This window comes from Echeneis naucrates, chromosome 21 (genome assembly GCF_900963305.1).
Source record: "Echeneis naucrates chromosome 21, fEcheNa1.1, whole genome shotgun sequence".
NCBI classification, from domain to species: Eukaryota; Metazoa; Chordata; class Actinopteri; order Carangiformes; family Echeneidae; genus Echeneis; species Echeneis naucrates.
Window position 1 is genome coordinate 18,079,836 of NC_042531.1, and position 250,521 is coordinate 18,330,356.

At 41.2% G+C, this 250,521-nt stretch overlaps 8 protein-coding genes and 1 non-coding gene across 11 annotated transcripts; 8 read left to right on the forward strand and 1 right to left on the reverse strand.

Annotated features, from left to right (window-relative positions):
• Positions 1–10,124: 10,124 nt before the first annotated feature.
• On the forward strand, positions 10,125–26,172 carry cavin2a (caveolae associated protein 2a). Its single transcript, XM_029530223.1, has 2 exons — positions 10,125–10,840; positions 22,310–26,172. Exons 1-2 carry the CDS (start codon positions 10,292–10,294, stop codon positions 23,165–23,167), a joined length of 1,407 nt encoding a protein of 468 aa, XP_029386083.1. The 5' UTR covers positions 10,125–10,291; the 3' UTR covers positions 23,168–26,172.
• A 708-nt stretch (positions 26,173–26,880) lies between these two features.
• Positions 26,881–26,962, forward strand: trnas-cga (transfer RNA serine (anticodon CGA)). Its single transcript has one exon. It is a non-coding gene; the product is annotated as a tRNA-Ser (tRNA).
• Positions 26,963–27,509: 547 nt separating this feature from the next.
• On the forward strand, positions 27,510–31,562 carry LOC115062383 (SOSS complex subunit B2). Its single transcript, XM_029531032.1, has 6 exons — positions 27,510–28,522; positions 28,941–29,079; positions 29,221–29,292; positions 29,591–29,675; positions 30,225–30,294; positions 30,491–31,562. The coding sequence occupies exons 1-6, from the start codon at positions 28,429–28,431 to the stop codon at positions 30,691–30,693; spliced, it is 663 nt and encodes a 220-aa protein (XP_029386892.1). The 5' UTR covers positions 27,510–28,428; the 3' UTR covers positions 30,694–31,562.
• A 1,774-nt stretch (positions 31,563–33,336) lies between these two features.
• On the forward strand, positions 33,337–35,515 carry LOC115062382 (C-X-C chemokine receptor type 2-like). Its single transcript, XM_029531031.1, has 2 exons — positions 33,337–33,453; positions 33,791–35,515. Exons 1-2 carry the CDS (start codon positions 33,447–33,449, stop codon positions 34,864–34,866), a joined length of 1,083 nt encoding a protein of 360 aa, XP_029386891.1. The 5' UTR covers positions 33,337–33,446; the 3' UTR covers positions 34,867–35,515.
• A 2,477-nt stretch (positions 35,516–37,992) lies between these two features.
• On the forward strand, positions 37,993–69,476 carry spegb (striated muscle enriched protein kinase b). 3 transcript variants are annotated; one of them, XM_029530224.1, is made up of 41 exons: positions 37,993–39,012; positions 47,218–47,304; positions 47,948–48,020; positions 48,154–49,697; positions 49,855–49,998; positions 50,085–50,267; positions 50,928–51,094; positions 51,377–51,465; positions 52,247–52,422; positions 52,599–52,859; positions 52,951–53,109; positions 53,332–53,521; positions 53,606–53,835; positions 54,061–54,180; positions 54,328–54,432; positions 54,652–54,858; positions 54,948–55,071; positions 55,486–55,658; positions 55,749–55,861; positions 55,973–56,141; positions 56,214–56,310; positions 56,430–56,630; positions 56,819–56,876; positions 56,999–57,076; positions 57,236–57,408; positions 57,494–57,520; positions 57,651–57,803; positions 58,092–58,134; positions 58,224–58,292; positions 58,389–61,092; positions 61,215–61,364; positions 61,807–61,923; positions 62,615–62,782; positions 62,950–63,072; positions 63,966–64,130; positions 64,375–65,197; positions 65,327–65,566; positions 65,644–65,867; positions 66,743–66,818; positions 67,103–67,252; positions 67,379–69,476. In XM_029530224.1, exons 1-41 carry the CDS (start codon positions 38,595–38,597, stop codon positions 67,635–67,637), a joined length of 10,830 nt encoding a protein of 3,609 aa, XP_029386084.1. In that variant the 5' UTR covers positions 37,993–38,594; the 3' UTR covers positions 67,638–69,476. The 3 variants fall into 3 exon arrangements, with proteins under 3 accessions (XP_029386084.1, XP_029386085.1, XP_029386086.1); XM_029530225.1 differs by having other exon boundaries at positions 47,954–48,020; XM_029530226.1 differs by lacking the exon at positions 37,993–39,012 and adding an exon at positions 44,241–44,343 and having other exon boundaries at positions 47,954–48,020.
• A 1,331-nt stretch (positions 69,477–70,807) lies between these two features.
• Positions 70,808–72,531, forward strand: LOC115035188 (CAVP-target protein). The gene is made up of 5 exons (XM_029492908.1): positions 70,808–70,901; positions 71,002–71,108; positions 71,345–71,652; positions 72,068–72,209; positions 72,393–72,531. Exons 2-5 carry the CDS (start codon positions 71,002–71,004, stop codon positions 72,529–72,531), a joined length of 696 nt encoding a protein of 231 aa, XP_029348768.1. The 5' UTR covers positions 70,808–70,901.
• Positions 72,532–73,671: 1,140 nt separating this feature from the next.
• LOC115061633 (carboxy-terminal domain RNA polymerase II polypeptide A small phosphatase 1-like) lies at positions 73,672–98,020 on the forward strand. The gene is made up of 7 exons (XM_029530058.1): positions 73,672–74,012; positions 85,827–85,969; positions 89,952–90,053; positions 94,178–94,234; positions 95,103–95,195; positions 96,107–96,292; positions 96,394–98,020. The coding sequence occupies exons 1-7, from the start codon at positions 73,940–73,942 to the stop codon at positions 96,520–96,522; spliced, it is 783 nt and encodes a 260-aa protein (XP_029385918.1). The 5' UTR covers positions 73,672–73,939; the 3' UTR covers positions 96,523–98,020.
• On the reverse strand, positions 98,007–131,049 carry obsl1b (obscurin like cytoskeletal adaptor 1b). Its single transcript, XM_029530057.1, has 22 exons — positions 130,035–131,049; positions 128,373–128,642; positions 127,626–127,886; positions 127,242–127,553; positions 126,865–127,131; positions 126,415–126,690; positions 125,498–125,773; positions 114,243–114,515; positions 113,730–114,005; positions 113,371–113,646; positions 112,852–113,127; positions 112,489–112,764; positions 111,361–111,630; positions 110,583–110,849; positions 109,293–109,559; positions 107,111–107,223; positions 106,616–106,769; positions 103,980–104,141; positions 103,650–103,754; positions 103,241–103,507; positions 100,785–101,054; positions 98,007–98,973 (listed from the first exon to the last, which is right to left on the reverse strand). Exons 1-22 carry the CDS (start codon positions 131,047–131,049, stop codon positions 98,963–98,965), a joined length of 5,940 nt encoding a protein of 1,979 aa, XP_029385917.1. The 3' UTR covers positions 98,007–98,962.
• A 7,314-nt stretch (positions 131,050–138,363) lies between these two features.
• On the forward strand, positions 138,364–204,057 carry col18a1a (collagen type XVIII alpha 1 chain a). Its single transcript, XM_029530182.1, has 42 exons — positions 138,364–138,599; positions 138,699–138,772; positions 179,383–179,924; positions 181,663–181,746; positions 183,321–183,392; positions 186,652–186,730; positions 188,773–188,903; positions 189,502–189,528; positions 189,695–189,901; positions 190,069–190,095; positions 190,211–190,273; positions 190,408–190,485; positions 190,563–190,613; positions 191,126–191,248; positions 191,330–191,392; positions 192,252–192,296; positions 192,958–193,089; positions 193,445–193,516; positions 194,138–194,164; positions 194,896–194,994; positions 195,888–195,923; positions 196,100–196,189; positions 196,360–196,392; positions 196,873–196,908; positions 197,679–197,738; positions 197,850–197,927; positions 198,124–198,159; positions 198,267–198,320; positions 199,291–199,362; positions 199,734–199,808; positions 199,992–200,022; positions 200,397–200,450; positions 200,560–200,594; positions 200,683–200,814; positions 201,007–201,160; positions 201,339–201,403; positions 201,578–201,706; positions 202,040–202,072; positions 202,178–202,501; positions 203,121–203,318; positions 203,567–203,682; positions 203,832–204,057. The coding sequence occupies exons 1-42, from the start codon at positions 138,595–138,597 to the stop codon at positions 204,043–204,045; spliced, it is 4,056 nt and encodes a 1,351-aa protein (XP_029386042.1). The 5' UTR covers positions 138,364–138,594; the 3' UTR covers positions 204,046–204,057.
• Positions 204,058–250,521: the final 46,464 nt, after the last annotated feature.

The following is a 250,521-nucleotide window of genomic DNA, read 5'->3' on the forward strand; positions in this document are numbered from 1 at the left end:
ACCAGACTGGGTAACAGCTTCATCCATCAGGCTGTTAGGAAGCTCAACTCTGCTCCTTAAAAAAGAGAAAACAGTGAGATGAGAAGGACCAAGACACACGCAGCTCTCGCATTCGCTCCTCTGTATTGAATGTGTTACGCTCACATAAAGTACAAGTAAATTCAAACATCTCTCTGCACACACACAGTCTCTGGACCAGTTATTCTTATACACATATTGATGTTTTCACCCTGTGTACATCACATTATCTGTTATCAATGAAATATGGTACATTTACTTGTTTTAAAGAGTATATTTTTAGCTGACACGTGAACTGACTTCTTGCACTTGAAAAACTACAAAATACTGGCTTGGAGCACCTCACAGGAAGTTGCAGTAACTTATCTTAAATACAAATAATGACGGAACTAGAGTGACGTCACAGCAAAACAATAGCAGTAGCTATCTTATCTTAGACGCTGACGGAGCTAACCCGAAATGGTTGAACACAATAAAGGTTTCACAAAGTTACACAACATCTTTTTCACAATGCCAAAAATGATTAACAATATATGTCGCTAGGTTCATAGTGCTTTGTGTACAGTGTTTACTTTAAACAGGATAAAATAGTGAGATGAGAGGACGAAGAAACACACAGCTGTGGCCTTTACTCGTCAGCATTGACCGTGAGGAAGAAGAGGGGTTGCCAATTTGCCAATTTGCACAAAAAAACCCCCAAAATAGTTTTTGGCTTTTTCTCATTTAAACATGTTGAAATCATCAACAAGCTTTAAAGGGATAATCCACCCTCAAATGAAATGGAGTCAGTCACCGTATTCCCCAGAATTAGATAAATGACAAAAAGCGTTTTGTTACCGGTCCAGGCGTTGTCCTAATCTGGCACCCTGGCAGCGCTACCGTTAGCTTAGTTTAGCATGTCGAGTGCAAAAAAAAAAAAGTGATTAAAATATATCAAGAATTTTCCTTATTACTTCTTGTGACCTGTACTATATTCCAACAAAGCACTGCTGCCAAGCGCAGACACCACACAGCCTGGTATGGTATCACCCTAATAGTGGGTGTGTGCATGTATGTGAGTGAGTGGGACTGCTGCCTGCTGAACAGAGGGTCGCAGGAAGAAGGACGGTGTTTCGGCCACAAAACCCGCCGAACTTATCCGAAACCAGCCCATTTTTTATCCACCCGCCCAAACCCATTTTTGTCCGCGAAATTGCCCAATCTGGCAACCCTGCTGGTATCTGCGTGACCAACTGTGACAAAAAAAAAGAGCTGCCACATAATTCAAATTTTGCGGGCTCGCACTTGAGCAGAACACACAGTATTGCGTTGCTATGTCATCGGGGCCCGTGCCTACAGAGCCCCGTGGCGCCACACACACACTACTGTATTTAAAGAGGCTGTTTTAATTTCATATGAGAGAGGATGGTGAGTGAAAAAAAATCAACTACACAGCGGTCAATTATTGAACGTCATATAGAGGTACAAATCTGGTCCTGGACCGACCAATTTGATATGGACCTGATCTGGTGGTCCAATAGACGTTGGATGTTTGGTGGGAAAGCACATAATACCTGCAGTATTCCTTTACAGTTCATTCTTCTGAGGAGATCGGGCTCTCACGCTGTTATTGGAAACACCACACTAATAAAAGAGATCAGAGTTCACATACAAAGTCACCCATGGCTCTTTCTGCTAAAAAGTTACCATGATGCACCTGAAGTCAAACGGGGATGAGTTGTCCGTCTGGGGTCAGCTGGCGGGGCTGGGTTCTCCACCTTTTAAAATTATTTCCTCCAAAGCAGCTCCACAAAGTAAAGAGAATGTCAGGCAGTGAGAGATTCATGCAAGTGCTGATTATACAGAAACACAGCTCTTTATTTTTGTTTGTGTGATGAAATACCTGAAATAGCAGAGAGCTCCTGTTTTCCCCCACAGCAACAGCCTCGTTAAATCCATTAGGAAGAGTCTGTGAAGCTGAAACCCCCAATAAAGACAGTCTACCCCCCCAACACAAATCTAAATCTAAAATGCTGGAGGTCCTTGCAGTTCAACTCCTGGTCAAACCCCTGTTCATCCACATCTACACATCTTTGAGTCTGCATAGAGCCCAGCAGACCCAGTCGGTGTAATCCTGTCAGCTTCCTTTCCTCCCCCGCCGGTTTCAGTTCAGATCCAGTGGGCCCAAGGCCAGGGAGGAGCAGGAAGGAAACCTCTGTGAAATTCTGTGAGTATTTGCTCTCATCTCACGTGGAAACATGTGATGAATGTTATCATTAATGGGCAGCGAGATTATCCCAACGTGGGTTTAGCTTTGACTACAAGAGAAGTTCCCACTCATGCTGTTTCTTTGATGTTGTGACTAGAGACTATAAATGATAGTTGCAACATACACAGGTGGGGTTTTTAAATCATAAAGTCCACTAAGCAGTAATCTGAGAAAATAAAAATCCTACTCTCCTTCCAGACTTCAGTCGCATGCCGACAGCATGTGATAGGATGTTTCTGTTATCTGTCAGCAAAACACTTGCCACTATTTCTCGGATTTGCATGCAAACAGTTCAGTGCAGGTTGACTGACCTGCACTTAACGACACTTAACAACACACTCTTTACCCGTGTTAACTGGGACAGTATGCCCCAGTGGTTGCAACTTGAAATTTGGTGATAGTCTTTTTAGATTCAGTTTCAACATGAGCCAGCTGTCTCCATGGACCGGCAAATGCAGGGCTCACGTATGGAGCCTGTGAGTCAGCAGGAAGGCGGAAGAGTCACCAAGTATCATATGTGTTGCCTCCCTTACTGCTACAAAGCAATTTGATTTGCTTTTAGAGTAAATTTAACCCGAACCAGATGTCAACTGTGTCAAATTGTGCTAAAATTAAATCCAGTCTGTAAGGAAACCATACAGCCACATGCTCGTTCATTCATTAATCTACTGCCGCTTATCCGTTTCCAGGTCACAGGGTTGCTGGAACCAATCACAGCTCACATTGAGCAAGGGCGGGGCACACCCTGGACAGGTAATTTAGATCCACAAATTAACCTAAACAGGCATGTCTTTGGACGGTGGGAGGAAGCCCATGCAGGCACGGGGAGAACATGCAAACTCTGCACAGAATGGCAGCCTCTGTCTTTTATGAGACAAATTGTCATTAACGCTAATATTTCAACATTAATGAAGAGGGAGACAGACTTTAGTCAGCTAATGTGCAAATAAAGTCCCCCAATAGGACTTCCTAACAACACTAGGGAACTCCTTCAGCGACAGACTGTTTCAACCAAAGTGTGTGAAGGAACGATATCGCAGGTCCTTCCTTCCTGCAGCTGTCAGACTTCACAACCAGCAGACCACACACAAAACAGTTTAAACTGACTGTACTGTACATATTTTTTCTATAGTACTAATGTACACACTTTTTTATATTACTTGCCTATATTACTTGTTTATATTCTATACTGTACATTGTATTTATTGTCTAATTCTATTTCTTTTCTATTGTAAATTTCCCCACTGTGGCACGATTAAAGGAATATCTAATCTTAAAAAAATAGCTTAACTGGTGAATTGTGTTTGTCACTGGAGCTGTACTTACAAAAAAAAAGTCAACAAGACAAAGATTTCAGGTTTATTAACTTTAAGATTTCATCACCAGAAAATCACTTCCAGTGTCACAGAGATTTTGTGCAGGTTGTGACCTGCTCACTGATAAAGTTGTGCGAATTATTGCTGGACCCATCATCCCATGGTTCCCCTGTATCAGTTTCCCTGGCCTGTGATTGTTCTGTCCTGCTGTGGAAGAACCCAGCCGTCCCCTCCACTCTGCACTCTGTGGCTTCACTCCCCATGGTAGGGATGATGTTGGGGCCTTTGTCTTACCAGCATCTCCTGCTCCGGGTCGACCTGTGCTCACCTGCCCTCTTTCTATCCATGTCCAGTCTGTGTTGGTTCCTGCCCAGCTCCAGTCACAACGGCCCTGCCAGCTCTGATCATGGATCACTTGGTACAACACCGTCAGCCGCCAGACTGCTCTGGCATCCCAGCACTGAATTAACCTTAACCCCTCACCAGCCTTTCCCACAACTACAGACAGACAGATGAGATCAGCCTGCCCCTTCACCCCACTCCACTCATCCTGCACTAATTAATTGCCATGTGTATGTGTGTGATTTATGGACCTGCCATACCAAACCAAGAATAGCAGGTATATATATGACTCAAACGTCTTTTGCCAAGTCTGCACCTCAGACAGGTCACCAGTCTGTCACATTCAAGACACAACCATTTGCACCTACATCCGGCGCAGAGTTGGCTGTTCACCTAAACATGCATGTCTACCAGGAGGGAACCGCAAAGTAAGAGGATACCAACTTCACACAGAATGTACCCTGGCCCTCAACCTGCTCATGTGAGCTGGCAGTGCCAACCGCTGGACCGCCATGCTGCTCTGAGACAAATGTGTCACATCTAGGCACCATTATGAATCTGCTGCTGACAGGAAGCCCAGTGTGTTTACCCACTTTGCCTGGCAGTCCTATCACAGACCTTCCATGGTGTCAGTTATGAGCTTTCTACTGAACTGAATGTGTTGTGATAGTTTTAATGTAAAATGAAGTAAATTATTGATGAGTCCTGCCATTCAGTTGGTTTATTTGGGGTAGACAAACACAATCACTATGCAACAACTACTGAGAAGGACAGATTGGCACTGGGCACTGGAATCTAGACTTCTATTACAAACTCTTAAATGCCCTGTTGGGCTCCTAAGTATTTCAAAGCTCTTGAACATGCCGTTTTGTAGATGCTGCACATTTTACTGAATACTGTAGATTCCCTCTCAAGACCACCTATAGTGGTGCAAACAGACTTTGTCTATCACTGGGGACTGAAATATCATCTTGCTGGGAGGAGCACCACTGTCTTTCAGGATTCACACTTCAGGCAGGCATCAGGCTGAACGGCGTAGAGAGCCCTCACATTGATTTTACAATCAACAAACTACACCTCAACTCCTCTGCTAGTGAAGGATCGCACTATTGATTTGAAAATTGATAGTGTTGAACAAATGAAAACTCAGACATTTGCAGAAACAAGCAAACCGTAACGCACACATAACCTCACATTCTGAGGTTTTGTGTGCATAAGTTAGCACCTGGAAAATTGGTCCATTTCAGAATTGATGGCAACAGAGAATTCACACACCACAGAAAACATACACTTCTGTACCAATGTAAAAGGCCACTGTTAAGTAAGCGTGTGTCTAACACACGCTGGCCTGGAAAAAAGGGTCATTTAAAGATCCACTGCCATCTGTTTTGGCCCCAGCATGCTATTTTCCCCTCTGTGGGGGCCTTTGATTTCAGGACAAAAGGGTACCATTGCTTCCCTCCTTCCTGCTGTGCAACCAGACATCCAGTCTAAGCAACAAAATACAAATCCAACACTGCCAGGCATTCAACTTTTCATCATAGCTATGGCCACCTGTGTGAAACCGTTGGTGGTAATCACAAGCATTAGGGGTCCCATTTAAACATTGATCAGGAAACCTGTTTGTTATGGGTGTAGTGGCTATCAGTTAACCTGGCAAAAGTGAAATATGAGGAAGTAGGTGGATGATTATTTCCAAAGTAGTACCTTTAAACAAAGCCCTCCCACTGTGGACTGTAATCAATTTCTTTGAACATATCATTGAATTAAAAAATCTCTAATTGACAGATACAAACTGGTTGAATGTGTTCCATCACCCTGGCCTTGACTTTCAGTTTGTTTGGAACCTACAGAGATAGAAATTAAAAGCAGCTATTTTCAATCCATGACTTTAGAATATATTCAGGATATTATATATGGTTATTGTTTACATGAACGATGGATGAAACGACTATGTGTACGACTATGTGTGTGCAGTTATGAACCCATCCTGAATCTGCATCTACCTTGAGGCTTTTCAAACTCTTCTAGCTTGTTCTTTTGTTTTCTTTTGGACCTCTCTAAATAATGTTTCAACTGCAGGATGCTGTTTCTGCCAAAACACCAGTTAACAACAGGCAGAGAAAGTAAAGTAAAGCAACTAGCTGCTCAACACAATTTAGCATTTAGCTAGATCCCTGCATTTAGATAGAGACTGAAAACAGAGTGAATGAAAACAAATGTACATCGTGTGTATGAATTTGTTACACAGTTCTCATGTTAAGAATAATTCATCTTAACACGTTTTAGTGATGTTAACATAATGCAAGTTAAATAAAAGCAGCTGTTGGTAAAATAGTATACCCTACTCTTCCATGTTAGTATTTCTAGAGAATATGATGTCTAATGTGTGGGAGAAACTGTCATTACTGCATCCAATGTATCCATTACATACATGGATGCCGTTAGCAATCCCGCAACATATGGAGAAACGAGAGGGAAAGTAAACAGAGAGGCAACTAGTGAGTGAGATATCATTGCCTACAACAATATGTTAACAAGTTTTTTGGATGTTAAAACACAACACATAATATGCTGCAGCTTCAGATCAAACAAACCTGTTAGGTGAACTTTAGAAGAAAAAAAAAAGTGGAAAATAAAATATTTAATTCAAACCGAAAGGAGAGCCTGACTGTCATTTTCAGAGAAACTTGTTCATCAACTGCTCTTTTCCCCAGAGGTGTGCCAACAGCCTAACGGTTACTGCAGCACCACACCCATGCCAAGGGTTTCCAGGTAGGTTTACAAAGCTCACACTGTTGACGCGACTTGCACCGGCATGTTTGTGGAGATAATGGAGTCCGCCATTCAGCCTCAATATTAAACAACATTATGCTGACTCCTTTTTCTGCTGTAGCAGATATTCCTTTTATAAAGCAGAAGTTTTGATTTGAGCAAAATGCGAAAATCAAGATATGACTTCAACTTTCACCAGGAAGAGTGAATGAGTTTATTTCAAGTCAAACAGAATCAAATCAATCCGAATATTCACTCTTCTGTTTAATTTGAAATTAAACAAATCTCATGATTTACAAAAGCTTCAATTCGAGCATAACTCTGACTCATAAGAATCTGGTCATGCACTTGCACTTCTTAGCCTCCAGAGGGCAATTACATCAATTTTTTTCAAGCTGACTCTTTGGGATGTTCACCACTGGCTCTTTATTAAAACCCACTCGAACATAATTGTTTATTTTGTACATTCTGATTGAGTGTAACTGTAGGGAATGTAATGGCAAAATGATTCCTTGAACAAATAGGAAACATTATAAAATAAGCGTGGGAAAAACAACATTCCTTCACACAATAGGGGTATGAGTGAAACACGGAACAGGCCACTGGGAACACTAGACAGATTCAGGAAAGTTACAGAGCAAGGAAGATAAAGGGGAGAAAGTATGGATAAAAGGGGGGAGCAGAGGAAAGGAAAAGAGTGGGACAGCTGAAAGAATGACAGGATGGGAGCGTCATTCCCTCCACTCTATCCCAGGGGTGAAAGAGAGGAAAGTCAGAGTTCAAATGCTAGGAACGGGAGGTCACACTTTAATATTGACAAAAGTGTGTGTCTCTCAGGAGGAACGGTGAATCTGAGCAGGACAGTAAAACACTGGTGTTTTGAGTCAGAAGGAGGGAATTTGTTTGGGTGATGTCTTGAACTTCCACTCCACTGTGACTGCTTTGAAGCTTGTTGAACCAGCAACCTGAGGAACAGGTGTTAGTCCAGTGTTGACATGAAAGAATCTGTGAGGAGCATTGACTGCATACACAGCTGATGGGAAGATGGAGCTGTGAAGAGTTAGAAGCAAACTGCGGTTATCCACCGTTAAGGATCTGGTTTATTTTTTGGGGAATTGTCCAACATTTACCTGCGTTCATTATGAGAATAATCTTCTCATTTTGTATCTGCCTATCAGATATGAAATGACTGCCTGCAGCTGGTTATCTTGGATTAGCATAAGGGCTGGAAACAGAAAAAACAGCTAGAGCCTGGCTCTGACTGAAGCAAACAAAGCCAGCCTGCCAGCACTTATGGCTAGGTCCACACTAATGGGTTTAAAAATGATGTTTAAAAAAGAAAATGATCTCTTTGCGCAACACAATGCATAACATATCACAAATTCAGGATGTATATGCACAATAGTTGCAAGGTCACCAACACCTCTGTTTCATCCATGTTGCACTCAGCATTGGTCAAATGAAGAAATCCAATGAACCGGTAACGCTAAACGTTTTTGTATTTATGATTATTATTATTATTATTATTATTATTATTATTATTATTATTATTTTGAAACCAGAGTAAACCATCTTTGGCAGAGAAGGTGAAGGTGAGGAAGAGGAAGGGCTAGATCTGACCTCTTGATTTTTTGGTATAGTCTGTCAGTCACACAGTGGCCACACCCCATAATCCATCACCTGCTTTATGGTTTATTTCCCTCTAAAAAGGGACCATTGTTTAAAAATTTAACATCATGCTGTAATGAAGAAGACTCGAAGCTAGAGACTGAGACTAGAAACTCACTCGGAAAATATTACTGACCTAATAAATTAATTGAGAAGTATGGGCATTTACCCATAGACTTCAAGAGAATCTGACTACTCTTTACAAACAGTTGAGTCTGCTACCAATGGTCTTTAGATACAAGGTTGAAGGCTCTAGCATTGACTTCACCTACCTGTGAGGCACATCTCACATCACTGTGCGATAATGTCAACATTTTCCAAGGTCAGTCCAGACTATAATTTCACCTCTGAGATTTAAGACAAAGTCTGAAACAGCAGCATTTCAAAAGTGTGGCATATAAAGCTTGTGAGTTCACATATCTTTCTTATTTAAAATTTGTGTAATGTTTACTCTTTGGCTTCTTTGTTGATCAAAACAGACATGAAATCTCACCTTTGGACAGAGGCAGGAGTTTAGACTTCACCAACAGTTTCCAGTCTTTGTGCTACTTCTAACTGTGCCTTCACGTTTAGATTACATGGCATGAGCATTTTGTCAATAAAACAAATAAGTGTCTTTCCCAAACATGTAGACATATTCCTAACAGAAACTGAAATAACTGAGGGTTGTAAAAGTTCTAAAAAGTAACTTCAGCCAGCACAGTAACAGCACAATTTTAAAAAGAGATTATTTCATTCATGAGGTCTGCCTGTGAGGACTGTGGCTACAGTATAAGATTGTTCTAAGGTGTGTCCTGAATGAGTGAATGTGGAAAACCTGATCTTAGTTTAGGGGTGTGAATACTTGGCATTGATTTCAGGTGAGATGATAGATGGCCATGTTTTTTATTTTTTCAATATCAGCCAGAATCCAATAAAACTCAGGTGTGGGTTAGAAAGCGTTCCACAGAGTATTGCGATAAAACACACATTCCTCTCACACAAATGCAGGCGGTCCTGCTGCAACACATTAACGTACTCCTGTTAATAACAACTTTATTTATTTGACTTTGAAACCTGACACAAAGCCATAACTGTGTCACTGTTGGATAAAGGAGTTATAATGATGGCGACAATGAGAGAGAATTAGAGAGCGAGAGAGAGGCCAGGGTGTCGTGCCAGGGTGCAGATGAGCTCATTGTTGAAACAGGGATTTCCACATTTCCATGTCAGTGTGCCCCCATGCCATGAAAGAGGGCTCGAAAACAAGGGGGGAGAGGAAAGGGGGGCGCATAAGACACACACACACACACCCAGCTGTGTGCTTACATAGGCACAGACACACACATACATCAACTAGTAAAGAAAATATTGGCCACGAACCATCTCCAGTTTCCAAAAACACATAATATCATCTTTCCATTGTGTTGTTGTTTTGTCAGACACACACAAGAACACACATTTACACTTCATTGCAATACTATCAGGCACATTTGTCTGACTACAATCCGGAAATGCAGTCAGGAGCCTTTGCTCGTGTTTTGCAAAAAGTAGCCATGCACAGACAGGCACGGTGTGCATGCACACAACAACACACAGCAAGCAAGCACACAAGGAAGGACACACACCAACTCTGCCTCTACTCCTGTTCAGTCAATGGGGCTAGGCCTGCACGGTCCCTATGGCAACCAGGCCCCTCCCTTAGGCTCGCAGGGGAGGTGTTTTCAAAGTTCAGTGTTTGTGTGTGTGTGCGTGGGAGAGAGAGAGACTGTAGGAGTGAGAGAGAGAGAGAGAGAGAGAGAGAGAGGGGTGTGGATCTGGGATCACGTCCAAGAAGTCAAAGAGTCAAACTTTAGTTCTGTGCCGGACCTGGACCCGGAGACAGCGGCAGCAGCAGCCGGAGACAGAGAGACATTTGACTGGCTGATCCTTCCACCTGTGGAGCATGGAGGAAGACGCGTCCCACGCCGAGGCCGGCAGCATCTCAGGCAGCACCCACACCATCCCGCAGCAGCCGGCCGACACCCCGGAGCTGCTGATCCCGAGCTCCGGCCACTCCACCGCCCCGTCCCCGCCGACCCCGACCGGCACCCTGTCCCGCCTCGGCTTCAAAGGCCTCACCAGCCCGACCGGGGCGGCGCCGGGCAGCCCGATCGACCGAGGCCAGGTGAACGCCATCACCGTGGTGGCCCTGCTGGACAAGCTGGTCAACATGCTGGAGGCGGTGCAGGACAACCAGCAGCGGATGGAGCAGCGCCAGGCCGAGCTGGAGGGAGCCGTGCGGGTCGTGCAGGGGGACGTGACCCGCCTGTCCAAGAACCACCTGAGCACATCCAACAGCGTCAGCAAGCTGCTGGAGCGCTCCCGCAAAACCGGCGGCCTCCTGAAGGAGGTGAAGGAGCGCATGGACAAGCAGGCGGTCCAGGTGAAGAAGCTGGAGGCCAACCACAACCACCTGCTGAAGAGGAACCACTTCAAAGTGCTCATCTTCCAGGTGAAGGAAAAATACAGTTTGAGTCCACTTTGGCAGTCTGAGTTAAGGGCTTTAAAGGGCCAGAGCACCGATTTAACTGATGAAGTTGAGTTTAATTGTGAGGAAGGAATGCTGCTCCAAATGGAGTAGGGCGATCCTCTGTGGCTGTGCTCTCTTCCATGGTGGTGTCATCTTGTTCTTGCTGTCCTCAGTATAATGAAGTGTAGGGTTTGACATTTCAAGCCAACTTGACCCCATTCCAATTAAAATCCTTTCACCCGCAGGACTTGCAGGAAATGGGTTTTCTCAGAATGTGACCCATTCTTTACTTCCTGGTGTCTCAGCTTCTCCAGCCAAGACAACTATAAATATATATAAATACAAAGTGAAATATTAACTGCCCATTTAAAGCATGTTGCACACTATTTTCATAGGACACATTTGCATAATGAACATCTCACGGAGGACTCACTCTAGTGCATGTGTATCTCAGTCATATTTGCATTCATATTTGACTGCAGTTAATGGGAGTGTTTGAATGTGTGCACATGTCTTGTTGTGCCTGTTGGGCAATGACACGTGAAGTTGGCTGAAAAGTGCTGTGTTACATTTTCAACCCTTCAGATTTGACAGATAGGACTTCAGCAGCCTGGAAGGAAGTTTGACGTTTTTGTGACTTACACACTTCCAACGACAGACAGTGACACAAATATTGCAAAATATAACCTGGTTATTGGGCCTGAATATGAGTGTTCATACGCACATTGATGCACATGGGTCTGTCTGCCTCTCATGTCCTCTTTGAGTGTGTGTGAGAGAGAGAGAAAGAGGGAGAAGGGTGTGTCTGGGAATGGAGCTACAGAGGATAATAGAGGAAGGCCCAAACACTGACTTTGACTGGATCTGTTTACACCCGGCAGTCATAATTCAGACAGACTGATGGCTTTTGGATGGATTTGCCACTTTAACTGCCATATCACACCTTTGAGGGTAAAACTCTATACTCACACAGAAAATGTTCCAGTTTCCCCATGAAATTACAAGTGAAAGTCAGAGGAATGTCCTTATATAACCTAACCCTCACGTATCTCAATACATGAAAGAGCTGAAACATTTTCTGCCTACAAACCTGAATGTTAACCTGTGTTCTCAAAAGTAACATAAAAGTGGAGGTTATTAGTCAAGAAGATGAAAGCCGAATAATGCATTTCCACTCTACCACAAAAAAATGTAAAAAAAAAAAAAAAACAAAACATAAATGATTAAGACATGATCGTTAGTCATCAGTTGTGTGTGTGTGTGTGTGTGTGTGTGTGGGGTGGGGGGGTGGGTCTGGGCATGTACATGCCCAGGCAGTAAAAAAGGGGGGCCAATTGTTGACACAACCAGAGCTGCTGAGAGCTCTTAACTGCTGCTGTTATCTGGTTTCCCAGGTACTGAGGCTCTGTTGTTTAAATCCAACAGGTGCCAAGACCTTACTCTGTACAAGGTGGCTTGTGTGACTGTGGGCGAGGCACTGCCGATCGATTTTTTTTTTTTTTAAACAGATCCTGGCTCAGTGTGCGGGCTTTTGTGCTAGAAAGGAGGGGTAGAGTATAATATTGACATTGTTAGAGTGTGGAGGAGTACACTTTAAAGTTTTTGTATCTCTCATGTGTGTTGTCTTGTTTCTGAGATTCTCCCTCTAATTTTCAGTCAAACTAGGATTAGCAGATAGATGTAGCACAACCGGGTATGACCCGGAGGGCGTGTGCGTGCGCGTGCGTGCGCGTGCTTGCATGCAACCTGCCCTCTGTATGTCATACTGATGTGTTGGCTCAGGTGTATGCGGCCACTGAGCTGGCAAATGAGACTTGTCGTGCCTGAGGGGAGCAGGAAATAACAGAACTAAGTGCAGGCCTTGTTCTTTCTCCTGTGTTGATTTTTTTTTTCTGTGTCCATCACTTTCTGCCTCACCTCTCTTCTTTTTACCTCAAGCATTGTTTCTTTCTCTTGATTTTCTCCACCTGGTGCTGGGCTATAAGTGTCTTGGCTGGTGTGTTTTGGTTCAAATGTCCAGCCATTTTCCTCCCACCTCCCTCTACCTTTTTTTTTTTTGTTTGTTTGTTTGTTTGTTTGTTTGGTTTGTTTGGTTGTTTTTGTATTTGTCTTTTATGCAAACTTCGCATGCGATCACTTTGTCTTAGTTGAAGCCACCTGTGCTGGTTCCCTGAAATGACACCACAGCACATGCTGCACTCCTCACGGTTCTCTTTGATAACAAACGCACCACGAGCCAAACTGCCACTGCAGCCCTGTTGCTATTGGCCAAGTCGCCCTCCTCCTCCTCCTCCACCTACCTACTTAACAGAATTGATACAGAATGCTCATCACCCTGTACGTGCCAGTTTAGGTGGAAACAGAGGGCTTCTGGGTAAACGCTCTCGAATGCACAGAGCAGAGGTTTGATGGAGCTCCAAGCTTTGGACACAGTTGGTCAGATATGACAGCACTTTCTGCCGCTCCGTTGCGTTCATGTGCATAACAAGGACTAATGAGGACTTAATTACTGCTCCTTGGCCCTTTGTTTGTTTGCTTTTTGTGCACCATTGCTTTTCCTGCCTCAATATGGCCCTCCGCTCCCCAGGCCTGCACAGAAATGTTCACATGCAAAACACATACAATTCCCAGTCATCTGAGATCATACTGTGTACAGTTTAGAGACTGTTTTGGTAATTACAGTTTAGAAAGGTTGAATATTTTGTTGTTTGCGTTTTCTATTATTTATAAAAACAGATTAATTTCAAAGGCTCTTTACCTGAGTCGTTTAAATATCCACAATCTCCCTGGATGTTTAAAGCTTATCTTATTTGCATCGCCGTGGCCCACTACATGAAATACAGCGCATTTCAAATTAAATTCACTGCGACAGAACTCATTTATTTCTGAGTGGATCTTAATCTCCCCATCTGTGTTTATGTCACAGTGGAATTTCATCACAACAAACAAGTTAGTTATGATGGCAAACTGAATTTGAACGCAATGAGAATTTAATTTCCTCCCTGGCTTGGCACATGTGGGGCCTGGTTCAGAGTTTTTGCTGGATGATCAGTCGGGAGGAGGGAGTTGTGCCACTCTCTCTGTGGGATGGGAAGAGGATGTTTGGTGACTTCTGTGTTTTGGGGGTCCCTAATCGCAGAGAGGCACAAAGTGACAGTCAGATCGCTCAAACAATGTCACAGAGCTCCCATATCACATTGCAAGAAAGAGAAATATCCCCCTGAGCCGAGCCAAACACAGAAGCTGCAGTGGAATAAGAGCTGTTTCCGGTTGTTGTTCTCCCTTTTTCTGAGCAGTCGTTTGTGCTTTTTGTTTAAGGGTTACTTATTATTGCGTTACAATGATTTGTGAATTCTCTATTATGTGAAATGTTTTCATCCATCACCACATCCTGATGTGACTTTTGACTGAAGAAGATGCTAACAATCACTTTACATGGCTTTTCATCATTGCCGCTTTTATTTGCTTTGCCACCGGTCGTCATAGAGCTTTTGTATGCTGACACTTGACCAAAGGTTGAGGATTAATCTTTGCTTTTAGCAGCATGAAGTCATGTGTGTTTTCCCGCTCTTGCACTGTTCTGTAAGATGGAGGACAAACCGGTAATTCTGATCACAGCCACACCCCAGCCTTTACCTAAACAGTATCTGAGGTCAGCCATCTGCAGTACAATAATGCTGATAATGGTGTAATACTAAGCAGTGGTCAGGGTCCTTTCTGCACACACAACCGAGATGACACAAACTGAAACTTCACTGCAGAAAAAACCCTTAAATGCACCGTTTAAGACCAGAAAGAATAGCTGAGTGTGGAGGGGTTAAACTTGAATGCGGAACACTTACTCAACTAGCCTCCTCCATTACATGGGATATCCAGGGTTAATTGGATTTTTGAATGTTATTACAGTGTACATCTTGCATGGAATGAGGGTAGAAACATTATAAAACTGTGTCTATCTCCACAGGCTGGAGCAGGCAGCTGACTGTAGGCCATGGCGTGTTGAGCGTCCTACTCTAACGTATAATATATTGCACCAGGTTCTTAGCCCAGAGCGGTGCAAGGTGTTCCAGTGCATTCAGTCATGTTGGGACTACATGCTTCCAAGCTTTAACCTGCACAGATGCTTTGAGAGTATTATATTTCCTCTGGCGAAGTAACAGCAACAGAACATCAACATAAATTGCATTGTGGTGGTGCGAATAAATGAGAGAGTTTTATGATGATGATGATTATTATTATTAGTTGTTGTTGTTGTTGTTGTTGTTGTAAGTGAAAAGGTAGGGCTTTGTTCCAGCAGTATTTGCCACTGCAGTGAGTGTAATAAGGGTTTACAGTTTGAACGTTGTGTATTACTTTACTGTCCCTAATCCCTGTAATCTTTCAGTGTGTTGACTGAGTGGCTCAGACCAGGAGTTTGTGTGTGCTGAAGTGCAGAGGCAAGCCTGGGATATGGCTGGCTTCCACAAAAAGAGGAGACGTGTGCAAAGACTTAATTGCAACACTGTCTCATTTACAGATTGTCCTCTGCGCATGTTTGCTATTGTTAGCCATCGATTGGCCTTCGGTCAACTCAGCACTCTGGACTCAGGACTGGCTGGCAAAGATGGCTACGGAGGCTACATCAACATCTGTGGAAGACACACATCTGATTTTCTAATTCTACCTGCTCATAAAGAAAAAGGGGACATGTGGGCGTGGAGGCCTCAAAGCTGTGTGAAGGCAGCTTGAGATGATTGCATCATGTCAGTTTATAGCAGGTAGCTTGCTCGTTAGCTGTCAAGGGTAAATGATGGACAGAACAATAGTCAGAATATCCCAGTTAAAGTGGCATGAAATGAGTTCATGGCAGACATTTTGTCACAGCAGAATAAGCACGGCTCCATATGCACAGATAACTATGAGCACTCTCAGCCCGCAGGCTCTCTGAAATGGCTTATTGTGACAGTTCATGGAGCTGCAGTCTTTAATGAAATGAATTTCACCAACAACTGTTTCCTACTAAGAACAAGTCAAAATATCTACTGTGGAAAATGTCCATTATGTAATGCTATGGATGTTATTGAGAATACATGAGTGGCTTTCATGTATTTTGTCCTCCACAGTGAGGGTTGAAAAGTTGAGAGTTTCTGGAGGAGCCGGTCAGATGCCAGACTTTGTCTCTGCATTAAACGTTGCAGGCGGAGCTTATCTGTCATATTTTTGCTTTGGGGTTCATTCCTCTGTTAATCCTTGAGGTTTTCAGAAAACAAAGTAATTAGGAGAGAGGAGCAAAAGGAGACACTCATGGACAGAGGAATGAGGACAAAGTGAGAGATGTAGTTTGTTTGTCAATTAATGACAGTCGATTAAAAAAAGAGTGACTTTGAATCCCAGGTTATCCTTAAAGGTTTACGTTTGTGTGTGTGTCTAGATGGGCAAGTTTCACCTGAAGTCTGTTTCTGTGTGGTTTCACATTCAGGTTTGACAGGTCTGTTAAACCGAGTCAGTCTCTGAGGCAAAGGCAAGTTTGTAGCTGCAGATTGCATGTATACAACACTAATTTTAACACTTTTAATAACACAGGGAAGCAACAATGATATGCAATAATCAGTCTGTAAGTCTGGGCATGCTGGCTATAGGATGGTTAGGTTGTCTCTTTTTTTTATCTGCAATGAACTAAAAGTTGATGGTTAAAGTATATTCCCTCAAATGATTTTATGTACAATACAACAAAGCTGTTTGTACAAAAACAAATGTAGGCTGTTTGGATTTAGGTTGGTCTCTTGGCTCATTGCATGCATTTTTCTTCAGAATTGCCAAGAGCACATATTTAGCATGTTTTTAGGCATGAATAAGGTCACTTAACTCAGCACTCAGTTCTTAGGAGGAACTTTAGAGCTAGGGGTTGTGGCCAGTTGTGGACATGTATTGCAAAGAATCTGATTGTCCTTCAAAACAAACTCATCTTTCTCCTATTCGGTCTGACATTAGACCTCAGGGCTGTATCAACGTGATTGTGTTTGACTTTTAGAACCGTCCATTCCCTTTAACAAGGCCACTGCATCCGTGACAGGGAAAAAGGGAAACAATAGCCATTCTGGTTGCCAGTGTTCTTATTTCTCTGCTCTTAAATAAAACATGAAAAGACAATACTTCTTGAGATAAGATGATGATTTCCCGGCCCCTCTGCGGACACTCTTGCCTGCTGACCTCTACATGGTGTAAACATTGTCACAATTGGTTGAGACCTTATCAAAAATGCTCATGGCGTCTCTCGCACAGCCATTATGAAACATTGGTCCTGAAAGACAAAGATTGGGATTGTGCTGAAGCAATGGCTGCAGGAGCATTGTGAAAGATTTAAACAAAAGAGCTACAGGAGACCAATAATGACGACATAAATACAAACTGCAAACTGTAAATGTGCAGTATAGTTGGAGGGCCAGTTCTGAAGATAACTTAAACTATAAGGATTTTGCAAGACAAGTAAGGAAAGTGCAGGTTTAGCAGTGTGGTCTCGTTGATTCAGAGGAAGTATAGTAAGTGACAACAATCACGATGGTCCAGTCAACTACGGGGATTTTGATAATCATTATCATGCCATGTATGAAATTAATTATAATAACCAGAGAGCTCGTATTGCTGAACATGAGACCTGTAATCATCCAAAGTGCACAGATGGCAATTCTGTAAATTATGGGTTGAGTGACGGTTTTTCAGACGTCCGACATTATCATCATTTATGTCATCAGGAATATTGTTGCCTCTGTAGAGCTGCCGTAAACTACAGCCTAACAGCATTACATCGCGCCTCAATTGAGTATTGTGTTTTCATTTCACAAACTTGCAAGGCCAGTAAACATATTTTCTTCTGGGAGCAAGTAGTATGGGAACGCATGCCCTAACTTGTTTTTCAAAGTTTCGCTGGCGTTTGGCCAAGAATTGGCACAAAGTAAATTTTATGAAGTCACTCATTGCAGTATGAGCAACCTGATATGGTAGTACCGTGTTATGGAAAGGGCTTTAGAATTAATTTATACATGTTCACGAGTACTTGGCAGTGCACAAATGTCAGGCCGGTGCACTGTAGGGGGCATTGAGAGTTTATCGTGTTTTTGTGTTAAATCGGTCACATTCCAAATAGCAGAATTCCATTTCCTTTCCTTCCTTCCCTCTGTCCTTCCTCTGTCCACAGATGGCTCTTCGTGAACATTAGAATGGGAGGGTGTGGGGGGGGTCATGATGTTGCATAACAGGCTCAGAAGAGGTGTACTGTAAAACAAAGCACTGCACTGTAAAGGTGGGGATGTAGTGTAATAAAAAATTTGATATTAAGGTGAATAGGAAATGGGCGGAAAAACATTGCGATTGAGTTTTCGGGGAAAATAGCGCGAGGAATAGGGTTTTGTGTAATAATCTTGAAAACGACAGATTATTTTATAGATGAAGATGACAGGCAGATAAAAACAGCGGTGGTAGGATATTCCGTTCGTCTGCAACCTCTCATCTACTGGTTTTATTAAATCTGAGATCAGTTCAGGTGCTTGAGAAAAGCAAAGTTGCACTTGTGCGCATTTCAGTCTGCTGATGGTGATGCAGCCTCCCTCAGAGGCACTTGACTCACTGTGCCAACTCACCTTTACCCACCTCACCTATAAGGATTAGGAAAGCCCCCATTCATCACCTGACGGGCCAGGAAAAACACACCTGTTAATGTCACTTACTCACAAAAGCAGGCACACGTGTACATATAACTGACTACAGTCAGTATATGTATGGATTTCAAACATATCACCCAGTGTGTGGCATAATAGAGTATCACTGGGGAAGCGTGCGGATGGCTGCAAAGACAATTTAAACAAAGGGGAGAGGAAAGATGCCAAAGAAACAGGATAGTGTTCCATTACACACATGGTATAGTCGTGAGCATACTCAAAAGGGAACATGAGCCCATCTGAGCTCCTTGTGTGAGCTGTGATGTCCTGCCCTAATGTCTCTCAGTGCAAACAGAGCTGACTTAAATAAGCTCTGACTTAGCAACACCTTCCAGGGCTGGCAGTGAGGTGGCAACTCTGACATCCAATTGTTAAATAAGATTGTCACCTCCATTACTCAAGCGTTTGTACAGAGACTGTTTGAAGTGTGAGCCATTGTACAATAAAATTACCGTCACGGGCAAATGAACTAGGGTTGGGTTTTTTTGGTTTACTCAAAATAACTTTGTATAGTCTTTTATCTTGCTCTTTTACTGCCCATGTCCAGATGACAAATCCACAAAAACATTCAAACACACACACACACACACACACATACACACACTGTATCACATTTTCGGTAGCTAATGAGTGTTTCCTTAGAGGGCACATTAAATAACCTGGTTCCCAAGAGAGACATACCAGAATGTGAGGGCCCCAAACACACACGCACGCACGCACACACTCACATACAGCAAATAATTAGTGCAGGATGAGTGGAGTGGGGTGAAGGGGCAGGCTGATCTCATCTGTCTGTCTGTAGTTGTGGGAAAGGCTGGTGAGGGGTTAAGGTTAATTCAGTGCTGGGATGCCAGAGCAGTCTGGCGGCTGACGGTGTTGTACCAAGTGATCCATGATCAGAGCTGGCAGGGCCGTTGTGACTGGAGCTGGGCAGGAACCAACACAGACTGGACATGGATAGAAAGAGGGCAGGTGAGCACAGGTCGACCCGGAGCAGGAGATGCTGGTAAGACAAAGGCCCCAACATCATCCCTACCATGGGGAGTGAAGCCACAGAGTGCAGAGTGGAGGGGACGGCTGGGTTCTAGTTTCTTCCCAAGAGAGACATACCAGAATGTGAGGGCCCCAAACACACACACACACAAATATTGAGGAAATACTTGTTTGTTGTAGCTTGCCAAAATTTTGTGGAGTTAAAGTGGGGTCATTCTCATTTCACCAATTTCACACTTTTTTACTCTGAGAGAACAAAGCAGAAGAAGAGAGGAAAGAAAACACATGAAAAAAATGCATGACTCACACGTGAATAAACAAAAAATCAAAGTTAAGCTGTGTCATTGCAGCAGGTCTGGTACAGTGTGTAGGAGGGTTTTGTCATTTTAACGTGTTTACGTTTCTAAGAGCTGCCACTCATGATTTGCAGCACCCATACTGATTATATCAAACATGTTTGTGCCAAATCAGAAAGTCTATGACATGCCCAGACTGGAGCAGAGGTGTGAAGAATGAATTTTTAAGAAACCTTCAGCAAAAGAATTATTATTATTTTTAAATGTAATTCAGGGAAGACTCCATTTAGTGTCAGGAGAGGCTGTATGACTTTCTAATCTCCCACATGCTGATAAAACTGTTTAACTTCATCAGAAGAGGGAGATAAACACAGATAATCTGATTGTATTAGAGGTAACCTTTCTGGTATTTCATCAAATTCCCTTGTGTTTTTGACATAAAACTCGCACTCTCCCTGACTTCCTGATCTGAGATTGCACAAACATGTTCAGATCCACGCAGTCTCTGTGGGTGTGGTGCCGAGTCAGATCAGCAGTGAAATGGCACATTCAGACAGTGCTGATTCAGACCTGACAGGCGGGAGCTCTGGGGAACAACGCTGAAAAGGAGGGATTACGGTCGAACCAAATGAGAGGTGCTGGTGGTGGTGGTGGTAACCAGAGCTGTTCCCCAAGGTGCTGCCTTTTGTGTTGTAGGATTTCAAGTTACAGACTGTGATTGTATTTTATGAAATGAATGGCATACCTCTGAGTGGTTGTTGGTGGCAAATAAAACTCACATACAAGGAGATGCAGACCTTTCATGTTTTATGGGTTCTAAATAGAATAAGGAACATCAGATGAATAATTGGAAATAATTTGGAACAACCCTAAGTATTCAGCCCTACTCCACCATATCATGCAATTTAAATGTTAAGCTTTTTCCCTTTCCTGCAGAACATGAGGCCTTTTTTCAAAGAGTCATGTGGTTCTTGTGGTTCCTTGCTTACAGATTGATTAGTATTAGCTGGGAGATGCCACACATGATTAGCACACACCTGAACTGTGAATATTGCCTGCATGTTTGAGTTGAAGGTGAGAGGTATCAAGTGCCTGTCAGTTTGTGAAAATGGGGGGTGGGGGGGGTGTTGCATAGCTTTCCTCTTCTTAAGAACTGTCAATATGCTCTGAAACTATTAAAGTGTCTAAAAGGAGAGATGTGAACAGACTGGGGTGAACAGAAGTTGGATATAATCCTGGGGGATCAGTTTAAATTATCGGAACATGAGGAAGATTCAGCCAATTAAAACAAGATTGATTTTGCTTGGATCAATGAGGGCGTGTTTCTTTTTACTTTATGGTTTCACACTTAAAAATGACACCATAACATTCAAGTTCTTACATTCTGCCCAATTAAAAAAATAACCATTTTGATTTCAGATACTTCCTTTGTCTGGGAAGTAGTTTTTCATTTTAGTTTGCATAGTCCCTTTCAGCAAAAACATGCCATGGGTAATAAGTGGTGCTGGAAGAGATATAGAACTCTCCTAGACCATCTGGTTAACCCAGTTCTTAAGTATGTGCTAATGACATCCCAAGAAAGATGCATTGCACAGCCCACCAACAAGTTATGGCATCCCATCATTTTAAGCACCTCTTTGTCTGAGTGAGAGCTGCCATGCCTGCTTTAAAGTACACTTGTTGTGACAAGTTATGTAGAGAGATAAGTAGTAATTAGATGCATCATTCCAACGTGGGCTGAGAAAGAGTGGGGCCTGTGTAGGCTCTTTATTTTTCTGAAATCATATGTGAATGCATATAGGGGAAAAGAAATTTTTAGAAACAAGTCTTATATATTCAGAGATAAACCAAAAAGTAAAAGTTAGACCGTATGCTGGTATCTTTTACACAGGTTCACATACCTCCCTGTAATCAGCTGAGTTAAGCACCTCCTGGACTTGGTTTGTTATGGGTAAATGAAATTTGTATGTAAATTAACCAGCGCAAAGAAATGTCCTCCCCCCGTAAGAGGGGGAAAAAACTAAGAAAATTAAGAGACGTGTGTGACTCACATAGAGTAACGGGTGGAATTCTTTGCATGTCTTAGGGAGACGACTGGGGGAAGCATGCAGAAACTGGTTCCCTCAAGAAGTGTCTTACAGATGTCCATATATAAGGGCCAAGCCATGGCCAGAAATATGCATGAACATGCTTATGGGGAATGTGTGTTTGGATGAACACTTCAATCATCAGTGTAAAGAATTCCTCTGGAAGCCCTGGAAATTTTACATTTATGTCTAACCCCGACATCAAGTAATTGAAACAAAGAAGGTGAAGCTCATTTGCTGAACTGCAACTTGCAGAAGTTTCCAGCAACTAACAGCAATTTGAATACTTCTTTATTTCAACTTAAATTAAATCCTGATTTCTCCTTCCTTTTATAACTGGCCATCAATTTAACTATCTTCTTTTGTCCCTCTTCTTCTTAGGAAGACAATGAGATTCCCACTAGTGTGCTCGTCAAGGACTCCCTCAAGACCCCAGTACCAAGCCACTACGACGCAGAATCCACCCGGCCTACTCCATCCATTGCAGGCTCTGTTGATGCTACCCATGCTGAAGAGGGTCTTCAGAGCATTAGTCTGTCCTCTGAAGAGGAAGTTGATCTTACGCTACACCAGGAGGAGGAAGATATAATGGAGGGTGATGCTGAAATGGGAGCATCCCTTGCATATGAAAGAAGGGCTGACAAATTCAAACGCTCCAGTCTGAAGAAAGTTGATAGCCTCAAGAAGGCCTTCTCACGTCAGAGCATTGAGAAGAAAGTGAACCAGTTCACCACCAAGATTGTGCCACCAGAGAAGCGTGACAAACTCAAGAAGAGTCTCACCCCTAACCACCCCAAGAGTCCAACTGCCAAGTCCTCCTCATTCAAGGTGTCTCCCATGACCTTCAACATAAAGAAGGTCAGAGACGGGGAGGCTCCCACGCAAGACGTGTGCTCACCCGGGGAAGAAGCTCATGTGGCGATTCCTCCTTTGGGAAATCTACATGGTGAGATTCCCCTGGCAGAGGTGCATACCCACAAAGGTGTTGTGGAAGAGATGGTGGTGAGTCCCTCCTCCCCAGACAGCATGAGGGCATCAGTTACAATCAATGGGGCATCACCAAACATTGAGTGCGAGATTAATGGTGATCGCTGTGCTGGCCTGGCTGTTCCAGAGCGGGATGAAGATATTGGTGTGGAAGAAGACGATGAGGAAGAAGAGAAACACAAAAGCACCCTGGAGACAGCAGCAGATGCCCAGATTCCTCCAGCAGCCACTGCTGTGGAGCAAGCATCTTAATATGATTTGATTTCTGCAGCACATTAGTTCTTATTTCACATTATTTCCTTTTCTAAATTTCTGCATTTAACACCCTGCTGACACAAATTATCCCTCCATTTTAACAATCCTGTGTCGTCGTCATTAAAGCCCATATAAACAAGAAACATACTGTCAGCCTCTGGGGGTACTCCTTCATTGGACGATTCCCTCAGCACAGCCTTTGATCATCACCTGTATCATCTGAAAATCTTGACACCACCGGCAACAAGATTAAAAGCTGCACTTTACCAAGAGTGCTTTTCAAGCTTTTTTGTCTAATGAAAGCAATATTTCATCAGTACATTGTAACTCACTCCCAGCCACTGGTGCCCACCAGCTCAGCAGCATCCCATCTCCACGGCAGTGGGCCAACCATCTCCTTCCTGCTGTGTATGTCTGTCCGTGGACCCTCTCACTTCCCCCTCCTTACTGACAATAGTTTCTTTCTTCCTTGCAGTTACTGTGAAAAATAGTAAATCTTTGGTCCACAGCCTATTGAAGCAGTGTGCCCCAGGTTGTGCAAGAATTTGAATGAGCAGTTTCTGGGTTTTCAGTGAACATTGCTCGGGGTGTTTTGTACGGGACTGGAGGTTGTTTCCTGAATTCTTTGGACCTGCCCTTATCTGAACTAACAGGTGACTGTCCTTCAGTAGCTTGGGCGCCTTTATTCTTTCTGCTGTCCTTCACCTGCAGTTACAATTGTATGTTACATCCTGATATTTACAGCCTTATCAGTGATGACCTGCACAGAGTGCTCTATGAGTTGCATGAGCTACATCAAAAAACTTTTAGTCATGTGTAATTACCAGATGACCACCAACATAACTTTTTACTCATTAAAAAGTAGAGTAATAGAATAGAATGGTATTAATTTGTCCTTGAACTTTTATTCTTTTTATTGATACTGATCTATTTGATATTCCCCTGAAAGATAAAAAAAATATGTTTGACTTCAGTTGTGCAATGTTAATGAAGGACTCTGCAGCATAGAAGCTACTCTAGATGGGGAGAAAAATATTTTACTAAAATAACATAGGTGTTAATACTGACATGCTAAATGTCAATTTTACAGCCCTTTGAATACAGGGGAGCAGGGCAACTTTGTATGTTTATGTATAGGAAATGTTTTTGTCATTTTTAGACACACTACTCTGGCATTTACAGCCTATACAGCATAAAGTAAATATTAACTTTCTGATAGCTTCCCTGTCTGTGTTTAGTTATAGAATAAATGCAGTATCTCTACTGCATTTGTATCGAGTTACTATATCATGTTCAGACATCTATAAGTCATCTTTTATATGCAGGTATCCATACCTTAGATGTGTAAAATATTTACTTCTTTCATAAGTATAAGACAATTACCACTTCACATTCATTTACCAGGACGTTATCACTTAAGCCTTTCTGCCTGGACGCATTCACAAACATACTCCTACAGTGCCTTCAAGTTGCACAGACTAGTATGAGTAACTGCACTCCTGAAGGCATGGATTCCTGTGTTTTGGAAGATATCAGGGATAGCAAAACATGACTAGTGTGTTTTTGTTTTTTTTTTTTTTTGTTTTTTTCTCCTCTTCTGAGGAATTCCTTGTAATTATCACTTTATGGTGTATACTAAAGATTTAATACCAACTACAAAAAGAAAGAGAATGATTAAACTCAAAGGAGGAGCAAATCCGGCTGTCAATCGATTTTTTTTTTTTTTTTTAAGTTTTCAAGTTTCTATAAAGTGACCTTCACACACATTTGCACATTGTTAGCACCACACCAAGTGCCAAGGATCCAGATACTAGAAAGGTCACAGAAGTGGGTAAAGGCAGAAGACAGTATCCTTACATTTGACAGATGACCACTGCACAGCCCATTTTTCATACTTCTGGGCTCCTTGGGGGTGGTCTGCAGCCACAGGTATTCTGACCCTGCAGAGGCTCCTTGGCGTGAGTTTGTGGTGGACGGGGTTAGTTTTGGAAAGTTTGGGAAAAGACATTAGTTTGAAAGAATGAATCGGGTTGTGTTTGTCTGCTCTGTATGTGCAGCTCTGTGGAAAAGTGTGTTGCCTTGTTGTGCAGAATTAGGAAACCCATGTTTCATTATTCTATACGCTCAAATTTATTATACTGCACATCTAATTATACTGCCACAAAATATGATTTCTAACTCCTTTAAATCAAAATATAATGCTCTCGTGCTTTTATTTAATCTAAGCTTTGCAAAGAAATCCCTTATTAGAGTTATTGATGTCTGGGAAATACAATGCACAGCATGCAACAGAATTGCTTCCAACAGTACTTGACAAAGCAATGAACACAAAGCCTTTTGATTGCTTTGTGTACTTATAATAGCTATCTATTTTAGCTAACCTGACAGACTGCTCACTTGGATCTATAAAAAGAAAATAGATCAACAAAACTTTGCTTAGTAACCCTGGTTAAGCTGATTTAAACTGAATATTTCCTCATTTGAATTTTTCTTAGTATAAATAACTTTGCTGAAAAAGGATCAAACTTTTGTCTTATCTGTGCATTTTCTATAATGTAGAGGATGATATGTGGTGGCTTTGATGTATTTCTGCTTATGCAAATGTTTTCTTTGGTGTTATGTCTGCTGTTGTTTAAAATACATCTATATGTAGAAATAAATATCTAGATGTGTATGCGTGTAACAGTTTTTCTGTTGTTGTTGTTGGTTGTTTGTTTGTGTCAAAATCAATTAGTTAAATCTGGATCATACGTGTGGACTAAGTAAACACCAGCTACCTACAATACAAGTATGAAATCGGTTAAATATCTGTTTTTATTTTTTAGTCCGTTCCTTTAGTTAATCAGTTAAACCAAAGAAATTTCCTCCACAGCAGAAATTTCCCTGCCACTTGAGTGTTTAAATGTACCCCTCCTGCCACTTGTTTCAAGCATTTTGCAAATGTGCATTTTCTCTCAAAATTGAATATTGTCTAAATCAATAAAAGCTTTATAAAAATCCAATCCAGCCTTCATTTTGATTCCTTGAGGTATGATCATCCTGATCACCATGATTCATGTTTGACCTGTAGTATCCAAGGAAGCAGCATACAGCCAGTGGAGGGAGGGGTTCAATAGCTCAACTCTTAAGTACAAAACCGTTAGTGGATATCAAGCCTTATTTTTATTATTATGTAGATAATGAATGGCTGCGTTGCACAATTTACGAATTAAAAAAAAAAAAAAAAAAAACAATACATGCAGAAGAAAGTCCATGCGAAAACTGTAAAGCAAATTGCCCTTGATGGACAGAGTTTAAAGCATGAAGGGAGAAAGATGGCCTGGAAACAGTGAAAAACTGTTCGGAGACATGGACCATTTGGCACAAAGACACGTCAGCCCTCCGGATCTCCGTTCCTATAGATTTTCTGCTGACCTGAATCGGTTGTTTCCTCACTTGTACTTTTCTAGTTTCCGTGATGAGGTGTGTTTCCGACGTGTTTTCACGGTGTTTGTCTCCCTCTAATGTCCAAACTCACACCAACACTCTATGTCTGCCTCGGCTGTATTTTTTTTTTTTTCCCACATCAGTCATCGCTAGCTCTGCTAAAAGCAGCAAGCTGATAAATACTCCATTTCCAAGCATCGATGTAGCAAACGACGTTCCGACCATAATGCCCGTCACCATTTCATTGATTAAAAGTAACCCACGAACGTACGTAGAGCCATATTGTCACGGTGGCCGAGAGGTTAAGGCGTTGGACTCGAAATCCAATGGGGTTTCCCCGCACAGGTTCGAATCCTGTTCGTGACGTCTTTACTTTTTACCTGCAGGCTCCGACACGGACTATGAACACACAGCAAACCGAGGTAGCCATGTACTGACTGTTATATTGCAGCATGATTTACACAGGAATCTTTTTGAGGGCACTTACTCCTGTAACCACTGATATTATGTCTGGGGACACGAGTTAGATATTTAGTCCAGCAGTTAAACGCTGACACACACGGATGGATGAGGCGATCAATAAATCACACTATTATCCGGTTCATCTATTTCCTTTAATCTCATACATTTTCTATTCTCGCGTTGCGAGTGAACGGACTCCCTCGGAAGAGACCATCCATTTCCTTTCTTTTTAAATGAGCAGGTCAGCGAGCTGTCTGCTTCCACTTGTAACTGCGCTGTTTTTACACAAAAAGACGCCTGCTAATCGCCAATGTCTGTCGACACGACCGTTTAAAAGAGCGCAAAATGAATTTACCATGAATATCCCCCCTCCGCTGTGCAGGATAATGGTACTGGCCGGGTCCTATAAATCTGGCCGGCAGCGCACGCTGACGTAGTTGTTGGGGTCTTTGGCACAGCATAGCAGACCGTGGGCTTTTAAATAACGTTTTTCAGTATTAGTGCTATTTAGGTATAAATAACCAGGCATTTGGGAAAAAAAAAAACTCGGAGCCACAGTTAGATATAGACACACTTAGTCGTATAGCAACATTTGGCCAGCCTGCGCGTTAGCCAAGCAAACAGTTCCTTAAACTCCAAAGAGACACACAAAGGAAATGCGGTCGATTGGTTTCAGATTATTAACGCTACCAGGAGTTTTCTACATAGCCTAGGAAGTTAATAACTGTTGAAACTGTTCAAAGGATAGTTTTCAACACAGACAATATTTCGATCTGTGGTGTAACTTAGAGCCAGATGATCGGTCTTTGTTAGAACAGAAACATCTCAATTTGGCACGCGATTCTGGGTCAGTCAGACGGTTACTACTACATCTGACATCTGGGCCAACTACACTGCGAACTCGTCGAGGGTTTACCAGTCATATTAGAACTAATGCTGTGTAAAGAATGAGGCTGCCATTATGGCGATAGTCGTGCATAGAAAGCTGCCCAGACACTCGTATCCTGAAAGAAAAAGAAGGTAGCTAACTGCGAGCTAGCTAGCGTTTAGCGAAGAAGTCGCCCGGCTAGGGTTAGCTTCTCTGACAGGGTGGCTATCTAACATCGCTTTGGCTGGCGTCACATGCGTTTGGTGGGCTTGGACCTGATTATAGTGGACTATCCAAGAAGCAGACCCGTGTTGGTCCAGTTACGATAACGGTACAGTTCGAAGTAAATGGCAGTTAGCCTTTAGCTGACAGGCTAATTGGTTAGAGGAGCTAAAGCTAACATTAGCAGCCCCCAATACAAAGTGACGCCATCCAGCTCGTGTTGGTGCTGAGGTGAAGTGACAGGAAGGGAAGGGAGTGATTATTTTTCTCGAGACTAACAATGGCAACCCCCACAAACGAGGCCTTGTTCTTGATAAAGGATGTCAAGCCTGGGTCGAAAAATTTGAATATTGTGTTCATCGTATTGGAGATTGGTAAGTAACTGCACAGGGGCGATCTAGCGTCTCCCCCCACACCATCAACGCGTGTCTGTTTTCTTAAAGGGACCTTAATAGCATAACTCGCATCATCTGCACAAGATTTACATTCAGCTGAAGCACAAGCAACTCACCACTCTCCTATACATGGTCATGTTTATGGTGCCATTCTTTGCAAAAGGCTCTAATGTAGAATTTACTATGGTGGGATTATTTATGTAAAAACTCTATTGTCAACTTCACTGATCTCTACCAGATGGGTAAGGATCTATTTGGAAAACAGATGGTGCATCTCTGGGGTTTTGGTCTCTAATTAGGTTTTCTAATGACTGTTTTTAAAGAAATTAACCTTGGATGGAGAGGTTTTGAGACTGTTGACCGTGATATTTAACCTATCCTTGTTCTACCCCATTAGGACGAGTTACCAAAACAAAAGATGGCCATGAGGTACGCTCATGCAAGGTGGCAGACAAGAGTGGGAGCATTGCCATCTCTGTTTGGGACGAACTTGGCAGCCTTATTCAGCCAGGGGACATCATCAAACTGACCAGAGGGTTAGATTTAAGACTTTCAAGATTTACGAAAAGATCAATATACACGTCAATAACAGAAGTTGATAGCTGGCTCTGCATCTTGGTCTTAACATTTATGAATACTCATTTTCTGTTTATATTAATCTGTGATTTCTGTTTTAGCTATGCTTCCATATGGAAAGGCTGCCTGACCCTATACACTGGAAGAGGAGGGGATCTGCAGAAGATTGGAGAGTGAGTAGTCGGCCTCAGATCTATTTATACCTCAGTCATGTTTTTGTCCATGTTGGAATTCTGCTTGTCAAATGTTCAAGCATCATAAAAGGCCAGGGCATTAAGTCAAGTTTCCCAGCAAAGTGTTGTTTAAAATCATTGTATAAGAACACCAATACAACTTCATTCTTTTGTGAAAAGCATTTGGACTGTTGTATAGATAGCTGTATAGATTATGCAAATAAACCCTCTAAGTTTCTTCCTAACGAAAGAACATTCTTGAATTTTGATTGTTAAAGCATGGATGTTGGCTTCTCAGGTTCTGCATGGTGTATTCAGAAGTGCCCAACTTCAGTGAACCAAACCCAGAGCTGCTAGCCCAAGCCAACCAGCAAAACAAGTCTGTGAGTAGCTTTACACCTACTTTCAACCTCCTATCATCAAACATCTTAACACTTGAGTATTCTGAAGTCACTGGTTCAGTATTTATCTTCTCCTGGCCCTATCACAATTGGTTTAACACATCCATCCATCTTCTACTGCTTTTCTTTTGCTGGGTCACGGGGGATGCTGGGGCCAATCCCAGCTCACTCTGGACAAGGGCGGGGTACACCCTTGACAGGTCGCCAGTTTATTGCTGGGCCAACATGCAGAGACAAACACTCACGCTCAGACCTACAGATAACTTAGAGTCACCAATTAACCCAAACATGCATGTTCATGCAGGAATGGGGAGAACATGCAAACTTGGACAAAAGGGCCCTGGGAACCAAACCTGCAACCTTCTTATTGTGGGGCAACCAGCATGCTGTCTATGTTTAACACATAGCATACATAAAATCCTAAAAGGCATTTAGGTCATAATGCCTGTTGAAAGACCCCACAGTGCAGTCCAAGATTAGTGCTCACAGGGTGCTAAAAGTAACCTTGTCTCTCTTTCATTATTGCAACAGGGAAAACCAGACCAGAACCAGAGGGGAAACTCTCCACCCAATCAGAATTCAGGTACACCTGCTCCGCCAGGTAAGTATTTTCCTTTAGTCAAACAACCTTTACACTATCAGTCAACTGGCTGACAGGAGGCAGTTGTTGTATGTGCTGTAGAATGGGATGCATTGATAACAGTATGAAATAATTGCCTGATGTGTTGGATAATAAATCTTTTAAAGTCACCTTTTTTTTTTTTTTGTCTGAAGACTTATGTTTCTCACCTCCCCAGGTAATGGTGCCATGCAGCCTTTTGCCAACAACAACAACAACCCACCCCCTGGGGCGGCCCGTGACTCTGCATTTGGGAACGTTGGGCGACCCAATGGCCGGTCACCTGGCAATGGAACGCCTCCTGCTTCTGGGCCTCCTACATCTGCAAAGTCCTCAGTCACAATTAGCAATGGCAGGGACCCACGCCGTGCCAAAAGATGAAATTGGGGTTGGAGGGGGAATTGCGTGGGGCAAATTATGGACATCCTTATATTTCCCCCTTACCTATTCTTTTATTTTATTTTTATTTTTTTTTTAATCTTTCTGAGCCTTCCTGATCATGGCCTAGATTGGCTTTCAAAAATAATGACTTGCATTAGAGACTATTCACATAATTTTTATACTGGCTAACAAGTCGTATGTGGTGTTTGTCATGTCAAGTAGTGCTCTCAGCAAGCAGCACAGTGATTGTGAACTACCACTTAATGCACTAGCAGGACTGCTTGTATAGTCAGGCCTTGACGGTTGAATTGTGGTCAGCCTTCTCAGTCTACACCCTTGTCCTATTTCTCATTGCATATATTGTCAGTTTTGTGCCAGTGTTACCTCCCCTACACACTGCCCTAACCCCATGCCCCATTTGAGCTATACACCCTACTTGAACACTCAATGCACTTTCTTCTCTTAATTTATGCCAGTGCAAACGTGGCTGTCATTTAAATCAGGAAATCAGTTTCTGCTTTTATAGTGGAAAAGGCCTTAAGTTTGTGAAAATGAGTTTTGGACTGAATGCACAAGTAAAGTTCTTCAAAGGGTCTTCCCTCTCTTAACCAAACGATTTCCAAAGTTATTCTGTGAAAAGAAAGGTGTAAGTTTTGAATTTCCGTACAGTTCCTATGAGGCTTTTTTTTTTTTTTTTTTTTTTAAATTCTCCTGCCATCAATTGTACCTTCATTAAGGTGGGACCACTTCAATACTGACAAATTGGTTCACCAAAATAAATCTTGCGGTAATTTTGTTGCCATATTTGGTTTTCTGTAGTCTGTTAAGGACATTTGTCTTTTGTCAATAAAGAGTCATGCTAACTACACCATTCAAACAGGTTTTAAAATAACTTGTATAGTAATTTAGCAAAAAACAATTTTGCCCCGGATGAGATTTTTTTTTTTTTTTTTTTTTTATGATTTTTTTTTTTTTTTTTTCTTCCCTCAGATGTAGCTTGTCATGAGTATTAACTGTACCAGTCAAACATTGTCACAAGAAAAGTCTTGTCTTTGTCTACTCACAGGCCCTCCTGTAAACCCTAAAGAGCCACTCTGGTTTGAACTGATTCCACTTTCTTTAGGGCTCCATGCTGTCACTTGCAAAGGCAATATATACTTCCAAGTGATGGCTTCCTACAGCTCCATATAGTGCTTACAGAAATGAACTGCATTTGTTATTTTATAAGGTACTTTGAGATGGAGAAATCTGGATTTTTTTTATTTTTTTACTTCCTTTTACTGTAAGAAAAACATTCCCGAAAGCCTTTGCATTAAGTCTACCAATATGAAGCAACACACACACATTTCAAAGAGCAGAAACCTGTTTCCTCACATCCTTTGTTGCACCAAGCACCTGAACATGCCTGAGTGGCTTCACCTCGACCAATATCCTTTAATATCAACTTTTTAGTGTTTTTCAAACATACAAAGGATCCTGTTATGTTGTTTTTTTTTTAAGTAGGCTTTCCTGTGGTGATGGAGGGAAACCATAACACTTAAATATAACAGAGGGGTACACAAAGTAAAAGCATCTGTCATACTGTATCTGGCAGGACCAATAGCAGGCAGTTAATTAAAAGCACAATAAGCTTTTGTAACAGTACCTCAGGCCTCTAAACGTTCACGTGTTTATGTCACTCCACTGGCCGTTAAATAAGAGGTTGCCCGACCTCTGACACCCGCCATTGAGACACTCGCAACAACACATGAATGTCATGGGTTTTGGACTTCCCCTTAGTAGCAACGGTCCTAAAAAAATTTTAAATAAATCTGGTTTCCAGTATCTTTAGTTTCATAGCAGCGTAGTGTACAAGTTCAGTCTGCTGCTCCCATCTGCCCTTCAGAATAAACCACACCACATAAACAAAAGCCAGCATAAAATACAGAACATTCTCCAAAACCAGAGCTAACAGCCAACACTTATGACAGATTGTGTCTTGGATATTTTTTGGACTTTCATACACTGTCGATATTTTGTTTCTCTTTCGTTTTTTCCTGCTGGTATGACAGCATGTCCCATGATGCCAATGACTCAGATAACATGCTGTACTTATTTTTGGATAAAGCATTATGGTTCAGGAATAAACACACTTTCTATAGGGTTGAACCAAACAATGACTTGTGAAAATAATGAGCATTGATGTGCAAGCCTTGACTATGTAGAAATTTACTGATGGAAGATAAAAACTAAAGAAAAACATTTTCAGTGATTAAACGATTGAGTGCTATGTAAAAATACTGATACTCACTTTATGAACAAAATTGTTTATTAATAGTTAATATTAACATTTACAAGTTCTTATGTTATTATTAATCAATATTATTTTATGTATTTATTAATAAACACATAAATACATATCAATAGAGCAGACACCTACATGGCTGTAATACAAAAACTGAATTTACTATGTGACAAATGAAATTAAAGTGAATTGAATCATGTTTTTTATTTCAAATTAGAACTTGTCAGTATTACACTGTTGACCTTAAAAATTCTTTCCAATCAGGTGGACTTAATGCATCTTTTTGGTGTTTAGACATGAGGGAAAGTAAATTAGAATTGCTCTCTTTCAGCAGATCCAAGTATGCTTGTATGAGGCAGAAATGACACTGCGACCACAGTGATGGGAGGGGTGTGAAGACAGTGTTTGTTCCAGGTTTCCTGTTCACATTGTCACAGAGTCCAGTGCCTCTTACAGAGAAGATCCCACAATGACTGGTGAGTTTTGTCTTCCTTAGAGGAACATCTTTGATTGACTGACTGATTAATTTCAGACAATTTTACCGCACACAGTTTGATATTTTGTGCCCTTGATGCCCCACTGGAACAAATATTAGGTAAATGGGCAAAGGGATGTTTACAGTTCAATATCCTACCTGATGTACAGTAAGCTGTTGTTGAGATTGTTGCTGTCTGTTACTTTATCTATTATTTTATTCTTATGGCCCTGTTCACACAGTTTGAATAATTTAAATAATTGAAATAATAAGTTTAATTGAATAATTTAAGTGTTGATTTGAATAATTTCATGCACATTTTGGTTTTTTGTCCTCAGATCCAAACACGTCTCTTTTTTTGGACGACTTTGGCTCCATTTATGAAGCGCTGAACTTTTCTTATAACTACACAGAGTTCACTTTCAACCCTGAAACGCAGGCATGCCCGCTCTTCTTCCCCCCGGATGCGGTGATGATTGCCGCCAGTATCTTTTATGTCCTCATCTTTCTGATGGCGATTCCCGGGAATATGGTGGTGGGGCTGGTCATTGTCCTCAACAAACAGTCTCTGACTCCCTCTGACCTCTACCTCCTCCACCTCACAGTCGCAGACCTCCTGCTGGCCGTCACACTCCCATTCTTCGCCCACTCCGTTACAGGGGGCTGGGTGTTTGGTGATGCCATGTGCAAAATCGTCTCCATCCTTCAAGATCTAAGCTTCTACTCCAGCATTCTCTTCCTGACCTGCATCAGTATGGATCGTTACATGGTGATTGTGCGCGCTATGGAGGTGCGCAAAGGTAACCGGCAGGTGGTCAGCTTTGTGGTCTGCGCTGCCGTGTGGGTGGTGGGAATCCTCCTGTCTCTGCCAGGGCTCTTAAATTCCGCGATATCTTCTCAAAACTCAAGTCTCGTCATGTGCTACGAATCCTACGATCCCAGCCAGGCGTACGACTGGCGGCTGGCCACCAGAATCCTTCGCCACGTTTTGGGTTTTGCTGTCCCCTTGGCCATCATGCTGCCCTGTTATGGAATAACCATCCAGCGCCTCTTTCGCATCCGCGGAGGCTTCCAGCGGCAACGAGCCATGAGGGTGATCGTGGTGGTCGTGGTCGCCTTCCTGCTGTGCTGGACACCGTACCACATCGCTGTGATGACGGATTCGTTTTTCAGGGCAAAGATCGTGCCCTACACGTGCGCTGCGAGGATGGCGGTTGATCAGGCCATGTTCGTCACCCAGAGCCTCGGCCTGCTCCACAGTTGCGTCAATCCGGTGGTGTATGCCTTCGTGGGGGAGAAGTTCAGGAGGAGGTTGGTGCAGATAATGAGGAAGGTGGGCGTCCTGGAGAGGGCATCGGTGTCACGAGCCAGCAGGTCTTCACAGTCCTCAGAAATCACATCTACCTTCATGTAAAAACACTGTCAGCTATTCAGCCTATTCACACAGAAACTTTTTGTATCATTTGTAAGTACCTGTGCACTATATATCAGATGTATACATGTTTTTGTTTGTTTGTTTGTTTGTTTGTTTTGGGGTTGTTTTTTTGTAATCCAGTGTTTTTATCAGCAAAATTGTTCTTTAAGTTAAGATGTAAACAACTTTTTTTCCCCTGCGGTTTATCACATCAATCCCCCAAGTTTCATCAGCTGTCTTTTGTTCTGAGGAAACTGTGTAAAAGATGTTTGACGTGGATCGAATTTCATCACAATGTCACAACACACACACAAGAACTTGTTAATGAGTTAATTTCACTTTTTGACCTCGAAGAAATGCATATCATCCACGCTATTTTAGGAGATTCAGCTTTCCAAAGTAATGTCTTGGTTTTTTTGAAACAGCAGTTTTACTTCCAGTGTAGTTTGTACGGGTTATAAATTGTAGCAGAAACATAAAGCTATCTTGTAAATTATCGCATAACTACTAGTGAGTTTTATTTTTAATATATTGAAATGTTTTTGCGAGTGTTGAGCTGAAGACAACATGTTGTCAATGTCATAAATAATGTTTTTCATATTTTGTATAATGTATTTTCTATATATTCTTCTTCATTAAAGTTTCACATGAATAATACACTGCCAATTAATAATTTAAATTTGTTGGTTTCACCTATCCTACCTTTTTTTTTTAAACCACCATAGGCTGTTTCGTAAATGGTAGATGTTTCAATGATGTCAGCAGCACCGCTGTACTTTCATTTCCAGTAAAAACTCTAGTTTGATTACAGGCCACCTTCTGTCCGTAGACAGTGCAGCAGCATTGTAACATAAAAGAGGAAAAGCACGTTTGCCTATAACTACCTGAAGCTAGTCTTTCCACTGCACATTCCAGTTTGATGCATCCCACAAAGCCAAATTCAATCTGTATTGAAGTGGTTTTATGAAATATGTACAGGTTGCAAAATTATTTTAAAAACAGTCGCTCCACTGATACAACTCTCTCAGTGTACAGGGCCGGTTATAACACATGCCAGGGTCTGATATATACATAAAAGACCAATAGAATGCTCCCAATCAAAAGGAAATTTTGAATCATTCCCCTTACTGCGGCAGTTGTCATATGATTCGGCCACTCCGCTGACTGATGTGGCCAGTTTTATTTCATCTGAATCTCTCTCAGCAAAGGAAGTGGGGTTCCCCTGTCTTTCTTCCTCTTTCTGACATTTGACATGCTGTAAACAAACAAAGTTTCTACTGTCTGTTAGCATGCAACTGATGATCATCAACTTAACACGGAATCTAGTTTATGTAGGCTTAATATATAAGCCTATCGTATGTTGTTTCAGTTTACTGACGCTTTGCTCATTCTTTATTTTTTTTATAGTAATGAACAAGATCTGAAATGAGAGAAATGTGCTCAACATTTGTTTCAGTTGCTGCCTCTCTTGTTTAATGTGACAGACACAGTCAGAAGAAGAAATGTCCTGCAAAGACATTTTCAAGAAGTTCCTAGAGTCACAAGGACCTCTGAAAGATACTGTATGGTCTGACTAGTTGGTTCAGGTTGTAACGAGTCATTATGACCATTCCTGTATGACCAGTCAAGTTTTCACCTGATCAAAACTAGCATGACTGTCAGCTTGAAACAGTTTAGTCATTTCAATGTTAAACCCAGCTCACACTGGGTGAGGGTGGAGTTCACCCTGGACAGGTCACCGATCCATTACAGGGCCAACACACAGAGACAGACAGAGACCAACAACCACTCACACTCACACTCAGACCTACAGACAGTTTAGAGTCACCAGTTAACTAAAACAGGATGTCTTTGGATGGTGAGAGGACTAGAGTACCCAGAAGATACCCAGCAGGCACAGGGAGAACATGCAAACTGCACACAGAAAAGCCCCAACCCGGGCCGACAGCATTAACCACTACGCCGCCGTGCTGCTGGTAAATGTTTGTCATCATATAAATAAATTAATTCAGGCCAAAAGGCCACACCCATAAAAACCACCTGTTTGTCTTTTAATTTAAATATACACATTTATTGAGAACACCTCTATAAATCTGATGCAGTCTCATTCAGGTGTGCAGATCCGATGTGTGTATCGCTGCTTACTTAACTGTTATATTAGTAAATCATAATTTTAAGGGTCTCAGCCAGTCTACTCACATTGTTATCTTTCGCCTCCCTCCGACCTTCCCAGATCCCCAATTCTTCTCAGCCTCTTCCTTTTCTCCCAGTGTTTGAGACTACTTTATGCATGATTAATTGGTGAATATCAAAATATGAAAGGTATTTGTATTGGGAGAACGTGCTCATTCAACAGTTACGCAATAAATCCTCTTTCTCAATGGTTAAAATTTCCACTTCTCAGTGAAAAAAAGTTGTTCATTCATATTCTTTTCATACATCTATAGTGCTCGTTTGCTCAGCGGTAATTTATAAAATGAGGGGTCAAAATAGCAATAGTAATGTATAGTAATAACCTATACTTCACAGTGGATGCTTACAGACCCAGAATCAGAATCAGACATAGTTTTGTGATTCCCAGAGGGACATTCTGCTTTTTGGCAGCTGATCTTCCAATCGTGAAGGAGTATGTCATGGTAGGTGTAGGTTTCTTTATAGATGATCAGTTTCCCCGATTACTAATTAACAGAATCGGCCCAGAACAAGCCAGCCCTTGATGTAACTACGGCTAATTTTTCAAATCTGACATATTTACTTGCCCTGTACCCTGTTATCTTTTTGACCTTTGCGGAGACAATATATATACATATATATTTTTTTAATGATACTTGAGCACCGCAACACAACTCGGAGGCCAACTCTAGATCTGAATATCTGTCCCCCTCCTCTGTACCAAGTGTTGCACTGTCTCGCATGTTCTACTGACCTCAGGTTGGCTAAAAATGACAAGGGGGCGGGAGCTTAGCAGTGACTGGGCAGACGGGTCGCCGTGCAGCTGTCATTGTAAGGCTTTCTGTGCTGTGACTGTCATTCCCCCCTTCGGACTGACTGGCAGAGGTAGGGGGGAGATCATGAGTGGGGTGGCTTAGTTCATTGGAGGAGGTGGGGGGTACTGTGCAACTTGTTGGACAGGATTTGATTCTTGCATTCAATCAGACAGCAAGCAAGAATAAACCTGAAGGCCACTGGGAATAAATGGAAACTGAATGAAGACTTGTACACATCTTGTTCTGCAAGGAAGTAACACGCTACTGGGAGATGATTACAAAAGGCTGAAAAGTCAGAGAACATCAGGATACAGAGGGGAAAACGCTGGGCCGTCACTTTCAAGAGACAAGTCAAGGGAGCTGTTAATGCAACATGATCTAGTTGGTCTTGTCCTAAAAATACCTCTGGGCAGGAGAGACTGCTATCTCTATTTGCTTAATTAACTGGTAAATCTTCAATTTCTTTTTCTTTTCGTGACAACAACTTAGTATAGAGAAAAGTAATTTGAAAATAATTTAGTAATGTCAGCTATGTTTCTAAATATTGTAATCCTTTTTTCCTAGTCAAATGAATCTTGTATTCAGAAATGCTAACCTATATTAGTTTCTGCTCATAGACACTAATGCCCTGACTCAGTTTTGGTTCAGATTATTACTAGAGGGCCTGGTTGGTGTTACAGTTACACAAATCAGATTACGGTTACGGAATCCATTGGCGGTATCTACAAAACCAGTTCAACCATGAGAAAGGCAGAGGCACAAATGACCCTGAAAAAGGGGGCAGATGAAGCAGTGGCACCCCCAAGCCCAATCATCCCCCCAAAACGGTCCAAAGCAAGCCCAGAGCAAGTTGTCTCAGACCCTGGAGAACCCGGTTATCCCATCCCAACTCCACCGGTTTTCATACGCAAAATGAGGAACGCCGCCGTCGGGACAGGCTGTGACATCCGTCTCAAGGTGACTGTGGCTGGAGACCCTCAGCCGTCTCTGTACTGGTACCACAATGAAGACCTCCTGAACATGGAGAACCAGGAGTACGGAGGGCTCTGGATTAGGGATTGCAAACCAAGTGATGCTGGCCTCTACACCTGCATCGCCAATAATCATATGGGAGAGGCTCGGAGCAGTGCTGTTCTTGCTGTCCTGGATCTGGGTGAAGGTAATCAGTTTCCCTTGAATTTTGACAAGACCCTAATAAACAGGATTTAGATCTTTAAGGATTGACTGCGGAGTAAGTGTTCACATTTTTGAGTGTCAAGCCCTTGAACACACACAAATATTCTGGCACACATTCCTCAATATGCAGTGAACTACATAAATGTTATAAGATATAATTTGTAAAAAAAAAAAAAAAAAAACAGCATTTTTTTTTACACAACACATTGTGAGCATTTGTTGCATTTAGGATTGCAAGCATTTTTACCTGCACTTGGTGCGTTGTAGCAGCTAGAGATTAGCATCTGAACAATTGGTTCAGATGCTAATCTCAGATTCAGAACCATGAATCATTCTTGACAGACTGAGCCAAACCAAACCTGAGAGAGTGCATTTGAATCAGATGCCTCAGCGTCTACACAATGATCCTTCTCGGTTAAAAGACATGCATTTTAATCAACAAAACATGTGGTTTCCAGTGCTGATCTGAATTCAGCATCCCCCCTCAATGCTTTGACCACCTAAGCTGCTTGAAATCTGACATAACCAGCTCGACAAGTAAGCCCTTCATATATCAGCTGAAGCTTTTTGTCATTGTTCTGCAGTGGAAACTCACTTTACAGTTTAGAGCTCCTTTTTTCTGCTGAGGGAGTACGTGTGATGTGCATTTGCACGCACAAAGATGTCAAGACTCATCACTGCAGAGAACAGTTCAATCAGTCCAACAGAAGGGAAATTCTAGCAAATGCCGAATAAAATCGGACATTTGTTAACAACAATAACCGCTGATTTTAAGCTGCGGCAAAATGCTTCACGCAAGGCTAGGCCAAAAACTGGACACTCAAAGATTGGTGACATCAGCAGATTAATTTTACTGTGGCTAGAAACCAAAGCGTACAACATTATAATATTCTTTTAAATACGCATACACAAACATAAGCACACATATATAGGTGTGTGTGTAGATATTTATAATGCTTTGCTTTCAGTTCTATTACCACTCTTATCCGTCTGTCAACTTAATAACTTATTGCTGCAGCCCATTACAGGGCTAACTATATTTAGTAATACCCTTTCATCACATCGTCATGATATAGTATAGTAACAAAAGGAAGTCATATGTCTATAGACATTACAAGAAATACATGGTTTCATGTGAGCAGACACACAACAGTGAAGCAATCACTCTGGTAATGTTTGAGATTTATGCCAGAGGCATGATGCAGATACTGGATCGGCACGGTGGTAGCCCATCAGTATCAAACAATCCTCCTTGATTCTTCTGAAAAGCAGTTCCTCTGACTCTCCATTTTAACCTTCACTTTGATTCAGCTCTCTGCTGCTTCCCCATGTGCGTAGTCTACAGCTGTCCCATCACTCAATGATACTGCCTGAACCCTTTCTCTCCCTCTCTCTCCCTCTTTGAAAATGTCTCTCAGTCCCGCCCCCCTCGCCCACCAACTCTCCCTAGTTATTTATACAGTGGAATGTGCCAGGCCTTAGATTTTTGTGATGTTAGCAGGCCGGCCTCTCTCCTGTTACACAGGAAGACATCACTGCTAATTTTAGCCTGACACTGTAGCACTGTCTTATTCCCTCTACTGATCAGTAAATGGGCCAATTTTAAATGCCCAACATTTAGTTAATGCCCAGGAGCACAAAGATATTTGCCACATGAGTCATAATACACATTGTGTCCCTCATAAAGTTTCTCTCATCTGCTGAGTTATTCAGTTATCTTTACCTCTGTAGACAATTTCTGTTTTGAATACCACTTAACATTCTACCTGCTGAAGTAGGTAGAATGTGTAAGGGCATGTTTATTCTAAAAAAAAATGGAATGGAATCCTACAGCCTGGATGACTCAGTATCCAAATCTAAATTCTCCAGTTTGTCGATAAGAATATGTTGCAAGGCAGTGCAGGTATAATGGGTTTATCAGACAAAATGGCCACCTGCTGGAAAACTAGGCTGATGAGAACAAGCAAAGTCATAATCATAAAACCATAATCATTTGCAGAAAGACTCAAACTGAACACACAGTGGCACACTGTGGCGATCATACTCTGTGGTGCCAAGTGGCACTGTGATCAGTACACATTGGTCAGAAATCGGACCCATTGTTTATATAGAAGCGTTTGGTAGAATATTTTTGGCCGTGGTCATATTTTCAGACAGCAGAACAAACCATTTATCATATTGCTTTTAAATCAACCTGACTCCTGATTTTAGTCTTCCAGTCATCCCAGATCAATATTAGCTGTCACTTGGATCATCAAAAGATGCTAAAAAGCTACAAGGAGCTGATGGTAACTGCAGAGTTGGATGATCGTCTGCGTGATTAATCACACCTCAATGACTTGCTGACAGTGATTTAATATAGAAAGCTGCGCTGCTCGTTTCTCTTTCAAGAAAGATGTGTCATTGAGAACTTCAGATGCTAAGCGGGACCGTGGCCCCTTTCCAGTGTGTTTGGATGGTTTCCTCAGTGCTGTTTTCCTCTTGAGCCGTGAACGTGACTGAACAGGTGGAAGAGCAGTTACACCGTGGAAATCCCCGACTTCACCGTGTTGCTTTAATAAGCAGATCAACATGAAGTGTTGAAAACCAAGGAAGCATTTAGGATCAATACAGAGTTTATTGGGCATGTTAAACAGCTGGGAGTAACAGAAGTTAAGAAAGAGTTCTAGCCTTTATTCACACCATGTGAATACATTTAAAAGGTTAAACTGCACATAAAGCATAGCGAAGGATATAGAGACCAGAGAGAAGTAAACATCCTCTAATCTGTCCCAGGTCTTGAATTATCAACACTTTTAGCTGCTATATTTTTTATGATATGCTCAGGAGGGCATCATTTGCACTTATATGATGAGAATGGCCACTTAAACTGACGCTCACAGTACGATCTGTGCAGATGTAGCTGCACTGAAAACAATATTACAGACTATTCTTTGCATTTAGTTTAAAGCTACTTTATCTAAACATCAAGAAAAAAACACTAAAGCATTAAAAATCACATTTAATAATAAAATCAATTTGAATCATTAAAACGTTACACAGAAGTTATGGTACGGTTAGGGGGAACTTTTTGCAGCTGAGAGTTTTTCTTCCTTGCCCGGGTGTAAATGGCCCCTCAGTGTGAGGCAAGCAGCATACAATCTCTTTTTCCCAACAGATATGTAGTCCACACAGGTTTTGATTACACTCAGGTCAGCCTCTTTATCGTAAAGACAGGTTTAGTATCACCTGTACTTATGAGGCCCATCCGTGTTATTAGTTCTACCAGAGCCCATTAGCTGGTTTGTCTTTTAAACTTAACAAATCTTTCATTCATTCATTCATCTGGAATGGCTGGAGCCAATCCCAGCTCACTCTGGGTGAGGGCGGGATTCACCCTGGACAGGTCATCAGTCCATCACAGGGCCAACACACAGAGACAGACAGAGACCAACAACCACTCACACTCACACTCTTTAGAGTCACCAGTTAACCCAAACATGATGTCTTTGGATGGTGGGAGGAAACCAACACAGGCATGGGGAGGACATGCAAACTCCACACAGAAATGCAGTCTTGCTCTGAGGCAACAATGCTAACTAATATGCCACTGGGCTGCCTTAAGCGAATCGCGTTATGATACTTCACTTTAGCAAGAAATACTTCACTATTCAAGATCATCTACCTTTGGTCTTTTGTGAACAAGGAATGAAGCAGAAGGTGTCAATCAACAACAAAACTGCCAATTTGCACAATATGTGTCAATTACTTATATTGAGTCTTTGTTGCGGCTGTGTTGCATCAGGGGAAAGGAATTTACTGAGTCTCCAACTAAGACCTGTCAGCTGAAAGAAGCTAAAGCTGCGTACGGCTGGAAACAAGTGCAGAGTCAGGTGACAATTCTCAGTCTAAAAATGCTAACATTACCTTAAAGGGTGAATAATCTATGTTCTAGGGTTAGAGTCATTTTAACATTGGATGTTTTTTTATTTTTTTTTTACCATAAAATAATCAGAAGAAAGGCTGGATGTATTGGCAGCCTCGCTATTTGTTGTTGTGTGTTGTGTGTGTGTGTTGTAAGGAAAAGTGTGGCTTCAGTGAATGATGCATTACTAATATTTTAAGTTGTTGTGAAAACACAAATTTCATATCTAGGTTATTATTCCAGTACTTGTGACAAAGCAATGTGACAAACATAAAAACATCATGACAGTTACCACGAGACTCAAGTGTGACAGACTTCCTCTCTTTCTTCCCTCTTAAAGAAATTGCATTCATACATGCAAATAATGTTTGAAAAAACCCCAGAAGGGCCCCCATGAGGAGCAGCAGACAGGGAAGCAAAAAGGCTCTCTGAGATTACGTAATCAACCAACCATTTCATAAAGCCTCTGTCATTAATCATATAAGTGATTATTGCTGTATATTTACAGCACAATGTGCAACAGTTGGCACTTATATATGAATCAAGTAACCTTCAAGTATAAACTAAGATTTATTGACAAGTTTTAATTGAAAACATACATTTTTTATTGTATATATCAGCCAATTCCCAGTATGCTTGCTGTGTTATTTTGTCCAGAGTACAGTGGGACGCTATCAGAAGGAAAAAGCTATTATTAAACGTTGCTGTTCCCCGCTGTGAGTTGTACTTGGTGGTGTAAGCAAAAATGGCTTTCCCTTTTCCTCAGGGGGCGGAAGCCCTTGGCTCTGAGTCATTCAAAACGTTGCACTTACAGGATAAGCAGGATAATTACACAAGATCTATAAAACATTAACATCTGCTGGTATTGTCATGTACAATAATACAATAGCCGATGTATAGTAGAGCAATTAAATATGGCTTATTTCAGGCAGGAGGGCGGCTTTGTGTAGTCAGTGTGAGCAGCCAGGAACACATTTGCTGTGAGAGCTAACAGTCTTCCAGCTATGCAGAGGAGTGAGGAGGTCCCTTCAGCTGTTGCAGCGATTCTCCCCCTTCTCTGCCGGCAACACAACATCGGCTCATTACAGCAGTTGAAGAATACGGACACAGACACGTGGGGAGGAAGGTGGAAAATGAAAAAATGTCAACCAGTGCCTTGGAGCAGTGATCTCAGAAGGGCTGGATCACTCCCACTGTTTTTTCTACCTATCGGTGTGCACTGCATGTGGGGTGGAACGCAGCGGGGGAAGATGCTTACACTGTTGCTGGCTATTGTGTGGACGGGGGGGGGGGGGGGCTCCCTCAGAGTGGTTGATATGCATTGAACGGACATTTCCACCTGCGGACGGAGGGCTATGCTTTGTGCTTTTCAGAAACGGATCCTCTCAGAAGGGCTGCTGAGACTCTGAGGTGCAACTTCTTATATAATGGACCAAAGTGCCTTCTTTCCATTTTTCCCTTGCATTTGACTGAGAATTTCTTACCTGCATGTGAAATGAAATTGCAGTATTTAACAAGTTCAATTTTTTTTTACATACAAGTCATGTTACTCGCTGGTCTCTTTATAGAAGATTTCCTGGTTTAGGCTCATAGTAATGGCTCGGAAACCCCAGTGTATCATGGGGAATACCCTGCTGCAGAACGTCAGCCAAGACAAAAGATATTTGTCGAGGATATACCAACAGTGGCTATGAAAAAAAAAAAAAATCCAGACCAAAGCAAAAATCAGGCAAGTGCAATTTTAATCTATCTTTCCGACTTATTAGTGTTTCATTTGCATTGCGTGTGTAAAATGTTTCATTTCGAATGGTGACAGAAGCATTTTAACCTTACTGCTCAACAGCTGGTCACACAATGTTTTCCCAGCCAACAGCGTCAAATGCAATGAAGATAATGAAAGGAAATGAAGCTGCTCTGTTCGAGCTTGATATGAAAGGGAAACTACATTCGACCTGTGCTTGTGTGTGGAATAAAGTCTCTGTGGCCAGAGGAAGCTAGAATTAGGACATTATATAGAGATCACCAGGTTTGAGGCACTGCCACGCTGTAGCTTTCAACTAACTTCAAAGAAGTTCCATTAAAATGCTGAAACGCTGATGTTACTTAGCCTGGTGTCAATCAAAGGGACATTTGTAGAGCTTCTTAATGCAATTATTAGTCTTTCAGTTGTCTCAAAATACATAGAACACATTTTTGAATTATTATATTAGAGTAAACAATCAGCTGAAGGATAACTGAAAGAAAAAACTTATTTTCAAGTCCCCTTTTCAAAAATGTCTCAACAACAAAGAGAGCAAAGCTAAAGACACTGAGCATAGACACCTTAGAAGTTGTACCTTGTGGTTTACTCAGACACACTTTCCTGGGAATGGTTTCCTCCGTTTTGTCAAATCAGGGTGATGTAAGAATGCAAGGATATGTCCATGTACACACTGGAATAGGACACATTTAGGTGCACATAAGTATAACATAGCATTACAAAGCATAGCACGACAACTGTTTTTTATATTGTGAAACCTCCACTGATTACACTGATGTTCAGTTCTGTAGTTTTCAGTATGACTACTTCGCCTTGCTGTTTACTGCCGCTTTTGTTTTTCTCCGTGTGTTGTTACTGTCAACTGTCAGTCAGTGAAGCAGAATAAAGTCATGAGCAGCAAATGCGTATAGCATCAACTGTGTGCTGATGCACAGAAACAAAATGAGGGTCTGCTCAAAAAACCATCATTCAAAAGCCTGACTGTCAAAATTGGCCACTTTGCCGCTTTGATGAAATGCTCTTGTCTGGACTCAATCTTTTTGAATTGCACAATTTTATTTATTTATTTATTTATTTTTTGTGGTGTGGGGTAGAAATATATAGCAAATAAATAAATAACTAAAGAGCCCATTTTTCATTTCATACTGTATACACAGTTTGAAGACAGAGGTCCATCAAAGCTAAATGAGCTAAATCTGAATAAACAGCAGTATCATTAAAATATTCGTTCCTTCTCAGTTTTTTTTTTTTGTAATGTACATGTGAGCACAGGTACAGTACTTCAGATGTGAACTAAATATATGAATACTTATGAGTGTACGTTTTGATTCTTCACTTCAGGTTCATGATGCGATCCAGGACATGAATCGCATCATGTCCTGTGAAAAAAGCATCCGCATCTGTAACAACTTTATGAGGCCAAACTTTATGAGTTTTATTTTGAAATCTGCAGTGGTTTATATGCTATAAATACAGCGTAAATTTGCAATGTGACCTGTTATGAGTGTGGATATAATGGCTGTGAGTCACATCATACGCTTGACACATTCAGTATACGCCATTTAAACCATTTCAAGTTCACCTTTGTTTTTTTAAGTGTGAAGCACCAGTCTGCTTTAATGCCTGCTGTGTGACATATGTTGGATTTACTTTTTACACTGAATTAATATCAGCATTTCCATATTCCCTTATTATACTATAGTGTTCTTTTACTGCAAGGGAACAACAGATTGTTGTTTTATTTTTAAGAATTTTCACCTACTGTGAAGCAAACACCTCATGAGAGCTGCTGGGATGCCAGTGACTCAATAGTGCTTTCTATTTTGAGGTATACCAATGACTGAATTTTCATTATGAGAAAAACAGCCATATCTTTCAGATGATACAGCTGGAACAGTTTTTTAGGTTTGAAAGGGTTTAGGAGACATGAAGCTGAGCTCCTGCTGAAAATTCCTGGATGTAGTTTGCTCATTGCTGTTGGATTGCATTTCTGAAGATGATATAATTATGAATTTTAAAGACTCAGCAACAGCTCAGCTGCAGCAAATTAAGTACATTAACTACACTACTGAACACTAATGAGACCCTGAGGTGACAATCTTTCCAAAGACAAGACAACAACTGCCTTTGTAGACTAAAACCTACATAACCAATGTAATTGTCATGTTGAATTTCCACTTTCTGAAATATATAATATGGTAATTTAGGCCAACTTGATCAGAAGGAACTGTCTTGCTGTTTGCCGTGGTGCCAAATGGTTCCACAACCAAATGTGATGACTCTTAGCAAGGTGTTTAAGTGGTGCCACCTTTACTGTCCACGGGGAATCTTCAGTTGGCCCTGACCAAACACCAACACAAGACTCCTGCAACAGGAAACTTTTGCGCTCCTATAGCATGCAACTATTATTTTCTTCTTGTCACTGATGGAGCTAGTGTCACTGTGTCCATGTGCACCTCTCCAAACACTAATTTGACCTAGTGTTTGTTTTTTAATCTTTTTTATTTCTTATTTGATTTTATCAGATTCCGAAACAACAGAGGATGAAGGTGGAGACCAATTTGAGACCAAAGAAGATAGCGAGGATGTTGAGGACCAGGATGTGCAGAAAGGTATCTACAATGGGCCTGTTTCAAAGATTTCTTGTGGGCAACTTTTAATCTATTTTAACTAGAAAATATTGTTTTTGTTGCTCATTTCCTAATTTTACAGCAACATTACGGCAACATTTGTACACTAATTGATGTTCAAAAAATTTCATAGGAGTATTTATTTACACTTAAATAATTTGTACTGAAAGCACAAAAATAATAAAGTTATTCTGCAGAAATCTATGGACGAAAAAAAGCTTTTATCTTTATATTTGTGTCTACATGTTGAATGTCAGCTTAACACTTGCTCAGCTTTTGGTCAAATTTTGGATTATCTGGCTTTTCAGCTGCTAATTGCTTGATAGTGGCATATAGTCGCTTGTCTGTTTGATTGTGGATAAATAGTATGAGACAGCTGCCTGCCTTGGCTGGACCACAATGATGAGATGAGAGCAGAGTTTGTAGACAGGAAAGCCAGCACAACAGGCTCGAAGGTAAAATGCTCTGTAGAGCTCACACTAACTGAAGACAAAATTCTCTGTGGTTTCATCAGGACGAGAAACATTTAGTCACTTGATCCCTTGTTTAAATGAAAACATTGATTTGCTCTCCAAATGCCTGATTGCTCACTTGTACAATTTGTCATGTCTCCACTTTACATGAGATGCAGTGATGGACAAATGTGCAGAAGATGATAATAGAACACTTGGAGATGAGGATCACTCAAACACAACCAGGCAAGAGAGAAACATCCAGACCTTAATGTGCTCATTGTATTGGACTCATATTCTTTACTAAAATACAATATCAAGCAGAATTAGTAACTTCCAACTGACTCCAACAGATTGTGCTTCAAATCCTCTATTTCAGGAGTCAGTCAGAAGATTTTTCCAGAGAATCTCCACCACAAGTCCTCCCACCCCCATCTCCAAGACTCATCAAACGCCCCTCTACCTCTCCAATGCCAAATCGCTCGGGCTCAACAACGCCTATCAGCTTGCGAAAGAAAATCGTTGTGCCAACTGATTACCAAGATACAGTTCCTGAGGAGTTTGAAGAAAAGGTTAAGAAACCAAAATCTGTCTCCCAAAGTAACACCCAGGACTCCCGCCCACAGACTCCAGTGAGCGAGTACTCCCGAAAAGAGTTTACTCTCAGACCATCCCCGAAACTTACAAGGGCGAGCTCAAAGGTCTTTGAGAAAGTCCGTGATTTAGAAGAGCGGAGACGCAGCCTTGACACTCCAGAAGGTTCCATTTCAGGAAGATCCTGGGCAGGATTCAATCGTGCTGGATCGGTTGATTCAGATGATGGAGGAAGCCGGTTGGGCATCTCTAGAGAAAGTTCAAGGGAAGATCTTAGGGAGGCTCTGAAAGAGGATGCTGCTGAGCGAAGATCCATGTTTAGACAGAGAGCTGCCTCACTGGAGGACAAACCTCGTTACTCTCAAAAAGTCCAGGACATTGAGAATAAGTTCACAGAAGAACTTCAACGCATTAAGAAGCTTGTTGGAAAACCTCATATGAAGAAATCATTTTCAACTGAACAGCTCACTCTAAAGAGCAGGCAGCGTCAGCCTTTAAGAAAAATTGAGCCTATCCCTCCACAGGTCCTCCAAAAGCTTCAAGAAAGGGAACGTACCCAGTGGGCAAAGCAACAGAGAGAAAAGGATTCAAGTCAGCAACCAATGCAGCAAGAACAGAAAACACAGGCAGAACAGCATAAATCCCAACCCCAAAAGACAGCAAGCACCGGAACAACGTTCAGCAGATTTGGGGAGGTGGCTGGCACCCCAGAGTCAATGCAGTTATCTGACCTACCTGGACAGCGAACATTAAGAGAATTAAGTAGAGTCAGTCCTGTTACAGAAATCGTTCAGAGATCATCATCACCAGCAATATGTCATCAACAAAGGGAAGAGTCACCAAGCAGAAACACTGCCGAGATGATGTTTCGCAAGGTTGAGCGAAGGCCACCAAGTCCGCTCGTTCAAAGAGTATCTCGAATGCAGGAATCGTCGCACACCCATGAATCTCAGGTGCAAATATCACTAAAGGATCAAACTTCAGGGAGAAAAACCCCGATAGAAGCAGTATTGAGAAAAATTGAAGGCAGGCCTGAAAGTCCACTGCTGCAAAAAAGGGCCTTCGTACAAGAGCTACCCCTGCAACCTCCTTTAAAACCCCCAAGGATGTCGCCAGTCACTCCAGTAGAGGAGAAAATGGAAGTGGAGCTCTCCAAACCACCCTCTAAGATCAATGTCCCAACCATTATTGTCGAAGATGAAAAGATGGAAGTAGATGTTCCTCCGAAGACACATGAGCCTGTGCGAATACAGACTACTGCCAAAGAGGGGCAACAGCACAAGACCAAAGGCAAAAACCGTCGCCCTCGACCCATGTCTCCAGAGTTAGGTTAGATGTGTTGTGTTTCTCTCATTACGCTTGCTGTAGTAGTGTGAAGCTCCAGTCTGCTTTGTTTTTGTGATTAATCAAGCAATTACTGCTGTCTTACTAGAGGGGGTTTGCTGGAAAAATTGACTTCAGGCTTTTCTTTTGTTAAACCGTGCAGATTCTTCAGATGATTCTTATGTGTCTGCCGGAGAAGACCCAATGGAAGCTCCTGTATTTGAATTTCCCCTCCAAGACACTGCCGCATCTGCTGGTGCAGATGTGCTGCTAAAATGCATCATTGCCGGAACGCCCATTCCTGAAGGTAACCTCTTGAACCGCTTCAGTCTTTATAAAAACAGAAACCCCTCGGTTGCTTTGATTATCCTGTGTTTCTTTTCCCCTTGATAGTTACCTGGACAAAAGACAACAGCAATGTTACCAACTTTCCAAATTTCTCAGTCAAAGTGGAGGGTGAACGACACAGTATGCTCATCAAATCAGCTAAAACAAGTGATGGCGGAAAATACTGTGTAACTGCTGTTAATCAGATGGGCAAAGCCTCCAGCAGTGCCATCCTTATAGTTAAAGCAGGTAAGTCAGCACGCTGGACTTTAAGTCAGCTATTATTGTATAATAGAAATTGTTTTTGAGATCAAAATAGCAGCAGGTCTGTGTCTCGTAGATGAATTCAAGCACATCCTACGTAGGCAAAAACAAGCCAACATAATGATAATTTTAAATCTGTGGTGGTGATTTAAAAGCGCCTGTTGTCCAGCTACACAAAAAACAAAAAACACACACACACCTTGCAGTTTCTTTCCACAACGGCATTGTGTTTCAGTCCATTTCTCTCCAGCTCCCTTGTTGTTATCTCTCTGAGCACAATGTGTGTGCCATGAATTCCAGCTGAACAGCCTCACTTATAGTTACCATAGCAACTCAGAGGCAAAGCTGAACCTATAAATTGCCCACTTTGGCACAGCGGCCCCACTCACTGCGAATCCAGTATTGTTTGGATATCACATTTTGACATCTGAAATTGTAATTATGTTTCACAGGGTTTCTTAGTTTTCTTTTTTTTTTTCGTTCCTTTGTTAAAACTCATTGAACTCCTCTGTTCTTATTGTGATGTGCTCCCTGTAACCAAATATAAAGTTTACTGATGCAAAATAAAACCTTCATATAGGATGTACATGAGTAAAGGGATGTGTCATGGAGTTAACCATGGTGCAAAACCTGCTGCTTTTGAAGTGTCCGTACAGGAGCCGAAAGGAAACCTGGGTGTGCCCATGGATATCAGCAGCCCTATTACATCTGATGAGGAGTATCTCAGTCCCCTGGAGGAGGGCATGGACTTTCAAGTGCCAGAGCCAAGGCGAGCTATTGACACAAAATTCAGGAAACCTCCTGCATTCTTGGTGAGAGTCACCACAGCTCATTAGCTAAATCTGCCTAGTTTATTTCAGAGTATGACATTTCTCTTTTTCAGCGTTGACACTTACTCAACTCTTTGACTGTTCCGTCGCAAAATGCTGCATGATAACGTGCTGTGTACAGGGTGTCCTTGACTGTGTCAATATTCATTTTCCTGTATGAACATTATATCTGTAGTGTGGTCATCTCATCAACACATCTATAAAATAGAACTTACAGGTAGAAAGACATCTCTCAACCTCTAACTTGCATTGAATTTCAAACAGGTAACAATGAGTGACCAAGCTGTCATTGAAGGACAGGAGGTCACCATGTCTGTCCGAATAAGTGGACAACCCAAACCCATGCTCTATTGGTAGGTCCTATCACTTCATCAAATGACTAAAACTCATTGCTTGTGTGGGACATGGCTAACCCTGAAACCATGAGCAAGCTTGTTCAGCTGACACTGTGTTCATGTGCATGCAGCTTTAACGCATCCATGAAAGGACTCAGGATGTTTACTGAGTCTGACTATCTCTGGGCTGTGGCCAGAGATTGTCAGACTCAGTAAACATTTTAATAGGAGGAAGGGAAGAATGACAAGCTTTCCTTTTTCAGTCATGGACCTGCGCAGTGCCCAGAAACATACATTTTGGCTGAACTAATAGAAAACTAAGACACCATCCAGTGGTGCTTCGCTGCTGCTGTTAGTGAGGACAGCCTCCAACAAAAGGGCTCACCTCTGAGCAGTAAGGAGCCTTAAAGGGCAAGATGAACATCACCAAGAGATGGACCAACACATTGTGCTGGTGTCTGCTCAACAGGAAGAAAAATATAGAATAAGTCTTACCCTTTATAAGACTAATACGGGACACAAGAATAGGCTGATTCACACAGGCAGGTTCTGTTATTAGTCATGATTCTCAAGAGACAATAGCAGAAAAGAAAGTGCTAAACATAACACTGGCAGCTCTGGACAATCTATCCCACCCTCCCGCCCTCTTCATACCAGCCAGAATAGAAGTTGTTGTTGGAAAGTGTGTGCTTGGTCATCCCTTATTACATAAATTCAATCTGAACAAAATGAGCGTGGCGTATGAGTGATTTGTGCCTCGTTTGAAATCAGCAACAAGTGTTCCCTTCGTTCTTCGCAGGCTCAGGGACAGAGTGACAGTAAAAACGGGGCCACGCCATGTTGTTCGTGAAACTCAAGACGGCACTTTTGAAATGACCATCAAGTCGGCCATGAGGTCAGACTCTGGGATTTACACCTGTAAGATCATTAATGAATATGGAACAAAGCAGTGTGAAGGAAAGCTGGAGGTGAAAGGTACGCTTTGCTTTTTGTCATTTGTAAGAATCAGCTCAATTTACTTTGCTGTTAGACGACATACACAGCGACGCCGCAACTCCAAATTGAAAAAGACCATCCAGTGTGACCTGGATCTAGCTCACAACATTGCTGCTGAAGCTCACTGAACACACCGCTCCTTTATTTATACCCAGCTCCACCAGTTGAGCCAGGACTCGCCGTCATCCGTTCCGTCAGGGACATCACAGCCAAAGCCGGAGAGACTGTTTTGTTTGAGTGTCACATCATTGGACCAAAAGACACCGATGTGGACTGGCTCGCAGATGGGAAACTGATCCAGCCGGCGTTGCTCAACTGTAAGATGCATTTTGATGGGAGAAAATGTCGACTGCTGCTCAACTCCGTACATGAAGACGACAGCGGGACTTACACATGCAAGCTAAGCACAGCCAAAGGTAAGTCTCATTAACACACATTATGTATCTGACTTAGAATTTCGTGATTTGTCCTTGTCTGGCTCTAATCTCTTTAATTTGTACTCTTCAGAGGAAGTGACTTCTTGTGGCAAGCTCAAAGTTATCCCCTCCATTGAACCTCTCTTCACTCGCAAGTTGGATGTCCTGGAAGTGATTGAAGGGCGTAATGCTCGATTTGACTGCAAAGTCAGCGGGACACCATCGCCTAAGGTCACATGGAGTCACTTTGGTATGAAAGGACTTTAGAGTGTCTTTCAAATTTGTATTACTACAGCCAAAACAGAACTGCTTCAAGGATTTAGAAAGGCAATCAGTAACCATTGCATCTATGCTTTTGCGATATGATCCTATTCTTTCTCATCTTCTCTGTGTTCTGCTGGTGAGTTTAGGATTTAAAAAAAATTGTTATGCTGAAACTGATGAATAAATGCAGCCTCATTTCTCTTTTTAGACCATCCACTCACAGAAAGTGAGGACATTCGTATTCTGCAGGAGGGCGGCCGCCATTCTCTCATCATTTCTCATGTGACCAACGAGGATGAGGGTTTCTACACTGTCATAGCCCGCAACAGTCATGGCGAGGCTGAGAGCTCAGCTGAACTCTACATACAAGAACCACGGCCAGCCATCTCCTCACAGATGTGAGAGCTTGTGTTATTTCTTGGGCCAGCGGTCCTTTGTGTTTTCTGGATTACAAAAATCGGTTTATGCTTCTCTACCCTTAGGGCTAAACTAGAGAAGATGCCATCCATCCCGGAGGAGCCAGAGGTCCCAGAGAACGAGGTGGAACGTTTCACCATGCCCGACTTCATCAAACCTCTCTATGACTTGGATGTGGTGGAAGGAAAAGAGGCCGTGCTCAAATGCAAAGTGGCTGGTTTGCCGTATCCCACCATTGTCTGGTTCCACAATGGCAAGAGGATTGAGAGCACAGAGGACAGAAAGATGACCCAGTGTGAGTGTTTCAAAATGGAGATAACATCCAATCCACCCACTGTTCATATTTATCAAAGCTCCCGAGCCTTTCTGAAAGAGGTCCGTTTGAGTCCCCCAATGCTTTTGTCTTTCTGGTGAAAGCGGTTTCATTTTTAGGCCAGATATTTTCCATAGAGGAGCTTGGCTGCTTAAAAGATGATAACAGACACTGATAGCTCATATCTTCTTATGCTTCTGTGTGCAGTTCGTGATGTCCACAGCCTGGTCATCCGCTCTGTGTGCCATGCCCATGGTGGCGTTTACAAGAGTGTCATCTCTAACAAAGTAGGCAAGGCCACCTGCTATGCTCATCTTTATGTCACAGGTAACATCCCTGTTTTTGCCTCAGTTAGGAAAAAAACACATATTGATGAGACGATATGTGTCAGTTATACATGCAGCTATATCGCAACAGGGACTTGGTAAGAAGACAGTTCAGCAACATTTACTCTTTTGTTGTTGTCATTTTCAGATATCCTCCCTGACCCTCCAGATGGGACACCAGTCATAGACTCTATCACTGGTAAAACCATCACCTTAAGCTGGAAGAAACCGAGGAGGCTGGACCCTTCAATAGGTATGCAAGGATAATAATCAGATATCTTTTAGTGATCGAATTCAATTAGTAAAGAAGAATCTGTCTCGATGCTTTTTTGGGAGCTTCACCAACACAATTGTTGTACTTTTAAAGATGGGGGAAAAAAATTGTTCCAACAATGTGATGTGGATTTGTTTTTGTTTTTGTTTTTGTTTTTGTTTTGTTTTTTTTTTCAAATCAAAAACTTATTTCTTTTAGATCCCAACACCGTGATGTATGCTATTCAGCAACAAGCCCTGGGCTCCATCCAGTGGATCATCATTGCTTCTGGCCTGAAAGAGACCACCTATATCATCACCACCCTCTCAAAATCAGTCCGCTATGCTTTCAGGGTCCTCACCATCACCTCCAAGGCTTTCAGCAAGCCGTCACCTGCCACTGACCCTGTGCAACTCCTGGACAGAGGTACAGTCACTTCTTTTCGCTGATCATCCATCCGTGTGTGCTGCAGGTTTCCCTCTAAATATTGTATGCATACTTTGATTCTCCTCAAGGTCCCTATCTTCAGGAGGCTCCAGTGATCGCTGACAAGCCTGACATTGTGCATGTGATGGAAAACCAGTCAGTCACAATCACTGTTACTCTCAATCATGTCAATGCTACAGTCATCTGGAAGAGGTACCTGTGTATCAGTTGTCAATTTTCTAATGAATTTGAAACTGAAATGAAAGTAATTACTTAAAATATATATATATGTATAATGCAGCTCTGTCTTGATGCTTTTTTGGGATTATTTTTCTTTGATTAACATGAAAATGTTTGTGTTATTTGGTGGAGACGTCGCCACCTCGTGGATGTGGTGTGTTATAGGGAGGCCAGAGTGAGGGAGTAATGAGCATAAATAAAGTATGACAGTGTGTAGGCACTGTGATTGTCAAACGTTCCGGGGCAGTGATGAAAGTCTATTATCGTAGCCTGAGTCACAATCAAGCAGCAACCACCCACTGCAATTATCCACCACACCTGTGAAGTTACAGTCTAGTGCTCGTCTTCTTCAAACCTTTTAGACATACTAATCCTGCCTCTCCGCAGGAGGGGAGTGGTCCTGGCCAGTAGGCCAGGCCTTTACGAGATGACAATGCCAGACGATGACCAGCACACACTGAAGCTGTTCAAGGTGAAGAGCAGTGATGTTGGAGAGATGTTGTTTGTTGCTTCCAACAAGTATGGCAGTGACAGCTGCACCTTCAACGTGGAGTTGGCAGGTAGGCAGAAGATGAGTCAGTCCTCCTTTGATGTATCTGTCTGTAAATGTAATCTAACTTTGCACTGTGCCTTTGCAATTCTTTCTATAGCTCCACCAACATTTGAAACTATCATGGAGGACTTGGATGTTTGTGCCGGAGAGACCCCTCGGTTTGCTGTGGTTGTGGAGGGCAAACCCGTTCCTGACATCCTCTGGTTCAAGGTTTTCTATCCATCTGCTGAGTGCAGCATTATGAGACATTATGTGATGAACTAGTAAAGGAGAAGGATTTTGTAATAAATATATTGTTCGCACCTTCATTTTTTCTTTCAGGATGACATCCTGCTGTCTGAGAGCTTTCATTACACCTTCGTCTATGATGATAACGAATGCTCCCTGGTGATTCTAAATGCTTGTACAGAAGACTCTGGGGTGTACACATGCACTGCCAGGAACTTAGCAGGATCTGTGTCCTGTAAAGCTGAACTCACCGTTCATGAAGGTAAGATGTCAAGCAGTAAAACCTCACACAGTGTTCAACTGCACAGCTGACGGTCACAACTGTTTACTGCAGCTAAAAGTAAAGAGGAGCCAGTGGATGACGAGGAGACTATTCTAAGGAAAATGCGCAGACTGACAGACTACTATGAGGTCCATAAGGAAATTGGAAGGTAAGGGCGTACCTATACTTTGCGTTTGGGTCACATTTGGCATGCTACACTCTTGGCGTGTGACCTACCTCTCCCTGATAGAGAGATGTTTTGTTTGTTTGTTTTTTTTTTGTCTCCAGAGGTGCGTTTTCCTATGTGAAACGTGTGACCCAGAAAGTAGGCAAAATGGAGTATGCTGCGAAATTTATTTCAGCACGGGCCAAGAAGAAGGCCTCTGCTCTGAGAGAGATGAAGCTGCTTTCCAAGATGGACCACGAGAGACTCCTGTACTTTCACGATGCCTTTGAGAAGAAGAATGCAGTCATCATCATCACTGAAATGTATCCTTATCTTATTACTGTTTTTATGTAGCGTACACAATAATGAAAGCCAATAAAACATAAAACACGCTTTTGATACAGTAATTAAATGTAATTCTCTATGCTAAAACTATATACAGTATATAAATAAAATGAATGTACTTCAAATACTGAGTCCCAGAGAAACTAGCCTTAATAAGACTTTAAAGATGCCATGAAGAGATGCTGGACAGATTTATAAGGAAATCTGCACTAACGGAGTCTGATGTAAGTTGTTGCCTTACGACTGCTCTTTAAATCTGCCAATTAATATTTCAAGAAGTGTATATAATGAATGTTAGCTAATAAATACCACTTCTGCCGGCACCTTTCTGCTCTGGTATGACCAGGTGCGGTCATGTATGAGACAGCTGCTCGAGGGGCTCGACTACCTGCATCATTTAAACATCATACACCTGGACATCAAGGTAGATCCTCACAGATCATAATTCCAGATCTTAAATGCATTTTTAAAAAGTTCACTGGCACAGTTTTTTTTTTTTTTTTAACATAAAAAATGGTCATGAAAAAGTTACCTGGATAGCAGAACATTATAACTCACATTATTGTTTTCCTTACTTTCTCAGCCTGACAACATACTCATGGCAGATCCCCATAGCGATCAGATCCGAATCTGTGACTTTGGCAATGCTATGGTGATCACACCTGACGAGGCTCAGTACTGCAAATATGGCACGCCGGAATTTGTGGCACCAGAAATTGTCAGTCAGACGCCTGTGTCAAAAGCAACAGACATCTGGTAAAATATCTACGAACTTTCATTCTTTTGTCTCGTTTTGTCTTGCACCACCATGTTTTTCTAATTCTGCTCTTTATTTGTCTAGGCCAGTTGGAGTTGTTGCATATCTATGGTGAGTGAACATACCACTATTTACTTTCTTCATATTTAAATGTATTTGATCATGCCTTATCAGTTTGTTTAACTGTTCCAGACTATTTTTGGGCTTCAGGTTGACTGTATGGATTTGCTTCTGCTTTAAGTCTGACAGGGGTTTCTCCATTTGCTGGCGGGAATGACCGCGGTTCTGTGCTGAACATCAGGAACTATAACGTTGCCTTTGAGGAAAGCATGTTTGCTGACCTTTGCCGAGAGGCTAAAGGGTTCATCATAAAGCTGCTGGTAGCAGACAGGCTGTGAGTAAAGCAAGTGCATCTTGGGTTCAATCCGTACTTTAAGATTTTTTTTTTCTTTTTTTTACATATGATTTATCATGTTCCAAGAGCTGCTCTGTGGTGCGTCACAATTTTTGCCACACTACATTTTCTTCACTGCTACACATTAGATGAAAAAAAGACAGTCGACATGATGATTTTGTCTCAGTAAGAGGTACTATATTTGTACAATGAGGACGGCTAAGATATCACAATTTAGTCAGCTAAATAATAGAACAAAGCCTGAATTACATCATAATTTTCCTGTAGGAGACCTGATACTCAGGAATGTCTCCGACACCCCTGGTTCAAGGTAAGAAAAGGCCAGTTGCTCTTCTTGCTACAGCATTGATCATTCATAACCATTCATAATTATCTTTATACCTAAATATGATTATACAGACACTTAGCAAGGGGAAGGCCATTAGTACAGAGGGATTGAAGAAGTTTGTATCTCGCAGAAAATGGCAGGTGAGGGATGTTTTATTGGGTTAAATTTTGCATTCCACTCAGAATGCTTAAAATTATTTTGCATTTTTTGACTCTGTCATATTTCCTCTTCTTCAGCGTTCACTGATCAGCTATAAGTCAAAAATGGTCATGAGGTCCATACCTGAGTTGCTGAATGATTCCTCCAGCCATATCTCCATCGCAGTTCCCAAGCACTTTAAAGAGGGGTCTCCTCTGCCATCATCATCCTCAGATTCTGATGAAGACATTGATGAGCTGCCATTTATCCCAATGCCACACAACATGGAATTCTCTGGATCGAGAATGTCACTGAATGAGATCCAAACCACTGAGCAAGAAATTGGGAAGCAGAATGGAACAAGTAAATTGTCTGGCTCCCCAGTTGAAGTGCAGGAGGCAATGGAGTGTGACCCTAAAGAAAAAAATCAAGAAGGGGTTGAAATTACAGCTAAAAGCCGCCAAAGGAAAAGGTCATGCCAAGACAATGAGAAGGGTTCTTCAGATGAAGAAGTGCCTGCTGAATTGCCACAAAAGTCTGAGCTGTCTAGAAAACCACTGCGAAGGGGTTCAAGCATGGAGTCAGACAAACCAGAGGGGGGACGCAGAAGAGGAGAGCTGAGACGTGGAGGCTCAGCTGACAGTGCATTGATGCTCCGGATTACACCTGAGGAAGGAGCTGGAGAAGGAAATCAAGAGGATGGCAAGAGAGTTCTGAAGAAAGCCGTCTCTATGGAACTACCGAGGAGGAGTACCAGCCCAGGAACTGCTAAGATGAGTCAAGAAGACTACGCTCTTAAACTGGAACTGATGAGACAGCGGCTGCTTCGAGGTGGCTCTGTAGACAACAAAATGAGTGGCTTGAGGGGACCACTGTTAGAAACACTAGGAATGGGAGATGAAAAACGTGCAATATCCTCAGATCGTTACTCTCGTACTGCTCGTTTGGGCCCACCACCAACTCTAACTAGAGCTGCATCCACTGATGCCCCAAGGGACGAAGTTCCCAAACCCAAAGTTTTGCGCAAAAGTGCTTCTTTCAGTCAAGGTGATTCAGAACCCATAGCTTTACACCGCCGGTCAGGAGCTCCTCTGGAGATTCCCCTGGCACAGTTAGAAGAGAGAAGACTTAAGGAAGCTATTTCTATGTCATCGTTGACTGACCAAACTAAGCTAGACTCTCGTCCAGTGACTCCCAGGGACCCTTCACCAAAACCACCAACTCCGGAGTCCATTGTGCAGGAGAGTCCTACCAAAACAGAAAGTGAGGAATCCCTAATGGAGAAGGAGATTAAGCCAGATGATGCAATAAATGAAAAGATGGATGGGTTGACTACAGATAGTAATTTTGATGAAAGATCAAGCACAAGTGGTTTCTCAGAGAAGGACATGAGCATATCAGAGGAGCCAATGAATGAATCAGAGTATATTGGCCAGAGGATCCATACACCTCCTCCTGTGGTCCAAAGCTCTAAACTAGAAGAGAAAATGGAAGAGGATGACGAAAAGGAAGACATTAAGAAAGAAGACGAGGAAAGAATAGATAGTGTTTCTGAATCAAATGCTAAGGAAAATGTAGAAGATACTGTAGAAAATGTAGAAGAGGAAGTAAATGTGTCTGCTAAACCTCCTGAGATGCTCATAACCACAAGCTCAGTAATGGTGAAATCAATGCAAGAAGCCTCCCCTGCCCCAGCAACTGTTGTCTCAACTTATGTGACCCCCTCACTCCCTGCTCGAGTTGTTCTTCCAGATGGAAGTACCTCAGCATATGCCAGTATAATGCAGACCATCATGGTCCCATCACTTCAACCTCTTAATGATCCACCCTTGGGCCCATCTACACCCAGAGCTGTTCCAACCTCACCATCCTCAGTATTAACTGAAACGGTTTCACCTGCCACCATATCAAAGCCAGCCACTATGTCTACCACCGAGCACCCTGCTGTATACTCCAGGGTAGCATCACCAGAGATGATCACAAAAGAACCCAGTCCACCAAAGGTCATGGCACATTCCTCATCCCAACAAGAGCTTTCAGCAGGCATGGACTTGGAGGACATTACTTCTGAAGAAGTCTTTGAGGCTCGTTTCAAAAAACGTGAGTCCTCTCTCACGAGAAGTCTAAAGTTTTTGTCCCGGTCCAAGAATGATGACAAATCACAGGCAACTTCCTCAGAAGCTGCAGAGCCAAGTGAAGAGATATACAGACCTGGGCCAATTGGTGCACCACTAGAATTGGCATCAAGAAGACTTGAAGAAAAGTCAAAGTCAGTCCAGGACCTTCGTGAAGCTCAAAAGGATCAAGGCTTTATGAAAAGACTCTCTATGCGCCTGAAGAGAACTCCATCAACTGAGCGCAAGGATGAAACGACCAAAGAAGACGAATCAGCCACTTCAAGACGAAGACTTTCATGGACCCTTGGGAGACGAGGATCACAGGAAAAGAAGGACATGGAGATGATGCGCATGGATGGTGGTGCTGAAACCTTGGTCGAACAAGATGAGAAAGAGCTGAAGAAAACGAATGAATCACCAGTCTTGGCAATGCGACGAAAGATTGAATCTACAGTGGCTGGGATCTCCACCAGAATTCGGAGCTACTCAGAAGAAAGGAAAACAGCTGAGGAGAAGGAGCAAAAAAAGACACCCATTCTCTCTATGCTTCGTCGTGCAACATCAGAGAACCGTGGGATGAAGGTTGCCAGCGTTGCTCAAAACCAACTGGCAACTCAGGCCAGTAATGGTGCCTCATCAGAGTCTTTAGACTCTATGTCCAGCCTTAAGTCAGACCTGTCTAAAGGTATAAGAAAGAACGTCACCCCACTGGACATTTTGCTCCACTTTTGATTAGTCACTTATATTTGAGCTTTCTTAAACAGTGATGGATGATTGATAGAGTTGATGGCTGTTTTTCTTGCAAAGGTGTGGAGGGTGAGCGTAGATCCCGCTGGGATAGGTGGGGCCTGACCAGAGGGAGGCGTGACAAGACAATATCACAGCCTGACATACCAACAGCTATCTCAAGAGAAAATAGTTCCTTGCGGTCACGCCAGTACTCCAAACTTGCTTCTGGTAAGTGTACATGAAGACACCATGATTACACTAGATTGGTGATTGGCTGACAGCTAGCTTAGGTTAATTCAGGAGAAAGACTGAAAGCTGGGTCTCTTGCAATTACTGCCATAGAGGTATCACACAGTAGCTGTCCAACCATCAGATAAGAGTCCAGGGCGTGACAACTCTTATGCATAAGTATGCCTTTGTTGTTGTTTTCTTCAAATATGATAGAAATGTTTAAAAACTGAGCTGCTGAGGCGTTGCTCAGCGGTGCACAGAGCCAGCCCGTCTCCAATCTACCAGTCTTGCTAATGCAGCTACGGTAGTTTGGAATATCTGTTGCTTCAACTGCAATCTGCCTTATATATTACAGTGAGAACAAATTTGCCTTGGCTGAGGAAAGTGTGGATGGACACTTCGTTAGTGTGTTAGTGAGTCGAATGTTTTTGTCTGCCAGATTTCCCTCCAGTCTTTCACATCAAGCTGAGAGATCATGTCTTGCTGGAGGGTGATCCAGTCACACTCAGCTGTCTGCCAGCAGGCAGCCCCCACCCACACATCACCTGGCTGAAAGGTAACGCTCTCTGATTTAAATAATACCCTCTAACTGTTGCTCTCACGACAAGGTTGTCAGAATCACCTCACTTGCAAATTGCAGTAATTAATATAATTGGTCTTAGATCCATTGAATGTAGCGAGACAATGACTCCCCTATGTTTCATATATACTAATATATACAGTGACAACAGAGGGTGCTGCGGTCCAAACTGATAGAATCATGCAGAGGATGAAAGGAGAAATTCAGTCTTCCCTACTAAATAAATAAAAATAAAAATAATGTAATAATGTAATAAAAAAATCTGGGCAGCATGGCAGCATAGTGGTTAGCGCTGTTGCCCCACAATAAGAAGGTCGTGGGTTTGGTTCCTGGCTTTTCTATGCGGAGTTTGCATGTTTCCTCCCACCGTCCAAAGACATCATGTTTAGGTTAACTGGAGACTCTAAATCAAGTGAGTGGTTGTTTGTCTCTGTCTGTCTCTGTGTGTTGGCCATGCGACGGACTGGCGACCTGTCCAGGGCCGTACCCCGCCCCTCCCCCAATGTGAGCTGGGATTGGCTCCAGCAGCCCTGTGACCTGGAAATGGATAAAGCAGTCGAAGATGAATGGATGGATAAAAAAAATCTTTAAATCTAGCCTTTGATTAAAAAACAAAACAACTGAAACTGAAAAAAAAAAAGAAACTAAACTGTCTGCATGTCTTTAGATAAGAAGCCCCTGGAGATTGATGCCAGGATGAATATGATTGCGTGTCCTGATGGCCGGCAGCTGCTGATGATCATGCAGACCACCAAGAAGGATGCCGGGGTTTATGAATGTGTGGCTACAAACCCCCTGGCCTCTGTGTCCAGCTCTTGCACAATATCGCTCGCTCGTAAGTAATAACTACGTAACTTTTGGGAAGTATAATGTGTTTGTCTAGCCACTGTGTGTATTACAGTACTAAATATAGTACATAGTGCGCAATTAGCAGTCCAATGGACAGATGGCATGTACATGATTAAATACATTCGTTCTATAAACTTTCATGTCTTTTAACAGGCCTACCGAATCGTCCTGGGACCCCTGAGATTCCTCAGAAGTACAACAACACTGCTTTAGTTCTGTGGAGGCCTTCAGACACCCTGGCCCCCTGCACATACTCCCTAGAGAGGAGAGCAGAGGGTTAGTGGTTTTTTTTTTTTTTCATAATAGTAAATTTTGTGCTTCCCATTCAATTCTTTTCCAGTTATTTTTATGTTCCATTGTAGTTTTGAGAGGGTTACAACAACACAAGCATAATGAGGTCTTTGTCTACATGTGGTTTCAAATATATATGGCTTTAACCTTAATGCTACATGAAAATTTCATCTTGTTTTTTAAATCAACTAAATAAATAAACAAGACATGTTTCGGTGTGCAGCACACAATCGACAATTGTTCTTATGAAAACAAAATCAGCAAGGCCACTTAAATAATACAAATTACTTTTAGATGGAGATGAAACTGAAAATGAATTCTCTCTGTAATAAACAATATTATTATCAATACACAGGAGAAAAGAGGCTGGCTTGTTCATTGTAGATGCACATTTAAAGATTATCATTGTCAATTAAAGGCTGTAACAATAGAAAATAGGGTTCAAGCCAATAGAAACAGCAAATAAAGAATAATAAAGCATGCTCATTGATGGATACAGGACTTTTCCCTCTGATAATATTAGAGCCAGTCATCCAGTAATAGAATCCCTCATCCACTTCAAATATATACTTGAAAACGACTAAGATCTAAAAAAAAAAAAAAAAAAAAAAAATTGTCTTTAAACTGGATTTACTGGATTTAATTCTGAGCATCTGGAGGGAAATCACAATGCTGTCACTTGAGCAGAGATGCGACCAAATAATTAGGGATGAAAATTGTTGGAATCCTGCAACTCAAAACATGTGTAGCATGAATTTGTTAAATTGTAGACATTCAAATGTGGAAAATTTTAATATTATAACTTTATGTTCCAAAGAAAAAGTAGGATCTTTGTAGCTGAATTCATAATGTGAACATTTATGCTGGTTACTCCCCAGGTGAGAGAAACTGGCTGATCGTGGCAACAGGGGTGGCAGACTGTTATTACAATGTGGGTGACCTGCCAGCAGGGTGCTCCTTCAGGTTTAGGGTGGCATGTGTCAACAAAGCTGGTCAGGGGCCCTACAGCAACCTCTCAGAGGTCGTGAGCCTGGATTCTACAGGTATGTGTATTGTTCTTTATGAAAATATGGCAGTCAAACACAATGATAATAATAATATATGATGAATAATAATAAGCTCATTACATGACACTGTATATATCAGACAGACAAAGCGTAATGACCTGTGGTGTTTACCGCATACATGACAAAATATGAACCATTCCTGAGCTAGATTGAGAGCAACCAATTTAATGTTTGTCACATCAGGCCTTTAAGGTGTTTCCTCACTCTTCTGTTCCTCCAGTGGAACCAGCTAAATCCACTGCAGCTGTGGTGGTCAAGACTGTGCCTGCAACTTCTCCTCCTGCCCCTGTGGTGATGATGTCTTCTATGAAAGTGCCTCCCATTAAACCCGCTCCTAGTAAAGCCACAATAGTGACACTAGCCCAACCCGCACCTCCCTCTACATCAGCTCCGACTCTGGCCAAATCTCCTTCTCCAAAAACCATCAAACCTGCAGCCCAGGTAGATTCTAGCCCCCCCGCTGTTGCTCCCCCTGTCACTACAAGTTCAGCCCCCTCTGCACAGGCACAACCTGCGCAGACCACCACAAGCGTCCAAGCCACAGCAGCAAAAGCTAAAACCACCCTTAGCATCAGCGTGAGCAAACCCCAAACCAGGCTGGCGTCCCCGCCCGTTGTTCCCCCCAAACCACAGAGTCCTGCACTGGCAGCCCTCCCTGTTGCCAGCAAATCCCCCTCTCCTGCACCGACACCTGCACCAGCCATTGGGAAGCCTATTTCCTCCGTGCCAATGTACGTTCCAGCTGCAACTGCACGAGTTACTCCACCTTCCCAATCCAGCTCCAGCACGGCAGCCCCCACCCCCTCAGTCACTCCTGCAACCATCTCACCACCGGTAGTGGTGGTGCAGAGCTTGACACCTGTGCTGCAGGGAGGGGACACCTGGAATACTCCATCTGGACGTGTCACCCCATCGGGACGGGTCACGCCATCAGGACGGGTCACACCATCGGGACGCAGGACACCAATGGGCAAAGCTGCAGAGGGATCTCTGCGCCAGGGAGTGCCACAGAAACCTTACACCTTCATGGATGAGAAAGCAAGGTAATGATTATTTAAAGAGGAAAATCCAATGATATGAAGTTTGTCAGTCTGCATCCTCATCAGGCATTTAAGGCTTTATGTGCCCTGACATCAACATCAGATGTGTGATTAGTGGCCTCTTCTCTGCAGGGGTCGTTTTGGTGTGATCCGGGAGTGCCGGGAAAATGCCACAGGAAACCTTTTCATGGCCAAAATTGTTCCATATGAGGCTGACAACAAGCAGGTAGTGCTGCAGGAATATGACATTCTCAAGTCCCTTCACCACGACCGAATCATGGCTCTGCATGAAGCTTATGTCACACCACGCTACCTGGTGCTCATTTCGGAGTACTGCAGTGGGAAGGAGCTGCTCTACAGCCTCATAGACAGGTGAAGCCTGTACATGTAGTGTTAATGTGGTTGGGCATATTCCTCCCCGAGTCCTCTAACAAGCTGCTTTCTCTCAGGTTCCGTTACTCCGAGGATGACGTGGTGACCTATGTCACGCAGGTCCTCCAGGGCATGGACTACCTCCATACCCGACGGATCCTCCACCTGGACATCAAGCCGGAGAACATCATTGTCACCCACATGAATGTCATCAAGATCATAGACTTTGGCAGTGCCCAGACTTTCAACCCTCTCTTCCTCAAGCAGTTCAACCCTCCTATTGGAACGCTGGATTACATGTGTAAGATTCCATTTTCTCCAGTCTATTTTCAGTGTCCTGAAAATATTGATAACTAAAGTTTATATATATATATATATATATTTTTTTTTTTTTTTTTTTTTTTTTTTTCATAATGGACACAGAGGAGGAAGAGTAAGGCTCAATCTGTTCTTCTAACTACTTAAACACTGGCTTTGCAAGTTTCCATTCGATAGTTCGATCAGTGATTGTCTTGGGGGGTTTTGTTTTGGGGTTTTTTTCCGAGCTTCAGCTAACTCCCAGGGGAAGTTGTAGTTGCGATGACAGGTGGCAGATGACAGTACTGTGATTTTGCACTGAGAGAAGTTTCAGAAGAGAAATGTGTGAAAATATGTTGGGTTACCTGTCAATCAGATCCAAGCTGATAATTACCAGGAACTACTGCAGGATCATGTAAACTCAGGTCTAAACATCAAATATAACCTTTTCTGTTACTGACAAAATGTCTGACCGGATTTGTTTACTTTTTGTTTATGCAGTTTTATTAACACAATGCTAACAATTTACCCATATTAACAGGTGTGTTCATAACTTGTTTTGCTAAGAAAATTGGACAACAACATGATCTCAGTACACAGTGCTGTTATATTCTATTAAAAAGGATCTTGTCATTTCTGCTTTCTCCAGGAGCTTTATGTAACTGTTTCATCAGTGGGTGTGCTCCAGCTATGAAAACAAAAGGGCTTTATAAACTAAAAAAAAAACAAACAAACTGTGCATTCTGGCTTTTTGTAAAGTAGTAAAAAATAATATCACAATTTAAAAAGTATAGCTGTTGTGATACAAAGAGAAGCTGAAGATTAAAGTTAAAATACATGAAATTGTGCTCCACATTTTTTGATCTCCCCTCCTTGCAGCTCCAGAGATGCTGAAAGGGGATGTCGTGGGCCCACCAGCTGACATCTGGAGTGTGGGCGTACTGACCTTTGTCATGTGAGTACTGCTTTCTCAGCCTGCACTCAGCAGCTCCTCCTTAAATAGACAAGTAATGATGCTCCTCAGGTGCAACCCGATGAAGAGACATGTCTGCTGTGTTTGCTCGGATTTCAGGTCTCAATATAAATTGTAACATTACAGATTGTTGATCCATTTGATTGATCCATTGTTGGTCCAGTCATTCCCAACCAACTTAATGAACAATTTTAGATTTTATCATGCATCATCCACACGTTTGGGGAGATTTTATTTTGACTGTGATCATGGACCTGACTCTCCAGGTTAAGCGGCAGGTCGCCTTTTGTGGAAAATGATCCTCAAGAGACCGAAGCCAGGATCCAGGCAGCAAAGTTTGACCTCTCTAAGCTCTACCAGAATGTGTCCCAAAGTGCCTCTCTGTTTCTTAAAAAGATCCTCTGTAGCTACCCTTGGTAAGCTGAACATGTAATTCCAATATTGCAGAGAATGACTGATACCTTAACATACAGACTTTTACCTTTGTTCTAATTTTACAACTCCCATGAAAAGTTGGTTCTTCATTGTCCGGTCTTCAACAGGGCCCGTCCATCCATTAAGGACTGCTTCAATAACTCATGGCTTCAGGATGCCTACCTGATGCGGCTTCGTAGGCAGACCCTCACCTTCACCACTACCCGTCTCAAGGAATTTTTGGTGGACCAGCAGCGCAAGCGAGAGGAGGCAGCCACCAAGCACAAGGTTCTCCTGCGTTCCTACAAAAGCTCGGCACAAAGCCCCACCAGCCCCATCATGCCAAATGTGCCACCTTCACCCACGACCACACCTTTCACCCAGTGAAAGGAAGGCTTTCACACACCGGTTAGGTAGGACTGCATGGATCCTGGAAAGGTCTTCAGAAAGAGACAAGACTTTGGGCCACTGGGTCGGAGAGGTCCCTTTCAGGTCTGAGATGTTGAACTCAAGCAGTGACTGTGATAAACAGAAACATTGTTTTGTTTTTATTTTCTGGTTGTAAATCTAAAGGATTGATTTCACACCTAAGGAACTCGTATCTCCTACAATCAGAGCCCGGCTGCAATTTTTCTAATGTGGACCTTGTTCAAACAGGGCAGAACGGTGTCTTCAAGTTAGTACCTCAAGGTTTGTAACTTTGCTTATATTTTGGGTTTATTACTTCTTCTCTAAGGGTCAATCCTACAATGATTAGAGGGGGCATGTATTAATACTTTGAAACAGCTCGTCATGCTGTCTTTGATGTTATTGAAGTTCAAGTTATTCACAAGGTTCAAACATAATCTAGAACTGCTCAAACACTGATGCCTTTTCCATAGTAACACCTCTACTCTCTCTGTCTTTGACAGTCTCAATGTATTCAATGTTTCCTGACCAGCCAAATGAAGACAGGTTCAGTCTGTAACCCGATTCAAGACAATTTCTCTCCTCTAACTCAATTTGTCTCTTTAATGAAGCAGTGTAGTGTCTGCTGCCTGGGTTTCAATATGACCACAGCACCTGAAATAACCACAAGACTGTAGCAGCACCAGATAGAGGGAGTTTACCTCATGTTCCGAATATTTATTGGAGGCTTCTCTATAAGGGCTATAAAAAAATGACTCTCTCAATCAGCACATACGTCATCCCTGATGTTAAGAAATGAGGTTGTCTCATTCTAAGAGGCAGAATTTCTCTTCATCCTTGCTCTAAGTGGTGATAAGGGCAGCACAATTCTTGTCACTGTGTGAACAGAGACTGCTTCCACAGTTAAGCTAACAAACAAATTGACTTTCAATTGAATATCACTTTTTCAATGATCCTGTCCTGTCCTTAGTTTACTTAAGTGTGGTTTACAAGTAGTGCCCAGTCACCTGCAGCCAATACCCTAATTAAATTTTCAATTATTTGGGGCGTTATTGGTAAACTGAGTAACCCAGTGGTGATACTGGGATGCCCCTAAGTGCCCTTAGAAAGTTGGCTTAATCAGCGTGGACAGTTCGTTGAGGTAGGATGTTGATTAAGACAATACTGAGTGTTTTAGTTCTTAATTTCAATTATCATTTCAACACCTACTGCTTTCTTTAGTTTTCACAAGAGTTTTTAAAAGGAAACAATTTTATAATCAAAATAGGAGATGGAATTGATCAGAATAAGCATTACTCTTACTATTAACAGAAGTGCTCAGTGATTTATTCCCCTAATCATGTGTCATCCACTGTTATTTTCCAGTTCATACAGACTCAAGATATGATACAACACATACACATCTAAGAAGCTCTTATTCCATAGTCTATAAGGAGAATAACGTGAATAAAATTATTTTCCAAATTATTTTCATCATCAACAGAGAGTAATTCAGTGGACTCATTGTCACTAGCTGATTTTCAAACCATTACAAGAGTGGACTTAACTGAAGTCAATGTATAATATGAATCAGCCATGTACTGTATGTTCTGAAATATCAGAGATGAGAAAACAACAGATTTACATTATAACCTGTTTGCAAATATATTGTTAGCCTACCTGTGAGAATATATCTGCAGTCATTGTCTCTTTATGCTGAAGATGGTTCATCCTAAAGATTTGACTTTTAGTCTAATCTTCCATCTGATCCAGCGACATATTGAGTTATCCCTGTAATTTTATGGTAAATAAATGACTGGAGTTGTCTTGTTTCTGTGATATTGCTTTGCCTTGTGATGGCAAATTCAAATTTTCAGACCAGCATGGGAGACTTTTGCACACACCAGATTTTTATTTAATGAATTATAATTATTCTTTCTTTTTTTTTGGATCATTTTGTTGTCACATTTAGGTGACTGGTATCAGGTAACGATTTGCATAATTGCATACTTATTTTGTTTGGATTCATTTTGAATCAAGCATAAAGTATCTCTAGCACAAGGAGTGTTTTGCTTGGTAGAAAACTGCATCACATCACCTCCAAGCCAGAGTTATTTTAATAAGTGTATTGACTTACTGAAGCTACTGGCACTTCTATGAAATGATTTTACTAGTTCTATATACTCTGAAGCTACTGCTAGATAAATACTGTCTTTCTCTGCTGCTTTTTGTTGTTTTGGCTCAGTCATTTTCCTATGCAGAGCGTAAGTGAATCACTAAAAGAGTTGTTGTTTTAAACCTGAATGAAAACATGCAAAATCAGCATGAAATGCATTGTTGCATACAATTCTGTGCAATATATGAACTCTGTTCTTCACTCAAGTGAAATGAAGCAGCAGCTGCTTGTAAGCCGGCGACAGGGTTTTGAGGAAATGTTGAACGCTCCACATTTTGTATTAAAACCCCTGCGCCGTATTTTGTGGAATGTGTTGCAGTGCCTCGTGATGGATATTAGACCCACAGAGAAAATAGTCTGCTAAATGAACGACTAGTATTTTGATTATATGAATGTGACTGCTTTGTGTGTGTGTGTGCGTGTGTGTGTGTGTGTGTGTTTCACAATTTGTTTATTTATTGAGTGACTGTATTTGTTACAGCTTCTGCTTTTTATTTTGTGAAATTTTCCGAATCTGGCATGGAAAAGGCATGACAACTGTTAAAGCTATGAACAATAAAGTAAATATGATAGATATATGAATTTCACTGCAGCACTTTATTTCAACAGCTGATGAAAATTGGATATTGAAAGGTGCAGGAAACTGTTAATGCTGAATTTCCTATTGCTAAAAGGGAAAAAGATACTTGAATGGACTGAGGCTGTACCACTCCTTCACAACACTTATGCGCTCATTCTCGCAAGGGACATCTCATATTTCAACATACTTTCTCTACTATTTAAACAACCACAACTTAAACTATTAACTGCTCCAGGCGTTCTCCTGAGTGTTTGGCATGGATGCTATATAAGGAAGGGAAAATGTCTCTGTAACATTTGTTGTGCATCTTCAGTCTTCAGGCATCAGCCTTGTCATGTTTGAGAGTTGCCTAATATCCAAAGAAGGAAAAGGGACTTCTGGGTTATGATTCGTCTGCCTTGATCCTTGAATACCCTCAGAGCCCCTCCTGACCTCCAGATATAAAGCGTGACGCCTTTTTATATTTGCTGACTCTGGAGTGGATCACAAGCAGTACAGATCATCCAAGGTAACCAATCTGAGTGACTTTTTACTGTGATACTCCTGCAGGTGCATATAGTGTGGTGCGTTCTTTTTTTTCTTATACTAACCAACTCTGACTGCTGCAGATGTCCAAAGCAAAGGCTGCCCCCCCTCCTGGATGCACTATCAACATCAATGATCCTCAGGTCCAGGAGGCTGCTATCCAAATCCAAGCCTCGTATCGCGGACACAGGTATCAAAATCTCCAATGTCTGTTGTCACTGACATTTAAGCTTAGTTGAATTGACAATTGAGCATTCAAAAAGTCTGTGTGGTTATCCCTGTTTGATGAATAACAGGGTTTGGAGCAAAAGCAAACAGTTTTGCCTTTATAGTTATTTGAATGAGACTAGTTTGTTTGAAACATACTGTGCCCATTTAATATAAAATCTTTGGACCCTGTTTTGAATTTATGTGATTCTCATATAGGTCACGTAAAGAGTTGCGAGAGAAAGGCCCTCCGAAGATCCTACAGGAGCTGAAGGATGTGGTCCTTGTCGAGGGCAGTGCTGCAAAGCTGGAGTGCAGGGTCAGCGCTTTCCCAGACCCTTTCATTGTCTGGTACAAGAATGGCAAAGAACTGAATGATGGACCCAAGTACCGCTACGTGTTTGAAGACCCAGATTTTGTGGCACTCGTTGTCCGAGATGGAGTTTTGGCAGATCTGGGAAAATACACCGTCACCATTAAGAATCCATTTGGACAGACATCAGGGTCTGCTTGTATTCTAGTGGAGGGTGTGTACACGTTGATGTGCTTTGCAGTGGGGTAGAATCTTTTGTCAATTTGTTAGAGATTGTGGGATTTTACTAAAACAACTTAAAGGAATTCAACACTGTATACTTTTGTTACCTGTGGGCATGAACAGGCTTGCTAATCCGACTGTTTCAGTCTTTACACGAAACCGAGCTATCAAGACACAGGCTGTAAACTCATATTATGATAAAATTAAAGATAAAAGATGTCTGCTGTCTAGTATAAAAATTGGACTTTAAATAATGATTTATTTACTGGAAAATGCTATAAAGAACTTAACATTATCATCTTATGTTCCTTCAGTAGTAAAGTGCCTTCTGCATTTTGAGGCAATATATTAGTTGGTTATATTTAACAAATCATGTAGCTGATCAAGTCTTTTCATCATGCTCTCAGTCCCTGCCAAAGTTTCCAAAGGTCCTGACAACATCAAGGCTAAGAGAGGGACAACAGTTGTACTCAAGGCTGAAATAAGTGGAGAGCCTCCTCCTGATGTCGCCTGGCTCAAAGATGGAGATGACATTGAAGAAGACGACAGGTAGGAGGGACTCCAGTCAGAAGGAAGACTGTATTAATCTGTATGTACATATTAAGATGTCTCTTCTGCATACGTGCACATGTACTGTTGAGATGCATTTCCCACCAGTGGCAGCATGACCATGAATGGGTCACAATAGCAACAGACTTGGTGGTATTAGAGCTGCTGTCGTTTGTCTTTTAGGGTATTCTTTGATGTCGGAGACACCAACACAATCTTGACCATCAAAAATGCAAAGGTGTCTGATGCTGGAAAGTATGAGGTGTTTGTGGAGAACAATCTGGGCACAGACCAGTCCTTTGCTCGTGTGGACATCCTCTAATGCTGCCTCATGCAAACACCATGAGCAAATCCTCTCTAACAGCACAGTCCAGTGGACAATATATATAACTTCACCTAACCTCAAATTAAAAAGCAAAGATTTTTTTCCAGTGTTATTTGTGGGTCATTTATGGTTATGTACAATTAATGCTTGGAGAAAGCATTTTGCGTTGACGGTAAGTGAAATATCAGAAAATGGTAAAAAGAAGAAGATAAGAAGATAATACTTTTCAGTATTTTACTAAAAGGAACATGAGAAAACAAAATGCTGTTTACCTTGCTGTATTTATACTTTCATGTCTTGGTTGATGATATTATTGAAGTCTATTCAGAACAAGGTCAGTTTCCTGTGTTGTAAGGAGAGACTGGGACAGACAAGCAATTTGTTTAGCCATGACCATGGACTTGATCCTGACCCTCTGGCAGCGGCATGTTAGTTACTCGATTTGTAACTTTCATCAACTTTCAGCTGAGTAACTGAAAGCTCAAATAAATACTGGCCTTAATGTAGGTAAATAAGTATTTACAAAAATCCCAAACCTTGACTGTTGGCGGTCCCAGTGTCAAGGATCGCAACTTAAAGTGACTATGCTGTGTTCGAGCCACCACACAGTGGAAATCTCACCTGAGACTGTAACTATCTGTTTTTAAGTCTCCTCCGAAAACACATTTCCTGGTTGTGTTGTTTTTTCTAAATATATTTTACTGTCTTTGGACTGATGTTGCTGTGCATTTTCTGATGGAGCATGTTCCACTAACTGTAATTGAAGCAGTGAGCAGACAGTCACCTTGGTCTGAGGTGTGGGCACTTTAAACACTGTCCCTCACTTCCTCTTTCACTCGGCCGGTTTCAAGGCGGCCCCTGACCGGAGTTGTTCACGACCAAACTTTCAAAACAATCACCGCCAAATACAATCGTCTCATTTAAACCCCACAAAGTCGAAATATAATCACCATATAAATAAAGGAAGCTCTAACTGAGGCTCGATTTATCCGTTTTACACGCGTGTCCAAAATAATGATGAAACAGAAACATTTAACAGATTTTCCCGGACAAACTAAAACGGCGGTCTTAGCTTCACATCCTGCATTGTGGCTTTAAGGATGGGGCCTCCTTGAAACCGTCAAGGTCCATGTTAGCGTGGTCAAATTGATGAACTTGAGCAACGTTTGAACTTTTACAAACAGCTTTTTTTGTTTGTTTTTTTTTAAGCACGCTTAACGTTTTTACAGCAGTTTTGGACCAGGCTGCTTTGTTTCGCGGGTTCCTGTCGTTCTGTCCGGTGTCTTTCTTTTGACGAACAGTATGCGCGTTTGCAGACAGGGAGTGGCAAAGTATATTTATTTTTTGCCATAACTCGTTTCTCCGCTTCGCTAACGTGCTGTCCGGCGAGTTGAGGGGGCACCCGATGGACCATTCCCCGTCGATAATCACACAAGTGTCCCGAGAGGAGGAGGAAAATGCCACTTATCGTGAGGAAGGTGAGTTTGGGAAAAAGTTTTCTGAACTCCATTGAGCTGCGCATGACTCCCCCGGTCCGGGGAGCGGAGGCTCCGGGGCTCAGGCTGGTACGTGTGTCCACCGCTGCTCTCCGGGCGAGCTAACACACACGGGGTTTATGGAAACACACACACGAACACAATCTTCTTGACTCACTTTGATTAAGTTTGCCGGTTTAGCCAAGCTGTTAGGCCATAAACGCAGCCAGCCGCTTTTTGTTTCCACGCGTCAGCCTGGTAAGACCCGGGGGGGGGGGGGGGGGGGGGTGAACTTTAAACAGAGCCCTGAAACAGAAAATGAGCAGCTTCAGTTTGTTGCGCACACATTTTGTGCACAAAGTGAGTTAAACCTCAGAAATAACTTGTCACCTCAAAGGGGGCGGGGTCACAGCCACTGACAGCTCACTGTCATTGTTTCGGACGCTGAGCTGCTTCTGCTGATCTCGTCTCTTTAAAGAAGATTTATTTATTTTTATTGTACAAATTCCCCCCCACACATTCAATGATCATTAAATTGCTAACTCGTGGAAAAGCTTGAAATGGCACAATAGCCTTCATATCTTCTTGCAGTAACCGGTCTGCTGTAGGCATTGTGAGTGTTAGAAACCATGTCAGCAGCCAAGAGTTAACAATGTGTGGACCTTGCTGACTTACTGTGAAAGGAAGTCATCCCTGCAGACCTTTTATTGAGCCTGTCCTAAGGTGTCACTGCACTGAGCATAAAATGTGCAAAAGCTTTGGCACCCTAATTGGCAGATATCACAACTTGCAAACACTTTCTGTTGCAGCTAAAACGATTTAAATTCTTGATTCAGTGATCTCGTGTCATTCTACCTTGCCCAGTGCGGACCATTTGCAGCATGTAAAGATTATATGACGCTCTATGTTCAGATTAGGACAGTTGCTCATCTTGTTTCTTGAAGTTGACCATGGTGGATTCGAGATCACTTTTGGATCATTGTCCCATGTGGAAGCCAGTTCTTTTTCACTTTCACTTTGTTGACTGAATTTGCTGGTGTTTAGTAGAGTCTACTCTTCCCTCTGTTGCTGCAGTGTTTTGATTGTTGCTTGGTGACACACAGTCATTCAGGCAGAAGATTTATGCAGCCAGCCAAGTACTAACTCTTAAGGCTACCTTTTTAATTTAAAAGCTCAAGGATTCAGCAAGTCCAGTATTCTCACAGAAGGGCATTTTGTTTAAGCCAGTCTTTGTGGAACTGATCCATTCTGTCACATTAAAACCTCTGATGCTATCTGCTGAATGAGCATGAGCTGCAGGAGGCCAAGGATGATTTATCGCTTCTTGTCTCACCAGCTATCAAGCTAAACCTTGACTTCTTTCATGGTCACTTTCATCATCATCACCCTTAAATAATTCCCAGAGATGCAGCTTAACTTAACATTCTATTTAATGTTTTTCCCTTGGCTTTGGGAAATGTATTGAACTTCTTTGTTACCCATTTACTGCAAATCCTTGACAAAGAAATTACTTTTGAGACTGACGCTTTTGCTGTTCTTTATAAGTTGGTGTAGATATGGTAATTAGTCCTTTTGTAACCCAACAATTGACAGATCATGTTCGTCATTCAAGATACACAGAAGCACAACAAGCTAGCAGTTCAAAATCACTTGAATTTCACAACCAAAATATGACCACACTAATGACACACGTGTAAAACTGAAGGTCTAGAGACAGTTACTCAACATCTAGCCTTCATAGCTATTGTTTAGAAAGAAATATTGTGCAAATACTCATTATTATTATTATTATTAAAATTGTCCAATACATTTGATTGTTATATTCTGTATCACCTTGCAGTAGACTTGAAGCATGGCACATTGGCTCCATGGGGAGCATTGTCTCCGAACAGAGCTCAGCTGCCTTTGTTAGCTTTTTATTTGTGTGTGTTGGCTTCCTCCCATGCCAAAAAGCATGAAGGTTAAGCATTAGGAATATGCCTGCTGTTGCCTTTGACCAAAGCTGTGGCCTCATAGTTCGACAGGGTTGTTTGTCCACTGATGGGTAAACTGCAAAACTATTTATTATTTCAGTAGTTCAGTGGTTATTAATATAGGATACTTAAATGAACTGCAAAGGGACTCAAACCTGAAGTGATAATTGTGAGGTGTATGGACTCTGTTTTCTTCATTAAAGTAACCAGATTCTCCCTTCTGACTTGTGACCTTAACCCAAGGTTTGTTGTAGAGGTCATGAATTTCTGATTAAATGTTCCTTTTCACTTTTAGAATACAAATGTTGTCAGTTATGGGAAATTAGTGAATTATTATAAGGTCTATCCACAGCAAAAACTTGTGGGAAAGATGGATTAACAAATGATTCTAGATGGTAATGAAATGTGTATCACTGTGCAGTGTTTTTTGTTACCCGTTGTAAAGCCAAATTTAGCCAGAAGACGGCAGTATCATCCAGTTTACAAGTAGAGGCCAATTCCTGCCTGGACTCAGATTACACTCTCCTGGCCAGGAGGTCATGAGTTTCAAAACATGGCTGTAATCCAGGATTGAGGGTCCACAAAAGAAGGAAGGGGGATTAGTGTCTAGCACGTCTTTAGTTTCATGAGTTATTGCAACCAAATGTAGGTGTTATGGATCCTTAAACTGTGAAGCTACTTGTTAAAATATCTGGCAGTATCTACTTGTTCCAAGCTAGCAAACAATATTTTTCCTGGGCCTGCGGTTTCTTTCTATGTTTGTTGTCATATTTTTCTCACTATGTCGTTTAATGAATATAACTCTTTTATGATGTACAGTGGGGTGCACAAGTCAGGAGCTTCTATTTTGTATTTGATTTAGTACAAATTTAAATGTAACTGTATGTAATTTGTAATTGCCTGGATACCCAGGCTCTTCTTTGTCCTCGTGGTTGGGCTTTGCCTCCTGGCGCTATGTGGTGATGGGTCCATGGCGGCACCCTGGTGGCCTCTGTCAGTCTTTTAACTGGCTGGTGTGTGGTGGCTGACCGCTACCTCTCTCCCTTCTGTGGGGGATCGAGGGCTCCTCCCAGTGCTTGGTAGGTTTCTTCCTCCTGTGGTCTCCTTGGTCTATGTGAGGACGCATAGCCCGGCAGCCCTTTCCCCTTCAGTCACTTCTCCACTGTACACCTGCGGGGGCATTGCTGGGGCTCCCAGAAGGGTTTCTTCTGTCAGTGGGGTGCCCCTGGCTCTCTGGTGGATGGGAGATGGGATTTGGGGTGTGAGATGTCAGTGGCATATGTGGATGGTTGGGTGGTGGATAGGGGGTGTTGGGGCCCCTGCTCCAGCATGTGCTCGCTGTGGCTGCCGTGGCTCTCTGGGCTTGGTAGCTCCTGTGCTCCTGCACACAGGGTAGTGGTCATTAGGGAGCCAGGGCCTCTGACCTGACTCTGGGCCCTGGTGATGGTCTCACTAATATTTAGGGAATGCCCACATGCATGTGTGGTGTCACTTGCCAGCCCCGGTTGGGTCACATCATGAAGAATTGACGAATTCTGCCTAAAATGGGCTGAGCTGCTTTTTTATTCCATCACTATGTCTTTGACTCGGCTCCTCTATTGGGACACCTTCACCTACCTGGGCTCCCATCTCTCCAGAGATCTACGCAGAAACCCCTGGACTCTCTTAAACCTTAGTGAGGTGCCAGGAAAAGCACAGGATTCTTCACTCCACTGGTTCCTACCAGCACCACCTGCTTCCCTTTCCCTGTCCATCCTTCCACATCTTCTCTGTCCTCTATTCCCCCTGCCCTCCCTGCCACACAAAGATTATTCCACTCAATAAAGATCCACAGAATAGCTTCAAGGGAGGGCTGGTGATGGTCACACACGTATGCACTGAAATAATAAAATATTTAGCTGCAAGACTATAACTGCATCATCTCATATAATGTTGTCACACTAAACTATGAAGACAAATGCAGACCTAAATAAATAAATAAATAAATAAATGTAATTTTTTTTTCATAACAAATTATAATATTAGCTTCACATTTTGATGTGAAATTGAATCTGTGCAATTGTACATCAATTAGTATTTGGTACGGCTCCCTCTGTCTTAAATGGCAGTCTGCTCCTGAAGTGGCTCGGACAACTGGATGACCCATTTTATCTCAGCATGATCTGACAGTGTTCCAGAGAACACTTGGCTTTCTCAGTCTTTAAGTGTCCTCATAAACACTCAATGGGGCTGTCTTCGGGTGACTGTGAAGGTGGGGCTGTGTTTGGGTGTCTGAAATTCAGGACTGTGTGGTCTACTTTTGTATTAAAGTAGTTCTTGTCAAACCTTGAACTGTGCTTGGGGTCATTGGGATTATTATATTCAGTATCTCTGAAAAATGAATTTGTACTCCTTGGCCAAGGTTGAGTCATTTCAGCGTAGATGACCTACTCCAGAGTAGGTCAAAGACTACCAACTGAATTATTTCCAACCACTATGTTTCTGCGTTCTCGTCTCCTGTTAGAGCCATAAATCCCAGGCTTGGATTTATCAGTTAACCCATTTCCTCTCCCAGTAGTCTAGAATCTGCTACTTGTCCTCTTTCCCCAGTAGCACTTTTGACAGGACTTTTCCTGACTGGAGTTAGGTGTCCAGACTTTCTAATTTACTTACTGACCCAAACCCTAACCTTAAACTTACCTGATTATTCCCAAGTTAAGGTGAAAATAGGGTTAGGTTGTTAAGAGAAACACAGAGACTCCCCCTGCCTCATCTGATGACTGGACAGTTAATACTGAGCCAAAGGTAATGCACGGGTCACCGCATATATTTGTAACTGTCCTCACCCTTTTTCTCAGTCCCCCAGCATGTCTCGCCTATCAGTGCTTTAAAATATGAGAAAAAAACTTCTTCCCTCTGTGCCGATGGTGCCTTCATACTGTTTCTTCTTAGTATTTTTTTAATTATCTTTCTCATTTGTAGATGTAGCTCTTCCAGTCCTGTAGTAGCAGTTTACTTTTTCTTTTCTTTTTTTTGGAAACAAAGCAAGTTAATTTTGAGATCCTGTTTTGATTTTCCTGCATTAAAAAATAATCATAGTTTTAAAAGGCACAATTCTCAGTGGTTAACCGTAGGATCACAGAGCGTTATAAGAACTTCTCCTCTGAAGAAGGTCCAGCCAGGGTTGATCAGATCCTGGTGTGTTTGTCCTGCTCAGTGGCGGCTCCAGAGATTTTCTGTTTTAGGTGCAATGGGGATACTCAATACTCAAGAGAATGTGCTTTGAATTTTGTGGCATTTATGCAGCTATAAGCGCATATATGTATGCAGATATTTCTAGGGGGTGCTAGGCGGTTACTATAGCTATTATAGGGGGAGCTACAGCACCACCTAACGCCCCTCTGGCGCTACTATTAGTCCTGGAAAGTCTGAGGTGATAAACTTCATACGTTAGTTTACCAAATGATTGCGACTGAGTTGATGTTTGTCCATTGCCAATCGTAGATATGAAAAAAAGTAATCCTTCCATTGTCCATACTGCTCATCCTCACTGAAAATAGGTGACGGCAGAGTGTAGTATGGACAGATCTCCAGTCCATCACAGAATGACATACAATGACAAGTAACCATTAACAATCAGACTCATAGGAGCACTCCATGTCTGGTGTTCAGACAAAGAACCTCCTCTGAGAGACGATGGTGTTAAGCAACTTTGTGGGCCAAACCCAGTTTCAGAGCCTCAGTAGGGGACTACTCTCCTGTGAATGAGAAAGACACCTCTGTCTTACTTATTCTGTTCAGTGAGTGGTAGAGAGGTGGAGCAGCAGTTTGTTACCCAGATGGAGGCTGAGTCAAAATAAGAAAGATATAATGTTGCCTCTATCTTTCTCTCTTGAGTGATCATTTTACAATTAAATATAGCCAAAACCATGGTTGATGTTGCAGTTATAAAATCACTTTAGCAGAGCAAACGGAAAGCTTAACGTTAGGGCAGGACAGTAATAACTGTGATACTGTTGGTGTCATGTTTACTAATACTAATACTAATACAACTAAAAGATGAACATTGATTTGCTTGTACCGTTTTTATATCTGAAATATAATATAGTTGCACATGAGAAGCTTTCATAGAATTCACAAACTGAGTTTTCAGAAGTTTGTAGGTACAGACATCTGTTTGGGCATTCTTGGCAGTTTTTCTGTGAGTTTTATAATGTCACATTAAAATCATATTTAGCTGACTTGACCTAAGACCAGCTTGGCCCCTGCAGACCTGCCATACCATTTTTCTGAAGGGTGCGAAGCAAGTTGTCAGATTGTGAGAGTATCATATGGCAGAGAGGCAGAAAGTCGGTCGTGAGAGGCCTCATTCTTTCTGCGTCTGGATAGGAATAGAAGCAGCCAATTACACCAGCATGCCTAGCCTGAAAGAGTCTCCGATAAGTCTACTTTCAGCTAAGCAGGCTAAAACATACTAATGTGCTGTGAGGTTGCTGCTGCCCTTTAGAAATGCAGTAACCTCGTTATCAGTCTTGGAACCTTTCCTGAGGGGAGGGGTTAGGAATGTTGCCTAACAGTTTGCTCTTCACTCATCCTCACTTTGTATGGCTGATTAAACAAAGAGCTGAGGACTGAGTAAAGCATTACTAAAATCACATTGTAATGATGTGTTTGATTGACTGAACTAGGTTTATAAATAGTCCCAATGCTCTTTAAACTCTGGACACAGAGGACTTTGATCAGTGTTTAACGCTGAAATACAAGTCAAGTGTCAACATTTAGAGGGTGTCCTTGGTCCAGCATGTCATATACATGATCAGCCTAGATAAGGATTTGACCCACGCACATCACATGGGGCTCCTCAGTGCAGCACTATAACATATTTGCTGCATAAAAGCAGTATGTAAACAAAACTATTAGACATTGCTTGATTTATTAAGATTCTAAATGATTCTCTCACTGTATCTCTCTCTCTCTCTCTCCCCCCAACCAGTCGAGGCAGATGGCTGCCCTTCCTGAGCCCAAAAGGGCAGCCTGAGGTTTCTGCCTCTTAAAAGAAGCTTTTCCTTGCCACTATCACAAAGTGCTTTTTAGAGGGATTTGTTGGATCTCTTTAAAAAACGCCATAAAGAGTTTGGTCTACACCTGTTCTATATGTAAAATGCATTGATGTGACTGTTATGATTTGCGCTCACTCACTCACTCATCTTCATCAGCTTTATCCATATCTGGGTTGCGGGGCTGCTGGAGCCAATCCCGGCTCACATTGGGTGAGGGTGGGGTCACCCTGGACAGGTCACCAATCCATCACAGGGCCAACACACAGAGACAGACAGAGACCAACAACCACTCACACTCACACTCAGACCTACAGACCGTTTAGAGTCACCAGTTAACCCAAACATGATGTCTTTGGACGGTGGGAGGAAACCCACACAGGCACGGGGAGAACATGCAAACTCAGCACAGAAAGGCCCCAGGCCAGGGAACTGAACCCACAACTGTCTTATTGTGGCTGCCGCCGTGCTGCCCCAAGATGCAGTCATGAAACTTTAAAACTCAGTTGGGATCTAAATGAAGGCTCAATGCGATGCTGCTTGAGTCATGCTGCATGACTGCTGAATGCTCATGGGACGGATCATATACATGTTGAACGGCATTTTGTTTGGTGTGATCCCATTCTCAGAGGGTTCCAGTTCCTCTAGCTATCATCAGACTCACTATTCCCCCTGAAGTAAACAAATTGCTATCCCAAACCAGTGACAGAGCTTCAACATCGTATTGGATTTGATCTGATTTTGAATTGATTGAATTGACTGATTGGAATTACAAGAAAATACACATAAATAAGATAGGTGAAATTAAACAAACCCAAATAAAAATCATGCTGCAGTTTTTAGGCTGTAGTTTGGTTTTATGCCAAGGGGACATTTAGTGGTTTTAATAGTGATGACAGGAGAAAAGTAAAAGACAGCAAAAAAGTACACTGACCATGTCCAAGTCAGTTTGTTCCACAAAGTTAACCACATTGTTACTATTCTAACCATGACACCAAAGGCAAACTAAGGGTTAGGGTTTACTATACAAGTTTATTATACAACATATGATGATACACAGAGGTCTTTGGATGTCCTTAACACGATTAAACAAATGTAGAAATAGTAGAAAAGAAGTAATTAAGAGAATTCTAAAAATCAAATGATAAAGCAAATAATATTTAATTTAGTAGTGAGATTAAGTAATTAAATTCAGTGAACTGAGCAGTTTTTAGCTTCATCTTAAAGTCCGTTACAGTTCGGGCTGATTTGATCCATTGGGAGTTGGCTCCACTAGCTGACATGATCCTGCAGATGTCCATCAGGCTCATATACACCAAACATTTCTGAAAGATCTTGCTGGATGTTAGAGTAAAAATCTTTGAAATGTAACAACATTATCTCTTGTCTTAAGGTTAGCTGGAAACCAACAGCAACAGCTGTACATGTCTAAAGGGTTCTTTGTTTTTTTTTTGTTTTTTTTTTTTTGGGGGGGGAAGTGAGCCATGGTTACTACGATCTCCCAACCAAGACATAACTGTTAATTTAATAACCATGATAAGGAAGACAGAGGTTTACTCCATTAGTGCAGTCCACATTTTTATTATTCTAACCATAGCAACCTAGGTCTGGTAATCAGAGGACTATTTTAGGAAACACCCCTAAGGGGTAAATCAGAGGGTTAGGGGAAAAAAAGAAAACAACGTGTGTGACTGTTGGGGTTGAAGGACTCGTTCGAGGCGTCTAATCTTTCTTCTCAAGTTCTTCCCTCTTAGCTCCATTTTATTTTCCCTCATACAGTTCATATGCAAACAATAACAATGACTTGTCTAGATATAAAATAATTAAGAACTGTTCCTTTTATTATGCACTCTTCCTAATCATCCACATGGAGCATGATCTATTGGAGAATTATCTAGCTAATTATCTAGTAAAGCTAGATATCTAATGATATACACCTAATGATATCTAGCTTTACTGACATGTTAGAAACCAAAAGGAAACATAAATGAAAGGAATTACTTTTTTTTTTTTTCCCCCAATTTGTACTTTTTGACCTCTGTGTCGGTCTGTGCAGCCAGGCATTCTGTGTATGTTGACATTTGTCATGTAGATGTTATCGTAGGGAAGCATTAGGAATGACCTGACATTGCAGCGTGTACAGTGTCAGTGGTTTAATATTGTTAATTTTTTGTTGCGTACAGTGACGCATTTCTGTGCAGTGTCAACACGCTGCTAAGCCAATACCTGCACTAGATCGAATGTGGCACAGCCAGGTTTTTGTTTGTGACTGTTTATGGCATGGTGTGAGTGTGTGATGCTATACCCATACAGAGAAACTCATCACGAACCGCTGTTCGCAGCTGCTCTGGTGCGCTATTTTAAGCACTCTGATGTGTAATGTGGTAATGGTCTGTGCAGCGTGATGTTTTTTAATATGGCAAGTTTCACCTGCCCAGCTCTCTCACACGTTTACACACAAACATTCATCTTGGAACCAAAAGAAGCATGTCCTGAAAAGCATGCAGCCAGTAATGACCATTCTCTAGAGGCTTCATCCACTTTAAGCTCCAGTTGAATGAAGCAGTCAACAGGTTGAAGCTATAGGGAATAACATTTGAAAGTAAGTCACACGTGTTCTGAGATGAAGATAAAACTGGGCCAAATACAAATACATTGTAATGTTTTCTTTTACATGTGCCATCTTCCTTTGTGTGTTGTGTCAAGATCATGGTTTTTAATTGTAATGACATGCCCCCCACATTTCATACGCTTTTTTTTTTTTTTTTACTTTGTATTTCTTCATTCTTAGTTTGCCATGACACACACACACACACACACACACACACACACACACACACACACGTGTGAGTATGTAAAACATACACACACTTTTCTTTTGCCTGCATACGGAGACAAGCCATACAAGAGGAAGGTGTGGCAGTTTGAGAAAGCCAACTACTGGGGAATGCGAGGTCTCATCTCACGCACTGGCTGGCGGGAAGTGTTCACTGAGGAAGATCCTGAGAAAATATGTGCCTAGATCACAGAACCCATCCAGACCTGCATGGAACAATTCAACCACTGTCACCAAAAAACCAGGAGACAAACCATGGTTTGAAGAAAAGGGCAGAAAAGCTGCAAGGAAGAAGCAGCGTCTCCTCCAAGAGTTAAAAAAACAAGAACACCCCCACCAAAAAGCAACGGTTTGCTGAGGCTAGACACACATTCAACCACAATGCCAAGCTCCCTAAGGAACTCACTGACAACACCTTAACCGGCAAGAGATGGGGGTGGCCTGTTAACGCCCTCTCTGGGAGAGCTCCTGCCTCTGACATTCCTGTCATCATCCACGTAAACAGAGCCCACATTTCTGCCTGAGAAAAGGCAGAGTTGTTCTGCAAGGCTTTTGCCCTGGCACCTCAGATCAAGCAATCCACTCCCTGCACTACTGACACCATCACATTCAAACCCAATGACATCAAGAGGCTCTTGAAAGGACTCAAACCAGACAACCTCTGGGCCAGAACAAATCCCCACCAGAGTCCTTAAGGAATGTAGCGCTGTAGCCTCTTTAACCACTGTTTTTCAAGTGGACCCATTCCTACTCACAGACACATTTACTGTTCTTTCATTAGCTGTCACATCGGATAACAAAAAGCAACAAATCATCAACAGTTTCTAAAGGGTAAAGATTGTTGCCCAATATGATGATGTGTCCATCATTGTGTTGGATTTTGGGGTTGCGGTTTGTTTTTTTCCATGTGTTGACAATTCAGAAGGGTAGCCCACCGGTGCAGTCTTGTTTGACAGGCATGCTAATGTCTTAGCTGACAGCTCTGACTCCTCATCAGGGCTCAGGTTTTTTTTTCTTTGTAAATGCTGCCTTTCATCACTTTGGCACCAGCTGATGGGATATTTTCATCCACGGATGTGTACCAGTAGCTGTTGTTTCAGTGAGACAAAATGTAATATATTATCAAATATATGCAACCAAAAATGTGTCTGATCACTTTGAAAAAACTAAATTATTTTGAAAAATACAAAGTCCTAGATACAGCAAGTGTTAATGCTAACTTTTTATTCCTATTTTTTTTAGCAATTGAACATGCTTTAAATGTCACCTTTTTCAAATAAATAATTTTAGTGTGACAATATATTTCAAAACTTGTTTGTTTTGATGTTTTTTACAAATATGCCTAACAATAGCTACTGATTAATAGAAGTAACTTTGAAAATAATGTTGCCTATGTTTGAATATATGCACTGTAAGGCACTAAGCATTATATACAGAAACAAATGTGTCAAATTAAAGCTAATTTTTGCCATTCAAAATAAAGTATATTTCAGAAAAATGGCATGTCTTCATCTGACTATTTTCAGAACTGAAATGTACACATGCTCTCTTTATGTAAAATATTTTAACCTTTCGCAACACAACTGAAATAGCTGTGCACATACACTACACAACTACACAGAAGACAGAAGGATTCCTGCTGACACCACAGCACTTAACAGATCAGATACTCTGAGCAGATATTGGTGCCATAATTTACATCTTGGCTGGGAATCACAGAGAGAAGCAACTAGACAAAGTATTTCTTGCATACAGATAGAATAAAACCATTACTGCATTAAGAACAATGGCGTTAAAATTGATCGAAAAATAAATTTAAACTCTAAAATGTACATATGTATGGTCCCATCTGTGATGTGTAGCTGCAGCCTGATGCAAGCTTACACAATGAAGAAAGTTCATAACCAGTATCAGTTTGAATATATAGGCACATCACCCTCTATAAAAATCAGTTTTTCTCTGTGTCTCACAGGTACCAATGAAGTATCCCCCTCACACAAGCCTCGCCGTGGCCTTTTCCACAGTCTATTCTGCTGCCTCTGTCACAAAGAAACTGAGCCGCCGCCGCTTAAAAACGCCCCCCTATTGGTAGAGGAAAATGGGACTCTGTCAAAAGTAAGTACATCTCCCTCGAGCTCCTTCTCCCTGTGATCTCTTCCTTTCATTCTGCTTCTGCACTGTCTTTTGAACAGCATGTGGTCTGAGTGACTGACAGCTATGTGACATGAAACACATGTTTTCTTGGCTCAAAGCTATTCAAGTTTACTTGTGTTTCCTGTACTCAGTGGTGATGCAACGTAACATTTTGGAATGCTCTGTGTTCATCATCAGTCAAGATGTCCAGGAGTCAGAAGAAGAGCACAAGCAGTGTAAATGTAAAAGAAGTCAACTTTGCTGTGATCGCAGTCCAAAAACATTAGCGGAGGTGCTACCACAAGCACAAGAGTAGAGACTGCCTTTGGTAGAAACTTAAAATTCAGATCTGGTATCAGAAGCGATGAAAGAAACTGCTAATTAGTGTATGTTTACATAAATTACAATCATGGTTAATCACAGATGCTAAGCCTTCATGTATAATTTTTTACCTCCTATAAAATAAGTGCATATAATTTAGGAAAACAAATTGACTCTTGGCAGTTAAGTTCTGAAGATCAAGTAGTCAAGATGTTCTCAGGTGTCGGTTTCAGATTTATGCCTGAGTTCAGCCTTTTATAGAGATCTGATATTCCAGAAGTTATTTGTCACGTCTTTCCAAGCCCCCAAAATAAATTGCTAGGTCTCTGGCAAAGGGGGTTGAGTCAAGTACTAGTCTTTGGTTGTGGCAACCTGTCATGTCATCGTGCATGCTGCTCCTGTTGCTCTTACTCTCTCCGACTGGCTGTAGTCTCAGTGACTCCCCCCACCAGCTGTGTGCATATGCACTCTGAATGGACCCTCCAGTTTGCTGCCAGTCTCAGTCAGACTCTGCAGGATCCATAGAGACAACAAGATCCTGACCTAATGCATGGAGTGTAAGCTTTAAACAAACGTATCCAGACTGAAAAACACTTTCACAATGTATTTGGAAAGCTCTGAACAAGCTAAAGAGTCTGGAGTAGGGGAGCCTTCAGCTGAAGCCACGCTTGCAGAACAAGATGCAGATTTAACCAGCTCTTCAAAGATAAGTGCTGGACTTGGTGTAAACGTCCTGTTGGATTACACTGAACAAACAGTCAGCAGAGAAATGGACTCTTCCCTCCTGTGCATGGGACACTCCAAGTTGAATGGAGATGAAAATGAAACCTGCACATTATGCAGTGAACACGCTGAGAGGTTCGGGCAATACTCAACAAGCAAAGGATTTTTTGAATCCGTCCAGACCCTTGATGAGTGTGACACTTTGGAGTTAAGCCAATCATTTGATGAATGTGCTCAACACTGTGAGTGTTTTAAACCTTGCGAGTCCTCTGAGCTTAGTGCTAATCATAGCTTAGCTTCCAAAAGTTGTCCTTGCTGTGAACAGTGTGCAGAACACCTCCACTTATTTCAACAATGTAAGCCCTCTGGTCAACGGTCAGAGTCGTTTGACTTGGATCCAGAGAAATTGTCAATGAACTGTGACAGTTTTGAATTGTGTGAAATGTCTGAATTTATACCAGAGAGCATGGATCAACTTGAATTTCTCCAACAGTGTGATCCTCTTGATCAGCAGCATGACTCTGAATCAGAAACATCTTCAGACACCTCTGAACAATGTGACATGGCTGTTTTCTCAACCAACTCCTCCGACTCACTGGACTTACTAGACTGTGAAGCTGGACTTTGTGAATTTGATGAAAGTCAGAATCAAAGTGAGTGCATGAATGACGATGACGAGAATGATGAAGAGAGCCTTTCATCTGAACAAAATGAAACAGAGGCTAGCGATGAAGAGTCTTACAGGCTTTCAGAGGCTGAAACATACGAAGAGGATGAAACAATTCAACAGTGTGAGAAAACCTGTGAAGACAGTGAAGAGGACAGAACATCAGACTGCTCTTCTATTGAAACCAAGTCCTTTAAGACTTGTCCTGATGGCAGCATTCCCTCAGATCCATGCTCTGATTCATCCGAGGAATCTGAAAAGGAAGTCCAGGAAGATTCAAGTGATGAGCAGATACAATGGGAATCTTTTGAGGAAGATGAGCAAATGGAACCAAAAAATGTTGATGAAAGTAATGAGGATAAAAAGAAAACACCTGCTGTTGATATTGTTATTGAGGATTACTTTGATTTATTTGACAGAGCTGACTATTATGGCCATGCATTTGCACAAAAGCGACATTACATCTCCTGCTTTGATGGTGGAGATATCCATGAGTGCCTGTATCTTGAAGAAGAAGCCCGGAAGCATACAGCCAAAAAGGTCTGCAAATTTGAGGAGATCCATAAAGAAATTAATATGCAGGAAAGCGATCTTTGTTTGGAAGAAGCACATGAACAGGCTGCAGACCCAAGCCCCAATGATGATTCTGAGTCAGACAATCAACCTGAAGACTGGAACATGGATCGAGAATCATTTTCAGCAGAGGATGAGGTGGAAGAAGATGATAAATTCAAAGTCCATGCACTTTATGAAGAAGCAGAGGAATATGAGGATGGAGAAACTTATTTGTCTGAGGAAAGAGGTCCAGAAATCTTTGACAAAGATGAAGCTGACATCTGCCTAGCTCCTTGTAATGAGGAGAGGATGTGTGCACCGTGTGCAGAGGATATCTCAGTTGAAGGTGATGCTTATGAAGACGAGTTCTGTGATGCTCAGAATTCAAATTCTCTTTGTGACAGTACTCATAAAACTGATCACGAAACATCAACTATTCTTGATCTCAAATTGGATAATGAGTCTGAGTCTGAAGATCAAGGTTTTATTGAATGTTCAGAAATGGAGCCATATTGGTCACTTGTAGAGGATGAAGATAATGGACAGATGTTTGAGCCAGGTGTTGAGGATTATTTTGCCTTCCGGATGACAAGTGTTCAGTCATTCAAACAAGCCCTAGAGGGACTTGACGGAATATCAGGTCAGGTAATCATTGGAAAAGCCGATTGGGATGCTTCCTGTAAAATGACTGATTCAGAGGCCACTGGAGTTCATCCAGTGGAGAGCAAATCAGTCAGATTTGGGATTACTGAAGTTATTGAACTGAGTGAAAACTTTGCCAGCTGCTGGATTGTAGACAGGCAGGGCAATGAAGAAACACAGGAATCAGACTGTGAATTAAATGAAGTGAGACCTCCAGATATTATTCACAGCGTTCTCTCAGAACAGGCCAAAGTCAAGGGGCTGGATTTACAGGCTGAGGAAAACTACTCAGACTCTGAACAAAGCAGGGATTCAGAAGAAGAGCAGAGTGATGATGAATCCTCATGGACTTGCGAATGCGAGTACTGCATTCCACCAATAGAGGAGGTATTATAAATCTTTACACTTTGACTGAAAAGCTCTGAAGTAGATTCATTTAGCGTTAACACTGAAAGTTAAAGTTGCCCCAGAATGGAGGTGACTCTGCTCTCAATATTTCTGCTCTATTTTTACCACATTAAACTGTAATGTCAACTATGGCAGGGAGTAAGTTACAGGATGTTTTAAGTTGGCGGATTGTGTAGTATCTGTGTCAAACTCTCAGCTCTGCTATTATCCTCACGTGGCATCTCACTCTACACAGATAAACACACGTCCCGGTGTTACAGGAAGCCGGTCCAGCAATACCAGCTTGTTTTTAGAATCCGAATCACACTAACAAACACCGATCCCCAGACACTTGTTGAGAGATGTATTGTGGTAGGGTGATATTAACATGCTCTATCAACATGGTAGCAGCTGCAGCATCCTGGGTTTCCTCTAATCCCTTACTGAAACACCAAAACAATGTCCAGTTTCTTAAATATCAAGAAACATACATACACAGACAATGAGCAGCATATCCACAACATTTCAAGATGGTAATATCTCATGTTTACAGGGATTGTAAGATGTAGTTTCTGATCGTACTATGAGTTTGAAGGCTAAAATAGCTTTTGAATTCAGGGCAACCTGCTGCCAATGAGTTTGGTGCTTAAACAATCTCTTTGTCTCCAGGTTCCTACAAAACCACTTCTCCCACGGATGAATTCGAATGATGCAGGGAAAATCTGTGTGGTTATTGATTTGGATGAAACACTAGTGCATAGTTCATTTAAGGTAAGTTTCCCTGTGTGCCCAATTTAGTTCTTCACCATGCAATGCTTTTTTTTTTTTTCAATATTAAATATATATAAATAGGTAATACACAGGTAAAAAACTATGAAACTATACAGCTATGAAATAAATATTTTTTTTGACAGAAATATACAAATACATTTAAATAGTTTCACTTTATAAATTAATTGCTAGATAAATAAATAAAGCTTTTAATTTTATGAAATTATATCTATTTTTTAGAATTTCTTTCCCATATTTATTACAAGCTATTTTGTATTTCTATCTTGTATATTAAAATTACTTTATTTAGTTGTTCACTCAATTTATATATTTCTGCATTTATTATTTTGATAAGAAATTTAAGGTTCAGTTTATTTAAAAAAATAATAGATTAACAAAGCCCTTTCCTCTGACTGGGGAAGTAGTACACTGGGGTGCTTTAAAGACACTTCATATTAGAGTTGGTAAGGCAAGTTATTCTGATTCGATGAGCTTTGTACTGGTGATAATCTTTACTGTTCAGCTGTTGCTTTCAGTCTGAGTATCAGGTCTGTTGGCGGCAGATACATTTCTTCAACAAATCCATTTTAAGGTTTTACAATAAGCCATTTATAAAAGTAACACTTTTTTTTCTTCCATGAAAACCTGAATGTCGTAGATGCATAGATTTTCATAGGTGCATATTACTGTCAAAGATGTTTTTATTGAACTAGAAGAGCTTTGTTGCATATACTGTTCATTACATCGTTGCTTCGTGCCAGTGGAGTTTGGCTTCCACTCCATTTCAACTTGGTAAGCAAAACAAGAAGCTTATTTTTGGTCAGAAGCACTGACAATATTCCAGCAAGCCACCAATTCAACCTAAACATAATCCAGTTGATACGTTAATGCATGAGCTATAAATGTACCAATTGATAGTTTTTGTGACTTCAAACAGAATAAGGTGAGTGTGCAGCTGCTTGCTACAGCATCATATTTACCAAAGATATGAGAATAGCATCAAACTTCTCATCAAATTTTTGAAAAGAAAGAAAAACTAGTAGAGAAACATTTGTCTGTGATCTCTGCAGTACAGCGGTGCTTCATGGTGTCAAAAGTCAAAATCTGAGGTTTTTCTTTCTTTGTCAAGGAAATGCCTTTTAACCATTCCAAGGTATAGCTCCAAGATACTAATGGACACATGTAATTACAAACTAGGTTTACAGTGAGTAACATGGGCAGCATTTTCTGAAGGTTTTGTGCCGAAAAGGCTATGATAGAATTTATACAGCCAGTTGTGTTATTGTCATCTCAATGTATATATAGTTTAGTGTACATGGTGATAATGATTTTACCAATTTTATAAATCTATATTTAAAGACTATCGACAGCGAAGACTTGATCCCCAAATACATTTCTGGAGTGAATAGCTTATCTCTACATAATTACTTTCATTCAAATGAGTTTCCTTCCTTTTAGAAAAAATATTTTTACAGCCTTATTTATAGTCTTGGCTTACAGTTCAAATAGGACATCCTAAGTATAAAAAGCACTCTGTTGTTCAGCATATGCTAGTAAGCATCCATATTACCTATCAAAGCAAACAATATACTCGCCAACATAAATTGGCAGTAGGATATGTACATATTTTTAAGGGGCATGTGACTTATTAAGGACTACACTCATATAAATTAACAATGTATGCAACAGCTCACAAGCGTTTGAGTTTAAGAAAGAACTATAACAATGGAAATCAGTATTTTGTCTCAAAAATCTGTATACTGTGGTTTCATATAATGAAACTAAAAATACACTTTTTTTTAATTGTATATATGCAAAATTTATTTCTAATCAGCATTAATAGTAGATGGTTTCAAAAACTGTTGGGCTTTACATTGTTCTTAGAAAGAGGAAATGGCTAACTTTTGTTCTCTTTGATACCTTTTATGGTAGCACCAGTTAAAAATGTAAAAGTCTGGTCTCCTGTGTCAAGACTTTGAAATTATGTAATGACATGTCACATGTCATGTGGTCTGAAGTACTTCTCAGGTCACAGACTGTCCTAAAAGATGTCACTGGATATTGCAGTAAGCTATGTGTAAACAGGGTCAGACTTTGTTAAGTCCATGTTTAACACAAGGTGGATAATAAAACAAATTTTTACATTGGCACAGATACTGAAAATAGCATCATAGCATTAGGTAACAGGGTTTATGGCACATGGAAGGTCAGTGTGCTGTTGGGTTCTTGAGATTTTTATGGTGTTCAGATGGGGAATGTAATTTTATGTGAAGTTGAAACTGTCAGTATCAATTGTACACACATATCTGAAGTCAATCTCATTGGCCAAACAGTAGAAACCATATTAGGAGCTGAGGTGGAGATGAGGAGTAAGGGCTGGCTCTGTCCTGATTGGATGGCACACTCTCTTCTCCACTCTCAATACTCTGTTTTATGGTCTATTTTGCTCTAAATGGGACGTTCATGAAAAGAATTAATCTCATGTTTACCGAGGAAATCTTGAAACTAGAGACCGAAACCATAAACTTTTACGAATCAATCAAGTGATATCTGGGGCTGATTCAATTCCGACTTCTTTTTAACATCCAGTAGATTGGTATGATGGTCAATGGAGTGAATTCAGATTCCAGCCACTTATCAGTGAACTCACATTAAAGAAGCAGAGTTTCTGTCAACATTTAATTCATCTATGATCCAACCACACATGCAATGCCACTCTTTTCCTACAGGTTACGACTAAGTGTGTGTTGTGTTTACATTCCTCCAAGAAAGGACACATTATGGTGCAACTCTTCAATAAAAACGCAGATCAGTTATTTCCACAGATGTTTTAAGTTAAATCACAATTTAAAACAAAATAAGATCATTTATTATAAAAGAAATTGAAAAAAAATACTTTTAATGACATAACTTACATAATAAATTAGATCAAAGTGCAATGATTTAAAGTCAAACGACTTCACAGTATTCTAGTCACAAAAAAAATATTCATTGAAGAGTATAGAGGCAGAACTACATGAAAAATGGGTCAACACCTTTATACTGCATATGGTGAATGTGCAAAGTCCAGGATAGCATTGAAAACTGTTGTGCAACAGCAATAAAAAAAAACTGCCTTGTGTCCTCAATCTCTCCTTTTGTCACAGTTGTTTAATACAGCCAAAATCTCAACAGAGCTGTTCTCATTCACATGTTGGCTTTTGTTTGTTTCTATTGTCAGACAACAGAACAAACATTAAAATTAATGACCATCACTTTCAAGGACTTGCTAAACGAATTAATATAAATATATTCAGGTTTTATTTAGATTTATTAAGTCCTATTAGTTTGTTGCTGTCAACAACCTCTGTCTGGATAACTGCTACTCTGCCTCTCTGTCACTCATTAAACTGATTCGATTCAGAGAGAGAACATTTGTAAGAATTGCTCAAAAAGGTTTCTAAATTTTAGGTCTGTGGAGCGATTTTTCTATTTTTTTGGCTATTTTGCCTATTTGCGCTCCCCTGTAGAAGCTGTCCCATTTAATTTCAAAAGCTGTGGCATTTGATGGACCAATGATGAAAATCTATGATCACTCACTCACTCAGTCAGAGACATTTTGGGTTATAGTGCTACATTGTTGTGGTCCAGGCAGGAATATTAATTAAACTGGGATGAACACAGCCATTTGCAACACTCAACACAGTGCAAGGAAAAATACCTGCTTGCCTGTAAAAGTGAATATTAAATTACAACTTTTCTAACTTTTGGCCTGAAACATTTCATATCAAATTAGTGATACCTGGGAGTGTCAATGTTAAAATTGTTTCTTACTTCCTTTACCTCATGGTGAACCAATTTAGGGAATGCTGTAATTGCCATATATAGAACAACTTGGGATGATGCTAACATTTCAGAAGGATTTTTCAAATGTGAGAACTGCCTAAATAAATCAGATGCGTTATGAGTCTGGTCACCTTCTGTAGCATCTATATTTCAGTGATCATATTATGAGCAGTCTGGCATCAGGGATGGCACATTCAGCTCTGATTTATTGCCATCAGAGTTTTTTATGTAGAAATAATCTTAAAATATGGTGAAAAAAGATTTTTGTGATTGACATTCTTGCTTTTCTTTGTCAACAGCCAGTGAGCAATGCTGATTTTATCATTCCAGTGGAAATTGATGGAACAGTTCACCAGGTACGCTCCAGACGCTTAACTGTCTTATAGCTTTGCTGTTTAATTATGCTGCCCAAGTCACATCACATGGAGTGCGAAGCCACCAAGTTACAAACTTCAATTTTTCTGTAATGCTTGAAAGATTTCTTTTGAAAATTGCAAGCAGATATTTAACTTGTCCATACTTCATAAAAAAACAAAAACAAAACTGATGTGCTTTTCAGGTAATTTTCTTTTTTAAATGGGATTAAAATTTCAAAATCTGAGATGGAGGAAGCTTTGACAGTGCTGGAGCCCACTCTGTTGACGGCTCCGAGCAGCAGGCGGCTATTTCAGTGGCGTGACGAAATGAGGAAGCCCAAGCAGACTTCTCAGAAATCACTGGCCATCAATCTTTGTCTGAGGCGCTTGTTATGTCCCGCTTAGCAGTGCTGACCATGGGGAACATGCCTTTTTCCCTGCAGGTGGAAAATGGTAACTACAATCTGTTGTGCTGGGCCTCCAAGAAGACATAGGGCCTGGGTCTGTTTCAAGTAATCCAGGATAGGCTTGTTAAAGTGGAGAAAGCCTATTCGGGATGACTTGGTTCAGAAACAAGGCCGCCAGCATCTGCAGTGAAGGTTTAGTGTTACATATATTTGTATTTATTTTTTGTCTTTTCTTTTAGTTAATGAAAGTCATTATGGCAACATATATTTTTTCCCGCCCTGCGAGTTGGGATTGGCTCCAGCACCCCCCGCAAGCAGTAAAAGACGATTGAATGAATGTTTTACCTGCACTTTTTTTGTGTGTTTTGTTTTTTTTCCTTGCCAAGATGTCGATCGTATTCCTAGTAACTGAAACATTGGGATTTCATAACCCATGTGTGTCCTCTTTTGTCTTCTCCTAGGTGTATGTGTTAAAGAGACCACACGTTGATGAATTCCTCAAGAGGATGGGAGAACTGTTTGAGTGCATTTTGTTCACCGCAAGCTTAGCCAAGGTCATACTGCTGTTCTGGATCAATTTCACCTTTTATTAAAATTTGACCTCAGTCTGCAGCATGGACAGTTGAGTTCAACATGAAACTCATCTATTCGCCTGTTTGATAAACATTATGCTGAGAGGTACTGGTAGCCCAGTCTCACTGTTGTGTGTGATTTATAGGTGACCTTCCACATGTAGCTTCGCACATAAAGATATATTTATGATACCTGTCTGGCAATAGCAAAGACATTTTAACCTCTAACATTTACTTGACTACCCTTTTAACCTTAGCATTACCATAACTTTCTGGAACATATAGTCAGTAATTACTCTCCACACACACCAAGTCTCTCTCCAGCACTTGACAACGTGAGTGCTGGAGTGTGAGTGTGAAATTAAACGCTGCTCTTCTGCTGGGATATTTGAAAATATCCAAACTTAAATTTTTTAGATGCTTGTAAAATCTTATCTTTCTCTAAATCTTTAATATGCTGAGGTAAAATATGAACAAGTGAGTTAAACTTTATATAGATCAAGAGGATTTACTCTTATGCTTACTTATCAAAGACGTTTTTGGTGAAAAAACAGTAAAAAACTAGGCAATATACAATATTAGCAAGAAGCTAACCAACATTAGAGGAATATTCAGCAGTTAGTGGAGGCCAAAATAAGTTATATAATCCAAGGAACTCCTTGCTAATAACCTCACCATTTCAACTCGTCCTCACCTGAACTGAATGATGTTTACAATTTGTTTTTGTTGCCCTCTACTGACCAGGGAGCCTTTAACATAAAATAGTGGACCCTAATTTTGTTGTTTGGCATTTTGACATGAAATTAATAATAATACTAATAATAATAATTACTATAAAGCTATATAATTACTCACAAACATAAAGATCCGGTATCACTTTTGTCCCACTATAGTATGCAGATCCTGTGTCTGATCTGTTGGATAAATGGGGGGCCTTCAGGAGCCGTCTGTTCCGGGAGTCCTGCGTTTTCCACAAAGGGAACTACGTAAAAGACCTGAGCCGTTTGGGAAGAGACCTCAACAAGGTCATCATCATTGACAACTCGCCAGCCTCCTACGTCTTCCATCCCAACAATGCAGTATGCTTTTCATATTCTATCTCAGCAACAAAACAATGGAAAGTAATGACTCTTATGCTGCATCAAAAGATCTAATTCTTGCTGCTTTTTGAAACCTTCAGGTTCCCGTAGCATCTTGGTTTGATGACATGTCAGACACCGAGCTCCTGGATCTTATCCCCTTCTTTGAGAGACTAAGCAAAGTGGATGACATCTATGATATTCTCAAGCAGCAGAGGACTTCAAGTTAACAGAGGCAGGGCACTAGAATGAATTGCCAGTGGCTGCTGTTAGGGGGCCACGGAGGCCGGGGGTCCACAGGCCCTCAGTGCTTCCTACTACAAGGACCATACTGCAAGAACTGTCATTTAATCTCATATTACAGAAGAAAAGTGAACTCAATCAGTCCACCTTCTAGCTGGGTTTGGTGCTTCAGCACTGACCATCATTTAATCCTAGTCACAAATTTTTATTTTTTTAGTCATTCTACATGAAGCCTTGTTCATATGAGATCAAATGACCCCTCTAGATATTTTAAGCAGTGCAGCTAGGTGGTGTTGTCGTAATGTGACAGCAGTGACCTGTGTAAGTGTGCTGTAAGCTGAAACTGTGTGAACAAATGTTACAAATGAACCACATCAATCATTGTCATGTGATTGCAATGTAGTATTTTTAATTAGCATTTAAAGCTCTCACACAGAAACATAACAAGCCATTGAAGATGGCCCCATGAAGCTAGTTAAGCTTGTATTGATTTTTATTTTTTATTTAATTTAATTTATTTTATTTTTTATTTTTTTGGCCAAATCTGTATGTAGGAAAAAACAAACTTGGTTCATTAATTTATTATGTTTGATGACACATTTCACAACTTGCACATCTGTACATGATCCAAACAGTGTCTTGGGACAGCTATGAACAAACGATGAAACCATGTAGATCCTGTACCCAGCTATTAATGTGGTGTTTATTCAGTGCAATACAGCTAACTGATGAGGTTTAATCTTGATATTCTCGTGCTACTAAAAATGTAATTACGATTATTCAAAATAATTATGAATGTGTAGCAACCCTTTTAGACACAGACTTCAAAGCATAAATGTCAGGAGTATTTTTGTACATAGTGTATCAGGATTTTAGGCATTTGTTTTGATTTGGTTTTTACTGTTATTTTATCTTTTGACGTTTCTAGTTGAATTAGCCACCACAGTGTATGACAAAAATGCAATGTTTGTGTGCAGGAGGAGTTTGTGATCTGTCAGTGTCTCAGATAAGTTTGACCTTCGATGCCTCCTGTTGGTTAACTTGAATTCAAGCCTTGCGTGTGTGTAACAGACATTAATGGAGTCAAGTTTTCCACCTTATGGATCCGTTGATCATAGGGGAAACTTTACCGGACATGTCGGTGCCCTTGGACTTTGCCTAAGTCTGGAGCGTGTGTGTGTATACTTGTGTGTGCGTGCGTGCGTGGTTTTCAGTGTGAGTATATGCATTATTTTGAGATTTTAAAGAAGATGCTTCGACAATATGTGCAAAACATAACCTGTCTTGGAATAACTTTGATTTTTTTTTTTTTTTTTACAGTATGCAACCAGAGTATTAACGTTGTGATCCAAGTAAAGAAACTGGCAAAGTGAGTTTTTAAATTGCTGCTGATAAATGATTCAGATCAAAAAAATAATAATTAAAAAAAAAACAACCACAGGAATTTCTACCTTGCATCAATAAAGCATGTTTTATTGAAACAGGTCACATTTCACTACAGTACTTCTGTCCCCACATACATAACGCTCATCACAACATGGCAGAAGTGGAAACAAGTTAAATGGAAAAATGGAATATGGAACAGATTTTATGTCAAAACAACTATCATTCTCCGAATTTCAAATATTCACTCAACAAAACAAGCATTAATCAAGATGATCAAGTAATTTTTGTAGCCTATCCCTTTCCTAAATTACCTGATTTTTGGCCCAGTATATTTACATGACAAGCCACTTCCAGCAAGGCAGATTTTTTACTTTCACTAACCTTTTTCATCAAAACATAAAAAATTATTTCTATACAATAGACAAATTCTGAAAATAGTAGGCGTTAAATGTGAATTTGAATTAACTCTGAGCTTGGCTGATTCACTCTAAAACCTAAATTTGAGGGGGTCAGTTGGCGCTGCATGTGTCTCCTATGTGGTAAAAATCTGGTGCTGTTGTTACTGAGGCCCACAGAAGTGATTGCCTAAACAGAACCACAAAACCATGCTCTGATATATGGCTAAAGGTATATTGTGTAAAAAAGAAATACACATTTGCTGCTTTGTAAAGGACCAAAATGAATGAATTATGTGTATCATGGTTGGATTTTATCTCTTGTATATCATCATACACTTGCTTATTTTTTATTTTTGTAGATGTCAGTTGGCACAAATGCACATTTAGCTTCAACCTTTAAAACACAGTTTGAGTCAGAACACTTTCACTCAGGAAATTATTTACAGTCAAAACGCAATTTGTACTAATGACAAACGAGCTGCTTTTACACTTCTTCACACCAAAACTGCATCAAAATCCACCCTAACCCTGTTTCAACCGTTTGTATAGACTGGATGTAAATATATAAGCAATGAAACATCTTAAAAGCATCAATGCAGCAATCACACTGATCAGTCAGGTGTCAACAGGTTGAACATGTCACTCAGGGGTCACCTGTGGAATTGGAGCAGAGAAAAAAAATTGACCGAGCAAGTCCAGATGTGTGCCTTTTTTGTCTTTAAAACAGCAAGTTTTTGCTAAACGCGTTTGGAAATGCAGCTGTGACTCCTCGAACGCAGAACTTTTACCCTCCCTGAGCCAATACTTGCCAACCATTTTTGGTTCATCACCCTCAAAACAACTCAGTATTTGAATGTGACCTGTGCAGACAGACTCAATGCAACATGAGCTGTGAGTTTCTCAACCTTTTGCAAACCGTTTTGGGGTCTGAAATGCAAAACAGGACAAATGTACAGATTGTTTTCCTACAGAAACTTAACAAATGACCAATCTAAGAATTGTTGTGCTTCACTCTAAAGGAATTTATTGACCCCCTAAATTTACATGTGACCTCACTGTAAATCCCCCTAATATGCAAGTGTGCCGTCCATGAGTCCAGTCACTCCACCCTTTTGAGTTTCTGACCATCTTAATTAGTTATAATTTCCTAGTTATTTCTTAGTTACTTTCCTAACACCCTCCGTTGACCGATTTCATGACAGGCTTATCGCCTCCAGCCAGATGACTGAATGTAATACTCTGTTCTGTTTAACTAAAGTGTAATAATCTAAAAATAGTTTACTCCCCTGCATATCTAAATAGCTCCAGAAGGTTCTGAGTGTGTGTGCTCTGTATCAGTTGACCCATATCACTGCAGGACCATAAACAGCTGTATTATTTGCACAATGCTGCTCTATCTCCCAGCCAACATTTCCTGTTTTTACTGTCATGTGCTGCATGTGCACTGCAAAGTCATGCAGTCAACTTTAAAACATCATCTGGACTACGCAACTGGAGCGTTTATGAGTTGTTGTTGTTTTTTTTTTTTTCACCTAGTATATTTTCTATTCATTTCAGATCTAAGTCATAGCCTTATTTAATTTAAAGAAACACCACAATTCAAAGCATCTTTTTCTCATGCTACTTAACCACACAATGTCCCACTACCTTTTTTTGTAACAAGGAAAAACCTTGAGACTTTGTTTTGGCTGCCATCTAGTGGACATGTTTCAAATGGCATAATTCATTCATTCATTCATCCATTCATCTTCGACTGCTTATCGGTTTCCGGGTGGTGGTGGGTGCTGGAGCCAGTCCCAGCTCACTCTGGGTGAGGGCGGGGTCACCCTGAACAGGTCACCAGTCCATCACAGGGCCAACACACAGAGACAGACAGAGACCAACAATCACTCACACTCACACTCAGACCTACAGACAGTTTAGAGTTACCAATGAACCTGAAGATACACGTCTTTGGACGATGGGTGGAAACCCACACAGGCAGGGGGAGAATATTCAAACTCCACACAGAAAGGCCTCAGGCCTGAGAGCCGAGCCTGGGGCAAAGGCGCTAACCACTGTATGACATCACTGTGCTGTAAATACTTAGATAGCACTGAGAGCAGGAAGAAACCACACGTGTCAACCTAACACTCCCTGAGCAGCATGTCTCAGGAGGCCCCTAAGTTAAAGGCTGCAGTCACAAAAATGGGAGGGTTATATGGACTATATTAATACTGGATTTTTGAATAGGCTCGCTGTAGTAGGCTGTTAATCTGTCAATTTGTTTAAATTATGTAGCATGAATACAGTGCAGCACTGTATTAATCCTTTCATATTTATACATGAAACAGTCAGGATTCATTCCTGTTGTCTATTCGGAATCTTACACAGCATATCTATATATAAATCTACATGACAAAACGAAACTGGAGTAATGTCAGAGGACAATAACAAAATCAAAATCACCTCCTGCTGTCACTTACTAATCACCAGGAGCTGAGCCCGGCTCTTGGTTTTCCCTGAGATGAATTCCAGCACTCCATTCATGTCCAGGGATGTTTGTTTGAGGGTGAGCCTGTGGACAGTGCCCATCTTCTCCACGAGAACCCAAGGGCCCGGTTGCAAGGGCTCACCATTCAGACTCCACACAGGAGCTTCGTTGACCGGCGCTGACACCTCACATTCAAAGCAGGCCTTGCCAGGGGCCTTGACCTCTACGTCCGTCAGCTCTCTGACCATCGACACAGGCAGCGCTGAGGCAACACACAGAGCAGATGGGGAAGAAAACACTCTTTAATCATGGCTCTCTAAAGTGTATTCATCAGAGCTGTGATAAAAATGAAGTGAACTTAACAATAACAACAGGGCAGCTTTCTTCCACCTGAGAAACATTAGGAAAATCAGAAACATCCTTTCTCAGGATGATGCTGAAAAACTAGTCCATGCATTCGTCACTTCTAGGCTGGACTACTGTGACTCATTACTATCTGGATGTCCAAACAAATCTCTGAAAGGCCTTCAGTTGATTCAGAACGCTGCTGCACAAATATTAAAAGGAACTAGGAAAAGAGATCACATCTCTCCTGTGTTAGCTGCTCTTCATTGGCTGCCTGTAAAATAGAGTAGAATTTAAAATCCTTCTGTTAACATATAAAGCTCCTAATGGCCAAGCTCCATCATATCTCAGAGCTCATAGTTCCTTACTGTCCTAGTAGGTCACTCTCTAGATGGAGGTTTACTTGTGGCACAACAGTTATAAAATAAATGATTTTTAATGCGTGCTATTGAAACACACATTATGGATTATTGATGGTATGATGTCTATATGACCCTGAACAGATCATTTTCAATGTATTTTCTCCACAAACCACGCGCGGCTCGCGGAAAAAATACGAGAAAAACACGAGAGTCCGAATCTATAAATTAGGCCGCTGCAGTCGCGTGGCTCAGGCAGGCAGAGTGTCCCAAAACTGAGCTTTCTGCCACTGTTTGTGAATTTCTGGATGGCAGTTTTTCAAATGGCATATCAAATTGGTGGTGTTGAATGATTTCAGTCCGCATTACTTCGCTTTTGCAAATACTGCATACTGCTTTTCGAGTATCTTCTTTCTACACCGTGAAAAAAACATCCACGTTGCTGACATTGCTTCTCTGCTTCAGTTAAACATCCCATGGCCAAAATCCCCCTCAGCCTCCCGAAACACACACAGAAGTAAATATCGGTTGTTAATATTGGCCCAGTTTTACTCATGTATGTTAAAAAAAATGACCAACATTGGCCGATACCGATATATCATGCATCCCTACTCTTTAGCTATGCCGCAATATGCTGCAATTCTAGCCTTAAGGAATCACATTTAAAAGCTCAGCTAAAAGGACTTTTATTTTTTTGTCTCAGTCTAAGCCAAGAGAATTCTGCCAGTGTGAAAGGAAAATTGAAATCATTTATTGTAAACAATGGTTTTATTTTTGTATAAAGGAAATCTATATGTACTCAGACTCTAAATTTCCTGTAGGTAGGTCTGAGTGTGAGTGGTTGTTGGTTTCTGTCTGTCTCTGTATGTGTTGGCCCTGTGATGGACTGGGGACCTGTCCAGGGTGTACCCCACCTGCAACATGGCTAGGATTGGCTCCAGCAACCCTCCCTCCCCCCGAGTGAGAGAGAGTGATATATACCAGTCAAAAGTTTGGACATACTTGCTATTAATTTGAATGGGAAACATGTCCAAAGTATTATACATATAATGGCAAGCTGTTCAGGAAATAATTTATATACATTATGATGCTAATGGGATGTATGTGTGATTATATTGAAATAAGTTTGTTTACCAAATAATGTGTGATTTGCAGAAAGAAAAAGCGCTCTCTCATAAATGCCTCCTTTTTCCAAACTGCAAACAAACAAACAAAAAATAAACAAATACAAACAATAATTAAATAAATATAGGTTTGGCTACTAATTGACCATAGCTGCCTTAATATATTCCGACTTCCATTTCATATATTCAAACTCCATAATGTACATTAATTATTTCCATGCATGCATGCGAATGTGGTAGATTTTGATAACTAGAAGTTATTGAATCCCTTTATTTATATTAAGGACAGTTCAGACTGAGCCATCCCATTTGTAGACGATATGTGTTAGTTTTGCTTTGCCTGTAGATGGAGCTATGAGACTGTATTGGATGTATTTAACCTCCACTCCCTCTGCTGTATTTAAATGATTGAGCTCTCTTTTTCACTGATAGCTCTCCTATGGTAGAGGACTATCAATACCAACACAGACTGGAACAGTAGTCCAACCCCCTCCTCCCGGTAATACAGCTTCATGTTTTCACCCGTAGATATTGTGTGTCCTGGTTTTTGCTATGTTGTTCAGATGGAAAGGTGTGGCTGCAACTTCACAGTGTTTCTGACTGATCACAAACTCTCTTACCCTCCACTGTCAGTTTTGCGGAGCATGTACACTCTCCAACCTGGACACTGTATGTGCCCTCGTCATTCAGCGTCACTTGCTGGATGATCAGCTTGCGATAACAGCCTTCACTGCAGATCTCAAAGCGCTCAGAAGGCAGGATGACGGTGCAGCCTTTGTACCAGCGGATACTGCATCTTGAGTTCGACACAGTGCAGTCCATGATCACACGGGTCTTCTCAAGGGCGGTCGTATCCCGCAGAGGTTTTACAATTTTGACAGGAAGCTCTGAAAAGGGAACATGCAGATTAAATCGAGGACAGACTGTGTAATTTGTTGGCATAGGAAGTCAATTAGGCAATTATATCAATACAGAGTAATATTTATCTACAAACATGTTTGTAGATAAATGATTCCATAATCATAATACCTTCCACCTCCAGGTAAGCAATGGATTCAAGATGTCTGGCAACGAACTTGATCTCTCCAGAGTCCTCTGCTCGCACATTGCACATAAGAAGAAAATGTTTGGTCCCTGAATTGAGAACAAAATTCATGGAATTGGTAAATAAAAAGCCAGATGATAATAGGTTAAAAACATGCATTCTCTCAAAAACATCAATTTTTCCATTTCTGTGAATTAGGTATCATATATACATACATTGGCCTTCACTTGCCTTGTTCCATTATTTGAAAGCCTGACATCATCAGCAGAGATGAGAGGGGCTGTAAATTGCATGCTTAAGATTCTGAAGCTCACCTTCCTGGCGGATCTTGATGGTACTGGTTGGTTGTATCCTCTCCCCTTTTTTGTACCACTCTCCTGGAACATCCTCCACTGAGATCTCACAAACAAACACAGCATTCTGGTCTTCCTGGATGTCCAGATCCTCGAGGCCCTGCATGAGCAACAGCTCCCGCTCTGCAGAGAGCAGGCAAAGAGCAGAGAATGAAAAGATTTCAACAGGCATCTCAACAATGCTGACTGAAAAAAAGGGAGGAATAAAAAGATTAAAAAAACAAACATCTAAGACAATTTCAAGCTTTCTTTTTGTCTGAACAGGAAGGCAAAATCCCATAACCATGTATTGCGAGCTAACCATTATTGTTGTTTCCTGTGAATCAGAAAATTTATTTGATATCTGGATAATATAAGATTAGATAAGATAGCACTTATTTTTCTCACCTATGGGAAACTCAGCAGCAATCACAGGCATAGAAAAATTACAAGAATAGAAACAAGGAATAGAAGTACAAGAAAAATTATGAAAAAAGTTTCAAGTAGTGCAAAAAAAAAAAAAAAAAAACATGAAGGAAATGTAATTAGTCCAGAGTGCAGATTTTATTGCAGCGACAGGTGTTTTATAGTCTGATAGCTGCTGGAATGAATGAGCCTGAATGAGCTGTGATCTGAATTGTTATTCTTCCAGGCTGTTGATATCCAAGAAAGCTTTAATTGTGAGCAGCTGGAGCAAAGTTTCACATCCTGAGTCCTCTGATGGGTCAGGTCATACTATATTTGTACTGAATGGCCTCAGCAGATGGCAGTGTTGTCCTGACAGTCAAGTTCACAGGCATGCTTATTTCCTTCCGCATAACAAAGGAAACTAGAGATATGTGCTTCAGCGACAGTTTTATTTTTTTCTTCACAGTAACAAAATTGTCATCACACTAAAATGCACATCTGATCCTGTGATATTTCACCAGCTGGGAAGCATAATGATAGTAAACTTAAATATAGCAATAATCATCATCATCATCATCATCATCATCTCCAAATGTGTCCAGACATTTTAACATCATTTTCATGATAAAATAGTAAATACATATAACGATTTCTAAATAATATCCTCCCATTGTGTAATGCATTAAAAATGAACTTTATGTAGGCCTAGTTATGTCTACTGCTAGTGTATAATTTATTCTGGTTCCACTCTCACTTTCTCATGGTAATTTAATCATTATTTTACAGGTCAATTTTTACTTGTCCACGTCTTTAAATAAAGTTAGTGTGTATTGTACGATGATGGTGGAAAAGAAGATGACGAAGATGAAGGCGATGAAAATGTTTTATGCAAAGTTTCACATCCTTCGTGAAACTTTAATGCTCCCAGTTAATTTCCTGCAGCTGATTAGGCAGCGTCCCTGACAAATTACACATTTTTAAATTGTATTAAATCCAAAAGAAACTGGAGACTTTTGCTTTTGTTTTGTCTGGAGGAAATGGACAATTATATTGTGATACTGTTAACTTGTATTATATTTTTATATAATTATTATAATTATTTATATTTATTTGTATTATATATATATATATATATACTTGTATTATATTGTGGCACTGTTAACTTGTGGTTTTATGCACTCTTTTTGTGCTTAGCTACTTCTTGATAGCATTTTTATAGCTTACGTGTTTTGTTTTTTGTTTTAGGTATACACTGATGCATTGGCCAAACATCAGTATCGGCTGATATGCCTATCAGTAAATGTCAGGTGTCAGTATCTGATGTTTTGGTTATTTTCACTCAGACAGTAACAGTTGTGTGCAATAGTATGAATCATCTTGTAGGATCACTTCTGACAAAATCCAAATACATGCATTCATAGGAGCAGCGTATTACTGTTGTATCTGACTGGAGGCCACAGTGTCTGGACTTTTAAGACAACATTTCTAGGTCCCTAATTTTAAGCTCCACCTTACCGGAAGCCAAATTTATTCGAAACATTTCCATGGAACAGCATTAGCACAGCCACTAACCAATTCACTAGGTGGCACTGTAGCAAAACAAACAAACAACCATATGACCAAAAATCACTTTGTTGGAGTGTAGCCCTGGTTCTGCAGAAATTTGAGTTTCACTTTGATAAGTGGTTTTCAATTCAGATAGTCTGTCATGTATCGCAGCTATATGAAAGTGGCTTCATGAGGAAAATTGTGATTATTGTGTGATTTTGTTGTGCTACTGCTTTCTAAATCGAGTCTATTAGTAGCCTTTGATAGAAAAACCTCTGGTAGGAGTTGTTTACTGACATGTAGAAGCCAAAAAAGTTTTGGCAGGGACATTTGTCTTGGCCAGGTCACGCTGACCTGGACGGATCGTATATGGGAAGATTAATGTGGCGTGACCACTGGTTCTTGGGTAACGTCTGACACCAAAATGCTTTGGAAACGAGAGTCTAATAGACTGGTGGGTTGCAATGCTCATGTCTGTTTGTCAAATGGTGGTGTAGAGTTAACGGGAGAGCTGATTTCTCCCTTACAGCATATGCTACTTGCTCACATATATACTGTGTATTTTGAAGGGGAAGCCAAAGAACATGCCATCAATCTCACTCTGCCTAAACTTTCCCTTCGATGACTTCTGTGATTGATAGTATTTAGAAAGCAGACTTTACCATAGACCTCTACGGTGCAGGATGTAGCAGCATCTCCAGCATCACAGGTATACACGCCTGAATCACCGACATGACATTTCATGATCTGAAGAAACCGTTTCCTTCCCATGGCGTAAATGCGCAAGTCCTTGCCTGGCTTCACCTCAGAACCATTCTGAGAGGGATTTAAAAAAAAAAGAAAGAAAGAAAAAAAATGTTTTTTATTTCAAATGTAGTTCAAACAGCACTGTCCAATGAAGTGGAAATTCTCTGTATTGATCAACATGGCCCGTCACCCACCGTCCAATTCACCAAAGTTTACTGGAGACAATGCAGTCACAGTCTGCTTTACTTGAGGCCTGAACTCAAAATGTGGTTCAGAATTGTATACTTGGTCAAAATTACTTAAAATCTGTGCCTAGGCGTGACTTGTGGCTGTTTGGAGGATATGTTTTTCATTGGGAAGTTATCCATCTTTGTTTGCCTCTTTATAATGGAAAAAGAAAAACCACTTGCCTTAATCCACTTCACATCAACATTGTGCCGTGACAGCTCACACTCAATAGAGATTGCTGCTCCTTCAGAGAATCTCTGGTCCTCCAGTTTCCTGAAAATTGTCACTGGGGGCTCTGTTGGTGAGAAAACATGCTTACTCAAGAAACGAAAAACTGTTGGCAGACTTGTAATTCTATAAAATGCATGGCTGTGCACAGTAAGTAGTCTGGAAAGTATCTTTCCTCCAGCAGGTGGCCATGTAATTCTTCGGGATGAGCAACTACACCACTATCAGTATCCGTAGCATCTACGTTATCCTTATTCGTACTCGAGAGGGGCGGGACTTAAACTGGGTGTGGGCGTGGTTTATATGAAATTTGTATTTTTAAGCTGCATGCAGCACCGCTTCTGTTAGGAATCAAGTTTTTACCCCATAACCCCGTAAAGTGGGGCAGATTTTAAAACTTTATGGCTCATAGAAAGCTATTTTAAAATGACGTTGCAGTATTGTTGATGTAGCCTCACCTTTCATCGCTATCAGGTTAAATGATGATCTTGCCGGGGGGGGGGGGGGCCCATCAGGTAGTTGGAAATATTCATTCAGTAGGATCATTTCTCCATAAAAATGAAGGCAAGGAGATGGGATGACGAGAAAGACCCACAGATGTGAGTTTTTCACTGTAGCGTGTTAAACTACTCGTGTGATATGTTGAAATAATGTTTTAAGCTAATTTACTGAAATGTGTTTTTTAAATTGTGCCGCCGATTGTTTTTCCCCTGGTGGGCGTGGTTTCCGGAGTATGGCGCGTCGCTTACGTCTCTCTCAAAGGACGACCCGAGGAGGATTTCCTTCTGCAGCACTGCGCTGCCTCATATCACTCGCATGGTACTCGTCAAAATGGCTATATCCGTACCGAATACTCGTTTCAGTCGGCTCAACCGTACGGCTTCTGTTTGCTGTCATCATTCCTCATTTTCGTCCAGGCCTATGCTAGGACTTCCTCTTCGGAAGGTGTCCTTTTCTGAAGAACTCTGGCTGTAGAGCAGCGGCCCCGCCCCTTTTGGCGCCACGGACCGGTTTAATGTCGGACAATATTTCCACGGACCGGCTTTTAAGGAGTGGAGGATAAATACAACAAAATAAAAATGATACTGTCGGTATAAAAACTGCAATTTTCGAAATGTAATAAACGTGAATCCACTCGTATGCAACTTTGTTAGCAGCGGTAACACCCTCACCTAAATGCAGCTTCTTTTTTTTCGTGGAAGTCACAGGCTCTTCTGTCTCCTCACTGGGCCTTTTCCCCTTCACAAAGAAACTTTCCAAAGCCTTTTTTAAAAAAACAAAAAATAAAATAAAATAAAATAAAATAAAATTTGCTAGCTTGTGGGTTTAATTTTAGCAGTAACGTATCACGTGACCGAGACGAGCATCTTGACATGCGTCAAGAGTGAGTCATCGACGGATGTAACAGAGAGAACTTGATAATTTTTCAAAATAAAACATCGTTCATATTCCGATAGTAAATAAAACGGAAATAATGTAAGTTATTGATTCTTTCTGTGCGGCTCTGGGGGTTGGGGACCGCTGATGTAGAGTTTATCCTGCTTCAATTCTTGTGGGAATTTCTTGGGCCGTCATAGCTCTAACAAACAGTGGGCCCATGAGTATTATTTTAGGAGAAAACCCTATCCAACCCAACCTTTAAGACAAGTTGGCATCCAACTGTCATCCTCTGCATTTCAGCCCACAACTCAAAGGGATGATGCCCACTGAAGGATCAGGAATAGAGCAGATTATTTTACAGCATGAGGTTAAACTAGCGCCTCACAGAAGAGACAGAACAGAGCTAGCACTTTTCATTGGGTCATGCTAGGCTATTTTGTGTTTGCAACATGAGACCGGATAAAGACAACAGTAGCAGAGTCGTCACTCCATTCCATTATCATGCCTCCACTGGTTGGCATTCGTTCTAGTAGTCTGAGTGGACCATTTTAGCTACCAGTCTGAAGTCACAACAAAATGAGTACAGTAAAATTTTGTTTTGGTTGTGCTGCAGTTTACTGTACAGAGTTTGTGAGCTGTGGAACTAAAAGAAGTAAATTGTTATTTGCATTTGTTATCTGGAAGCTTTGACCTGGCCCAGTATATTAACAGAGCTTATCAGTTTACCTCATATGACGTCATAATTAAACGACCTACCCTTTACAACAAGCCTTGCAACCGTTTTCAGGTTCTCCACACTGAATGTGAAGGTGCCAGTGTCTTCTACTGAGAGGTTAGAGATGGTGAGGCTGTGGACTTGTCCTTTGGCACTCATACGGAAGTGATTTGTCGGCTTAAGCTGAATTCCGTTTCTCATCCAAGTGCCAGGAACGTTGGGATGTGAGAGCTCCACTTCAAAGGAGGCCGTTTCTCTCTCAGTAGTTTTAATGTCGGTCAGCCCCCTCTGGATTGTGATTTTTCGAGCTGTAAAGGACAACGCAGAACTATGTAAAATCAAATGACTTTCAGAGTCCCGCAATGAAACTTGGACAATAGGCTTTTGGTTTTAGTGTTTACCTGTCTAGTTTGTTAGTACTTTTTGTGTTAGCACTTTGACAAATGATAAGTAGTGGTTAATCAAAAGTTGTCAGATAGATTGGCATCCCTTTTTATCCAGCTTTAGCACTGAGCACACATGGTGTCCATTTTCTGTTGCAGAATGGAGTCTGTTCTGTGCACAACAGTCTGCAGTTGAACAATACAAGCTGGCACACACTGCCAAAGTGCTATTTTAGTCATCTGAGTGCCGGGATTTATATGAAAGCCAGCTTTGAAACTGCCAACATTTTTCACTTATTCTAACACAGACCGGCATTCCCTGTGGAAAAAGGAGTGTTTATTTTGGAGACCTGATGACAACAACCTTAGTTTTGAAGGCCAGGGTGTAAATTTAGATGCAATGAGAGGAGATCCAAATTCATAAGAGGTGCCAACAGCAGCCTGAAGTCCTGACTTTCCCCTTCTCACCCATGCTAGTGTTGAAAGAACAGCCTGTAATTCAGCCACCGGCCTGTCGGTCATAGGTGTTAAGCTTGCTACTTTATAGAAATTTAAGTGGTCCTTGACACTTTTTACGTACAAAATATCAAAAATCAAATTCTTATACATAGATTGATAACTTTTTAATGTATCTGGTATTTCCTGGTAATTTAAACTGCAATCTGCTTTGCTTCAACATGGAGATGAAATCATCTCGGGGCTTCATTGATCTTGTGACAGAAATGTTGGTCTGAGCGTCAGCTCAAGCTTTAAGACCGTCACCTGTTGGTTACCGTCGTGTTCCAGTGCAAGTGCCATCCTGGTCTCCCGGTCACTCAAATTACTCCTACTCAGTTAATTGAGCTTTGCCTTCACAAGAAGCAATAGCGGCTGTGCAAGAGGTGGAGCAGGGGGCAACAGCAGTAAACAAACAGGAACCGAGCATAGTGAGAACACGTGCACACTCACGTTCCACTGTGAGCTGGGCTTGCGTGCGGTCGTGGAGGGTTTCACAGCTGTAGGTGCCCCGGTCTGACATGGCCAGCTTGTGTATGGTGAGGCTGTGTTTTCTGCCCTTGTGTTTCAGGGTGTACTTTGCTTCAGGATGGATCATGACCCCTTGCCTCATCCACTGCACCTCTCCTGAATCGAGAGTCACCTCCACCTCTAGAACTGCCTCAGTGTACTCTTCAGCGACGACTGGCATCATTTTCTTGGTAAACAACACCTGTTGTTCTGAAAATGAACATACGCAGCGTCTAACGTCAACGTTTTATATACTTTTATATGGTTATATTTGATGAGGTGTTTGCATAACAGTACACTGAGGCTACACCCAGAGTGAAATACAATACAAAAAGTTGCACTGCAAGTTCAGGCAGAGGGTGCATGTAAAAGCTCTGAAGAGCCTTGCCCCCTGCAGTCTGACACATGCCAAAACCGCTGAGCCACTTGTCTCTGTCAGTTACCAAAGGAATTCTAACAGGAGAAGCTGCTAAGCACTAGCCATCAAAGACGCCTCAAACTATTTCAACTTGTCTGAAAGGTTTATTATTTATTGTATTTATGCTTATGTGGAATATAAACTCATTTTTTTTGTTCTTATTTGCCTCACTCCTGTTGAAAATAGGCCACAGTTAAGCATATGGCTATCACTTTAAAAGAAGTTCCTAAATGCTGTAACTTCTGTGATTCATGGAGGCCAACATATATAATTATAGTGTTAATGTATGGGGTAAGAACTCACCTTGAACCTGGAGTTCTGCCACTGATACCAACCCCTCTGCATCAGCTGTCACTCTGCCGCTATCTGAAACCATGCAGTTGTGGATGCAGAGCATGTGGCTTAGCCCACTGCTTGAAATCACAGTCCGCTCATTCAGAGGTACTGGCCTGCCATTGAAGTGCCACACCAGCTGAGTGTCCACTGGCGAAATGACACACTTAAACACCGCATCTTCTCCCTCACGGACTGTGATGTTACGAAGCTCTGCTATGAACTCAACAACACGGGGAGCTGAAGGCAAAGCATTCAAGTGAATTAGGTTCGACATTTTGAATAATAGATTGGCACATTGGCTTTTTTCAAGTGCTTTCTAATTCATCTCTCTGAGCTTAAAGTTGTAAGATTTAAATGTACATACTTTCTATACTGACAGTAGCTCTGGTTCTGTCATCTGTGGATTCACAGGTATATTCTCCAGCGTCTTCCTCCACTATTTGATGGATAGTAAAGCTTCGCTCTCGTCCTTGTGCACGTATCGTATGGCGACGGCTCGGGGAGATATCCTTGCCATCTTTTAGCCACTGCACGTCTGCTTTTGGCTTGTTTACCTCACAGCGTAGTGTAAGGCTTCTGCCCTTTAGGGACACAACATTCTCCAGGGGTTTGGTAAATTTCACCTTCATTTCTGATAAAATGGAAATGTGATGTTATTGATCACGTGAATGTTTACTGTAGAATAAAAGTCCCATTTTGATTTGGAGTGCCAACTTCTTACCTTTGACTAAAAGACTGAAGTGCATTTCATCTGTGTTTATGTCACAAACATATTCTCCAGAATCAGACAGCTGCAGGGGATTAATGGTGAGCTTGTGGGTATTACCCTCACTGGAAATGTGAATGTTATCCTCATTTAGTAGTTGGCCATCTTTCAACCACCGAACATTAGCTCTTTCACAGCTCACTATGGCACTCAGTGTGACACTCTCATGTTCATGGGATATGATGTTATTACTTGCTTCTTTGTTCACAAACTTGGCCGGTGGCTCTGAGAAAAATGAGATTCAAAAAGACATCGCTTATGAGTTCAAATTGTAGACGTGAAACAAAGTTCAGCAACAAAAGCATGTTTCATAATCACTTCCATCTTACCTTGAACCTCAACAATTGTTATCAATTTGTCATCGATGGCATCACAAATGTATTCTCCAGAGTCTGAGGGCTTAAGCCCAGAGAGTACGAGCTTTCTCACAACATCATAGCTGTCAATTTTTATACGAGTGTCTGGTTTCAGTAGCTCGCCATTCCATAACCAGTGAACAGTGGTGTTTGGTCGAGACACCTCACACTCCAAAATAAGGTCATCTCCTGCTACCAGCATATGATGCTCTGGATGGCCTGAGTTTCCAATGATCTGCACTGGAGGCTCTGATCATAAGAAACATAGTACCAGTTATTGTTCTCCTGAGTGGAGGACAGATGGATTGCATTTGATTTGCTCAATAAGACGATTACCTTTGACAGTAATATAGAAGACCATCTTATCGTCCCCTGCATCACATGTGTACTCTCCAGAATCCTGGAGCCCAGCGTTTAGGACAACCAGTGATCTGAAAACACCTTGCTCCTCACTACAGTATCGCTCCGTGTCATCAATTAACTGATTATCTTTGAACCAATTAACTGCAGCATTGGATCTTGAGAGTTCACACACAAGAATAATGTCATCTGACACTAAAAACTGCTTTTCTGTCTTTGCCTCGGTTTTTCCAAGAATTTTTACAGGCAACTCTGAAAATGAACAAGAGAAGAATATCTGTTTTTGTAGAATTGATATCGCACAGCACAAAGCTCTCAGGTCCCAAAAGATGTTGTATCCTGTACCTCGACTTTATCTTTGAGACGTCGTGACTCAAAATCGAGTAAGAGGCACGAATTCCGTTTCCCTTATCATTTGCACCTTTGAGGGCTTTGCAGCACGGCATTGTAAAACATATCTGATTTTGGAGATACACCTAAAGGAAAATAACTTACCTTGCACGTTTACATGGAAATCCATCACATCGTCCTTTGCATCACAGACATATTGCCCAGCATCCTCTACCGTTAGAGAGTGGATGGTTAATTGACGCATAACACCATCCTCGAGGATAGTGATATTTCTCGAGTCTTCTACTTCTTCTCCATTCTTTTTCCAGGTGACCTCAGCATTTGATCTTGAAACTTCGCAGTCTAGGCACAGAGCCTCTCCTGCCAATTTCTCTATTCTACTTGCAGTCTTCCTTGGACGTAAGAAGCGAACAGGGGGCTCTGAGTATTAAGAAAAATTTGTGTTACTGACACAGCAACCTATTTAGAGAACCTATATTCCCCCATTTTGAAGTATTCTTTACCTGCTATATTTACGAAGAATGTCACAGAATCATCTGCTGTGTCACATACATATTCTGCTGAATCTTTGACCGTGGTCTTTGGTATAATGAGCCTTCTGTAGATGCCATCCACTTCTAGAATGAGGTTGTCATTCTCCTCCACCTCTAGTCCGTCTCGATACCAGCGCACGACTGCATTGGGCCGTGAAATCTCACAGCTCAGTACCATCCTCTCAGACGTTTGCTGGCACAGCTCCATTTGTGACTGGCTTGGGGACACAATACGTACTGGAGGTTCTGGAAACGGGCATTTTAATATAACTTATTCATTACTCATTGGTTTAATGTCATCTACATGTCAAATTGACATGTTAATCAAAAACCACAGCACAAAAAAAAAAAAAAAAAAGTTTGCCAACACCTACAAGCACGTCTTTAGATGTGACCCTTGAGGAACCAGTTAACCCCAAATATTGGTGTTCCATACTGATGCTTCTGATGTGTTTTTTGCTGGGTATATAGCACAGAGCTTACCTGTAATACTAAGGTGAAAGAATATTGAGTCATCAGCTGTATCACAGACATATTCTCCAGAATCTTCGACTCCACTAGAGAGGATTTTTAGTCGTCGATAAGGGCCTTCGATCTTGAGTTTGATATTCTCACTCTCTTGCAGCTTTTGGCCATCTTTGTACCAGCTGACAACACCGTTGGGACGAGACAATTCACAGCTCAAGATGATTTCATCAGGAACATGACGGTCGAGGTGAACATCCTCCTTAGGGTGGATAATCATCACTGGAGGTTCTTTAAAAGAAGGATATAGGCAATTGAAACATGAGCTGACAATTTTTTCCTCACTTTCAAGGTCAGATTAAGTAGGTTTAGAAAGACTTTAGTACCTCGTATGGTGACCTTGAAGATTAAAACGTTATCTCCTGCTCGGCACGTGTATGTGCCTGCGTCAGATAGTTGGGCTGAAAGGATAGTCAAGTTTCTTTTGGTGTCCTCCGCTTGCATTTTAACATTATTGCTTTGGTGTATTTCACTTCCATCTTTGTACCACTGGACAACACCATCAGTCTTCGATAGCTCGCATGACAGTACAAGCTGTTCTTTCTCCACAACACTCTTGAAGAGGTCCTCCTCTGGGATATTGACAAATTTTATCGGTGTGGCTGCAAAAAAAAAAAAAAAAAAATAGATAGAAGAAGTAAGTTATTGCTTGAAAGTAAAATCTTCTCGTTTATTCTCATGCACTCAGTAGCTATCTACTCAGGTTTCCACAATTTAAACATGCTGATCTCAGGCATTGCGATCTAGGTGCCCACTTCTCGTAGAGGTCATTAGCATCCTTGGGGTTAATCTGCTTTTGAAACAAACTGAGAAAGTTAATCAAAGCAGTGCACTGATGTAACTCAACCATGGATATGTTGGGGAAAAAAACAAAAAAACAAGAAATTTGTCAAAGTACATGCTATTTTTTGTCAGACTGCGCTCTGAAATGTGAAGCAAGTATATGAAAAATTAACAGTGTTAAAATGAGGACATTTAGATGTAAATCAGCTATGATGAATATGCTGATCAGGTTTTGCTTTCTTTTAGATATTAGATGTCATCAAGTTATATAAGACTGCAGTGACAACATTTTGCCAGGAAAACACTAAGCATATCACCTTTCACCTCCACATAGATATCGTTGAAATCAGAATCATCAGTTTTGTTAGCGTAAACCCCCGAGTGTGAAGATGTGGCCGACTTCATAACCAGCGTCCTCTTATCGCCCTCTGAATCCATGCTTATATCTGACTTGGGCAAGACTTTAATTCCATCCTTATGCAAGACGGTCAGGCTTGCAGGGTCTGAGATCTTGCACTGCAGTTTGTTCAGGCTGCCTGCTTCAACAGACTTGCTGCTCTCAGCCTCTGGAACAGCTGAGAATCAAACCGATGCTATAGGAATTTCAATTCACTGAACAGTAACCAAATAGCAAACAGATTTGTGATGCTATGCGATGTAACAGACCTGCATTTGCCAGCTAAAGTCTAGTTTGAGATTTAGCTCCAGATTGAACAGATGTTTGTGCCTACACAGGTTGACGCTGAGATCACCCAGTTATTTTTACATTTTCCAGTCAGTGGTCTCACAGGGTTAGAAACAGTGGTCTATAAGACTGATCTAACGATCTGAAGGGTGTCTAAAATGACATACTTATTACTTTTTTAAAACAGTGATTCACTGTCACTACAAAAATACTGTGTACTTTTAAGCTGCCACCAGGTTCTTTAAAAGACAAATTAATAACCACTGCTGCTACTCAGTATTTATGAATATTACTTCATCTTTGGTCCCTTATGTATGGTCCATGTTCAAACTTAAGTAAAAGCTGTTCTAATACAGTTTCTATTTTCAACAACAAATTGTCAATCAGACTCATAGTGTGTTCTTAAGTATTAGTACACATTCTTTGAAACTATAAAATCAAATGTTGGGAGCCTAAGCTTTTCTAGTAGCCAAGCACTCATTGAAAGAAGTTAGTGATTCTGACAAAGCTCAAAATACTTAGATCACCTGCAACATCCACCTTGAATTCTATATGGTCATCTGTGGCCTCACAGCTGTACAGCCCAGAGTGTGTGACTTCTGCAGATTGATTAACTAGTGCTCTCAGATTTTCTTTTGTCTGGATTTCATATTCACTCTTTGGAGGTAGCTGTTCTCCATCCTTGCGCCAATAGACTTGGGCAGTTGGCTCTGAGACTTCAGACTGCAGCTTAATTGGGCAGACTGCCTCAACAAATTTGTTTCTTGCAACCTCTTGAAGTGCTGAAAACCTCACAGGTGTAGCTGGGGGACATAATGGAAGTAATGCAAGAGCGTGGCTGTTAAGCTGGCAGAATATCATTTAACAAGGAGTGGTGTGCACATGAAACAGCTTGCTTTTGTTATTTTAACACATACACTAACAGGAGATCTGTTTTCATACTGTTACAAAGTTGGAGAATTTCTTGAAGAGTTATTAGAAGGCAGTATGAAGATGTTTACAGTGAAGGCTAAAATATTTGTGGAAACTCATTCAGGATACAAGAAAATCACCTTCGACATCCACATGGAATGTCACAACGCCATCAGCGAGACTACAGCTGTAGAGGCCAGAATCAGACACCTTAGCTGAGTGAATCATTAATTTTCTGAAGCTGCCATCTCTTTTCATGTCGAGGCCTGTTCTGCAAAAAAGTTCCACCCCTTCTTTAAACCAGGAAACCTGGGCAACTGGGTCTGAGACCTCGCACTGGAGAATAATTGGACAACCAATTGCAACCGTCTTGTTTTTTTCTGACAAGGGGATTGGCATGATCTGTGGCGATTGGCCTAAGAGACGGAAATAAAGGTTTTGGATAAGAAGTGAGGCCACTAGCACTTGACAGACACTTGGAGACACTTGGAGCATACAGCTCCACCTCCAATACCATGTTCTCATGAAACTTCAAAACCACTCAAACCCCTAAATGAGACACGGTATGTATGAGATAAGAAAGATAGAAGGAAATCACCTTTTACGTCCACTTTGAATGTGACGGTGTCATCTGATGTTGAACATTGATAAGTGCCACCATGAATGATTTCAGCTGAACAGATGAGCAGTCTCCTTGTTAGACCCTCTGATTGTATTTCCACATTGTTTTGTGGCAGGACTTTCATCCCATCCTTGGACCAGTCGACATGAGTTGAAGGACTGTGAGAGAGTTCACAGCTGAGGACAATGGGATTGCCTTCTTGAACGGATTGGTTCCTGTCAGTGTCTTGAAGCTCGCAGAACTTCACAGGTAGTGCTAAAGGTTTCAGATAATGCAAAAAGAGTATCTTAATAAGCTTTATATACTTGCAAAGATTTCAAAAAAAGAAACTTAAATATAAAACCAAGGCAAATGGATGAACAATTCACCTCAGAAGAAAGCACATTTGACAGGACAACACCAATAAAACAACTGACATCACAATTAGTGAAACAAAAAGTTATCAAAAGGCATAAGAATCAAGATTGATTGTAATTGAATGCCAACACAAGACGCACAGACACAGGTAAACAGCTTAGACACAAACAAGAGAGTGAGTGTTCAGGGCAGTGGTTCCCAACCTCTTCCAACACAGCGCCCTCTAGAAAATGTCGACAGCCCTCATCCAACCCAAAACAATATGGAAGCCAAGTGATACGTTGTCAAAACACTTGTGATCAAACATTGTAGACGTAACTAAAAGCAGGGGAAACCCAGAGGATGCCCAGTTTTGTTTTTTGTTTGAGGGGGGAGATGACTCATTGATTCACCATCTTTCCTTTGATGCGCTTCATGAATTTATATGTTGCGAGGCAGCTATTCATTTTGAAAGTCTAGACAAGGCAAACCTACACATGACATGTCCATGCCAACAAAATTTCCTTTTGTTGGCATTTCACAGTGTTAAGGTTGGGAAAGGATTTACTGAAAATGGTTAGAGTTTTGCAGATGGTCCATCTCACTTGCAGCAGCTTTGTGGCCCATCAGTTGGCCACAGCCAACAGGCTGGGAACCACTGGTTTATGGTGACAGAGCAGTATTCTGTTAGTGTGTAGTGGCCAGCTTACTCACTGGAGTGACACAACATCAAGCTGTGTTATGAAGCTTATTGTTACACATTAAATATCCTATATGTATCTTAATGTTTGTTCAATTGTTTATATTTATCATCTTAGAAATGTGGCATGCAAAGACAAATTAAGGTAATACATTTAAATGTACTTATTCAGGATTTGTATTATGGACTTAACTGGTAGAATTTCAGAGGAAACCTGCTGCTTGCGGTTTTAGATGAGCAGATGACCAAGTTTGGGAAATAGAAATATTCCCATTTCTGTTAGTTTATTAAACAAATATGACTTAATCAACATAACTGCTGCTACAGTTAGCTGGCAGAGCAAGACAGTAAGAGCTTCACCTTTTATTTCCAAAGCAAAATCGATGTCATCATCCTTTGACTCACAATGGTATATGCTGGTGTGAACCTGCTCTGCTGGTGGGAAAACTAGACTCCTCAAACTTCCCTCTGCCTGGTAATCTACTCCGCTTTGAGGTAGGACTCTTGTTCCATCCTCGTACCAACTGACTTGTGCAACTGGGTCTGACAGCTTACTTTGTTGAGCAATAGGGCAGCCCATGACGGCTGTCTCTTTCTGGTCAGCCTCAGACATAGCTGAGAGCTTCAGTGGAGCTAAAGGATTGAATGTGAAATAGAATTGGTCATTAAAGCGTAGCATAGCGTCATTTACAGCACAATCCTGAAACGAAACCCTCTATCTTTCAGCCCTGATTCCAAGGAATTTTGTTTAAACCTAAAAGCACATGGCATTTGCTAGCACAGTATAGCAACATAGTTTCTACGACACACATTTGCAGCTTTCTGATCAGCAAGTAAAATAATAATAATAATTAAAAAAAAAACCTCTTTTATCCTACCTAAGTTTTCATTCACTATTCACTATGTAGCTTACAGCAGATCTTCAATATCATTTTGATAACATAGAAAATCCGATTGACCAAAAGTAAAAGTTCCAAAAATAGATCCATTGCTGAATCATATTTCACTTAAACTTGTACGCTAATTCGTATGTGAGTCCCACATTTGATTTGTCCTCTTTTACTGAACTAATTCTTATACCAAAATAAAAAATAAATCAAACGAAAAGTAGGGCCATTTTCACATAGACTTCAATACAATCTGACTTCTTCTGCCAACCAGTTGAGCCGGCCCCAGTGATCAATAGATAGAATGCAAAGGTCTTAAACATCGGACTTTCCTCAAAGACCCAGAGTCTATGTCCATTTTTCAGTATAGTCTGGCTATGCCACAGCTGCTTGCCTTTCGGAGTATTTGGAATTGGATCAACCTAACCATTTTAACTGTGTGAGTGAAAGGGAAAACCACAGACGCATTAGGCACCATGGAAATGAGGCTGCTTGATTTCGGCGTGCACGTGGCAGCGTAAAACGTTCATTTTTAAGCCAAACGGACGAAGCAACCTGTGGAAATTTTCAATAACAATCACAGGAACATGTTTCAATTTCCCGAAAGCGCAGGCAATACTAAAACTGCCTACATTCACAAACTATATACCAGAAAATATATAATGAACTACATTTTGATGCTGTCATGGAAGCATGGATATTGAGACACAGCTATGGTTTTACCATACCTAAGTAAAAAGCTACATGTTGAGTGCCTTGAGTGTTGAGTTTTTTGATTGCTATGATTTAAAAGCGGAATCATTCCTTATCTACTCTCATGCAGGCATTTGCAATTTTTCTTATTGTTACATACACTAGTGTCCGAATTGTACACAAATTGAGCTCACGGCATTGCTCTCTTATTCTGTACAGATGCTTTAAATTCAGTGTAAATTGCCATCATCAAAATATTACAAAATTAATCAAGATTTTATGTTCATCTACTCTGGCAAAATTCTTCTCTTTGTTGGTTTAGACTCTATTCATCCAAGGTAACACTAATAAAGTGACACATTTGAATGCATTTTGCCCTCACTAAAATCTATTTACGGAGCAAATGAAAACAACTTTTGTCACCTTTGACATCCACATGAAACTGCATTGCATCGTCTGTTGTCTTGCAGCTGTATATCCCTGCATGAGACACCATCGCTGACTGGAAAGCCAATGTTCTCATGGAACCCTCTGCCACCATGTCTTGACCAGCTGCACCTTGTAGTCTTATTCCGTCCTTGTACCAAGTAACTTGAGCATTAGGATCTGATACCTTGCATTGTAGTACTATGGGTTCATCAACTTCAACAGACTTGTTCCTCTCATCCTCACAAAGCGTTGTAATTGTCACAGGCGGAGCTGGGGATGTTTGAGGTAATATCAGGAGAAAATTGCATTACTATGACTGAGTACAACAAAAAAAAATATGATGCTTTCAAACAACAGAAGAGCAAATTCTCTCAAAACACAATTAGTCATGCCAATAAATCTTAAGTTATAAGTAATTTTAAAAATATCTCTTCATGTTGTATTAGTGCTCTAACAAGAAGTGTCTTTGGTTAGACTTGATAACTCTGCATTCAAGTTAGGATTTGAAGCTAACGTATTTACCATTTTCCCTATTTTTAATATTCCTCACAGACCACCCAAGCTCAAAATTTTATTAAAGTAGGTTTAGTATCAGAAAAATCAAGTATATTGTCAAAATGTCAAGGATTGCCAAAAGCAATCTCTTCATTTTACACAACGTCAACATTGTGCCCGTCCATTTTTTTTTGCTTGACAATGCTAACCATTTAAATCACCTTCAACAGCCACCTTATTTGCAGTGACACTGTCACTCCAGTGACTGTCACATGTTCTTGATAGATAGATTTCCTCCAATTGGACTGAAGATGCTTTCTTGATATAGTAAGACCCTGCACTCTGAGTAGGCGATCTTTGTCCAGCGATAACTGTGCTGTCTGCTTGCTCTTCTGTGGCCTCCATGATATTAGGACACTCAGCTTGGATTGTTGTTGTCTGTACGGGCTGACACACCACCTCTGAATGGGTTGGCACTTCTTGTCTTGTGAGATAGAGGCCATCCATTTTCACGTGTGCAAGCTGACTTAAGCTGTAATGCTCCCCTGGTTGGACAGTTTCTGCATCTTTGGAGTGACACAAGTCCAGTGAATCAGGGGATGTGGTGTTTGGGAAGTCATTGTTTAATTTCTCTGACTTGTTGCCTGCAGTCCCTGAGGAGTTGTCCAGACCCTCTGAACAGGTAGTTTCAGTTTGTGAGCAATCAAGAAGGTTCTCTGAAAGGACAGCTGGCATCGGCATGGAGCCACAGAGTTCATCTGGTTGGACAATTGTCTGTAAGGGTTTAAAAGGCTCTTTTGACTGGACAGTTGTGATATGTAAGGAAGTTAAGTGCTCCTCTGATTCGATATTTCCAGTCTGCAAGGATTCAAAGGGCCTCCCTGACAGGACAGTTGTGTTATGGACGCATGTAAATGGTTCTTCTGATTGGGCAGATTTGTTATGTAAAGATGTAAATGGGTCTTCTGACTGGACAGTTTTGTTGTGTAAAGATGCAAATGGGTCTTCTGGCTGGCCAGTTGTGTTATGTAAGGACCTAAATGGTTCCTGTGACTGGACAGTTGTGTTGTGTAAAGATGTAAATTGGTCTTCTGACTGGACAGTTGTGTTATGTAAGCATGTAAATGGTTCCTGTGACTGGACAGTTGTGTTGTGTAAAGATGTAAATGGTTCCTCTGTTTGGACAGTTGTGTTGTGTGAAGATGTAAAAGGTTCCTCTGACTGGACAGTTGTGTGATGTAAAGATGTAAAACGTTCCTCTGTTTGGAAAGTTGTGTGATGTAAAGATGTAAATCTTTCCTCAGACTGGACAGTTGTGCTATGTAAGGGTGCAAAGGCCTCCTCTGATTGGACTGTTGATGTACGTAAGGGTGCAAAGGCCTCCTCTGATTGGATATTTGATGTATTTAAGGCTGCAAAGGGCTCCTCTGATTGGACAGTTGTGCTATGTAAGGATGCGAGGGGCTCCTCTGATTGGATATTTGATGTATTTAAGGCTGCAAATGGCTCCTTTGATTGGACAGTTGTGCTATGTAAGGATGCGAGGGGCTCCTCTGATTGGACAGTTGCTGTATGTAAGGGTGCAAAGGGCTCCTCTGACTGCAGAGCTACAGTTTTTAAGGAGTTACAGGGCTTGTCCGACATTACTGTTGAGATCTGTAAGTGCTTAGTAATGTTTTCTGACTGGACATCTGAGATATGCAAAGGGTTTCCTAGCTCTGACTGGACAGTTGGTGTTTGTATTGAGCGACGTAGCTGCTCTGATTCAACTGCTGAAGTTTGTGAAAAATGACAAAACTCATCTGCATGGGCAGCTGTCTGTAGGAAATTATCATACTCTTCAGATGGACTTTCTGCATGCTGTACATAATAAATGAATTCCTCACCTTGTGATTCTGTGGACTGTTTAGAGTAATGGTGTGTGTTAGATTGGATTATGGTTGGCTTGGTAGAGTTACAGTAAATTGGAGGCTGTTCATTTATTGCTTGCTGGTTGTCGGAGAGCTCCTTTGGCTGTTCAGTTGTAATCCTGTCACTCGTATTTTCGTATGTTGAATGGGAAGTTGGCATTGGTCCCAAATGGTCTTCCTTAATGGAATCTCCACTCTTGCCACAGAAGGTGCCAGAATTGCATTTTGAGGACATGCAGATAACGTCAACAGGATAAGCCTCTTCAGTGGACTTGTCCCTCTCTTGGTCAGAAGAGAGCCTTGGCGATGTAGCTATAAGCATTGTGATGTACACAGAGAGAGGTTTTCAGTGGATGATGGTGTCAATACTTCTTCTCATAACAGAATTTTACATCAGTGTGGGTTAGCATGGAGTTATGGGGTAATCCATTGCAAAGACAAACAAGAAAGTCGACCAGGTTTGGTCTGAGATTGAGCACCTATACTTCCCCTTTGAACTGAGTCCTTGTATTGCCATGCCATCAATCTCTGCACTACCACCTTAAAAACCTCAAATGCGTATTAATTTTCTCCTGTTTGGTAAGAGTTCGTTGTCATTGCAACAGGGAGACGTTTGGGGCAGCAATGTGAATGAGAGGTTCTGGTGATGAAATAAGACACAAGATGAACTAAAAGAGTTGTAAGCTGCTTGTTACAAGCAAGGATGACTATTAAAATGAAGAATGAACTGACAAACACAACATATATGTTAGTATGAGGAGCGGCTACTCAGCTACGAAACACCCACATATTTCATTAAGAGCCAAAACTGCAGGAAATGACATGAAAGTATGGATGACAGTGTCACAAAAAGCAATTCTAAATAAACAGAATACAGGTGCCTCAGATGATTGCACTAACAATAAAATACACCACTGTTGTTAGTGGCATTTATGTGCTGGGTTAACATGGATGACTGATGTTGAAATATATCAAATCACCTTTGACATCCACAGTGCAATGGGCAGATGCATCAGCTATCTCACCAATCTCATCACCATAGTGACAGTGCTCTGCTGTTTGGACAAAGCCAAAGAAAAAACAATGAGCTGGGTGATAGCTTTATGGATGTAACTAAATTCTTGATTCTTAATTGTGCAGGTACATTGTGGAACACCACCTTTCATGTCCACATTTGACTGTGCATCACCAGATGTTTCACAGTCAAACCTCTCATCACCAGACAAATCATGTGACTGGAGGGGCGGGGCCTGGGTGCTGCTCTGTGACTCAGAGTCAGGCTCCATTTTTGGGTAGATCTGTGTTCCGTCTTTGTACCAACAGGCTTTGGCAATGGGATCTGAAATCTCAAATTGCTGAACAATGGGGCAGTGCTCTTCAGCAGACTTGGTCTTCTCAACATCGGTACCAAGCAGATATGTCGGCGATGACACTACAGAGAATCATTGGGGGGGATAATTTCATTATACATTGTCCTACATATTAGAAAAATGACTTAAAAGAGATACTGTCACACACTGTCACTTGTTTAACAACAAGAAGTGGACAGACTTAAAGCTGCATAAAGAGTTAGTCATAACTAACACAGAAAACACACACACACACAAAAGTCACCTTGATTTTTTACTATCAATTGGGCAACATCATCTGCTGTTGCACAATAGTATGCTCCAGAGTTTGAAGGATGAGTTGGTTCAATAACAAGCGTCTTCTTGATGCTTTCCATTTCAAAATCAGGCTCTCTATTAGTATCATGTTCTTTATCCCTCTGCCATGCCACATAGACAGCAGGGTCTGAGGTGTCACATGTTGCGTCAGTGGAGCAGGCTGCCTCAAGTGACTGGGTCTCCACAACGTCTTGTGAGGGTGACACCGGCAACGTTGGAGCTGAAGATGATGATTCATATTATAATTGTGGACTTAAAAAGTACATATTTAGACTCTAATCAAGAAAGGGGTTATATTTCCAAAGCTTCCCCAGGCATGATAATTAAATTGTTATATCTCAGACGGAAAACGCGTACTTTTAAGATTACATAGATGTTTTGTCAGTACAGATTTACCAGACAAACTGTTACATATTAACACACGACAATACTTAACGCAGACAGACACATGTGCGTATTAAAAAGGTTAGTCGCGTCTAGTCTCCGAGAAGCTCAAATAATTGCTTTAAGAATCAAAATTTTGATAAGAAAAGTCACCTTTAATATCCACAGTGAAGTGGATAGTGTCATCAGAGGTTTCACAGCTGTATAGCCCTGAGTGCAAGAGCTCAGCAGATGGGATTTTGAGTCTCCTCAAAGTGCCATTACTCTGCATATCCCAACCATTCTGCGGGAAGAGCCTTACACCATCTTTATACCAGTAGACTGGCACAGTGGAGTCTGCAACCTCACATTCCAGCTCCAAAGCTTTGCCTGCTTCAAGTGACTTGGTTCTCTCACCGTCAAAGATAGTAGAGTACGTCACTGGTTTAGCTAGTATTGGGAATTCAGGACAGCTAAATAAAATCAAGACTTTGGAAATTGATACCTTGCAAAAAATATAACTACTGAGCACAAGATGAAAGGCCTTTGAAGATTTTCAATTTCAGGAGGGGTGCAGCAGTCACAAAACCAATAATTATAAAACCAATAAATAAACCTGGTGTGTTAACAGGTCTTTAAGCTTAGAGGAGAAGCAAAGATGATTAGTGGCATCTTGGAAGAGGAGGTGGGGTTACAGTAATAAAGGCACAAGATAAAAATTGTAAAGTCACCTTTGATTTCCACTTGAAACTCCATGGTATCATCCTGTGTGGTGCATCTGTACACACCAGTGTGGCACAGCTCTGCAGACTGAACAACTAGTGTCCTTGTGCTGCCCTCTGAGTGGATTTGTATTGTAGAGGTTGAAATGAGCTCTATTTCATCCTTGTACCAGCAAACATGGGCCTCAGGATCCGACACCACACACTGGAGTACAACAGGGCAGCCTGCTTCGATCGACTTGGTCCTCATTTCCTCAGGAATTGCGGAGAACTTCACAGGTGGAGCTACAGATATATTTAAATCTTACGTCAACCTTCAGATCAATGTTCTAGTTTCTGACACCTGACATGCTGACATGCTATAATGCATTGTAAAAAGGTTACAGCTTAGCTGCACTTTAATAACATTCAAGAGTTTCTTATCTGTAGAGTGAAGTTAGTTGCTTTGCTGAGAGGCGCTTGTTAATGTTGCACATTGCTTAAGGTAAAACAAATCACCTTTAACGTCCACATTGAATGTGATGGTGTCACCCTTTGTCTTGCAGCAGTATAAGCCAGAATGGAAATATTCTGCACAATGCACAATCAGTTTTCTTGCCCAGTCTTCTGTTAGAATATCTACTCCAGTTTGAGGATGGAGCTTGGACCCATCTTTGTACCAGTGCACCTGGGCAGAGGGATCTGAGAGCTCACATTGTAAAACAACCGGGCAGCCTATTTGGATTGTTTTGTTCCTCTCATCGTCTGGAATAGCTGAAAACCTCACAGGTGGGGCTATGGACATTTAGATAATTTTAATGAATGGTTAAATAAATATAAATTTTAAGAAGTCAGAAATACATGTTTTTAAAATAAAAAGGATAATGGTGGGTAACATGAAAATAAAGATGGTTAGTCTGCGAAGACTAACAGGAAATGCTACTCACCCTCTACTTCCACATTGAACCTGATGACATCATCAATGGCATCACAGCAATACACCCCTGAATGTGTAAATTCCGCCGACTGGATGACAATCCGTCTCATGGTGCCCTCTGATTGGATGTGGAGACCCTCCATTGTTTGTAACTCCATCCCATTTTTGTACCAGTGCACTGGAGCTGCAGGATCTGAGAGCTCACAATAGAGCACGATGGGATTCCCAATTTCTACAAATTTGTTTCGATCCATTTCTGACAGTGGTGAAAACTTGACAAGAGGAGCTGACAGGAGAAAAACAACTTTCTTGTGACTTGTAATAAACTGGATAAAGGATAATAAACTGCAGATTTTTTTCCCCAATGACATTTCAAAATTCCAGTTAAACAGATAACATAAATATGCACGGCCAAACCAGAGGCATACTTAGGAAACCTCTGACAGTGTGACACAAATACCTTGAATGTACAGAGCAGCAGAATCCCGGATGCCATAGGCAATAAATGTAATCTCAGCTCCATTATCTGAATCGCGTACTCCTCGAATGCGAAGAGATTGGTGTGTTCGTGACCGACGCATAGAGAAGCGTTCATCCTCCTGGAGCTGTGTACCATTTAAGAACCATGTACCAATAACCGAGGCAGAGAGCTCAATAGAGAAGCTGGCATCCTGGCCCTCGGGTACCAAGGCGTCCTGTAAGGGTGCTTGAATCCTGGCCACTGGAACTACAAAAGAAGGTCAGTTTTACATTGTTTAGAAAGGAAAGTCCTCAACCATGTTGAGCTTTGACCAATAAAGAATTAAGACCCACTTATTTTACTGTAACTGAACTTACCCAAGTGAACAGCCCGTGGGAACTCAACGTTGTTGCTCTTTCCATACTTGTTTACACTGCAAATGCGAAAACGATAATCTGCCTCGCATGGCACACTGTCACCAAGGATCTCCACAGAGGTTGCAGAGTCGGTGGTCAGGCACTGTAACCACTCCTGTGAGCCAGTGCCGACTTCCTGTCGCTCAAGCACATATCCGGATGGAGGATTCTTTCGTGAGTCTTGAGCAGGAACCCATGACAGAAGAGCAGCATTTGCACGCTCCGTGTTGATCTGCACACCTACCGGACAGCTTGGAGGACAATGTCTGGCAGCTAAAACAAAAGTAGGTTATGAATTCAGCTCCCTCTGTAATAAGTGATACATGTTGACTTAAGGAACCATACCTTTTACTCTTAGCTGAGAGGAAGTCTTTGATCTGCCTACAAGGAAAGTCACTAGACCAGAGTCCTGGGGCATTGTGTTGACGAAAACCAGAATGTGAGTTCGTCCAAAAGACTTAAGAATGGTCTGATGGGTTTCACGCAGCTCTGTGCCATCTTTGTACCAGTGTATGTCCATCTCCTCTTTTTCCACCTCAACACAAAAGGCAGCATTTTCACCTTCTAAGACATCCACTTTTCTTGGAAGCTTTCGCATAATTGTACCTGCAGAGAGACACTTGAGTGATTCCATAGCACATTAACAAGACAAGAAATCTGACTATCTAACAGACAAAAATCCCAAAGAATTCAAATGCCTCCAGTATGCTTTCCCTTAAGGAAGATGTGTATTATTGTGATTTGGGCAAAGATAATCTCAATAACATTCAGGGACCTCCTTTGTCATGGCTAAATTACAATTGTTGTAAATGACCAATGATTAATTTATCCATCCAACCACACTATCCACATCTTTTATGCCTCTTTTGTCCCCAGTGCACAAGAGCTATCACTCCTTCGTGGGCTCTTGGAAGTAGAGTGTCCTCATGGAACAGAACTATACTGAGTCAAAGCAACAAGACAATGAAACAGTGAGACAAAAAAATAAGTAAATAAAAAAATCATTGTCTTGATGTCCATGTATGTCAGTTTGCATGTTTGCATTATATTATGCATGTCAAATAAAGCTAATGTTATCTGATCATGATTTACCTTTCACGGCTACCTCTGCAATGCTTCTCCCCCCGTCAGGCATCTCACAGAGGTAAATCCCATCATCATCGACACCGATGTCACGGATAGTTAGTCGCCTTTTTGTTCCCCACTCCTCCATTCCATATTTGGCCCCTGGCTGCAGTCGTCTATCCTCCAGATACCATGTGATGGGAACAGAGTCCTCTGGAACTTCACACTCGAGAATAGCCAAGTCTCGTTCCCACACTTCGAGATCAATGAGAGGCTGCTTGAACCGCACAGGTGGCTCTGGGACCGATGAATAAGGCCAGTTTGATTAAGTCAATGTAATGTCTTACAAACTAACAACAAACTAGAGACAATCATACTAATGTCATCTACATTTTCATAGCATTTCATCAGTATAAACTCATCAGGCAAATCATCCCACCAAAATGAGTGGCTACAGTGCCACAGGACACGCCATCTAAGTCCTCCTTAAACACTGTAAATTGGCTTATATTTGGCAGCAAATTCCAATGAAGCAAACAAGATGAGCGAAATCATGAGACAAGTGGCTTATTTAGTTGAGGAATGGAAAGATCATTAACACATCAGGGCGTTAGATAGGAAATAAACTGTTTGTAACTGACACCATCAGACAGTACCAGACAGTTGTAAACAAAAGAATGTGGACTATATTTAGTGTTCTGTATGCAAACTTGTTATTTCCTAATTTTATTGTTCTAACAAATTCAATTAAACACACATACAACTGATTAAATACATTCCACATCTTCTGCTTAAATGACCTTTGAATCTTCCCCTCTGGCTATCACTTGCCATTAATCCTCTTAATGTTGCGTGATACCGCTGACTGATACAGTACAATACTTTATGTTGGTGCTTTTAGTTTGGGGCGTCTTCGGGCCATGTGAGAAATATGATCCCCTTCCCAAAGATTTCGATCACATGGACAACTCCCTAGATGTTTGACAAGCTAAGTGACTTTGCAGACATCTTGCTGCAGCTGGAGTCTACCTAAAGCTCAGGTCGAATTTCAGATCATTAATACATTTCATTAATCCCCCAGTGCCCTAAGGATTGGATTACATTTAATGCAGCTGATGTCAAATAATGTGATTACTAATTATATTTGTAACTCGCAGGCCTGCTGACCTGTCCTTTTATGAGTTTAACTGACTCGTGATATGATGCTATATGTGTGACATTTACCAGACTAAACTAGTACTTTCAACCAAAGCCTTTAAGGACAATAAGATCAAAACAAAACTTAAAGTAACATTAGCAATATGAGTTTTTAACTTTTGCTGTATTTGAAATGTCATACACATAATTGGAATATTTCTATTGCATATTACAGAATTTTATATCCAGTTTTATTTTAGAAAGTATTAATATGCCACCATAAAACGTAACATTTTCTATTTTCCCTGGTTTTTTGGCCTTATTCCAACAAATGAGCTCAGAGAACCTTTCTGGAGATACCTCACTGACATCCTCTAAGATCAAATGGTAGAAATCTAATCTAAGAACTCACCAGACCCTCAGTCACTCCCTTACTCATGGAAATGCATTCCAGCCTAGGACTGTGTCGACATTTACTCTCAAATTCTGGCCTACATTTTTATAAATTTCACAAAATGAAAACTGTGGCTTCTGAGAATGATCTGGACTTACCCTTTACGGAGAGGTGCACAGCACTGAGGGTTTGCCCCGCAGTATTTGATGCAGCACAAACATAAACGCCATTATCCTTCTGCTTACAATATAGAACTTTAAGTGTGAAGTATCCTTCTCTATCCTCATACAACAAATAGCGCCTTCCAGACAGTATCAGCCTGCCGTCTTTCCTCCAAATTATTTCTGGTTTGGGTTTACCAGTCACAAAGCAACGGAATTTAGCATGTTTGCCCTCTGTCACTGCAAACATTTTTACTTTAGTTGACTTGGTCGTGTTGTCGTCTCTGAGTCGGTTTGACACCTGCCTGCCACTCCTCTGTTTTCCTTGGTGAGCTTTCCAGTGGCAATTTGTGTAGCCATTACGATTTCCATCTTCCTCATGTCCTGGCCCAGCATCAACAAGCAACACAGCCCCTGCCAGTGCTTCCCCAAATTCATTCCTGGCTTTGCATGTATACACGCCACCATCTGGTGCACGAGTCTTAAAGATCTTGAGCTGAAACCATCCTCCATCTTGGTAGCCCACGCTGAAATGTGTGCTTTCAAATATTTCATTGAGCTTCCTGCCATCCTTTTCCCAGACAACTTCTGGTCGTGGGGTACCCCAAAGCTTACAAGAAAAGACGGCATCTTCCCCACGACCTGCCCGCGTGGAGAGAGGCTTAATGAGAAATCGCGGCTTGTTTTCCTCTCGCAACTCAATCTCCTGTGCCTCACCTTCTACCTTCAGTGTGGCCGCTGCATATGTTTCCCCAATGCAGTTTTTTGCTTTGCATATGTACTGACCACTGTCTTCTGTGGTCACAGCTGAAATAATGAGATTGTAAACATTTCCATCTTCAAAGACCCTGTATCGTCCTTGGGGGTCAATCTTCTCATTGTTTCGCTCCCATATAACTGCAGGCCTTGGATCGCCACCAATTTGGCACTTCAGGACTGCATCAGTTCCGCTTTGCACCACCACAGGTCTTGGATAGGCCAAGAAACGAGGTGCACCGCCAAAGACATCCATTGCTGCTTCTTAGTTGCCTTAACTTCACCGTAAGCAGTCCAAGAGATGTCACAGTTATTTACTGAGCTAAGATGGCCCAACTTCTGCACTGCTAACTTCTGAAAAGAGAAGAAACAGACGGATTACTTTGACACCAAACAAGTTGGCCGTTTGGGATAATGCGAATAAATGATTTAATGTGAGAAAAAAATTGATTGTATTTTTCTCTATGTCTTACGTAGATTAACTGAAAGATTTAAAAATTTCTTTCTGTAGAAAATTTTGATTGGAGGAAAAAAAAAAAAGATGTCATTGGCACGTCCGTATGCTTAAGCACAAATAGATGCTATGGTTAATTGAATTAGATGTGTGTGCACGAGAGAAAAACCCCGGCTTGAAGTAACAGGGGGACAACCTAGTCCTGTTGCAACAGCAGTCACAACACATAGCCAGTACAGCTGGTGCTGTATTTCAGTGGGAAAGTGCTTAATTTAGCAAGCCCTAAATAAAGACATGCAAGAGAGTGTGTGTGTGTGTGTGTGTGTATGTGTGTGTCAGGTATCACAAAGACAGCTCTGAAACCTGCGTGCTCACACAAACACCGGCATAGTCTGCCCACCCAAGAGACCTAGCAGTCAAAATATGCAGAGCCCCATCACATCCTTTCTTGGCAGCTGTGATAGGGAATTACTTCTTTTAAATATCACTGCTAAGTTATTTTCTTTTTTTCTTTTTTTACTCCATAAATAATAAGAATAATTTTGTTTCTATGTTTTTCAATCTCCCGTTGAAAATAGTGCTCTCCTTTTAACCATTTGTCTAATTTCACCCTCACCTCTAACACATTTCCTTTATGTTCCTTTGAATATCACATCATTTACTTATCAACCTAATCCTTCGTACTTTTTGATAAAAAGGTTTCCGGTCTTGAAGAACATTATGTCAGTATAATGATTTTCAAGTATCCCACTTGAATTATTGAATATAATAATATCAAAAAGAATTGGGAATGGTCATTTTACCCTTTATATATATATATATATATATATATATATTGGTTATTAATGAAATATTGTTTCAACCAATTGGGTGATATTTTCCTACCATCACAAAAATAAAATGAATTATGTCTAGTTGTAACGATTTAAAATACAGTTAACGATAGCAAGCTACTCTGCTTAACTACTGAAGAACTTAATATGTAACTGAATGTTGATGGGAAGATATTTTAAAAAATATTTCAACAAATCGTTGGATAGAAATATTAATGCTTGCATGAAAACGTTTTCTTGCGCTGTGAGATTTTTATTCATATAATTCATGCAGTCTTCTGTATTCCCAGTGGAGGTTTAAAGAGAGGGGATTAGCCCCTGTGTTTACTTGTCTGATTTAATTGGAATGACCTCTGCCCCTTGTGAAGCTGTGCCGTGTACCCCTCATATGACCTACCTCGCTTCAGTTGCCAGGAACGACCGTCAACATACATTCTGCACTTGCAGTCTCTCTTCGAGTTGAGAAGTAATGCCACCCGTCTCCTGAAGGCTGAGTAATGTCCCAAGCTGACTTCAGATTCAGACTCGTGCTCTCCTCAAAGATCCCAAATTCCACTGAAGAACATGTCTGTAAGTGTCTGTTCGTTCGGAGGGAGAGAAAGCAGACCTTCACGATGCACACCAGTGTCCCGTTTAACAACTTCAGAGTGGACCCCCAATCTGCGTCGTTCAGCCCATGGACACCCCAAGTGTCATTGTTCATGGAATACCATTAAATGCTTTTGCAGCTGCTGCTGTCCCCTAAAAATACTGCCTGCCTCGATGACAGCAGTGAAGATAAGTCAGGCACTTCCATTCACTTGCCAGCAGGGGCTAAAGATAGTAGGTGGCCAATGTAGGGGGGACTGCTTGGCTTACTTGAGGCTTTGCAAAAAAAAAAAAAAAAAAAAAAAGAAGAAACCAGCAAGCTTCTAATCTCAATATTATCTCAGATAAGATAGTTCATTTAAACCCATTTCAGAGGACATCTGTTACTTCAATTTAAGTCATTATATTATTAAACATCTAATGAAGGAAGCACAGCCTCAGCCGGTGTTAAACCCTTAAATGTTAATCCCTTTAAGTAACTGCAGCAAGTGTAATACTCATATATTTGCTGGTTACACCAACAGTTTCCAGGTTATTATTAATGTGGAGATGATAGAGGGGTTAGCGCTTATTCGCATAGATTTAAGTTGTGCCATCTCCTTGCAATGACATTTGCTACTTCCCTCATCCTGAGTTCAAAGGGGTTGCTGCTTGTACTTTTGTTCAGCTGTATATGGAAGTTGAGGATGGAACCTCTCAATGGCACAAATCTGGCTCTTAATGTCATTTAAGCTCAGTACGAAGACATTTTCCAACTCAATAATAGCTAACTGATTTTATTAATATTTTTCTGAACAGCAGAACGTCGAATTCAAAGCAGCTTAAGTTAGTTTTTGAGTGTTCGTACTTTTACTTTGCCAGGTATGTTGCCTCTGCTATTGCGCATTTCATGGATATTTTAGTTTAGCTCCATATATCTCGTGTTAGTAATGACAACTTTGCAAATGAAGAGCAGCTGGGTCCGGAGATATGCTGGCAATAGCTGTTGACAGTTTAATTCATACGTTTGTCTACTATCTGACCAGTAACAACCTTGCCAAAATATTTGGCTTAGTTCATTGTATTTGCTCAAGTGAGGTTTTATGTTTCCATCTTTGAGGTGCTGTTTGTAGCTGCTTTGGGAGATGTCTGACAAATTTCCACCATCACTTGAATCAGAGTTGTCAGAGGGCTGTATAGAGGTACAAGTGAGCTTCCCACACTTACGCAGCCTGCTCCCATCTCTTAGATGCTATTTGCATAACAGATAACAAAATTATTGATCAAACTATTTGTTGTAGGTGTAGGTGCCAGACTTTTGCCAAGGAAGAAAAATGCAGGGAATGAAAGAGATTGTATCTCTGTCTCTGCTGCGTCAGTTTAAATTGCAGGGCTGGACATGGCTAGGCTCCTGGACCAAGCTCAGGCTTGAATGTTGTCTTTATTTTTGTTGAACTGCAGCCTACTCATGCATATGAATGTGCATTCTGTTAGAACACCAACACGCTAATTCAATGGAATATATGCAGGGGAGATGTGCGTGCAGCTGCTCACCCTGATGCCCTGGTACTTACCTCATTTTACCTGTTGGATGTGTGTGTCTTCTGCTTGGTACTGGAGCAAGTGTGTTTTCACGAAGCCCAGGACGTGTATGTGTAAACAATGAAACAAACATCAAATCCAGCATGTGAGAGGGTGGTTTCATCAAGTGCAGTGAAGCACAACCCTCCACAAATTTGGTAAGAGTCTTCACAGGCTAGACCTCAGCATCAGCATGATGAAATATAATCTAACACACACGTTCTTCAAACTCCCATAATCACACACAGCAACTTTCACTCCACTGTATACGACCTGTGCTGCCTGCTTCCCTTATCCTGTTCCTCCTGCTTTGTCTCCTCTGTCCTTTGATTTCCCTCTGGATTCACTGAGGTGTAGCACTGCCCCTGCCTGCCCCACAAAGGTCAACTCACTCAATAAAGATTGACAAACTAGCCTCCAGGGAGGGCTTGTGATGATCACAGACACACATTGAAATACAACGTTTAACTGAAAGAGGAAAGTGCATCAACATCATAAAAAGATGACACATCTTGTGACTGAAAAAAAAAAAAAAAAAAAATCTTACAATTAATTTAAATTAATCTGACTTAAATTACATTTTTATTTCACACAAATATCCATTTATCAATTTTTCAGAGCTGGCCATAATACACATAGAAGTCAAACAAAAATCTTGGAATTATTTTTGCACCGTACCCGATTTAGCTGTCATCTCTCTCTTATCTTTGTCAGAGTTTAGTATTCAAAGACAATGTTCCACAAATTGGCTTTTTTTTTTTTTTTTTGAACTGCAGTTAGCTGAGCCAGCCAATGAGTTTATTTCCTGTATTACCACATGGATCATGCTTGTAATTGCAACTCCATACGAGTTGTTTTGTGAAGAGCCAATAGGCAGCACCTGAATCTGTGCTTTGTGGAAATGAACAGCAGGAGGGCCAGTGTTATTTGACAGTGAGGCTGTTGTATGAGTGTGAGACGCATGGGCTAAGTCTCCTCAGCTGTTTAGCTGTTTAGCTGTTCCAAAGCCCCGCAGTCCCTCCTGCCTGATTTCAGCTGTTGGAGGTAATCTGATATAAGTCAGATTCCTGTTGCTGGTTATTAGACACTTTGTGCGTGTAACAACTCAAAGGGTTGTTAGGTTAGCAGAACTTGGACTTCCTGAACGGAAAAAAACTACAAGGGGACTTATTCTCTAAGTTATTCTCTAAGCTGCATTTGATGAAGAAACAAGTCTTTAAGTAGAGTTTGTCTACTGTTAGCGGAAAGGTTCCCAAGCAGAAACGGTTGACAATGAAACTCTGAATGCTTTCATTCCTTTAAAGTCATAATTTTGAAGTCCAATTCAGTCTATTTCCTTCAAAGAAGTTAATACTTTCTTAAAAATAAAAATAGATTTTTTAATTTTTACTTTCTTCAAAAGTTATGCATCTTGAAAATAATTTCTGCTGTTGTGTGTCTGTCTTCTCTACAATGCTCATTTGAGGTGAAACAGCTTGGAGCTTGAGTGAAATTCTGTTGCAAAAGAACGAACTGGAGTCAGATTGTCCACCCACAAATGTGTTCAGTAAATCACTAGACTAGAAAAGGGTGTGAAGCTTTTAAATCTAAACAGCGCTGACAGGATTGACAGGACGGCCACCTGCTTACAAACACTGTTTCATCAACAGCATCTAAGTATCTCAGTTTAGAAAACATACTCAGTCAGTTCGTCAGTTTTGGCCTTCAGGACATGGATAATGCTGGGTCACTCAAAAACATTTAGCAGAAAAGTCTATGTCAGGTTGTTACATCATATGACCAGGAGGGAATTTTATGTATTGATTACTCAGAACATGTGATCTTGTATTTTTGTGTATTAAAATGTGTCACTCAGTATGAAAGGTCAGCAACGATGCTGTGAATAAGTCATTCTGTGAAGAAATATAGAACACTTTGTTATGTTCATGTGCAATTTGTTCCTAGACAACTGAAGGGTTTAGGGATCCTTCTAAAACTGCTGTTGCCATACAACTGTTTAAATCATTTATATGACAAAATGCCATCCATTTTATTACAAGGCATCCATTTCAAAAACGACATGTAATACCAGAGTAAATTCTTAGTGCTTACGCCTTTAATTCAAATTTCCAGCACATTTCTGTTGTTCAAATCTCTTTTGAAGTGAGACTCATTCATTCAACACATTCTGTTTGTGTGTTTTCCCAAGCTAACCTCACTGTAATTACTTACACATAAGGTGATATTGGCCTTTTTACGTGAAGGCTTACTTTGAGAATTCAAAATGGAATGAAGTTGTCTGATCAACCATATTAATTGTCGAGTGCAAAAAAGAAAAATCTTAATAATATATTTGCAGGAGAAAGCATTTTGAATTCATACACATTAATCATATGTTAAATAATGATCAAAGTGTTGTAACTTACAGCACTGAAAAAGGTCAAAAAGGTCAGCATCACCACCTGTCATCACTTTGTCTGTCATCATACTTTGCTTAAGTCAAAGGATGAGTGGATGTCTGTTTTCATTGTAGAGCTCCAGGATCTACTTCATATTACTGTTTCTGCTCTCTGCAAGGTTACACTGCGACATAGCAGTTAGCAGACAACTTTGCCTTTCTTTCCCCTGACACTGGAATGCGAGTAAAGCAGACATTTACAGAGCTGTGGACGTGTTCAGGCAGTAGCCTGCAGGCGTGCAGATACGCCAACTAATGCAGCAGAGTCCATTACAAAGTGCCAGAGGACTGAACCCAGTGCCTTTTCCTGTGACAACAAATGTGCTCGAATACAAATAAATGAGGAAAAGTACCCTGACTGTGTGAGGGAAGCCCCACTAACCTGATGAATTCATGTGTGTGATTCATTTTATGAAATAGTTCACCCATAATTAATTAATTAATTTGCATCAGTGAATGGATTTTTTTTTGCCACCTCTTCTGTTAAGATGCATTCTCCACATTCGTTTATTTATTGTTTTGCTTTGATGGGTTTGACATTGCATTAGTGAAACAAAGATATAAGTTAACGTGTATTGGGTGCTACTTAGAGGTCAAGTGATGGGAGTTCTTTTTTCACATCACATAAGTCCTACAAAGAAAAAAGACTTACTCAAACACTGAGACACAATTGAAATGTGAGAAATAAATAAATTAAAGTCAGACTGTGATGAAATCATTATAAAGATAACTGACCTTGCAGTATAAGAGACAATGCTCTGGTCTTTATCAGGACCAGAATCAGATGGTACCTGCAGGTCTCAGAAAGAGAACAACTTCATCCTCTGGTGGCCTTCTTGTGTAAGTGCAACAGGGAGCACAGCTCACATCACAGCCCATGCCTTTAGTGCCAAATGGAAGAAATTGTACTAAAATGATCTCATGATGAAATAGTATTCTTCTTTAAAAATAAATCTGTATCACTCTGAACTTGACTTTTTGATGTGAGTTACAGTTGGCCTCTATTATGCCCTGTCAGGTCAATGCTTCTCCTTTATTCAAGCTGCACTGTCTTCTTTTGTGCACATTCATACGTTCTCATTTTGTGTAATTAGGTCTGTTTTCAAATGAAATTGTCGGGCTTTCCAAAAAAAGTTAAGTGGCTTACATGAAACAATTTGATCATGTGTGTTGGTTGTTAAACTGATGCTTCATGTCTGCCTGATAAATAAAAAGGGATAGGCCATGCACTTCCTCTATCTCTGGTAACGCTCCCCTTTCTTACCTGGGAGCTATACAAACCAAAGTCAGTCAGCCTTGACTGGAAAACACACGCAGGCATTCTGTCCCCATGTCCGTTCTTGTGAGCCCACTGCAGCTGGAGGAGGTAATGACAGTGTAAACGCCGTATGCTGGAAAAGTCAAGTTTACACAGCTCAGACTGGAGGTCCTTATCCATTCACATCCACTCCAGGTAAAGTCAACGCACACACGATGCCGTTCTTCTGGGGAAAATAAGATTTGACCGCTATAAAAGGTAACAATTCAATCATGAAGGAAAAAAAAAACAAAACAAACACGGAACATAATTATAAAGCGCACATTTATACTTTTTGCTATTATTATTATTATTATTATTATGCCATTTTAGGGGAGGCAGGTGTCCTTGGCGGTAGAAAGTGCTCCGCAGCTTAAAGCCAAAGGAATGTGTTGCCTTTAGGACCTGGCGGAAGTCCCATGTGATCCCCTGCAGGTCACCTCTCCCTCTCCCCCCTCTTCCCCCTCTCCCCCCTCTCCACACTGCTCCTCTGCTTCCAGCTAAGCGCCGCGTCTCCATCAGCTGTTCCAGCAGCAGCAGCAGCAGCGGTGCTGTCCACACTCTTCCCCACCCGTTCCCCGGATCAGTCCATGTAGTGTTACCGCTCGGATCGAGGGAAAGAAGAAGTGAAGATGAGGTACTTTTCTGTCTGAACTGCCCCCCACCTCCCTCCCTCCCCCTGCAGATCTAACTGAAGCGGTAAAGTTGTGAATATGACTGCTTGCTACCTCTGCAGGTGTTCTTCGTGGCTGGAGCGCCTCGTCTGCTGCGTCCTTATTCTTGCCGGCCCAGCGACGTCTCAGTGGCCAGGTAAGGACAAACTCTGAAACATGGATGTGATGGCTCTGCTGCGCTTTCGTGCATCCATCTGCTGGCACATCTGCAATATGCACGGCTGCTTCTCTAACAGTGCAACTTGTGAGCATGGCTAGCAGCCCACAGCGCCTGCATGCCCAGTGCAGCCATAGAGTGACTTATATCGGTTTATGCTTGCTGTTGAGTTTGGCACCACTTCCAGTTTGAGTTTTGCCTGACTTTTCTGTCTTTAATAGAAGTAAGGAAGTTAGTCTTTTAGATTTAAACCGACCAACTTAACTGTGCAGCTTAATTTCTCCTGCGTGCTGAGCATGATGCCTGCTCACTGTCTGTCCCCTGGCTGGAATGTCACAGCTTGTTCTTCACTCTTTGAAGACTGTGCAGCAACCATTTCTTTGCAACTTTCTGATAAACTAGCCCGGCTGCTGAAAAGCTATGGTGACACATTGTTTCGATTCAGCGATAAAGCACAGCACTATGGCTATTCTCAGAAGGTCAAAGCAGTTGTGCGCAAATCCACAGTCTGGTATTCAAAAGTGTGTGTGTGAACATTGTGATGTGGTGGTTGCATCCCGTTTTTCAGTGAGGACTTTTCTGAACTAAGATCAGGTGAATCTTTTTAGATGCCAGAAGATGTGGTAATGTCCCCTCGAAGGAGTTAGTTATGATGTTTTAAGACATGTGTGAGCCACCAACTGAGAGAACTCTCCCATGCTGCTGAATAATTTATCTGTGGACCTCACAACATTTAATTTAGTAATCGTGCAGTTGGAGAACTGTGTAGCTGCCAGATGATAGCGAGAGGAATCTGAGAGGATGACAATTAATATTTGATCAACCGTGATGGCAAATGGAGACATGCAGCATTTTATAACCGACGTATCCCATTTAGTGACAAAGCAAGTTTGATAAGTGGGTGGAAGGGTACAACGGTTGCGAGTCATTCTCAAACTTTGTAACGTTTCCACAAGAATCTGTCCTGTCTGTGTGTGTCCAGGCTGAAAAGGCCTGCCACTCTGTCTCAGGATCAGTGCCTTTGGTTGCCTGCGACATGGTTGAATTAGGTCTGATTCATTCCCAGTCCCTGGCTGGGTCAGGAATCCCTATTGTCGTGTGATCTTTGACATGCACCCAGCATGGTTTTGCCTGAAGGGAGCAGGACGAGTTTGGGGGAAGGGGACGGCTGCAAGGGCGCGCCCTGCTGTGCCATTTAGTGGCTGAATTAGATGGCACGTTGAAAATCACAGCTGGCTTGAGGTTTTCTTCTTTTCAGCGAAGGACATGTTGGCCAGGGGACCGGGAAAGGAATATATGACAAAGGTCATAATTTGATATTATAAATACAGTTTTATGTTAGAAGCTACAAAGAAAAAAAAAAAATCACTGACATAGCTCCTTTTAGAAGTAAATCAGCAATTTCCATGTCATTAGCCTGAAGCCTAGTTGGCAATCGTTTGTGTTGTTGAAACATGAAGGAACAGTTTGTCTGAAGAAGACCACCCTTTGACAAACATCTGGTGGCCTGTCGCATGCTGTATAGTTACAGAATGTGCAGGAAAACATCTGCTTCCATACAGATGTGTCGCTAGAGTCACAGTTTGAGCTGTTTCTTCCACAGTTGCTTGCTGCTTCAAGAGCCTTTATTTCTCTTCTGCTAAAAGAGCAGTTTCTCAAATTATTGCAGTTTTTGGTGCTCTCGATTGAATTATAAGACTACAGACTTTCAATTTGGTCTGTGAATTAATGGCAACGCAAGTGAATGAATAGTGTAAAAAGAAAGTATAAGTATAAAGAAACAGCAATGTGTTTTCCAGGATCTCAGCCCTCATTTTATTTAAAATGTTTTTTTGGTGTTTGTGTTGCACTTTGCAATATTTTCATACGATACTGTAATGGCAGAAAAGAGAGGGGATGATAGAGAGGAAAAGAAAGCTCTGTGACAGAGTTGAAACACAACATGTTGAGGTGATGTGCATTAAGTTGCCTTTAATTGGAACCAGCGAATAGCAGCGTTTCATTTCCCACAAAGGCGATTTTGGTCACTTTTCAGTGACAAAAAAAAAAAAAAAAAAAGTCTTGTATTCCCATGAAAAGTATACAAGCTGTGCCAACGTGTTTTGTGGCTTTAATTAAAGATTAATGGGAGTTTTAAAATGTATAAATTGTATGATTATAAAAATAATTATTTTTGTGTGGATGTAGCAGAAGACGGTTGTGGTTAGGGGTAAACGTACACAACAAACAGTGACATCCTCTACATGGTAAAAAGCATCAGTATCGACATTTGAGTCTGAACATTGTGTTAATCACAACATAATAAAACTGTGTAGAAGAAGTGAAGGAATGCTGATCCCTAAAAACCAGAATTGGTGTAAACTCCAGAGTTTATTTACACTAATCTCAACAAGCCCAGCATTTCAACAGTAACAGTCTGTTGTTCAGTGGTGCACAGCAATTGGATCGGTGCCGGTGTTAGGATCATTGCAACTCTTAAATGAAATAAATGGAGCAACTGTGCAACGATTCTTTTGGCTCAGTGAACCTTGTGATGTCTAATCCCTGGATTTTCTAGTCAGTAAACCTACTTACTCATGATCGACATCTTTAGAGGTTCCTCATATCAAGGTTTGGAAGTTCCATCCAGCATTAGTTTTGTCTGATTGTGCCAGTCACTGGTGTTCATCATCAGCTTGATATCTTCGACTGAGGAGATAGCTTTGTTTGTGACTTTTAGTGTAACCTGTTGTGTGTCAGGTTGTGGGTGGGGGTCATTCAAAATGTCAAGTGGATGTCTGGTTCTCTGTCTGTGGCTCCTCTCTTTCTGCGTTTCAACAGACACAAAGGGCCGGCACTCCTTTTATGTGTCTTTGCTCTTACATGTGTCTTGGTGGTTGACAGACAAGAGATACTGTTGCAGCCCAAATGGCACAAGTCAGATGGCAGTTCACTCCTGATTAAATCATTTGGAAGTTTCAGCAGAACAGGTGCTTTAAATTACATTTGATGTTTTGCTATAAAAACATTTCTACCCTGTTATTTCAAGCAAAGGGACTCATCTGTGACCTAAAACTCACAGAGCCTAACAGGTCCACTCTCCTAATTCAGCACAGCTGTAAAAGACCACCACAAAAAAGGCATATACACGCAAAACGCACTTATGGAGGAGGCTGTAAAGGAAATCCTGCTTGGTGTTGTTTACTTAAATGTAGATCTGTTTTTGTAAGAAAACTACAGCGGTCACATCCTGCTTTGATTACTTAATTCGACCCATCTGGAGCTCCTAGTGGATCTGAGTTCTGCATCTGTTCTGGACGTTGACAAACATGGCCCAGGCTGAGCATTACCACCTTAATTAGAGTTAATGTACATCTCAGTCAATGTGATTGACACTTTGTTTCTACATTCGTTTCTCCAATGGCTGTTTGTTAAATATTAGATTTTCGTAGGAAAGCACCAAGACATACACACTCGTGCGCCAGCAACCTCCCTGACACACATAGCTGTGCCCACTTTGACCCACATGTAACTGGGTTAAATTGGGCTGGCGCTGTCTGGCACTCAGCCCCAGCACTTAATACTCCCTTTTTTCTTATATCCTCAAAAGTAACATGGTATACAAGCTCATGCTGCCATAAACCTTCAGGAAGAAAAAGAAGAAGCGAAAATACTCAGTGATGGATTAATGATAAAGAAAAAGAGAAAATTGGTCAGAAGCTAACAGGATTAATACCAGAATGTTAATCAGTCTAATATTATGGTTAAATATTGTGCCGATTAGTTAGAAAGTTATTTTCCAACAGGTCGCCTCAAGTTTTTGGTTGCTAACTGTTATAGTAAACCAGCTGGCAAGCTCTAGCCTGAGTTAATCTACAATTTGCGAGACAGCAACTGGAATTGCACTGTGATTAGCACTTTGTTGAGCGTCGTCTTAACTTGCTATATTTTATTTACATTGTGCCAACCTATATAAATTGGATATACACAAGTGCACCCATGGCAACCCTGAGACCACAGAGCCTCCCCACATAATAAATCCCAATTTAACCACTGATAATGACCTCTGTGGCCTGTGACAAAACATCAAAACTTAAAGCATCTATCTGCTACCTGTATTTCACCATCATAAAAAGAATGAGCTACATCCCTTTGATCCTGCATCTACCTATGTATGGGGTTGTTTCATTATGTGTTGTAGAATAGAGTGGGTGGATTTGGCCAGAGTCCTAGATCAGCCTTTATCTGGCTGACACCTGAACAAACTGAAGAAGAACATTAGTGGCTATTGTCAGATTTATCATAAAATAACAAGCTTATCTTCATTTTGACTGATGGGCAGTGTGATTAGTTTAACAGGATGATCGTGCTTGTTTGGTACTACTACATGACCTGTTTATAAGAATCATTCATGCTTTGACTTTCTGTGATTCTGACGAGGATGTTTAATATGGTTTTTAAAGGAAAAAGGTATCATTTTAAATATTTTATCACAAAAATGGCCTCAGGTCAAAAGAGCAAAATGACAGAAATCTGATTATTTAGAAAGAACTGCTGTGTGTGCTGGGCTTGGCAATGTTGTATTTGTGATCCCCATCATCTTTTCAGCGCAGAGCATCCTTTTGAATGTAGCTGACAGCTGTTATCTGCATTTTTATGTGCTCCATCGCTCAGTGTTTCAGGTGCGCTCGGCTGTTCTCTCATGCTGTCCCTGATGTCAAAAGTGCCGGGTTGACTGAAGCAAAATACAGGGACACCATAATTACTGCTTAAGTTCCAAGAGAAGAGGAGTTGTAGGTCCACTGGCTCTGTATACCCAACTATCTCCAGCACTAATGGCACACTGAGTGCCCTCTTACCTCTCAGCACCTCTTTCCTGTTTGTGGTGAAACCCTCACTTACTTGGTTGTCTTTCCCAGTCATAATCCAGGTAAGAGTTAGTTGAAGCTGTAGCCTTACTCGGCAAATGACAGGACTCCACACTATATGTATGTTTGTTTAAAAGATCTGAGCAGGGTGCAAAGTGGAAAGCCTTTATAAATACAATAATTTCAGCAGGAAAACTGAGCCTTATCTAGTGATGCTTTTTCGAGGAATCTCAGCAAATGTGCTCCAGAAAATAATTTTTCAACGTTTGGGCAAAATGAACTGATCCCTTACTTGACATGCAGGTTTTGTCATAGTGTCACAAAGAGAGATAAATATTTAAGTGATAGAGCTTCTTCATGTGCCACTTTAGATTCAATTGACACTGAAGCAAGAAACCATAGGATGCTGGCATAAGTACTGAGCTTACTCAGCGAATGTGCAAACACCAAACAAGCATAAGCAGGAAACCCCCCCCCCCCCCCAAACGGGTGAACATACAACAGGAACAGCTGTGTTTGTGTTCTATAATGTAACAATTGTGATGATTTTGTAGACCTGTTGACCCCTCCCCCCCCCCCAGACCACCCTGACAAAAGGTATTTAGCCTCTTTAGAAACCCCTGCAATCGAAGCAAGGCTTACTTCTCCTCTTTGTGGTCAGTTTGTCAGCACTGTAAGCTGTAGCCTGGGTGAACACCGGTTTCCATGGCCACCAGGTGCAGATTTTTCCACCACAAAGCCGTATTTGGCTTTAGCAAGGGAAACCAGATCCATCTACCTGGCACTTTGTCCCAGTCTCCAGCTTCAGGGAGTGTTCACTTGTCCTTACTGACAGCCTGCTGAACACAGGGAGGCATGAAACCAGAGACCCCCCTCTCCCCGCTCCACCCATTTACATTCTCTAGTCTCCAGTGAGGAAATCCATACCATCAGCTTTTCAATGTGTAGGAACTGGGTCTGGTTCCGAGTGACAAAGACTATGTACACTGCTTCATGTCCCTGGCTTGTGACATGATCTCAACATTATTGCATAAGCACCTTGCAGATTCATACCTGGGAATACAAGCTTATCTAAACCATCAGATGAGAGCACTCTTAACACCAGCTACCACCCAATGTGTGTGTGTGTGTGTGTGTTTTTTTTTTTTTTTTAAATGAATGAATAGACCATTCAGCATTTCATGAGGCCCCACTCGGGAATGTCATTGTGTGTTTCAAACCTTAGATGCTGTTATATTCCTCTTTTTGCTCTCCATGTCTTCTTATCTTTCGATTGACTCTTGTGATGTGCAGGCCGCTTTTCAAGGCATCCTTGAATTCCACTCATTCACCCGTCCTTCAAGAGCTGCCATGTCTGTAGGCACTTCTCTTTTTTTTAACCCCCAACAAAACTCACACCATGGGGGTGTGAACTGAGGAGAATCCCATGGGACGGGGAGATTACCATCAAGCCTAGAGCTCCTGTGACAAAAGAGGGATTTGCCAAGTCCTGTACCTCAGTCATCCACTCTCGTATGGTCTTGCTTGAAGGAGGACTTTGGGCGAGGTTTTGGATTCGATGACATGGCCTGTCTTCACTGTACCTGTCAAAAACTACACTTTCCAGGTGTGCTCGCTATTGGATTGGATGTTAGGTAGTTAAATAAATTAGGAAGACAAGTGGAGAATTGAACAGTTTCTCTTGTCATATGTTCAGCCCACCTTTTTTTTTAATCATCTATTTGCTCTGACTTTAACTGTCCCACCATACTGTATCAACCCTACTTGTGTTGACGAAAACCTCAGTAAAGATGTCCCATTATCCGTGTTTCTGTAAACATGGCTTGACATTAAAGTGAGACAGGAGATTTAGGCTCCTGTTGGATCTTGTGCTGAGCTTGGATTTTTACAACGTGAATGCCTTGGTTGCTCATAACTCGAAAGCTGCTAATTGTTGTGTGAATCATGAGCTTTCAGACAATGATGGGTGCCCTCTATTCAGTCTGTGGTTGTTATGGGCTAGATGGCACAGTGCCATCTATTGAGAGGGTTAGAGAGGAGGGACATAGGCCAACCGTGGGGATGTTGAATATTTAGAGGTCCAGTGAAAGATTTGTAGGGCTGTTCATCCACTGAGACAGCAGTACTGGCAGCCAGGGAGCTGGCTAAAAGATCTGCAATGAAATTCCCTTCCTAGCTGGCCACTTGGCTGGGTGAAAGATGCCGTTGAAACTCAGTTACTGCCATGTTCAGCAGAATCCCGTGGTTTCCCAACTTCAATTAATAACCTTATTTGGACATGGTGATTGAGCCGGCTTTGTAAAGTGTTTCAATTTGAGCTTCTTGCCTTGAATGTGTCTGTCAATGTTGAAGTCAAAATAGAAAGGGACGGAAAACTTGCACTTGATGCAAAAATAATGAGGCATTTGTATGCTCTCTTGGACGTATTAACCTATTCTGAAAGAGATTTTCAGCTGCGGTTTGCAAATTTATTCATAGATCAGATCAGAGGAAGAGGTTGTATTTGAGAAGAAATGATCCAACCTCAGTTTATTTTTTGATTTGTATCTGTGTCATTTGGGTATGTGCCCTCTACTTTGAAAATAAATGTTTTATTTATCTGCAGAATATTGACCAGCCTGCCGACATAGCTCAGTGGTAGAGCTGCATGCTTTGCATGTAGAGCTCCTGGGCAAACCAGTGATAGGCTTGTGCTGGTTCCAAGCCTGGAGAAATGGAGAAAGGTTGTGGCAGGAAGGGCATCCGGCGTAAAAATTTTAGCCAAATCAATCATGCAAGTCACAGAGCTGATTTGAGAAAGAGGAGGGAAAAAAAAAATCTGCGGGATATTGTCCAAGTTTACTTTGGACAAGACACAATGTTTTTTCAGGTATAATACCTCTTATGTTTGGTATCATTTTTGAACATAAATCCACTGGGGTCGTACTTCTTGTCTGTGGAGTCAAAATGTTTTTCAGCTGGTTCACTAAGTTCATTCGTTTCATATCAGGCCGGTGTACCAGCTCACCAAAGCTGCATCACGTGGATTGTAAAATGCCTTTCCTTGGCTTAAGCTGAAACAGAGGAAGAACATGACCTGTGGGCTTTTTGAGGAAAAGAACACACTGGGGGGAACAATGACCGCTGGCACCCTGGACTCTAGTCTGGCCTGTACTAATTGTGGGCCCTGATATTGTCTGGCTGATGAAAGCCCTCTTTGTCCCACTTACTGCTCTTCATCTACTGTATCTCTCAGGCCTCTGATATAGCCACAAGCATAACGTCATCCCCCTCCAGCCATCATCTCTGTTCATTACAGGGGATTAAAGTGTCAGTTGAAGGTGAGGTATTCGTTTGCCCAACATTATTGACCCGATGGGGTGCATGATGATATTGTCGTAAATAAGTTAAAGTTTTGTGGCCCATCAAGACCCCTTATAACGGAATGTGCGAATTACTGTCTATGTGAGGGACTAGGGCCAGATAATGGCTCTTAATTGTTTGTGTTTTTCAAATACGGTGACAATTCTGGTTACCAAAGAACCAACTCTTTTATTTTAGGTATTTAATTGTCCTGTCTGCGGTACAGAAGTGGGAGATCACACATAAGTTACTTTTGTCTCTTTTGTTTGACATCATCAGACTAGCTATGTCAAGGGTCTGGGTCTGTGATTTCCCCCAGTGTGAAGGATAGAGGAAGCTTTGTGACAGAAAAGACGTGTTGGACCCCTTTTCATGGTCTGATTTACTGTCAGAGTGTTGATTTGCATTGACAGGTTTTTGAAGTGTTTTGCAAAGCTCAAAAGCTCAAACTCAACGCTTGAGTGAGGCCTAGTGGGTTCAAAGAACCAGCAACAGGACATAGAGGTGGGACTGGCCAACAGACTGATCCAACAATCTGCCGCTTACACAAACTAGCTCGTGCAGAAATACGATCTGCCTGTACATTCTTTCTGCGTGAAGCCGTCATCTTCACCTGGGGGATTCATTAGTTTAAGCATTCAGCAACAGGAGCAGCAATGGATGGAAATCATTCTTGTTTTATGTGGAATACTTGGGCAATTTGCATACGCATTTGCAGCTTTGCCAGCATCCCAGCCGCTTTGTAACTCTAAGACCAGTGTAGGCAAGTAGAACTTTTAATGAATCAAATTATGTGCTGAAGCTTGAAAACAGTGCAGGTGGCAATTGTAAATTGTAAAAAAGTGCACGGTAGATGCAATTGCACATATTCAAAGTTGCTCGTTGCATCCCCAGAGAAGATCACATCTTTCATGCTCACAGGAATGGTTTCTTTAAAATTCAAATTTCAAAGGGGTTGGTAAAGCTTTTTAACTTTTTGTGGTATATTGTGGGATTGTGTCAAAACACGGTCTTTAACATACTCAAAGTAGAGACCACAGTCAGTAGCACAAACAGGGGCTGATCTGAGAATACTGAGAGTGATGAAAAAGGGGGAAAATTAGAGGAGGTTTAAATTACAGACATTTGTCCACAAACGACTCCTCTTTTCAGTTTTAATCTTGACTGTATTAAGATATCCTCCACACTGTAGTTGATTCAGCAAATTTGAGGGACTAAAAAAATGTTATCATGTATGTGGTGTAGCAGCTTTCCACTCTCAGTTAATATACACTGGACAACTATTACAATCTGTCAACATCAAACATTGTAAAATTGTTTCCTTGAAAGCGCACAATCTACAATATACTGACTCACAGTATTACTTGCCAGTTAGTATCATTGTGTTTAATTACCTTTAACATTTCACTTCGCAACCAGGCCAAATCAGTAATGCTTTCATCAAACAAAAATAAAACAGTAAAATACAGCACACAAGCCAAATCTGTTTTTCATTTATTTTGGAGACACTACTGAAACAATCATTATCTACGCACATGCCTTGACATGGGCCTTACAGTTCATAACTAATGATCCAGATTACTTTCTGAGACATTTGATGTCTGGGTCCTGCCTTTATTGTGTCAAAATGATGAAACCTACACTTTCCGAGCCAAAGCCCGCAAGTGTTGGTGTGGCTGAGCAGCTTAACAATGACTACCCAGTATGTCTTGACTGATGTAATATTCATTGCGTGTCAGTGTGAGTGTGTCTGTGTTGGAACATGGCATCAAGATTAGCGGATGGTCATTCAATAAATTACCCTGTGTGACTGGCAGGAGAATTTTAAGAATGCTGATAGCATGAGAAATTTGACAGTGGACGGTCTACACACCAAAGAGGTGGGCCTCTGTTTTATTAGATATGAGCATGTATTGGAATGTGACCATAATGTACCTTTTGATTCGTAGAGCGCAGTTTTAGACTTCAGGTTCCTTGAGCTATTTACAATTTAAACTGTTATTGAAAAAAAAAAAAAAATCCACTTTCTTTTCTTTTACTCTTCTATTTTGTTTCTTTGTCATATTTCAGGCATTTACATTAGTGCTCTTGGGTGTGACAGATTCTAGCTCGGGCGATGCATCTTCAAAGTAAGATCTATTGTAGAAGACAGGCATCTCTAACCACCATTTTTTTTCATCACTTTTGGTACACTACCTCAGCAAGGGGTTTTTCCTTGCCTCGAACGAAACACCCCCGCCCATAACAGATAATTGACGCATATGATGCAAACTCAGCATATTCTGAAGCTGCTTCACAATAAAAGCATGCAGTGCAACTAGATCTGATTATTATTGGCTTTGGTTTCTGTGAGGTTAAAACTTGACCTCGATCATTATTGTTTTGTAATTGCTGTCCCGCTTCTTGAAATTTCTATTAACTAATTAACATCAGCCCCAAACAATCACTATATTTAAGGAGAAAACTCATTTAACCAGCTGAAGAGACTAACCAATTTCAGCCATCATAATTTTGACCTTTCTCTAAGTTTGGAAAGCCACAGCCAGGTGCTGTTGTGAGAAACAATTCCACCTGGGAAGTCTAAGTGTTAGTGACTAAATACTTTCTAGTCTTTAATCAACTGGTGCCATTTATAAATGATTTATTATTAAAATTGTTAATTACAAATCCTACTTCAGCTTCAAAAGTGGTTTTATACATACTCTTGGATTTCTTTACTTCCTGAACAGAAACTGGACTCTGCCTTCACTCAGTCCCTTGCTGATATTTTCTGGGTGATTTTCTGTTTGAGCAAAATGGGCTGTGAAGCTGCTGTGGAAATGGGTCAAGTGGGCAGATTAGAGAGTTCACAATGTGTGAACTCAGTGGTCTGTGGTTTGGACTCACGTTGTTTAGTCATTGTTTTCTGGTTAGACTGTGTAGACTGTGTTTTTTCCTTTCCATTTGTGTAGAATAATCCTCTGCCCCTCCCGTATTCTATTACAATTTAGACAGATTTCAGAAGAACCACGGAATTCTTTGTTTCACCTGTACGATTGTTGATTTACTTCCTGAAATCTAGCGTGCTCTCGCAAGTACGCTGTCAGATGATCAAAACTTCCAGGTATTTGGTTCATGGTTCAAAGAATTTGTTTTATTTTACTGAGAGTAGTCTGACAGTCCAGACTGAGATAAAGCTCTGTGATCATCCCTTTGGAAAAACACATCGGTCTTTGTAGCAAACACTCACAATCTATAACTGCTATCTCAGTCAGAGAGACAAGCCTTGTAAGTTAAATGAATACAGTTTAACAAGCTTGTCAGAACGGTCATTCGTTTAGTTTCAAACCCTCAAACTAAGTAAGATAAATCATGATCCTCACACATAGTGATTCATTTTTTGTGATTGTTTCTTGTTAAACCTTGAAATGAGGTGCTCTGTTGAAAAGGCTGCTGATCTGATTTATTCCTGACGCCTGATACCAGATTGACCTCAGCTCAGAGTCGTAACTTGAGGGTCTACCATAGGGAGCAACAGCAATTGGTGCAGCATCAGTTCAGAGCCACACATCCTTCCTCAGTTACTGGACGTGCTTCAACTTGTTGACAGCTTAAAAGAAAAAAAAAAAAAAAGCCGCTAAAAGACTTGCGTTTTTGTTCAAGTGGTGAGGTGCTTTAGATTTTGCGGTCTGCAACTGCATGCTTCCCTCCAGCCTCAAGACGATATGATGGGTGTGCTTGAGTGTAAGTTTACCGGTATTGTAATTAATCTTTTTTTTTTTTTTTCGTAGTCATGACAGTTAATGTGTGTAAACACCATTTTACAGGGAAGGATACAGCTGCAAATTCACTTGATGTTTAAGGGACCAGGAAACCAAGACCAATTGGAGCTGATATATTGAGCAATAAACCCCAAAAGGGAGCCTATATCAAGGCTTGAGATGTTTGTAAAGTTATATGTTGGGGAGGTGCTCTGTTGTTACTCCGAATTGATGGATGGCTTTTTCACCTCCAATACCACAGTATGCTCTCCCTAAAGGCAAGGCAACTCCTCTCCTCCCCAACCCTCTTCAGACACTTTCCCCAGGCTCCTGACTGCGTCTCAGTGCAGGACAAGAACAGTGGGCTACTTAGGTGTGTCTGTGGGAGTGGTGGGTCTTGTTTTAAGAGGTTGGCAACTTTCCAAGCCTTCAATACATCACTGGAAATGTACAATAGGGTGAAAAGTACACTGGCAACAATTTACTCCTTGATAAACCCAGCGGAGACCTGAGCTGATGGCAGACAGTTTTTCAAAAGACAGGGCTCTGAGATGGATCTGGGGGTGGGGGGGTGAGGGGAGGGGGTGTTGAGCTGGTTCAGTGTATTGTTCATAGTGCTTGAACTGTATCAGGAGAAAAAGCCCTCAGAATGTCTCAGACTCAGACTTGCGTCCAATTCCTGCTCTTTACCTTCCATGTGGCTTTTCCCTCCTGCCAGTGCTCAGGTATTTGGACACATTCCGGCTATGCATACCGCCGCTCAGCCCATACAGCCGAGCAGTGCTATTGGGTTACTGCAGCGTTACCTAATAGGTCTGATCTGGGCTTAAAAGTGGCATAGCTGTAAGACTGGCTTCCTTATTAAGTTGAAGAGGCAGAAAGGACTGCACCTCCTACCTTTTGCAGATGAAGATGGCAGAGCCAAAACCAAAACCTCACACTCTGCAAATTAAAAGCTTAAATTGGTGTTTCAGTGAAACCAGAGAACTGTATGATTTCCTTCCAAATAAAACCCCCAAAAAGATGAAAGTTAATTCGCTGACAAGCATGAGCCTGAGTCCTCCCAGGGGTTATTAAATGCTTATGAGTGCTCATCATATGCTAACAACCCATGACTAACGGTTTCCTGGACTTGTATTCTGGGGGTCCGAGGTGTTTTCACTCATTTTGGAATACTGACATTGTTAGCTCTGGTTATTTAGTCTTATCTATTTCTTTTGCAATACATGTTTAGCCTGAAAGAAATAAAGAAAGAAACAAACAAATGCACACACACAAAACACTGAACTGCAGAGGGCAAGTTGAATTAGCCTGCAGCTTCACAAAGCATATGAGAGAATCTATTAAACCGTTAGTGTTACCTTAAAGCTTTCAGCTCCTCCCTACAACAGTTTGGAGCTGCTGTGGCATATGTTTGCAGTTTTTGTTGTTTTTATTCTCCAGCTGAATGGTTCATTGTTTGTTAGAAAGAAGAAAATGAGGCCACACACACAAACCCGCTGACCCACCTCCTACCAATTGAAATTCACCTCTCTTTGCCACCAGAAGTATGTGTGTGTGTGTGTTTGTATGTGGGGGGGCTCCGAATTCTGGTGTGAGTGTACGTGCATTTGTTGAGTTAAGGATTTCTATCACCCACAATGAAACGGCACCTCACTCGTCCTCTCTCTCACCCCATCCTTAAGTCCAAACAGCATTTTGTCTGTGCTCCCCATCTCAAGTCTGACACACACACACACGCACTCAGTGAAGTCTCCTGGGTGAATAGTCACAGCTCGTGGGGAATGCTGAAAGCGGACAATAGCCATGTATTATAACTTAACATCTTCCACCAGCCAAGTGAAACACCACGGGACTCTGAGATCTTGTCTGTGTTGTGCCCAGTCTGACTTCTTTTCTTTTTGGAATCTTTTCTTAAGTGGCCAAGGACAGCTACACTCCACACTTTCAAAGGCGGAGAATCTTTAAATGTTGCTGTTACCAATTCAGAAACACCTTGAATTTTCAAGCTAAGCCCCTGATTTGTGGGACCAAAGTAAAGTAGACATGTCAAACTTTAAACTTAGGAAAGAAGTGTCAGTCTTAATTATGGCTCCCAGGGCAGTTGGAGCAACACCAACTCAAAATGTTTTTGAGGTGGTATAATTACTGACTCATGTCTTTTGAACTTTTGGCTCATACAGATATCAGAAATGATCAAACGAGACTCTACAGCCATCATATTTGGTCAGTGTGGTTTTACAGTGACACAGCTAGCACAGTTTTGTGCTAAATATTAACCGAACGCTCGCAATGTCAGTTTTGATTGTTAGCATGGTAATATTTTCTAATTAGCATGAAATGCTGCTTGTAGGTGTTGGGTATCACTGAAAGGGCAATATTGATGTGATAATGGCATGAATGTCTGCTCAGAAATTTCAGGGTTGTTGACATTGAGGTATTTCTGTACAACACACATAACCCTAACCCTGATGTTAAAAAAAAAAAGTCTGAAATTTAAATTCCGAAGAATCTGTCAACAAATGACACAGTAGTTACAAAAAGAAGAAATCAAATCTGCAATAGGTGAAATAGAAAACAGTTGCAATTATCGGCAGTAATGGGACCTGATGTCAAGCAGTGTATAGGCCACTGTGTGCTCTGTATAAACGGGCAGCACTGACGAGGCCTTCAGAACAAATGCATTCCTCTTCTTGTGTAGTAGTTCTCTTGCTCCGGTGGCCCACAGATGCTGAATGGCTCACTGACGTGTGTGGGAGCAGCAGAATGTTGTAGTTGTGGGTCTGGCTTCGCCTCCCCAGTTGTGTCAAATCTTTGATGTGTAGGTAAGAAAGGATGAAGGTTTCCCGTTTTTGTCCTTCGTCTACAAGCACAGGGTCCGTACGTTTAAGTGACCTCCACACCCCAACAACCTCGCATTTTCCCCAAGGACCAGGTCATAAAAGTAAACTTGCAAGGGACAGAGAGAGGGACAAGTAAAGAGAGCAGGTATTCAGATGGCCAAGAAATGTGTGCCCCACCCAGAATTTAAAAGGTATGTGGTAGTGTTGTGTGGAGATGACCCAGTTCTTTAGGACTCCTGTTTTTAACTGTGGCCTTTTAAGTTTTTGTTTGTACGATTTGTTTTGTCCAGTTTTTATAGGGTTTAGTGTGTATTCAGTGTCCTTGAAGCTCATTCAAGGTTTCCCTATAAGGAGCAGAGCTATGGATAATTCATTTGTACTGTTTTGCAACACGATGAAATGTTACTCACGCACCAAGTTTTTCAATTGAATGCTTTGTCAGATTTAGTCCTGTTTGTTTATTCATTGTTGTGATAACTGATTAGCTTTAGTGGCACTTTAATGGTACGTTGAAAAGAGATTTTTATATATATTTCACAAGGAGTTAATATTGGTGTTAACATCAGTCCATATTTGTATTCGGAACATTGAACCATGACTATGAAAGTGATAGGCTTTGTTGAACGCCTCGGTGTCGTGTGGTCCGGAATCTGCATGTGGGGTCTTTGGATATTGGCACATCTTTTATCGCATCATTATTATGACAAAAGAACAAAAGCTAAAATGAAAAAAGTGAAACACTTTTAGGAGATACGAATTTAGAAGACAGAAAGAAATGGACACTAACAAACGTAACGCAGTGAGCACATTTAATGTTTTGGTTCGCAGTAGAAAGATACAACTCTGGGTTGTCTCATGAGTCCAGCCTGCCAGAACTGGTCTGGAATTAGATTTGTTCTCCATCTGGAATTACAGAAAAATGTAATATATAAAACACATGTTGAGTGGGATGGAAGAGGAGTGACTAACCTTGATTGGTTCAAGCAAGTTAGGGCCATTACACTGTGCAGCCATTAAAGCCTTTTACTTTTGTCTGTTCATATTGGTGTTCTGACAAATCATTGTAAAATTGGAGCTAAAATCTGCTCTGCTCACCCAATATTACTTTAACCGCCTTGAAATTCACAATAAATATAATATGATAATATAATACATAATCAAAAATTTCACTCCCACATTTTTAGAACTGCACCACATTCTCAAAATTTGAATTCAAACCAACCTCACTTTTCTTTTCAAGCAGTGAAGGAACTATTCTGCCCCCATTTGTTGCCATTGAGCGACCTGACTAATGCCAAAGCAACAATGAAGTTAATCCCCGTAGGTCTGTTAAAAAGATCAAGACCCACAGCAGTCCAGTTGCTGCCTGATATGTTTGGATGATCTCTGTTCCTTCCTCTCTCTCCCCCCAAATTGTCAGCTGTATTTTTGCTTCATGAAAGTACAGACCACAAGTAAATCACATGTGGTTAGAAAACAACTCCATCGTTTCCCTCTCCTAAATCCCTTAGAAATCATTTAGACATGTTTTACCGGGTCCAGATATTTGTCTCTGTAACTCCTACATAAGGTGCTTGCAGTGATGTTTTCTGATATTCTCATTTGAGGACTCAGGGGCGGTTTTTTAAATGAGTTTATATTCTGTACTTGTACAGCAAAACAATTCCTGCAGATGAGACCATGAGGCCAAATAACTGACTTCAACACTTTCAGTGTTAACATTTGAACACTTTTATTGGTAAAGTTGCTAAAAATTTTCCACTTTCCTAGATTTCCATGTATGTCGATGAAATAAGTTTTTCTTCTTGTTGTTGTTTTTGTTTTTTAGAAAACCCCACCTTCTCCTGTTGACCACACAAAACCAGCGCCTCAGGGCGATGCTTCTGGTGTGTCTGCCTGCCATTCCCCTTTCACATGCAACATTTGGGTATTGCAGAGCCTGAACCAACATGATTGGAATTCCTTTTTTCCCCTCTTTTGTCCCTTTTTTTTTTGTAGAGAGGCTCTTTTGTTCTAATGGGATAATTTCACTCACTTTGGGCTTTTGGGCTGGAGGTGAGAGGGGGCTGTTTAGGGTTGGGAGTGAATACTGAAAAGATGGACATCTTTGTTGGTCAAAGATGGTCTGTGTCTTGAATGTTGACATATCTTTGGTCCGGCATATAAACAACAATGCCCTTTTTTGGTATAAACTCTTAAAGTACTTAAACTTACTTGACATACCATTATAGGACCATTCAGCAAATTTTTGCCATAAAGGTCAGATTTTTTTTCCCTCTAATAGTCGACCAAGCACTTAGTTGGTCAGAGAAACAAAAATGTAATGAATAAAACATCACGAGACCTAACATTTATAACAGAAATCAAGTATTCTGCAGGGGAGATTTGACAGTTTTTTCTTTTTTGTGTTTCTAAATCTCATACTGGTCCTCATACTGGAAAAGGCCTTAAAATGGCATTTCAGGTAGTACGCTTTGACCCCTACTTCCCAAAGTCTTTGTCAAAATTCTCAAGGTATTCCAAAGTATCTAAATACACATTAAAAACGCAGTATGTGTCCTGCAGCACAATGAAACCTCACATTGGAGTCTTGTTGGTGGCTTTATTATGTCTACTGGCAAACAGTAGGGACATACTCTGCTTGTTTCTCCAGGTTGATTTCCAAATGTCAGAAATAACGTGAATCTGATTCAAATTCAAGTGCAGTTAGGCTTAGACGTACACTTAGACTTTGTTGTCCCCTTGGGGAAATCATTTTTCATAGCACCTTCTCCATTTGATGTCCATCGTCAACAAGAAAACAGAAAAACACAACAAGACAGAAAGCACACATTTGGCATGCAATAAAAGACGAACAAGCAAGTCCACACTCTGGCCTGTTCAGTATGGTCTTTTGTTCGGGGCCACTATAATAGTAGGGATCAGGCTTTTCCCAAAGCGGGGCCTTCTGCAGCTCAGTGCTCTGTATGCTCGTCCTGGGAGGACTGGGATGAGGTGGAGTTTTAATGGATGTGTGATGTCCTGTTCTATGGAAGTTGCAATGCGTGTAAAGGCCCGGTTGTTTAGGTCAGTTCGGTTGGGTGTGGGGAGACCAAATTATTTTTGAAGCTGTGGTCGTAATGCATGTGAGTTTGGCCTCGTTTCTAACCCACACGCATAACCATTACCTGATGCTAACACTGACATTTACCACAGAGTTACCACCTCATTTCATGTTTTTGGGCTGTTTAAAATTTACTGGGAAGAAACACGTTGCTTTGGATCATTATATCCTTGTGTTACCCAAAAGTTCTGTGAAGTTGTGAAAAGATTTCTCAGACCACCAGCTCACTGCTCTGTGGGTGCACATGTAGCTTTAGTCCTCATCCATTACCATGTATTTGTATTTTGATAATGAGTCAGCAGTTCTCTGAGGTTTTATTGCCGTTTCCTTTGCATGCTTGTATTGTCTTGTCTGCCAGGAGGCCTTTCATTTGCAAACATTTTCTCTGCTTACAATGGATTATGGAGATGCAAAGCTGGAGAATTTCCTTTCTTATCCAGGCTCTTCTTCCACAACTCACTCTTTAGACTTGATCTGCAGAACTAAGATGAGATTTCCCTTTGAAATCCTTTTTTCTTGGATAATGGGTGTTTCCTGGTGTGCCCATGCTTGCAAATATATATGGTAAATGTTTGTATGCCTCAGGACTCTGTGCTGAACTCTGTGCCCCTGAAATATTCCCCTAAAGACACTGAGCACTGAGTCAAATGCCGAGTGTCGCTCGAATTTGCACAGCATTACATTTGCAGGTGGTTTTGCATTTAAGGCCCGCCACGTTTTTTTTATTCAGCAAGTCAGGAAATACTCTCTTTAGAAGTCACGATGCAGTTATCTCTAAGAGAAACAGATGTTCAGTGGCACAATATTATATGTTAGAGGCACAAACTAGGTTAACCTGAGAATGATATTCTATAGAAGACAAGCAATGCTTTTTGCTTATTTCAGGAGATGTCTGTTAAGGTTCCTACCTGCATTTGTTGTGTATCAGAAGTCTTCTCATGTGGACTTATTTATCCCTTGGATAAACTTGCATTCACTGCAAGAGTTTCTAAAGTTTAGTTTATTAGTTCGTTAACATGCTAACTGTGAGTAAAGTGTTATTCTTATAAGGAGTTTATGCTTTTGAACTTGGAGGGGGGCTGGGATGTGAACCAGGGAAGAAAAATTGAGATTTCTGTGTGGCCATGTTAAAGATCTTATCCTTTTTCCTTTACATTGAAAGATGGGATCTGACAGACTCAGATTCAGAGTCATCACAACACCAACACTGATCAACACACGATTGATCAATGTCATATCAGTAAACAGATTCCACTGTGGTAGCTGTGGATCAATTTAGTGTTTATAACTTCTTCTGCTTATTTAAACACAAGAGAGGCTGCAGTTTTTTTTTGTATTTTATTTACAGCTTGCATGTTTGCTGTACTTGTTTGAGTGTGAGTGTGAAGCCATCATCAGTACTACGTGGCAATGACACACCTTGTTTACTTGCACTTTTGTGCGGTTTATCTTATTAGATTTTTTTTTTTTTTTTTTTTTACTTGTGAGCATTCAATGCTTGGTTGGCTGAGTAAGGTCTCTGGAAATGACTCCCTCTCATTGGTCTGGTCACAGAAGAATGCTCCTCTAACGGCCAGAGTCCAGGGACCTTTTGATGTCTAAACACATGCTTCATTCATTTTGGGATTAAGAGGCCAAGGAAATGACCTGGTTGATATTGCTGGAATTGCCCGATGATTTGCGAAGAGCCAGGCTTAATACCTATCCCCTTCAGCTCCTTTCACTGGGCTGTTTACTGTGGTGCAAGTTGCATAGACACCTAAGCTCAGATGCGCAATACCGAAAGTGTAAAAAACAGACATACACCTCTGTATTATTAGCAACAGTTACCACCTCGGTGGTTCCCCCTCTCGTGCTGCGCAAGAATACACTGTAGTTGAGCTGTCATTAGATTTCGAGACTGGCAATTTCTGTAAGGATAAAATCTTTTGAAGAAACTTGGGCTGCACAGATGATGTGTCATTTTGTGCAGGCATCTTTGCGGTGGCGTAAATATTTGTAAATGTATAAACATTTGAAAATGGTCTGGTGTTGTTGCCTGTCTGGCTAATCAAGATGTCCGTATTTCCCCTCCATCTGTTACCATGTTAGAGAAATTTCCGATCCACCTCTGTTTATCCTGACTCATGCTATTTAACTGCAGAGCAAAGTTTTACTCATTTTGGCATGAGTCAGTGAGCGGAAATAAACACTGTCTGAGACACTGGGACTCAGACCTCATCTTTAATGAGTTCAAAGTGTTTGTTTTGATCGCTCTGTCGTGACACATGAATTGACTTGTCAGCATTAGAACTAAACCTTCTTTCCTCTGGACAGTAGTAGAGGTAGCGGATTACCTTTGACTGCATATATACTGTATGCTATACATTTGCAGGAGTTTGAAGGTGTGAGATGACTATAAATAGCCGTACGGGATGGTTCCGATCACTGTAAGCTATGAAAAAACACTCCTCTAAATTCATGTTTCAGCACATCACTGTCTCAGTCCGTTCCTGGAAAAGTGATGTTGGCTGGTTTGTTCTGAAGCCAAGTTTACCAGCCCATCTAACATGTCTGTTTCATTACATGGATGAAAGACATTAAAGGGGTTGCTGTTCGAAAAAAAGGCTTTCAAAGTGTGTGACAGGAAATTCTCACACGATGTGGGAAGGAATTGTTACAAAAGCCAAACATCAAGTCAGAGCCCACATAAAAGGGAACATAGCCACAACAATGAGAGTTTTTACATTATCATGTTAATGGTGTCTTCTAAGGTGCATTAAACAAAACAAGACCACACTGTCTTTCTCCGATTCACATAAAATGATGTTTTTTAATCTTTCTTCATTTACCTTGAAAGAATGACACTTTGAGCATACCTTCATCACATTTCTTGCTACGATACTGATTAAAAGCAGCAACTTAGACAAAGCATGACGTCAGAACCGCTGTCGTCTCTTAGCTTCTTCTGATCAATGATAAATTACCCTGAGTTCAGTTGACTTTTTTTTTTTTTTTTTGTTTAAATTTGTGGATTGTTTCAGTGCTGCTGCTTTTGGAGTTTTTCCCACCACAATCATTTCCCTGCAGCCCCCACTATCAACAGAAATTTTCATAACTTACAATAACCTTCCCTTTGCTCATGTGGGAAAGGATAATATTAAAAACAACAACCGCTCACATAAAAACAAATATGTACACAAACTAAGCCTCGAGGGACAAATCCAGTGTATATGTTCACACAGATATGTCACAGAGTAACAGATGTGGCCCTTTTGCAAAGAAACAAAAAGGTCAAGGGATCCTTTCAAAGGTGCCAGCTCTGTTTTCCATCTCTGCAGTCCCATTCAGATGCCTCTCAAAGAAGTATCTAGATAATTTGTTCATTTTCTGCCTATCCGGTTATGGATCCTAATCCCCAAAGTCAACACTCCTAAGTCCGGATGTCCGATCTCCACATTGTTTCATCCTTGTGGGAAGTGAGAATGACAGCGTTGTCAACACCAGCTGGTGGACCATTCCTCAAACGCAACACTGTCGTTGATCAGGTAGCAACTGTCAGGATTCCTCTTTGGCGATGAGCTGATGCTGCAAACCCTAAATTATTTAGCTTCAGGTGTGTTCTTTGAATATTTCTCCCTTAAGTCAAGCTAGCTGCTCAGATTCTTTTTGTGTTTTTGTTAAATTATTCTCTTAAATATAGTTTTGCCTGGAATCTGACATTTTTTATGAGGTGACAAAATATGGCTTGGTATTTGGCCCAAAATTGGACCCCTTGGCCTCTTTGATGAGTGTCAGACGTCCGTAGAAGGAAAAGTTCAGACTTGCTGTGGACTGTCCTGTTGGCCAGTGGCAGAGAGAACAGCTGCAATTTCTCTAACTTATCCACCTCCAGATTCACCTCAAATGGAGTTCAGGAAAATAGGTGAAACAAACAATGTTCCTCTCATTTTTGTTGCTAAATACCAAATAAGTGGTGCTCACAACCAGAAAACAACTGCCTGTTGATTTGATCAGCCAGCTCTCAGGGTACGGTCATGTAGCATTTATCAGATTGTGTGTTTGCCATGCAGCTGTAATTTGTTAGTGACAATCAGGCATTCGATGAAAGAAAAGATTGATTCAAAATTGAACCACACACCCAGCTTTCAAACAGCCCTCGTTTGTTTATTGTTCGGTGACCTGCCACTGTGGAGGTGAAGTGCCTTACGTATACAACGGACGTCTTCCTGTCAGTTTGTCAACGGATGTGACACTGTCACTCACTTAGCCACCCATCCCCCTCATCTAGACTTTCCCAGCTGGTCCGTGGAGTCAGACCAGTGACCTGCAGTCAAAGGGATATATCCTCTGACCTGTAGCCACCTGGTGCCTGCTGAATGACCCTGTTCTTTGAGAAGGACTGAGGACACCTCGATGTTCCTGTCAGAAAGGGATTATGAAATGCACTATTTGTTAAGAATAAGATATCTCATCTTCCCTCCCTGTTTCTCCTGATTCAGAGTATATTATGTTTGTATCTAGGTGGTCAGACTCAGATACCCCTTCGTAAATGTGTAGCTAACCTGAATAGGACGTTTTCAACTCTGTGACCCTCCAACCTTGCCTATATTAGACAAGCAGTGTGTGGATTCCAGGTGTGGGAGAGTCCCTCTCCATTCTTTTCAGGGACAGGAAGCAGGTAAATGATTTGTCAGAGTCGAGATGAAGCCTTTACCTCAAGTTCACCCAAAGACTCACAAGGCTGTATGCTCCATGTCTCTTTCCCAATGTGATTTTGAATGTTTATAATGTTTCTCTCTGCATTAAATTCTGTACCTGTTATTGTGTCATGGACAAAATAGGGTTTTGTTGACTGAATAATCTTCAGATAGTCATTTAATTTTATTTTTTAGTTTTTTAGTTAGTATGTTTTGTGTTGCTCGCACATTAGTAGGACAAAGAAGTGTGGATTGTTGTTGCTGTAAAGCTATAGATGTGTACTGGATAAATTGGCCAAATTGGAGCTCAGTGCTTTTTAAATAGGACACCTATAAAGGAAATAAAAACTGTGAATAAAGTAAAGTTGAAGTACCTCTGCTGCAAGTTAGTGTAACTGAATACTTCATATTTGGCTTCTCTTTCCTAAGATGACCTGGATGGACTTTGTCGTCCTGTTTGTCCGCCCCCACCTGTCTCACATTTGATATGTGTATTTGCTCTGTGTGTGTGCGTGTGTGTGTGTTGCATGCTAATGACAGTCCTGTGACCTAAGTGCTTTGGACTGTAATGAGGTCAGTGTCCCATTGAACCCCATAATAAACCACGCAGTGATTTGATCTCCCTCTGCTGAGGAACACCATTAACAGCACACATGGCTGTGTTAGCATCTTCTCTATACTGCTCACAAGCACGTGGATCATGTAGATATTCTATGCATGGTTGGCACCAAAGAAGGAATGAATTGAATTTTCTGTCTTGCCTGAAAGTGAGGTTTACTTTGGCAGGGAGTGTACGTGTATAATCCATCCATAGGTGTACTTGCAAGTCATCTCATGCCCAATTACACGCCAAAGAGCCAACACCTTGAGGGACTTAATCACTGAGTCCCATCACCAGGAAACATAATATCTGTTAACACATGTTTGTGTTTTTCCTTTGTGCTCTGACATCCATATGGTGTGTTGAGCCCATGCAGCAATTTTTCCAAGGTCCTCAAGAGATATCACTTTATATTGTTTCCTCAGTATCTTGACCATGTGCGTTATCAGCTAAGAGACAGTGTTTGCTCTTGACAGGCCCTTTGTATATTGTGTTTGGTTTTCCACAGGTGTGTTTTTGTTCAGAGAGCACCACCTGTTGAGTGAAGTTTTCTTTTTGCCATGTGCCGATGTGAGATGGCACATGACAAAAGACGACAAGCGACGTTGTTTTTCTGATCATTATGCATAAAGCTCATTGAAGAAAGAAAAAACACACACACACACAACGGCAAAAAAAAAAAAAAAATTACATGCATATATATGCAGTTTACCTTTTATATAACAACACTTTTGATTGAAACACAGTGGGTGTAGTGGCCTATGTCCAGTTGCAGACAGCAGAGGGAGCTAAATCCCCACAGCTGCGTGTTGAAATGCCCCTCCAGGCAGAACAACACTCAGATTTTCCCAACGCTCCTTGCTATTTGTGATGCATGTCTGTTTAGTATGTAGTAAAGACTGTATCCTGAGGGTGCTGCTGAGTAGTCAAAATACTGTTCCACACTAGCAAACACCTCACAAATGGTGATAGTAGGAAACTCAATGAACTAGCCGCTCAGCTTTTTAATGTCCAAGTGTGAAAAGCCAATATGCATGTTGATGGTAAGCATCTGTTGGTTTCAGCTGGTTTCAGCTCGTCTCTCCATGTATTGCAATCAGTGAGGTTTGGATTCAGCGCCGAGTCTGTCATTAGTTAAGATAACAGCTCCCAGGCATTGTGGGGCAGTTACAGTTACAAACATTTCCGGATGCTCGTACTTCACACTGCACTAATTAGTAGAGTCATTACAGGTACAAGAAGCCACAGTCCATTTGGAGGGGGATCATTCTACGAAAGGCTGCGAGGCAGCTGGAAGCTTTTAGGTCTTTGGTAATATCCTGCATCTCAATCATGTTAGGTTTGAAGTTGTGAAATTTCCCCCTGGGGATTAATAAAGTGTTTCTGATTCTGTAATACCTAATCAGATCTTTGTTTGTAGTGGAGTAATACTGAGCTTTTTTTGAGTAACTTCAATGAACTGTGTTTTATATAAACAATGTTTATATAAAAGCAGTGAGATGAACTAATAGTTATCTTGAAAGTGGTCCAGTCCCTAAACATAAATGTTTCATGAGGTTTGGTTAAATTTCAACCAAAGAACTAACGAAGGAACCGGTTTTCTCACTGGTCAACAGAGGATGTAATTGTTTTTCTACATTTGTGGAATATATTGACAAAAATGATCATTGATTCAAAGGTGTTCCAGCTTTCTTCTGTCCCATAAACAGGAGAGTACACCCATCCTCCCCCTTCCTATACTGTAACTGCTATTTTGACACCACAGGCCCCATATTCTCCTTTTGTCGAGGAATGTGTTTCATTCAGAGTGACAGCCAAGCTGTTTCTGCTTGCCCGAGCAGGACTGGGAGAAACCCTGCAGGGTTCCGTCTGACAGTCTGTCTCAGTGGAGGGATGTAGCATAGAAGTCTCTAAAGGGGCAATAAGTAACTGCCTTTCAGGAGATAAAGTAGTAACAACTTCGCTATTTTACTAATTGCATATACTTGTGATCTTTTTTGAATGCATGGGCGATCACAGTATGTACAGATGCATGAACCTGTAATCTGCTTATTGACTCTTTGTTGTCGACATGCGTTCAGATGGGGAGATTTCAAATTATCCATCTTTCTTTGAGTTTTACTGAAGTCACACAATTTGAGTTATTTATACTCCAGGCGAGGTGGCTCACCGTGCAACCTGCTGCTGCAAGACACTTTGACTGGACCCCTTCTAAAAGTCTTTATTTGTGGGAAGCAGGAGTGCTTTTCCTCCAAATCTGATATCTGTGACCCTCCGACGCCCATTCTGTACGGCAATCCCCCTACCTCTCATTCTCTGACTGTCTCACACGTTCTGACACACATTCACTGGCCTGAGATCTTAGAGATGCAAGGAAATACGTTGGTTTACTTTCTCCATTTAGATGTGTAATTTGCTGAAGCAGTATAGATGTGCTCTATACGTTTCAGTTCAGCTTTGTTAGATCATTAACACCATATTTCATTTATATACACTACTGATATATAAATCTCAGATTCTGCTTTCTGGGTCTGACCCAAATGTGGCTTATCCTCTATTCCCATCCCTGAATCTGTGTTGGACAGATTTACAAAGTCTTAACCTTTACCAAAAAGAAAGCAAGGTTTACATTCAAGGACATACTGTTAATTACACTGAGACTGGAACAGTGAGGGCACGTAAGCCCAAACTGCTTGCATTGCCTTTTAAAGGGGGGATAAAAGCTCTGAATGGAGTCTGTACCCACAAGAGGCTTTAAATTTGTTCAAAAGCCCCTGAAAGACCTGTAGTGTGCAGGGATTCACCACCGTGGTCAACCCTGTTGCGCAGAGATACAGGCGAGTTTCCTTCTTGTGTTCAGAGACATGAAGCATGTAGAAGGAGCGACAGAGAGAGAGGGAGATGCACACAGATTAGATTTACCAGGTGATGGAGTCACAGACACGTCCTCTTGCGTTTTTGTTTTTGGAGTTAATTCAGATTGAAAGATGTTTACACTGGGGTTCAACTGTGTCACAGTGTGTGACTGCAGCTCAGGCAGGTGCATGGTATGGTATCACAGCAGTAATTGTGTGCATGTGTGTCTCAGGCACATCTTCACTTTGGTTTGTATGTTTGTCTCACTGTTTACGCTACAGCTCCACGATGACGTACGGTGCAACTGCAGTTTATTTGCGTGTGTCGGAATGTGTGCCTGCATATCAACCGGTGTATGGATATCTTAATTTGTGCGTGTCATTTAAGACTCCTAGTTCTCTCAGGGCCTTGGAGCTTAATGCTTTTGTAACCGCTAAGAAGACGCCTTTGCTATGACTCACAGGGAGAGGTCAACGACCCGTACTAGCTGAAATAACACCAGTGGAGGTGCAGGAGTGGGGTGGGGGCTGCTGCCAAAAGGCCCTGCAGCAGCTTTTAAGACGACAGAGGATACACACTGACAGTTTTTGAGTTGCCAGCCTTTGTTGTAAAGTGTGTCTTGTTTCATGCCTTTCAGTTTGTACAGCAGTTAGACCTCAGGTCAGCATGATGCTGTCTGTCGTCCTGAGGACATCTTGCACATCCCCACTAGTGGCCAAGACTTAAACTGATTGAAAAAATATTCTTCCACAGTAAGTTGGAGAGAAGGTTCATTTACTGATTGCACACGCTCCCTGTCTGCAGTTCTGCTTGTCTGCCGCATGGTATTGCACACGTATGACCTTGTCTTCTTCAATTATTCACAAATGTTATATTTAGCTCTGATGAAACTGGGTCTCTGTAGATGAAATCTGATATCTGACTGACAGTCAGCTTGGAATAAAATGCCATCATGCTACGACGGATAATTGGACCCTTTCTGTCCCTCGTGGATTATGTTCAGCAAGTTTTGTTGTTGTTGTAATTAGTCAATCATTCATCTTCCCATTGATGGTCTCAGCTCTCAGACTCATTCCTGGTCTTGGGTTTCATGCTTTTGTCTGTGTATTGTGAAGACAGACACTGGGGAGGCCTGGAATTTCAGCCCAGGACCTCCTCAGACATCTCAGGGTTTCACAGGTCACAGACATCACATACATTTAGAAGGAACACCACTGTTTTGTCTCCGTGGGATCAAATCTTGATGGCACAACCAAAGAGGTCAGAACTGACTCAAAAGCTGCGTGATAAATGCCTGTTTTTAATTATCCACTTTCAAATTTCACAGTGACCTTCTTGACCAAAGATTTCTTAATTTCAGAATACTGAGGTAATGGATTTCCCAACATATTATGTTGCTCAAGCATTAAGTGAATAAAATTGGGTGAAACTTGGGTGGACTGACCCTTGAAATGGCTAGAAATCCCTGCTGAGCTTATAGTGCTCCGACAGCAGGCAGCAATTTGACAACAGGTGACAAACATTTGAATGGGGGAAGTCCTTCAACCTTTGTAAAAGGCAAATTTTCGCTACACTTCCCAGTCGCAAGTTGAGAATCACTGAAATAATCAACTGGTAAAAAAAACAAAGACCAAATGGGTGGAAGAACATATGTGGTTGCTTTCCCAGTTTGGTCTAGATTGGAATCATTTTCAGATGGGTGCTGAGTCATGTGAAATCATGAATACGTGTTACTAATATTAACATTGGTTACAAATATCATGACCAATGCATTTTTGAGCACGAATGCCCAGCTGTTGTTTCTGTCAAATGAGAGAAACTCCAGATGTTATGGCTCGTTTATAGCAAACATATTTCAGTCATCTGTCTCTCGTGTGCCTGATATCTTTGAATCAGTCTGGCTTTCTGCTGCGACAGTTGCAACTGTCATACCAATAACCTTGTCTTTTACATGCAGTGTCTAGAGAAATTGTGTATTGTGCTGTGTTCACGCGGGTGAGAAATGTCACTGACTTTAGAGACTTAATGAGTCACAACATTTGTTCCCGTTGTTAGTCATCCTGACATAGACATCGACTTCATATCTTCTGGAACAAAGCTTCGTCATCATAATATTAAAAAAAAAAAAAAAATTAAACTGAATCGTAGTTGATCTCAATATCTTATTGCTCTGTAATGTTGAAAATTCCTCAAGGTTTAGTATTCTGTTATTGAAAGCCTTTTGTATGAGCCGATAGCTAACAAGGCAACTGAGGCGGAGAAAAAAATCTGTTTCATCGCTGTAACATCAGCCAGTAAACTGTGAGGAATCATGCTGCCGATTGCGGAGTGAATTTACAAGGACTGAATTAGGCAAACAAAACTGTGGATGACAAGAGGTGCTCCACTGCCTCATCATTTAAATGGTCGCCGTCTGGCTGATGATATGGTCTCCATCTGCTCACCAACACATTCAAAATTTCATTTCGTCCAACAGCTATTATATGTGTGAACAAGTCAGCACACATGAAAATAAGCAGGATGTCCAGCTGGTTCGATCAGCCTACTTTGATGCAAAGTGCACGATGTGATTACGGGCATGTGTGAGCAAATCTGGTGTATGTATACATGGATGTATGCGTGTGTGAGGATTTATGAAGGTGCCGTTGGTGACTCTGTGTTATTGGCTGTATGGCATGACAAAATACCGTGTGATTATGCTGCAAGCAAAGTTTTCCTACATAGTCGTACAAAGTATGTGGCTGTCTATAAATAGTCTGCAGAGGTCAGACACAGGACTGAAGCTACTGCTGCCTCTGATGTGTGGACAAATTGTTAGTCCCATCAAGATACATTTTTGAGATTTTCTGAAATAGTACATATTAAGGGAGTTGCTGATGAGACATCTAAAAGTTGCCACTCCTTCTTCAGTCCCCCCGCCTTCAATGTGCAGAGAAGTGCAAACCTTTCAACCTTTCTTACTGTAATTATCTGTTCCTATTACAAATAGCAATCTTGAATACAGGAAATCTGCCTGTGCTGTCTTTAATGACTCTCACAAACTGCACTCTGGAGGTTGTAGGAAGACATGAAAAGGATGTTGAAAAGAGGAATGCACACTTTCGACAAAGCTCGCTGTGTGTTCATATCTGCAGATTACCTCAGATTACCTTTGTTGAAAAAACTGTCATTCCAGAAGCACCAATGTACTGACTTCATTAAGTGTAGTTTTGTCTTGGCTTCCTTGGTTTTTCCCCAAAATAAGCAAATCTTTTTCGTTTCTGGGGAGACTCATGACAAAGTGACAGGTAGTATGCTCGGCCACCCAAGTATGTTTGGCAAGTTGCCCACCTTGCAGGTTTAATAAACTCTTCCAAACTCATTTATTCTTTGTCATCTTTTGAATAGCAACTCATTCACTGGGGTCTCCTGATGATACATTTTCGGACAATTCCTTTGTCTGGATTGGAACAGCCTACTGCTTTTCTCTAAAAAGCCATAAAGTGTGATGTTGTCCACTCATAATAACCAATAATCCAAGGACAGAGGTTATTACCCCTGGGTTTATTAACAGCATTCCTACTTTACGTACTGACTAATTTAAGCCGGCATTACTTATATTTTTTTAAATTTAATTTTCTTCCCTCAACAGTCGGCATGTGGTTGAGAATGTACATCGATTTTTTTCTTGGATTTTTGCTCAAACATGTTTTGATTGCCCCTTGGTGCGTGGCACTGCTTGAAAGTCACCTTGAAAATGTATTTTCCCAAAGGAAATTGCCATTCTTCGTTTTCTCATGTCGGAGCCATAATTACGTTGTCTGTATTCTGCAGTTTTAGAGTGAACAAGAGCTTGGTCACAAGAAATGAAACAGGGTAAAGCATTCATTGTCATTACAACCATACTTTGAAAAGTGTATCACTGAGGTTCACAGAGAAAGTATTCCATTTTTAATTCAGCATTCATGCACCTCAAAAATATCATCACAAGCCCCTGCGTCATGTTTGTCCCCAGGGAAACTGCTTTTTGTATGATTAAACATAATATTTTCCTTTCATGAAAACTTTCATCAGGCCCCAGAGCATACAAATAGTTCTTGTCTTGTGATGAATAAGTGAACTATTTACTAACATAATTAATAGCTTTTATTTTTGTTAACTGTCTGCATTAAATATATAAACTCTTTGTTTCTTTGGTCCTCACATTACCCCTTTGTTAGACTAAACAACCATAATCTTGCAGACTGGGATCATTTGGATCATCAGTGACCCCAGGCCATGACAAAGAGCTGAAGGATAAAGTTGTCATGCTTGTGTTGAGACTTCACTGCACCTCAGCAGGAACAAATGGAAAATTCTACGAGGAAGGTGACTTGCTGTGCACAAACGACGTCAACTTCTTTCTGTCACCAACTGAGGTCATAGGCACAAAATGCCTGGCTTCCATTTAAACCTTAGCACTACCAGCTTGACACTTCAACAGACCTCCCGTTTCTTTTATCACTAATCTTTGATTCATTGATGTCGAGGGTCTCTGTTGACTTATTCCATACGCGGTGTTAAAACCAGTCTAGACAAGAAAGTGAGGTCTGGATTACTGTGTAACCACAGAGCCCTGAAGCAGGGGTCTAAACTGGATTTAGCAATAAATGGCATCATGTGGAGCAGATGTATGCAAGGACATTGACTAGTGGAAGAAAATAAATGGATGGATTTGCATAATGTAACCTTTTTTTATATAAATGTTGAAATTATCCCATAAAACAATACAATTACTATAATAACATATAATTTTTAGATTTTACTAGAGAACCTTTGCTCAGTAATTGGCTGTTGTACTGGATTGAGACTAATTAACAGGAAGTCAGCACAGCTTCCTATACTTCAAACCTTCCCTACAGGACAGCGTCTGTTGAAATCAAACAATCATGTGAGCGCCGCTTTTGTTCACCTTTGAATTTCCACACGATCACAGTTTTCAAAGCTAGATCTGTAGTTTTACTTATTATAATGTTTGAACAAAGAGAACAAGTCAAGGGGAACAAATTGCCCCTCTTTCTAAAACACTGAAAGCGTCCGTATTGTATACTAAAAGGCAAGGCTACCATAATTCTAAGGTATCAGTCAGCAGGAGGGATCGCTTTTCACTGCTGTGACAAAGGGAGGAGGACGAAGGAGGAGTCAAGAGAGGAAGTATTGGCAGGGCAGCCAATGTGGAGCACACCTCCCTCTGTGCTCTCCTTTTACTCTTCACTTTTCCTCTGCCTGGTGGAGGGTGTGTGGCCACTGAGCTGGAGGAAAGTCTGTGTGAGGAGTGTTGCGGCTGCAAGAACATGTCATAATTGACTCTGGGACCCTAATCAAGCAGCTAGACTTCGCACTGTGGCCAAAATGAGGACTGAGGTCGGTGTTTTGTTTTTGATGGCCCAGTTGGTGGTCTTCTCTGATGCTTGGTTCTGGTCATGGACTGGCACAACAACTTTGGCTCCAGCAATGGACCACGAGGGCTCTGGCAGTCCAGCAGGTAGTGGAGAACAGCCAACAGATGATAGGGTCGGAACAGAGATCATTGATGAGAGACAAGGGATGCAAAAGACTGTGCAGACCTGGGATCAGACCACTCCTCTGCTAACCACTCTAATATCTACAACACAACCGTCAAGCCTCGCACAAGAAAAGCTCACAACACGGATTTCATCACGCACAAGCAAACCTGGTAAAGGCTCATCTTCATTCAAGGGTATGGGGTCTGAAGGATTTGAGCAATTAGAATCTAAATTAAATGAAGCAGGACTTAATGCTGGGCTTGAGTCTGAATTGACAGCAGATGCCGGGTCAGTACTTTGGTCTGGCTCTGGACTTCCTCCTGAATCTGGATTTGAAATTAGTGGGGGGTCCATCTTTGAAATGCTAGAGTTTCCTAAGGGAAGCCACCAAGCAGCAGTAATGTCCACTGATCACACAGAGTCAGAAAGTGGAGCTAGCATAGCATCCCAAGCAAGCGAGTTTCAGAAGAGTGACTTGAACATTCATAACAGAACTGATGATAGCCAAAGCTCTGGTACAGCAAAATCACATGAAAATACAGATTTATCTCCTGAAATTTCCAGAAAACCACCCAGAAATAGAAATCCCAACAGTAACTTTGATTTGACAAAGTATTCTCGTGAAAACACTTTCCCAGGGGATATACCAACTCCAGTTGAAGGCAACAACTATGTCGAGACTACCAAGATAACAGAGGACAACCATAGAGTGGTAGTTACTCAGTTACCAGGTGGTGAATTAACAACTACTCAGGAAACTCTATCTAAGGTTTTCCATACCACTCAGACTTCATTTGTTAGCCAGGCACTCCCCCCAACCCAAAAATCAACTAATACCCAGAGAGTGTTAATTCACCAGCCACAAACAGCTAGCAGGACACCAGATTGCACTTTTATACCTGCAGTGACTCGTGAGCCCAGTTTTACATCAGAAACTAGCCAGACTTTGGAAAGCAGCCATACCAGTCACATCTTAGATGCTACACAACCATCAGTGAGTGAGCAAAAGCCTATCCAAGCAAGCTCACTTAGCCAGACAGCACCAGCTGAAGGCCACACAGACGTTTCCAAAGCGGCACAGGTTGTTGAATCCCCACAGTGCTTACTGCTAGACACTCATCTCCCTTTCTGCTCCTCCATGGCTGGGCAAAGATTTCTTGTGCCAAATTACCTCAACCAGAGCAATGTTGACGAAATCCAGGCCCTCCTGAACAGGTGGGCATGGCTGCTGAGGTCACACTGCCACCATAGTTTGGAGTGGTTTTTCTGCCTTCTCTTGGTACCAAAGTGTGGCTCTCTGGGTTCCCTGCCGGTGTTGCCTTGCCGGAGTTTCTGCGAGGTCTTGCGGGACAGTTGCTGGGCGATCCTGGATGAGGGAAGCCTCCCTGTGGAGTGCCATACTCTACCAGACGAGGAGGATGATGGGTATCAGTGCTTGTCAGTTAGTAACCAGAAAGGTAACCAGTGGTTCATATGAATCCTAAATTTGGGACTCATTTTGAACCAGTTTTCAAAATCCCTACTCCCCAGTTTGTTTTGTGTTTCCACCCAAAAACCAAAACCCAGTTCCCAGTACCCACATAATTAATGGCCATATCCCTCTTGTAACTGAGCCAGTGACAATAACAATGCCTTGGTTTCTTTACACAGATAATTAATTTAAAATTAATCTAAGCATGTTCCAACTGTGTGATTCTTGCTCCTAAAAGGAAGCTCTGGGTTCAGCCTAACAAGCATGTTGCCAGCAAACTTTGCAGTGTTTAAAACTTTTGCATGTATTCCCTTGTCCTTTGGATTGCATGTGACTTGCTACTTGAAGGTCTTTATAACACACAGACGCACACACACACACACACACACACACCAACTGATGTGTGTTTCCTCTGTAGGTTATTAACTCAAAAGGTAAAAGGGAGATTTCCTGGCTTGTGTACTTTGTATATAGTGTTCTGTATAGCAGTGTTCTGCATCAGCAACCATTTCAATTAAAAAATATCATAATTTCAATTTCATATAAAAAAATACAATAATTATGAATCAAAATCCCCCCCCCAAAAAAACAAATCCAGTTTAACAGTGTTTTTAAATAAATATTGGTGTAACATCAGAAAACACAACCAAGTAAATATTTTCTGTCAAAGACTACTATCACATAGTCATGTTTGAGAAGTAGACTATGAATGAAGTACTAATTTCATTTCTCTTGCCACAAGCACGGTTACTATTTTTCTGTAATACTGAGTTAAAATGCGGATGCATTTCTTCTGAAAACAGAAATATTGTCTCCATATACAATTGCATGTCTCTTTTGACAGTGAGTGGCTTGCAGGCAGCTTGTTGTGCGTTTGTCTGTCCACGAAGAGACAGATTAAGTTGTCATGCATGTGAAGCGCTCCTGTCTGCATCAGTGGTTTTCAGAGGGATGTCAGCTTGTACAGCTGTGCTAGTCCAATTATTTCTGACAGCTGGAAGGTAAAGGTACTCAGGTAACATACTAACAGCTGCAAATGTTAAGGTAAAGAAACTAATGACCATTCAAGGCATGTGTTTCTGATCTGGAGTGACGTGTATAATCTAGATTTTTGCTGTTTAATACAGTGAGGCAGCCGATGAACACTTTGATCTCATCTGCATGTAATTATTGTTAGTAATGCATTTGCATTACACGTCATTACAGCATCAGTGAATTGATAGTTACGGAGGAATGTTTACATTGATTTCTTTTTTCTTTTTTTTTTTTTTATCATGAACTGTCTGCATTTCTGTGTCTTCTCTGTAGTATTTAAAGCAACAAATACAATTCTTCCCCCTGGTGACCGCAGAATGTTGGAGAAAATGACTCAGATGTTTGAAGCCATCTGTGGGAACATCCTGCATCACGCAAATCAAGTAGCTCAGTAAAATCCCTTTTACTGAGCTACTCTCCTGCCCTCCATGCTTCATATCACTGGGAGTTCAAGACTGTAGCTTTTTCCAGCTTTGCTATCTTTCTGACAGCTGCCCCCATTGACAGACACAAGTGGACACGAGTTTCTCGTTCCAGTCATAAGTGATGACCTGGGCCCAAACAGATTTGAACTTTCTCCGTGTTGTTGTGCAGTGGTGTGGTTTTCTACACAGCGGGAAGGTTCGGATTACAGGATTAGAATTCAGAACCATAGTGTTAATTATCACTCATTCAAGCAGATTTGATGTAACAAATTACTTAGTACCTTCAGGCTTGGTCCCTGTGGGGGCTGTGGAGGATATTCTGTCTGTGAGATATCGTCAGTAAGTTTTTTAATGCCCAAAATCCTCTTTTTCACAAAATGCCTCATGCTTATGCTCATGCTGGTCATTTAAGAGTCACTTGGTGAGATTTGGCTCTTGTTGTCACAGCTTAACATAGTGCGTTACAAAGCTCTCAAATGTTTGCCCTGAAACCAAAAATTCTTTCTCTCCCTGTTAGTCTAGTAACTTTATCTTGGCTAGTTTCCCACTTCTAAGTCCTTTGACCTCCCCTATTCACTGATCAGAAACTGTACTACACAGTGTCTGTCTAGGAGTCCTCAGATTCTTGTCACTATCTGCAGCTGTTTTGGCTCGATGTGTCAGAGGCGGGCATTCAAATTGTGTTTTGCCCCGTGGCGTTAATACCAACCCCACTCCTACATCATTTAACGATAACCTGTCATGAAAGAATGTCTCATGATGTGCTTGCATCTTTTTGGGTTGGTGATATGGATGAATTAAAGACACGGCCAACGGCAGAGGGCAGGAAAGACAAAGGAAGAGTTTATACATGTAAAAAAAAAAAAGATATTTGAGCACAGCCCACAGACGTGTGGATGTGGGAGATAACTGTGGGAAGATTGCAGAGATATCAGTGTGTGCATGGAAACATCTAAGAAAGCTGTCAGATGTGACCCTTTTACTGCAGGGGGGCTACCCCTGTGGTAAGGCAGAATTGTTAGAGCACAATAGGCCTTTTAATGATGTTTTTCCATGGTTACCAGCCTCCTGCTTCAAAGATGAGCAGTCATTCATATCAGGGTCTAAATGTCAGCTGCAATTTAGTTTGGTTAGTTTGTGACAGTAAAACTACATCCTGTTGGAGAAACTCCATTACTCTCTGTCACTTTAGGATGCTTAATTGAAATTAAATGAAATCCCATTCCTGCCGGCCCCTCTGTGGGAGTGTAATAAGATGAAAAGGATCTTTTGAAATGTTTAGATTTACACGGCTCTTTCGGTGGCATCTTTGTGTCTGTGTACATAAAGCCTGTGTTTTGGGCCTTGTGCATTCATTTTGAGAGTCTGACACTGATTTGTAGCACCATGGCTCCGTTCAGCAGAGATTGATATTGTATCTCATGACAAGAACGGCTGGAGTTGGCTCTGACTTTGCTGAGTGCTGCTTGCCAAGAAATCATTTTGACTTGGCTCTCAGGAGGGTTCCAATTATGGGCACAGTGTTGCTTGACCTCTCTGCTGCCAGAAACCCATTGCCCCCTCTGGACTGTGGAGCACCAGCAAGAAAACGGGGCAATGGGGGGAGTGTTGCTAAACACAGTACAGAAGGACAAGGTTTTGGTCCTGTTTTCTTCTAAGGTTCCAAAAACACACATTTATGAGGCTAGTGGTCTATGAGGTTTGTTTGTACCCTGTGTGCTGCTCAGAGGTTATTTCCTTACAGGTGTAGAGCATTTACAGTATCATATTACTCCTTCCCCCAAAGAGTAAAGCGCAGAGCTTGTGGTAGACCCATCTTCCTTTTTGTGGTTTGAGAATCACAGCTCAGACTTCAGCCTGAGCCAACATAAGATCTCCTTCCTGGACTGTGATGTGGTTTTAGGGTTTTATATCTTTTTCAGAGTCTTCTGCTACAACAGATTAAAGATCTGGCACGTTTCCCTCTGTGTTTCTTCAGAAACACTTTACAGGAAGACAAGATCTTAATATTCAAACCTCAGACCTATGAAGTGGAACCTGGTTTTGGCTGAAGAGCTACCTGTATTTATCACCGTAGGTTTAATGTTGCTAGCATGAAGTTAACTTAGTACTGGAACTATATTTATCAATACTAACATTCTCTGAAAATAGGCTTTTATAGGTAAAGGCTTTTGCAACGTCAAACCAAATCTTATACAGTGTTTCATATCCGCTGATAAAATCGATTCGACCAAGTACTTGTCATTGATTTAAGATGATAAGCATCACAAGTGACTCCTCTTAATCCTGTTAGCAGCTGAACACTGAAACCAGCAGATGAAACGGATTAAAAAAGCAGAAAGCAAACACAACCAATAAATCATGTGGCCAAACTTAATTAGCCTCCCTTTGAAATCAGTTGTGTGACAAGGACTACATGCATAGTTTTTGTTTTAAGATAAGACTCTTTTTTTTTTTTTTTTTTTGACAATCACTTGACTATACTTCATGTCTCCAGAGGTAAACCTTGACACCTTGAACACATGGTCATACCACTGACCGGCTCTTTGCTGAGTGAAGGGGAGAGATCATGGCCCTTGTCAGCAGGTCTCAATGGATGTTTTAAATGCTCATAGAACATACTCAGTGAAACCATAAAGTTTTCTTGGACAGTCCAGATGTTCAAATGTTTTCCCATGGATCAGACAGAATCCTGCTCCTCCCAAAGCTGTGCATACAATTCCACATTGTATATCCAGCTTTATCAACAGGGTATCACAAACTGTGGTACCCCATCCTGGGACGTAAAGAAACGCAGCAAATGCAAGCCCTGACATGACAAACTAGCACCATAAACCTACCAGCCCATTCATCTCCTCTAGTTCTCTATGCCCAACTGGCCTTGAAGCTGTCAGTGGGTAACAAAAGCTATTTGGAAAAACGGGAATTGAGATTACCCTTAAAATGCTAATGGTGAACTCTGTGTATACCCAACTATTTTTGATCTCTGAGAGGAAATGGCTGGCTCACCCTTTCCAGACAATGCAGGCGCATTGGCCGGGCTTTAGCATAAGTATTCCTTAGGAGGCCCAAAGCAGGTCAAACCTTTTCGTTTGCTTTACATCCATGCATGAAATTCTTATTTTATTGAATTTATTTCTTTAGTTTTACAGTCCTAAGCTTTCTTTTATCTAACATCTGGCAGAAGAACATCAGGAAAATAGTGTAGCTGTGAAGTGAGTAGTGAAACCTTTTGCTGCTCGTGTTTAATTGCAGCTTGTTTTTTTCTTTTTGGTCAATATTGATCATAGACCAAAAGAGTGCACATCTGGTCGGCACGAGTGATGACCCATAGGGGAGAGGGTTCACTAATGAATGCTGTGGGGAGCTTGTGCGCACACGTTCAAAAAGAATGTTTGCTGGTCATTTGGTAAGTTGATTAGTAAATCAGATGTCTGAGGAGGAGATGGGGATGTTGAGGAGAGAGAGCAGTTGGAGCCTGAGATCTCAGTTTTCACTTTGGAGGTGGGCGGCATGTTGAGGGGACAACCAGTCTCTGAGCGATGTGCCTCACATTCCAATTTATTTTTCCTTGAAAATTAAACAGAGGAGTGAACTAAAGACATTTTTTATAGCACAATCAATGTCATTCAGACCAAAAATGTTTTTATTTGAAAAAAGATTTACCACAGTTATGTTGCATTTCTGCTTTAAACATAGCTGTTCCATGCCTCTGCACCCGTGGCAGCAGGATTTACAATTTAAAATGGTGTGCTGACCAGCATGATGGATTTCATCACTGAATTACTAAAAACTTTAACCTTTCTCAGCCTGGCTGTGGCAGAGTGTGTGCAAATGAAGGGAGCCAAGTTCAGACTTGTGAGCACAGGCCCAGTGCGGGGACCCTTGAGGTTTCTCATTCAGATTTTTGCAGATAAAATCTGAATGATAGCAGATAAATGGTCATTTTGCAAATGACCATTTATTATTCACTGCCATCCATGCAGAGTCAAAAGCCCACCCAAAAAAGTGTACTTAAATAAAATTAAACTGAACATTGAAGATCTTGCAAAAGGAAAGAAAAGACTTTTTTCATATTTGTATCACTCATCTAGATAGATAGATAGCTACTTTATTTTATCCACAGGGCAGCAGCATTAATAAATAATAATAATAATAATAATAATAATAATAATACAATAATACAAATAAACAAAAGGAAGGACAAAAGAATAAAGTACAAAATATAGACATATAGAACATATAGAACAAACAGAAATAAGAGGACTAGTAAATATATATGCAGACCTATGTACATACACTATATGCATAGAACATACACACATTATTTAAAGATAGTATAAAAAATACAGAATAAACAGAATTAAAAATACTGGGGAAATCAGTCGACCAAGTAAAAATCTAACTAAATACTGAAACCGTAGTTGTTGATACTAAGTGTTCTTGCTGTGCGTTGAACATCTAACGTGGTCACCAGAGAATTATTGTACAGCTTGATGGCAGATGGAAGGAAAGACTTAATGCATCTGTCCTGATGACAACGGCGCTGCCTGAGTCTGTTTTTGAACATGCTCTGCCGTGCTTGCAGGAGATGGTGGACGGGGTGGTTGGGTTTATCCATGATGGATAAGAGCTTTGTCAATGTCCTCCTTTCCACCACCATGTCAAATGTATCCTGCTTGCCGCCAGTGATGGGATGATAATGGATTGGGTTAGCATTTTTGGCACTATATTTGTGTGGACAATGGTAGCTTATGATGGATGTTATCTACAAATGTCTGTACCATTGGCACGGAGGGGGACTGCATGAATAATACTGGAATGTGCTTTTAATGCTGTGCTGTCACAGACTGATTGATTCAAATGAAAGGATCTTTGGGTCTCAGACAGCTTTGGTGTTTGGTTTTTTTGCTTGTACAGCGGAAAGAGGGACCTCAGCTTCAGCTGAACACCTTGCGTGTTTAAGCAATCAACAAGGCCAACTGCCGACCTCAGTGATCTCCAGCAGTGGAGGCAGTGGGGAGGCTTTGAACCAAGCACCGTTAGTCATCAGGTGGTAAAGCAAAGCATCTCTTCAAAGCAGCACAAACTCCATCAAGTGTTGGCCCAAAACAGTGATTTTTGGGATTTTTCCTTTAACAATAGGACACGCAACTATGGAACAGGCAGAAAGAGTCCACCTCAAGTTTGGCACGATAGCAACTGAAAAGCTGTCTTTACCATGTGTGTGTGAATGAGCCGGCATTGCTTTTTGTGTTCCTTGCATTTCCTAAACCAAATCGATAATTATGCACTGACCTCACCAGAGTCACTCAGGGTGATGGAAGAGCGAGTGCAGTTATGCGGGAGGGCCAGCTGTTGGTCCCTGTGTGCCCTGGAGCAGTGACATTCAGCAGATAACACACAAATCTGAAGAGTTGGTGCTTTCAAGAACGCCATGTATAAACATCCGTCTGATTCAGAATAAGGCTGTTTGAGGAGCTTTCAAAATAAGAGAAAAGTTAAAGGTTTTAAAATATGTTATCTTCGGCATTCAGCATTTAGACACATTTACAGCTAAACCTTCCACATTTAGCTCTTAGAACGCATACATGAGAACCAAATCACTCAGCCCTCAAATCACATGCGACATCTCTTGAACTTTGACTTTTTAGTCCAGTTTTGGACGCAAGACTTTGGCAGTCTTTGGAGTACAGGTCTTGTTCCATCTGCTGAAGTGATCTGCTCTTCTCAGTCTCATGTAAAGCATCGCTTGCCTTCTTTGGGGATTTGAACCCTCTCCATTTTGTAGTTTAAAAGTCTTAAAATGGTAGGTTTATTTTTGTGGTCCCCTGAGCAGAGCTGCTTTGGCAAGACTTCTCAAAAATGTTTAGCTTGGTTGAAAGAAGTTGTGGTAAATTTCCATGAACTTTTTTTGTGTTTTAGTACAGCCAGTACCTGAAATCCTACAAGAGCTGTATTGGCATCAATTAGACATTCACTTGAAGCAGACCACTATCAGCCTAATAGTAATACAGCCTGGTCTAATGTTACACCCTGCTATGCTGCCTTCCCTACTAACCTACACTGTCTTGTGCGTATCGTGGCCTAAAATCTTTTTTTTTTTTTTTTTCTCCCTCTAGAAGACAGCGGAGTCTCCCTGATGCAGCTGATTGGAGATCCTCCTCCCAGCGAGATCACCCGGGTCTATACGCCTGACAACAGCCCTGCATACGTCTTTGGCCCCGATGCCAACACGGGCCAGCTAGCACGCGCTCACTTACCAAGCCCATTCTACCGGGACTTCTCCCTCATTTTTAACCTGAAACCTACCTCTAACAGTGGTGGAGTTATCTTCTCTGTCACAGATGCTTCACAGCAGATCATGTATGTGGGTGTCAAATTGTCGGCTGTCCAGGGCGGCAACCAAAATGTCATCCTGTACTACACAGAGCCAGACTCACAGCAGTCATATGAGGCAGCCAGGTTCCTCGTGCCCTCTTTGAGGGATACCTGGACACGTTTCGCTGTCTCTGTGAGGGATGACAAGGTGATGTTCTACCTCAACTGTGACACAGATCCTCAGGTGATGCGTATTGAGAGGTCTCCGGATGAGATGGAGCTGGAGGCTGGTGCTGGGGTTTTCATTGGCCAGGCTGGAGGAGCTGATCCTGACAAGTTCCTGGTGCGTACACACTCTTTGGACGCTTTGAGCTGACACATTAATCATATCGAGGATATATAAGAGAGAACATTGCACCTTATTAATTGTAGTAGCTTTTATAGTAGCAAGAAAAAAAATGTGTGTGATGCTTTGGCACTCAGTAAGTAGGTGCCCTGAGGTGATGGGCACTCGTGTCTTTGGAAAACTCCCGTACAGTGTTTTGATTTTCCATAGTCATTCATGTGAAACATCTTGGCAGGATAATTCTCATATGACTTGATTGCCCAAATTGGCCAACTCCAGAAGCATAACATAACTGTCCACAGCACCTCACCAACCCCCTCAGAGCTAACTGCAAATAATTGGAAAACCTCACAGCTGGGATTGAACTAACTACAGTCATCTGTAGTACATCTCAGCAGCTGACTGCAACAAATGTTGACCTTAGTCCATGGCTACTACAACTTAAATTGCATAAATGATGTATGAGGCATTCGCTTAACATTTAAGTTTGTAGTCAGTATTGAGAATCCAACCGAAGTCCTTTTGAAGTGAGGAACTACTGCTTGATGTCAAGTGATGTTTAATTCATTTGAGTTATTTTTATTTGATTAGTCATATTAGTCAGACAGAGATTTCATTCTATAACTTTGAATAGATGCTTGATTTTCATGCATACATGCCCTCATTTCGAGTTACACTCTATGACGCTAGTTGATCTTTACTTTGCATTTTACACTCTTCAACATATCTGCACTTACACAAGCTTGAAATAAATTACTCTAGTAAATATATTCATATTTCAAACTAGTACTTCCACTTGAACTTCAAGGCCTTCTGGCAAAGTGTTCACTGCTTATTTTCTTGTAAACTTCAGTTCAGTTTTTCCTTTGTCTGATATGCAAGCCTAAAGTATTTCCTTTCCTTATTAAAAATGTGAAAAGGTAATTTGTTTCTTCACGACTTGTCAACCATATGCTGTCTGTCTGGGTTTGTTTACCTCGCCCTAACCCTACATTACGAGGTCTTGTGAATCAAATTCATCTAATCACATTAGACTTGGGAAACATCTTTGACATCTAAATATTTACTATATGTATTTATAAAATGGACATTCCATTCTGAAATATTGTTTGCTTTGATGTCCAATTTTTATTATCCCTGGCAAAAATGCTTTAGTTACAGTTTAGCGTTGTTGTGACTAATGTGCTTGATTTGTTACAAAGATCTGGTCAGTTTGTTGGAAAAGGACTATAGCTAACTAACTAAAGATTGTGGGTGTCACAAATGAAGAACCTCTTAGTGCAACCATTAAAAGTCTGTGAAGAAATGGGGTTAAAATGTCAGAGCTCTTTTCCATTTATCTTCAAAGTTCTCCAAAGAAATCCAATTGACTCCAAGGGACATAAATGTATCCTGGAGATTCAAATTACCCGGTGCGTGTGCATACAGTGCTAATGGACCTTTGATAAGCACGCAGATACCATTCATGTTATCTGTGAGTATCCTGTGTGTGGCAGAGACAGTAGCACTTCACAGGCAGAGGTTAAGACTGGAGGCATCAATAGTCCCTCTGATTTTGTGAAAGCGGGGATTTCCCCTGAGAAATATTTCTAACTCTGACTGGCAATTCTAGAGATAAACATTTCAATGTTGAGTGTGAGAGCGTGTTGAATGTTGTGTGTGAGAACAAGTGCTGGTCTTTTATTGCTACATGTATCATCAAACATCAAAACATGACGTCCTTGTTTTCTAACAGGGGGTCATTGGTGAGCTGAGGGTGGTTGGAGACCCCCGTGCTGCTGAGAGACACTGTGAAGAGGATGAGGATGACTCAGATATGGTGAGTCACTGTTGGCTTATATATATATCAGTATTATCTCTTTGCGTGCGACTGCAGGGGAATAAAGATCCACTTGTTGGATGAATAAAAAGGCATTTTGATGAGAAGATAATTGAACCCTATTCAAATGAAGGCACTGAGACCTGTCAAGTCTTAACAAAACCAAAAATACAAGAGCAAAGATGGAAGGATCTGGTTGTTCACCTGCTGGATTTGTTGGCTTGTCTGGCTAACTAGTCTCCAACAGCAGCATGCAGCAGCATTCATACCTCAGTAAAGGTATATTACATCAGTGAGGAGAACCCAGCTCTGGATAATAAGTTTATACTGACGTTTAAGCCCATGTAAAGGCATCGATAAGATGGAAAGCAGATTATACATTCACGCAGGGTCACGTTAGAACAAAATTGCAGCCAAAATCAATAATACAATACAAAAGACTTCTGCTTAACATTAGCAAGCTCTACATGAGTTTAATGTTGGTCAGCATCTGGAGACAATGTCAATGTGTAACACCAAGCAGGAACAGCCTTCGTGTTTCAGCCAGCAAATATGTAGCCATGAATTTAGGAGAGTGAAATCCCCTAAACCCCTTTTACAATATTACCGCCAAAAGATGGAAAAATGAAAAAGTCGCCCATCTAGGCTAACTGAACTCAGCTAGCTCAGCTGATAGAGTAATAGAAACGAATGCAGAGATTCCCCTAAAACAGTTCATGTCACTGATGTGGGCACTGTGTTTCATCACATGGTATGTATAACAGATAAGAGTCTGAGAGGAGCCTTTTCACTGCTGACCCTGGCCACCCGAACAAAAACACAGGTGCCTCTCTGCACCCCACCAGCAGCCTCGACTGTTATTTAGTAAAACATTGCCCTCACAGGTGTCCTGTCCACTGAGACCACCGAAACTGCCAAAACCTTGTCCTCTGGTTCAAAATGTGACAGCTTGTTGTCATCAAATCTATACATGTCCTTTGGATTAGATGGAGAAATAGCATTCACAGTGGAAATGACAGGTTTCAGATTTCAGGGTGTGTCTTTTACCTGGAAAGGTAACTTCACATACAGCTTTCACAGAGAAGACACATTCAAGACGCTGAGCCACGAAGAGCAATTGAATCTAACAGGAGTTAAATGTATAAAGACCTACGCACACACAGATTGCCTAACGCAATAAACACACAAGCGTTTAATGACATCGTTACAGAATCATGGAGCATGCACAGTTTAAGTTGAGCATTAAATTATAGCTCCATTTCCTCAGGTAAAGCACACATCACGATTAAAATATATCAATTAGGCAACATGGAAAACAGGTTTAAAGCAGTAAAAGCAACACAGCGATGAAAATACTATCCCAGAGAGCAGGAACAGCATGGAAATTATGTAATGAAGATACTTGTACAGACATTTTCCTCCAAATTCCCTTTTACCATGAATTCAAGTGAAAAGTTCTTGAACTGACAGACTCATATTTTCAGATATTAGACAGTTACATGCACTGAATTAAACCGTAAGGAATGTGCTGTGGGTTTGAAACACAGAGGTAAATGTGTACTTGGTCTCTGCAGGCTTCAGGTGAAGGAAGTGGCTATGAAGAAGCAGGACCTCCCAAACCGTCTGTGGAGAAACATAGATGGACGGTACGAGACAGCATTTTTATTTTCCAGTGAAATCTTCTGCTCAGGAAGGTTTGCTAATGATTACCCACTGTTGCTTTTTTTTTCTGCACCATTTAAGCCTTTTGAATGATTTATGCCTGGTTGAATGTATTAAATATTCCTTGCTTTGACACATTACACATTACACATGTTTAAGAGTTTAAGAAGGAGAATGAATGAATGGAGGAATTTGACTTTATTCCCTTAAGAAGACTGAAACAGCTGAGCAAAGCAGACATGTGCACGCAGTCAACCATGATTATTAACAACAGACTGTGCTCCTGCAAACTGAATCCCATTGTTAGATACACCACTGATGTCTCAAGTTTCAGGGTGTGAGTGAGCAGACATTGGTCCCTTCAGAGAGATTAAAAACTGCCGAGTTGATGTGTGGAAATTGAGCTGTCTCTGTATAGTGCATTTGGATACAAATACTTTTTACATGGAGTGGCCTCTTAGACTGGAAAAGAAATGACCTTGTTGAGTTAAAATCTGCCCGTTCTAAAAGTTATATCCTTATCCACACTGCTGAAACCACAGGAGATTAACCTGTTGTCGTGTGAGGTTTGTGTGCTCTGGGTAGATGAAGATGGACACTTTTATCCTGGATAAACCAACAGATACCACATGAAAGAGGACAAGGTTGTCTCTTTACTCCCATTCCGTGGCACAGACGCTGTCACACTTGTTTTATTATTCTTTTTGCACTGATCGCTATAAGTTCCCTGAATCATTGCAGCTCTTTGTATCTTTTCGTGTCCCCCTTCATCTCCCCTCTTGTCACTCTCTCCACCCACCCCCACTTTGTCCTTTCACCCTTCCTCTGTCTGCTCTCTGTCTCCCTCACACTCACAATCAGATTCCACAGACACCCACTCACATCTTCCCACCGTCAAAGATAGCCGTGCATACTGAAACGTACTCTAACATGAGCTCCACCCGGCACCACTGTTGTCTCTGTGCATGTGTGCACTCCCACTCGCAATTATAGTGGAGCGTTAGAAAAACCAGATGTCAATTTGGACTCAATCTGATCCAAGTCAAAGCCCCCCGCCTCGGGGGTTTGTTATTCCGACTGGTTTCTCAATCAGCTGTGCACAGGAACTGACAGAGGTGGAAAGAAAGTTGGAGGAGGAGACGGGGAGGGCAGGGTCAGGTACTTTAAGTCGGAAGCCTCTTCATCAGTTCTGCCCTACTTACTCTGCCTTGATGCTCTGTGCATTTTACAAGGGGCTTTGCCATCTGTTCAGTAGGCATTTATTACCATCGTGTAATATGTAATGTAATGTAAAAGACAGCAGCTGGCACCTAATGCATGCCTGTAGATGTTTTCACCTGACCTGGTCTCCTCTTAGAAAGTATAACCTGCACTCTGCACAATTGTCCAACCAGTGCAATTATAGCAAGTCGGGGCAAAGACAAGCTAGACAAGGGAGAGTTGTAGAAGTAAAGCTTTCCATTTTGTCATCCTGGAATTCATGGTGATAAATGACAGAGCTAGTCAGCCATCCTTAACAGTGTCACTGCTGAAGTGTTGCCCTTCAGCATGAAATCCAAACAGGAAGGCTGTATGATACTATCTTGGTGTTGTGGGGATGGGTGTTTCTGGTGCGGCCAATTTTTCCGCAACGGGCCACAAAGTTTGCATATTGAGCTATTGTCCGCTCTCCCCCTCCCATATGGGACAGGAAATAATAATCAATTTTTGAAAACTTTTGCAGAAGCGCCAATAGATCGAAAAAAATGACGGAATGAGTGTTTCCAGCTTGTTTTCTCTCTACACAGTGACAGTCTGGTAGAAATGCTGTTGTTGTAGCGATATTTACCTTTTTCTGATAGTACACATTATATTAGTTAGGAAAAGCTCCAAGTCAGATTTCCTGAAAAAGGGTCAAAATGATCAAACTGAAACTTTTTTTTTTTTTTTTTTTAATCTTTCTAATATTAAGTAATATTTTTGGATTACTATTGTGTAAGGTGTTTTGTGTTGTTTTTTGTTTTCTCTTATTGCATGTTACAAACAGCTGGTCTGTTTTTCCTTTTAAGTCAGGTCGACCGCAAAAATGTCCAAGATCTACGATTTATCCTCCGTGTACTTTATAAAACAACACAACCCTCCTGCATATGTGGAATATGTTGATTTGCCCACAGAGCTGCATACCTGCTCTTAAAGTTGTGTGGTTTAAATCTCTCAACACTATTCTGGAGAGGTAGCCTCCCACTGGTCATTCCCAGCCGTGATTGATAGGTTAAGGAGCGAACAAGCAGGGCACTCTTTATCACATTCATACATACATCAACTTAGAACAATGGCCCGGCCAAATTCTTAACATAGTCAGTGCTGCGTAACTCAGTGGGGGGAACGGTTTCCCAGAGGGGGCACTGGTTAATGGTTAATTAACAACACTGGCTTCACTTTACTTCTTCAGCTGCCCCCTCCCCCCTCTGCATTCTTCATCTCAGTCCTCCTCCTGAATCCCACAGGTGACAATCAGGGGTTTATACCTGCTGAAGAATTAGCCACAGACGGGGGTATTTGCATGACCCAAATGGCAGTTTGAGGAGCTGAAATGGTCCTCACCACCACTCCCAGTCACTCAGTCCGTCCTGTTTTTCCTTTCAGTCTTGTAGTGGTTTAGTGGCAGGAAACTATTCCCACGCTGAAGCTTTCTTAGCCGCAAACAGACTTCACTGTTAAGTGTAGAGAAAAATTTGGCACAACTACGATTACTGTTTAGTCATGTGAAGTTTGCAGGAGTAGCAATAAGATGACCCCAAACATACGCATATAATTTATTTTTATTCTGAATGAAAAGGCTGCAGGCCTGATGAGTGAGATTGACGGGAGACCGTGTTCCCTGACAGCCGTAATAGGCGTTGTGTAAAATCTTGCAAAACAACTTGTGAGATGTCTTGAAAAAAATGTGTTGGTGTGCCATGCACATGTTTTTAAGTATGTCTGGTAAATAGCTGGGAATGAGTGCTTGGCAGAGATAACTATGAACATCAGAGGTGTTGAATGGTAACACAAGGCCGGAAACATGAGTCACTTTTGTTGGTTGTTTGGTAATGATGTGAACAAGAACTGAATTTTCTCATGAATCGATTGGTTCTTACTTTGTTTTCATGCCTTTACAGTGTAGAGAGATCTAAATGGGACTTTAGGATTTAGAGCAAGTTCAGTGCAGCTTTCATTAAATGTCTTCATCTGCCTCTTTTGAACATGTGCCTCTCTCTGCAGACGACCCCTCCATCCTCTCGGCCCATTCAGCAGCCACCGCTGGTCAAGAAGGAGGAGGTGTCTGTTACCAGAGAGACAGGTCAGTTTGTCTCCCTGGAAAGTCACTTCATTTTGATTTCGAATTATTCCAGTTTAACTCTTGTGATTGAAAAGAAAAGCTCAACACTAACTTGTGATGGAATATCTATTATATATGTTCGGCCCGTTGCTGTTTTTCAAATGTCATTCATTCATTTACTTTTTTTTTTTTTTTTTTTTCAATTAAATACAAAAGTTGGGAAATCGATGTTGTGCTTCCACAAGCTGCCACATGACTCCTCACCAGCTGGTAAAAAGAGGAATGTTTATAATAGAAGTTATATTCCCTGAACATGAACAGCTGATTTCGTCAGAGCGTACACAGTTACACAGATGCATGTCTCCACCTAGTGGGTATGAAATGTATTTCAACACATGGCGTGCAAATTTTTTGTTTATGAAGACCACACTGCACCATTCCACAAATCATGTTCATGATGCTTTGAGTAATTTAACCTCCTATAATCTATATTTTATAATATTCTATTTTTTATTTATTTTTTGCTGCCATGCTCTGTTTCCACCATCTATGTTGGTTAAAAGGTAGTGTACAGCCTGAATGTGTAGAAAAAGAAAACACTATACTCTGTCAGCATCTACTTCTCAGTTGAATCCGCCTTTCATGATTAATCCAAACTAATATTAATATAAAGAAGGAAGTGTTTGATGTTGGGAGATGTCAGTCTAGAGAAAGCAGAAGACGCCACTTTTCCATGTGGTCAGTTTTCCATCAACCAACTCTGACACAACCTTTCAGAGCTCAAACTATCCAAACTATTAAAAGTAATTCAAAAGAGGGTGGACAGTGGATAGAGCTTATATTGGTTGTTGCAGCATCCTTTGATTCCATGTGCTTCCTGATTGTAATTAATCAACTAGATTTTTTCGATTATACGGCATTTACACCATTCTTGTTATTTTTGCTACAAACTGCCACGAACACAATCTTTACATCAGAATATCTTTTTTGTAGATTACTGTGTAAGAATTAGTGCTCTGTAACCACTCAACGGTTTACAGTGTTTAGTTTAAGGAGTGATTATAATATAGAGACGGGTCCAGCAAATACATTACCTAGAGTCCACGAAAACTGAAGTGACTGACTGAAAATGCTGTTAATCTGGAGACCTAATTTAACACTGTCTTCTACCCTGTGTTCAGCAAGCGACTCCCACCACATTTCAGGATTTCCTGGGTCACCAGGTGGGTCAGAGGGAGTTAAAAACCCAGAGGCCATCATCTGAATCTGTGTTTGTTTGTTTTTTTTTTCCCCTCCCTTCTGTTTTGTGTACCGATGTTCTGCTCACTTCTTGTGTGTACATCTGCGATATCAAAAGCACACAAGTTTTATGCACTTTACAGGGTGGCGGAAATGTTCGCGTACAGTGAAAGCTAAGGGAAGTGAAAAATGTGAAAGTTTTAACGAAAACTCACCAAGGACAAGCAGAAGAGCTCAACTGAGAGAATAACAGGATGAGTACTGTATGCCAGTTCAATACAATACTCCTGTGACACGTGGCGCTCATTTAGTCCATTCATTTCCTATGCTAATGTATCCACCTAGAGGCATTGGCTTCATTGTCCTGCTGCTAAATTCTTAACACTCAACTAAAATACTGCTTGCAGCAGGCATTTAGCTGTGCATGCCATCAGTGTTGAAGATGGGCGATTTCTGCACAACTGAAATGTTGGCTGCATTTTATGCAGCATCCACTGCAAGTGACACATTCACATGGAAGAATGTGAAGTCAATGTGCGTCACACCACAAAATAAATATCAGGATGGTGGTGCATGCAGTTGTGGGAAGGTGCACTCAATTACCAGCTGGAAACTTTGACATGGCCAATAAATTGCAGACGTGTGCATTGGGATTCTTGCTACATCAAGCAAAAATTAGTTTTCTTTCCCCCTTTTCTCCGCTTCTTGTGGGAGTAGGAAATGTCCTGTGTGTTTTTCGGGATGTGGGATGCAATCATTAATCATTTATGAAAGGTCTTTTCATGTGGATATCATTGACTCTGTACAATGTCCCTGTTTTCCAGGACCAAGTGGGTCTAAAGGAGATAAAGGTGACCGAGGGGAGAGAGGAGAGAAAGGCGATATGGGTCCATCTGGGCCAAAGGGAGAAATGGGCTCTGGCTCCAACTCACTGGGTGGTGCCCGCGGGGAGAAGGTTTGTACCTCTCATTTGTTTGTTTGCTTTGTATTGGGTGGAGTATATGTCGTTTACCAGGTAAATAAACTGTGATCTGCAGGTTGAGAGATTGAGTGGAGTGCTCTGAGGATGGATTCATGTGACCTTCAATTACATGTGCCCATACTAACACTAGAGGGAGCAATGTGTCCTAATGTATATGGATACATTACATATCACATATTATATCATCCATACATACATTTTATAGTATCTAGTCAAGCTGAAAGGAATGTTCAGAAATAAAAACAAGTAAGAAAGGTATCTGACTGCATTTGACAATGATGATGAACAAAGTACCGATAGAAATACGGGTACACATTAGTGATAAAACATGATTATTAATAGATATTAAAGCAGATGTTAGAATAACACATATTGTTTTCAAATGATTGTTTTTTTTCCGAAACATTTTAGTACGAACACTCAGGTGTGCTGTCACACAGTAGAATTTCATTTGCCCCCTGAAACAGCTGTGTATCTGTATATTAGGTGAAATAAGTGGAAGTCTGTGGATATTTGTGTCACTACTAGTAAAAACTGCTTTCACTGACCTTGTTTGTTCTTTAATTGTCAGGGAGAACCAGGGGAGAAGGGAGCAAAGGTAAGTTTCAGATTATATCTTCTTCGTGGTGAACTTTGGCTGTTTGAGTTTAGTATCTGAGGCTTACTTAACATTAATTAATGACTTTTGGTCTTTGTCACTTACATTGACTGGTTAAATTATATATGAGAGGGTTGTGTAAAAACATTAACTTCTTCATTAACAGGGCAATGCAGGATTTGGCTACCAAGGAAAGAAAGGAGATCCCGGCTCCCCTGGGCCCCCCGGTCCACCTGGCCCTCCAGGACCTGCAGCCGAATATTCAGTTGGCAGCGATGGGTCAGTCGTTTCGAGGGGCCCCGGACCCCGAGGACCACCTGGACCACAGGGTGTCCCAGGTCCCCAGGGACCGGCAGGAGCTGATGGAGAGCCAGTTAGTAGATAGATTTTTTTTGTTTTGCAACATTAAATACAGATATTACGATAGTTGATCCAACATCTACTGTATGCAGTATAAATTTAAATGTTGTATATCATTTTATGCTTGCCACAATTCCCATGTGTGTCGGAATTTATTTCATCCCACTTTTAATCTTGCAGGGTGATCCCGGTGAGGATGGAAAAACTGTAAGTTGCTTTTATATTTGTCTTTCTGGCACAATATCAATCAATGGTTTGATGGAATTCAATGATTTAATGATGGGTTGTTTAAGTAGAGACTGTTATGGTTTCATCAACACAGGGTCCTGATGGACCTCCCGGCTTCCCAGGAACACCAGGTGACCCTGGAGTCAAAGGAGAGAAGGTAAATGCTCATTTATATTTTTGGACAAACAGAAGAGAAGCAGAAGTAGAAGACAATAACAGAAAAAATCCACAGAGTTTAAATCTGTGTTTTAGGAATAGCATATGCTGTTTTAATGGGTCATGTTCCTACAGGGAGACCGTGGAGAGGCTCAGCCTGGCCCTAGGGGACCCCCTGGCCCCCCTGGACCTCCTGGACAAGGATATAGATCTGTGAGTTGGTCTTGGTCTAGCAATTTCTATCCATATTTCATTCAACACAGACTTGACTGATCTCAACATTTTTTCAGACCTTTGTTGACATGGAGGGATCAGGGTTCCCTGACTTGGAATCTATCCGGGTGAGGATGAGGGGTACTCTTAATTCTGATTAACATTTCTGTTTCTGTTTTTTATTTATTTATTTATTTATTTATTTATTTATTTTTTTTTTTTCGGGGGGCGGGACTACTTTTTTGGGATCTACTTTTCAGATGAATTGAACAGACCGCGTAATGAAAATGAGGTATATTTAGATCCAGCCATTTCAATAAGAATGCATAAAATCAGAGTGAAAAGAGGATGCATGGATTTACAAGTTGGTGTTTGGAGTTAACGAGTCTTTGAAAGAGGCTTTAAGGCAGTGATGTACACAACCACTCCTGATCTCAAGTTGAACTAAAAATAATAATTTAGATTGTGCATTATGATTCTATTCTAAGAGTTGTTGATATGAATTCTCCCCAATACCAATTTCATAGATGCTAACAACGTTTTGACAAAATGAAAGCACGAAGAAGCTAATCCAGCCACAAATATTTGAAGACATCACAGTGTACTTTAAATTGATTATATAATGTGCTTTTTGTTGAAGGGGCTGCCTGGGCCACCAGGTCCACCCGGTCCTCCTGGGCCACCTGGTCCTCAAACACCTGGCACAGCATTGAGTTCTAAGACATCTGGACCACCAGGAAAAGACGGGGCACCTGGTCAACCTGTAAGTGTCAATGCTGTCACCAGATTGTATCAGAACAAATCAGCAGCTACTGTATAAATCAACCGATTTTTTGTGCTCCAGGGTTTGCCTGGTTTACCAGGTGTTGATGGTGTCCCAGGAGTTCCTGGTACAAAGGGAGAAAAGGTAATGTCCCTGTCCATGAAAGTTAGCGCAGAGAGGAAATTGTAATTACACATGGAAGGAAAACTTGACTTATTTTTCTGCAAATATGACACCCACTAGGTGTTTATAATTCTGTTTATAATTCAGACTGATGATCATTTTTAATATGTGTATGGAACACCCAAGTGGCAAACTCAGAGGCAGTCAAATTAAGCCCATAAAGAACATGCCAAGACTTGCAGTTTCTTCAAATAGCCATTTGAGGCTAAATCTCAACTCAGTCCCCACTGAGTTCCATGTTAAAATGTCAAACATAAAGCAGACATAAGCAGGTGAGTTTTTACAGAACTCACCTGTTTAAATTTGATTAAGGATTAAAGCAGAGTAGTTTTTATTCATTACTCATGACCAATTCCAGTGGCGCGTGGGCCGTTAAACAACCTTGGGGCTGATTTTGTTCATGTCATAGTTTGAAACTTTAGATGGAAAACCTCTTGCTGAGAGTTTTAACAGTCCAGTTATCTGCCTCCTCATAAGTAACGTGTATGTGGGATGAACATGGCACTAAACAAACAGGAGAGCTGATGTACAGATGGTGAAATAACATGAATCACAAGCAATGTAAAAATTATTGCCAAGAGGTAGGTTCAGCATTCCCAGTGGAATACGATTTGAAAAGCCTGACTGGTCCTCCCAAATGCTGGATCTGGTAAAGAATCAGATGTATTCATTGGCTAAATATAGCTATACTATATGCTTGTTAAAAGAAGGGGAATAAGAAACACTTGTTAAATCTGTAAATATGCTCCGGTCAGTAACACTTGTAAGTATCGTATTTACATAGTTATTCACTCTGATAACTGTTCTTTTCCTCCGCCAGGGCGATTCAGGTGAGCTGGGTCTGCCAGGAGCCATTGGAGAGAAGGTACACATGTATAAACTTAATTTACTTAGCTTTTTTCATTCTCACTCTGAGGAAACTGCTGCTTTACAGCGAGTTGTGTTTTGTGTCCAAATGCAAAATTACCTTGTTGTAACCAGAAGGTGAGATTTATTTGGACTTTTGGCAAAATCTCGAGAAGGTATATATATTTTAGTGTAAGTTTCGTCCAATGAAATCTGTGGAGTAATGTGTCCACCTGATAGCTTTAACGACTTGCCAACTTTCCCTTTCATTTCTCCAGCCAAGCTCCTACTTTTCCTTTCTCACCAATCTGCTGCCTCACTATCTATCCTCCTACTCTCCTAAGCCTTCCTATCTACCGGTGCACGTCAGCAATCGAAGATGATTTGTGTCTTCTAACAGTATGCAAATGTTTGTCCAATAATGTCAGCTGTAGACCCAAGACAAAGGTTCTGGTTCGTCTTAACATTTAGTGACATCTGAATTTGGTCCCAGAGAAGTTCCCAGGTGTTGTCCTTTCAGATGCTTGGTAGTGCTGCTAACTAAGGGCTGCATAACGCCAGCGACATACAGAACACCACCACACTATGGTTAAAGGCCCTCCCATTGATGAAACCTTAGCGTTTACGTTTATTTTATTACTCATTTATTCTCATTAAATTTCTGTCATGTTATCTTGCAGGGAGCTCGAGGAGACCCAGGCTTACCAGGACCTGCAGGAGAGCCTGGACTTGCTGGTCTTCCTGGGCCAATTGGACCAGTTGGGCCACCTGGGCCACCTGGGCCTCCTGGACCAAGCTATCGTGTTGGATTTGTAAGTTTTCGTTCCAGTTTTTCTTCATGAAGACATTTTAAATCTATTTGTAAGTTGTATTTGGGCTATGTGACTGTGTTGACTGGGATATTTTAGCAGGATAAAGTATCCACATTGCTGTAGCTCTACAGATCACGCTCTATTATTAAGAGAGCAGGCAAAATGTCACTTGTGTTTCATATTTTTAGCAGTTTTCCCTCATTTGCTGTTTTTCCCAGCCACTCCCTGTAACCTCTGTGTCTGTCACACGAAGAGCAGTAAAAGCTGCAAAAATGACTTGGTTAAAAATATTTACGTTCACAAGAAATCAATTTTAAATAAAGGTTTCTCATAAAATCTTTGTTGATATTTGAAGGACGACATGGAGGGCTCTGGTGGAAGTTTCACAAATGGACTCCCTGGCATCAGAGGACCAGAGGGAAGACAGGTCAGTTCTGTGGAAGATTATATAGTCTCTCAACATTACATCGATACTTTGAAATGAGTGATACCGAAGGTCTTCGAATATACATTTTCAGTCAGAGTGATCTGATCAACAGTATTAAAGGAGCCAAACTGTCTGAAAATAAGATGAATGGGCCGCATTTTGCTCTTGTATTTCAATTTCAATTATTTATAGTAATGGTACAGTTATAGTAGCAGCATCAAAAGTTATGAAGCTCAGACAGAAGCTCATCACCACAGCCAAAACGAAATTCAAAAAGCAGGACAATTTATCTCTTAAATGAAAGTCAGCAGTCTCTGCCATTTTTATAAACTGATTAATCCGATTGGTCATTCAGTTGACCACATGTAAAGCAAGTTGAAAAGGAAACAGGTCCACTTGAATAATAATTTTCTTAGTTTTGACTTTAATCGTGAAAGTTTTTTTTTTTTTTTTTTCCTGGCTCTCACACCCAATGATCTGATTACTCAGTATAGTAAAATGTTTAATGTAGCTCTCTCTTTATCACAATGCTCAGTTTCTGTTTCCAGTTGGGGGATGGGATAGATGGGGAAGATGTGCACGAGTTGTTAAACAACCAAAATGACTGTTGTGTATTTTCAGGGTCCTCCTGGTCCGCCTGGACTTCCAGTAAGTTTGTATTAATCTGTAAGAAGTGCTTTACTCATCTACTCTCACACTCACATTGGCTGTCTTCTTTGAAAATAAAATAAAAGACTTACTTTGCCCATGTAGTCAGAAATAAGTCAGACCACAGTTTATGCAAGGTCCTGCAATGCTGAAGAACTAATAAAATGGATGAAAATGTATGAAGATTAATACGAAATGTACAGACACAAGAAAAAGATTATTTATTTTTATTTATTGATTGATTGTCTCAAGTAGGGTATATGAAAATATTCCTGATAAAAGCAGTACTATGTGAGTTTTTACCATTATGGGTCAGAAACACAAACTCACAGAAACATAGCAATCCCTCGGTTAGTTTGTGCACATTTGTGTGTGCCTGCACAGTAAAGCGAGGCAGCATAGACTGTTGTTTAACTTTATCCATGTAGGGACCATGTGCCCTGCAGAGCATCGAGTACAAAGTAACAGAGAGAGGGGCAGCAGACTTCAAGAAAAATGGTTCATATTACAACTATTAATTAAGTTCATTGTTAATATTAAAAACACTGCTTGGAGGAACTGGCTGCTGGTTGTTACACCATGTCCTTGCAGTCATAGTTGCTTCTTTAAATTGGCAATTGAAGTTAGTATTTGGGGAGCACTGTAAATGCTGATGGAACATAACTATTTTGTCTTGTTGCTGTGGTTGCTGTATTTTTTCACCGATACTAAATTTGAATGTACCTCTGCAGGGTAATCCAGGCTTTCCTGGCACACCAGGTCAGAAGGGCAGTGAAGGACAAGTAGGAACAGACGGCCGACCTGGGTTGGATGGCTTCCCTGGACCTCAGGTAAAAAAAAAAAAAAAACAAAAGAAAAAAACCACATGGGTCACTAGATGGCTCATAGCTGTTGGTATGTTAAGTATTCAAGAAAAATCTCCAGGATACTCTGGGACACATCATCAGTGTTGTGACCTGGGGTCATAAGGTGCTCCATGTCTCACAACATACACCTTTGACCAGGTGACCCATCCAGGGTTGATCAGGCCCAGGCTTGTGTCCCAGCAGCTACCCACTGATCAGCCCTCTTTAGCCAAAGCCACCTAGTGTTTCTTTCTGCGGCCTCACTGGCAGACTGAATGGTCCTCTTCTTGGCTGCTGCTGTGACGCCCAACCGAGTGAGGACCTTGTAGGAAGAATGTCCAGCATATCCTCTACAGCCAACTTCTATGGGCTTGTAGAATGTTTTCCAGTCTCTGCCCCTGCACTCCCCCACTAGTTCCCGGTACTTGGCATGTTTCCTCTCTTTGGCTCCTTCAGTGCACCCTTCAGGTGTTTTTGGGCCTCTTAGGAAATGATCATGTCTGGACAGAGTGAAGTTTTTTTTACAATGTGCTGTGGAAATGTCAGCTGTTTTCCAAGATCAGCCTGGGAAAACCGCCTTTAAAATCTGTGTGGCATAGCAGAGGATTCTTGATTTACCATGATTATCCATCATGAGGTCCTAAGTGTTATTAAGCACAGCTCTATTAAAAATAATGTAGGTATCTAATTTTTTGTTGTAAATGTGTTGTAATCACATTTGGATCAATCACTTAACATCTAATGTTTACATATTCCCCCACGTTTTATATTTAGAAACACTTAAAAAGTCAATGAAAAGTGAATTTTGCACAAGAAAAGGTTTCAATTCTTTTGATTTATTGTTAAAGTCTGTTTTTCTTCCCTCTCTAATTTGAAAGGGTCCAAAGGGGGACAGAGGTGACAAAGGAGAGAGGGTAAGTAATTTTTATCCCTAGTTCTCTTAAAAGATGCTGATCCATATCTGGTTCACTAAATTATTGAAACAAAACTGTGCTGTTTTGAGCATTTGATGAGAATTTTTTTTGGTTGTCCTTCTTGGTGCAAAATGTATTTATATAGTGATTGTTTTGTGTGTGTTTTGTGGTTTTAGGGTGATCCTGGTCGTGATGGAAATGGACTCCCAGGCCCACCTGGCCCACCTGGACCCCCAGGACAAATCATTTACTCCCCAACTGGCAACGTAAGAATCAAATGTGGCAGATGTGCAAAGAAGAAGCATTCAGAATAAAGGCTTTGTATTAGACAGCTTCTTCCAGACTGAAATCAAAAACATCTCTCAGTTTAATCAGAATACAGACAAATAGGTTGTTTCCCTTCATAATGGCATTTATTCTGTTTTTATCCCCACAGTTAGACGGAGTCATTGGAAATGTCGGGCCTAGGGTATGTATTCAGATGTGAAACGGAGCATCTCTGGTGCAAATTGAATGTAGTTTTCTTGGCTGTGAGTTTAAGTTTTGCATTGAAGTAAGAGAGCACTTAGAACACTCACTGCAATCGTCTTTGTTGAGTTAGCTAACATATAAAACGATAAACATCGTAGACCAAGATTTGGAACACAAAATAAAAACCCATCTTTGTTTTTTTGATCTGTTTCCATTATTTGATTTTAAAAAAGGCCAAACTTTCTCAGATCATAGGATTGTAGCATATCTTTTCATACCTCCTCCTACTTTGTAAAACATAACCCATAAAATGTTAATGTTAACACCTTGCAGCTGTATAAAGTTTGTTCATATTGATGAAAAACTGGTCATACAATGAAAATGAGTACAGCGCAGAAGTGGTTTGCATTTTCTTACAGTTGTGTTTTCTTGTCAATCAAATGAAGCAGAATGTAAAACGTTTTATTTTCCTGTACAGGGTGGACCTGGTTTACCTGGTCAAGCTGGATTCCCAGTAAGTCAGCTTGTGTTAAATCATTTATACCTCACTCCTATTATAGGCATAAATATGAAGTGTACCTACATACATTATTGAAATCTGATCTCAGCAAGTGATAATAAAAAATCACAGACCCGTTTTTCTAGCTGTGTTTTGCTCCTCCTCTTAAACATCATTTTTCATTCTACTGCTGCATCTATTTTCTGATTGCATCTTGCTTGCGTTGCCGCCTCTCCTCAAAGCTTTTCCCCCGAATGTGAAAATGACAAACTCAAATGGGAGTGAAGAGCGAACAAAACAAAACAACGCTGCTCTGTGTGACGGAGCTGTGTCAGGCTTTGGCTGCACAGGCAACACTTGTTAATAAAACCAGCTTTCTTGTTAAATTTGGTTCCTTTTATGTAAATGTAGGCAGGTAAGCAGGTTAGAGCACTTAACGTGATGTACTGTGGTGCCTGTGGTGATATTTTTATTCTCATTTCTTTCATATAACCACGGTGCTTCCAGACAATGTTACAGTACAGTTTGGCATCCAGAAGCAGCTATTGAGTGCTTCTTCAGTACAGTTGTACCATTTTGGCACTGACTACATCTCACATAACTCCCAGCATCTAATCCACTCTCGAAAATCTGGCCCTGTCAGCAACCAAGGAGCTGCTCTGTATCAACACTTAGATCATCACGTTGGCTTGAATTCATCTAAATGAACAAAAATTGTCCCGCTGCCAAATGATTGTCAAGTTATTTGTTTGTTAATGTCATATTTATTTTGTTCGTGGCTACAGGGTCCTATGGGACCAAAGGGTGACAGAGGAGACCCTGGGCCTCCTGGCTACGGAACAAAGGTCAAGCCTTGGTTATTTATTTGTTCGACAATGAATTTGGCCAATGTTTTTGTCATAATGACATAATTGTAACTGAGTCTTTGTTGTCATGTCCCGCTCTTCTGTGTTCAGGGTGAGAAAGGCGAGCCAGGCTTAGTTATTGGAGCTGATGGAAATCCGTTGTCTTTGGAAGGGCTAACAGGTCTGAAGGTGAGCCTCTCTTCTTATCTGCCCGTCTGCTGTTGTCACACGCAAAAATAAATAAATCAAGGTTTACATGCAGATAAATTTCCTCTGAATGTCTCATTTAGTTTCCTGATCTACTATTGTTCATTAGCCTGTTTTCTGCAGAATTACAGTTGTGCGTTCACTCTTAAAACAAATGTTTCTTTAATAATAATTATAGGGAGACAGAGGCCCTGCTGGACCTGTTGGACCCTCTGTACGTGTTTAAGATACTCAAGTTAATTTCAGTTTTAAATAAAATATATAATCCCACTTCATTTTACAGTCAGTTCAAATTGTCTTCCATTTTGTTTATTGCTGTAGGGTCATTACGGGCCTCCTGGATTAAAGGGTGAAATTGGAATGCCTGGACGACCTGTAAGTTTTTTTTGTGCCATATGATGGTAATCTTTTATACAGATAGATATTAATATTCCGTTGTTATATTATAGTGAGTTCTATTCAGACTTATTCAGACTATTGAGATTATACTTTTTAAACACTTTGTGTTACCATTGCTATACAATTTCCGCTTTACCCATACATTTAAGGTCAGTAACAATAACAACAATATGAACGCTTTTTCCACTTGTGGCAAGCTGACCTGATCATACACAGATGTGCATGTGTAGCTTTTTTAAGCACCCCATGGAGACAAATGAGGTGGCTTGAATTCACTGTAAGGGTCCATATTTCAAAGTGTCAGGACAAAAATTATTAGGTCCCAAAAACTCTCTGTGGACCTCTGTTGCTAAAACTGGGGTACATATAGATCTCTGTGAGTGTATAAACCAATAATAACTGTGAAATGGTAGAAGTTCAAAACCAGATCTCCTCCTTGGCTGCCTGTCCAAACTGGATATCCAGGCATGAAGAGACTTTTATAAGAAAGGCAATCAAGAACACAACAGTCACTCCATAGAGCTTCAGAAATCCTCAGGAGTGATGGAAGAATCTGATAGAAAGACAACCATCTCATTATTAGATCTTTGTGTTAGAATGGATAGACAAAAGCCACAGAAGAGTCAAAAAGCCTATTAAAGCCTGCTTGGAATTTACCAAGATGCATTTGAAAAAGAAATAAAACATCAAAATTATTTGTATTGCGCAAGATCATAAGGCACTTCACACATAGAGTAAAGGGGATGGAGAGAGAATAAGAGCAGGAGGAGAGAAGATGCAATAAAAACATGTATGTAGGTGGTGATGAAAGCCTGATACCGCTAAATGCACTAGTAAAACTAGTAATTAAAAGTTTCTGTGAACATCTGCAAAATGAAAATTGTATCAATTTACAATTAATTCTGAAACAGATTAGGTAATGTGATATCTATGTTTCTCCTCACAGGGCCGCCCTGGTGTAAACGGCTACAAGGGTGAGAAAGGAGAGCCAGGAGGTGGTGCTGGCTATGGCTACCCAGTAAGTATTAATATTATCACAAGGAACTTAACTAGGTTGACTTGGCATTGGCAGAAGTAAAGATAGTTTGGCATCATCTTGTCCACACGCTAGGCAATCTCACAATGTAATGAAGCTACAGCCTCAGATGTCACTAAAAAGGTGTCATAAGAGTGAAAAGTAGAAAGCCTTGCCTGGGTAGTTAGCTGATTACTGTGTTTTTAATTAATCCTCTTAAAAGTAGAAAGGCCTCACTGAGATCTGAGCTCTAAAGGGAAAACAGTTGGGAGGCACTAAAATGTATCTGGGTGAATATACCATTTATCAGTAGTAGTCTCAGTATTTTAGTATCGCACGCCAAAATGTGACAATCTAAAATTTGCTTTCACCAGGGAGTCCCTGGTCCACCAGGACCACCCGGGCCACCTGGACCCCCTGGGCCAGCCATTCCTTTAGATCGCTTCAATGTAAGTACCCAAAAGCAAATATAATTGCACACCATGGAACAAATTCTTATCAGATGGGCGTCAAGTCCATGGTGTGAAAACATTTCAGAATCTCTGCCTTATTACAGAGCTTAGCTTAACCTGTGAAAAGATCTTTTGCTCTATTTTTCTGGTGTCACTGAACATTTTTCTTTCTCATCTTAGCGCTATGATGAAACTTCAAGGAATTACCCAGGTATGACCTCCGAACACACACCGTTTGTTGGTTTATCCCCAAATTCAAAAGAGTATAAGACAGAGATGTCTTTGAATAGAGAAGTTGAGTCAACGTGGCAGTGAGAGAAGAGAGATTTAGAAAAGGTTTAAAGTGTCTGCAGAGATAAACAATTCAATCTTAATTTCAGTCTGATCCAGCTGCCTCGGCCTGGAGGGGATGAAGTGTCAAGATATTAAGCTGTCGAGTCTTACCATATCTGGAGAATTAACTAATAAAATATAGCTGGTACTGGGATCAGTGAATCGCGGTCTCACAGATTTGCAGGGACAATGTCACATGTAGTTGTTCGGTGCTTTGTCGAACTCAGCATTGAATCTTGTGCTTTGTTTCAGTAATTAAAGGGGAGAAAGGAGAGCGTGGTGAGCGAGGGTTTCCTGGAGTTCCAGGCAAGTTCTGGACATGCCATGAAATATCGTGGCATACACATCCACTGCACAGCAGGACTGCGCTGAAGTGAACTTAAATACTAAATTTACTTGTGTGTGTTTTTTCCAGGGACAGGCTCTAATTTTGACATTTACACTTTCAAGGTAAATTAGCTTGTTCCTACACCAGCAATTTAAATAATACCTAGACATACTGGGGGGAAAAATCATTATTTTCAACTGCATCTGACAGAATGAACTGAAGGGAGAGAGAGGAGACTCGGGTGTGAAAGGAGAGAAGGGAGAGCCCGGTGGTGGATATTATGACCCACGTTTTGGAGGAGTTGAAGGCCCACAAGGGCCTCCTGGAAAACCAGGTCTACCGGTGAGTTCTGAGAGTAGAATGTCTGCTACAAATAGACCCACATTAAACCACATCTTGTCGAGCTGCGCAGGATTTTTGGTTTACGTGTAAGTGAACGACATACAATAAAACCCCACAGCACATGAACGCTGTTTGTCAAAATGTATGCGTTTGTAAGGTTTCAGTCATGTAGAATTTTCCACTTTATGGCAGGGTCCAAAGGGGGATTCCATAATCGGCCCTGCTGGACCTCAGGGGCCACAGGGACCACCAGGCATTGGTTATGATGGACGTCCAGGCCCTCCAGGGCCACCTGGGCCTCCAGGACCTCCCGGCTCACTTCCTGGAGCATATAGGCCCAATCAGCGTAAGTCTGCACAAACCTCTACTTACGTATCTACATTACACTTTGTAGATGTTGCAGGATAAATGCTCCGTCCTATAGCTGCTTCGGAGGTGACCTTGAATCACTCTATTTACTCCGCTGAGTTGACTGGAGCTTCACCCAAGTCAAATTATTAACAGACCTTTCTCTTAATGTAAAGCTGTCAGTGTCCCTGGACCTCCTGGACCTCCTGGCCCACCTGGAATTCCTGGTCTCTCCTCTGGTGTAAGTACACCAGCTAGATTTCAACACTCATCTTACCGACTTGAGAGCAGGCAGCAGACACTTCTAATAGGTTCCCATCACATAACTCTTGCGAACTGAGAATATGACACTCATTTCTTAATTATTCATCTTGATTAAATATCACTAAACATCATGAGTATTTGTTTTCCACAGGTCACAGTGTTGAGGTCGTACGATACAATGATTGCTTCTGCCAGACGCCAGGCAGAGGGCAGTCTCATCTACATCATTGACAAGGCAGACCTCTACTTAAGAGTTCGTGATGGACTGCGCCAAGTCATGGTACGGCAATCTGCCATGAGACTAGACCACAACATAGAGCTCTGACAGTTTTACACATTTGAAATGTACCGTTCTAAGTAGCGTTTGGGTTATACAGCTTCATAAATTTTGTCTAAAATGCCATCAGCTCTTACGTCTGGAGCCTCGAAAGCTTTTTAATGTTACTCTTCGTAAGTGTGTTCAATGGGTAAAACGTGTCAAAAGCTTTGCTGAAGTTATGTATGGGTTAGGGGAGTGGATCGAATGTTGATATACACATATAATCAGATTAGGAGATGAACCGAGTGTGAGCTGAGATGTGAGTGTTTTTCTGCCTTGTGTTTTCCCTCTCAGCTTGGAGAGTACAGGCCCTTCTTCGGAGAGCTGGTAAGATAAACTCAACAATATCATATCAACACATAGCAACATGTTTTGACCTTTGACATTTTCCGACTGCTTAAGAATTGATGAATCTTTGTTTTTCATCTCCAGGAGAACGAGGTTGCTGAGGTCCAGCCTCCACCCGTGGTCATCTACCCCCAGTCCCAGGACCAGTCCCTCAACAACGGAGCTGGCCATTACTCCCAAGGTGGTTCTGCAATCCGTCCCATTGAGCCTCCACCACAGCCGCCTGTGGACCCCAGATACCCCCCACAGTACGATCCCAGGTTCCCAGACCCAAGACACACAGGCCATACAGATGGAAGATTAGTCACCCATCACACTGACCAATACCCTGTCACCCCTCAAAGACGACCCATTCCTCCTGTTCCACAGCCTGGGCCTGGGGTCCATGTGGGCACATCAGCATCAGGAGTGAGTCCAGCTGAACTATATTTGAATATAAACATGAATTACTCATATTACACTTAATTGCAGGAGACCTAGCCGGAGACTTAGCCTCGTGTGTGTATATATATATATTCCCATTCCTCTTCATTTGAATCAGAAGGTGTGTCCAAACCTTTGGTCTGTACTGTATATATATATATATATATATATATTGCATACAATGCAGTACCCTTCAGAACATTGATGGCGACGAAGTTGACAATTTGGTATGTCCATCTATTAGACAGGAAAACTATTATTGACTTGGACAGTTGTTTCTTTAAAAAAGTCAAAAACAGTAAAATCCCACTTAGAGTTTTCACACTGCATCCATCTTTTTAGCAACATTATCAAGGGGAAGCAGATGTGTTGAGTTATTTTGGGAATAACTGTAAAAGTGGAGTAAAATGATGGCACACAGCGATGAAGAGTCTCAGCTCATGTTGTCTTAATCCTTATTCAGGTTTTCCTGGAGCTGAATATTTAAGTCTAATATTCTCTTTTAATCAGACATATTTCTGTGACGTGTGTATTTGTGTGTAATGTAAAAAAGAAGGCAGGTCAAAGAAAGGCTGCTGTTCTAACATAAAATCATTTCCAACAGCTCCATCTCATCGCCTTGAACGCGCCTCACACTGGAAACATGCGAGGTATTCGCGGGGCAGACTTCCTGTGCTTCCAGCAGGCTCGAGCTGTGGGCCTGAAGGGAACCTTTAGAGCTTTCCTGTCCTCCAAGCTTCAAGATCTCTACACCATCGTCCGCAGGTCGGACAGGGACAGCTTCCCCATCTTGAACCTCAAGGTGAGGTGCTACTCCCACACAAAGTGGCTTGCATGGCTGTGCAAAGTGAAGTCCAGCTGTAGCTTTTTACATATGTAGTTAATCCTAATGAATACATTTATTTGGATTCTGTTAATGGTTGTTGCTTTTCGTGTTTTCACTTCACTTCATCGTCTGTGTCTTTGCTTGTTTGATGATGATGTTTGATGATGATGTTTGATGAAAGTAAGATGAAAGAAAAATTCAACATGATATGCTCTTCCTTTTAGGACCAAGTGTTGTTCAGCAGCTGGGAGTCTCTGTTTGGAGACAATGCAAACAAAATGAGGGAGAATGTACCGATCTACTCTTTTGATGGTAGAGATATCCTCAGGGACAGTGCATGGTGAGTCTTTGTGTGTGCTAGAATCCGGCGCGGTAACATGTAGCCGCTGGCGTGGTAGCTTGAGTTCCCTTTGTAAATCTGTACGAATTTGTGTGTATCTTGATGAGCGTAGATCTGATCTAGGTGCTCGTCTTTTTGTTTTACCACAGGCCAGAGAAAATGGTCTGGCATGGATCAAACAACGAAGGCCACCGGCAAACAGACCACTACTGTGAGACGTGGCGAGCAGGCGACCGCGCTGTGACTGGTCTGGCATCATCGCTACAGAGCGGCCAGCTCCTGCAGCAAACATCCAGCAGCTGCTCTGGCTCCTACATCGTCCTCTGCATCGAAAACGCCCTCATATCACACTCCAAAAAATAATTCCCGTCCATTGTCCTTTCTTTTCTCTTTTTTTTTTTTTTTTTTTTCTGAGCCCCAGTTAAACACAGTTTTTGTGTCCAAGCAGAAAATTCCCTGGTAACACATCTTGTGAACATGCGGCATCCAGTGAACTGGCCCTGTGGCTCTTTACCTGGCAGAGACGCTTTGCATTGTCTACTCCTCCCCTCCATAAACGCCAAAGAGATGGGTCGAACAGAGGGATGTTGGTCCTTTTTCTTGGGGGCATTGGCACATATTTTTTTTTTCCAAGGGGTGGAACAACAACAGAGAAGCTGAATGCCTTCTCAAATTGTATCCATTTTTTAAGTCTGTGTATTATATGTTTGTTGTTTGTGTCTTTTCAGTTTTGTTTTTCAGTTGTTGTTTTTTTTTTTTTTTTTTTTTTTTTGCAATATCAATGTTTTACCTTTATGAACAGTTTTTAAAATGCCATATCCATCCTGTTGTTTTTTGAAATTTAAGTATGGATCATTTCCACATTTTTTTTTACAATTTCATTTTAGAATTGTGGGGTTATGATGGGATACAGCAAACTTTTAAGGACTATTTTAAATTTAAAGAAGATAATAGTTATTTATTTTTAAATGAAGTTATGTAAGGACAAAAATATGATTAGGATACCTTTTGAAAAATGCTATTACCCTCATTTATACTCTACACAGCACATAACATTTGATTCTTTTTCAAGAGAGCGTCTGATCTGAAACTGTGCCTTATTACTCATCCTGGGCTGCTTTACACAATAAGCTTGTGTAGTCTACACATTATTTTACACATCTATAAATGTTATGGTGGTTCTCACTCCCTCAGATGCTTTTGCTTTACTTGAGATCTGGTTGGACACAGAAGTTGTAATGAATGAGCTCATATCCAGAGGGAAAGATGAGCCTCTTAAATCTAAAGTGATTATTTTTTTTTTCTTTTACCACTTCAGAAAAAATAAGAAAACCACTGAGGAAGCTGGTTGTGATTAGCTTGCAGCTAATCTTTGTTGGATTCATTGCTGTCGTGGGTATTAGGGACTTTTTTTTTTCCCCAGTAGCCTTGCATTGAATTTCAGAGACTAACCTGGCCTTAGTGCTGCTGATGTCTTGACTGAACCTGTGGAAATCCACTTTTATAACAAAATGTGCTGTACTGTTTCTCCCAGGCACTGAATTAAAGTCTTTTTCAACCACAGCAGTAATGTGATGGACTGTGCGTCGGCCTGTACACTGCAGTGAATTACTTTACTCACTGAACCACATGGATCCATCTCCTGATGGTGCGCCATGACCTTGGTGCATTTCTCTCAGCAGCCCTGACCAGCAGTTTTATGTCCTGCTCAGAGGGATGCTCCTATGTTGAATCCACCACAAATCAGTTTGTCCACCTACTACTCCATCATACATCATGTCCTGATTCTCACAGTCGCCAGTTAGATTCAAATCAATCAACATGTTAAAACTGCTCATATCTAGCTGTCATAACTTGAACTTAGCACCTCATGCAAGTTAACTGGGTGACCCCATACTATAATGGACACCATTTTCATGGATGTATTCAATCTAAGTCCATTGTTGCAAGTTATTGCAAGAAAGGTAGTTGGATTGTAAACAAGGAGATTAAGTCTATGATGTCATCCATAGGTGTCTGGCAAGCAGTACTGATGCTCAGAGTGGGCTGCTCTGCTGTCACAATCTTGGCAGTGCCTGACTCCACTTAATTCCCAGACAGCTCACTGTAGAAACCAGCCTTAAGCGCCCATCTCAGGAGCTACAGTTTCTGACCTTTCAACTGCTGGCTCCACTCTTTTCACTCAGTCTGTGGAAACCATGTTTGAATTGTATTTATTTTATTTTTTTTAAATCAGGATTGTGGCATTAGAGAGAAGTGAGTGAACTAGACCTCTGTATCTCCCAGGATCCCTGAGCCGATAGTATAGCACACCTGAATCTGTGATCAATCAGTCACGGTTTTGAGTTGCATTGTGGGTAGTGAAGGTACCAGGTTCTCCCAGGCAAGAAAAAAAGTGTGTAATGAAAAAGCTTGTCTGTGCTTGATCAATTTTGATGGTTTTCTTTCAGTGTGGTGGCACTGACAGCGCCGCTGAATCAGTGGAGTGCTCTTTCAGTAATTAGGGCAGTGGTACGAACATGCCTGAACACGTCAACACTGACATTTTTCTAAATGATATTACCAGGCAATCATAAATACTTGGACAGAGGGTCTACAAGTAATGTGGATTTTAAAGGGAACTGAATTAGGTCACCAGTCATTGGCGATGGCTTATGGAATCCTTTTAAATCTCTTCTTTAAAGTTAGGAGGCGTTTTCAAGATAATACTTGATTAAGAAGATTAATTTGAATAATTCAGAGCTGGCCTAATTTGGTAGTTATACTCTAAAATTATATGACCACCATCAGAGAGGCTCTTCAACGTTCTTACCTGTGGGTCATCATGGTGGCGGTAGCTTATCTTTCTATATGAAGCTCAAAACATTCATTTAACTGCAGATAGTGCTGGCAGGCTGACACACTACCGGTGAAGTAACGCATGATGATGAAATAACAGGCTGAATTAGGGCATTCAGCAGAATGGCATACTTCACCAGCCTGACACAATGTAGTTTTTGACACTGATGTGTTTCAAGTGCTCAGGTGAGGTCAGCCATTCACTTTCTTTGACATTTTGGGACAGATTACATCTTTTCAGTGAGAGATATTTTTCAGTATTCAGACAGGCTCTTGTCCACAGTGTGCAGACTTGCCCACCCATCTCTGTAGAAGAGTATTCTCAAATTTCCATTTAATGTTATAGGCCACTTCCAGGGATTTTCCTGGCTCTAACTACCAAGGCAAAACCGCTGAGTGACTTTTCCTTGCCCTTGGTAGGTTGAGGTTCAATCGTGGCATTTTTCCCTAGAAGTCCAGGTCCCTGGTTCTTTCACTCATTCTTACTCCATTTTCAATAATGCCAATAAATGATGAGCAACATCATCATTCATCTGGAGATGCGTTTGTGTGAAAAATGGAGATCCGTTATCCGTCAAGTGCTAAATGCCCCACTGTGTTTGTGTGTTTGCTGTTTGCTGCTCAGCAGGTAGAGCACGGTGGATTTTTGGAGCTTTTACTTTTTCTTTGCCAACTTTGACCATTATAATTTGTATTTTACTGCGGGAGCAGCCAGACTGAACCAAGACAGTTAAGGTGTGGGCTGTCAAGAGGAGCTGCAGATTTAATGATAATTCAGTATATGCTCATCATTTAAAGCCACCTGAAATAAAAATTTGAAATAAGCCCCCATCCTAACTCCCTTTGAGTGGACTAAATAACGTTTTGTTTTTTTTTTTGAGTGTTTTGCACAGTTTAAATATTGTTTCGTGCAGGATAATATTTTGCCTTCCTGGACCTTCTGGTTGTGTGTGTGTGTGTGTGTGTTTGTGGATGTTATACCTGCAGAACATGTGGCAGCAAAGAGGATTACTCCCACCTGCATGAAAATATTGTAAGACCTTGGCATAGATGTGTCCAGTTCATATAAAATAGGGTTTAATATTTGGCTGTATTTACTTAATCTTGTGTGTAAAATAGCAAAGTAGTCTGTCAACACGACTTTTAAATTCCATCATATAATTCTGTTACAACCCCGCGACCTTGGATGGATGATGGATGGATTCTGTTACAATGTTATTGCATTTTCAATTGAAGAAATGAAGGCAGCTGGATGTTAAAAAAGTAAATAAGTTGTTTTATCTGTACATTTATAGCACATTCACCATGGGACGGAGGATGTAAACATTGCACAAATAAGTTATAAGAGTTACCCAGCACAGTATTCCTGTTCTGTTATTCTAGCACAACCAAATGACAAAAATAGAGGTAAAGGTAAGGCAAACACTGAATATGTAATGTCAGAATAACCCAGAAACATGTGTGAGTAGATGGAGTTTCAAGCAACAAAAATATTTTCATATTAAAAAAGTTGTCCTGAAGTCAAAGTGTAGAGAGCAGCAGTCAAGGGGCCGAGTATCAAGTGTCTGCAAGTTTAAATGCAACAGGCGGTACACGTAAAAAAACAAACAAATAAATAACACATAATCACTCACACTTCCCAGAAGATACTGCTGAGTAAGCTGTCTTCAGAATTATCAGCATTATACTTTCTCCAGCAGAAACTTGGTTTGACATGCGTGCTCCAAAGTATGCACAGATTTAATAGTTATAATACAGATAAATGTAAAAATGTAATAAAATATGAAATATGTTAAGTACAAGATGAATAATAATAATTTACAATAAAATTAAATAGAAAAATCTAAATGTAATAGTGCAGTATTAACTATTATATATGTTAGTTTTTTTTCTTTTTTTTCAGTGTTTTCTGTTCCTTCAACATTTGAAAATATTTATCAAAAGCACCAACTCACCTCCTTTGGAAAATGAATGGGCATGGACTCTCAGCTCAACTCTTTCATTTATGCTCATTTTAGCATCAATCTAAAAAATTTGTCCCAGACATGAAAGGGCTTCTAAACCACACTGTAAAAATGGAATTATCCCATCAGATTTCTCTTTGTGTTGTCTCCAGACAGAGAAAGGGTCAACTGGTTCCTCTACTGGTGAAACCACTACACATGAACAGTCAAGGCCGTGTGGCGGGAACTTCAGTTTTCAGTTTTATTTAACCAGGCTGTGGAGGTTAAAAAGTGTGTCCAGTCAGTTAGGGTTGGATCAAGTCTGCCATCTGCTGTGGACCTCACATGAAAATATGTAAACAAACTTGAAAACCCTCCTTTGTTTATTTTGATCTGCAAACCTTTATGCGCTTCGTTAGAAAAGAGAAATGGATGAGCGGCTTCAGCACTGTCTCCAAGGTGAGCTGCTGCCGTTGCTGGTTGATGAAGACTCTACATATTTTGCACTGAAATGAACTAAACTTCACTAAATGTGAAGCAGGAATGTGTCAGCCAGGTCTGATGACATGTTAGGACATTGGTAATGTTTGAGTTTGTTGCTGCTGCAGGACCGCTCAGTTGCCTACTGTTGTTCAGGCGGCGCACTTTTACTGCTCTGTTTGAGATTCAGGTAGAAAAAAATGCTAATAGACATGAGAGCTGCATCACAAAGGGACGATCCTGTGTTATAAACGACAGCATGGTGACTCACTACATCTGAGGCCGATGAAAACTGAATCTGCTCAAAATCCCAAATACAGGACTGGACGAACTGAATGAAGTGAATGTCTTAAAGCCATTAATGTGAACTTTATGGTGATGCTAGAGAAAAGCTCAGGAAGTCACTAGTCATTAGGATTCATATTCTGGAGACTTCCTACAATTCTGGAAACAATCTTGCAGTCCATCCAGTTATTAATGGGATGTTCAGTATCCAAATGATGGACCTATTGACTGACACTTATATCCCTGGAGTTAATACAGCTAGCATGGACAGACACAAGCGTCACTGTTTCTGATAATCTAATGTATGTTCCAACAGGGCGATTCTGACCTTTGGGAGGGGGGGCTCAGCCCCCAGGAAGCAGCTGACATCCATTCTTGACAAGGAATTATGAAGCGACTGAATTTGATCCAGTTTTTAAATTTCATAGAAAAGGCTAAAAGTTTTCATAAAATTATATATATAGTGTTTAAGATTGTATCCTACAGCAGATAAAAGAAGAAGATAGAGAAACCTCTTTTCTATTAAACTGTTATTAATGTCGTTATGTGACTGTACCTTTCAATGTGTTATCTGGTTCGACCCTATAGTATCAGGTTGGATATTGCAGTTGCAATGCAGTTCTAAGCATTTATACTGCATTTACTAATCATGTTCTGCCAAAGTCTCTGTCTCTCCCAGTTCCTCTCCTCTCTCTACCTGCCCTCATCCTGCAGGTGGTGACTCATCTCCATCCCATGTTCCTGCAACACCTGCTGGTCCCATATAGCATGAATTCTGTATTACAGCTCAACTCCATGAACTTCATGCAACAACCCTAACCCTAACCCTAACCCTGGTTCTGCTCGAGGTTTCTGCCTCTTAAAGGAAGTTTTTCCTTGCCACTGTTGCCAAGTGCTTGCTCATCGGGGGATCTGTTGGGTCTCTTTAAATAAATTTATAAAGAGTTTGGTCTAGACCTGCTCTATATGTAAAGTGCCTTGATGTAACTTTGTTATGATTTGGCGCTATACAAATAAATCTGATTTGATTTGATTTGATATCTCCATCATCTCTACTCTCCCGTAGCCATGGAGATTGAAAACACAGCAGGTAGACAGTCAGCCAGAGTCCGCATAAAACAATAACATATCCAAAAACAAATGTGCCATTTTTGCACAATCCCTAAATATTAAACCTGACACTATATGGCCTAACCATGTAACACATTGAAAGGTATACTCACATAGCATCATTAATAACAATCATTCAAGTAATGTTTCATTTTCTTCTCTTCTTCCTTCAGAGAAAAAAACACCTGAGTTTCGGCAATAACAGTACAGTAACCCGGACCGATTCGCTTCCGTTTGACTTTCTAACGTGGCCTAAGACAGCTTCACACAGTGACATTTATATCTGAATATCTTGCTGCTGGACAACAATGTAACTTTTTGCAGTTGACTAGCTAGCGCTAGCTCCTAGCGCCCCTAGTTTATCATGATACACATCATGACAAGCCATGAGAATTTGAACGTAAGAAGAGGCATTGATAAAATCGTCTTGTGACATCTGACAGATTATGTCAGGGTCCTAAAATGAAGCATGACCTGGTCATTAGTGTTACAACACACGGCTGCACCGCGGGTGATCTGCCCTGCCTCTACAGTGGGAAACACGTTTAGTGCTCGGCCACTTACTAATCAGAGACAAGAGATGCATGCAGGTTGTGCTTGATTTTACTAGCCCGTTTGAGCCATTTACCATTTTTCCCATCTCTAAACAAAACAGATTTGCGAAAACAATTCTGTACGATTTGAGGACTAAATGATAGGATGGGCTTGAGCCCCCCTCACAAAAATTGCTAACCTCTCCATTGCATTTCAACAAAAAAATTGCCTCGAGCAGGTAAACAAATAAGAAGATGTAGAAAAAGAATGTTTTCCAACTGTAAAGGGATCATTAAGAACATGCTTCCTGAATATATAAAACACAAAGGAGCCAAGCCAAAAAGCAACATAGACACCATAATGAAAGTGAAGTCTATCTTTTACTATTCACATTTCATTATGTGTTGTACTACTACAGCCATGCGAAACACTGCTGCACATATTGTGTAGGTTTTATGTTTGTAAATATACAACTAAACCCTAAATAGCTTGGTGAAACTAGCCTCTTCTGGCATTGTAAACATTGTAAACATTGTAAAAACTCGACTGGGATCATCTTATTTCAAGTTTGACACTTCAGTAAAGTCATGTAAAAGTTGGTATGAGATAATTGGAGCCTGAAGGCATCATCTTCAGTGGCATGTCATCTGAGTGGAGCTGATAGGACAGAGACCCACATTTATCCATTCACACACCCAATAATAATGTGCAAGAAAAAAAAAAAAACTGCATTCCCTAAAAATAATCAGTAAATACAGTCTCTCCCCACTCAATTTCATCAAATCTGCCTCTTAAGTGTGCCAGCCCACTGTGTGTCCTTACCAGAGCTGCAAGGCTTATATTAATTGACTGGGGGGGGGCTCAGTGTCGTGGTCCCAGTTAGAAAGAAAATAAACTGGCTTTATAACTGCTGTCCAATTCCTCAGTGTCCTCAGCTGAGTAAATCTCCAGGAAAAGCATAACTCAGTGAGAGGCACATTACCCATTTAAGTCTCCTTGACTGACGGAGGTTTCAGTGGGTGTGGGGCGGCTGGGATGGAACAACCCACAGCTGGCTTTGCTGCTATCATACTGGCTGCCTGGGGGAATCTATATTTAGTGGGCGCTAAGTAATAACTAAGTACAGTGAAATCATCCTGCGACAGTAATGATACAACAAGGTGACAGCCAGATATTTGGAGGCACCTAATTACAATGAGCAAAAAGCCAGAGTTGATCAGACCTCTGCACTGTGTTTATTTAACGGCGGTGACTCACTGTAACATGAACCTAAAGCGAACAATATCGGAACACTGGTGTTGTTTCAGAGGCTCTTTGCTCGGTGACCTTCTGATGTGCTTTATATGAGAGAAGAGGGTATTTTACTGTGATGTCAACGTCAGCTTCTCTACAGCAAGATAAGTGTCCGTCAGTGAATGTGCTAAAGTGTCGTCATATTCAGAGGCATTCTGCATTCTACTAGACCGACATGTTTCCCCCTCAAATTAACAGGGCCTAAAGCAACATTTGTCTAGTGACTGAAGTACTAAGGTTTGCTTGGCTTTTGTATTTCACTGACATTTAGATACATAATGAGCAACAATCCCCAGCGCTGCTAAATGCCTCTGTGAATCCTCTGGCATTCAAATCTATTTTTTCCCTCTTGCCTTTAAATATTTAATGAGCAGAATGTTATCCAGATTGGCTATTCCCAGCATTATGAATATAGGTTTTGATCACTTCATCATACTGTAAATTATACTCTCCTTTCCTACAGGTGTGTTGCCTATGTGTCTTTTTTTTCCACCTTAACACTGTGAATGTAACAGTACATTTAAAAGTCCAGGTGAAGCCACTTCCTTTGTCTTCCTCTGTCCCCAGGCAAAATATGCTAAACTTATTGCAGTTTATTTGCTTTTCTTTTCAGATCTTTCTATTCTGACCGCATCTCCTTCTGTAATTGATGCAATTTAACTATTACTAGCTGCTACTGCACATTTGGCTCAGTGCATATTTTATACATATTGCTCTATCTGGATTAAAATGTCACTCCCTGAGGAGGAAGAACTCCCTCTCTCTTGCTAAAAGGTAGCAAATCCATTTTTATCCTTTGCGTTTTTTTTACTGTTACTGCTTACCAGTTAGCCAATCAAATCAAACCAGCGTTTATCATCTTTTTTTTATGAGAGGGTGCACAGAAAGCATATGAAATAAGTATCTGTTGACATTAATCACCCTGCTGTTGTTGTGTCTCCTCTGCGATGCTGTCATTTAGAATTCACCGAGGTCAGGTCCACAGAGCTGCTTCACAGCTACCTCACCAGTCTCACACAGCTCACTTGGCGTGGCCATCAGTGCAGCTGGCTACATATTCGATTTGACATCTCCTTCCATCTTCTAATGAATTTTTTATGTCTCTTCCTCTCCCACTCACATGCAGATGGGTCTCCCACCATCCCTGTTCTGTATGACGATGCCACTGTAGATGAAGAGTGTTGCCTTTGTAGCCTGTGACCTTTCTGCCCTGTTATTGTTTATAGATATTGATCACTCTGCTGCAGTTTCCATGCTGATTGGATGCACCCATAGACATCGAGATGCATAAGATCACAAGCTAATTCACCATGTTAAATGCAAACCCATGCACTGGAGGAAGCATGAACAGAGATCACGTTGACATTAAATATTATTGGGACGATTTCTCTGCACCTTTATGTCCAGTTACCATTACACATGCACGTATTCCATGGTAGATAGGTCCATACTTAATAGCTCCTTCTGTGTATCAGTAACAGTTTTCAAATTTGTGGATTTTACCTTCCTGTCTTAACAACAAAGAGAAAGTGCTTTACAGATTAATTGTTTAGTGTAATACATTAGTCAGTTAATTAGAACCACAACAACGAGGCAGTTGATAAATTATCCAAAGAGTTTTCACAAGGCAATTATCATTTTCATCACAGTATAAAAAAAACAAACACGCTATTTGATGTGGGTTCATGGAGATTTAGGAAATTGTGATATTATTCACATTCGTCTGACATTTTCCAGACACAATGAGGCAGTTCTTCAAGAATACAGTCTTTAGTTGACAAAGAACTGAACTGTTACAGCTCCACACTAAAATCGGGGCTTCAACAGCAGTGTACAAATTCAATCTAAGACCTCTTTAATGTCATGTAGAATTAAAGTTGATAATTTTTCACTGTCAGAGAATGACAGAAAACCAGAGGGAACCATGCAGCCTGCAATTATTTATTAACTTTCTAATAAAATAATAAATCAATGAAATTCCATGTACCCAGGGTGATACTGGATTAACCTAATAGTTTCAAATTCGAAATGAACTTGCCCCATGAGGCCATTAATGTATGACTGGGTGGTTAACAATAACAACTGTATCTGCTGCAGGTGCGGTGTTGAGTCCAGTGTTGCCTCAGTCTCACTAACAGCTTATAGCTTTATAATGATTCTAGCCTCATTAAAAAAACAATCCTCTAACTAATGCTGCTGTCCACAGGCAGCCAGACAAAATATTCAGGACATTTGTAAATGAAATTAAGACTTCAAAACCTACAGTGACACATTAATAATCATTTCTTATTCATAAAGACAAAAAAACAGTTGAAGCCAAAATTGGGTTGTAGAACTTTGTAGTCCAAAAGTCTAAAGTTTCTTTTAAAAAGGATTTTTCGTAATTATGAAAATAACATGCAGCCAGAAAGTAAGCAGCATCTCATTTACATACATTAAATCTTCAACAAGAATCAAGTCTGCAAAAAGTGAAGGGGTCACTACAAGGTCAATTTGTACAACTGGAATCATCATGATCAAATTCAAAGTCAAATGAATTTTCTAAAAAAAAAAAAAAAAAAAAAAAAAAAACTACAAAATGTGTCACACACTTATTGTAGATGTGTTTCATTAAAAAGTAGTTTTTAATCTACAGACTGTTAAGAAATGTTAAGAGATGTAGACTCTGTCTGAAATGGTGAAGTTAATGCTAAAGAATCCTAAACCTGCATTCTCTCTCATGATAATCATAAACTGGGCGCTCCGCAGGTTGTAAGAAGTCAGAATGCACTGAAGTGAATGAGAAATAAAAGTGAAAAACTTCTCACCTGATTTATTCCCCTCAGTAAATGTTCTGAAACTGAGACCGTAAAGCAGGTTATGTATTATGGGATGCAGCTACAGTGTGATTGGCAGACTGTACCATTCAATCAGGGTAGAGTTCAGAGCAGGTCCAAACCAGCCCTCACGCCACACTTCTTAGCTCTACTTTCTCCTCCAAACATAGTTTCCTCTGGTTTCTCCAAGACCAACATGGGAACAACCAAACTGTGATGTGGATGCTCCAAAACAGCAGCTCACAAGCCAAAGGGTGCTGTCACTTTGATTTAAACGGACAGATAAAGCCTCTAATGTTATGTATGCCATGCCTACATGATCGCTGACACTAAAATCCTCCTCCGCTAATTAGCAGCTAGTAATTCCATGTAAAAACTGAAAATCTCCGGAAGCCCCACCCACTTCAGATGACTCAACGTCATTCATTCCAACAGGAGTTTCTTCCTGGCTGGATGCCTCCGTCATTGTGATTATTGTGACTTCTCTCCAAAGCTTGAGTGAGTCAGGAGCACTGAAGGCTGCAGCGTGAGTGGGATATTGTGTGTGTGTGTGGCCTGAGACACGCTGTCAACCTGTCCAGGGTGCACTCCTCCCCGCTCCTTCCTGTCACTTCTCCCGCTCTGATGGGTTCCTGCTCCCGCCACCCCCACCCCAAAACAGCAGAGGTTACTGAAGACATGGATAATACTCCTCATCTTCACGGGGGAGATGAAGCCATTGTTTAACGTGCGGGCATTACAAAGGAAACCCCAAGCTGAACTGCGGCGTGCGTGCATATACATCTGCATTTACATCCATCCCCAACAGCTGGCGGCCCCAGAGAATTCCCACCATCCCCCCAGTAAAAATCCAGCTCTCAGCACGTCTTCTCTCTCTGCGTGTGCTGACAGACAGAAAACCGGCTGCTTTGCCGTGTTTTTCTTCCAACATTAGAACTGATGCGTTCCCTCACCAGAGCTAAGGAGTGGACCCGTGATGTGCTCCTCATTTCCGGACCTGACAGTTCACCATTGATCATTTATTAAGCTGGATGCATGCCGAGAGCCATCAATTAGGGAGTTGGTGGGGTTTAAAATAAGACTTGTAAAAAGTAAAGTAAGCTCCTTAACAGACGTGCAAGCAACAGCGTCTGGTAAAAAAAAAAAAAATCCCACTTTGCTGTCATTATCCACCCGGAGTTGTAAATGTGCTGTGCGAGGCTCAGGGAAATTGATCATTGATCCCGTTTGTGTGCGAGACCCCGTGGATATGAAAGCATGCCTGCATGAGTCATTGTGTGTCCCTGCCTTTTGTATTGTGACTAATTCTCAATCTCTTGCCGCCCGGAGGCTAATTTTTGCTCTGTGTGTCCGGCTGCCGAGCCTTTGCAGAGACTGCAGAGACGCGTGCGGTGACACTGTGCCAGGTTAAGCGGCCCACAATCTAATCATTCTAATGTCTGTGGCAGCTCTAAATCACACTGGCTGGCTTGAGTGCAGCGTTTGGTCTGTCCTTCAGAAAGGGAAGCTCTCCATGACTCCTTCTGTACTGTAATTATTCCAACTGGATATGAGCTATCGCACTTATTGGCTGGGGCAAGGCACCGGCTGCTCTCGCCCTCATTGGCTGCCTGGGCGCCCCTCTGCAGCCTCCCATTGGCCGCCCGGAGGAGAGTGGGAGGGGCGCTCTCCCCATCCTCTCCCTGTGGCACAGTGTGTAAATGGAAAGACTCTGTCTCTGCCTGTTATCTGAGTGGTTCTGGGTTTTTGGGTGTCTGCCTCCGAGCGCGCGTGTCACTGTGTGTATGTTGGAAGGAGAGAGGAGATAAAGAGAGAGAGAGAGAGAAAGGGAGGGAGAGGCAAGCAGCGTTTCTTCTCCCCCCTTTAGCCTCCCCGTCTCCCTGCTCCCTGTCACTCCTTCCTTCCTCCCCTCTCCTGGACCACCCTCCAGCCCTGCTTTGAGCCGGACCGAGACCCCTCTCCCTCCTCCTCCTCCCCCCCCACCGCCCCGGGACCCTTTGACTCTCCTCACTTCTCCGTCCCACCAACCACAACCTCAAAGCAGGTAAGACCGCACTTTCTTTAAAAGTACCTCATGCTCTCTCCTCCTACTCCTCCTTCACTCCTGTTTGCGTTTTCTTTCCCTCGCCTGTCTGCGTCTGCATATTTAAAGTTTGCCCTGCAGCACTTCTGTCCCTCTCGGAAAAGTGCCACGATTTTAGGAGATGATTATCAGTCAGGTCACTTGTATTTTTCTCCCTCCTGCTGATATCCCAGCCCGATATCAACTTCCTCCTCCCTGCCTGCCGTGTAATCTCCTTATCTTCTCCATCATCTCATACCCTCCAGCTTCCAGCGCGTGCAAATTCAGCCGGGAAAGTGAAGGAAACCGTTTCTGTCTTAAGTCTGCCGTGAGCGTGAGTCGACAGAGACAACATGCCGTGTTTTGGCGCCGGAAGAACGCATCTCTAATTGATTTTTCAGAAGTGTTTCGTGTTAGTTAGGTGACGGCTATTTATAGGTGCTGACGTTCCAGGCACACGTGCTTCCGCTGGGCCGCTTCCCTGACGCCGGGAAGGAGCGCAGCACTGTCCACCGGCTCCAAAACGCATGACATTGCACAAAGCGTAATGACTTTACAAGGCACTGACTTGCCTGATTGAATCGAGCAATCTTTCCGGCAGGCGAACTCCAATATTAACATGGCCCATAAAGCATTCCTGGCAACGGTAGTGGAGGGAGAGAAAAAAAAACTGCTTAGTTCTCCATCCACACATCCTGTACTTCAGCAGGATGTGGAAGTGGATTTTGTGTGTGTGTGTGTGAGAGAGAGAAAGAAGACAGATACTGCTAAAGTGCTTTAGACATCAATACTTTGAGCTGATTTTTTTTTTTTTTAAGCCACTCCATCACTCTGAAAATTGGATCTTACAACAATGTCAGCAGCTGAGGAGATGTTTCTCATGATCTGCTGCTTTGTTTCTTTCGAGGGGGTTTTCTGAATGGGGTCTGATGGGTGTTTAAAAATGACAAAGAGCAAAGCTAGATAAACGTCTGTGATTTATTCCACCTGTTATTGTTTTATCACACTATTCATGTTCGCAAAGTCTATCAAATGATCTGCTAGCATAAATCCGAGGGAAGAGATTTCATATTCTCTCCATATATTTCCATAATACTGTGATATTTCAGTGACTTTCAACTTTGAAAAACTGTCTTACATCACTTTGACCTTTCAGCCAGTGATAATCATTTTCTGATTTAGACAAAAGCAGCATCTGAGACAAAGTCTTTTGGGAAATTGGGGTCTTCCTGACAGGGGTGCCTCCAGGGAGAACAGCTTTCACTGAAATTCTGATTGTTTGTGCTAAACAACTGAAGGGAAAAAAAACAAAACAAAACAAAACCAGAATCCCTGACAGTGAAAATATATTTTATTTTTGATCATAAATTTGTCTGCAGAGAGGGTTAGGGTTAGGGTTTTTGATGATATTCTCTGGCTTTACATATTGGTGTTGGGCTGTTGTGCTCTTTATTTAGCAAGGAGTATAAATTGTGTGTCTTTTGTTTTTTTGTTTTTTTTAACTTCTTCAAGGAATAAGCAGGTCGTTCTTCTGCAGTATTTCTGATTCCAATCTGGCTTTGGGCCTAATGCTAGAGCAACTCTTAATCCCAACTCTTATTCATCCTCATATCAATCCTGTCTTTTTTATTAAGAGCTTGCTGAAATGAGGCCTTTATACTGAAGAAGACACCAGAATGAATGGGAATTTGCAAAATGAGCAAATAAAGGTGAAAAATATCAGTTGGATTTTTTTGGGAATCAATTGCTGATATAGACTACAGCCTCGATGATAGATTATCTGTTGGTGCTTTACACAAAACTGTATTCATTTTCAGCAGTTCTACGGTCTTCTGAGACCTGCTTAATTTTTTTAAACCACCATGAGTGACACAAACCTGGATCATTTTAGGAGTAATGAAAACACAACTCACTGAGGAAGAGAAGAGCCAGCAAAGTAGAGCCAGCAAAGTTGCCTTTGCGTTCTTCCACATTAGCCTTTTTCTCCTTGCCACATTAGCCCACCAGCTCACATGCAGCTATATTTAATGCACTTATTGCATGTCAACTTTTTCAGCGTAAGCTCTCATAAGAATGCATATGTGAAATCCCTTGTAGAATGAGATATTTATGAGCCTGGCTGATGTGTTTGTGCATTTGCATGCCTTCAAAAGCCACTGCTTTAAGCTTAAGTTGAGCCACATGCTGTTAATGTGGACAACAATCGAGAGTTTTTTTTTTTTTTTTTTTTACACCACCACGTCACACAATGCCTGTCAGTTTGAGAAAATATGTAGTTATGAATCAGGGGAATTAATTAGAGCAAAATGCACAAATGAAGTGTTAAAGTGGCGGCGATTGAAACGCGAGAAGATAGGCTTTTTCTCTTTTTTTTTATGATATCACTGAGAAAAGATGGAATAAAACTGAGGATGGTGTACGACACACTGGTTGATCATTGGACACATGCTCCTAATTATTCCAGTGACGCCTGAAAAAGTACGTATATTAAAACACATACTCCCTATAAACATTCTCCTCAAAATGAGTTCTCAATGCATGTCTCTTTCCACCAGTAATCCTCCATTTGGAATGAGGGCACTATAAAAAGAGAGCTTGCATGAATTCAATATATTCAGTATATTCAGTATATTCAGTAAGCCCCACTTCCTTCCATGTAAAGCCAGTGCTCTGCAAGCAGCTGGCCCTTTGTGCCTTGGCTCAGTCGAGCCGTTCCGGATCTCCTGCTGGTCTGGCTCAGTCCTGGGCGAGGACTGGCTCAGTGTGAAAAAGGCCACTGACACATGGCTGCCGTCTTGGTAGCGGTCACACAGAGATCGAGGGCAACTGGAGGCAGACAAAAGAGCTGTGGAGGAATTATTGTGTTTGGTCTGTCAAGTCCTGACTTGACAGACTTGATATTATGATATTATGGAAACAGCTTAGTAATTATTAATAATTATTAGTAAATAACTCAACTTTCATGCTGTCTGTGAATCATAATATATATATGTCATTCATCAGAGAATGAATGGGAGCTTTTATTTAAAAATAAACTCCAATATTGTTTATTTTCATCAACTTTTATCTAAAAATATTCTAAACAAATCTGGTAATATGGTTTCATTACTAATACTCTGAAATAATACAACTATAAAGCAAAACAAAACCTTTGGCCATTACATTTGATAGTGAAAATAACTATGTTTTGAGTGTGTGTATTTGAGTTAAATAACAATATGCCCTAATACATTTTTTTATTCAGATGCTGGATTTTTTTGTTTGTTTGTTTGTTTGTTTGTTTTGTTTTTTCAATTTGAACATATTTTCCTTACCTATGCTTCAACGTGATGGAGCTGCAGGTCCCTTCCTGCTGCCGGAGTCATTCCCCTCTGCTCTGTTTGCGTCATTGTAAAAGTTGATGATTGTTGCCCTGATAACTACACTAATCTGCACGTGTGGCTCTACCCCCGGGTTTCTTTGGCCAAGCTGAGCTGCAGCATGTTTCACACAGTTGGGTGTGTGAGTAACAGCTGTACCTGTTCATGGTAAACGCTATTCTTTCCTGTTTTTTTGCATTAGTTCAAGCTGTCATGCCACCAGGCAGGTCATTCATGGGGTGGGTGGGGGTCAAACATGCCTCTACGGGACCTGCAACTCAGTACCTTCCCTCTTTGCATAATTTAAACAGGTCACTACAATTCAGCAATGTTTAGTGGCTTATTTTCTTCCCCCGCGTTCAAATAATCATTCTACGTACAAGTGACAATCCTCTGTGGCATCCACTAGTTTCTTAACTGCCGCTTTGAAGCCTCTAGTTTTTAATTTCTCCATCGTCATCCTGGATTTTAGAAACCAGAGGGAACCAGGTGGAGCAGAGGAGGCGTGAGGGCTGGATCTGACCTGCTCTCTGCTCTATCCTGATTAGGTGGTACAGTCTGTAGCACACAGCACACGGGAGCCACACCCCTTAATCCATTCCCTGCTTTATGGTCTGGTTTCCTCTAAATGGGAACATCATTTAAATAACATCAAGTTATACTTTAGGCTTCAATTTTTTTTAATTTTTTTTTAGTTTACATTTTCATTAGGTTTTCAAACATTTTTGCACGAACATATAAAACATACAAACAATGGTACATGGCGGTCACAGACCCCCTCCCCCCTTGGCACAGACCCCACAAGACATAATACATAAAACAAATGACAGAACAGTATAATTACAGCATTTATAAATCAAAATCTGGTTTACCGTGCATGAGAAGTCACGGAGAAACTTCACCCAGGAACTTCAGCAGTTTTTAAGTGAGTCCGAAGAGGAGGTGATGCCTCCTTCCACGTTTCCTTTTAGTCTATTAAGCATGGACTCATATGAGCCCGTCTCAATCATTGCGTCCGTCCATTCGTTCACACCTGGATGTTTAACTGTCTTCCAATGTCTCAGGATGATTATCAATGCAGTAATCAGACCGCCCATAATAACAAAATAATTTGAAACATTGGGTATTTCGGATTTATCCCCTAATAAAAGCCAGTTACTCAAGACTTCTACAACTTTAACCCAAAATGGCATCACTAGAGCACATTCCCAAATACAATGCAGAAAAGTCCCCACCTCTGTTCTACATTTCCAACACAGATTGTTATTCATCAGTTTCATCCCATGAAGTCTTGTTGGGATGTGGTAATAGCGATGTATAATCTTATACTGTATGAACTTTCCTCTTGCTTCCCTAACATATTTCCCACACCCTGAAATAATCCCAAACGATTTCTCCTGTGTGAACCCTGTTCTCAGGTCCCTCTGCCACAGCAGTTTCACATTAGATGAGTCCTCACTTACTTAGTAATTACTTAATCTATAAAGTAATGAAGCTGTGTGGCGTTCATGCGGCATTTCAAGGTAATCCAGAATGTGATTTTCTGTAATTGCTCTAAATTTGGAAGTTACACAATTTCAATTTCAATTTAACATAAACATAAATTAAACATAAATTCAATTTTGTTTACTCACAAAATTGAATTTATGAGCAAGGTCAGCATAAGACATAAAAACACCATCTTTATACAAGTCTGCTATAGTATGTATGCCACTCGAGTGCCACTGCTTCCAACATACAGGTGTTCTTCCAATACAAATGGCCAGATTCTTCCACAAGGAGGCGTACTTTTGTACATGGTGTGATAGCTTATGTAGTTGATGTATTTTGGTCCACACTTCCCCCGAGTGAACAAGAATTGGTTTTGTGGTGTTGACTCGTTGAGACAGTCTTTCAATCGGATTAAATGGCAGACATTTTTCTCGATTTCCATCCAGTCTATGTCTCCTGTCTCTCTCCAATGTTTGGCTAATTTGGACACTTCAAACACTAAATAGCACAATCTTGGATCTGGTAACTCAATTCCTCCTTTTTTTTCCCTTCCTAAAGAAAATGTTTAATTGATTGTCATACCTCTTAAAAATATTAGGTGGCATAGTGATTGGCAGGATCATAATCATATAGTTAAAATGGGGGGTTATAATCACTTTTATAATGTTTACCTTTCCCCACAAAGTAAGTTTTATCTTCCCCCACTTCTCTAGATTTATTTAAAATTTTTCAAGTACAGGGTTAAAGCTTTAGGCTTCAAACTTGAGACCAAGGCTATAAACTCATTCGGAAAACATCAGCTAAAAAATCAAGTGAGAAGTTCTTCACTTTCATTTTCAAATAGACTTCAATGCAATCTGACTTCTGCTAACGACCAGTGGAGTTGTCCCCCGATGGTCATTAGATACTTTAAGTCTCATAAGCTACATCCTCTTTTATAGACAGTCTATTCATGCAAGAAAAACTTTTATTGGAATATGAAGACAGTAAAATACCTGAGTCATTCTATAGAAGGCGACAAACCAACCATGAACTAATAGTGAATTCATTCTGTAAGTGTCTGTGTATCCACAGCCTGATCGAGCATTTTAATGTCCATGCTGCTGAAATTGTCCTCGTCCAAACACATTATATGAGGCACCCTGTCCCTTAAGAAGGCCGGCGTAGTTATGACCCAAGACAGCGGCAGCTACAGGCTGCACACACATCTTTCTGTGCATCTGAACCACATTGGCCCACATTTAGACAATGTAAACCAGCACCGGAGGATACTTTGAACCACTGTTGACAACTGTTGGTGCCCAGTGTGTGTATGTACAGCACAGGTTGGACGCTGGAGTCACACTCGGAAATTGCCGATCAGACGCTGATGGAAAATTGCACAAACAATCCACTGAGCATCCCTGCCGCCACAGTCCTGTTTCCTACCTCTCACACCCTCCTTCACACTCACTTGATTGGTAAACAGCTTTCTGTCACTGAGCTGGACTGTAAACGTAAAAAACAATTTATTCTGCATCGTAATTCATATCGGGGTTGTGCGTGTGTGTGTGTGTGTGTGTGTGGGTGTGTGTGAATGAGGCATTTCCGGAGGCTGAAATTGAACATGGCACCTTTTTAGAACTTGAAGCTATTGGGGAGAATTATGATCTGCGAAAACTGAGGGGGTTTTGTCACTGTGCAAAGCCGGTGACTGATGTAATTTAAGCTAGTGAAGGGTTGCAAGATCAATCAGAAAGGATGAAGACTTGTGGGGGAGGAGGGGTTCTGGATTGAAGAGGCTGAGAGTTAAGAAGGGAAAGGTGAAGCAGCAGCAGAGCTTTAGCCTTCCCTGCTGCTTTCCTAGCATCACTCTGGGCGGTCAAGAATGGTCATAAATAGGCAGCCTCCATGCCCCCTGTGCTCGTGCTATTTTTATACTCGCTAATACATGGGGGTTTGGGGATCAACTCAAGAGGTGAAGTGACAAGGAAATATTATTGTTGGCTGTGAGTTAAGAATGCTGTGGTGATGAAAGAACTGTGCACTTACCCATGGAGGAGTGCTGGGGCAGAATTAGCCACGTGTGGATTTAATTTTCTTGTTTTTTTCCCTTCCTTTTGAGATTACAGCTCAAGTAAAGCGATTTTAGCACATCTCAATGATGATGTTCATCTACTGCCATTTTTTTTTTTTACTGTTTCATTATTAGAGTCCGTCAGTTTCCTTGTTGGGGAGGTCAGGTGACGTGGTGGATTGAAAAGGGCTCGAACAAACAGTGGCCACCAGTCTTGACCTAGGACACATGGGTTTCACATTTTAACCCTGTCATTGGTTTCATCTTTCAACCCTAACTCCAAACTATATTTAATGAATTTATTTCAACCAACCCGATGACAATTAACATGTAGTATTTAAGTATAATGGATTTGCCGATACAGTCAAATCCAATAAACCTTTGTACGACAGAAAAACATTGTGCTCACCTTATTTGTGCTCCCAATGTGTAATTTGATTCATTATTTAGAGATTGGCATCGGGCTCTTTTTTAATTCCTACACCCTCTCTGTGACTCAAATTTTCCAACCACTCCCATCCATCCCTGCAGCAATTCAGTCCAGTCTGGAAAGTTTGCCTGCACCACCCTGCGTGCAAAATATTTCATCTGTAAAAGTTTGGCCAGCAAATCTACTCTGCTGGTCACAGAGCATGCAGGTGTAACATTCTGTAGTTGAACTATTGTTCACTTCTCCACAAACCATCTTCTGAGATGGTCTTAATTTTCTGTACATGATGAGTGGGAGTATTTTGACCAAAAAAATGTCTGAGTGAGTGTCTGACATCTTTGACTTCTGTGGTCAGAAGTCTGTGGTTGGAGAGCCCGAAGATCGGACAATCAGGAGGATTGGTCCAGTGAAGGAACTTTAATGGAGTGAGAAGAGGCCAACAGAAAACAGATAAAAAAGGGAGCACAGCAAGGGGGGTACAACAGCAAACAGACCATGGCAGCTGCCTGGGATAAAAGTCCTAGTGAATGGCAGGTGGAAAACAGGTGAGCTGGTGGAGACAGGAAAACTGGGAGACTGGTATGTGGGTGGAGCATGGGAGGTGAGGGAGGGGGCGCTGTAAAGGAAGTGACAGATCCAGATGAGGGCACGAATGACCTCAGAGATGAGACGGACATTCACACCTATCGGACACAGTCACTGATTACGACGAGATACATGATCGAGAAGTGCAGGAGCTCGTGTCCTCTTTAATGACAGAAAGCGAAAACAGGCATGTCTGCAGCTTACAGTGAAGCTCCACGTCAGGTGATGTCAGGAGAAAGTGTAACAGATATTCTAAAGCTCATCTCTTAGCCCGGGCTCTTGGCACTCACCAGTGCCTCTCCGCAGTTTTGCTTGATTAAAAAACACCCAGGAGTTTGTAAGCGCGTGGTAGGTGTGAGCGCACAGCCCGACAGCTTAACATACTGATTATTCAAGCCTCTTAGGCTAAGCCCCGGCACTCGAATGATGAACGTCAACTCCCCTCTCTCCACTCACACAGTCTCGATTTCTCCCACTCTTTATTCTTTGAAAGAGTGGGAAGCCAGTGACAGCTTGCAGAAGGCAAACCTGTTGTCTGGGAAGCAGAGGGGATCAGTGACACAGTGATTCATACACTGCTGAAGCTTTATTTAGACATAATCCACCCAGCATAGGGTCCTTGCTTGCAACTTTTAGTGGGGAACAGGGTACAGTAGCTGTTGCTGGGGCATTGTCCTTCACTGTGGACCATGGGGAAAGTCCCTCTGCAGAGGTTTAAGGCTTAAGTGGCTACATTTGTGTCGTCCCCGGAGAGTAAACACATCACAGATACAAAACATCATTTCACCAACACAGCACATTATGCCATATCTCCTGGCATGGCCACTGACTGCTCCATGTATCCAGCAGTTCCATTGTGGTACACTTCTGGCATCAACCACCATGTTTCTGTGGTAATAAACCTTTTTCCGACTCCTGTTCATTCAGAAGCTTAAGGTCTGTGTTGATGGCCAGGAACATTTTTATTTCATTTTTCTAACGGTGAGCTGCAATCAAGGACATCTTGCATGTGATCTTTATTTAGGGTTGCAACACACACACACACAAGTGTGTGCCGGCCCTCTCTGTATCTGGGCTGTGTGTGGAAGTCCTCGCAGCTTGCTGGCGAGGCCTTGGATGCTACCGCCGAGCCGCACCTGACCGACAGATTGGCCCCAGCTGGAGGCTGAGGGAGGGAACACAGACACAGCCAGACGTTTACCTCATGATTCAGCTGGTCCTGTGGACGCGTACAGTGGAAGAGTGCAGGTCATCAGTATATGGTTCTGAGAACAACCGAGCATGGGGTGCAAACAGGAGTCTTATTACTATGGGGAACTGTATTCAGCCACAGACCGTGCACTAATGAGCACTTAGGCCCACAGAAGGATGGACTTGGGACTGCTTCAAAATAATTTTCGCACATGAGCATGTCATCCAGTGCAACGGTGTGCCTCACTGATGTGTTCTTAATAGTGTTTGGACAGCTCTCTGGCACAGAGGCATAAGACGTATTTCCCTCTTTAGCTACACAGGCAAATACCTATTGATCAATCCATTGCTGCTTTAACTTAATATTGAGCAAATAAAATTAAAACGTGCCCTCTTTGTCCTCCTTACCATTGTCCTAAGTTACAGGCTGGACAGCTAAGAATGTGTGTGTTTGTGCATGTGTGTCCATCGTAGCGAGATATATGAAACAATATTAGCATAGCCTTATGGCCAGTAAAATATTGTGCAGTCAGTAATATCTCAACAAATGTGCTTACAGACAGCTACACCAAAGCTTAACTGAGCAGAAACACTTGGGACAACACCAAAGAATGAGACAGCCAAGCTGGGAAATCAGCACATTACTGAATTAAGATATAGACTTTTTTCCCCTGTTGTTATCAGACTTCCTGTCTATTAAAGCTACTGTGAACTTCTAAGCATGTAGTTCCATATTGCCCCACGCTCAGTCCTTCCCCTTTGTTGAGGGGAAGACAAAAGGTACAGCAGTGCTTTCTGTTTCCAGCTTTTATTTTATATATGCGCGTGTGTGTGCGTGCGTGTGTGCAGCTCCTGAAGCATCTGCAGAAGAGGCTGCTAAGTCAGCTAGAAGGCAGCCGAGTGAGTTTAAGCAGATGTAGAAAATGAGGCGAGCACTTCGGGAGCTTGAGAAAACACTTCCCTGTGCTGCTGCTGCTGCTGGCGTGTCCTCAGCATCTTAGGTAGTGGGGTTGATGTGAGAACAGACGTGACGAAATGGGGCATTAAAGGGGGGTGGTGGGGGGCTGATTCCCTTTAGCTCAGACTGTGATATCGCCTTTCCACATTTGAAGGAACTAGTTTATTAACATGATATTTTTTTAACCTTTTGGGTGGCTGAATATTATTTGGTGTTGAACAATCTGCCAAAACAACACTGGCTTCCAAAAATGGCTTTGCTGTGCTCCCTTTTTTTTTCTGTCTTCCTGTTTCTTTCCACATTAGTAAAGAGGAAATGCTCTTAAACCATCCCTTCTTCCTCCATTATTCATTTAATGGAGTCCTGAAACTGTGTCAGTGCAGCTACTCAGATAATGTAGCAGCCCTGGTGTGCAACAGTGCCCCGCCCCTCCCACATACACAGACACACACACACACACACTTTTTTTTTCTTACCTCACAATCTTTGCTTTCATGCTTGCACAACATTTGGGTGGCCCCTCGTGTTGTCACCTGGCATTTTGAGACGCTTGCTATCACTGAAGGCAAGATCAGCTAAAAAAAAAAAAGTGGTTGGTATAAGCCGGAATCAGTTGGAAAGACTCACTTTTAACCAGCAGAAACACAATTTTTCTGCTACGTCTTCCATTTCATTGTGACCAGTGGGGCTCAATAACTGTCAGAAAATACTCTGTGATTTTTTTATTTATTTATTTATTTATTTAACATTTTGCGTCACTCCCCATGAACTCAGCCACAATCTGTTTCCCTGCAGGCGAATCAGAGGTGGCGGCAGATTATTTAACCAGCATGGTGTCGTTTCCACGCATGCACATCCAGATTTGATGGAACTTGATCCACGGGCTAATTCGCTTTCATCGTTTCTGCGAGGCGAGCAGTATGACATCATGATTGCCCCCCAACCAACCCCCCCAAATAATTTCACCACACGTGAACATATTGCTCTCGTCATATGCAACCCTTGTATACTCCAGTTGTTGAGGGTATTTCAGCTTGTTTATTTATAAGCGTTAAAAATGAATCTGAGGGAAGCCCTGTGAATAATCCATGGGAAAAATAAAACATGCATGGATGTCAAGCTAGGAGCGCATGCATGTTTCTATACATGTCAAATAAGCTGTGTGTTTGTGTGTGTGCTCTTTGTGTGTACAATGTTAACAAATGACATTAAGATGGAGGAGGTTCTTAGTTGTTCCCTCCTCTCTGGGATTAGGTGGAACATCAAAGGGTTGCGATGTTGGCTCTGTACTGAAGGTGTGATGATGTCAAACGCTGCTAAATGACACAGGATATTAGGCTTTCCCTGACAGATACGTATTAGATCACGCGCACACTTTAAAGCCAAACATCAACACAATCCGGCTCTCAGCTGAACTGCTCCGCATTCTCAACCATGTGAGCGTGTGGAAGATCACACACTGAGCCCTCCATAACTGCAGCAGCAATATCCTTACATTCTTGCTGATAATATCTGCTGATAAGAGTCATGAGCAGGTTTCAGGGATTTGGAGTAATTTTACCTTTGATGTGTTGCGCCATTCATCTGAATGTGCATCTTAGGGCCGCTGCTGACAAAAGGTCCTCTCAGCCACTGACCTCATTAATGTGGGAACATCAAACAGTGTCTTTATCAGACTCTATCTAACATTTAACAGTCGGGTTTCTCAACTGCAGGGTCAGAACACAGCAGGGGGTCTACATAATTTCATGTGCTTAGCATTTTCCATTTTTAATTTTAAATTTTTTGGTGGGGGGGGGGGGGGGGGGGGTAAGAAAGGAAATCCCCAATTAATTTATTACAATTCTACATCCACGCTACTCTGTTTTAGTTTTAAAATGTCTGTTTTGCTTTTTTTTTTTTTTTTTGCTTTTACCTTAAACAGACTTTTGGACTTTTTTCACTCTATTGAGTCATTCCAACCAGGGATGAACGCAACCAATAGTGAAAAATCATGACCTAAGAACCACTGTCCTCCCATTCCCACGATCTGTAGTGGCACTTCTCTATGCTTTTAATAATAACAGAAATCTTAAAAAAAGAAAAAAACAAACAAACAAAAACCCTGCTGTTACCCGCTAAAAAAATTTTGTGGGACAAAACTTCCGTGTTGATGAAGTGAAGCGTGCATGAACCTGTAATCACAGCTATTAATAAAACTGTGCTGAAGTAATTGCTCTTTTGTGTACATCTGTGGAATGTGAAAAGAAAGAACTGAAATGAAACACGAGGACACAGAAGAAAGCTGAGTTAAACATCATTAAACCTGTAACTCACCACCTTGGGGAGCAATCAGGTTCCATTTGCAGTATATCTTTATAGAAAGGACAAAGCCAGGTATTGCAGCCTGTCAGAAAAATTGACTGGTCAACAGTTTGCAACTAGTAATTTATCAGATTTATTAAAGCTGGCACTTTTCATCTGCAGAAGAATTGTAGGTGTAAGGGGAAAAGCAGCTGTCCACATCAGAGCACATGTATGAAAAATATTTTGGCTGACTGTGTGTTACTGGATAATAGGTACATATTGAACAGCTTAACAAAGCAAATTATCGAGAGGACATGTGACTCAAAGAAATAACAGAATTTTTTGTTTCTTTCTCCCTAGGCATGCATTCAGGACTACAGAAAAAATACATTCATGGTACGCTTGTAGAATATAGAAATAAATACTTTCATTAAAAATTTTGTGTCAATTAACTGACAAGAAAAACTTTCTTCAGGATCAGATCATATTGATGCACCAGTGGTTTTGACAGGTTGATAATAAGTACCAACCTGAATGTTTGACTTGTTATACTTCACGAGTCCTGAAAAATAAACCAACCCTAGGCTCACATAACAATTTCTTAAAAAAAAAAAAAAAAAAAAAAGTTCACACTTTAGTCTCATTAGATGTTTTAAAATAGTACATTTAAAGTATATGCCCGTTTTTCCACTGGTAAAAAAAAAAACGGGACCTGTGAACGCCAGGCTTTTGTTGTCACTGCAAAAGGCTATAATTTGACTGACTCTGCAGTACACAGAGGCTCCAGATGCGTTGACATTCGGACCCTAACTCTGGTGAGCCGGCTAATTTTGGCCTCTTTTCCTTCTGTAACGCCTTTCAGCGTGAGAGTGACCTGCAGATAACTTTTAAAAGCACACGATGAAATCGCATGTTGGCTCCAATAATGGTACAGGAGCAAGAACCTGGAGATGAGATGTGACATATCCATTTGTAGGAGAGAAAAGCATCAATTGGCTCTTATTAAGGGCTACATGATTGCTGGTGTTCACTTTGGCAACGCTAGTGCTTCCTCTCAAAATTGCAGCCTTGCATACTGTTCAACAGCTAACTTACTCAATTATCAAGTCTTTGTCTGCCTTGTAGCACTAGTTTCTAGGTGGCTGCACAGCAAAACTTCCAGCAGCAATGGAGAATTGCTAGCCAGGAAATAGTTTAACATCAGCATGGACTGTTAGGAAAATGTCAGCAATTTCAAATTACATGATATAGGGCAATCATACTTTATTCAGTATCAGGGGCATTACCAATGCTAGTATCAGAATCAGAGCAGCAGTAAATAATCTTCCAATTATTTACCATTAAAGGACAAAGCGGATTCCTCCTCTTTCCAGTGAGAGGCTTGGGGACAATGTTAAATGGTCGACTGCAACATTTAACTGTTCTTTGGAATAAGTTCAGCCTCCATGAATCTGTGGATTTGCAAGATTGTAACTGACCTCAGAGCAGTGGACTCTGAGTCAATAAATGGCCATGAATATGACAGTGGAGATACATCAGATGGTTTGCAGGCTAACCTTTAGAGCCTGCTGTGGCTACAAAGGTGGTAAATTAAAGCATGAATGCTAACGGGCAGTGTAAGCTCCATTATGCTTTTAGACATCAGTTATAAGGTATCAATCTAATGAATGTCTGTATTTAGCTTTAACTGGTCACCGCTGGCTCTGCATGTTGTGATGCCACCATACTGGTATACACACAATTAACTGGTTTAATTGAAACAACTAGTATAAACATTCAGACATAAATTGGGCAAAAACAACACAAACGGTAGAAAATGAACAAATAAAAGAAATCTGTTCACAAACGGACAGAGCGCGGAGCTTGCAGGTCGCATTTAGTATCACTCCAGTTCGATACAAACTTTGTGAATGTAAATCTAGCAAATGCTCATAAAATTGATTTAGCAGGGCTGGATTGGCTGCTGATCCAAGAATAAATTAGAGGTGAAAGTTATTTATTGAACAGGTTGCATGTTGCAGCTGATAACACCAAGTTCCTCTGTGAAGCCTCAAAGCAACGAGAAGCTGTGGCTGAACTCTTGAGCAGAGCAGAGACCGTTTTCTTTAAAAACCAAAGTTGTTTTTAAATGATAAATGTCAAGGAAATTATTCTCCCCAGACTGAAAGCTCGACACTAACACCAAAAAATCAGGTACTACTGCAGTATGTAGGTCACTGATAGATGCACTGCTAAAGCCTGTGGGTGATTGTCTTTGACCTGGCTGTGATAAAGACGATTAGAAAGGTCAGAGGAGTACAAAAGATCTGATTTATTGTTTCTGAGAAAAGTGTTATTCATATTCCCAGCTCAGTTATCGCAAAATTTCAGCTGATTTGAATGACTGGTGCGAATGTAATTTATCAGACACAGCATCAGAACAGCCCATAAAATGACCCTGACAGGCCTCACTGTGCTCAGATATTTATCTCTGTATTTGTCCTGTGTGCAGATTGATGTGGACTGTGTTCCGCCGGCATTCAAGTCCCAATTTCACATCTCTCGGGGCTCAGCAGCAACGCTTCGGAGGCCCCTGTTGCATGCTACGTCGTTCAACGCTGCAGAGTAGTTATTTCAAAATGAAACTGCATATCTGAAGGAGCTCGCTGTAGTTTCCTGTGTTGACCTGTTGGTTTACCCTCAGGCTCTGACATGGCGATGAATGTTTTTTTTTTTTTTTTTTCTTCTGTAAAATGAAAACGAATTGTAAATGAATGTCAAGGCAGGGTAATAAAAAGAACAGGACAGGACAGTCGTTGACAAAGGTATTGTCGTATGAACAGACTGCTGGCAGGCTGGTGTAACTGGTTTGCCAGGTTTGGGCACTTGCCTGTACTTTCAGTTTTTGTTCACGATGTCCAGTGACCCGTCCTCTGTGAGTTGGACGGTGCAGACTGTGTGAGGACTCCGGTCTGTAAGCGGAGCTGCTTTTCTAAACAAACACTTCTCCGTCTGTAGAGTTGTTGTAAGCTTAACTGCCTGCAGGAAACTTTTCATTGCTCTTTATTCTAACAAGTGGTTACTGGGCCAGTTCAGCTCACTGGACACAGTTTTTTTTAATTATTTATTTATTTTTTTGTACTTTGGAGATGTTTCTGTAGATTTGAATGATTTCAACTGTGAAACCATGCCCCCTGTAGTTACTGTAGATATGTCTGTCAGAGCTGCTTTAAAACGCTGCCTCTGGCTGACTTTAATGTTCAATCAGTGGACTGATATTAAAACTTGATTAGTAATTTAATGATTCATGGAGAAGGTATGGCTACAAAGGGACAAAAATGTGTTATTATTATGGATTATATTATCAGAATTAACGATAGTGAGAAAAAACATCTGACTGATATTGTCTTAAATGGACTGCACTTATACAGTTGAGTGCTTTCCAGGTCTTATCAAGCACTCAAAGCAAATTACAATGGAAGAAACATTCACCCTTTATAAGTTACACTATCTTGTCAAGGACTCTTCAAAACTGCAGACAGGAGGAATCGGGAATTGAACAACCAACCAACGGATTAGTGGGTGTCCTTTGCTTCTTTGTTAGACACAGCTGTGTTCAACTCAGCTTACAGACTTGGACAAGCAGGACAAGGTTTAGATTTTTGATATAGTCATCAAAGTAATATGTAATTATACATTAGGTATTAGGTAAGTTAATGATTTCTATAGATAGTTATAGTAGTTATACAATATTGAGCTAACAAACGGTGCAGTGCCATGTCAATTTTAGAAGCAATAAAAATGCAAAAAAAACACACTGCTGAAAAGCAAAGTTCACACAGACACACACGCACAGCGTACTGTGTGCAGTTATCGTGTGCGACTAGAAAGTCACTGCTCATGCATGTGAACCATGTACCTCAGCTCACTGTTAATTGTATGACATACTTTGACAATATTCTCTTTCTAATTTTAGTTGCCCATATATTTGTCTGTCCCATTCCAGTTGACATGAGATCACAGCAGTGCCCTTGTGGAACTTCTCCAAATGTGTCGGAAACATTCACTAGGACTCAAGGAGGAACTAAGTAGGTTTTAGCGGTCGAAGGTTGCAGTGACCACTCAGGAACTCACTGCTTTGACCTTGTAATTTGATATGTCCCTAATGCCTTGAAGAAACTTCAGATTTGAGAATGGAGTGATTAGACTTTGATGGGCAAAGGTCAGGATTACTGTGACCTCCCAAAACATGCTTTTGGCCTCGTGAATGCAATGTTTCCATAATGACTTGAGGGAATATCTTAACAATTGGTATAAACATTCCCTCAGACTCATGGACAGCTGATTAGATGTTTGTGGTCAAAGGTCAAAGTCAATTGACAGTAATCCCCCACCCCCCCTTTTTTTTTTAAATAAACCATTTGTTGTTTTCTCTTGCTCAGTAAATGCAGTGCCTGTGCAAGATCACTGACACACTGTTCAAAAGCATATATATGCAAATACGTGTGAAAAAGGATACATATAATATACAATAGGCTTAGAGACTGGGCCTTGTCTTATCAGCACATGCACATAGCTCTGGCAGACCCTGAACGGACAGTTCACTTCCTGACAGCAGCTGTGATGAGCAGGCAGAAAGCCGAGCCTCATAAATATGTCCAGTGACAAGATATACAACTGGCAATTCCATTTCCAGTTGAAGTCTCAACGATTGCTTTTTGCACCCTCCCTGCAACTCATGCAGGCATGCAGCATGCGCAGACAAAGACATGGCCTTGGACGTGGCACAGGTACATAATGCACGTGAAGGGGTCAAAGAAAAGATATATACCAAAATGAAAATGACCTCTCTGTTTAAATGAAGCTTATGCAAACACCATCCATCATGTGCCCATTGGCACTCTGTGCAGTGGAGCAGCTGAGACTTGCAACCACGGAAGCAGTTGTGGTCATTTTGAACAGATGCACACTACAATTCTTTCCTTTCATAAGTGTGACCCTGTTATTTTTTCACAATATAGAAGCTATTAACACAGCTTCTCCTACCAATAGGACACATTTTCCTTGCCGTCGCGCATTCGATTTAATTAGACTTTAAACTTTTGAGATTTAGTTACAACACAGCCAGTCATATGAGGTCATGTCCACTTTAAGAAAGAAAGAGGAGACACTTGAGTAAGTGTCCCAAGTCTAATGTCAGTGGAGACATGTCCTATCCTGCCACCACCCCATGCAGTGCGCAGATAATGTATGGCTGTTGAAAATCGCATAAATATGTCTACCCTTAACCGCCAAACAGCCCTTAGCCGCTGAGGCCGGGACTCTTCTAGACCTCTGAAGGTGAGCTATGGTATCTTGCACCGTGGTGTTAGCAGCAGATCCTTTAAGTCCTGGAAATTGCTTTCCAACATATCATCTTCCAGGACTAACTGTTCATTTGCTCCCTAACAGGATGCATGGCATGTGTGTTGTAGCTGCTGTTGCTTATCGACTGAGGCAACTCCGTTCCTATTGCTGCTGCTTCAAGCTCCCAATCCTTTGCTGCATGTCATCCTTGACTTTCTTGCTTAGACAAAAGGCAAAGTGCTCCAAAAATAGATAAAAAAAAAACAAAAAACTAAAACGAATCGTAATCAAACAACTTTTTACTATTACCAACATGGACTGGCCCAATCACTTCACGAAAACTAACTGTAAAACATCAAAACACCTAGATAATGCCTTGTCCTTAAGAGAAATGGCCTCCCGGGATGGACTTGTGACCTGTCCAGGGTATACACTGCCCTCACCTGGAACATTGCTGAGATTGGTTCCAGACCCCCCCCCCGACCCCCTCGGCAACCCTGACAGATGAGCGGTAGAAAATGAAAGAGAGAGAGGTAATACAACATACAGAGACAAGATACAAGAGACCCTGAGGGCCTTGATGTTCCACAAGCTTCCACAAGTTCATGTCTAAGTCACAGAAACTTCAACTGAATGAAGAAATGTACTATTGTGTAACAGCTATAGAAGTCAGTGTGATGCTAGTTCTCATGTTATTTCTTTTACAGTATCAATGTTCGGTTAAAAAAAAAAAAAAATCGTCAGAAGCAAAAATCCCTAAAACCCAGCCTTCAAGAGGGCTGATGTGCACTCTCCAATAAACACTGCATGACTAATCCCTCCTCACAAATGACAAGGCCTAGTCATTTTACACACAATGACTTCAAAGCAAACCTCTCGCCACAACTCAGACTTGAGTGATGGAGCTGCATTTCCGTCAGCATCGCACAGGGTTAACTAAACAAGCAATTTCAGGAAAGCAGCATTCGCGAAAAAAGCTTGATGGGACCAGCTAAGCTCCTGTGATTGGCCTTTGTGTGTGAAAGTGACCACTTAAGTGCTGAGCAGCCCCTCCTGAGTGTGTTTGTAAGCATAAGCGTTTCTTCTGACTTGACCTCCCTCACACAGTGTGTTTTTGTGTCCTTGAGAGTGTGTTTTTCTGTGCATGCTTGCCGGATGGTGTGTGTCGGTTGTTTTGCTGCGTGTGCATGTGTGTGACAGAGTACATGTGTGGGTTTTTTGTGTGTGTGTGTCCTCGTGGTGGGGCTGTCTGTTGTGTTATTTCATACAACATTTTAAAGGCCTATAAAAAATACTGAATTACTGCAGTGAAGCAGTTTCTGAAAGAGAGCGTACATTGACCCAAATTCTTTTCAAAGACCACATTTCAGGCATCTCAATTTAACATGATGCCTTTTTATTTTGTTTTAAGTTTTATTTCAAGACACCAAATTATATTATTTGAATAGAAAGTAATCAAAAAAGGTAGCCCTTTCCACTGGTTTTGTTCCTTTCCCGTATCTTTATTTTGGTCTGTTCCATTTAATTTTTACAGGATCAGCAGCCAGGTTTGTAGCTTTCTTCATGAAACGCAGCAGCGCCGTCTCCGTAGATGCTCTACCACAGTAAACGGGGATTTATCAAGATAAAAGAGGGGGTAATGTTTCTACCAACATCTCAGGCAAACCAGTTGTGTTTCACTTGATGAAAACTAGAGGCCAAAAACCATACAAGAGACCCCAGTACAGGATTACCCAACCAAAACACTAAACGTGATGAGATCATTTCACTGTTTATAGTGAGTACTGTAGCCGCTGCACTGGACATCCAGTGATGATGTAAATACCCACCCGGACTGCAGCAGCTCACAGTAACTACCGCTCTGGTCTCTGAGTTTTCTTCTAGCACCATCATCAGGCCAAAGCTTGAATTTGACCAATATTATCTATTTCATGACACACTAACACACTAAACCAGGAAGTCAATGTGATACCGGTCTACTGTCAGGATGTCTGAGCACATTAGCATAAGGTTGGCTTTTTAACTCAAAGCACCACAGAAATTTCCAGTGAGCTCTAAAAATGAACCGAGCAGATGAAACTTTGCGTCTGTATCCTCCAATATCACTTTGATATCAGGTAGTTGATACTTTATTCTGTCTATATATTGATTATTATTTATCCTGGTCACATTTGATGCAAACCATTGAGTTAAGCAGGATGTTCTTTTTTTAAAAAATGCTGATAGTTCACATATTTTGTATAAGGGAATGCATTGATCCCTTTTGCAACAATTGATTTTTAGAATCAGTGTCGAGTTGCAGAAATCAGACTTTTAACATAAATTGATTGTAAAACAACACGAGAGATCACAATAACTACTGAAAAACTGAACGTACGCTCCACTTCTCAACAAAATTGGATTCAAAATTGTCGTTTTGTTTAAACTTTTGAAATGCGATTGGTCCGCACAGTTAGTGACCCCCAAACTGACTAAAAATACATATTTTACATATGGCGGTCATGGAGCTGATGCGTATCAGTAGCAGTGTCAACGTCAGCTCGCTGCAGTAAATGGCTGGAGGAATCTGCCTTGACAGACAGACTGTCTGCTGGCAAATAGTGATAAATAAGGTAATGTTATGCATGGCAGCAACTGTGGGAGGGCTTCTTGTGAAAGCTGCTCACCAAGCATGCCCATCCGATGAGCCTTGCCTGCTTCCTCCCCATAATTTATCCACCATTGTGTCTTTTGTCTCTGTTCTCTTCTACCTGCACACATGAATGACACAAAATTTGGATTTTGGATATCCACCCAGTGTGATTCATTACATTCCTGAAAGCTATTCATGTCCTGTCAGTATAGTTTTAATTCAATGCATTTGTGGATTCAGTAAAAGTAAGTCAGGTATGGCTGGCATTCACATGACCTGTATTTACATATGGAGAGATTCTTAATCTGACATATTTCAGTGCTCAGTGCTTCTCCTTCCCCTGCTGACCCATTATTATTTTATAAATCCTGCAGCAGAAACAAAACAGTGTTGTCACATGATTAATTCATGAGTTTTTACTCCAAACTAATTCAAATTCACCAGCTGCTTCTGACAAACATTCATAAAAGACTTGTGTATTTATGTACACTTGGTATAATCAATAAGAAAATGTCCTCTGTGCCAACACAAGGTATTATTTTACGCAAATCACATTCCAGTAAACGCACATCTGCTGCTGCTTTCACTATTACACACACACACGTATGTTGTGTGTGTAATAGTGTGTGTGTGAGAGAGAAAGAAAAAGAGAGGGTGAGAAAGAGGGAGGGAGATCAGTGAGGGGCGAGTCCTTCAGAAGACGGGGGTCACTGCTCTAATCTGACGAGGTGATGATATTGTGAGGGCATTTAATGAGAGGATAAGAGAAAAATGGAGGGGGGTGGAGGTTAGGGGTGGGGGAATGAGTATTAGCCTTTTTAGATATCATTAAACATTAATACTGTCAGGGGACTGGAGCACACTTGGGTCCTTTCCATTGACTTTGAGGCTGCTTGCTAATAGAGTTTCACCTCTGGGGACCTCCACACACCCCCCCCCCCCGCTCCCCCACACCCTCCCCTAAGTGAAGCATTAAAGATGAGAAAAAAATCTGATTTCAACCCCGCTTCTGAGGATGAGATTAGTGTGTGTATGTGTGTGTATGTGTGCTTGAATGAATTATCTTGCTCCGTCTGTCTTTTTCATATGTTGTATGATATGTGCTAAAAATAACTATTCTAGAACTATTAAAACCCCAATGGGGGGCTCGCAAAAATTCGCCAGGCACTTAATCCTGAGAAGCATTTAAAATATCTTTCTAAGAAGCTACATCTTTGCACGTTTTGTGTTATAATGCTTTGAGTAACTTCTAAATGTACGCAATGATGATCAAAACTTTATCCTGATGTAGACCTTAGACATGGAGACATCCCGTATCAGTCTAATCATTTCTCCCTCATTTCTCATTTGTTTGTGATTTAGTGCATTGACAGGGAATTCTGTATTTTTTTTGTCAATTCGCAGTATGTTCACATTACATTTAGGTATTTGTCAGATGCCTTTGCTCAAAGTGAGCACTAGCTCTCACGATGCTGACTTAATAATGCACTACTGTAAGACTGTGACTTCTTTCCTGATAGATGAACTCATAATCAAGGGCATGTCACTATCTGTTACCTTTTATACATAGAGAGATAAGGTCTTATTTTTATGGAATTTGTTGTTTTTCTCAAACTTAACTTCATCTGTATTCATCTTGTCTAATAAAATAATTGCCTTAAATTTTTCTGCTCACTTTCACTTTATAATTTCATGATCGTTCCTGCTCCCCCTGTTCTGACTGACGTTGCTCTTTCATTAGTAAGTCATCAGATCACTCACTGATTGGTGTATGTTACATACGGCACCAACAGAGGGCAGTGATTCCCTTCTAAAGACACCACGCTTGGGTACACACACACAGCCAATCGAAACGTGTGTGTCTGTGTCCCTGTCTGGATATGTGTGTCCTGCGCTATCAGTCAGAAGACAATGTCAACTACCCACATCCTCAGTTATAATGAAACCAAATACAATAATTCCATCTCATTTGCAGGAATCTTCCACCCTCTGCCTCCCTGGAGTGCCGTCTGCGTTCTCATCAACACAATGTAAGAAACATTAGCACCACATTTCCTCCGCTGGGTCACTCTGCCCTCACTCAAAGCAGAGCCCTATTTGCAAAGTGAAATGTAGTAATTCATTTGAACAGCCGAGCAGTGCGTGGTGCGCATTTATAGAAATTCACTATTCCCTCTAACGCTGAATTTTCCTCTCTGCAACAGATCCACCGATTTAAAGTTCCACAGTTGATTTGATCTAAGTGATTCTGCTGGCAAGAGGCGGCAAAGTAAGTGTTTCTACTGAATCTGATTCACTCGCTATAAATGCTGCTCTCCACATTTTGCAACATAACGATTCAAAGTTTCACCTCTGTGCTGTCTTACTTTGACATTTATATTCATCATGTTATGCTATTGAATCATGCGTAAGGCAAAGGGGGTTAATTTTTCCCTTTATACACTAGTTGATTGTATTTAAACAGCCTGAACATTCACAGCATGTTGAGTAATTCCCATCATCACCTGTACACTCTGATGAACCCTATCTGTCCAGCACAGCTGACAAACCAAATTAGTAGCTAGAAAATCAAACAGGGGCAGCATGGCAGCATCGTGGTTAGAGCTGCTGCCCGTAGGTCTGAATGTGACTCTGTGTGTTGGCCCTGTGATGGACTGGTGGCCTGTCCAGGGTGTACCTCGCCCTCACCCAGAGTGAGCTGGGATTGGCTCCAGCACCCCCCATGACCCGGAATAAATGAACAGAGCACCTTCCAAGATAAACACCATGATGTTTCTCTTCTCTTTTTTTTTTTTTTTTTGGTAGATTTGCCAGATTTGCGCTACATGCCAGCTCTCATGTAGCGCTGTGTCTGGTGGGTGTGTAAATAGATAATTGCTTGGTGACAGAATTAGCAAGTAAAAACAAAACTGTGTGAGTTACAAATACTGTACGTGTTGGCTATGAATCAGCACGTGGACAGTCTCAGTACCTCTTACACCAGCACTTGATCATCTACATCCCCACGATCAGCCAACACCCTTATCGTAAAAAGACCATGTCAATCTAATGTGCTTTCGTGTCTCATGTCATCTATCATCTGTTTAGGTGTATCAGACAGACATCTGATCCCCATTCTGCTTGGAGGCTGCCAGCCACAGGTCACATGACCTGGAAGAAAAAACCTAGGAGACTTTTGGGATCCCTCTTCGGTCAGACACACTTTCCTACTCCCAATTACCTATGCACACTATAGTTTGTTTCAAAATCTAATGTTCATCCCATGCAGAAACGAAAAACAACCCATATAATGCAAATGAAGACCTCAGTACGAGCTCTCCCACTCTCTGTTGCAACCTCTCTGTTTATGTCTGTCATTGTCTGCTGGGCCTCAGCATGGGCTGGCTATCAACCTGAAGGGAAGTCCAAAGGCTGATGAACTGATCTGCGTCTTGGCGAGACCACACTGCTCTGGTGTCCTATATGCCCAGGGAACACAGCATCCTGCACTAATCTGGTGAGTAGTGACCATCATTTGATCTGTCAATCGGGAAACTGATTGGGTTCACGCCTTTCCATTAGGGAGGAGTTTATAGAGGCAGGTCTCTTGCTTTGAAGTTGATAATAGGTGTGGGTTGATGAAGGCTGTGCCACTGACAATGACATGCGTCAGATGACTTTGACTCGGCCTCACAGACTAATATGATTTTGTTTGGTTGGAAGGCAGGACAACAGACAAATTGCCTGCTCTGCATCATTCCACAAGCTTTGGCCTCTTTCTTATCTTTCTCCTGGCTGTCTCAAAACATTTGCCTTCGGAAAAACATAAATACCCGACCTAATATACCCAACTTTCAGCTATAATAGCACATTAGCATGCATACCTGCCTCTCCTCCTCCTGAAAACCACTGCTGAACTGAGTCATATTGGAGCTCCACTCACAAAAAATGTTGACTGCGAATTTAGATCCGCAAACAAACCCGGGAGCATGCTGACAGGGTTTGAGGGTCTTTACCTTTCTGTTGTTTCAGATTTGCACATTGCAAATGAGTTTCAGTTGGCAGAACCACCTTTGTATGAGACATGAGTGGTAGAGCTGGTGACTGATCCTCAGCCTGAGAGTAGAATTTAGCTTCCTTCATGTCTTGTACGTCATGTCAGATTTGAAACCACATTTACTCTAAGGTCTTAGATAAACAACTTCCAGTAAAACCTTAAAAACCAGTGGCTAAATCCAACAAGTTCACTTCTGACTTTAACCTTCTGAGAGATGATTTGTGAAATGAAGAATGTAGTACATGCTTATAGTTCAGTCCTGGACCACTGACAGAAGCTGGTTCTTGGGCCACTTTGTGTTGTATTGTGTCTATACACTCAATATAAAGATTGACATAGCTGCTATAGCATCACCTATTCCCCTCCGGAGAGCCGTTTTGAAGCTCAGATTGAACTGCTGCAATGGCTTGAACTTGATGGCTGGTGTTTGAAACTACTAGAAATGACCCAATGGGCTAAATGTTTAGGATGTTAAGTTGAATACTGTAGATAAAATGCATGCCTTGCAGAAGACCAGTCTTGTGGTTTTCTCCTAGCAAGGCGATCAAAGTTGGTTACTGTGTGTATGTGTGTGTGTCAGTGGCTGATTTCCCAATATGCAGTCAATTTGGAAAAAGGGTACAACTGGCCACCGCTATAAACAGCAGGCTGCAATCACCATGTCATATTGGTGTACTGGTATACTGTATGTGCTGCTGCGCCTGATATCACTGAGCTTCAGCTCGCTTTTCAGGTTGATGTAGGCTTTCAGTCAGCCTTCACTGCTTCATTTCAGAGAAAGAAACATCAAGACAGTGGGGGCATTCCCAAGTTTTCTTTCAAGTCATTTCCGGCCGCGTCTGTCTGTCTGCCCGTTTGTATTCAGATCTTTGAACCACTTCCTTTGAGCATCTTTGAACCTGCCTGTACAAACATACAAACGTGTGTTTTGACTATTAATACTCACAGCAAAGCTTTAAAGACTGATCCTGAGAAAAAAGGAAAATCAAAGACAGCTGTCTCCACAGAACACTGTTTTTGGACCGATAGGACCAAGTCAGCAGGTCCTGGCTACCTGTCATACTCCTAAAAATAAACAAACAAACAAACAAATAAAAAAACACAACAACAACAACAACAAAGGCTGTGGCTGTTTTAACTCTGATTGTAACATGGCATCTGTGGCATTTAGTAGATCAGCTCAATTTAACACACATCTAATATTTATGCCTGTGTGTGCCTGTGTGTCAAATTAACAACAATCATAAGATAACAAATTGAAATAAAGAAAGGTAAATAAAAATAAGAAAAAAAATTCGACCACATAAACGATTAGAACTTTTGACGGGCAATCTCTCTCTCTCCCTCTGTATAGCCCTAGAAGTATACAGCCATTGTGCTTGGTAAATTAAAGTTGCATCACCGGAAGGCTTCAGGGTTCTAATTGCCCAGGGGTAAAAACTGTTTTTAAGTCTGTTAGTTCTGCATCTTAGACTCCTATGACAGCTACAGTCCAGAGTGCGAGGGGTCAGCAGCAATCCTCTGTGCCCTGCTGAGACAGCGTGTGCTGGCAATGTCTACCAAGGTGGGTAGGGAGTTTTTAGGGCAGTTTTTATGAGCCTCTGAAGTGTTTTTCTGTCTCCAACTGAGCAGCTGGTGTACCATGCAGGAATAAAGTATACCACTCTATAATAGAGTGGTAGAAGGCAACAAGCAGCTTTCCCTACAGGTGGCTCCTCCTTAGCAATCATAAGAAGTGCTGGGCCTTTTATGTTTGAATGGTCAAAGAAAATACATTTCTAATCACATGAATAATCAGCTTTGAAATACATCACACCACCTCGAGTAGCGTGATGTATTTCACCGACATTCATATATTAGCGCTCCGAGAAGTGAGTATAGCTTTGGCAGATTCAGTTACATCTGCTGACACAGATAGCCGATGTTTTTGATAGTTTAAAGTGAAATAACGTTTCTGCTGCTCAGGGAGAATCAGCCGTGGTAATTACCAATGACTTTGTTTGCAGGCGGCTTTTTTTTTTTTTTTCAATATATTCAGACAACCGAGGATAGTATTAAACAGAACTATCATCGATGTACATAATTAGCACAGGACGATGTGAGCTGTGACTGAGGGCGTGTTGACTGGTTTTGAACAAGCTGATACCTGATTAATAATAAGATTAAAATGACTACAGCGCATCAAACTAAAACACAGAGGCTTGTGCTGTGTCTTGCATGAAAGCTGAAGCACCCACATTTTATTCCAAAGGATCTTATTCTCATCAGTGACACAATTCACTTTGCTATATTTGCTGAATACGATGGGTTAGCTGCTCATGCCATGGGAGCCACTGGGGAATAATTTACAGTAGCACAAGGTTGCGTTTGTGGATATCGTTGAAGGAAGGGCAACTGATATTGTCTCTGTGCGTTCAAGACTTTCTCTTTACATTGGGTCATCAGAAATTCAGTCCCCGCTAAGCACAGGATCTTCACTCCACCGGTTCCTACCAGCACCACCTGCTTCCCTTCCCTTTCCCTGTCCATCCTTCCACATCTTCTCTGTCCTTTATTCCCCCTGCCCTCCCTGCCACACAAAGGTGATTCCACTCAATAAAGATCCACAAACTAGCTTCCAGGGAAGGCTGGTGATGGTTACACACGTATGCACTGAAATAATAAAATATTTAGCTGCAAGACTATAACTGCATCATCTCATATAATGTTGACACCCTGGGGTGTTAAACTATGAAGACAAATGCAGACCAAAAAAAAAAAAAAGCCCCTCATATATATGAGAACGAACACCTCACTGACTCTTGATGAATCCACACTCTGTGGTAGCGGATAAAACCCATACCTAGCTCTGTAAGTACCAAAATATCGTATTTGCAGCTCTGCTGCCATTATTTCGCTATTAGGCTCAGCATCATCCCCAAACTAGCCCAGGAGGAGCACTCAAGTGCTGCAGAAATGCACACTGAAGTCAATTATTAATGAGCAGGCCCAACCTGATCCTGGAGACTCATTACTTAACTCTCAAATGTTGCAGGGGTTTTAAAAGGTGCCAGATGACAGCTAAACAAGTAGCTGCGCAGTCTCTGTCTGACTGAATAGTTCTAATAGTTTTGACCACAGTGTCAGTTTTCTCAGCTTGCACACTGGCAAAAGTTTGGTACTAGATGTACTGGGTAATAAAAAATTTCAAGGGTTTCAAGGGTCTATTGTTACTAGGATTGCAGCCTGTGGCTCATTTTATGGCTTTGTTGTTGTCGTCACAGACATCACTCACATGCACCTTAAGGTTGTGTTCATTTCATAACTTTATCAAAATTCATTTTTAAAATGGTAATGTAGCAAACTTTTTAAATGTAAGTCTATTCCATTCATTTTAATCTCCTCAAGCCACGTCCCTAATCAGACTAAACTGCAATTAGCATCTTGCGTCAACTGCTGTCAAATGATGCCAGATGTGTCATAAAGACAGAAGTAGTGGAGGTAGAGATGCAGGGGTGTGACAGTTTCAGCATGAGTGGATAAAATTACAGCTTTTCCTGAGAGTTGACAGATGCCAGTACAGGCTGACACAGTTGGTGTGGGCTACAATGGATACAGATGTTTAGACTGATGTCATACTGATGCGTGTGCGGGCTTGAATTCTAAGCAAAAATATGGAACAAGTGATGATGGCAGGACAGTGGTTATCCTTGGAATCCTACTGTTACAGCACAGTGGCTAGTAATTTAAAATAAATTATACAAGCTCCTACTCCACAGGTTCACAGCAAAAATACACTTGGGCTTTACAGCTTTTGACTTTTCTTTCTGCTTAACTTTGCTCCGCCGTATACACTCTAGACACTGTTTGCTCTTCAGGTTCTGCTTCAGCACACTGAATTGGAAATTATGAAATGAATACAACATCATGTTGCCAAGTGTCAATTCAAAGGACATGGCTCCTTTGCAATCAATGACTGACTGAAGTTGCTGATGCTCAGAGATCAGCAGAGACTTTGCCATTGTTTTATCTGAAGCCTTTGTGAATTAGATATTTTCTTTAGATATGAGCAATTACTTTTGTCCTGTTTAGTTTTCCGCCTTTGCCTTCTCCCAAGCACTCAAATTTTATTATTATTTGTGGAATTTTCCCTGGAGGCAGCAACCTTTGGCTCCTGCTTGTTGCAGAGTCTCTGTCTTTTGAATGATCTTCAATAGCAGCCATACAAACCAAACCAGCACCACACTTGAAAGATGAGTCACGAGCTGTTGTTTCATCGTCTCGCTGGAGGCTGATTCATAGTCCATAGAACTTTGTTGTAGATGTCCTCTATGTTTCTGTGAGTCTTTGTGAGGTTAGCCCGTGTTTTCATCTCGCTCTGACCCCCTCTGAGATTCTGGTCATGAGGTCTGTTATTGGTTATTGATGATGCTAGACAGTCATCTATGGCGTCTTCTTCTTCACATAAATGCACATAATTTTCTTCTCATCTTTGGCTCCTCATATGACCAGGTTATTCTCAATTTTTTTGTGCAGGCTTGCTGCTGAAATTATTTACCTTTGATACCTAGGAGTAGCTTTTGCAGCCTTCTTCGCTGGCATGGCTTCCTCTTCTCCTCTCCTCTTCACATTGCCAGACATTACCTCAAGCTAAATGGCAAGCCTCCATTCTCAGTTAACTCTTTTGTGCATGTCGTAATGTTGAAACAAAACCCAGCTGCCCAGGAAAGATTTAGCAGTGACATGCCAGTTGGTTCAGGACATTTGAATTTGAATACTTGTTTAAAGAGCGGTACTCAATATGAATGAAATTTGTCCCAAATTTTATTTCAAAATGAACGTGCTGAACATTTATAGTCTTAGAGTACTTTCTTCCAACAAATGATATTTTAAGCCCTGACTGGTTACATTAGTGTTGCTGTTAGTTTCAGCAGAATAAACTTTTATTGTTTGATGACAGTTTTTTCCTGTTTTAGACTGTGACTGTCAGTACTCAGTAATCACTCAGAGAGACAATGACCGGATTTGTGGCTCCACATGCTGCAAAAGACTGACTGGGCTGCTGCTGACACGGTGGCTTCAGTCAGATCAGTCAGAACTGAGCTGTAGACTCTAAACTGTGGTCTGCTTCAATGAAACAAAATGTCATCCTCCATTTTGTTTGATTGCCCCTAACTTGTTTTTTTTTTTTTTTTACCCTGACCATATTGTGTAGCTGTGTAAAATGACCCTGTTTAATAGTTTGATGTGTTTTTACACACTTCTTATCAAATTGGCAATTTAGGACCACCATAATCACGCTATCAGGTACAAGGCCAAAGTCATGAACTGAAGTGAACATTAAAATATAAACTGTCTTTTCATGAGATGCCAGGAAATACATCGTCAACAGACAGCTACGCTCCAGCTTTCTTATTCGATTCACAGACCAGGAGGATGACAAACACAATTTGGCACTGACACTTGATTTTGAAGTCAAAGATATTCAAGCTTTTACCTTTCATGGAGCCTTCAACATGACTTTAAAAAAGGATGTAAGAAAAGGGCAGAAGTTGATTGGTTCTCTGGTTATTTGAGAAGTTTACCACCAAACAGCATTTCTTTTTTTTTTTTTCAATAAATATGAAAATGTACATTGGTCACACCGAGCAGACATAAAGAGGAGAAGGTTTTGCACTAAAAGCTATGACCAATTCAACGTATCAAACAGAGAGAGTTAGCTAAGAATATCTGTGCCTGATAGGAGTCTATATTTCCCTAAAAGTCATTTTCATAGCAGACTGAAGAATTATTAAATTTTACTGCTCAGTGTGTTCCCAGTTCCCAATAATGCTTCATGCAAGAATCCCTTGCAGTTTATAAAGTAGTAATTACGTAATTACGTTGACAGAAAATGAAAAACACTGTTCTCTAAATAAGTAAAAGAATACACCAACCAAGCTTTTCTTGAAAGTCTGTGAAGCACAGCATTAAAACCCAAAACACTAGAGGGATGCTAATTTTAAATGTTTGCAGTAAGTCTAGACCTCAGAGGGAGACGCAGACACAGTGAGAGTGAGCTTGAAGGAGAGGAGGGGGTGTTGAAATCAAGACCGTCCTCGAACAAAGAACGGTTGTGTCCATTCCAACAACCATTCAATCCTTCGCGCTTGCCTCTTTAGCATCGCCAGCACTACTCCATCAAGGCAAACACTCTGCTCTAACTTACTGCTTCACTGGAGTTTAATCCTGGCTTAAAACTAACTTCTTCAAACTAAACCGGAACAACACTCACACCCCCCCCCCCCCCCCCCCCCACCACCACCAAAACCCATTTCTTTAAAACTGCAACCTCTAAAGGACGGTGCATTAGATTCTCTCCTATACATTCTCAGTGTATTGTTCTTCTTATTATTATTAGTATTGTTGTGTAAATAAATCATTCTTTTCAGTTCCTGCCATAGTCCCCGCAGCTTTTCAAAACCTTTTCATCCTCAACTGAGCAGTTGGCCCTGTTGCGTAAGCGTCAGTGTGTCAAAGAGCAGTCATTGGTAATATGTTATGATACAGTGTTAAAATAAGTCTGTGGCTTATGTAGGTGGGATCCAATGAGAGTTCAGACAGTGCTGTGGACACACAAGCTAAAGACGGATGGTGCTTTCAGGGAAGTATGTAGTGTGCTCAACAAGCTCAATGGGATGCTCTCTCTTTTTTTTTTTTTTTTTTTAAATATAATCTATTACAGACTTTTCTAACACTTCTCTGACAAGCTCCCTGTACCTCACACCCTCCTTTAGCATAGTTCACCCACACATTCAGACAATATACTGAGTACAAAGCTTATGCTACACATGGCAGTAAATCTGCTCTAAAAGTAATCCAATTAGATGTCTTGCTCCGCTCTACCACCTATCTGGGATTTATTGAGCAGTTTTCACTCGAATGAGTTATGCTGCTAGAGGGCTGCTTTGGACATTAACATTTTTGTCGTGTAAATGGTTGTCAATCAATGACAATAACGAAGCAAAAGCTGATAAAAAACTAAGCGATGATGACTAAAGCTAAATGAAATTTGCCACGATGATGACAAAAATGTCATTATTGCCAGTTCAAATTAAGACTGTGCTGATGTGGGATTTGTTTTAAGTCCTGCGTGCAGAAGGTGACATGCAGCGTCAGCACCTCTTGAATAATATTACAGTCACCAGAATTTGTCCCCTTATTTTAAACACAGGTCCAACAATTTTTTAGACAATTTAAAGATGCCATTATCTGTTTCTGTTTCTGATTACTATGTTGTACTTTTGATAACTAAACAAACTTTGAAATGATTCCAAAAGTATATGAATTGTGTCTCTGTGTTGAGGTTAATGTAATTAGTGATATAAGAAGTTCTCAGCGACTTTCATTTTATTCCCCTGAGCTGCAAGTGGCGGAAGCATATGAAAAACACTATATTTTGAATTAAATTAGATTGAAGTTCAACAAACTGAGGAAATTGTCCCACTCAGTTGTAAAGCCATATTGTGTCTATTTCTGTTGACTTTTTGGGTTTTTAAAGCTATTTTTTTTTTTGTCAGGATGCAGGATCCATGCGTCCTCTTATTATGTTTTTTTTTTTTTCTTCTCAATAATCAAGGTGTGTCTTTTTCGTTGCATTTCGGAAAGCCAGTATTTTAAATACCCAGAATAACCCTTCCTTATGGTTAAAAATCACACATTTTAGGTGAAGCTGCCACTTCTCTCTTCTTATGATGTCTCCTGATATCGCGGGTGATTATTACTTGCCTTGGTCTTTTCACCTTCTCTGGAAAGATCAAGGTTTCCGTGGCTATACATTAACCTTGGGCACAAAGGTAATAATGTAAACCATCCTTGGAGTGGAGATGAGTGGGAACCATATTGCTACCAATCATTTCTTGGATCATACAGCAAATATGTAGGGAGCCTGTTTCCCTTTTGGGCACTGAATTTTTTTTAGCTACAGCATAGTAATGAAATATTAAAACCCATTTTTAATTATAAAAGGATTTACTCTCATTAGCACCAAAGCCAGAAGTTAAATCCGTAAATGGGGTTTCGGCAAATTCATTGTTGTTTTTCTGGTTAGCAGAAAGAACAGTATACTAACTTCCAGTATACCCACGTCTCTTCATGATGGCAGCGTTTCTAGCACATTTAATTCCCACAATGGAAATGTACATTTGAAAATAAAATTGGGATTGGGATTTAGCATACTCCCACAGCCATATGCTTTTACAATAACTTTTTACATATCTAATCACACACCAACTAATGTGATCTTATTTCAAGAGATTTCAAACTGCACATGTGTACAGGTCATAGTTGCACTGCAGCAAACTGTAATGCAATGCACAGTGTACGTATCTGATACTGCATATTTCATATTCGTATGAAAAAATATGAAATTAAGTAATAGGGTGAAAAAAAATCATTCATCCACATTCATTCAAGGAATTTATCCAGAATTTTCTGCATTCTTCAGTTGTGTCATTTTAAAATAAATGTCTTTCATTTGTAGAAAGGTGGTTAAGCAAACAATCAAATCAAATGTTCATGGAAGATTTCATTTGAAAAATCCTGATAATTTATAAACTAAATGAAAAAAGTAAAAAGTAATTGACAAAAGGTCTAAAGTCATGGGCAATAAATTATTTACACCTTGTGTAATAAACCATCTGTAGGAGACCTTTGGACAAAACTTTAAAAAGCAGGGGCCTATAGTCTAAAGGGGTGATGGTGGTTGTGTACGAATTTTATTTATTGAGGCAAAAAGACAAAAGTAAAGTGAAGACTGGCGTTTGGTTCATGTACTCTCTGGCAGACGGCGTGCCGTATCGAGCCTCAATCAGAAACGGTTTCTTCTTCAGCAGAATAAATCCTGGTGGATTCTTGTGACTGTATGTTGGAGTCAATCAAAAAACACAGGCTGAGGTGTCATGTAGTCAGCTAGCAGTGGGCACAAAGGCTCTCCTGAAGCGTTCAGTCCTGCGGTGCAGTGGGATGAGACGTCGGCTGCTGCTGCAGCTGTTTCTCTGTCCTGGCAGGTTGTGGTTGAGAGGGTGGTTGGTATTGTCCATTGTACCTTTTGTACCGTGGGTTGTGTGTGGTGCTGGCTCTATGAGGATGCCGTCCTTTTGTTAGCTGAGC

What these genes read in the sequence shown, in the direction of transcription:
- col18a1a (XM_029530182.1), top strand. An exon ending in CTGGTCCGCCTGGACTTCCA is followed by an intron (nt 194,165 to 194,895) that starts GTAAGTTTGTAT and finishes GTACCTCTGCAG; the next exon opens with GGTAATCCAGGCTTTCCTGG. An exon ending in AACTTCAAGGAATTACCCAG is followed by an intron (nt 200,023 to 200,396) that starts GTATGACCTCCG and finishes GCTTTGTTTCAG; the next exon opens with TAATTAAAGGGGAGAAAGGA.
- cavin2a (XM_029530223.1), top strand. Translation starts at nt 10,292, where the DNA reads ATGGAGGAAGACGCGTCCCACGCCGAGGCCGGCAGCATCTCAGGCAGC. An exon ending in TCAAAGTGCTCATCTTCCAG is followed by an intron (nt 10,841 to 22,309) that starts GTGAAGGAAAAA and finishes TCTTCTTCTTAG; the next exon opens with GAAGACAATGAGATTCCCAC.
- LOC115061633 (XM_029530058.1), top strand. Translation starts at nt 73,940, where the DNA reads ATGGACCATTCCCCGTCGATAATCACACAAGTGTCCCGAGAGGAGGAG. An exon ending in AAAATGGGACTCTGTCAAAA is followed by an intron (nt 85,970 to 89,951) that starts GTAAGTACATCT and finishes CTTTGTCTCCAG; the next exon opens with GTTCCTACAAAACCACTTCT. An exon ending in TCACCGCAAGCTTAGCCAAG is followed by an intron (nt 95,196 to 96,106) that starts GTCATACTGCTG and finishes GTCCCACTATAG; the next exon opens with TATGCAGATCCTGTGTCTGA.
- LOC115035188 (XM_029492908.1), top strand. Translation starts at nt 71,002, where the DNA reads ATGTCCAAAGCAAAGGCTGCCCCCCCTCCTGGATGCACTATCAACATC. An exon ending in GCCTCGTATCGCGGACACAG is followed by an intron (nt 71,109 to 71,344) that starts GTATCAAAATCT and finishes ATTCTCATATAG; the next exon opens with GTCACGTAAAGAGTTGCGAG. An exon ending in GACATTGAAGAAGACGACAG is followed by an intron (nt 72,210 to 72,392) that starts GTAGGAGGGACT and finishes TTTGTCTTTTAG; the next exon opens with GGTATTCTTTGATGTCGGAG.
- spegb (XM_029530224.1), top strand. Translation starts at nt 38,595, where the DNA reads ATGAGAAAGGCAGAGGCACAAATGACCCTGAAAAAGGGGGCAGATGAA. An exon ending in TGTGCAACTCCTGGACAGAG is followed by an intron (nt 54,859 to 54,947) that starts GTACAGTCACTT and finishes ATTCTCCTCAAG; the next exon opens with GTCCCTATCTTCAGGAGGCT. An exon ending in CTTCAACGTGGAGTTGGCAG is followed by an intron (nt 55,659 to 55,748) that starts GTAGGCAGAAGA and finishes TTCTTTCTATAG; the next exon opens with CTCCACCAACATTTGAAACT.
- LOC115062383 (XM_029531032.1), top strand. Translation starts at nt 28,429, where the DNA reads ATGGCAACCCCCACAAACGAGGCCTTGTTCTTGATAAAGGATGTCAAG. An exon ending in GTTCATCGTATTGGAGATTG is followed by an intron (nt 28,523 to 28,940) that starts GTAAGTAACTGC and finishes CTACCCCATTAG; the next exon opens with GACGAGTTACCAAAACAAAA. An exon ending in GATCTGCAGAAGATTGGAGA is followed by an intron (nt 29,293 to 29,590) that starts GTGAGTAGTCGG and finishes TTGGCTTCTCAG; the next exon opens with GTTCTGCATGGTGTATTCAG.
- obsl1b (XM_029530057.1), bottom strand. Translation starts at nt 131,049, where the DNA reads ATGGATGTCTTTGGCGGTGCACCTCGTTTCTTGGCCTATCCAAGACCT. An exon ending in CTCTCAGCTAAGAGTAAAAG is followed by an intron (nt 127,554 to 127,625) that starts GTATGGTTCCTT and finishes CTTTTGTTTTAG; the next exon opens with CTGCCAGACATTGTCCTCCA. An exon ending in AACAATTGTTGAGGTTCAAG is followed by an intron (nt 111,631 to 112,488) that starts GTAAGATGGAAG and finishes CTTTGCCTTCAG; the next exon opens with CTCCCCGTGTTGTTGAGTTC.